Source organism: Saccopteryx leptura, chromosome 5 (assembly GCF_036850995.1).
Source record: "Saccopteryx leptura isolate mSacLep1 chromosome 5, mSacLep1_pri_phased_curated, whole genome shotgun sequence".
In the NCBI taxonomy this organism is placed as follows: Eukaryota; Metazoa; Chordata; class Mammalia; order Chiroptera; family Emballonuridae; genus Saccopteryx; species Saccopteryx leptura.
Genome location: NC_089507.1, coordinates 130863921 through 131152278, shown reverse-complemented (window position 1 = coordinate 131152278; position 288358 = coordinate 130863921). Strand labels below are relative to the sequence as shown.

At 38.9% G+C, this 288358-nt stretch overlaps 1 protein-coding gene, 1 long non-coding RNA gene, 2 other non-coding genes and 1 pseudogene across 7 annotated transcripts; 3 read left to right on the top strand and 2 right to left on the bottom strand.

Moving 5' to 3' along the window:
• Window positions 1–52586: 52586 nt before the first annotated feature.
• Window positions 52587–52743, bottom strand: LOC136407188 (U1 spliceosomal RNA). Its single transcript, XR_010751797.1, has one exon. It is a non-coding gene; the product is annotated as a U1 spliceosomal RNA (small nuclear RNA).
• Window positions 52744–82262: 29519 nt separating this feature from the next.
• LOC136406001 (small nuclear ribonucleoprotein E-like) lies at window positions 82263–82541 on the top strand (annotated as a pseudogene).
• Window positions 82542–95265: 12724 nt separating this feature from the next.
• On the bottom strand, window positions 95266–97589 carry LOC136406270 (uncharacterized). The gene is made up of 3 exons (XR_010751648.1): window positions 97418–97589; window positions 95805–96163; window positions 95266–95522 (listed from the first exon to the last, which is right to left on the bottom strand). It is a non-coding gene; the product is annotated as an uncharacterized lncRNA (long non-coding RNA).
• A 116-nt stretch (window positions 97590–97705) lies between these two features.
• Window positions 97706–233281, top strand: PRKCQ (protein kinase C theta). Of its 4 annotated transcripts, XM_066385320.1 has the most exons (20): window positions 97706–97870; window positions 148374–148469; window positions 153463–153628; window positions 154628–154754; window positions 157769–157968; window positions 163044–163104; window positions 169233–169395; window positions 170614–170645; window positions 170739–170824; window positions 177379–177508; window positions 181277–181386; window positions 182111–182228; window positions 183649–183809; window positions 187110–187283; window positions 212616–212707; window positions 214543–214605; window positions 215693–215831; window positions 221277–221465; window positions 231043–231171; window positions 231959–233280. In XM_066385320.1, exons 4-20 carry the CDS (start codon window positions 154637–154639, stop codon window positions 232112–232114), a joined length of 2121 nt encoding a protein of 706 aa, XP_066241417.1. In that variant the 5' UTR covers window positions 97706–97870; window positions 148374–148469; window positions 153463–153628; window positions 154628–154636; the 3' UTR covers window positions 232115–233280. The 4 variants fall into 4 exon arrangements, with proteins under 4 accessions (XP_066241417.1, XP_066241416.1, XP_066241418.1 ...); XM_066385319.1 differs by lacking the exon at window positions 148374–148469; XM_066385321.1 differs by lacking the exons at window positions 148374–148469; window positions 153463–153628 and having other exon boundaries at window positions 231959–233281.
• On the top strand, window positions 176393–176468 carry TRNAA-GGC (transfer RNA alanine (anticodon GGC)). Its single transcript has one exon. It is a non-coding gene; the product is annotated as a tRNA-Ala (tRNA).
• Window positions 233282–288358: the final 55077 nt, after the last annotated feature.

Below are 288358 nucleotides of genomic sequence, written 5' to 3'. Positions count from 1 at the left end.
TTCTCTAGGATAGACCACATGTTAGGGCACAAAAGTGCTCTCAACAAATTTAAGAAGATTGAAATCATATCAAGCACTTTCTCCAATCACAACGGCATGAAACTAGATATGAACCACAATAGAAAAGCTCAAAAATTCTCAAACACATGGAAACTAAATAGCAGATTGTTAAATAATGAATGGATTAAAAATGATATCAAAGAAGAAATAAAAAAATTCCTAGAGGCCCTGGCCAGATGGCTCAGTGGTAGAGCGTCGGCCTAGCGTGCAGAGGTCCCGGTTCGATTCCCGGCCAGGGCATATAGAAGAAGTGCCCATTTGCTTTTCCACCCCCCCCCTTTCCTCTCTGTCTCTCTCTTCCCCTCCTGCAGCCAAGGCTCCATTGGAGCAAAGATGGCCTGGGCATTGGGGATGGCTCCTTGGCCGCTGCCCCAGGCGCTAGAGTGGCTCTGGTCACGGCAGAGTGACGCCCCGGAGGGGCAGAGCATCGCCCCCTGGTGGGCAGAGCATCGCCCCTGGTGGGCGTGCCGGGTGGTTCCCGGTGGGGCGCATGCGGGAGTCTGTCTGACTGTCTCTCCCCATTTCCAGCTTCAGAAAAATACAAAAAAAAAAAAATTCCTAGAAACGAATGAAAATGAGCATACAAAAACTCAAAATTTATGGGACACAGCAAAAGCAGTCTTGCGAGGGAAGTTCATAGCATTACAGGCATACCTCAAAAGCTATGAAAATCTCAAATAAACAACTTAACCCTGCATCTAAAATAACTAGAAAAAGAACAGCAAGTTAAGCCCAAATGTAGTAGAAGGAAGGAAATAATAAAGATCAGAGCAGAAATAAATAACATAGAGGATAAAGAAACAATACAGAGGATCAATGAAACTAGGAGCTGGTTTTTTGAAAAGGTAAACAAGATTGATGAACCTATAACTAGATTCACCAAGAAAAAGAGAGAGAGGACTCAAATAAATAAAATTAGAAATGAGAGTGGAGAAATAACAACTGACACAACAGAAATATAAAATATTGTAAGAAAATACTATGAAGAACTGTATGCCAAAAAACTAGACAACCTAGATGAAACAGACAAATTCCTTGAAACATACAATCTTTCAAAAATCAATCTGGGCCTGACCTGTGGTGGTGCAGTGGATAAAGCGTCGACCTAGAAATGCTGAGGTCACCGGTTCGAAACCCTGGGCTTGCCTGGTCAAGGCACATATGGGAGTCGATGCTTCCAGCTCCTCCCCACCTTCTCTCTCTGTCTCTGTCTCTCTCTCTCCTCTCTCTCTCTCCCTCTCTGTCTCTCTCTCTCTCCCTTTCTCTCTCCTCTCTAAAATGAATAAATAAAAATAAATTAATTAATTAATCTGGAAGAATCAGAAAACCTAAACAGACCAATTACAACAAATGAGATCGAAACAGTTATCAAAAAACTCCCAACAAAGAAAAGTTCGGGCCGCGATGGCTTCACAACTGAATTCTACCAATTATTCAAAGAAGAACTAACTCCTAAACTTCTCAAATTATTTCAAAAAATTCAAGAGGAAGGAAGACTTCCAAGCTCCTTTTATGAGGCAAGCATAATTATGATTTCAAAACCAGGCAAAGACAACACAAAGAAAGAAAATTTTAGGCCAATATCTCTGATGAATATAAATGCTAAAATCTTCAACAAAATATTAGCAAACCAGATCCAACAATATATGGAAAAAAATCATACACCATGATCAAGTGGCATTTATTCTGGGGAGGCAAGGATGATACAATATTTGCAAATCAATCAATGTGATTCATCACATAAACAAAAAGAAGGAGAAAAACCATATGATAATTTCAATAAATGCAGAAAAAGCATTTGATAAAATCCAGCACCAATTCATGATCAAAACTCTCAGCAAAGCGGGAATACAGGGAACATACCTCAAAATGATAAAAGCCATATATGAGAAACCCACAGCCAACATCATACTCAATGGACAAAAATGAAAAGCAATCCCCTTAAGATCAGGAACAAAGCAGGGGTGCCCCCTATCACCACTCTTATTTAACATAGTCCTGAAAGTCCTAGTCACAGCAATCAGACAAGAAGAAGAAACAAAAGGCATCCAAATTGGAAAAGAAGAAGTAAAACTAACATTATTTGTAGATGATATGATATTGTATATAGAAAACCCTAAAGTCTCAGTCAAAAAACTACTGGAAATAACTGAGAACGAACTCAAAAGAATAATACCATTCAAAATTGCAACAAAAAAATAAAATACTGAGGAATAAACATAACAAAGAATTTAAAGGACTTATATAATGAAAACTATAAACCATTGTTAAGAGAAATCGAAAAAGATATAATGAGATGGAAGAATATTCCTTGTTCTTGGTTACGAAGAATAAATATAATCAAGATGGTCATATTACCCAAAGCAATATACAAATTTAATGCAATTCCCATCAAAATTCCAATGACATTTTTTTTAAAAATAGAGGAAAAAAACCATCAGATTTATATGGAACTATAAAAAACCCTGAATAGCCAAAGCAATCCTAAAGAAAAAGAATGAAGTTGGGGGCATTACAATACCTGACTTCAAACTCTATTATAGGGCCCCGACAATCAAAACAGCATGGTATTGGCAGAAAAGTAGACACTCAGACCAATGGAACAGAATAGAAAGTCCAGAAATAAAACCACATATATATAGTCAAATAATTTTTGATAAAGTGGCCAACAACACACAATGGAGAAAAGAAAGCCTCTTCAATAAATGGTGCTGGGAAAACTGGAAAGCCACATGCAAAAGAATGAAACTGGACTACAGTTTGTCCCCCTGTACTAAAATTAACTGAAAATGGATCAAAGATCTAAACATAAGACCTGAAACAATAAAGTACATAGAAGAAGACATAGGTACTAAACTCATGGACCTAGGTTTTAAAGAGCATTTTATGAATTTGACTCCAAAAGCAAGAGAAGTGAAGGCAAAAATGAATGAATGGGACTACATCAGACTAAGAAGTTTTTGCTCAGCAAGAGAAACTGATAACAAAATAAACAGAAAGCCAACTAAATGGGAAATGATATTTTCAAACAACAGCTCAGATAAGGGCCTAATATCCAAAATATACAAAGAACTCATAAAACTCAACAACAAACAAACAAACAATCCAATAAAAAAATGGAAAGAGGATATGAACAGACACTTCTCCCAGGAAGAAGTACAAATGGCCAACAGATATATGAAAAGATGTTCATCTTCTTTAGTTATTAGAGAAATGCAAATCAAAACTGCAATGAGATACCACCTCACACCTGTTAGATTAGCTATTATTAACAAGACAGGTAATAGCAAATGTTGGAGAGGCTGTGGAGAAAAAGGAACCCTCATACACTGTTGGTGGGAATGTAAAGTAGTACAACCATTATGGAAGAAAGTATGGTGGTTCCTCAAAAAACTGAAAATAGAACTACCTTATGACTCAGCAATCCCTCTACTGGGTATATACCCCCAAAACTCAGAAACATTGATACATAAAGACACATGCAGCACCATGTTCATTGCAGCATTGTTCACAGTGGCCAGGACATGGAAACAACCAAAAAGCCCTTCAATAGAAGACTGGATAAAGAAGATGTGGCACATATACACTATGGAATACTACTCAGCCATAAGAAATGATGACATCGGATCATTTACAGCAAAATGGTGGGATCTTGATAACATTATACAAAGTGAAATAAGTAAATCAGAAAAAAACAGGAACTGCATTATTCCATATGTAGGTGGGACTTAAAAGTGAAACTAAGAGACATTGATAAGAGTGTGGTGGTTACGGGGGGAGGGGGGAGAGGTAGAGGGAAATGGGGAGGGGGAGGGGCACAAAGAAAACTAGATAGAAGGTGACAGAGGATAATCTGACTTTGGGTGATGGGTATGCAAAATAAGAGAACGACAAGATAACCTGGACTTGTTATCTTTGAATATATGTATCCTGATTTATTGATGTCACCCCATTAAAAATATAAAATTATATAAAAAAAAACCAAAAAAACTACTGGATCTGATAAATGAATTCAGCAAAGTGGCAGGATATAAAATTAATACTCAGAAATCAGAGGCATTTTTATATGCCAACAATGAACAGTCAGAAAGAGAAATTAAGGAAACAATCCCCTTCACAATTACAACCAAAAAAATAAAGTACCTAGGAGTAAACTTAACCAAGGGGACTAAAGACTTGTACTTGTAAAATTACAAAGCATTGATAAAAGAAATCAAGGAAGATACAAACAAGTGGAAGCATATACCGTGCTCATGGTTAGGAAGAATAAACATCATTAAAATGTCAATATTACCCAAAGCAATCTATAAATTGAATGCAATAACAATTAAAATACCAATGACATACTTCAAAGATATAGATCACATATTCCAAAAATTTATATCGAACCAGAAAAGAACACGAATAGCCTCAGCAATCTTAAAAAAGAAAAATAAAGTGGGAGGTATCACACTTCCTGATATCAAGTATAATACAAGGCCTTTGTACTCAAAACAGCCTGGTACTGGCATAAGAACAGGCATATAGATCAATGGAACAGAACTGAGAACCCAGAAACAAACCCACACTTTTATGGACAACTGATATTTGACAAAGGAGGTAAGGAAATACAATGGAGTAAAGGCAGTCTCTTTAACAAATGGTGTTGAGAAAATTGGACAGCTACTTGCAAAAAAATGAAAATAGATCACCAGCTTACACCACTCACAAAAATAAACTCAAAATGGATAAAAGACTTAAATGTAGGCCGTGAAAACATAAGCATCTTAGAAGAAAATATAGGCAGTAACCTCTCCGACATCTCTCGGAGCAATATATTTGCTGGTTTATCTCAACGGGGAAGTGAAATAAAAGATAGGATAAACAAATGAGACTATATCAAACTAAAAATCTTTTGCACAGCTAAAGACAATAAGAACAAAATAAAAAGACAAACTACATAATGGGAGAACATATTTGACAATACATCTGATAAGGGGTTAATAACCAAAATTTATAAAGAACTTGTAAATCTCAACACCAGGAAGACAAACAATCCAATCCAAAAATGGGCAAAAGAAATGAAAAGACACTTCTCCAAAGAGGACATACAGATGGCCAATAGGAATATGAAAAAATGCTCATCACTAATCATTAGAGAAATGCAAATTAAATCCACAATGAGATATCACCTCACACCAGCCAGAATGGCACTCTTCAACAAAACAACACAGAATAAGTGCTGGCGAGGATGTGAAGAAAAGGGAACCCTCCTGCACTGCTGGTGGGAATGCAGACTGGTACAGCCACTGTGTAAAACAGTATGGAGATTCCTCAAAAAACTGAAAATGGAACTGCCTTTTGACCCAGCTATCCCACTTTTAGGAATATACCCCAAGAACACCATAGAATGGCTCCAAAAAAAAGAAATGCACCCCCATGTTTGTGGTAGCATTGTTCACAATAGCAAAGATCTGGAAACAGCCCAAGTGTCCATCAGAGGACGAGTGGATAAAAAAGCATTGGTACATATATACTATGGAATACTACTCAGCCAAAAGAAATAATGACATCGAATCATTTACAATAACATGGGTGGACCTTGATAACATTATACGGAATGAAATAAGTAAATCAGAAAAAAACTAAGAACTGTATGAATCCATACATAGATGGGACATAAAAATGAGACTCAGAGACATGAACAAGAATGTGATGGCAATGGGGGTGGGGGATGGGGGAGGGGGGATGAGGCGAGGAAGGAGAGAAGGGATGGGGGAGGGGAAGGGCACAAAGAAAACCAGATAGGTGACAGAAGACAATTTGACTTTGGGGGAGGGGTATACAGCACTATCAAATGTCTAAATAATCTGGAGATGTTTTCTCTCAACATATGTACCCTTATTTATCAATATCACTGCATAAAATTTAATAAAATAAAAAAAGACACACCTTAAAACAAAAGGTGCACATAGACTGAAGATAAAAGGATGGAAAAAATATTTCATGCAAATGGAAATGAAAAAAAAGCTGGGGTAGCAATACTTATATCAGACAAAATGGACTTTAAAACAAAGGCTATAGTAAGAGATAAAGAAGTTCGCTACATAATGTTAAAGGGAGCAATCCAACAGGAAGATATAACCATAATAAATATCTACACACCTAATATAGGAACACCTAAATATATAAAGCAGACTTTGATGGATTTAAAGGGCAAGATCAATAGCAATACTATAATACAGGGGTCCCCAAACTTTTTACACAGGGGGCCAGTTCACTGTCCTTCAGACCGTTGGAGGTCCAGACTATAAAAAAAAAACTATGAACAAATCCCTATGCACACTGCACATATCTTATTTTAAAGTAAAAAAACAAAACGAGAACAAATACAATATTTAAAATAAAGAACAAGTAAATTTAAATCAACAAACTGACCAGTATTTCAATGGGAACTATGCTCCTCTCACTGACCACCAATGAAAGAGGTGCCCCTTCCGGATGTGCAGCGGGGGCCGGATAAATGGCCTCAGGGGGCCGCATGTGGCCCGCGGGCTGTAGTTTGGGGACTCCTGCTATAATAGTAGAGGATTTCAATACCTCGCTAACATCACTAGATAGATCCTCAAAAATGAAAATTAACAAAGAAACAGCAGACTTAAAGGACACACTAGATCAACTTGATTTAATAGATATCTTCAGAACCTTTGACCCTAAAGCAGCAGAATATGCATTCTTTTCAAGTGCTCATGGTACATTCTCTAGGATAGACCACATGTTAGGGCACAAAAGCAGACTCAACAAGTTTAAGAAGATTGAAATCATATCAAGCACTTTCACTGATCACAATGGCATGAAAGTAGAAATGAACCACAACAGAAAAACTGAAAAATACTCAAACACTTGGAAACTAAATAGCACATTATTAAATAACAAATGGGTAAACAATGAGATTAAAGAAGAAATTTTAAAATTCCTAGAAATGAACAATAATGAGCATACATCAACTCAAAATTTATGGAACACAGCAAAAGCAGTCTTGAGAGGGAAGTTCATAGCATTACAGGCATACGTCAAAAGCTACAAAAAGCTCAAATAAACAACTTGACTCTACATCTAAAAAAAACTAGAAAAAGAACAGCAAGTAAAGACCAGAGCTAGTAGAAGGAAGAAAATAATAAAGATCAGAGCAGAAATAAATAACATAGAGGCTAAAGAAACAATACATAGGATCAATGAAACAAGGAGCTGGTTCTTTGAAAAGGTAAATAAGATTGATGAACCTTTGACCAGACTCACCAAGAAAAAAAGAGAGAGGACTCAAACAAATAAAATTAGAAATGAAAGTGGAGAGTGGAGAAATATCAACTGACACAACAGAAATATAAAATATTGTAAGAAAATACTATGAAGACCTGTACACCAAAAAACTAGACAATCTAGATGAAATGGACAAATTCCTTGAAACATATAATCTTCCAAAAATTAATCAGGAAGAATCAGAAAACCTAAACAGACCAATTACAACAAATGAGATTGAAACAGTTATCAAAAAACTCCCAAAAAATAAAAGTCCTGGGCCTGATGGCTTCACAAGTGAATTCTACTAAATATTCAAAGAAGAACTAACTCCAATCCTTCTCAAGCTATTTCAAAAAATCCACGAGGAAGGAAGACTTCCAAGCACCTTTTATGAGGCGAGCATAATTGTGATTCCAAAACCAGGCAAAGACAACACAAAGAAAGAAAATTATATAGGCCAATATCCCTGATGAATTTAGATGCTAAAATCCTCAAGAAAATATTAGTAAACTGGATCCAACAATATATAAAAAAAATTATACACCAGGATCAAGTGGAAATTTTCTGGGGAGGCAAGGCTGATACAATATTTGCAAATCGATCAATGTGATTCATCACATAAACAAAAGGAAGAAGAAAAACCACATGATAATTTCAATAGATGCAGAAAAAGCATTTGATAAAGTCCAGCACCCATACATGATCAAAACTCTCAGCAAAGTGGGAATACAGGGAACATACCTCAAAATGATAAAGGCCATCTATGACAAACCCACAGCCAACATCATTCTTAATGGACAAAAATTAAAAGCAATTCCCTTAATATCAGGACCAGGCAGGGGTGCACCCTTGCACCACTCTTATTCAACATAGTTCTGGAAGTCCTAGCCATAGCAATCAGACAAGAAAAAGAAATAAAAGGCATCCAAATTGGAAAAGAAGAAGTAAAATTATCATTATTTGCAGATGATATGATATTGTATATAGAAAACCCTAAAGTCTCAGTCAAAAAACTACTGGACCAGATAAATGAATTTAGCAAGGTGGCAGGATATAAAATTAATACTCAGAAATCAGAGGCATTTTTATACACTAACAATGAACTGTCAGAAAGAGAAATTAAGGAAGTAATCCCCTTCACCACTGCAACCAAAAAAATAAGGAACCTATGAATAAATTTAACCAGGGAGATTAAAGACTTGTACTTGGAAAATTATAAAACAATGATAAAAGAAATCAGGGAAGATACAAACAAGTGGAAGCATATACCATGCTCATGGTTAGGAAGAATAAACATCATTAAAATGTCTGTATTACACAAACCAGTTTATAAATTCAATGCAATACCGATTACAATACCAATAACTTACATCAAAGATATAGAACACATATTCCAAAAATTTACATGAAACCAAAAAAGAACACGAATAGCATCAGCAATCTTGATAAGAAAGAATAAAGTGGGAGGCATCACACTTCTGGATATCAAATAATACTACAAGGCCATTGTACTCAAAACAGCCTGGTACTGGCATAAGAACTGGCATATAGATCAATGAAACAGAATAGAGAACCCAGAAATAAACCCACACTATTATGGACAACTGATATTTGACAAAGGAGGTAAGAGTACACAATAGAGTAAAGACAGCCTCTTCAACAAATTGTGTTGGGAAACTTGAACAGCTACCTGCAAAAAAATTAAACTAGACCACCAACTTAAACTATTCTCAAAAATAAACTCAAAATGGATAAAAGACTTAAATGTAAGCCATACACCATAAGCATCTAAGAAGAAAACATGGGCAGTAAGCTCTCTGACATATATTGCCGATTTATCTCCACGGGCAATTGAAATAAAAGACAGGATAAACAAATGGGACTATATCAAACTAAAAAGGTTTGCACAGCTAAAGACAATAAGAACATAATAAAAAGACAAACTACACAATGGGAGAATATATTTGACAATATATTTGATAAGGGGTTAATAACCAAAATTTATAAAGAACTTGTAAAACTCAATACCAGGAAGACAATCAATCCCACCAAAAAATGTGTGAACGAAATGAATAGACACTTCTCCAAGGAGGACATACAGATGGCCAATAGGCATATGAAAAAATGCTCAACATCACTAATCATTAGAGAAATGCAAATTAAAATCATGAGATATCACCTCACACCAGTCAGAATGGCGTTCATCAACAAAACAACACAGAATAAGTGCTGGCGAGGATGTGGAGAAAAGGGAACCCTCCTGCACTGCTGTTGGGAATGCAGACTGATGCAGCCACTGTGGAAAACAGTATGGAGATTCTTCAAAAAATTAAAAATCGAACTGCCTTTTGACCCAGCTATCCCACTTTTAGGAATATACCCCAAGAACACCATAGCATTGTTTCAAAAGAAGAAATGCACCCCCATGTTTATGGCAGCACTGTTCACAATAGCGAAGATCTGGAAACAGCCCAAGTGTTCATCAGAGGATGAATGGATTAAAAAGCTTTGGTACATATATACTATGGAATACTACTCAGCCATAAGAAATGTTGACATCGGATCATTTCCAACAACATGGATGGACCTGGATAACATTATATGGAGTGAAATAATAAATCAGAAAAAACTAAGAACTATATGGTTCCATACATAGGTGGGACATAAAAATGAGACTCAGAGACATGGACAAGAGTGTGGTGGTTATGGGCTGTGGGGAGGAGAGGGCAGGGGTTAGGGAAGAGGAAGGGCATGAAGAAAACCAGTTAGAAGATGATGAAAGGCAATTTGACTTTGGGTGATGGGAATGCAGCATAATCAAATGTCAAAATAACCTGGAGATGTTCTCTCGGAACATAAGTACTCTGATTTATCAATGTCACCCCATTAAAATTAATTTTAAAAAGTAAAAAAAATAATAATAAAGGCCATCTATGACAAACTCACAACCAACATCATATGCAATGGGCAAAAATTAGAAGCAATCCCCTTAAGAATAAAAACAAGGCAGGGGTGCCCTCTTTCACCACTCTTATTCAGCATTGTTCTGGAAGTCCTAGCCACAGCAATCAGACAATAAGAAGAAAAAAAAGGCATCAAAATTGGAAAAAAAAGAAGTACAACTATTGTTATTTGCTGATGACATAATACTGTACAAAGAAATCCCTAAAGTGTCAGTCAAAAAATTACTAGACCTGATAAATGAATTCAGCAAGGTTGCGGGATATAAAATTAATATTTAGAAATCAGTGGCATTTTTATACACCAACAATAAACTGTCTGAAAGAGAAATTAAGGAACAATCCCCTTTACTATTGCAACAACAAAAAATAAGGTACCTAGGAATAAATCTAACCAAAGAGGTAAAAAACTTGTACTCAGAAAATTATAAGACATTGGAAAAATAAATCAAGGAAGATACAAACAAGTGGAAGCATATACTGTGTTTATGGATAGGAAGAATAAACATCATTAAAATGTCTATATTACCCAAAGCAATCTATAAATTCAATACAGTTCCTTTTAAAATGCCAATAGCATACTTCAAAGATATAGAAAAAATATTACAAAAATTTATATGGAACCAAAAAAGAATACAAATAGCTTCAGCAATCTTGAAAATGAAGAATAAAGTGGGAGGTATCACATTTGCTGATATCAAGTTATTCTAGAAGGTCATTGTACTCAAAACTGCTTGGTACTAGCATAAGAACTGGCATACAGATCAATGGAACCAAATAGAGGACCCAGAAATAAACCCATGCCTTTAGGGTCAATTGATATTTGAGAAGGGAGGTAAGAACATACAATGGAATAAAAACAATTTCTTTAATAAATGGTATTGGTAAAATTGGAAAGACACATCAAAATAATGAAACTAGACCACCAATATATACCATTCACAAAAAATGAACTCAAAGTGTTTTAAAAAGACTTAAATGTAAATTGTGAAACCATAAACATCATGGAAGAAAACATGGTTTGTAGGCTATCTAATATCTCTTGTAGCAATATTTTTGCAGACTTATCTCCATGGGCAAGTGAAATTAAGGACAAGATGACCAAATGGGAATATGTCAAACTAAAAAGCTTTTGCACAGCAAAATACACCATTAAAAAAATAAAAAGACAACCCACACAATGGGCAAACATATTCGCTAATACGTCTGATAAGGAGTTGACTATCAAAATTTATAGAGAACTTCTAAAACTCAACACCAGGAAGGTAAACAATTCAATTTAATAATGGGCAAAAGAAAATAAACACTTCTCTAAAGAAGACATACAATAGGCAGATGAAAAAACGTTCAACATCACTAACCATCAGAGAAATGCAAATTAAAACCACAATGAGATATCACCTCACACCTGTTTGAATGGTGCTCTTTAACAAATCAACACATAATAAGTGCTGGTGAGGGTGTGAAGAAAAGAGAACTGTCCTGCACTGCTGGTGGGAATGCACACTTGTGCTGCCATTGTGGAAAAGAGTATGGAGTTTCCTCAAAATTTTAAAAATGGAACTGCCTTTTGACCCAGCTATCCCACTTTTAGGAATAAATCCTAAGAATATCACTGATTTGAAAGAAGGTATGCACCCCCATGTTTATTGCAGCATTGTTTATTGCAGCATTGTGCCAAAATCTGGAAATAGCCCAAGAGTCCGCCAGTGGATGGGTGGATTAAAAAGCTGTGGTACTTATACACAATGGAATACTACGCGGTCATGAAAAAGAAGGAAATCTTTCCTTTTGCAGTGGCATTGATGGACCTGGAGATTATTATGCTAAGTGAAATAAGCCAGGCAGAAAAAGACAAATATCATATGAACTCACTTATATGTGGAATATAATGAACAATGTGAACTGAGGAAAAGAATAGAGGCAGAGGCGGGGTCACGGGAACCAGAGGGTCAACAGTCAGAGGGAAGGGGGCTGTGGGGATGGGATCAGAGAAGGTGAAGGGACTAGTGAAATTATATATATATAACACGAAGATACAGATAACAAGACAGCAAATCCCAGAGGGAAGGGGGGAGGGAGTTAGGGGCAGGGGCAAAGAGGGTATAAATAGGGACACAGGGGTTGGAGGTGAGGATGTTATATTCAATGGGACACTTGAATCCATGTAAACACAATAAATTAAAATTAATAAAAATTTAAAAAGAAAAAAATAATACAATATCAAGAGAATCAGAAGATAATCCAGAGGCTGGGAGAAAATAATTCTAAAGACACATCTGATAAAGGAGCATTATGCAACATATACAAAGAACTCTTAAAACTGAACAATAAGAAAAAAGAACTGATTAAAGAATTGGCTAAAGATTTGAATATACACCTCATTGAAGAAGAAGTACAGAAGGCAAGTAAGCATATGAAAAGTTGTTGAATGCTATATAGCACTAGGAAATTGCAAATCAAAACAATGATGATATACTACTATACTCCTATTAGTATGACCAAAATAAAAAATTCTGTCAACACATAATGGTAACTCTGATTTCTGGTGGAAAGTCAAAATGGTGCAGGCACTTTGCAAGACAGTTGGTGGGTTCTTCTAAAATTAAACATACTCTTACCATACAAATCAGTGATGATGCTCTTTGATATTTTCCCAAAGGTCTTGAAAAGTTACATCCATGCAAAAACTTGCACATGGATACTTCCAGCAGCTTCAGTTGCAATTACCAAAACTTAAAAGCAGCCAATATGTCATAGGTTTTTATAAAGATTGACTTTTTAAAATATGCTTACATTTAGTAAAATCTTAGTATGTATTTTATTATGATTTGACATATCTAATTGTAAAATAGGATATGTCTTCCATTTCTTATATTCTATGTTCTCAAATTATATTTTTCATAACAAAATAATAATTATTAACAAACAGATTTGTATGCTAAAAACTATAAAATGATGATGAAAGAAATGGAAGAATAGCTAAATTAATACAAAGACATCCTCTATGGACTGGAAGATTTAATATTATAACAATAGATTCAATACATTTTTAAATCCCAGGTGACAGGGTTTTTTTTTTTCACAGAAATTAAAGATGGGGCCCTGAATAGTCAAACAATCTTGGTAAAGAATAACAAAGTTGGAAAATTCATGCTTCCTTATGTCAAAACTTGCTATGTAGCTATAGCAGTCATGACAGTGTGGTACTGACGTAAAGATAAATACAAAAATCAAATGGAACAGAATCAAGAATCTAGAAATAAGCCATTAAATTTATGGCCAGTTGATATTCAACAAGGGTGCCAAGATAGTTCAACGATGAAAAAACAACCCATTCAATAAATTGTGCTTGGACAACTGGGTATCCATGCCAAAGAATTAAACTGGATGCCCCGGTATACCATAACAAACAAACAAACAAACAAACAAACAATGCAAAGTTCACAAAAGATCTAAATGTAAGATCTAAAGCTATAAAACTTTTAATTAAAACATAGGGGAAATCTTCATGACCTTGGATTAGGTGATGGTTTTTTTTAGATATGAAACTTAAAGCATAAGCAATACAAGATAAATAGATAAGTTTCACTTAATCAAAATAAAAAACTATTGTGCTTCAAAAAAAACTATTGTGCTTCAAAGGAAATCATAAAGAAAATGTCAGGACAACCCACAGAATGAGAACAAATAATTGCAAATCAGAAATTGATAAAGGTTTAATATTCTGAATATATAAAGAGTTTTTACAACTCACAAATAAAAATACAAATAACCCATTTAAAAAGTGGGCAAAAGGTCTGAATAGATACATCTTGGAAAAAGATATATGCATGTTTAATAAGCACATGGAAATATGCTCTCATAATTAGTCATTAGTAAAATGCAAATCAGAATTATTATTATATTGATATGCCACTTCACATTTGCTAAGATATCTATAATCAATAAGACAGAAAATAACACTCATTGACAAAGATGTAGAAAAATTGGACCTTTCATATGTTACTGGTAGAAATATAAAATGATACAACTGCTTTGGAAAACTCTTGTCGTTTCTCAAGAAGGTAAACATAGAACTGAGTCCACAATTTCACACCTAGATATATACCCAAGAGAATTGAAAACATAAAAACTTGTATACAATGTTCATAGAAAAATTATTAATAATAGCCAAATAATCTAAATGTCCATCAGCTGATGAATGTGTAAATGTGATATGTTGATATAGTGGAATGTGATTCAGCCATAAAAAGGAAGTACTGATAGATACTACAACAGGGATAAGCCTTGAAAACATTATGCTAAGTGAATAAAGCCAGACTCACAGGGTTACAAATTGTATGATTCCATTTATATAAAATGTCCAGAATAGGCAAATCCATAGATATAGAAAGTATATTACAGGCAGTCCCCAGGTTACAAATGAGAGATTTTATAGGTTTGTTCTTAAATTGAATTTGTATGTAACTTGAAACAGGTACATTTACCTATTAAATGCAACTTAGATAGATGTTTGTCTTAACGTAGTATTTACTTTTGCCTTTCTGTGCATATAAATCCTTAAACATTTTCAAATACAACCTTAAACGATTTTGAATGATGCAGAAGATGATGGACTTGTTGGAGAGGATGGGACTAGTGTTAGAGAGTCAGGGTTTGATTCTGCCGATTGAGTCAGTTCCTTGAAATAGGCATCATGGGAGGTTTGTACAGAGCTTTTCTTTTTCTCATCATAAATGGCCCTGTAGGATCTGAGGCCTTCCATAACTGTATAATAAACTTTGGTGAACCTCTCGTATCAGGATCAATCTAAAGAAAGGTTCTAACAGCATGACAGGGGAGAAAAAGAAAAAGAAAAATGTCATTTAGTTGCAAGAAATCTAATTCACAGAACACATGTAAGATATCTCTTGAAAAGGCCCCAAACATTTTGGAAGGAATTTGGGCAGAGGTAGAATTCTTGTAAAGAAAAGTCTGAGAATCCTACTTGGTGACATTGTCTGGAAATACAGGTGTCACATATTGTGAAAACTGTTTCTATGCCTGTTTCTTTTGTATGAATGTATATTAATACAACACTTCATGAAAAGAACCCTGCCTCACACTTCTGTGTACTTCCTTTAATCACGGTAACACTTAGGAGATGCTTTAATTCAGTCAGTCATATAGCATTTATTTATTCTACCCTTGTTTATGAGCCCTGTGTGCACATTAATCTAGACACTAGAATACTCACCTAAGATTCCAAGTGAGTAAGACATAGGCTCTTGCTTTCATGGAGTGTAGACACTGGTGGAGTATGACAGGCAAAAAAAAAAAAAGAGTAAGTTAATAAATATACAAGATAATTTCAGCTAATTATAAGTACTTGAAAAAATAAAAGAGGCTAACATGAAAAAAAGGAATTTGGATGATCCAGACCTAACCTGAGGTACCATCTAAACTGACATTTATATGACAGCAGCTCCATGATTTAGAAGGTGTTCCAAGTAGAGGAGATAGCAGGTGCAAATGACCTGAAAAGGCCGGCACGCCTGCTTGGGTGAAGGTGCCTGAGTAGAGGTGGAGGGCAGATCACACAGAGCCCCCTCGGTCCTGATTAAGAAAGACAATTAGTGGGTTCTCATAGGGAAGTAACATGACTAGATACCTATTTCTAAAGGCATTTCTGGCTGTATGTAAACTAAAGCCTGTTGCAATGCATAAACAGATGCAAAAAAGAACAGGAAAGTGACTATTTCTGTAGGCCAGGCAAAAGATGATAGTGGCTTAGACCAAAGTGGTAATAATGAGGACCAAGAGAAGTGATAGGTCAGGGATATACTTTGTAAATGGGGTTGAAAGGACTAGCTTGTCAACTTGACATGGGGAATTTTAAAAATGAGCTGGTAAGTCAGAATCTCCAGATAACAGAGTCAGCGTCTTTAGCCACAAGTTAGTCACTGTCCAGACTGCCATACATTTTAAATGTCTCTCTGCAAGGTGGTTATGGTTGGGCAAACAACAGATAAAGGAGAACTGAACACTAAACAAAACCAGGAAGATTCTAGAAATACATGCTGTAAGGTCGATGGATGAGGGATGGTCACGTGGGGAACTCAGACCCGCCCACTTTGGCTAGGACCGCCCACAATCAAGCCTGCCAAAGGAAGCTTCCCAGGAACCATTTGGAAAGAAGCGATCGTCTGCCAGCCAGTGAAATTTTACCACGTCATAGTAGCTCCACTTCCCTAGAGGGACCCTTTAAATATCTCCCACGTGGTTTAATCCGTGCAACTTCCCTGACCTCCATCTTTCACCTCCATCTCTCTTTCTTTCCTCGGGGCCAGGGAACCTTGCCGGGCGGGGTGTGCGCTCTGTACTCAATAAAGCCGTTTACTTATTCCACACTTTGCGGCTCCGGCCCTCTTCCTTTCTTCTCGGCAGGAAAAAATACCTTACATTTTGGTGCCGAAAACCCGAAGGAGTTAGAAGTCTGCAAGGACTGCTCCTTTCCTTTCCCCTCCGAGAAAGAACCAAGATCTCCAATCTCCAACCCACTTTGGCGCACGGTGCGGTAAGTCCCCTGCCTCCAGCTTTCCTCTCAGTTCTTTCCTCCGAGACTCCCTGTCCAAAACTGTGGCTACGTCAGGGAACTCTTTTCCGTCTGAGTGTGGAGATCTCCCCAAGCACATCCACTTTCGCTCGTGGCTGAACCTTGAGTTTTTAGGACACTAATGCTCAAGTCTGACCACTCCAAGAACTGAGGGCAGCTGTGAGCGCACAGGAATCTCCCTCCCTAAGGAAGAAGAAACTGTTCTTCTCCGCTGTGGCCAGGCCACAGAACCCACTCAATTAGCCTCCTGAAGGGACTTTCGGTGTTAACACCCTCACCAATTTAACTATCGCCAAAAAAGCTGGGAACTGATTGGAGATCTCTTACATTCACAGCTCCTAATTATTCGTGCACCTGTCCTTAATCTCTGTGCTGCCTGTTCCACCACATGGCTCTTTTTCTGGCCAGAGAAACCTCACCTAAAACCTCTATTCCTAATCTTTCCTTCTCTGTGGACTCCAAACTCTCTCTCCCCTCCCTTCGCAAAAACCTGTTTCTTATTCGCCATCTACTACCTTCTCTTTCTCCTCCCCTGCTGGCCAAAGGCCCCTCCCTTCACTGTGTTCTCTAGTCCCGCCTCTGTCAGGCCTTTCTCAGCCTGGCATTGGCTCTAACACCGGTTTTCAGGACGTCCAACCCCAACTTTCTTACAGGAAGTTCCTGTCCTGTCTTGCCTTTGGCTCCAGCGTTTCCTGCAGGATCTGGGTGCTGGGCTCCGCATGAGCCCTCCTCCTCTTATTTCCAATCCCCCAAACCCCTATCCGGAACCTGTGAACATGGCATTTAAAGTTTTTAATGGTCCCAACTAGTAGAAACAGGCCTGTTCGCCAGGCCCCCATGCAGCAGAAGGTAACACTCCAAACCCAAACTCTTGTGGCAACCCTGAGACCAGCAGAGCCACCAGCAGCTTGCTTTAAGTGTGGCAAGCAGGACCACTAGTCCTGGCAGGGCCCCTGCCGGTGGCTGCCCACTGAGCCCTGCCCTGACTGCAAGCAGCCCAGTCACTGGTGGAGTGATTGCCCCTTTGGGCAACAGGTTTTTTCCTCAGCGCCTCTACATGGAGGACAAGCCGCCCAAATGGAAGGCCAATCCAGCCAGGTGAGTGCATCCCTCGAACTCCTAGGACACGGCCTGGACTCGGAGAACCCAGGGTTCTGCAACAAGTGGGTAAGTCAGTCCATCTCATTTCTTGTGGACATGGGGGCTGCCTTCTCTGTTTTTGCCTTCATACTCTGGACCTCTAGTTCCCTCACAGGTTTTGGTTATGAGAATGGATGGGACACTCTTCCTTTCCCTTTTTTACGCCACTCCTGACATGCAGTTCTGCCTCAAGCTTGCCTCCTTATAGGACCTCTGGCAGTCGTAACCACTGGACTCCATCTCCAGCTCACCAAAAGGCTGGACCCTGCAAATTCCCCTATTACTCCTCTCTTTTTTAAAATCCTTACAGGACCACATCTGCGAAGTTTCTCCAGTCACAGTCACACAGATGTTCCTCCTGACACCCCTCAAAGCCACCACCTTCCAATCTGCCCTTTCCCACGATGCCCCTATTCAGCAGGAAGTAGCTAGATGAATAAACGGTGCCCCTTTTTCTATTTAACACAAAAGGTCAGAATGTAAGGTCGGTGGATGAGGGATGGTCACGTGGGGAACTCAGACCCGCCCATTTTGGCTAGGACTGCCCACAATCAAGCCTGCCAAAGGAAGCTTCCCAGGAACCATTTGGAAAGAAGCGATTGTCTGCCAGCCAGTGAAATTTCACTACGTCATAGTAGCTCCACTTCCCTAGAGGGACCCTTTAAATATCTCCCACGTGGTTTAATCCGTGCAACTTCCCTGACCTCCATCTTTCACCTCCATCTCTCTTTCTTTCCTCGGGGCCAGGGAACCTTGCCGGGCGGGGTGTGTGCTCTGTACTCAATAAAGCCGTTTACTTATTCCACACTTTGCGGCTCCGGCCCTCTTCCTTTCTTCTCGGCGGGAAAAAATACCTTACACATGCTAAACAACATTTCTTTCTGAAAAAATTAATAGATGACATAAAATAAATTACTCATAAGAATTCTTCATAGTCTACCTTATTTCAAACTGGAAGTGACCCTTATAAAATGAATGAATAATAGCAATTTAGACACTCAGGACCTCACTTAAGAAACTCTGACCAGCAGGAGCTTTGACAATGGATTGGAGAACATGAGTTTACATTGTCCCTTTATTGAAGCCAAGGCTAATTTCCTACTCTTGGAAAACATCAGCCCATTTCAGAAAAGAAAGAAAGGAAGGGGAGTGGGACAGAGGGAAGGAAAGATGGAACAGAGAAAGATGGTAAAGAAGGAAAGGAAAGAAAAAGAAAAAACAAAAGAAGTAACACTAGGTGGCAGTGATTTCATGATTTACAAGATTTCAAACTGGTCAGACTGTCAATGTCATTGCTAAGGGAGATTCTAGGCTTCAATGAAAAGCCTATGAACCCTGAAGAGACTTTTCACTACTTCTCCCTCCAAAGTTCCCATCCATGTGTATGAGTGTTGGATCATGTCCCTTGGAACTCAGAACAAATACATAAATTTCAGAATTCTTCCGTATCTTTAACAACTGCTATATCTTTTCAGACTCTTGTAAAGGTTGTGATATTAATGCACATAATTAAAACTGTTTTTTATACAAAACACCTTGATACTTTCATCAACCATTAAAATTTCAAGTCTCCAAAGAGCCTAGAACAGGGCTCTCAACCTTGGCTGCACTTTGGAATCACCTGCAGAGTTCGTAAACAGTATGGATGCTCGAGTCCCAGTGAAACTGATTTCACCAGATTCACACTATATAGAACAAAGCTCCCAAGTGGTTCTACTCCACACCCAGGTTTAAGACACGCTGTTGGAAGAACCAGAAATGGGCCAGCTATCACATTTGTTCCTAATCTAGTGCCGTAACAATGATCCTTTAGGGGAACCTGTATTATTTTAGCCAATACAGACTGATTTCTCAGGTTGGCTCTCTGGGAGGCTGGCAGTCCCCTTCAGGTCAGCTTACCAGCATTGACATGTGAACCCATACAGCACCAGCAGCAGTACCTGAGTCACAGCACAATGGTCATAGTGGCTCAGATTCAGACAGATGCCAGCATGACTTACTTGTTATGACATCAGGCAGTGAAATACTCTGTCTTCCTCTCTGCAAAACAGAAATAATTATCAGTAGCTCACAGGCTATTGGTAGTATTAATTAATCAATGTAAAACATCTAGAGCCATCCCTGGCAAAATAATTTTCAGCTAGAGTTAGGGTGGGTGCTTCTGAGATTCCAGAGACAATGATGAATTGGAATTCTATTACAAATAAGAAACAGTCGGGTGCCTGACTAGCCAGTGATGCAGTGAATAGAACATCAGCCTGGTATGCTGAGGCCCCAGGTTTGAAACCCCAAGGTCACCAGCTTGAGCACATGTTCAGCATCTTAAGCAGGGGTCACCAGCTTGAGTGTGGGATCATAGATATGACCCCATGGTTGCTGGCTTGAAGCCCAAGGTCGCTGTCTTTAGCCAATGATTGCTGGCTTGAGCCCATGGTTGCTGGCTTGAGCAAGGGGTCACTGATTCAGCTAGAACCCTCTTGTTGTTTTTTTTTAAAATTTTTTCATTAATTTTAATGGGATAACATTAATAAATCAGGGTACTTATGTTCAGAGAAAAGATCTCCAGGTTATTTTGACATTTAGTTATGTTGCATACCCATCACCCAAAGTCAAATTGTCTTCCATCACCTTCTATCTGGTTTTCTTTGTGCCCTTCTTTCCTCTGACCCCATCCCTCTACTCCCTCCACCCTGGTAACCACCACACTCTTGTCCATGTCTCTGAATCTCACTTTTATGTCCCACCTATGTATGGAAGTTCTTAGTTTTTTCTGATTTACTTATTTCAATCAGAAATACTTATTTCAAACAGAAATGAGCCCCCTTGTTAAGGCACATATGAGAAAGCAATCAATGAGCAACTAAGGCAATGCAACTATGAATTAATGCTTGTCATCTCTCTTCCTTCTTGTCTGTTTGTTCCTGTCTGTCTGTCTCTCATTTTGCTTAAGAAAAAAAAATAAAAGCAGACAGGCAAATAAAACTTGAGGTAGAAATATTTGTGCTTACTGTCTGTTACAGCTACTCTCAGACCTGTGATATTCTTTGCTACCACATTTCAAACCTGCATGGGCAAGCCAGGCAGTGGGGATGATGATTGTGTTAAGTGTTTCAACATTACCAGTTAAATGTCATGGAAGTCATATTATTAATCAGGTATTTCATTAAAATCTCAGAAATTTTTATGTACACTACTACAATAGATTATTCATTCATTAACTAAACATCCAGTATACTGCCAATTTTAAGTTGTAAGAGGTCCCCTAGAATGGGTTCCTTTTTGAAGAGAAGGATTGCTTAGTCATCCTATAGTGCAGCAAATGCCACTGCTCTGATGCAACAAGGAAGCGACATCAGCTGCCTGGACACCAGACCATATAACCACTGACTGCCCAGAGAGCCAAGGACAAGAGCTTCATTTCCCACACTGTCTATTCCTGATTGTCATTAAGGAAATCAGAGGTGACATTTCCTCTGGTCATCAAAGCTGACCATCAGAGCAAAGTGGTATTTGTTTCAGACTCTGAAGCAGGGAGAGAAAAGGTCCTAAGACTTCATTCAACAAGCAGAATCTGGAGGTTGATTGTCTCCACGGACAAGCTAAAAAAGAATGGGAAGTCCTTTAAGGACAAAGAAGACATCAATCTCAAACAGAGTTTTGTGAAAATCACATTCCAAACAACATTACTTCATACTCATCTTCTCACAGTTTATATTTCCGATGATCTTTAGAGGAAACCTGGTCAGAGGTAAATTGTCTTTCCACTAAGGTAGCTGCTGTAAACTGAATTAAGTCCCCTCAAATCCATATGTTGAAGTTCTAACCCACAATCTGTATTTGGAGTAAGGAAGTAATTACTGTTAAATGAAGTCCTAAGAGCAGTGCCCTAATATGCAGAATTAATGTTCTTAGACAAAGAGATGCTGGAGAGCTGGTTTATATTCTCTTTAGTATGTGAGAACACAGAGAGGAGGTGGCTGTCTGCAAGAAAAAACAGAGCTCTCACCAGAAATTGAACCTTGCTGAAACATTGGTGTTGGATTTTAGGCTCCAGAACTGTGAGAAAATAAATGTCTGTTGTTTCAGCCCCATCTGTGGTATTTTATTACGGCAGTCAAAGCACACTGACATTGACCACACCCTCCATGTGTACTAGCTAGTTTCTGGAGTCCAAACATCTATAATCTTTTCCAGTAGGCTTGGAAATTGGTAGTGGGGATGCAGTCAAATTAACTAGGACAATGCAATTTCTCATCAAGCTTATTAGTTGGGTTCTCAGATGACCCACTGCTAATGCTTTCCTTCCAGCTTCTCTGAAGTGTGTTGAAGTTCAATCTTCTATAAGGATTCCAGGGTGAGGCCTGGAGTTCACTGATCATACCATGCAGAGGAGGCATTAGCAAGGCAGCAAGCATGCCATCTCCATCATACTGTCCTGTCCTCAAAGCTGTCCCTATACACTGGTCATACATGGACCTTCTTCCATGTCTCTGTACTCCCCTAGAGGTAGGAGGACCACTAGGAACTCTTCCAAGATGACTATTTGTAACATTTCTTTAGCACTTCACCTTTACTTTCTTTGAATCTTTGATATTCAACGTCAAGTACAAAGGATAGCAACACTGGCATCTCCTCAGTGCTGCTTAGAAATGCAGAATACCAGGCCTCACCTCAGGCCAACTGAATCAGAATCTGCATTTCAACAGATCCCAGGTGCTTTATATGCACAGGAAAGTTTGAGAGGCCCTACTACAAATGATTGATAGATGATATATTATGATTAAAAGAAGACAGTATTGGGAGACAATATGTCATAAATAAGATATGTGGTTGGTCAGATCATAGCTTCTCTGAGTCTTAATTTCTCTACATTTACAAACTGGGAGGTTGAGCTAGAAGAGCTGTATAGTGCCATCCAATTTAACACTTCTATATTCTATCCCCTAAATAAGGTCCTCAAAGACACAGTCCTCTCTTTCTATCAATAGAATCTGGTAGACAACCCAATATAATAGTTACTCAATTATTACCCATTAATTGACTGACTTGAAATAAATTTAAAGTGTATTCACCCTGAGATTGTGACATGGTTAACTTTGTTTAAGAGGTAGCCGATAGTTGCAGTGGTTGGTGCAATGACCCAGAAAGGCCTATATGTCATAAAGAAGAAACCTCTGGTGAGCTTTGAGGCAGCAGACTCTGGCTACTTTGGCCTGCGGGGGAATTGCTTTCACCACAATGCATTGGCCCCTCCAAAATCCAGGGTCAGTCAAGCTGCCTCAAAGGTCCTGGTACTCTCCATATCCTAGAAACTGCTGGAGCAGTGACTAAAATAACTCACATGTTAGTTAGAACATGAGTGTAGCAGTGTGCAACACTGACCCACTAACACTGCCTCATATGTGATAGATGTTTATGTATTTATGTTTTTGGGTTTTTTTAATTCACGGGAACCTCCAAATTCCTGACCCATCCTCTCCAGTTGTTCTTTTAACCTGGTCCTTACCACACCCCCCTCCTTACCACCATATCTGCATGCCAGCCTCTAGGGAAGAGGAAGGGAGAAAGTGGATGGGAAGCATGGGCCTTCCCTTTATAGACTCAGACATTACATATATCACTTCCACACTTAACCTTTTGGCCAGGGCTAAACCACATGGCTGCACCCAGCTGAAAGCAAAACTGGGAACTGTAGACTGTTTTGAGCAGCCATGTGCCCATCTATAAATGCTAACACTAGTGTAAATGGGGAAACTGGCCACTAAATGGCAGCTAGTGACCTCTCCCACACTAAGCATATATGAAAAATCCTAATGAAGAGCTTACAGGAACTTCAAAGGTGTATTCCTGTTTAGAAAATATTGTTTTGGGACCCTTGTTTCTCACCTAGACTAAATCTGAGTTGCAGATAATTCAAAACAAGTAAAAAAAAACTGGTAATGTTACTAGGTTGACTTATTTTCTGGAAATATAAGATCTTTCCAGAACTTCTTTATTAATTGATATGAGTAAAATTTTTCCCCTTTCCTGTCCTTCAGACAGAAATAGTCACACCTCAGAATGACTAAGTGTTTTTGTAGTCAACTTCAGAAGATAACAGCTTCAAGGAAATGGTTGCACCATCAATATCTAAAGTGGATTTGGATGCTTCAAATACTAGGTTCGTTGTTTATTTCCAGTCCCTATAAACTTCTTAGAGGTACAGGCGATAATTAAATAGCTGGGACTTTGGGAAATGATATATGTGCTCAACCTTCTGTTTATATGCCATCTACCCAATACCCATAATGAACATGAGAAGCTAGCTGCAAAAGAGTCACCAGGGAAGGTTGTTAAAACCATAGACTCTTGGCCCCCCCTTCCCCAGTGAATCTCTAGTAAGTCTGGATTAGGTACCAGGAATCTGTATTTTTCAAAAGCTTTAAAATTTTTTAATTCCACTTTTTTAATTCAAAATTTAAATGTACTCTTATTGACCAATGTCACCCTATTAAATTTAATTTTTAAATAAATTTTAAAAATGTAATACATAGTCAGATTTTAAGTTTACAAGCTAACCAGGGAGAGATGACTTCATGTTGTAAATAATTATATTGATAAATTAATATAAATTTAAAAAACACTATAAATTAATATTTATAATATTTGAAAATATTTTCACCAGTTATTAAAAGAATTTTTCTATATGTATATGTATATTAAATTATTATAACTCTTAATAACCCATCTATTAGATTACAATTATGTAGCTCTTATTATACATAAAAATTATGAAGTTGCATTATATTTTTTGTAAGAACTAAAGGAAAACCTTGAACGTTTTTGTGTTGGTCAGTGGCCCACTATTGAGAATCATGATTACAATAATAAATATTGTTATAGACAATCAGAGAATAAGGCAACTTATAAGTGGTTTATCCATTACTGTTTAACCAGGAAAATAAAAGTTCTTCAAGTATTTTCAACAATGGGAATTTACTTCAGGGAAGTGGTTACATGGATGGAGAGCTAAGGAACCAAACTGAGGCAGCAGATAACCCAGAGGTTAGCAACAACAAGAAGCCTCTACTGAGGCTGAGGACAAAGGAAGAAACAGTGCCACCCGAGACTTGGGACCAGCACCCACTTAATAAAAGTTGGAACCACTTCAAGTCTTTCTGTGGGAATTGGAGTCTCAAAAGTATAGCTGTTACCAGACAGGTCACCTAAGACTGTGGGGGAAGAAAGCAATGCCCTGCCTACTCCCTCTTTCTCCCTCCATTTTCATCAATTAGCTTCACCCAATGGAAAGCAAATTGGCAGGAGAAACACATCTTGCAGAGGGTACAGACTAAGCAGAGAAGGGGCAGAGTGAGAAATAGATCTTCAGGCAACAGGTGGAGAACCAGGATACTTAAAGATGATGTGAGGATAAGTTCATTGGTGATTAGGGATGTGAAGAGAAAAAAAATGGTCCAAAACAAAAAAAGCTGCCAAAATTAATTATAGGCCAATAAAGAATGTTTGATTCTGTTTCACAGCAATGTATAGGTCCCTCCTGTAAAATAATGTTTAAGTTCAAAAATAGAACCATGATAATCAAGCTGGGTGACATCAGAGTAATGGTGATGTGAGAGATACTTCTGATCTATCTCCTTGAAATATCAACAAATTGAACAGCTATAATGCAGTGAAGGAGCTCCAGTTGGGCTTGCAGGCACACCTGAAAGATCCATGCACAGAATGGAGTAAAGGTGGAATGGGATGAAATGGGGGAGCAAAAGATAAAACACATTCACAGTGGCTCTGGTGAGGAGACAAACCTGGAGTGATTGAATTTTTTGTCTGCTAGACTACAGGTAGAAGGGAAGCTTGAGCTCTCTGAATTTTTCCTTAAGGGTACAGAGAGAGAAACTTGGAGTGACTGGGTCTCCTTCTGTCAAAAGGACTAGTGAGATAGAGGAGTAGCGGGGGAGATAAACCAAAGCAGCCAGAGCACAGAGTCACAGCCAGTGTTCCCATGGTCTGCCTGAAGTCCACACTCAGTAGAAACAGAGAAAACCAAAGTGCTGCCCCACAGCCTCCCAGATTCCATCTCTCAGGCCCTACCTTCCTCCTTCACCTCGCATAAGTAGAATGGCAGAGACAAACCTCACAGCTAGCTCTCCAGAATCACTCTCTGCCCTGAAGAACAGAGGTGCTCCATGTCTGGTCCCCAGGTCTGTTGAGATGTTGGAAGGAGTATCCAGAAGCCTGAGATCACCATTGCTAAAGCTGTAAAACTGGAAAGCCAAAGCCATAAAGCTGAAACCATATGGCCAAGCTGTAATGCTCTCACAACACAGTCCACCCACCAAAACAACTGCAGCACTGCCTGCATCACTGTGACAGCAACATCTCAGCAGAAAGCCCAGGAACTTCACAGAGCTAAAAGATGTAATACAATGACACTTACTGAAAGAAACCTCTGAAAACCAAATTTTATTTTCCTTTATTTTTCCTTTATTCATTGTTTTCTTCTTATTTTTTCTCATTTTCTTTTGAATTTTATTTTCTTTAATTTTTATATTTTTATTCTTATTTTGTAGGTGTTTTGTTTTTCATTTTTTCTTTGCTTTTGATCTTTTTATGTGGTTCTTCTTCTTGTCATGTTTTTATTAAGTTATATATTTTACTGTATTTTTTATTTAATTTTTATTTTTTTTTTTGTTAAGGTTCTTAACAATACCACTCTCAAATGTCATTGGGGAAGGAGAAATAGAATACCATGGTATCTATACACAAGACAGAGATACAGTTCAGAAAGAAAAATAAATCTTCAGAAAAAAATCTCAACCACATGGAAGCCTTGGAGTTTAATGATAGAGAATTCAAAATTTTAGTTCTAAAAATACTCAATGAGATGCAAGAGGACACAAATAGGCAACTCAGTAAGCTTAGAAAACAAATTAATTAATGAACAAAATGAATACCTCACCTAGGAGATTGAAAATATTAAAATTAAGATAAAGAACTCAATCCACGAATTAAATACTGAGGTAGAAAGTTTAGCTAATAGAAAATCCAGATAGAGAAAAGAATCAGTGACATCAAAGACAGGCAACTAGAGATGTTACAGAGAGAAGAGGAGAGACTCATGAATTAAAAAAACTGAGATGGGGCGGATGGCTGTCCCAAGTGCCTTTCTTTGTCTGGGTTTGGCGCGAGCGTTAGCTTGTGTTGATGGGTTGTCACAAGCACAGTTTTTCCTCAGCTTGAATGTCCGTACCACAGCCTGGTTCGGACGTTTGTGCTGCAGTCGGGTTCTATTCACACCCTATGCCCGCCTTAGTTCCTATATTCTCAGATCCCAGTGAAAGCAGCCCTTATTTAGGTTAGTGAGGAAGCAAAGTGTTTCTTCCTCCTTATTTCCTTCGGGGTTGATTATATTTTTAGTCAGTTTTTCACTCAATCATACCTTTGTGTTTAGTGTGGAACTTCTAAAGGCTCCAAGGATAGCTTTTTCTGTCTCTGGTTGAAGATCTTGTTGAATTTTTGGGGAGATTTATCGGTATCACTCCTTACAGTGCCATTTCTCTGATGTCATCACAATATACAAATTTAATGCAATTCTCATCAAAATTCCAATGTCATTTTTTAAATAAATGAAACAAAAACTCATCAGGTTTATATGGAATTATAAAAAAAACCCAAATAGCAAAGCAATCCTAAGGAAAAAGAACAAAGCTGGGGACATTACAATACCTGACTTCAAATTATATTCTAGAGCCACAATAATCAAAACAGCATGGTACTGGTAGAAAAATAGACACTCAGACTAATGCAACAGAATAGAGAGCCAGAAATACAACCACATATACAGTATATGGTCAAATAATTTTTGATAGAGGGGCCAATAACACACAATGGAGAAAAAGAAAAAAAGCCTCTTCAACAAATGGTGCTGGGAAAACTGAAAAACCACATGCAAAAGAATGAAACTTGACTACAGTTTATCTCCTTGTACTAAAACTAATTCAAAATGTATCAAAGACTTAAATATAAGACCTGAAACAATAAAGTACATAGAAGAAAACATAGGTACTAAACTCATGGACCTTGGTTACAAGGAGCACTTTATGAATTTGACTCCAAAGGCAAGGGAAGTGAAGGCAAAGATAAATGAATAGGACTACATCAGGCTAAGAAGCTTTTGCACAGCAAAAGAAACTGAAAATAAAACAAACAGACAGCCAACTAAATGGGAGATGGTATTTTCAAACAACAGCTCAGATAATGGCCTAATATCTAAAATATACAAAGAACTCATAAAACTCAACAACAAACAAGCAAACAATCTAATAAAAAAATGGGAAGAGGACATGAACAGAAACTTCTCCCAGGAAGAAAAACAAATGGCCAACAGATATATGAAAAGATGCTCATCTTCATTAGCTATTAGAGAAATGCAAATCAAAACTACAATGAGATACCACCTCACAGCTGTTAGATTAGCTATTATCAACAAGACAGGTAATAATAAGTGTTGGAGAGGCTGTGGAGAAAAAGGAACCCTCATACACTGTTGGTGGGAATGTAAAGTAGTATAACCATTATGGAGGAAAGCATGGTTGTACCTCAAAAAACTGAAAATAAACTTCCATATGACCCAGAAATTCCTCTACTGGTTATACATTCTCAAAACTCAAAAACACTAGTACATAAAGACACATGCAGCCCCATGTTCATTGCAGCATTGTTCACAGTGGCCAAAACATGGAAACAACCAAAAAGCCCTTCAATAGATGATTGGATAAAAAAGTTGTGGTACATATATTCTATGGAATACTACTCAGCCATAAGAAATGATGACATCGGATCATTTACAGCAACATGGATGGACCCCGATAACATTATAATAAGTGAAATAAGTAAATCAGAAAGAACTAAGGAGGGTATGCTTTCACACATAGGTGGGATAAAACTGAGATTCATGAACATAGGTAAAAGTGAAGTGGTTACCACGGTGAGGGGATTGTGGGGAAGAGAGGTGAGGGGAGGTGTGTAAAGAGGGACAAATATATGGTGACAGAAAATGATTTGACTTAGGGTGATAGCTATACAACATAATCAACAATTCAAATGCTATGGAAATTTGTATCTAAAACCTATGTACTCTCATTGATCAATGTCACTGTGTTAAAGTTAATTTTTTTAATAAAATTTTAAAATTAATTTTAAAAAATGGAACCACACATAGAGGTCAGGCTCTCTGTTTCTGCTATAAGTTAAACTCTCAAATCTAAAAAAAGCCTAGGAAAGTACAATATATTATGTAAGGATACAGCATATACTAAAGTAATGTTGATATCATCTTTACTACAAATTGTCCTTTGTTCATAAACATCTCATGATTGTCCAGTTTCAGGAATATATATTAATCTGAGGTAAATTATACAGACTAGAGAAAAGGGAGATAAAAATAAAAGACATCTGATTTTCTTGGAATCACCTTTTAAAAGAACTTGGTTTATTATGAATAATTTTTCTTATGTAAGAAACTTTCTCATTAATATCAGTATTTTTCTCTCTTATCTGTTACAGTGAATTTTAATGGACACTATCTCTGATTTATAATCAATTTTATTTTCTTATTCTTTGAGGTTTTTAGTATGCAAGAGATTATTCAATAAATTCTGTGTTTTATGAAACTCATTTTATAGTTAAGATTTATTAGTTTTAATTCCCAAGCTTTATTTAAACGTTCAGTTTTAGAACTTTCATTTTTATTCTACTTTCAAGATTAATACCTATGATATATTAGAAATGCCAGGTTCTGAATGATTGGTAGATAAAGAAAAAAACAGAAGAAGAAGAGAATGGGGAAGAAAAAAAGAAAAGAACAGAACAGAAAAGAAAGGAGGAAAAGTTAACAGAGAAAGAATCTAAATTTTGTCACAATCTATTGAGTAGAGTGCATGTAAATAATAGCTACACTAAGAGTAAATTTATAATTCACTTCAAAGAAAATACTTTTAAAAGTTAGCTTACTCTGGGGCCCTGGCTGGTTGGCTCAGTGGTAGAGCGTTGGCCTGGCGTGCAGAAGTCCTGGGTTCGATTCCCGGCCAGGGCACACAGGAGAAGCGCCCATCTGCTTCTCCACCCCTCCCCCTCTCCTTCCTCTCTGTCTCTCTCTTCCCCTCCCGCAGCCGAGGCTCCACTGGAGCAAAGATGGCCCGGGCACTGGGGATGGCTCCTCAGCCTCTGCCCCAGGAGCTAGAGTGGCTCTGGTTGCAACAGTGCGACCCCCCAGAGGGGCAGAGCATCACCCCCTGGTGGGCGTGCCGGGTGGATCCCGGCCGGGCGCATGCGGGAGTCTGTCCGACTGTCTCTCCCCGTTTCCGGCTTCAGAAAAAAAAAAAAAATTAGCTTACTCTGACTTATATTAATATATTTTTACTTTATAAATTATATTTTGCATCAGATTGATTATATTCTGTTTTCTCTTACTATCCTTACTTGCAGTCTTTTAGTCTTACATCATTCTGTTTTCAGATTTAGTTCTAAAACTATTTCTTAAAATATTTTAATAAACTACTTAACCATTAATTTCTTTAATACTTTAGATTTAGTGAGAACATAATCTTATAGATCCAACAAACTTGGGGATCCCTAGCTGGATAAAAAGAAAACAAACTTAGCTGTTAACATATCATAAGAAAACTAGTAAGAAACAAAACATAAAGAAAATCTTGTAAGCAGATGGAAAGAAATGACACATTACATATGGAAAATAGGAATTATAGTAAACATTTTTGTTGTTTAAAATTTTTAAGATTTTTTTAAAGCAGTTTTAAGTTCATGGCAAATGAGAAAGTATGGAAGATTTCCAAAATACCATTTACCCCCACACATGCACAACCTCCCCAATTATGAACATTTCCCCCCAGAATGGAACATTCATGACAAAATTGATAAATTTACATTGAAATTTCATTATCAACCTGAGTCCATAGTTTATATTAGAATACATTCTTAGTGTTGTATATTCTATAAGTTTGGACAAATGTATAATGGCATGTGTCCATCATTATAGTATCATACAATCATATATAGTTATTTTCACTGCCCTAAAAATCCTCTGTGTTCTACCTATCACCTCCACACCATGACCAAGTTTTTAAAAGAAACAACAAAAGACAATAGAGGGTCATAATTAAAGTTCTGAAAAAAAATAGCTGTCAAACCAGAATACTATATCAGGAAAAAAATTTTTTTTCAAAATGAAGGCTAAATAAAGACATTGCAAATAAAGAAATCTGAGGCCCTGGCCGGTTGGCTCAGCGGTAGAGCATCGGCCTGGCGTGCAGGGGTCCCAGGTTCGATTCCCGGCCAGGGTAAACAGGAGAGGCGCCCATTTGCTTCTCCACAACTCCCCCTCTCCTTCCTCTCTGTCTCTCTCTTCCCCTCCCGCAGTGAGGCTCCATTGGAGCAGGGATGGCCCGGGCGCTGGGGATGCCTCTGTGGCCTCTGCCCCAGGCGCTAGAATGGCTCTGGACGCAACAGAGCAATGCCCCAGAGGAGCAGAGTGTCGCCCCCTGGTGGGCGTGCCGGGTGGATCCCGGTCGGGCGCATGCGGGAGTCTGTCTGACTGCCTCCCCGTTTCTAGCTTCGGAAAAATGAAAAAAAAAAAAAAAGAAAGAAATATGACATAATTGTCACTAACTGACCTGCACTAAAAGAAATGCTAAAGAAAGTTATATAGTCTGAAAAGAGGTGACACCAGATGGAATCACAGCTCTGCATGAAGGCAGGGAAAATAGCAGAAATTTTAAATATATGGGTAAATATAACTGTAAAAATGCTATATGACTGTATAAAGAAAAGTAACAAAATTAACTAAATCTTTGGCTTGATTAACAACAACAAAAAAAAAAAGAGAGAGAGAGAAAGGGAGAATCAAAATAAATAAAATTATAAATGGAAAGGAAGACATTACATTTGATACCACAGAAATACAAAAGATTATAAAAACTACTATGAACAATTATATGCTAAAACTTAAATAATCTAGAAGAAATGGATAAATTCCAAGAAATATGCAAACTACCAAGACAATCATAGAGAAATAGAATATTCAAATAGACCAGTTACTACTATGGAGATTAAATCAATAATCAAAAATTTTCCAACAAAGAAAAGCCTATCCCAGGATCAGATGTTTTCACAGGTAAAATCTACCAAACATTTATAGAATTAATACCAATTTTTCTCAAACTCTTCCAAAGAAATTAAAGAGGAACACCCCAAATTCATTTTACAAGGCAAGCATTATACTGATATGCAAGCCAGTTAAATATACTACAACAAAAAAACAACTACAGTCCAATATCTCTGATAAATATAGATTCAAAGTCTCATCAAAATACTAGCAAACCGCCTGACCTGTGGTGGCACAGTGGATAAAGCGTCAACCTGGAAATGCTGAGGTCGCCGGTTTGAAACCCTGGGCTTGCCTGGTCAAGGCACATATGGGAGTTGATGCTTCCAGCTCCTCCCCCCTTCTGTCTCTCTCTGTCTCTCTCTCCTCTCTCTCCCTCTCTGTCTCTCTCTCTCCCTCTCTCTCTCCTCTCTAAAAATGAATAAATAAAATAAAAAATTAAAAAAAAAAAAAGAAAAATGTCACTCTCTATAAAAAAAAAAAAAATACTAGCAAACCAATTCTATTACATTAAAATGATCATTCACCATGATCAAAGTGGGATTCATCCTTGGAATGCATATTGGTATACAAAGCAATAAATATGATACATCACATTAATAGATTAAAAGATAAAAATCATTTGATCATCTCAATAGGTGCAGAAAACAATATTATAAAAATTAAAAATCTACTCATAATAAAAAATGTCAACAAATTTAGGACAAAAAAGTATACCTCAAAATAATAAAGGTCCTGTATGACAAGCCCACAATAAACATCATATTCATCAGTGAAAAGATAAGTGTTTTCCCGATCAGGAATAAGGCAAGGTGCCCACTTGCACCATTTTTATTCAATGTAGTACTAAAAGTCCTAGCCAGAGCAATAAGACAAGAAATAAAAAGTCATTCAAATTAGAAAAAATTAAGTAAAAAACATTTCTGTTTGCAAATGACACAATTATATCTAGAAAACCCTAAAGACCACAAAAAACTATTAGAATAAACAAATTCAGTAAGTTTACAGGATACACAATCAACATTCAAAAATCAGTTGTTTTTCTAGAATCATAGGAGAATATCTTCATGACCTATTTATTAGGACCAAGAAATGATTAACTATAAAAAATATTGATTAATTGTATTTTGTCAAAAGAAAAATTTCTTATCAAAAACATTGTTAAGAAAATGAAGAGAAAAGCCACAAACTGGGAAAAACTACTGGTAATAACTATATCTGGTGTGGGGGAAAGCCTGTATCCAGTTCATATTTTTTGAAATATTTTCAGGTTTATAATAAAAAGACAAACTATTAAAAGCATGGTCAAAATAATTTGATAGACACTCCACAAGAATAAATATGTATTAATAGCTCAATTAGCAAATAAAAAAATACTCAATATGTTGTCAAAGGGAAACAAATTAAAATCACAAAGAGATATCACTACACACCCACTAAAATGGCTTCAATTCAAAATATTGAGCAATTGGAAATTACATGTATTGCTGGTAGGAGTGTAGAATGGTATACCTGCTTTGGAAAAAATTTAGCAATTTCTTGTCATATTTTTCCCCATTACCCAACAATTCCACTCCTAACTACGTATTCAAGAGAAATAAGAACATATGCTCACACACACAGGTAAACAAGTGTATAAAGAAGTGTTATTAGTGTTAGTAGTAGTCCCAAACTGAAGACAACCCAACCAACTGATGAATGAATAAACCTCAAAAAGATGAAAAATTTGAGTATTCAGTCACACAGAGGGTCCTCTCAAAAGTCTAAAGGTGTGTTTCAATCAAAGCAGAAGATTTCTGGGAAGCTTAGGGGGTACTCCTTCAGCCATTTCCTCAGTGCCTAAGACAGGAAAATGGTTATGTTGGAAACATTTGGAGGTGTGGCTTTTATCAAATGGAGTAAAATCAGTGAAATTCCCTAATAATCCACAAACTTTTTAAGAAAACTGTTATGGTATAAACACTTTCAACTTGGGCTAAAAGAGACAGACATAATGAAGAATAAAAACAGATTATGGGCCTGACCTGTGGTGGCGCAGTGGATAAAGCATCGACCTGGAAATGCTGAGGTCGCCGGTTTGAAACCCTGGGCTTGCCTGGTCAAGACACATATGGGAGTTGATGCTTCCAGCTCCTCCCCCTTCTCTCTCTCTCTGTTTCTCTCTCTCTCTCCCTCTCTCTCCTTTCTAAAATGAATAAATAAAATAAAAATAAATATTTTATTGGAGGGATATAAATAGTGGAGAGCCAAAGAGCAGAGTGTGGTAGCAGAATTTTGATGTGGTCCCCAAGATTCACTGGTGACGCATGATCCCCTCTCCTTGACTGTGAGATTGACCTGTGAATATTAACAGAAATACTTATGATTGGGTTGTAAATCAGTTGAGCTTGAGTTCAACCAAAAGGATATCATCTTGGATGGGTCTCATGTAATCAGACAGGTTCTCATGGAGAGAATAAGCAGCAAGAGCTGCTGGCTTGGAAGGGAGAAAACAAATGGCCATGTTGGGAACTCTCTGCAGGAGCCACACACAAGGACCTGTGTGTGGGTGGACTCTGGGACCTGTGAGTGGTCCCTGGTAACAGTAATGGGAAAATAGAACCTCAGACATACAACTGTAAGGAAAAGCATTTTTCCAACAATCAGTGAGCTGGAAAGAAGACTCTGAACGTCAGATGAGAGTAACAGGTCCTGGCAACACCTTCATTTCAGCCTGTGACCCTCAATAGAGAATCCAATTAGACTGTACCCAGACTCCTAATCCATGGGCACTGTGAGCTAATAAAGTTGTATTGTTTTAAGCTACTAAATTTTAAGCTCCTGAGCTTGTATTGTTTTAAATTTGTATTGTTTTAAGCTACTAATAATTGTATTGTTTTAAACTTGTACTGTTTTAAGCTACTAAGTTTTAAACTACTAAGCTAGTAATTTGTTATCTAGCATAGAAAAATAATGTGTTCTCCTGAAAGGGATGATTTTTAGGGAATAATGGAAACATTTTCTTTCTTTTCCTTGAAATCATGCAAAATATGCAACTGAGACTCAGAATGAGGTAGGGATGAGTGAAGTTATTTTACCAGTATCTACTCCTTACTGAGAATGGTGAATATGCAGAGGTTGGAAGTTCTAATATTTTAAGATAAACAGATGGATGAATAGACAAATAAAGGAGGCACAAAGCTCTGCTTAGAGTTTTCCTCCTGAACGAACTAATCTGCTACTACCTGGAGTACTACAGTGTGTCCGTAAAGTCATGGTGCACTTCTGACCAGTCACAGGAAAGCAACAAAAGACGATAGAAATGTGAAATCTGCACCAAATAAAAGGAAAACTCTCCCAGTTTCATACTTATTCAGTGCAGTTCGATGTGGGCTCATGCACAGATTTTTTAGGGCTCCTTAGGTAGCTATCCCGTATAGCCTCTACAGACTCGTCACTGACTGATGGCCTACCAGAACGGGGTTTCTCCACCAAACTGCTGGTTTCCCTCAACTGCTTATCCCACCGAGTAATATTATTTCTATGTGGTAGTGCTTCATTATAAACACGCCGATATTCATGTTGCACTTTGGTCACAGATTCGAATTTAGCGAGCCACAGAACACACTGAACTTTCCTCTGTACCATCCACATCTCGACTGGCATGGCCGTGGGCTGCTCTGCTGTATACACGGTGTTACAACATCATCTGCGCATACACACATGCTGCCACATCATTCTACAGAAACTGGGAGGGTTTTTCTTTTATTTGGTGCAGATTTCACATTTCTATTGTCTTTTGTTGCATTCCTGTGACCGGTCAAAAGTGCACCATGACTTTATGGACACACTGTATTATGGAATTCCCCACTTCATTCTTTTCAGATTTCTCCCCAGAGGCAACGCATTATTAAACAACAGTCAGGGAGTGGAAAAGATGAAGTAATATTAATTCTTAAAGAGCATCATGACTGTGGCAACTTCATTTTCTGATATATCTCCTTCAGAATACCCTTCAGGTCAAAATACTGTCCTTGAATGCCATACTCATTTACAGGGACCACTCCTGTGGGATTATTGGTGACTTCAGATACCAATATTTTTAAATGTTCATTGAATTGAAGGCATTGAAGTTTTTGGAACCCAGTGCAACGCATCCCAAATGAGAGAGGCCTGCCTTTCTTTGATGAAATAAGAGAAGGTTAATTGTAAAGGGGGAAAAGTCAAGGAAAACAGCATAGAATGTTGCCCCAATTGCATTTTTAGGCAGATCATTTTTAGGAAAAAGGATACATGGAAGTCAAGAATCTGGCCACAGATTATTTAAAAACTACACAGTCCATATATACCTGTGAAGTCTTCATGTAGCTCACAATCTTGTTTGGAAATTGGCAAATTGAAATATTTCTGAATAAACAGTCTACAAAAATAACTTCTAAAAATGTGGGCCAGGCAAAATACATCTTCCCCAGTTCTCTTGACTTGGAGAGGACTTAAAAAAGAAACAATTACTGGAAATTACTATAAGAGAACTTGATTCAAAACAACCAATTTTTTTCTTTACTTTCATTTTAGCTATATACCAGAAAAGCCGTGTGTGTGTGTGTGTGTGTGTGTGTGTGTGTGTGTGTGTGTGTGTGTGTGTTTCTCAGTGTGTCTCTTTACAAATATTCTGAATAGGAAAGAAAACTAACAACTTAAATTGAGATATTACAACTTTGAATTTTTTTGCATTAGTCAGGTCTTGTTTAATATGATGGCTCCACTGGTGCTCCTGAGCAAAGGGACCAGCTCAGGGATGGAGTTCAGTCAAAATATCCCATTGCTCCATAGTAAGAATCCAAGCATAAGATTTGACATTACTTTATGACTCAAGATATCATAATTCAAAAAAGCAAGTGAATCTAAGGTGATGACCTTTATTTTGATAAGATCTTTAAAAGTAACAACATCTTTGTTCATTTCATTGTGTTCTTTGACTTAAAGTGTGAGTAAAGTGAAGATTTGGTGAATGACAATAAAAGGTAATATCTTTCCAGGACCAAAAGTGAAGTTATAAATCAACTCTTTGAGGTAGTATAGATGAATAAAAATGTCTGTAGAACTTCACTACATCAAAATTAGGTGAGTGGTTCATTAAACCTTCAGGGACCTGCCACTTACTATATCCAAAGACAAAGAAAATCTCAACTTAATCCATTTTAGGAGAAGACAAGGTAACAAAGACAGGTCAAAAAAATTTTCTTGATTCTGAACATAATATTTCAGCTCTTTGATAGAATACTTCTTTGATAGAAGTAGCATGGCTGGCTGAGTGAAGTACAGCAAGGACTACCTTTTATGTTTTATGCCTCTCCCTTGCTTGCATGAAATGACATACTTTCTAGTAAGCAAGTGGCAAGTCTGCTTGCTTCAGAAAAGAATCATGACCAAGAATTTTTCAGCAAATTTCAATAGCCATGTTGGGGAATGGAATGAAGCCTTAAATTTGGAAGATGTTTATCAGCTAGGTTTTATTATGTTTTACTCAAATCTGTAAATGGTAATTACATGCCAGTTTACACTGAGCACCAACAATAACAATTACTGCCATTTTTGCCTGTTTCTTAACATACATGATTTAAAGCACTATTCTTAATATACAGGATTTTGTGAAATTCTCACAATAACCCTATGACACAGATTTCTTTTTTGTATTCTTCATTTTATATACATAAAAAGTGGTAAGAGTGCTTGGTATCACAAGGCAGCAAGATATATAAACATACTGAACTCAAAGGTATTTGCATTAGACCAGTATTATCTTCACATTGAAAATAATTTGGTTTTAGAAAACAAATTTAATATGTCACCCTGGCCAGTTGGCTCAGCAGCAGAGCATCTATCAGTTTGTGGAAATTCCACTTTTGACTCCCAGTCGGGCACAGGAGAAGTAACCATCAGCTTCTCCATCCTTCTCCCTCCTCTCTCTGTCTCTCTCTCTCTCTTTCCTTACTGCAGCCATGGCTCAAATGAAGCAAGTTGGCCCCAGGTGCTGAGAATGGCTCTATGGCCTTGCCTCAGGCATTAAAATAGCTTGGTTGCCCAGCAACAGAGCAGTGGCTCTAGATGGGCAGAGCATCACTGGGTAGGAGGATCCTGGTCAGGGTGCATGAAGGAGTCTGTCTCTCTGTCTCCCTGCCTCTCACTTAATAATAAAAAAAGTTTAATACATCACATTTTGCTGCTAATTTTTATCAATTTTATACTTTCCTTTATGTTAAATCTAAGTTGCCTATTTGAGAACCATAAATATAAAGATTTTATAACTCATTTATATTTACTGGTACCTAGGTTTAAATAACAACTAATTTAAGTCAATAATTTATAATATATTATGTTTTATTTTATGAGATCTGCATTTTCTCAAGTTAGTGAAATATTTGAGCACATTTGATACTGTAAGAAGATAAAAACAAGAACTAATAATGCTTATCTTGGAGGAAAGAAAATTAAAGGTAAAGCAATAAGAAAACAACCTAACCAAGTGGTGGTACAGTGGATAGAGTGTTGACCTAGATCATTGAAAACCCAAGTGCAAAACTTAAGGTTGCTGACTTGAGCATGGGCTCACCAGCTTGAGCCCAGGGTCACTGGCTTGAGCGTGGAATCATAGACATGATCCCATGGTTGCTGGCTTGAGCTCAGAGGTCCCTGTCTTCAGTTCAAGGATGCTAACTTGAGCAAGGGGTCATGGGCTTGGCTGAAGATCCCTGATCAAAGCACATATGAGAAAGCAATCAATGAACAACTAAAGTGCCACAACTACAACTTGATGCTTCTCTTCTTTCTCTCTTCCTGTCTCTCTCACTAACTTAAAAAAAAAAGGAAAGAAAAACAAATAAGGAAACATACCAGAAGAGTTTTCCGTTATATAAAAGGCTATGTTAACATATTTTTCTTTATGACCCCAATTATGGGTGATAGCTACACACACACAAAGTTGTAGCAACGTCGAATGAGAAGTGTAGGAATTAATTTTTTTTTATTGTGGTCATTTCAAAATAGAATTCCATGACTACTTTTGGCCTTTGGGTTTAGACTGGAAGGGTAGACCAGAAGACCTTTAAGTTCCCTTCCTGTGCTGTGATTTCATCTTTTAAAGAAAAAGCATTAAAGTTAGAAAGACAAAAGATAGACTTCATCCAGTCACTATTTCTTCAGGGCTAGATCTGTTTGTGATAAAATCTGGAAAATATGCTGTATATCAAAGACTTGAGATGCATCAACCAGAAGAAGAAGAAAAAGCAAGTAGTTGTTATCCTTAAGAAAGCTTCTTAACAACTGAAACAGGAAGAAGAAAAGGAAGGATTAAACTGATAATATGTCAATGAACAAGTAGAACAGTCTCGCTTCTTGACTTAAGAAAGATGATATCTCCAGTTACCCCTCTCTTTGCTACACTTTTCGATTAAGAATCTAGCTTTCCAGAATTTTCTTTTATGACCTATCATACTTTTAAGACATACATAAAATTGGCTCATTTCTCACTCCAGAGAAGCCCTGATAGAAGAAAAATTCTTGACAGACAGACAGTAGATGAACAGAAAGGAAACATAGCACTCCACTATTTTAAGAGAACTGGTAGAAATGAGAATCTCAGAAATTAAATAATTCCAGGGCACTGAAGTTGACACAGAATAAGTCAAGTTTTGTGCCCATAGAAGTATTTACATTTGTTTCATAGTCCAACATCCATGACTAAAAAATATGGTCAACAGAAGTTACAGTAAAAAAATATGGATCAATTGAGTTTCTTCTTCCTTTTCTGCAGTACAATATTTTGTTTTACAAAATTTTGTTTTGTGGTTTCAAAATATTGTAAAATGTACATAAATAAAAAAACATACTTAAAATTATTTTAATTGCCATAAAGAATATAAATAATATTTCTTAGAAAGCCATATTATTCAATATACCCAAATTGACTTCCAAAATAAATAAAAACAGCCCAGATTTTATTTTTCTTGTTTCATGTATTGTCAAAGAAAAATGACTGAAATATCCCCAAATTGTGCCTAAATGGTCATATATTTCCCTCATCTAGTGATTTCATATACTTTTTTAATAGTATGTCCTCCCTTTCACCCAATTTAATACTACAGTTCACATCTCCTCAGAGTCCTCAATCTCTAATTACGTTTATTTTTTCTATCCCGTTATTAACTTTGATAAAATTGATAATATATTTCTTTATTTTGTTTATTACTCATTGTCTCCTTCTGCTACAATGAGGGCTCTGCCAGGGCAGGCATGTCCACTGTTTCTTTATGAATGTATCCCATGTCCAAATCCGAGCCTGACAAAAAGAAGGCATGCAGTCCATATTAGCTGACTAAACAAATGCCAATTATCTTTTTTTTATGTTTTGCCACTAAATTGTAAATTAGAGGACAGGAATCATTTCTACTTTGTGATAATATCCCAGCATGCAATAAGCACTAACAATGTTCAATGAATTGAGAGCAGCACTTAATGTTCAGAAGCTGGCCTGGCACTCACAAGTAATTAGATATAATCTCACAGAATATCAACCTCAAATAAGGTTACTTTGAAGCCATGATGAAATAAGATGAAGCAACTTCACAATTTTGTCTAAACATGGACAAAAACAAGTCACAATGCCACTTACAAATAATGAACATCTTCTTCTGTTAGCCAAAATAAGTGCCTGCTACTTCTTTACCAATTACATCTTTATTCTCATTTTAGTGTCCTTCCCTGTGTGTAGGAGTTATTGAGATACTCAATTATAGATGATATCCAATCTAGAGAAAACTGCTACCTTCTTTATGCTCTCCTCAAACTCACTCTAATTCTGTAATTGGTTCTTTTCAGTACTCTCTTACTGGATATTTTCCCCATGGTGTGTGTTCTCAATCAATGTAATAAGAGATAAGCTCACTTATTTGTTAATCTGTTTTTGTGTTCCTTGTTCAAAGAGCTATATCAACAAAAATATTGTTATGAGAAATGTCTAGAATTTTACTGCCTATGTTTTCTTCTATGATTTTTATGGTTTCACAATTTACATTTAAGTTTTTAATCCATTTTGAGTTTATTCTTGTGTATGTGGAAGTTGGTGGTCTAGTTTCATTTTTTGCATGTATCTGTCCAATTTTCCCAAAATCATTCATTGAAGAGACCATTGTATGTTTTTGCCTCCTTTGTCAAATATTAATTGACCATAAAGATGTGGGTTTATTTCTTGCTTTTTATTTACGTTCATTGTTCTATATACCTTTTCTTGTGCCAATACCATGCTGTTTTAATTACTATGGCCTTTTATATAGTTTGATATTAGGTGTGTGATACCTCCAACTTTGTTCTTTTTTCCCAAGATTGCCAAAGTTATTTGGTATCTTTTGTGGTTACATATAAATTTTTGGCATGTTTGCTCTAGATTCATAAGATATGTCATTGATATTTTCATAGGAGTTGTATTGAATCTATACATTGCTTTGGGTAGTATGGACATTTTAATGATATCAATTTTTCTTATCCATGAACAGGATGTTTTGTTATTTTTTATTGCAACAATAAATAAGATTGTTTTCTTAATTTCACTTACTGATATTTCATTATTAGTGTATAAAAATGCTACTGATTTATAAATATTAATTTTGTATCTTTTTTGCCAAATTAATTTATTAGAACTAGTAGTTTTTGTTAGTCTTTAGGGTTTTCTATGTACAATATCATGTCATTTGTGAATAATGACAGTTTTACTTCTTCCTTTCCAATTTGAATGTCTTTTATTTTTCTTGTCCGATTGCTGTGGCTAGTACTTCCACTACTATGTTTTTTATTTAATATATCAGGGTGACATTGGTTAATAAAACCATACAGGTTTCAAGTATACAACTCAATAAAACTCATCCACATACTGCATCATATGCTTATCACCCAAGTCTCATCTCTTTCCATCCCTATTTGTCTCCTCTTTGCCCACTTTTACCTACTTTCACATCCCTTTCCCTCTGGCTATCACCATACTGTTGTTCAGTCTATGTGCCATATATATAATCCCTTCACCTATTTTTAGCCAAGCCCCAAACTGCCTCCCCTCTGACAAAAGTCAGACTATTCTATGTATCTAAGCTTCTGTTTCTATTTTTTTTCTTTTTTTTTTTCTGAAGCTGGAAACAGGGAGAGACAGTCAGACAGACTCCCACATGCGCCCGACCGGGATCCACCCGGCACGCCCACCAGGGGCGACGCTCTGCCCACCAGGGGGCGATGCTCTGCCCATCCTGGGCGTCGCCATGTTGCGACCAGAGCCACTCTAGCACCTGAGGCAGAGGCCACAGAGCCATCCCCAGCACCTGGGCCATTTTTGCTCCAATGGAGCCTCGGCTGCAGGAGGGGAAGAGAGAGACAGAGAGGAAAGCACGGCAGAGGGGTGGAGAAGCAAATGGGCGCTTCTCCTGTGTGCCCTGGCCCGGAATCGAACCCGGGTCCTCCGCACACTAGGCCGACGCTCTACCGCTGAGCCAACCGGCCAGGGCCTCTATTTTTTTTTTTAAATAAGAATGATGAAAGTGGACATCCCTGTCTTGTTCCTGATCTTAAGAAAACACTTTAAGTTTTTGCTCATTGAGTATGATGTTGGCTGTGGGTTTGTCATATAAGACCTTTATTATACTGAAGTATAATCCCTCTATTCCCACTTTGCTGAGAGTTTTTTATCATAAATAAATGCTGGATTTTATCAAATACATTTTCTGCAGCTATTGAAACTAAAAATCATTTGCACAGCAGAAGAAACCATCAACAAAATAAAAAAGAAACCTGATGAATAGGAGAATATATTTGCCAATGATACATCTGATAAAAAGTTAATTTTAAAAAATATAGCCTGACCTGTGGTGGCGCAGTGGATAAAGCATCGACCTGGAAATGCTGAGGTTGCTGGTTCGAAACCCTGGGCTTGCCTGGTCAAGGCACATATGGGAGTTAATGCTTCCAGCTCCTCCCCCCTTCTCTCTCTCTGTCTCTCTCTCCTCTCTCTCTGTCTCTTTCTCTCCCTCTCTCTTTCCTCTCTAAAAATGAATAAATAAAAAATTTAAAAAAAAGTTAAAAAAAATATATAAAGAATTTATACAACTTAAAACCAAGATTAAAAATACCCCAATTAAAAAATGGGCAAAGGACCTGAATAGATACTTCTCCAAAAAGGACATACAGGTAGACAATAGATATATGAAAAAATGCTCAACATCTCTAATCATCAGATAGATGCAAGTTAAAACCACAATGAGATACCACCTCATGCCTGTCAGAATGATTATCAGCCTTGGCCAGATAGCTTGGTTGATTGGAGCATCATCCCCATATGCAAAGGTTATAGGTTCAATCCTTGGTCAGGGCACATACAGGAAAAGATTTTTATTTCTGTCTCCTCTTTCCCTTATTCCCTCTCTAAGATCAATAAATAAAACTAATAAATAAATAAGTAAATACATCTAAAAATAAAGAATAGTTAGCATCAATAAACAGCAAGTGCTGGCAAGGATGTGGAGAAGAGGGAACACTTGTACACTGTTGGTGGGAATGTAGATTAGTAGAGCCATTGTTAAAAACACTATAGATTTTCCTAAAAAAATTAAAAATGGAACTGCTTTTTGACCCAGGAATCCCTTTTTTGGGGATATATCTGAAGAAATCTGAAACATTAATTTGGAAAAATATCTGCATTCCTATGTTCATTGCACTATTATTTACAATAGCCAAGATCTGGAAACAGCCAAAGTGTCCATTAGTAGATGAGTGTATAAACAAACTGTGGTACATTTGCACAATGTAATACTACTTGGCCATAAAAAAGAAGGAAATCACTTCCTGTGACAGCATGAATTATTAAGACAGATTATTAAGCTATGTAAAATAAGCCAATCAGGGATAGACAAATATCATATGATCTCACTTATATGTGGAATATCATGAAGAAAACAAACTGATGAACAAAATAGAAACAAATACACAGATACATGGAACAGACTGACAGCTGTCAGAGGGGAGGAAGGTTGAGGGACTAAATGAAAAAGGTGAAAGGATTAAGATTTATATATATAGGTGGAGGTGGGAAAAGGGGGAAATAAATGGGGATGAAAAGAGGTTTTGATTTGGGTGATGGGTGCATGATGCAGTGTGCAGATGATATTTTGTTGAGTGGTACACTTGAAACCTGGTTTTGTGAACCAATGTCACTCCACTAAATATGATTAAAACAAAAAAAGAAAGAAGTTCAACTTATTTAACTCCTTGTGTGTTTTTGATGGCCTTTAGCTGAAGAGAATTGATAGAATAAATGAATTACTTAATTGATGCAAGTATTTTATAAGTTATATGCCTAATAATTTCTTAATATCTTAAACTTTACAACTTCCCAAAGCCATTAGAAGAAAAACAACTTCATTCTCTGTTTCTCCAGCAAATAAGACACTCTCCCATCTCAAAGCAAACCTGAGGAGACTTATTTCAATGTGATATAGTCTTCTAAAAGTAAACCCATAAATCAGGGATGAGGGATGAGAAAGCTTTATGAATCATTTTTAAATTATAAAAATTATAAAATTACAATGTAGCTGGAGCTCAATTACATTATACATATGTTGTGAATTTATTCACAACCATGTGTCACCACTTACAAAAACATTATAAAAAAATAATTCAAATTACACATCTAATCTGAAGCCAGTTATTTTTTCAAGGTATTAACACATTATAGGCTGCAGCAGTTCTCTGAAGTACAAAATATTAAGTATTACTGTAAAATCTGTGTAAAACAAGCCTAGAGACATTACAATAAAGGGTGGAAAGGGAAGAACTAGAGGTTTTGAAGTCATTCTGGAAGAGCACAATGTGTAAGATAAACAATGTCCGGACACTAAGTTAAACACATTGAAAGCAGATGAAAGCCAATGAAAACGTATTTTATCCCAATAGGAAAGAGAGTACAGAACATACCAACATTATCTGTGCAGAGCTGACTGGACATTTTAAAGGAGGATGCAGGAGTAAAGAGAGGAAACAAGCAAGGGCTGAAGTAGTCAAGGAAATAGAAATGTACAAGACAAGGAAAAGGGTTGGTCAATGTGAATAGGTCACTGGGATTGATGGACTGGAACTCAGACAAGTTAGACTCCTGCCTTCCACAAAGGCTGAGGGACAAGCATCTTGGCTTCAGGTGTTGATTAGAGCAAACAGTAAATTTCGGGGGCAGCCTTGAGCTTTGCCAGAACTTAAGGAGGGCTATGGTCATTGGAGAAACATTGAGCTATTAGAAACTATGCCAGTGTTTGCTCTACTCTCCTAGTATGGGAGTTTGTTTGAAATTCTTTGTGCTAAGCGTCTTCAGTTTGTATTGGCAAAGATTGAGGTCTAATCAAGAAAAGGGCTCAAAGGAGCTAAATTAAATCAAGAAAAGAGTCTTTGTCAATGGTAAGATTGACCAAGCATCCCTGGAGCTCAGCAATCCACATGGTAACTTCTACCAACATGGTAACTAGGTTACTGGTATAAACTTCAGTAGACCTTGAAGTTGTCTCCACAACATCCACACTCCACTCTCTGCGTTTAGCATCCACACAATTTGAGTGTGTCTTGTGCAGGGTGATGGGGAGTTTGAGTGGTCTGAGCCAATCAGGAAAGTCCCTTCCCTCATAATTCAGGTACCCAAGGTCTTAGCTAGTTGGCACCTCTCATCCCTGTAGCCTCATGGAATCACAGGTGTGAACCAATTTGGGAGAAACTCACTATTTATGCTAGATGACAATGAGAAGCCACCAACTCTTTTCAGTAGTCATGTGGCCTAGTTATGATTTAGCCATCCTCCTACAGTGTGAGAAAGCAGCTGAGGATTAACTGATATATGGAAAAAGGCAAAGTAGAGAGAAACGTCTGGGGCTAGAACCAGATCTCTGCTCAAACAGGTAAGCCTGCTCTGCCCATAGCCAATAAACCTTTCTTTTTGTTTAAAATAGTCTGGGTTTGCTTTTCTATTACTTATAATTAAAAGCATCCAAATTGAAAAGTAAATTTTAACATGACCTTTTGAAAAAGAAACGATATATACACAGACTAGAAACACAAAGAAACATTTTTCATTTTAATGGTTTGGTATTTCACATATAAGAAGAGGGAAATTCCCAAACATATTACTCCATAGAGTAAGGTGGTGGGCAATTAGGGGCCTAGTAGTGATCCAAGACATCATCCCTTGTACTCAAGGCTTTTGTTTACTGAGTACTCTTTATTATTGCCAGCAAAAATTGGTTGCTCCTAAGTATGTTAAAATGAAATTAGTTAGTGAGTAATGACCCTTTTAAAATTCATGTACCATAATGATGTCAATTTATTTGTATAGTTGGCTTAGAAAGCCATTGTATTGAACTTGGCATAAATGCATTGACATGCAAGCACAGTTTATGTCCCTGTGCTCCTTACACCCTCATTCATTATCTTCTAATAAAACAACAAAGGTTTCCCAGAAATGCCTCAGTTAGACATAATTTTTATGCATTCTACCATCATTTGCTAGATTAATGTGACTTATTATACAACCTACAGCAATGAGTCAAGACTTTGGTGTAACAGTTGAAATGAGATGTACAAATCCCTTTGTAAATTGCTTTAAATAAAAGCAAGTTCAACCCTATTGATAGACTTGAGTACTTTAAATGTCATTATCTCTCTTTTCCTCATAGTCATTGCAGGCTCCAATGTAAGAATGGGAATTTACTTTCTGAAACTACATGGATTCGTTTTTAGCTTTAGAGCAGTGAGCATTTGGGTTGGGTCAAGATACTACATTATATATTTGGTCTTTTCCTGGTATAGATTAGAAAAAGAATAAAAAGAAAGGACTACAAAATATACCTCACATGGTTGATAATGATTCATATCTAAAAGAATTTCAATGGAGTCATAGTAGGTAAAATTGTAGACTCTGAGAATAAATCACCAGGATTCGGATCTTGATTCTTCTCCTTTTTAATTGTATAGCCATAGAGAAATTATTTGACCCTATTAGGCCTAGTTTATCCCATCAGAAAAATATAATAAAACAATATTACCTATTAGAGAATGCTGTTTTGAGAACTCAGTGTTTGTACAGTGCTCAGCCACAATGGTTACTAATGGTCAATAAAAGTTATCTTACGGTTTTACAAAGAAGAAAATCGTAAATCTAATGTAAAGTGAACATTAATATAAAGATTTTTATAATTTTATTTATTCTTACTGCAGTCTTAGTAGCATTTCAGAAGAGGAAATCAGAATATTTCTGAGATTTTTCAATCTGATTCAAGCTGTCTTTCAACGTAGGACTTGATTTGGAGTGAGTAAAAATCAAGATATACCATAATACTCCAGGATTGGTGATTATAACAATGCAAGCATTTCCAGGCAAGGAGTTTGAATAGTGTTGGGGTACAAACTATTATTTGACATTTTCTAAGGAGAGTCAGTAGGTCTTTCATGAAATTCTTGAAATGAGCGATAAGATTATTGCAACTTTTATTTTCCTGAGAGAGATATAACAAAATTATGTTAATGAATGATTTGAAATAATGAAGTCACACTGTTTTGGTCTTTAATATAAAAGAAAATGTTAACCCAAAATTCATTTCCATAGAAACTTTTGTGTGATAAATTTTTGCAACAAATATCAATTCCAAATTTTATTTTGTAAAAAGTACTGCTAAATAGCTTTGTATTCATTTAGCACTTCTTATCTCTGCATAGATGAAAAGAAAGTTAGCTTTAGATGATAATTTCTCCTCAGAGAATCCATATTTGCAGAACTAAGATGCAAGTTACCATAATGAACAATAAAGCATTACATCAAGGATTCAATATTTTCATTTAGGAGGTTCTTGAAATCTAGTTTTGGGTCACACTACTGAAACATTTTTTTTTTCGGGCTTTTTAATTTTATTTTTTTAGAGGTGAAGGAGAAAAGCATTAAAGAGCATGGCAACAATTCTTTATCCTTATCAATCTTTGATTCCACCTTATTTTCTTAGCATGTAAGTACCCTCTTAACTTCACAACTTTCTTATTAATTTTCTATTCTGTAGATCAATAGCATAATCATTCGCATTGCTAATACTTCAAATCTCTTTCCCTTTCTTCTTAGGTTTCACTTACCTTGCAAAAGGTCATCCATTGATGAAACCAGCTATTGTCAATCTGGATCCATGCCCACTTACATGGACTATGCAAAATTCTTGTTCATTTTAGATAATAGTATGAAAGATTTGAAAAAGGTAAGAGTTGGCTACATCCTCACAAATCTACCACTTGTTTATAATGAAATCAAATACCACCACATATATAGACATTTTGTATACACTCATTTATTAGTAAGCAAGTGGGAAAGGTGCTGTAAGTTCAGCTCTCTCACCTTTTAGAGATTTATCCACATCTTGTATAAAACTAACTTGAAGCCAACACGACATGGCAGCAACAGGATTGTTACCCTTACATTTCCATCAATTAGAAAATCTTGACCATTGTCTAAACACAAGTTCATTTACGGATATGCTTTTTTTCTGTGTTAGTAATGTCTCCAGAATATTTTAAGCCACCTACACATATCTTGAATACCACCAATTTCACCACTGAAAGCCCACTTCCAACAATTGTATTAATTTATGAGCCTCTAATTTTACAAATAAAAATGAAATCTTAACATTCATTATGTTAATTAGAGAAAGAGGTTGATGTTGGTGAGAGATGAAAAGGAGTTCAGTTTTTTGTAGTACATAGAATACAGAGTTTATTCTTGTATTACTATTTATTAGTTATGGTGTTATTTTCTAAATAAACAACTGTAAATCTACTTATGACAAACCCTGTATAATGAATTTATGCTAAATAGTTAGATTAAACCAAAAGAGAATTTCGTTTTACTAAATTTGGCACTATAGAGCTAATTCAAAAAAAGGTAATAAGTTTACTTTTATTAACATTATTTACAGCATAAAATTGTATTGATAATCAATAAATAGCAAAGTTTGTAAAATCATAACCCAAAGCCATTATAATGAATAAAAATATACCTTAAAATTATTTTACATAATGCTTTGCAAAAATACTGTAAGTGTGGAAGGGTGGTTTTGCAACTAAGAAATGAGAGTTCAATAACCAGCACAGTCCACTCCTGATTGCTCAGTACCCATTCATTCTGTTGTGCCTACCTGTATATTCTGGACCTTGTCTCCTCTCTAACTTCAATCCCCAACTCACAATGCTTTGGCCATTCTAACTTTCTTTCAGACCCTCAAATCCACAAAAGAAAGTCATGCCTTGGGATCATCATACTTTGCCTGGGTCACTCCCTACCTCATAGTAGTTTTTTACCTGAGTAGTTCACTTTCATTTTTAAATCTTAACTAAATTATGTCCTCCACAAAATGGGCTTTCTTAACCATACAACCAAAAGAGCAACCAACCATTCTTATATAAATTCATTATATGTTATTCATGTGACTATTTGTTATATGTCTGTTTCCATCAGTAGAATGAGGCTCCATATTTACTTCATTCATCATTTCATATATAACACTCACACAGCTCCTGACATGAAATAATAATGCTAAATAAACATAGGCTGAATGGGTTCTGTATTGACCAACTCAGAGTATTGGCAAGAGGGTCATATTTGTCCACAGAATAATTCATTTTGGGTTGCTAAGTGTTGTATCAGTAAGTGTAAGAAACCCAGTGGGGAGGATAGCTTTCTTGCCCTCATGGTAAGCATAGCACACCAAAATCAGCCACACTAAGAATTTAAGAAGCATAGCTAATCATCTCAGGGTAGGGAAGGCTAGAAAATGGATATTTTGGAGAACTGTAAAATAGGTAAGGTAAATTCAGGTTATGGGCACTTTGCAAGCCAAGCACAGGATACTCACCTGTTCAGTTTCCCCTGAGAACCAGGTAAAAGGTTAGTTTTTATTGCAGTAACACTAGTCTAGATTAGCCATTAAGAAGCTATTCAGCCTGGCCTGTGGTGGCGCAGTGGATAAAGCGTCAACCTGGAAATGCTGAGGTCGCCGGTTCGAAACCCTGGGCTTGCCTGGTCAAGGCACATATGGGAGTTGATGCTTCCAGCTCCTCCCCCCCTTCTCTCTCTCTCTGTCTCTCCTCTCTCTCTCTCTCTCTCTCTCTCTCTCTCTCTCTCTCTCTCTTTCTCTCCCTCTCCTCTCTAAAATAAATAAATAAATTAAAAAAAAAAGAAGCTATTCAGTGAAAGCCTCGTGTCATCACTGAAACAGCTGAAACAAAGAAACTGGTAACATATCAACCCAGTAGAGGAAAAGGAAAGTTTGGGACCTGAAAGTAGAAGAGAGAGGTAAGGAAGTGCAGTTTTCTGAATCAATTTATACTTTGCCCCCCTCTTTTTTGGCCTAAAACAAATTCACTGCAAGGTTTAGTCTCCACCAACTCCCTTCACTAGATTATATGGGAAATTCATAATTTGTACCTGGACCAGCTTCACAGGCATATTACCTAAACAGTTGCACAGGATCTTGTTCTTAGAAGGGTGACCCTAATGTTCTCTTATTGCCCTCATGAAATTCAACTAATTTTTGAACAAGAGATCCTGCATTTTTATTTTGCACTAGACTCCACATATTATGAAGCCAGTCTTGTTTACAGTGTAAGTTCTGGGCCATATCATGCTAAAAGAATTGCCATATATATGTCTTTTCCAGCCTTGGATTTCATTTGAAAAACCTTATTTTATAAATATGAAATTAGAAAGTGTTATGTCCAATCACCCTTTCCAGTTCCTGCAATTTCTACACCTGTGTACTTTAATGTAAGCTGCCTACCTCCTTCTTTTACCCCCTCAAATCCCTGGCCTCACACCAGCTGTAAATATAGTGAGAGTATCAGCGCATTATTACAGATTCTAGTTTTCTACTTAAAGATTTGTTTTATAAAAACAAAACTTTATATAGAAAGCATTTTCTAGTTCTCCAAGTGTTCTCACCTATTTTACATCTTTGATCACCACAATATCTGTGCAGTCGGTATAGTTCTTACAATTCCATGCAGGCAAATCAGGGTCAACTCTTGTCTCAACAACTTTGGTGTCTGAACAATGAGCAGAGTTTCATAGAAATTAAAAGTGAATGTATATGAAACTCCAAGTACGCTGTCCAGCATGTAATAGGTACTCCATATCCAGGAGCTTTTGTTGTCATGGGCACACTTTCTGGGGAATTGAGGACAAGTACTGTCCTGGTCAGAAACCCTGTCCGCATGTCTTTAGTGCCGCGACACCTGGCCCTGCCAATTCCCAGAATGCATCATGTTCTCATACAGCTTCTTGGCCTTTTCCACCTGTTGCAATGTCCAAAATTACCGCTGCCCATTTTCCATCTGGCTAACTCTACTTTTCTTTTAAGACTTATCTCATGTGGCCCTTCTTCTGAAGCCTTCCCTTTTCAGCCCTCTATTCTGTCCGATGATCCTACTTTGGACACCCATTCTCCTCTCTTATCTCTATGGTTGCACAGTGTTGTACTATAGCTGTCTGTTTCTTAGTTGGTCTCCTTTGTTGTCTTATAACCTGTAAGGCAAGACCTGTGCCTTTCATCTGTTCTTATAGTGCCTGAGTAGATACTCAATAAATATTTACTCTTTAAATGAATGAACATAGAAATGAATAAAATATGGTAGAAAAAACTTAATTAATTTGCTTTTTGTGCATGTGGCCCCTGCTAACAGAACTGAGATGCAGACAAGCATTTCCACTATCCTGAAAGTAAACCAGCACTCTGTTTTGCAACTAAAAGCAGCAGAATGCACTTCTATAACTAAAAGGTTTTCTTGAATTTCCAGGAGTCTGGCCTGTAGCCACAGGTATAGATGTGGTAGCCTGCTGGGTCTGGGTTGGAAAAGGAGTGTCACTTGATAACAAAGATCATTATTCTTGGCACTAGTCAAAGCAGAGGACAGAGACATCTGCATGTCCTGATGACATCACTTGGCCCTGCCTTGCACAATAGAGAAAAAAAGCTATCAGGGCAAATTTCCAGTTTATCTAGACATAGCTGGGTCAAGGCCAAGATCTTCCACTCCTCTCCCCAGCCCTACTGATTCCAACACCAAAAACAACCTTTAGAAAACTGAATAACATTGCCTGGAAAGAGAAAAACTCTTCATCGGATCTGCAGCCATGAAATCAAGGCACTGTCATCACACCCGGTCCCCTTCTGTTTTCCTTTCCCCACCCAACTTCCACTCTGGAGAACCGCTCCCTCCAACTTGAGGGTTATCTTCCCTAGGCATTGCTTTATAACTAAATGATACAGGCATATTGTTTTTTCTCCAGTGGAACATTGTCCTCCAGTACCACAAATTATGCAGCTAAACTTTCCCACATTTGGAGAAATCACAGGGGTCAACACATCCAGAGTGAAATGGATAAGTCTTGCCCTTGGCAAACCATCTTCATGACCACGGTATCTCCCCTGCCAGATAAGTATCAGGCATATATTCTTAAATCTATATAGCAACACTTTACATTTTTTAAACTTTATATGTTATATCATATAGCATGTATTCATTCATCTCTAATTTCTTTAAACTTACTGTGTCCTCTCAATATGACCCTGTAAAGTTTATCAACATGGATATTTGTAGCTTTCTTCATTCATGATGAATTCCTTTGCGCAGTATCAAATTTGACAGCTGCCAGCTCAAGACGTGTTACCTGTGTTATGTGAGATTGGTGGCTGGGGAAGCAGAGGGCACATCCATACAGATCTTTGCCTATTCTCATCCCGGGGTAAGCGTGTATCTGAGATGTCACAGAGCTAGGGGTATCTGTGGTCTCTTTTATCATGTGTTGACTAGGCTGATCTCATTTCCTGAGTTTTGTTTGCTTCTTGAGTGAGTCTATAATCAGACAGTATGTTGTTGTGAAAAGAGTACTAGGGTGGAAGTCAGAAACCTAGATTCTTGCCCCAGTTCTGTAATAAGATCCTACGTGTCCTCTGGCAAGTTATTTCACCTTCCCAAGCTTCCATATGCGCACAGATTGTAACTTGATTTCCACAAGCTGCACAGTCTTAGAAAAATGTGGGACATACTTTTTGGGTCTAATGAGGTAAAATTGTTGAACTGTGTACAGAAGGACTCAGTGGTAATCTCTGTTCCTCTACTTATCAATTGGGGATAATCCAGCATATTACTTAATTTTCCTAAATCTCCCTTACCTCCTCCCCACAAATTGAGAACATAATGATTAAATTATGCACTGTATGTAAAGTACTTCGTGCAAGACTGGCACATAAAGGGTGATCAATGTTAGTTAGTAGTAAGCAGCACTATGTCTCTGCTGATAACCTTTTCTCATTCTTTTGTGTAATCTCAGTCTTTTTAAAAGTTTGCCTCATACATATTTCTCTGCATCTTTAGAGTATTTTGCCAACCCCGGCTATGAATTAAGCCCCTACACCCACCACTGTCACCATGACGGCACTGAGATGCCCACCTGCCACAGCAGAAATTACGCTGGGTCAAGCTGCCCATACTGCATGTACCACCTTCCCCAGCACTTTTCCCAGAGTCAGAAAGATCTCTTTTTCAGTCTCATTGTTTTAATTTGCTTTTTTATTTTGATTGTTGATATTTATTTTCTACCTTCTTTTTCCAAGCACTCATGGAAGTTGGGCTGGAAAACAAGTTAGAGTGACAGAACTTTGCCTCTGAGTCTCCCAACAACTAAGTTTAGTTTGGCTTCTAAATCAGATTTATGTTCCAGGACTCCTGAGAGCCCTTCCCAAAGCCCTTCAGCTTCAGAGGCTTCTCCTCCAGTGTGTTTTAAAGACCTTTTCTTGCCTTTCCCTTGTTAGCATACTTCTCTGTGTCTTGATGGAGGGCAAACTCTCTGGCCCCTCTCTGAGGGCATACTTAGGGGTGTGGCAGAAAGAATAATTGTCCCCAAAGATGTCCACATCTTGATCTTCAGACTTGTGAATATGTCATCTTGCTGGGCAAAAGAGACCTTGCACGTGTGAATAAATTAAGAGTCTTGAGAAGGGAGACTATCCTGGATTACCAATCAGGCCCGATGTAACCGTGAGGGTTCATACAAGAGGAAAGCAGGAGATCAGTTAGAGGAGGAGACGTGAGGCTGAAAGCACATTTATGTGTGTGTGAGAGATATTTGAAGATGCTACCCTACTGGCTTTTAGCATGAAAGGAGGAGACATGAGTCTAGCAATGCAATAGCCTCTAGTAACTGAAAAAGGCAAGAAACAGTCCGTCCCCAGAGCTTCAAGAAGGAATGCAGCCCTGCCAATCCCTGGATTTTAGAACTTTTGATTTCCAGAACCTTAACATGATGTCTTTGTGTTTTTTCCAACTACTAAGTTTGTGACAATTTGTTACAGCTGCAATAGGTAACTAATACAGATGAGTGGGCAAGTTGGACATGATAAATCCACCCCAGTGTTTCCATCTCCTTAAGTTTTTTGATTCCTCTTGCCTTAAACCGAAGTATTTCTGGCACCTCAAAGTCTTGAATGTGGGGTACAGCCTCCCAAGTCCACATTTCAGTCAACCCTCCAAGCAAATGTTGACAACCATTCTCAGTTATTTGAATCCAGCATCTCCAGTAGGTGCCCCTGTGTGATAAATTCAGCCAAGTATAAAATTATGTTTTTTTCTTCCTGGTCTATGACCTTAAAACTCACTCCCACCAGTTCTTTGATAGTTTTTGCTGATATCAATTAGCAAAATCCTGAAACTCATTAAGTGTGTGAGCCTCCACCTCAAGGTGAGGCTTCGTACTTCCTCCTGATTCTCACTGGGGAGCCCGACTCTGGAGCTGTCAGGACTAGAGAAACTGAGAATCTGAAGGAGGTGAGAGAATAGTCCTGTGAAGAGAACAGGCACCTTCTTGTGAGGTCATCATTCCAGGTGAGATTTTTACATGGAGCAACAGGGCAAAGGGTCTGCTCCTACTGGGGAGAAAGCTTTATTAGGGTTTGAATCTACCCAACATCTTCTTTCCAATCCTCTCTCCAAGAATTGTCCTATTTTCACACACACACACACACACACACACACACACACACACACACATGCAAACACACACATGAAAGACAGGTGTGAGGTTAGAAAGTACACAACCTCTCACAACCTCTACTGCAATTCAGCAGCCCACAAAGGCAGACCACATCTGATTTGCAGTTGCTTCAGCCTGTGGCTATAAAACGTAAGATGCTTGTGGGGCATTCACAGTTGTTCTTTGCTTCTCTGACTGTTTCTTAAAAATAGAATTTAAACTCTGAGTTTATGATGCATTTTTTCATTAGTCTTCTGGCACAAATAAAAACAGGTAACCCATATTCTGAAAGTAGGGTATCCTTGTTGGTTTTCACATCCAAACAGGTAACACTATCACTTCCCAGATTCCCCCATTTTCTTGGGGACATTGATACTAATTACCATAGGGTAACAGTTCAGTGGCCAAAAACAGACTCCATGCTAGCTGCTGTAAGAAAAAACTGTTACCACAGGCTATTAGACACATTTCCAAATCATTAAGAAGGCTTCAGAAACAAAATCTGGGCTGTGCTTCTAAGACAACTTTGAAATTACACTGCAGTGCCTGGTAGCCTGGAGAGCTGTGCTTCTGCCACTATTCGACATCAGGAGGCTGCCAACCGAGGGATAAAAGTCGTTTTCACACTTGCTGGTCCCAGAACCAGCAGGGTTCTGCTGGGACCCATGCAAACAGAAGGAAGGCTCATTGCCCACCTCAGATTCAAGTCCCAAGCAAATGTTTCTGCTCAATAAAACTTGAATCACATCCCAAAAACGACAGCAAGGCAAGTCTAGGAGTTGTAACTTTGAACACTGCAGCCTTTGCTGTAGGCAGGTAGGTGAAAAAACCAATCCACAGCATTCGCTCACGCCCCCTGAGGATTCCTAAATGAGGTACTCTTAGGTTTCATTTCTTTAGCCCTGCCAGCATGAGTTTTGTTTCAGGACTTGTGGCAGGTGACCAACCACAAAGGAATGTCCGATGAAGTCATGGATGGTTGAAACTGCTGACGATTGAGAATGCACCAACATCCGTAATTAGTGGCAACGCACCCCTGCGCCCAGCGAAAGAGGCAGCCAATCGGCAAATGCCCCGCTACCCTTCCTACTTCCCTATACCTAACCCTTAAAACGTAGTAGCCTAAGTCTGTAGCTGGGGCTGTTCTAGCTTAAGAGACAGCCCGGCAGGTTTCCTTTCATTAAAGCCTGTTACACTGGTCTTTCCGACTCTGATTGATTCTATCAGGTACCATCGAGGTCCTGTCTGGAAGACAGTGCAGTCCCAGAAGGCTGAGCTAAACGGCTGCATTGGTGAGTTAAGTACCTGCCCGACATCTCTTCTTGTTGGATGAGCTGGGAGTCAGAGCAGCTGTGCAAAGAAAGCCAGGACCAGTCTCCTGCAAGTGAGGAAGGCAATTCAATCTCAGCACACATGTCACTTGGCTCAGAAATATGAACTCTGAATGATGTTCCATTGTTATCTTTTGTAATTTGAATTTTTCTTCATAGTTACTTTCTTTTGTTTTTAACTTACCCAATTTTATTTCAGAAAGAGAAAGATCTCTTTACTATATTCAAGATACATAGTTAAAGCAATGCTGAGAGAGAAATGGGTCCTTACCAGATGGGAACTCCCTCTGACAAGCTTCTCAATTTAGATATCTCAGTTTATGTTGAATTTGACAAATAGGAGCCATATATGCATTATTTTGAGTTTCAAATTTGGATCTATATAATCAGTTAAGTGAAAGCTACCATGCTATATGAATGCTAATGAATCACTCATTTAAATAACAACAATTAAGCCATTGTTCAAGCTGCACTAGTTTGTATATGCAAATTGTGTTTTTCTCAGCTACTTGAAATTCACTGATCACAGCTGCATGGAAAACTGTCTGATTTATGAAGTTTCCATCAATCTTCACATGATGAAGCTTGGTTATGTAGAATTAATTAGCATTTGTAAATTAAAAGATCTGAGTTTCATTTACATCTACCTTTAACTCCTAAGATTGTACAATTAATCCCTCAGGGAACTTGTAAAGATAATCACTTAATAGTAATCAAATAATAAAACATTTCAACTGTGATGCACATTTGTGAATGGGCTTGAGAATAAGTGTGCTTCTGACAAATCAAATGTGTGGAGCCTTCTGACTCATATAAGATCCTGAGAAGCACCCCCAGCAGTACTCTCGTGACTAAGCCTGGTCTTGTTTGCTCTACACCTTTTTCCACTTTCCCAGAAGTTTTTTTAAACTGTATGCTATTTTGTACACTGAAATCATCAAGTCACCTCATAATTTTACAATAAAGCAAGAGAAAGACCATTAATTAATCATAGCAATAATGAGTGCATAGGCCAGGGGTCGTGAACCTTTTTGGCTGAGAGAGCTATGAACACCACGTATTTTAAAATGTAATTCCATGAGAGCCATACAACAACCGGTGTACATTATGCATTATCCAATAAAAATCTGGTGTTGTCTCAGAGGACAGCTGTGATTGTCTCCAGCCACCTGCAATCATGAACATGAGCAGTAGGAAATGAATGGGTTATAATATATGAGAATGTTTTATATTTTTAACATTATTTTTTTATTAAAGATTTGTCTGCGAGCCAGATGCAGCCATCAAAAGAGCCACATCTGGCTCAAAAGCCATAGTTTCCTGACCCCTGGCATAGGCTGTTTTTAAATCTTCCACACTCCCTGCAGCCAGAAACCTTTTGCTACCTCTGCACTCACATTTCTTCTCAGCCTACACCAAGAAAGGCTTTTAATCACTGTAAAAAAAAAAGTAGAAGACTGGATAAAGAAGATGGGACACATATACACCATGGTATACTATTCAGCTAGAAGAAATGATGACATAGGATCACTTACAGCAGAATGGTGGAATCTTGATAACATTATGCGGAGTGAAATAAGTGAATCAGAAAAAAACAAGAACTGCAGGATTCCATACATTGGTGGGACATAAAAGCGAGACTAAGAGACATGGACAGGAGTGTGGTGGTTACGGGGGAGTGGGGGGAGGGAAGGAGGGAGAGGGGGAGGGGGAGGGGGAGGAGTACAAAGAAAACTGGATAGAGGGTGACGGAGAACGATCTCTCCTTGGGTGATGGGTATGCAACAGAACTAAATGACAAGATAACCTGGAAATGTTTTCTTTGAATATATGTACCCTGATTTATTGATGTCACCCAATTAAAATAAAAATTTATTTATAAAAAAAAAAGAAAAAGAAAAGAAAGGCTGGCTTAGTCTCATGTATTTGGATGTATATTGGAGGCTTGTAAATCTTAAAAGAAAGCTATCTTTAAACCCCCAAACCAAACCATAGTAAGAAATCATTCCCTTTCTCCCCCAGTTACTCAATCTAGAAACCAAATGTGGTCTAGAAGTGAACTTGAGCATTTTAGAAATTCTGTGTGGATAATTCAGTGAAGGAAAGATATCTGGCTTTTCTCACCACTATGCAGGTCCAGCCATAAATCGTATGGTTCTTCTGGGTCTTAAGCCTTGGGTGAGGGACTTCAGACTTTTCCTAGAAAAAAAAAAGCAGCATAAGAATGCATATGGCATGGTCAAGAAATAATCAGTCAACTAGTTTAGTTTAGGAGAGAGGACATTTATAAAAATAGGGGGAGAAAAATTGGAGGAGACAGGGAAAAACAAGACTATGGAGAAAGATAAAGATCAGAATACAAAATCTGGATGTTTATGCTTACAATAGCATCTTACTGACTATTTGACTCAAATTGCTATCAATAACCCTTGAAACCTGTAGACCAGAAGTAAAAAAAAAAATCTCAGTCGCACAGAAGAACACAAAGAAGGAGAGAGAGCACAGTCTGCTCCAGAACCATACAATTGTTCCCCCAAATCTTGGAAAGAGTAAAAAGTGGATATGGAGACTTTAAAAAAGACTTAAACACAGAGGAGGCAGAACATAAGACTTTATAGTTTGAGCCTGAAGTCTGCCACTCGGATACCAGTGGTTTTTCTATATAAAGTCGCTGAGTTTTATAGAAATCATGACTTGTAGATTCTTACAGTTACAAGATGCTTTTAAGATATTTACAAAGCTTTAAAAGCTTAACCACTTAAGATGTGAAAGATCTGAAATGATAAAACAGGTGACCAGGGACAGAGCAGGAAAAAAGGTTTTAAAATTTGCAGTAGGAGAATGGCCTCATATAGCTCTTTTAATTTTACTTATCTTTTTTTATTATTTTCTACTTGTATTCTATATTTTTAATTCTGTAAAAAATCCATTCCCTCAACAAGTACTCCTTGAATCTTTACTGTGTGTCATGGGAAGGCTATCAGTACACAGTCTTGGAGTCACAGCTGCCTCTAAGCCCACACTCTGCTGTTTTCTGGCCAGGGAATTTTGGCAAATTGTGTGTGCTCTGTGGCCCTCAGTTGCTTTTTCTATAAAATGTCGAAAATGATACCCACTTCATAGTCTGTTATAAGGGTTTGGCTTATGAAATGCCTATAATAAGTGAATGATTAAAGAGGCTTAAAATTTTCAAAGTTTCATCATAGAATATTAAAAGATTTATTACTGTATGATTGAGCATTAGCTAATTTCTGAGTTATAATTTCAGCAAGTATGATAGCCTCTGCCTGTAGAAATAGCCTTGGTTAGAATTTAAATGTCTCCATTAAATCTTTACATTTCTGTAAGAAATATAAATTATAACTTATTTGTCATTTAGGGATGGATGGTCAAGTCAGTTTCCATGATTAGGTTTCACTGCTTCTCCTCTAACTCAAAAAGAAAATAACAAACTGAGAGCTATTTATTTGTTTCATATGATTCTACTCAATCTCTTGGGATGTCTGTCTTCTATTTTCTCAAGCATTTAAAAGTTCTTTCAAGCAGTCACAAAATATACATTAACTTTCATCTTGCTCTTCCCATTCTGCTTTGAGTTTAATTCTTTAAGATTCAGTTATGTAAGCTTTTAGTAAATGATCATTATGATTCTATTACATCAGCAACTCAACCTAAACTTTTCTACAACTAAGCACTGAAAAATGAATGTTAATATTTAGATTTCTTTTTTTTTTTTTTCATTTTTCTGAAGCTGGAAACAGGGAGAGACAGTCAGACAGACTCCCAAGTGCGCCCGACCGGGATCCACCCAGCACGCCCACCAGGGGTGACGCTCTGCCCACCAGGGGGCGATGCTCTGCCCATCCTGGGCGTCGCCATGTTGCGACCAGAGCCATTCTAGCGCCTGAGGCAGAGGCCACAGAGCCATCCCCAGTGCCCGGGCCATCTTTGCTCCAATGGAGCCTTGGCTGCGGGAGGGGAAGAGAGAGACAGAGAGGAAAGTGCGGTGGAGGGGTGGAGAAGCAAATGGGCGCTTCTCCTGTGTGCCCTGGCCGGGAATCGAACCCGGGTCCTCCGCACGCTAGGCCGACACTCTATCGCTGAGCCAACCGGCCAGGGCTTTAGATTTCTTTAGACAGATATAATACAATTGATAAAAATTCCAAAAATTAGCTAAACCTTTAATGCACATTAATAAGCCTGTTGTCTTTGATAGTATTGTAATGATGTTTCTACTGCATATAAAGAAAGCTTTGAGTAAGTTGGAAAAATACTTAAGGGTGACATTATCAGGTGTCATTTTTTACATAAGAAAAAATAATAAAAAAGCATATGAGAAATATTATAGCCTGATTTCAAGAGCTGTTTTTGTCTGGAAATGGAAAAAAATTTGCCATATTAATCCATAGTTGACATGTCTTCATCAAATAGAAAGGAAGGCAACAATACTAGCAAAATGTGATTTCAATCAGTAGCTTGAGGCATCCAACAAAAATGTTTTGACCTTTTAACGTCTTCTTCCAAGGATGCTGTGCAAGCAAGTTTTTTTCACAAAAGACAAAAACAGTCACTGTTCAAAACCAACATGACTAGGTTTAAAATATCAGCAACATCTGTGAATTTCTCTACAAACCCATCAGCAGAAACAGTTGGTAATTTAACAACCAAATAAGCAAAGTAAATGATTCTACAGAGAACTCTTTTATACAGGATGGGCTATGGCAATTAATGTAATCAAACTACTCAGGCTCTCCCACTGAGTTTGCAGTTCTTCAAATGTAGTGCCAACTATTGTCGATGCTGCTATCATCACCCAGGTCTGAATGTTCCCTACTTCTGAACACCCATCTGCTATTCCATTCAAATAAGAAGTCTCCATGTTTTCCAAATACATTAGGAACTTTTGCAGATTCTTATCCTTGCTCATGCTGTTACCTCTTCCTGGAATGACTTGTGTTTACTTCTCCCCTTTGGAAAAGCCTACTCATTCTTCCAGATCTTTTCTATAATATTATATCCCCTTGGAAGGCTTTCTACACAGCCTGCCTCCTAGAGGCAGGTTATGGAACAGTTAAGTCATTTACCTTTTTTTCCTACTAATTTTTGTCCTTAAAACCAATTTACTCCCATAATCCTCCTCTTGACCTAGTCATTACAAATCGCTGAAGACTTCCATTCCATTACCATAATCTTCTGTCTTTCTATATCACCCTTTTCTAGTATTCTCACTCCAACAATCCTTTAAACACACTCCAACATAAGACCTTCAGTCTATCTCCCATACCATCATCTTTTCTCACCCCTCATCCGCTGCCACCCTCACTTCTTTTCTTGCCATGCTTAACTTCCTCAGTAAACTTCATTATATACACTTTCTTACCTAAACTTTTAGCCCTTTTATGTATCTTTTGTTATATTGAATTCCTTTGGCTAAACCTCAACCCTGGATTTGTGAAGCAGTGCATTTTGGATATATTTTAAAGGAATAAGATGCAAGAAAGAGAGTCAAGAATTCCATGATTGTGGGCCTGAAGAATGCAAGAACAGAGTTGACAGTTTCAATAATGGGGAAGTCTTGGAGAAAAGCAAATATGGAGAAGTAGCATTCAAAACTTAGTTTTGAACAGAAATTCACTTTAGGTGCCGAGTTGACATGTCAGTAGATGTGTGGACAATTTAGTTATTCAACTTTGAAGTTCAAGGAAAGATCTGAGATGGAGAAATAAATTTAGAACTTATTAGCATCTAGATGGCTTTAAAAACCATGAGACTAAAAGAAATCCCTCAAAGATAAATGAGAAGAACTTATCTAAAAACTCCAAGGAATAAGCCTTGGATACCCCAACATTTTAGAGCTGGTAGAGTCAAGAAAAGATACTGAAAAAGCAAGTAATTAGAAGAAAGGAGAGGAAATTCAGGTGGGTTTGGTGTCCTGATATCCACGTGAAGAGAGGTTTCAAGAATAAGAGAGTGATCAGGTGTGTCAAATACTGATGATCCACCAAACCTCTTTAGGTTATTCCATGATAATAAGAAATACCCAAATTTCAGGGGCTTACGTAAATAAAAATTTAGCTCCCTTTTATGTTACATACTGGCTGTAGGTCAGCTATAGCTCTGCTCTATTCTATTATTGGTTTAATTCCAGAATTCGGATTGTAGGCACAGCCCCCATCTAAGTAATACCATTCTCACAGCAAAGGCAAAAGAATCCACATGATACACTTAAACTTATGCTTAAATGAATTATTGATACTGCTCCCCTCTGTTCACTTAGTCAAGTGACCAAACCTAAATTTAAGAGAGCCCATGAAAGTTAGCTTAGCTATGTGCCCTAAAAGAGAAGAATACTTTGATTAATAATTGTCAGCTTCTGGAGAATGATGGCAAAAAGATGGCAGAATTAAAGTTTTCTACCTTCTTCCCCTTTTCCTTCCCCCAAGAATACCAATTTTGACACGCACCCATTGACAAGAGCAGAAGTCTACAATCTGTTGGAGAAGTTCAGCACACATTTGGCAGGTAAAAGAAAGTTTCATTTAACTGTTTCACTTCTCCCCCCAAAGTGGCACAACTCAATGACAAGAGATTTCTCCCATGTGGAAAAGTGACAGCCTGTGAGAAAAGAGAAGCACCCAGCTTCTCCATAGTGTGAGATGTTGCCAAAGAGGCCCACACCTCTCCTCATCCAGAATACTGAGGTAAGATCCATGACTGTAGGGTATGGGGGGCAGAGAAAACAGCAGCCAAGGCTCTAAATGTATCATAGGAATACAGATTCTACTAACCACTCCATTCCCAAATTGCTAAAGTAATCTTGAGCAAGAAGAGCAAAGCTGGAGGCATCACACAGCCTAATTCCAAACTATATCACAAAGCTATGGCAATGAAATGGTATGGTACTGGCATAAAAACAGACACATAGACCTATGGGACAGAATAGAGAGCCCAGAAATAAAATTAAGCATACCTGGTTAATTAATTTTAAACAAAGTCATCAAGAATACACAACAAGAAAGTATAGTCTCAATAAATGGTGATGAGAAAACTGGATATCCACATGCAAAAGAACAAAAATAGATTCTTATGCTTACATTATTTATGAAAATCAATTCAAATGGGATAAAGAGTTAAATGTAAGACCTGCTATAAAACTCTAAGAAGTAAACATAGTGGGTAAGCTTCTTGACATTGGTCTTGGAAATGATATTTTTTTGGATTTGACACCAAAAGCAAAGGCAAAAATAAAAAGTGAAATTACATCAAACTAAAAGGCTTATGCACAATAAAGGAAACCATCAACAAAATGAAAAGGCAACTTATGGAATGGGAGAAAATATTTGCAAGCCATATATTTAATAATAAATTAATATCCAAAATATATACAGAACTCTTACAACTCAGTATCAAAAAATATAAAATTTTATTTTGGACATTTTGCCAAAGAATACATAAAAATGTTTGATTAGTACATGGAAAGATGCTAAATATTACTAATCATCAGGGATTGAAATCAAAACCACAGTGAGATATCACCTCACACCTGTTAGAATATCTACTATCAAAAAGATAAGAGATAACAAATATTGCAAAGAATGTGAAGAGAACTCTTGTACACTCTTGGTGACAATGTGAATTAGTACAATCATTATGAGAAGCAATATAGAGGTTCCTCAAGAAATTAAAAATAGAACTACCAGGTGATTCATCAATCCCACTTCTGACTATACAGGATAGTGCAAAATATGGTTTACAGTTGTGTATACACAAAACACAGAGCTTATTTTTATATTATCATTTATTAATTATTGTGTTATTTTACATTTGAACAACTAAACCTACTTTCACACCATCCTGTATAACCAAAGGAAAAAAAATATCACGAACTAGAAGAGGTATCTGTTCTTTTATATCCATTGCAGCATTATTCACAATAGCCAAGATATGGAAACAACCTAAACATTTGTTTATGGATGAATAGATTTTTAAAATGTGGTATATATACATAGTGAAATATTATTCAGCTTTAGAAAGAAAACCCTGCCATTTGCAACAATATAGGTGATCTTGGAAGACATTATGCTAAGTGAAATAAGTCAAACAAACAAACAAAAAAAACCACTTTATTATCTCACTTATATGTGGATTCTAAAAAAAAGAAAAGAGGCTCTGGCCAGTTTGCTCAGTGGATAGAGCATTGGCCCATCATGCAGACGTCCTGGGTTCAATCCCTGGTCAGGGCACACATGAGAAGTGATCATCTGCTTTTCTTCTTCTCCTTCTCCCCCTTCTGTCTCTCTTCCCCTCTCACAGCCAGTGGCTCGATTGGTTTGAGTATTAGCCTCAGGCACTGAGGATAGTTCAGTTAATGTGAGCATCTGACCCGGACAGAGTTGCGGGGTGGATCCCAGTCATGGTGCATGCTGGGAATCTGTCTCTCTATCTCCCCTCCTCTCATTTAAAAAATAAATTAATTAAATAAAATAAATTAAAAATTAAAAAAAAAGAAAAGAAAATCAAACTCAGAAATAGAGAGTGGAAAAGTGGTAGCCAAGAGCTGGGGGTGAGATAAGGACAAGAGGTTGGTCAAAGGATACAAAGGTTCTGTTATAAGATGAATCAGTTTTGAGCCTCTAATGCACAGCATAGTAACTATAGTTAAAAATACTGTGTTATACATTTCAAATTTGCTGAGAGAAAATCTTAAGCATTCTCACTAAAAAGAAAAGAAAAAACCGTAACTATGTAAGGTGATGGATGTATTAGTTAACTTTATTATAGAAATCATTTTACAAAGTGCCTGTACATCAAATCATCACGTTGTACACTTTATATATATGAATATTTTATTTGTCAATAATACCTCAACCAAGCTGAAAAAAATAGTTGTCAGTCCCTGCTCCATCTATCATTTTAATTATTTTAATAACTTTTTAAGCAATACTTAATTTATTGCTATATTAAAATCTATTAATTTTATATATGAATTTTATGTATAATAATCTTCTAAACTCTCAACCTTATAATTTATTGATAGAGTCTTTTCAGTTTTCTAAGCACACAACCATCTCATCTACAAATAATGACAGATTTTTTTCCCCTATCCAATTCTTTCTAGGCTATTTCTTTATTTCACTGTGCTTGCTAGAACTTCTAGTATAATGTTGAAATGTGATGAAAGCAGACATTTTCTCAAGGGAGGAGGTTTTCAATGCTTAACCATTACATTGACTCTAGTTGTTTCTTTGTTTTGTTTTCTTTTTAGATATTCTTTGTCAAATTAAAGAAGTGTTCTTCCATAAATAGGCTAAGAGTTCTATCATGGATGGATATCAAATTATATAAATGTTTTTCTGCACTCCTTAAAAGGATGGTAACTTTTCTCTTCTAACCAGTTATTATGGTGAATTACATTGATTGACTTTGTGATGTTAAACTAATCTTGCAGTTTTAGATAAACCCAATAAATCATGATAGGTTATAGTTTTTTTATATATATAATTTTATTTTTTTAATGGGGCAACATCAATAAATCAGGATACATATATTCAAAGATAACAAGTCCAGGTTATCTTGTCGTTCAATTATGTTGCATACCCATCACCCAAAGTCAGATTGTATAGGTTATAGTTTTTAAATGGACTGTTTTGCTCATAATTTTCACCTATATGTAAGATTAAACTGTAATTTTTCTGTATGTCTTCTTAAATTTAACAGATGAATGATAAAAAATATGTGCTATATATAAGTATGTATATATATACTGGAGTATTATTCAGCCCTGAAAAAAGCAAAATCTTGCCATATATGACAACATGAAGGAACCTAAAGGACATCATGCCAGTCACAAAAGTGAGATAAGCCAGTTAAAAAGAATGAATACGGCATGATCCCACTTGTCTGAAGAATCTAAAATAGTCAAACTCATAGAAACAGAGAGTAAAATAGTGGTCGTCAGGAGAGATAAGATGGCGCTGGAGTAGGTGGACGTACCAGCATCTACCTCCCAGAACCAAAGTGGATTACAAACTAATTTTATGAACTATCATCTGGAAAAACCAACTTTGGACTAAACTAAAAGGACTCTTCAACCAAGGATGCTGAAGAAGCCACACAGAGACTGGTAGGAAAAGCGGAAAAGTGGAGAGGGCTGCCCAGCTCCTCGGAGCGAACGGCAGCAGGGAGAGACTCGCGTGGCGGGAAGTGAGTTTAGCAGAGGGGAAAGGGTCCTGAGCCCCAGGAACAAAGCCCCAGCCTGCAGCCCCACAGCCCAGAAGAGGCGTAAGGACAGTATTTAGCTGGAAACAAGTCAGGATACTGTTTGTGAGAGAGTCTGATTTCTCAGACCCAGGATACTTCTTAAAGGGACCGCACAGAACATCTCTCTCAAAAACAATCACCTGGGGCTCCTGGGGACGGGGGGGTGGGGGGGGGGGGTGGGGGTGGGTGGGTGGGTGGAGAGAGGAGAGGACCACAGTAACAGGAAGAGAGTGCAATCTAGGAGGCATAGGGAGAAACATTTTAGGAGATAGCCACCCTAACCCCTGAGACGAGTCACTCCCCAAAGCTGAAGTGAATATTTCCCCCGGAAACAACAATACCAGCAAAGGGAAGCAGGAGAGCAGCCAAACAAGCTCCCCCGCAGCATTCAGAACAGAGTCGCATAGAAGGAGGGAGCTTTCGGGTCTACAGTAGTGAGTCTTAGGGTCCGAGCTGCGACGCCCCCACCCACACAGCTGAGGGCACGCCAGAGGGCGGGCGGCAGTGGGAGACAGAAGCGCGGTTCTGCTGGCAGGGGCAGAGGCCGGCTGGCCACCACTGGGCTCAGGTGTGAGCTCAATCTTGCCCGGCTGGGGAGAAGGGGGCGTGAAAAAGCGGTCAGGCTCAGCTGCCGGCAGCCTGTAATCCAGCCTCCGGGAGAAGGGCGGGAACCCCGGAAAGGGTAGAAACCAGCCCCGGAGCAAGAGCAGAGGAGCACATCCCTGCCCCGCCCGTTCAAACCAGGCTTGCGGTCTAACTTGGTAGCCAGCTCCTCCCGTGGGGGGTGGAGCCAAAAGCCCAGAAGAGGCGGAGTTCCGCTACGGAGCTGAGCTTGGGCACGCAGCCCTGCCCGGCGGTAGAGCCAAGGCTAGCAGCTGTTCCTTGAGTGGGATCATCCTGCAAAGGCAGGTTGAAAGCTCGGAAACAGGCGGAGACCCGCAGCTGAGCAAAGGTGCTCGCCAGTGCCCTCAGGACCGAGCATAACGTCACACATGGGGGTGGGGCAAAGGCCAAGGCCACCAACCCTTGTGCACTTGAGCACGTGATCACAGCCACTCCCGTGAAGAGAAAATGCAGAGGCAGAGAAATACAACACAAATAAACCAAGAGAAATCCCCAGAAAAGGACCTAAGTGAATCAGATATAACCAAATTACCAGATACAGAGTTTAAAATAACGATTGTTAGGATGCTCAAAGATATTAGAACAACCCTAGATGGCCATTATGAAAACCTAAATAAAGAGATAACAAATATAAAAGAGGACATTGAAATAATAAAAAAGAATCAGTCAGAAATGACAAATACAATATCTGAAATAAAGAATACAATGGAAGGAATTAAAAGCAGGATGGATGAAGCAGAGAATCGAATCAGTGAGTTAGAGGACACAATAAATAAAGGCACGAAAGCAGTGCAGAAAAAAGAAAAGAGACTCAAAAAGTCTGAGGAAACTCTAAGAGAGCTCTGTGACAACATGAAGAGAAATAACATCTGCATCATAGGGGTTCCTGAAGAAGAAGAGAAAGAACAAGGGATAGAGACTTTGTTCAAACATATTATAGCGGAAAACTTCCCCCAATTAAGGCAGGAAAACATTTCACATGTTCAGGAAGCACAGAGAACTCCATTAAGGAGAAACCCAAAGAAACCAACACCAAGACACATCATAATTAAATTACCAAAGCTAAATGATAAAGAGAAAATATTAAAAGCTGCTAGAGAAAAAAAGACTATCACCTGCAAAGGAGCTCCCATAAGGATGACTTCTGACTTCTCAACAGAAACACTTGAGGCCAAAAGGGAATGGCAAGAAATATTCAAAGTAATGCAGAACAAGAACCTACAACCAAGACTACTTTATCCAGCAAGGCTATCATTTAAAATTGAAGGAGAAATAAAAAGCTTTACAGACAAAAAAAAAAACTCAAGGATTTCACTGCAACCAAACCAAGGCTGCAAGAAATGCTAAGGGACCTGTTGTAAACAGATCAAAGGAAAAAAAGAATATAGCAAAAGAGAAAAACAGTTTAAAAAAAATGGCAATAAACAATTACATATTAGTAATAACCTTAAATGTTAATGGATTAAATGATCCGATCAAGAGACATAGCGTAGATGCGTGGATAAGAAAACAGGGCCCATAAATATGCTGTCTACAAGAGACACACCTTAAATCAAAAGATGCACACAGGCTGAAGATAAAAGGATGAAAAAAAATATTTCACGCAAATGGAAATGAAAAAAAAGCTGGGGTAGCAATACCTATATCAGACAAAATGGACTTTAAAACCAAGACCATAGTTAGAGATAAAGAAGGTCACTACATAATGATAAAGGGAGCAATCCAAAAGGAAGATATAACCATTATAAATATCTACACACCTAATATAGGAGCACCTAAATATATAAAGCAGACTTTGATGGACTTAAAGGGTGAGATCAACAGCAATACTATAATAGTAGGGGATTTCAATACCCCATTAACATCATTAGATAGATGCTAAAGAAAGAAAATTAACAAAGAAACAGCAGACTTAAAGGACATATTCGATCAACTCGATTTAATAGATATCTTCAGAACATTTCACCCTAAAACAGCAGAATATACATTCTTTTCAAGCGCTCATGGTACATTCCCTAGAATAGACCACATGTTAGGGCACAAAAGCGGGCTCAACAAATTTAAGAAGATTGAAATCATATCGAGCACTTTCTCTAATCACAATGGCATTAAACTAGAAATCAACCACAATAGAAAAATTGAAAAACATTCAAACACTTGGAAACTAAATAGCACATTATTAAACAATGAATGGGTTAACATTGAAATCAAAGAAGAAATTTAAAAATTCCTAGAAACAAATGATAATGAGCATACATCAACTCAAAATTTATGGGACACAGCAAAAGCAGTCCTAAGAGGGAAGTTTATAGCATTACAGGCATACCTCAAGAAGCTAGAAAAAGCTCAAACAACTTAACCCTGCATCTAAAAGAACTAGAAAAAGAACAGCAAGTAAAGCCTAGAGCTAGTAGAAGGAAAGAAATAATAAAGATCAGAGCAGAAATAAATGACATAGAGGCTAAAGAAACAATACAGAGGATCAATGAAACCAGGAGCTGGTTCTTTGAAAAGGTAAACAAGATAGATAAACCTTTAACAAAACTCACCAAGAAAAAAAGAGAGAGGACTCACATAAATAAAATTAGAAACGAGAGTGGAGAAATAACAACTGACACAACAGAAATACAAAATATTGTAAGAAAATACTATGAAGAACTGTACGCCAAAAAACTAGACAACCTAGATGAAATGGACAAATTTCTTGAAACATATAATCTTCCAAAAATTAATCTGAAAGAATCAGAAAACCTAAACAGACCAATTACAACAAATGAGATTGAAACAGATATCAAAAAACTCCCCAAAAAGAAAAGTCCTGGGCCTGATGGCTTCACAAGTGAATTCTACCAAATATTCAAAGAAGAACTGACTCCTATCCTTCTCAAGTTATTTCAAAAAATTCAAGAGGAAGGAAGACTTCCAAACTCCTTTTATGAGGTGAGCATAATTCTGATTACAAAACCAGGCAAAGACAACACAAAAAAAGAAAATTATAGGCCAATATTTCTGATGAACTTAGATGCAAAAATCTTCAACAAAATATTAGCAAACCGGATCCAGCAATATATGGAAAAAGTCATACACCATGATCAAGTGGGATTTATTCCTGGGAGGCAAGGCTGGTACAATATTCACAAATCAATCAATGTGATTCATCACATAAACAAAAGGAAGGAGAAAAACCACATGATAATTTCAATAGATGCAGAAAAAGCATTTGATAAAGTCCAGCACCCATACATGATCAAAACTCTCAGCAAAGTGGGAATACAGGGAACATACCTCAACATGATAAAGGCCATCTATGACAAACCCACAGCCAACATCATACTCAATGGGCAAAAATTAAAAGCAATCCCCTTAAGATCAGGAACAAGGCAGGGGTGCCCCCTTTCACCACTCTTATTCAACATAGTTCTGGAAGTCCTCGCCACAGCAATCAGACAAGAAAAAGAAATAAAAGGCATCCAAATTGGAAAAGAAGAAGTAAAACTATCATTATTTGCAGATGACATGATATTGTATATAGAAAATCCTAAAGTTTCAGTCAAAAAACTACTAGACCTGATAAATGAATTTGGCAAGGTGGCAGGATATAAAATCAATACTCAGAAATCAGAGGCATTTTTATACACTAATAATGAACTGTCAGAAAGAGAAATCAGGGAATCAATCTCCTTTACCATTGCAACCAAAAAAATAAAGTACCTAAGAATAAATCTAACCAAGGAGATTAAAGACTTGTACTTGGAAAATTATAAAACATTGATAAAAGAAATCAGGGAAGATACGAATAAGTGGAGGCATATACCATGCTCATGGTTAGGAAGAATAAACATCATTAAAATGTCTATATTACCCAAAGCAATTTATAAATTCAATGCAATACCGATTAAAATACCAATGACTTACTTCAAAGACATAGAACACATATTCCAAAAATTTATATGGAACCAAAAAAGAACACGAATAGCCTCAGCAATCCTGAAAAGGAAGAAAAAAGCGGGAGGTATCACACTTCCAGATATCAAGTTATATTATAAGGCCATTGTACTAAAAACAGCATGGTACTGGCATAAGAACAGGCACATAGATCAATGGAACAGAACAGAGAACTCAGAAATAAACCCACAGCTCTATGGACAACTGATATTTGACAAAGGAGGTAAGAAAATACAATGGAGTAAAGACAGCCTCTTCAACAAATGGTGCTGGGAAAACTGGACAGCTACCTGCAAAAAAATGAAACTAGACCACCAACTTACACCACTCACAAAAATAAACTCAAAATGGATAAAAGACTTGAATGTAAGCCGTGAAACCATAAGCATCTTAGAAGAAAACATAGGCAGTAAGCTCTCTGACATCTGTCGCAGCAATATATTTGCTGATTTGTCTCCACAGGCAAGTGAAATAAAAGACAGGATAAACAAATGGGACTTTATCAAACTAAAAAGCTTCTGCACAACTAAAGACAATAAGAACAGAATAAAAAGACAAACTACACAATGGGAGAATATATTTGACATAGTGTCTGATAAGGGGTTAATAACCAAAATTTATAAAGAACTGGTAAAACTTAATACCAGGAAGACAAACAATCCAATCCAAAAATGGGCAAAAGAAATGAATAGACACTTCTCCAAAGAGGACACACAGATGGCCAACAGGCATATGAAAAAATGTTCAACATCACTAATGATTAGAGAAATGCAAATTAAAACCACAATGAGATATCACCTCACACCAGTCAGAATGGCTCTCATCAATAAAACAACACAGAATAAGTGCTGGCGAGGATGTGGAGAAAAGGGAACCCTCCTGCACTGCTGGTGGGAATGCAGACTGGTGCAGCCACTGTGGAAAACAGTATGAAGATTCCTCAAGAAATTAAAAATCGAACTGCCTTTTGACCCAGCTATACCACTGTTAGGAATATACCCCAAGAACACCATAGCACTGTTTGAAAAGAAGAAATGCACCCCCATGTTTATGGCAGCATTGTTCACAATAGCAAAGATTTGGAAACAGCCCAAGTGTCCATCAGAGGATGAGTGGATTAAAAAGCTTTGGTACATATATACTATGGAATACTACTCAGCCATAAGAAATGATGACATAGGATCTTTTACAACAACATGGATGGACCTTGATAACATTATACTGAGTGAAAGAAGTAAATCAGAAAAAACTAAGAACTATATGTTTCAATACATAGGTGGGACATAAAGATGAGACTCAGAGACATGGACAACAGTGTTGGGGTTACAGGGTGGGGGGAGGAGAGGGAGGGGGTTGGGGGAGGGGAGGGGCACAAAGATCATGGCTTTTCAGCATTTGCCATATTCCCCCCTTAATCTATAGACAGACAGCAAGTATCTACGTATGGTGTTCCCACTATAAAGACTGCTGTCTAAGGGACAAATGCTGATAAACTATTTCAGCAGTTGTTCCTTCTTCAAAAAGACTTATATGTCAACATAGAGCTCCATGTTTCATAGGACATACTCAAGCTCACTCCATGCTCCCTGGAGCTTTAGCACAAGGGAATGCCCCCCCCCTTTTTTTTTTAGTATTTTTTCTTTTATTTATTTATTTTTTGTATTTTTCTGAGGATGGGGATGGGGAGGCAGTCAGACAGACTCCTGCATGCGCCTGACTGGGATCCACCTGGCATGCCTACCAGGGGGGAATGCTCTGCCCATCTGGGGTGTTGCTCTGTTACAACCGGAGCCATTCTAGCGATTGGGGCAGAGGCCATGGGGCCATCCTTAGTGCCCAGGGTGGCTTTGCTCCGGTGGAGCCTTGGCTGTGGGTGGGAGGAGAGAGACAAAGAGGAAGGAGAGGGGGAGGGGTGGAGAGGTAGATGGGCACTTTTCCTGTGTGCTTTGGCCAGGAATCGAACCCAGGAATCCTGCACACCAGGCCAATGACTCCGACGGGTCTACCATATCATGCTTTTTACTTAAAAAAAATAAATTTACATTTCTTTTGAATGCTGATGAACAGGAGACACCAAATCTTTTTCTCCTGCAAACTACTACCTTCTTTATTAGATCTAGCTAATAACACTGTTCTGTCTTTTTTCCAAATAGCTCCAGATATATGGAAAAGATTTATATAGGCAGATGGGGATCCTCAAACCCCTCAGTGAGATCTTCTGAGAATGGCTTTTAAGATACCTAGAGGCAGAAAAAGCCCAATAGAGATCAGGGGAACTACCAGCTTTTAGGATACACCCTTAAAGGCTCCAACACCCCAAAGGGGTCTCATAGGATGCCATCTGGGTCCTGCTTCAATAGTGGAAAGGAAGGTCATTGAGCTAAAGCCTGCCAGGCTTACACACCTCTGCTGTGAGGAAACAGGGACACTGGAAGGTGGGCTTCCCCCTCGCTCCTCTAAGGGAGGGTTCAGTCTCTTCCAGCCCTGCTCCAGCCACCTATGACCTAACCTTCCCCAGAAAGCTGGGGTTTGCCACTGAAGGCTGAAGGTGCCCAGGGCCGTCAGCCCCATCTACGACACTTTGGACGAGCCTAGGATATTTCTTCCAAGAAGCAGGTAAACTGATCTCATTTGCACAAGGGCCACTTAACTATATTTTGCCTGAATAGTCAGGTTTTTTATTCTTCCCTCAAAGATCTCTGTTGTGGGTGTTGATAGTCCTATTTTCTGCTGCTTTGCTTAATATATAGTGTTTCCTTTATCCCTCCTACCTCAATGCCCCACTCATATTTCAGGCTGGGACCTACTCCTAATTTAGAGCTCTCTCTCCTCCTTTTGCCAACTTGTATTATGAATTTACCTTTGCCACCCAGCTTAGTGTATCCCAAGGTTCTCTTTACCAGGCCACAGTCACAGAGCTCCAGGGAAAAGCAACCTGGTCTCATCTCTCCAGGCAGAGGAGAACAGAAGCTCCATATCCACGCATGCTGCAAATGGCTTTTTCCAGTCTACCTGAATCATTACCAGCTAGAAGCAGCGGTCATTGGGACTTGGACATGAGCTGCAAAGTATAGAATGGTGACAACAATTCCAGTGCCATGCGGACTTTTCCTGTGGGGAACTTTCCTGGACTCCTGCTCCCTGTGACAGCTCCTAACAGACTGAACTGTGGTTGGGTTGCATTTTTCAGGGATTTGGCATGGTGATGGGGCCAACTTGGACTTGGTGAACATGTTAAGGACACTACTCTTTTAGGGATTCTTGCTGTATTGGCCAAGAGTTTGCTTAAAGGCTTTTAATCACTGTAAAAAAAAATAGAGGACTGGATGAAGAAGATGGGGCACATATACACCATGGTATACTATTCAGCTAGGAGAAATGATGACATCGGATCACTTACAGCGGAATGGTGGAGTCTTGGTAGCATTGTGTGGGGTGAAATAAGCAAATCAGAAAAAAACAGGAACTGCAGGATTCCATACATTGGTGGGACATAAAAGCGAGACTAAGAGGCATGGACAGGAGTGTGGTGGTTACAGGGGGTGGGGGGAGGGAAGGAGGGAGAGGGGGAGAAGTACAGAGAGAACTAGATGGAGGGTGGCAGAGGACGATCTCTCTTTGGGTGATGGGTATGCAACAGAACTAAATGACAAGATAACCTGGAAATGTTTTCTTTGAATGTATGTACCCTGATTTATTCATGTCACCCCATTAAAATAAAAATTTATTTATTAAAAAAAAAATAGTGGTCGTCAGAAATTAGAGGCAGGGGAGGGAGAAAAGAGGGAGTTGATGTTCGACGAAACTTCAATTATGCACAGTGAATAAGTTTTAGAAATCTGGTGTACAATATTGTGCCTGTAGTTTACAATACTATATTTACACTTAAAAATTTGTTATGAGAATACATTTCATGTTAACTGTTCTTGCCACAGTAAAAAATTTTAAAAATAAAAAGTGGTAGCCCTGGCCAGTTGGCTCAGTAGTTGATCATCAGCTCGGCATGTGGAAATCTCTGGTTTGATTCCCAGTCTGAGCACATAAGAGAAGTGACTATCTGCTTTTTACCCATTCTTCTCTCTCTCTCTCTCTCTCTCTTTCTTCCTCTCTCACAGCCATGGTTCAAATGGTTCAGGCAAGTTGGCCCTGAGTGCTGAAAATGGTTCCATGGCCTCACTTCAGGTACTAAAAGAGCTCAGTTGCCAAGCAATGTAGAAATTCCCCAGAAGGGTAGAGCATCGCCATAGAGGGCTTGCAAGGTGGATCCCAGTTTGGGTACATGCCTCCCTAACTCTCACTTAATAAATTAAAAAATTAAAAATAAATAAATAAAAAGTGACACTAACATCTTAAAACACATTGGGATTATGTCTCCTATCTTTTTTCTGGTTAAAAATAGGTATAAGACAAATTATTTAATTAATTTATTATTTTTTAAATATATTAAGGTATAGCTTACTTGCAGTAAATTCATATATTTTCATTGTTCAAGTCAATGACTTTTGCCCAGTGCATATCATGTAACCATCACCAAATCAAGATATAGAGAATTTCCATCTCTCCAGAAAGGTCTCTCATGTTTCTATGTAGTCAGTCATCATCCTACACTCTTGACACAGAAAACCCCTAATTTAATTTCTACCAATATAGATAAGTCTTGCACATCTTTTTCCTTCTGGTAATCACCCTACTGTTGTCTGTGGCTATGAGTTTGTTTTAGTTTTGCTTATTTCCTTCATCTTTTTCACACAGTCATCCAACTCCCCTCCTCTCTGAAAGCTGTCAGTCTGTTCTCTGTATCTATGAGTCTATTTCTACTTTGTTGGTTTATTTTGTTCATTAGATTTTAATATAAGTAAAATCATATGGTACTTGTCTTTCTCTGTCTGGCTTATGTCATTTAGCATAATACTCTCCAAGCCCACCAATACTGTTACAAAGGTAAGACTTCCTTCTTTTTTACCTCCAAGTCGTATTCCATTGTATAAATGTACCATGCCATTTTTATCAACTCATCTTCTGATGAGCACTTGGGCTGCTTCCAAATCTCAGCTTTGTAAATAATGCTGCAATGAACATAGAGGTGAACATATTCTTTTGAATTAGTGATTCAGGTTTCTTCATATATATTCCCAGAAGTGAAATAGCTGGGCCATAAGGCAGTGCCATTTTTAATAGTTTGAAGTAACTTTATACTGCTTTTTACAGTAGCTGCATCAATCTGCATTCCCACCAATAGTGTACAAGGGTTTTCTTTCCTCCTCATCATCATCCACACTTGTTGTTTGACTTGCTGATAGCCATTCAACAGATGCTAGATGATATCTCATTGTTGTTTTAATCTGAATTTGTCTAATGATTAGCAGTATTGAGGATCTTTTCATATGTCTACCGTCTGTCTGTATGTCCTCTTTCAAAAAGTGCCTATTTAAGTTCTGTATTAATTTTTAAATTGGATTATTTGGATGACATTTTGGTGTTGAGTTTTATAAGTTCTTTATAAATTTTAGGCATTAACCTCTTATTTGTATCATTGAAAAATATGTTCTATCATTCAGTGGGTTGTATTTTCATTTTCTTGATATTTCTTTTGCTTTACTAAAACTTTTTAGTTTGATGTAGTCTGATCTTGTTTTTGTTGTTCTTGTTTCCCTTTCCCATGGAGATATATCAGAAAATATATGGCTAAGCAAAACATTTGAGATTTTGCTGCCTATGTTGATTCTAAGATTTTATTTGCTTTGAGTCTAACATTTGAGTCTTTAATCCATTTGGAGTTTATTCTTGTATGGTGTAAGAAGGTGATCTACTTTCATTTTTTGCATGCATCTATACAGTTTTTCCAAAACCATTTATTGAATAGACTTTCTGTACCCTATTGTATGATCTTATCTCCTTTGTCAAATATTAATGAATCATAAAGGTGTAGTTATTTCTGGGCTTTCTATTTTGTTCCAATGATCTATGTCTCTTTTTATGACAGTTCCATGCTATGGCTTTGTATTATAGCATGATTCCTCCAGCTTTGTTCTTCTTTCTCAAGATTGCTCTGGCTATTCTCAGTTTTCTGTAGTTTCATAAAAAATTTTCAATACTTTTCTAGTTGTGTAAAATATGCCATTAGGATCTTGATAGGAATTTCACTGAATCTATAGATTGCATTGGTTAGTATGAACATTTAAATGATGGTAAGCTTTCGTATCTATGTTTTTACTTCTTTGTAATTTTAATTTCTTTTTTCAGTATCTTCTAATTTTTCAGGTTCAGGTCTTTTACATCCTTGGTTAAATTTATTCCTAGGTATTTTTGTTGATGCAATTGTAAGTGGGATTGTTTCTTAGTTTCCCTTGCTGATAATTCATTATTGGTATAAATAAATGCAACTTATTACTAGATATTTATTTTGAATCCTGTTATTTTACTGAATTTATTGATCAGTTCTAGTGTTTTTTGGTGGAATCTTTAAGGTTCTTTATACACAGTATCGTGTCATCTACAAATAATAACCGCTTTACTTCTTCCTTTCCAATTTGGATGCCTGTTAGTTCTTTATCTTGACTGGGTGAAGTCACTAGGACTTCCAGACTATGTTAAGTAAAAGCAGTGAAAGCAGACATTCCTGTCTTGTTCCCGATCTTAAGGGAAATGCTTGTAGTTTTGCCCATTGAGAGTATGATGCTGGCTGTAGGTTTGCCATAGATGGCCTTTATCACGTTAAGTTATGTTCCCTGTATTCCCACTTTGCTGAGAGTTTTTATCATAAGTGGGTGCTGGATTTTATCAAATGTTTTCTCTGCACCTATTGATATGCTCTTGTGGTTTTTATTCTTAATTTTTATATATGGTGTATCACTTATTGATTTGAGAATATTGTACTAACCTTGCACCCCCAGAATAAATCCCATTTAATCATGGTCTATGATCTTTCCTATGTATTGCTATATCTGGTTTGCTAATATCTTGTTGAGGATTTTAGCAACTATATTCATCAGAGATATTGGCTTAAAATTTTCTTTCTTCATAGTGTCTTTATCAGGTTTTAGAATTAGGATAATACTAGCCTTGTTAAATGAGCTTGAGAATCTTCTCTCCTCTTGAATTTTTGGAATAGTTTGTAAGGGTAGAAAGTAGTTCTTTCAATGTTTGCTAAATTTATTCTGTGAAGCCATCTGGTGCAAGACTTCTGTTTGTGGAGAAGTTATTGATTACTATTTTAATTTCATTGTCATCTGTCTCTTCAGATACTCTTATTCTTCTTCAGTTTTTGAAGATTGTATGTTCCCAGGAATTTATCCATTTTCTCCAGATGATCCAATTTGTTGATGTATAATTGTCCATATTTTCTTACAATCTTTTGTATATCTGTGGCAAAGTCATCAATAAAAGTACAATTTACTAAATGAGAGAAGGTATCTGCTAATGATATTTCTAATAAGGGATTATTATCCAAAAAAAATTTTTTTTTTTTGCATTTTTCTGAAGCTGGAAACAGGGAGAGACAGACAGACAGACTCCCGCATGTGCCCGACCGGGATCCACCCGGCACGCCCACCATGGGGCGATGCTCTGCCCACCAGGGGGTGATGCTCTGCCCATCCTGGGCGTCACCATGTTGCGACCAGAGCCACTCTAGCGCCTGAGGCAGAGGCCACAGAGCCATCCCCAGCGCCCAGGCCATCTTTGCTCCAATGGAGCCTTGGCTGCGGGAGGGGAAGAGAGAGACAGAGAGGAAGGCGCGGCCGAGGGGTGGAGAAGCAAATGGGCGCTTCTCCTGTGTGCCCTGGCCGGGGATCGAACCCGGGTCCTCAGCACGCTAGGCCGATGCTCTACCGCTGAGCCAACCGGCCAGGGCTATTATTCAAAATTTATTTTAAAAAAACTCATACAACTCAATACCAAACAAAAAAAAATCCAAGTAAAAGATGGACAGAGGACTTGACTAGACACTTCATGTGGCCAATAGACATATGAAAAAATGTTCATCACTAATCACCAAAAAATTAAAATTAAAACCACAATTAGATATCACCTTATACCTGTCAGAATAGCTAGCATTAATAAGTCAACAAACAAATGTTGGTGAGGTTATGGTGAAAAGAAACCTTTGTGCACTGTTGATGGAAATGCAAATTGGTGTAGCTACTATGTAAGACAGTGTGGAAGGTCTTTTAAAAATTAAAAATTAAAATGCCTATCACCCAGCAATTCCTTTTCTGGGTATATATTTGAAAAAAACTCAATACACTAATTTGAAAATATATATGCATCCTATGTTTATTGCAGCATTATATGTAATAGCCAATGGAATACTATTTGGCCATAAAAAATAAAATCTTACAATTTTCAACAACATGCATGGATCTAGAGAGTATTATATTAAGTGAAATAAGTCAAACAAAGAAAGACAACTATCATATGAATTCACTTTCATGTGGAATCTAAAAGAAAAAATAAACTAACAAAATAAAAACAGACTCATAGACATAGAGAAAAAAATGATGGTTACCAGGAGAAGGGAATTGGAGGAATGGGTCAAAAAGAGTAAAATATTAAGAAGTACAAATTGGTAGTTACCAAATAATCACAGGGATGTAAACTACAGCCTAAGGAATATAGTTAATAATGTTGTAATAACTATGTATAGTGCTAGGTGGGTACTTGAATTTTCAGGGGGATCACTTTGCAAATTATGTCATTGTCTAACTACTATATAACTATATTGTATACCTGAAACTAATATCAAATAATATTGAATGTCAACTATAATTGAGAAATAAAATTAAAAATAAAAAGGAAGATTCACAACTATAGCTCTAAAGTTGACCAGAGGCTAGGTAGAAGAAGCCTGGTGATACCTTTAAGACACCTAGGTGAGCACTCAGAAAGGTTGGGTTGTGTGCATTTAAAAGGAGCTCCAGACCAACAGAATTTAATCTTTTGGAATTCGTTTGGACATTGCCTTCAATGCTTCATTTGTGCCTGAGTATTCCTAAGCTTAGTGCATGTCCCAAACTCCAACTTTGGTATATACTCCCTTAAGCTACTGATGTTTCCATGACTTGATACCATTTGTCCTCTTGAACAGGTGTAATGTTTACTGACTTTTGGAAAAAAAAATTAGTCTCTCAGAGATTGGTCTTTCTTGATAGATTTTGATTCAGTCAGAACCATGAGTATGTGAAGACAGATGACTTCGGTACAGTGCAGTACCTAGTTTAAAAAGCCAGCAGTTTTTCTCTGACTCTCCCTTTCAACCCAGACTGCAGCCTGATGAAAACTGAGAAGCACTATAGAATCAGCAGCAACACAGTTTTAAGATCCTTCACTAGCAGTTACTTTTCTGGGTAACTAAACCTTTAATTCTACGATATAATGTTTCTGAATATATCTCTTAATTATGATTGTGCACCTGTTGCAGGCAGAATACCCCTTCCAATAATATCTATTCCCTAATTCAAGATGTAACTAAGATTATAGATATTAAAACAAGGATATTATCCTGGATTATCTGGGTGGGCCAACTCTGACTGAAGGAGTCATTAAAAGCAGAGAATTTTTCTCTGACTGCAGGTTGGAGATGTGGAAAAAGTGGAGTCAGAGAGATTCCAAGTGTAGATAGGACTGGGCATGCTTTTGTTATATCTTGGATGTGGGGGCGAGGACTAGCGAGAGGCTTCTAAGAGCAAGAACAGCTGCCATATGACAGCCAGTAATAAATGGGGATTCCAGTTCTATAGCTTCGAAGACCTGAATGACTCTGGCCCATCCTAAATGAGTCTGAAGTAGACTCTTCCAGAGCCACCCAGTGTCAGCCCAAAGAACCGCACTCTGATCTCAGCCTTAAGAAAACTCAAGCAAAAAAACCAGTGGAGTCAACTTGACTTCTGACCTACAAACTGTGAGACAATGAATTTGTTTTGTTTAACTTTATAATAATTTGTTACAGAAGCCATAGAAAACAAATACAATGCCCTGTTTGAAAACAGTGACACCCATGAGCAGCAACCATCTGCTTCTCTTCTCCTCCCTCTCCCCCTTCTATCTCTCTTCTCCTCCCTCAGCTAGTGGTTTCATTGGTTCAAACATAAGCCCTGGGAACTGAGGATGGCTCAGTTGGTCCGAGCATTGGTCCCAAACAGGGGTTGCCAGGTGGATTCTAGTCGGGGAAATGCAGGATTCTGTCTCTCTATCTCCCCTCCTCAAAGAAAGAAAGAAGAAGGAAGGAAGGAAGGAAGGAAGGAAGGAAGGAAGGAAGGAAGGAAGGAAGGAAGGAAGGAAGGAAGGAAGGAAGGAAGGAAGGAAGGAAGGAAGGAAGGAAAGAAGAAAGGAGGGAGGGAGGGAGGGAGGGAGGGATGGAGGAGGGAGGAGGGAAGGGGAAAGAAAGGAGAACAAAGAAAGAAAGAAGGAAGGAAGGAAGGAAGGAAGGAAGGAAGGAAGGAAAGAAAGAAAGAAAGAAAGAAAGAAAGAAAGAAAGAAAGAAAGAAAGAAAGAAAGAAAGAAAGAAAGAAAAGTGATTTCTTAACTAAACACTATGAATAAATATATTCATTGACTTATTACTGATTTTTATGGAATTCATTTAATTCCAATTTCCCGAGAAAAGGTGTTCCATGTAAAGTAAAGAATTTGTTCTTTGTTTTTATTTGTGACTGTATTAAATACTTCTTATGATGTGGAAGGAATAGGTAAATACAGCTATTCAAGATCTAGATACCAGAAGTAGCTTTTTGAGGTGGCGTACAGTTTAGTGTGGTATTTGTCAGCTTCTACCATGGCATTCCATGGCCAGGGTCAAAAAGCGCAAAGGTGATGATGCAGACCATCAATCTCATGTTCAGATACTTGCAAAATAGATCTTGGATTCAGGTGTAGTTTTATGAGCAAGTGAATATGCAGATAGATGTCTGCACTATTGGTTTTGATAAGTATATGAACTTTGTATTAGATCATACAGAAATGATTCATTCTAAAAACAAAGTTAAGAAAACAACTAGGTAAGATCGTGTTAAAAAGAGATAATATTACTCTGTTCCAAAGTGTCCCCAACTAGCTATGACTAATGAAGTGAGAAACTGTTGAACAGCAATACAGTTTATCTTTTAAGTGTCCTTTGTTGGGAGTATAGTTCATAAACATTTATTCCAGTTGTTTTGATTATTCTTATGTCATTGTCAGATGACAATAATGCTCTAGGATGGTTTTTGTTAACTAAAAAAAAGATCTAATATACAGCAATGTGTCTACAGTTAACAATATTGTATTATACACATATATCAAATCATTATGCTGTATATTTTAAATGTATACAATTTAAATTGTCAACTACACCTCAATAAAGTTGAAGAAAAAAGTAAATAAATAAAAATAAAGCAGTTGCTACTTGTTTTTACTTGTAAATATATTAACTACTTCATATGATATAAAAAGACATTAAATCTACAGCTATTCAATAAGTTTACATAAATATATAAGTGAATGTATATCATATATGTAAATATAAATATATTGTGATAGGTTGCCTTTAATTAATTCACCCACTTAATAAATATTGTTTGAAGGACTACTGTGTGTGAAGTTGTTGGGAATCCATAGATAATCAAACAGAAAAAATATCCCTGCTCACATGGAGCTTATGTTCCAGAAAGCAGAAACAAACTGGGAAGGGGGATAGAGAGGGGCATCGAGAAGGGAGACACATAGGAAACAGTGTGCATGGGTGGGGTCTTGGCAGCTGCAGTTTTAAATAGAGTGATCATGGATGAGAAATTGATGTTCATACCAAGATCCAAAAGGTGACCCTGTGCAGATGTTGAACTGAGGTTTGTCTGGCGAGTTCAGGAGAATGATGAGCTCTGTGTGGCTAGCTCTGGTAAGGAAGGTGAGTCAGAGGGAACTGAAGCAGATCTTCAGTGAGAAGGGAGTCCCTGAAAGGCTGGGGCAGGGACGTGACACATGTGACATGAAGACCAGCTGTAGTGAACTAAGAGCGGAAGCAGGAGCACCAGTTACAAGGATACAAATGCATGTTTTATCATATACATCTGTGCTGGTGTATAAACACGTACCCACTGATAACATCTCTGTGGCAGATAAGAGCTTGACAGATGTAGAACAGCTCACTCTGCTTCTTGTTATACATATGTTGCTGTTCCCTCTAAATTTGAATCCACATTTGAAAAGCACTTGTATCTGTTTCTTTTTATGTACTAAATATTTTCATTTATTTATCATACTCTTATTTGATGGTGATCAGTAAGCAACTGGAAGAAAAAATTTAAACTACTGTGTATTCTTTCTCTTGTGCATTTTTCTCTGGCAGCTTGAGCAGATGGCTTCTTGAACCAATGTGATAAATTGAGTCGAGTGGTTTTTCTCACTACTACATAACCCAGCCATCTGAAAGAGGACCGCCAAAGTTAAAATAACTGTGTCTTGTGAATAGAGAACTTACATAAAACTCCACATCTTTAATAGTTTTAGATAGTTGTATTTTAAAAATCCCAAGGATGGAGGGGTGCATTTCATTCTGATTCACTGTAAAATTGATGTGCTGGCATGAATTTAGTTGATGTTTTCTAAATATTTATTGAAATATTAATTTCAGATGTTGAGTCAATTCAACTCATCAGAGTCAATGACAGAACATTGAAAATAACTGCAGGCCCTGGCTGGTTCGCTCAGTGGTAGAGCATCGGCCCAGTGTGTGGAAGTCCCAGTCTCATTTCCCACTCAGGGCACACAGGAGAAGTGCACATCTGCTTCTCCACCTCTCCCCTTCCCCCTCCCCCTCTCACTTCTCTCTCTGTCTCTCTCTCTTTCTTCCCTTCGATTGAAGTGAGTTGGCCCCAGGCGCTGAGGATGGCTCCATGACCTCCACCTCAGATGCTAAGAGCTCAGTTGCTGAGCAACAGAGCAACACCTCAGATGGGCAGAGCATCGCCCCCTAGTGGGCTTTCCAGGTGGATCCTGGTCAGGGTGCATGCAGGAGTCTGTCTCTGCCTCCCCTTCTCTCACTGAATAAAAGAAAGAAAAGAAAGAAAATAACTGTAAAGGTGAAATCTAGAGGAAGAGCTATTTTGAGCAGGCCAACTGCTTCAAGATAAGATCTGATAGGGGACACTTAGAGCTACTTTGGAAATGAGAAGAGTAACCCAGAAAAATATTTTCTGCAAATTTCCCAGAAATTGAATTAAAAGCAGAAAACAGTGGCTGTTTGAAAACACACTTGGAGGACAGAATATATTCAAGACACTGAAGCCTCCACAGTTGTGCAACCACAACGCTATCCTAGTTGTGACAACAGATGCATTCAGGCCTTACTTCCCAACAACTTTTGAAACTGTAACAATTAACAGTGTTCTTCTCAAGAAAAACGCTTCTAACATGCGTTTTCATGTTTAAAGGAACTCCCTACAATGCTCTTTCTGAGCTGCACTTTTTCTATTTTCTAGTGGAAATTATAACCACAGGTTACCTTGTTTTCTTTCCTGTGTTTGAAAACCACAAGTGTTTTAGTGAAAACATTAAAGTGAATAATGAAATGGAAGACTTTAAAATACTAGGTACCTGTCACTGGAAATGGAAATGTCTTACTTACCATCCTCTCCCTAGCAATAAGTTCTAATAAGTTGAAAATGTAACTTTTAGTTTTCTCAGCGGCATACAAATCATGTTTAATTTTCCAAAGTAAAAATAAAGTACAAATATATGTCAGACAGGTTATTTTGTACCTGGTGAATTTTTTAAATTGAAAAGAGCACTATCCATCACTTTATTTCACATCTGGGGAAACTGAGACCCAGAGAGAAGAAGGGCAACTCCCCCACATCCACGTAGCTTGTCAACAGGGAAACCCAGACAGAAATTTGGAGTTCTATTACTCTGAAGTCCAGAAGTTTTCAACACACCACCATGCCTTTCTTCCCACAGCAGATAATATTTGAAAAAGGTGGAGGGAGATATATTGAGTGCTGACTTAGAAACCTTCACATCTTATTTAAACTCATTCTTACCTCTGAGGAAGGTAAATGGAAGTAGAAATTGTCAAGTCTGGCTGGTGGCTCAGTGGATAGAGTGATGGCTCAGCATATGGATGTCTCTTCCGGGTTCAATTCTTGGTCAGAGCACACAGAAGAAGCAACCATCTGCTTCTACAACCCCCCTCTCTCCCTCTTCCCCTCCCGCAGCCAGTGGCTTGATTGGTTCAAACATGGCCCAAGGCACTGAAGATAGCTCCATTGGAGCACATTAGCCTCAGGCACTGAAAATAGCTTGGTACTGGAGCATCGTCCCCAGATGAGGTTGCCAGGTGGATCCCAGTTGGGGCACATGTGAGAAGAAGAAGAAGAAGAAGAAGAAGAAGAAGAAGAAGAAGAAGAAGAAGAAGAAGAAGAAGAAAGGGGTGACATAAAATGTAGTGAGCACCTATTATATAAGCATGGGGAGACTCATAATCAGAATTTCACTGCTGTTGAAGATAAAGAAGAGGCTGATAGTGTTTATTTAAAGCTGAAAGTCAGAAACCAAATAAATTAATATTTACACTTTTTAAAAAATATAGATTGAACATTCTCTGCATTTCTCTGACTTCCTCAGCAACACCAAAAACACACAGGACCAAAATATGAACTGACACCAACCCACTGCAATAGAAAACATAACACCTCAGGTGTGCGTGAGAGGTGAAGGCTAGGGAGAGCTGGACAGAGATTAGACAAAAGCCTGCAGTCCATCTGAATGGGACACCGGAACCTTGCTCTGTCCGGTCCACTTTCTTGTACCCTGTCCATTTTTGCTTTCGGTACAGTTGGTCCATTGCAGTGGCTGCTCTTTGAAAGATTCCTACTCCAACACCTGAGCCTGGTTTGGCAGTTGTGAGAACTCAGTTTTGTTAGGGTAATCTGTATACGATGAAAGAGTGTGCAATATCTGTCATGGAGGGTGCACCGTGCAAGATAACCAGTATTCTTCCAGCCACTCAGGACATCAAACCCCTGACTGAATCGGTTCTTCATGAGCAAAGAAATTTTTGCAAAAATGATAACAAAGCAAAGTGGTGTTTTCAAAGGGATATTTATATCAAACTAAAAGAGGTTCTTTGCAGTTTAGCAATGTATCTTTCGAAATAAAAATTTTCAGCTTTGTAAGTAAAGAAGTACAATTAAGTGTGACCAGTGGTGGTACAATAGTAGAGCACTGACCTGGGATGCTGAAGTCCCAGGTTCAAAACTCAAGGTTGCCAGCTTGAGCACGGGGTTGTGGTTTGAGCATGAGATGTTTGACATGATCCCATGGTCACTGGCTTGAAGCCCAAGGTTTCCGGCTTGGCTGAAGTCTCCCCCCACCCATCCCCAGTCAGGGCACCTATGAGAAGCAATCAATGAACAACTAAAGTGCCGCAACTATGAGTTGATACTTCTCATCTCTCTTAATTCCTGTCTGTCCATCTGTCTCAAAAATAATTAATTAAGTACAACTGAACAATTAAGAAGACAAGTTCTTATCATCCAGCTCTCCTTTTTAATATTCTTTATCAATCTTCAGAATCTCTATTATTAAAACCTTATTTTTAATTGGCATATACAAACTTCCCAGATGATTCTTTATTGTCTTTGTTTATATCCTTTGGCAGTTACTTTTTGACATTTTAATCTAAAAGGCATGTTACCACCAAGCATAGTTGAGTGGATCAAAACTACTCTCATTTGTACTTGATGAATTCTTTATTGGATTGTATTTGGAAGTTGGCATAAAGTGCCTTTTACCCAAGTTGGGAAATAATCTTTATTTTTACTTTTTTAAATTTTTGAGATATTTACCTACTGTCTATAATGTGTAATTTGAGCTTTTCTTTACTGAATTTTTGCCTATAGAACAGATATTTTGTATTATCTACCATGTACAAGGCATGGTGCTAGGGAAGCAAGAAGTGCAGAAGAACAGAGCAAGCACAAATCTCTGGCTGAGAAGATGTCAATGGGCCACCAAGCAGAGCAGGAGCAGCAGGGTGTGTTTTAGGATTGGGTCCTGAAGACACCATCTTGTCTAACTCCTTCACTCACCAAATAAGAAAAAGGGATTCAGAAGGTATTAGTGACTTGTTTGAAGTCATACTGTATCAAGCTTAATAGTTGGCATGTTGAATAGCACAAAGAAAGACAGGAGAGTGGGAGAGACATAGAGAAATAGAGAGAGACAGAGACAGAAGAGAGTCAACACAGAAACAGAGACCCAGAAATAGAGAGACAGAGAGAGGGAGAGATTGGCATGACTGCTATACAGCCTGCTCTCACTAAACTGCTGAGCTCTCAATTACCTGGGCCACCAGCACTGTTTCTGGCTACATAGAAAGGGCTCTAGAAATATGATAATATTACATCCCATTTTCAAATAATCTCTTTAACTGGGGTTGACCCATACAGAGAAATACCCATACCACAAAGGTGCAGCCACATGCATTTTTTTTTTCAGCCAGATGAATTTTTACAAAGTGGACACATTTGTGTAACCTCCCCCTCCATCAACTGAGAAAATATCATCAACTCAATATTAACCATTTGAATGCCCTGTCCTAGACACTACGCTACCCACCTCCCCAAATGTAATAACTACTATCCTGATTTGTTACAGCATAAATTCATTTCACTCATTTTGAACTTTATAGTAATGAATCATTCAGTTTATATCATTTAGACCTGCTTTATTCACTCAACATTGCAATTGTGAGGTTTGTTTATGATGTGGCAGTACTTCGCTCACTTTTATTGCCACATCATATTCATGGATGATGAACCACAGTTTAATTCCACATTTGCAGTAGATGGACACTCGGCTGTTCTCACTGGGGTGCTTATAAGTACCATACTTCCCTATGTATAAGATGCGCCCGTTTTAAAAAATTTGGGGTCTAAAAACTGGGTGTGTCTTATACAGTGGTTGTAGATTTTTTACTTGCATTTCCTGCTTTTTTGCACTTGTTTTTGCATTTATTGTTGAAGACAGTGATTTGTCATCAGACACAGATGAGGACAAGATAATGAATGGGAGTTTTGACAGTGATGAAGAGTTCTATTAATTTTATAATGAATAAAACTAGAGTTCAATAACTTCATGTAATACACTTTTTTTTCCAATTTCGGGCCCCAAACTTAATGTTCGTCTTATACATGGGAGAGTCTTATACATGGGAAAATACAGTATGTGGCACAAGTCTATTAGTGTACATATATATATGTGTCTTTAGCTGATATACTGACAGAATGCCTGGCTCACAGAGTAGTCATATGCTCAGCTTTAGTAAATACTGCCAACCAGTTTCTAAAAGTTGTACTGATTTTCATAAGAATTCCACTTTCTTCAGATTCTTTCCATAATGTACATAATGGACCCACTATGTCCAAGGAATTACAAAAAGAAAAATACTGTGAAATTTTGGGATTTTTCTTTCTTAACTAAGCCATAAAATAGAATAGAGATCTCCTCTATGTTTCTAAACTCCATTCCACTCAAATGAAATTGCAAGGTACAGAGAAAGTGTGAATCTGCAAAAAGTAAGTATATACATGTACAATATATTTTCAGATTTCTTTGTAGTGCTTTCACACTATGGAACATATGAAAAGCTGTAATAACCTCAAGAATATACATTTAAAGATTCAGTTTATTTATTGTTTGGTTTCTCCAGTCTGTTTCTCACTACATTTCTAGGAAAAGTGGAAGCTTAGTAATAAAGTTGTGGCACCTTGCTGGGTTCTACACAGAGCCTTTTTTTTTTTTTTTTCTGTAGCCAGAAACGGGGAGAGACAGTCAGACAGACTCCCACATGCGCCCGACCGGGATCCACCGGGCACGCCCACCAGGGGGCGACGCTCTGCCCACCAGGGGGCGATGCTCTGCCCCTCCTGGGCGTCGCTTTGTTGCGACCAGAGTCACTGTAGCGCCTGGGGCAGAGGCCAAGGAGCCATCCCCAGCGCCCAGGCCATCTTTGCTCCAATGGAGCCTCGGCTGCGGGAGGGGAAGAGAGAGACAGAGAGAAAGGAGAGGGGGAGGGGTGGAGAAGCAGATGGGCGCTTCTCCTGTGTGCCCTGGCCGGGAATCGAACCCGGGACTTATGCACGCCAGGCCGACGCTCTACCACTGAGCCAACCGGCCAGGGTCTACACAGAGCCTTTTTAAGTTCTTAAGTTTTAAAGTCTTTTTAAGGTCTCTCTGGGCAGGGCAAGTCACGTGATGTAAAGATTCTCAAGCAACCACTTTCTTGTCTTTTGTTTGGAGAGAAATTTTCTTAGTGTGATTAAATTTTATCTCCATTTCGGCAGCCCTCCCAAATTTATGTAACTCCCAACCTTATTTATTTAATCTGACAAGGCAACATCTATTGCTTTAGCCTGATCAAAGGCTTTTTCCCTCTAGCTAAAGGTGTGTGAACCAATTAGTAAACAGGGAGTTGGTGGTTTTCTTTCCAGATGATTCCAGTGCGTAAGAGAAACTGTTTAAAACAAGTTACACTTGAAAAAAATTAAGCCATTCTATAAAGTTATAAGGGCAGATTCCAACAGAATCGTTATTCATTTTTAAGGAGGATTTTTGTATGTAAAAGTAATTTTTGTCCTTTTGTGAAAAAGCAAAGTAGCTTCCCATTTAGAACAACCAGAACATTTCAAAAATCATACTTGTAATTTCTTTAAAAATAGAACATCAACAAATCAAATAAAAATCAAACAATGTTTCTAAATGATGCTGTGGACTGTAAAGTAAAAATTCTGTGAGTAGGTAAATTCAGCTTCAGTCTCAAGATATGTGCTTTCAGCCACAACTATGATAAGAGAGCAAATTATTATGTTATCTTTATATTTTGAGATTATAAGGGGTTTAAAATTTTTTATATACATTTTTATATTTTTCAAATGTTTTATGATGGCTACTCATTAATTTACAATCAGGCAACAAGTAAAAGTTATTTTTAAAATAAAATCTTTCCAAAAATTATGTATAGATAAAATAATGTAAGAAAATATACCAAATGTTACTTGTCTTTGGGTTATGGAATTATGAGTAATTTTTCTTCCCCTTTTACTTTTCTCTAATTTCTAGATATGTGTGTGCATGTGTAAGTGAGTACATACAAATCAATACATAACTTTTATCATAGCAGCAATACTTTTTCAAAATCTGCATGCAGAATATAACCCTTCTTTTTAGCCTCTGTAGTTGTTGGCCAGAATTTTCTAGACACACTTCTACATGGGTATGAATGAAACCCACCTGAGTTTTGGTTCTGGACCAACTGTGCATTTACTATGTGGCCTTGGATGTTATTTTCTCTGGGCCTCCATGTTCTTTCTCATCTGTAGGGTGTGAATAGCACCACCCTTATTATAGAATTGTTATGAGGTTAAATAAGACAACATGAGTAAAAAAACAAACAAAAGAAAACCTGTGGTACAAATGTTCCATAAAGGATAGCTGATCATTCAAAATACAGCATTCTCTTCATAAGGTTTATAGAAATCAAAGAGCTTTAGAGGTTTTATCTACTCAGTCTTACCTATAAAATTGTCAAACTGTAATAAGAACATCTCCCATTTTATTAGTTTTAAAACAAACAGAAAAATACTTTTGTGAAACAATGCATGACATTTGTAATTTATTTAGAAAAATAAACATATCTTTTAATTTCAAATATATCACATCTTTGATTTTTTAGCATCATCATCTCCACCAAGTTCTAATATGAGATGTGAAAAAATTAATTTGTTTTTTATTATTTTTAATGCTGCACAAATTTACAAATATAAGCTATTAATATGATTACTTTAAAATATTACATTTTTTTTTAATCATCAGAGTACAGTACATTCATGTACTGGACAATTCAGGTTTGTGTTTGTGTGTATGTGTGCATGTGTGTGTGTGAATGTGTAAGTTGTAGATAAAACATCTGCTCTACAAATAATATGCTGAATCCCAAATGTAGATCTTTACATCTTTGTTTGTGACTCTGCCTAGTGACAGCAGAAAAAGAAAGAAAGAAAATAATAGAAAATGTCAACTTGAACCTACTTACAACGTTTAAGCCAATATAAGTTTAAAAAAATAGTTTCAAGGGTTGCCATTTAGGAGCTGAAAACAAACATTTCATGGGTAAGATGTTTGGGTTGAGGGGTAAAACCTGACCATACAATAGAGTACACTAACTGACTCACACAAGAGCCAACTATGGTCAACAAGCCTCATTAGGCCACTGTTCTAACCACTGAGAAAAAAAATCCCTTATATTTTTGTTTCACAAACTTTTTCTTTAAAGTGAATGGCTGAACCTATGATGCAGTCAGGAAAGCTGTACACAGAGAAGAGAGTAATGCTATTCAGTGTTTTCCTGGGCCATTGATCTATAACTCCCTTCAGAGGATTTGAAATGTTTGTATCAGTGAATATAATAAATTAGCAATATGTACAACTATAAGCAAATTATGTTACCTTCCTCATTACTGACAGTTAAAACTTTCTTTTAATTAATATTTATTCTTAGAATTTTATAGCTTGAAGAAACCTGATAAAATAGCCTGTGTATTTCATCATATTGTTGTAAATTGAAAAAAATTCCCCCCTTTATTTGTGTGTGTGTGTGTGTGTGTGTGTGTGTGAATGGCAGAATAAAACCATAAACAGTATACATGTGAAGGGAATGGATTGAAGAACAAGGGAGTAATGAGAAGCAGGTATATTTGCCTTTTCAAAAAAGAGATTGAGATACATAGTAGTTTGCTCTACAGTAATGTGCCTTCATTGGTAGATTTTCAAATCCCATGGGCAATTGTACTGGCATATTATAGAACTACAATAATCAAATTTATAAATATGACAGAAGGTTTTATCTTGATTTTTTCGCCTGGATTATCAGATCAAATCTCAGATTTATTAAACCTTCCTAGGGAGGATTTCTCATCAAAATGTTCAGTCTTTCAAACTCGAGTTGCTTTTGTTTTTCCACTGGTAAAAACAATCACTAAAAAGTGGTCTGCATAGATTATGTAATCAAGAACTCTCATTTTAGACAAGATTTGTCATCCATTTGGGCCACACTCATTATGCTAATATCACGGAACTCACCAAATTCAGCATTATATCTGCCAATCCTTAGAATATTGGGCCTTCCTATTTTGTTCTGATTTAACCTAACTTTAAAATTTACAAACACACCACAAATTTCTGTTAACTTGCATCTATATTAAACAACTCTGAAGTTGTTATTCACTATCTGACTTGGATACTCATGTTATAATTAGTGTCTCATTATGGACAGTGATAAGTTTTAATAATAATTAGCATCTTTAAGACTGCAGAAGCCACAAAGCAGCAATACTGTGTGCTTTTATAACACCTCTGCCTTTAAAAAAATAATAAAAGACTTCCATGCTTAATTCCATTCTTTAAAAATGTAATAATAATGATACTCAGGAAAAAACAATATACTCTAAATGTTCTGCATCATTAAAGATGAAATTTTGTTTTATTTTTTATGGCTATATTAGTAAGTGGGTATTTTGATACATTATAATTTACAAATTGGTTATTTATATATGTGTTAACTCTTCTTAGAATACCTTATTAATCAGTATATTCAAAAATATATACATATACAACTTCAAGAATTGGGCTATAATTTCAGCTCTTAACATTTTTCTGTGTGTATAATGGCAAAAGTCATGGATTTTGGGGTGAACAGGCTGGGAGTCAAGCTATACCCACCACTTACTGGCTTGATGAACCTGGCAAAGTCATTCGTTTGACCTCTGAGACTCAGCTGTTGCATCTATGAAATGAAGAGGATATTACCCATCGTAGGGGATTTGTTTAAGAATCAAATGAGATGATTGGAGTGTTTATCATCATGGCCCTGATACATTCTAAATGCACAATCATTATTAGCTTGCATCAGGTTCACTCATTATCTCTTTCTTAAATGAAGACATAATATTCTTTCCCTTACCTTGTCTAAGATTTTTAAATTAGCTTAAGCCTGTATAATAACAATGGAACTTTAAAAAATATGATATTATGAACACTGTGCTTTTTTACCTCAGGGTGAGGTTTGCATTGACCTTTTACCATTCTCCCTCAAGGCTTGGAAGTTTATATCTTATTATCAATAGTAATCAAGATTTATTTATTCCCAAGGGCAGGGCCATTTCAGGTTTATAGCTCCCTCCTGGCAATAAAATTTCTAACTTTTAATTATCATTTTTTTCCCACTTAAAGTCTAAACTGGATTGAAGAAGGAAGGGACTTCCTTTCCCTTGTCCAAACTATATATTTAAAATACCCTTGTTTTGTCTGCACCTCTGCACCTCCTAGAAATACTTTGACAATTTCTGAATAATTTTACACTAGATTCCACATGTTTCTTGAGTCTTTGGTTAAGGTAGAGCGCTGTTTTCTAATTCCATGCTGATTGTTCTGAGGATTCAGGTGCCCTTTATTTTTTTTTTAAGATTTTTATTTATTCATTTTAGAGAGAAGAGAGAGAAAGAGAAGGGGGAGAAGCAGGAAGCATCACCTCTCATATGTGCCCTGACCAGGCAAGTACAGGGTTTCGAACCAGCAACCTCAGTATTCCAGGTCGATGCTCCATCCACTGTGCCACCACAGGTCAGGCTCAGGTGCCCCACTTTAAAAACAACCTCTGCTAAACCTTTGTGAAAATGAACAGCCAGAGTAGCCCAACTCTTCATGAAATAGTCCCATCTGATATCCTCCGAGTGCTGACTTTCTGCAGAGAGAGGTGTCCTTATAATGTAATCCGGGTCTTAAATTATCTGTTCATTATATCCTACTTCTCCCCAAAACCATCTTTCTCCAAATTGAGGTTCACAATAAGAACATTTTCTTTTTAATTTCTATCCTAAATTCTTCATAAAAGGTCAATTCAACTTGACCTGTGATGGCACAGTGGATAAAGCATCAACCTGGAATGCTGAGGTCACCAGTTTGAAACCCTAAGTTTGCCCAGTCAAGGCACATACGAGAGGCAACAACTATGAGTTGATGCTTCCCTCTCCTTCTCTTTCTCTCTCTTCTTTCTAAAATCAATAAATAAAATCTTTTAAAAAAAAGTTAATCCACAGAAGGGTGCAAGATATGGTCTGTTTGGGAGTTAGAGTATAATCGTCAACTAGGTCCAGAATAAGATAGTGATGTCTCAGGATCCCTTTTGCAAATTCCAAGTTGAAGAAAAGTGGATTGTGGTGTCCTCAGGGATCAGATTCCTGGGAGTCACTTATTCCTTAGCTCTAGATCCAAAGCAGGAATCATGTCCTCTGGGCTTCAGTTAACTGACACAGCTGCCCCTTGGTCTTGCTCAGCACGATTCCAGGAATCTCTGGGGCAGAAACTGAAGGAGGAAAAAAGCGCAGGACTGAAAGTGCGGGTGTGTTTAACGTAATGAGTGGAGCCTTGCCACCCACATGCAGTCAGTCCCCTCCAGGAAATGTCGTTTCCTCTTCCAGGAAACAAAGGTGTGGAGAACTTCTGAGCAGCAGCCGTGTATATAAAGTGATGCGATAATGTCTGATATCAAGCAGAAATGCCTTGTAGCCTGAGGAAGGAGAAGGCTGGACAGACAGGATGCTGGGATCAAGAAATGGTCCAGACATACCCTTAACACCTAGCATGTATCAAGAACAGATTTGGATTTTTTTTTTCTTTCAGATGAGATTCAAGGGGGAAAAAAACTTTTTTAGACATATGATGAATAATGTTTTAAAATATCCAGTCTTCAGATTAATGGGTTTTCAGTTGCAGGACTATACAGTTAATAAACAGAAGAGGAGCATGGGTTTCTGAGACCAGCTATTCCAAAGACAAGCCACAAACTGAGGGGCAGATGGTCTGGTTGTGGAATGGAGGTGGTATTCAACAGTGCTTGAGGGGCTACTTCATTCTGGCTTCAGTTGAATCCTGGTTCTGGTACTTTATCAATTGTGGCATCTTGAGCAAGGCTGCATAATCCTTCTATGTTCATAATTCTCATCTGTAAAACAGAGGTGGTGATGATGATGATGATGATGTAACATACACCTCATAATATTGTTATGAGGATTAGGTGAATAGTGCTACAAAGTGGTCATCATGATGACTGGTATATAAGTACTCAGTACATAATCACCATTATTTGAAATCGTTTTAAAGCCACCAACTAGTATTCACTAAATTAAAAGGTCATGTGAATTACCCTTGCACCCTATGTGTACTTAGTCTCCTTCTCAAATAGCCAATGAAAACCCCAGCAATGGGGAGTGAGTGGGTTTCCTACCTCCTAGGCACTGCAGCCATTGGTGGTCTGCCATCTCTTCTCGATCTGATAGGCTCCATGTAAGGAGAGCTGGAGAAGAGCCAGTAGGAAGGTATCTTGAGCTAGGAGGTTTCTCTTTTACAGCCTGCAGAGAGGGGCTGGCCTCTCATGGGCTTGGGCTTGAGGGATGGTCATTGATCCAGGTCTGCCAGCTTGTTCCCAGTCATAAGTATGTTTTTCCACCAAATTGTGAGTGCCTACTACATACCAGGCTCTGGGGATGTCAGAGGAAGCCAGCATATCTGAAGTTCCATCCACCCTCACACCTCCTGGCTAGAATCTTCCAAGAGGTGGCAGCATCTCTGTTGGATGATCCTGGCCTGAGAGTCAATTCAATGCTATTAGATATTAACAATAGGGGGGAAGGACTAATCTTTTTTTCTTTTTCTTTTTCTTTTTTTTTTTTAAATTTATTGAGAAGAAGGGAGGTAGAGCCAGACTCCAGCATGCACCCTGACTGGCATCTACCAGACAAGCCCACTAGGTGGTGATGCTCTGCCCATATGGGGCCCTTCCTCTTTTGCAACTGGAGCCATTTTTTAGCGCCTGAGGGAGAGAGGCCATGGAGCCATTCTCAGCTCCTGGGGCCAACTTGCTCCAATCAAGCCATGGCTGTAGGAGAGGAGGAGAAGAGAAAAAGAAGCAAGAGGTGGAGGGGTCAAGGAGCAGATGGTCACTTCTCCTATGTGCTCTGACCAGGAGTCAAAACCAGGACTTCCACACACCTGGCAGATGCTCTACCACTGCGCCAACTGGCCAGGGCCAAGAGGGACTAATCTTAATGGAATATACTTTTATCTTTAAAATGTTTGTGTGTTCACTTTGCTGAGTTCACATAGTTTAAAAGAAAGGGTCACCCTATCTGGCTTTCCAAGCACAGGCAGCAGTGTGAATTAATCGTCATCAAACTCTGGTGAGCCTAGGTTTTTTATCTTTAAATTAAAAGTTTGGAACTAGTGGGAATCTGAGGTCCTTTTTAGCTGACACTCTGTCCTTCCATGATCAGAAGCCTGCTGATCCAAGGCTTGGCTTTTTTAAAAAATCTCTCTTTGTCTCTCTCAAAAATATTTTTAAAATGATTTGTTTTATTTCTCAGATTTACCTCAGATTAATCTGGCATTAGTTTGTTAAAGCAATAAAAGCAAGCACATTTAGTATCATAATTGAGAGGGAAAGTCTCTATAATAGTATTGGTAGCCAGACACATAATTTCTAATCTGAATGGGGGAAAAATGAATTATATGAAATATGGGAAAAACCACCCTAATTAGTCTCATCACGATAGTCATTAGTATCACCGAAGCACTAGTCTTAAAATGACAAATGCACTGTCAGGACATTTCATTTGCAACTTCAAGGGTTGTGACGGTTAGAGAGGTCACGTTTAGACATTATAAATAAAACAGCAGTGTGCAGATAGATAATCAAAATCCTAGGTCAGACACAACCCAGGAAAAGCTATCCAAGGCACAGAATTGTACCCCAAACCTCCTCTGGCAGGTAATTGCAAAACAACAATGTTTACAAGCCCTTTATAGTGTAAACACAGACAAAACAGATGAAGTTCTTTTTACCGGATGACCTTGATCCTTCCCACTGAAGGTTCGTTTTCACTTTTCAGTTTGGCTAGCGGTAGAATCATGTGGTGTCATGCCCCCCCCCCCTTTAATTGCGCTTAGCCTCTGGCCAGTGCTCAGCGACCCTTCCTCAGCTCTCCGTAAGCATCGCACCCCAAGGGTTTCTCATCCCAGTCTTCTGGTTGCCACAGCGGGGCGAGAAGCACCAGTAAGGAGCGAGGCTGGAGGGAGGGGCGGGCACAGCGGGAAGAGGGGAGGTGCTGGCAGCTGTGCAAGCTGGGCGCTGGTTCCTGGGCGGGCTGGAGTCCGGAGACCCGCTCCGGCTGTCGGGGCGCGGGGTGACGAGCGCCCCCTGGCCGGCACCGCCTGCGGGCGCACCCACCGCGCCGGGTCTCCAGTGCCCGCGCCACCGCAGGGCAGTCGCGTTCGGACCGGCAGCCCATCCAGCAGGTAGGTCCCTGCGTGCCCGCTCGTCGCCAGCTCGAGGAGGGAAGGGGATTTGTCTGCGCGGGTCCAGGGCCGCGGTCCGGTGGGGCGACCCACACAGCTCCCGCGGTGACATGTTCCAGGAAGGGGAACAGGATGACAGAAATCGAAAAAGATACGAGCGCAACAAACTTTGGGTCACTTGTTCCCCGAGGTTTCTAGCATGCGAATTGCACAGTATGCTGCGGACCTTGGCCGCAAGGAGGCCACCGGGGTTGGGGGCGCCTCCTCCTTCCTTCCTTAGTGTCCTTCGTGTCCTTCGCGTGTGTGTGTGTGTGTGTGTGTGTGTGTGTGCGTGTGTGTGTGTGTGTGTGTGAGAGAGAGAGAGAGAGAGAGACAGAGAGAGAGAGACAGAGAGAGCGAGACAGAGAGAGAGAGAGAGCACTCTCACCTAAGGTAGGAGGGAGGAAGGGAAGAGGTGAAAAGTTTTATATTCTTGGTAAACATTTGTAAGAAGAGATGTTTGAGATAGATGGCAACCTGTCACAGAGAACAACTTGTTTTCTTGCAATCAATTGCTTAGAGTGTCGGAAAGGGCTGCCAACACTCTTCTAATTAAACCAAATTTCGTTTCAAGGGCCTGGGGTAGGGTAAGTTGGGTCTCTGATGGACACAGAAATAAAAATAAAAGCTCTGGTGCTTAATACTGTAAACTTGAGAGACAGTTTGTTTTTCTGCATTGAGGGTCACATGTGTAGAAAGTAGTTAAATGTCTTTATTTCAGTGAATTTTTAAGAGCCCCAGTTATCAATATGAAATGCACTGTTCATACTAAAACCTTAGGCACTTCCATGGACATGAATAGCAAGAGACCAAAAGGCTGGCTCAATTGGGAGATTCTAGTTGTTTCTGCAAGGTGTCTCTGAGCTGCCTTGTCCTTGGGGGTTGTCTGGCTCGAGTTGCTAATAAAAGATGATTCAGTAATGGCAGGGGCTGACAAGGAGGGGTGATGACATGGAGAGAAGAATGAGCATTCACTGATCCTCCTAGTCAGTAGTGAGAACCACCAACGCTGAGGAGTGTGCAGGTTCTGCGAAGTCCAGTGCCCTTTCTGAACACGAACCTGGCAGCTCTACTGGCTGTTACACCCCTTGCATTGTTTTCTAGACCGGTGACCACCACTGGCCAAGATGTTTCATAGACAAGCCCTATTTGTAAGGTCCTGGGTGCCCCCACCCCCAGCACACACCAGACCTTATGAATCACCATCTTCATTTTTTCCCTAACTTATCTTTGGCAACTCATAAAATGGCAGGCTTACCCATGGATGCTTGATCTCTTTTAAAAATGCTGTATCTAGTGGGAAGAAGGGTGACATTTACTAATTTGGTTGCAAATTACTTTTGAAGTTTATGCACAGCTGTTTAAAATCCCTCGGAGATCAGTGCCATTGTTTCAGGCAGGTGTCTTCCTCTGAAGGATCTTGTTATCTCTTTCTTTTGCTGTTTGAACGTCCATATAGTTAAAGAGCCAGCATTGAAAGAGCTTCTAAAACCTTCAAAGCCTCAGGTGGAAAACTCCTCCAACTTAGCAATTAAGTCTAAATTAAGTTTTTGTTGTTTTGCGCTCAAGTTTTATTTCATATTTTAAGAGTAACCTGTTCTGCATCACCAGCCATTGTTTCAGTGATTTTCTTGTAAACTTGCAAAATGTAAACTTCCATAGAGGACTCTTGTCACCACCCTCTGCTTTGTCATATTCACTTCCGCCCCTGTCTTGTGCTATGGTGGCTCAGGATGTCAAGGAGCCCTTGGGCCGACTTCTTCACCTTCGCTCCTACAGCTCCACCTCCCCACAACCCTTTGTTGAGTCCACTTGGAAGATACATGGGTCAACTACTGAAACTTCGGTTCCTTTTGTGGATGTCCCTCTTCTCTTTCAGGTATGCAAGAACATTGCTCAGTTAACCATAGCTCAGTCTTGTCATCTCAATGATCCCCTTCAACACCCATATTTGATTTCTCTTGTTCATGGCAAGTACTGAAGGCCCCCTTGAATAGCCTATTTGTCTTTGGTTATCTCCATTGAGGTCCCTCATTCCGTTGTAATATGTTCTCTCTCTTTTGTGGAAAAGATGGTATTCTTCTCTATAAGGAATTTGGTGTTTCACCTACAATTTCCTTTGCATCAAGTCCAGGATTTTCTTTTGAGAGTGTGGGTTTACAGTGCAAACCTGTGACTGGCATTTAGGAGTAAAGCTTCACAAATCTCCTTATAATGCAGTATTTAATGATAGGACATTTGGCTTCCTTTAAAATAGAAATTAGATCTTTAATGCATTTCATGTTTTAGAGTTAGTAATCATGTTGTTTGCCCCTGAAGCTATTGCTGATATTAATTATCACATTAATAAATCTAATGTGACTGTTAGTAAGGGTATATTTGATTTCAGGTGATTTTCCTTTGATAAGGTTTCAAGCTTTTATTTCTTTTTTTCAAGTAACTTTCACAAAAAGTTTAAAATAAAAAAGTTGTTATATAATGAAAAATCTCAGTGAACACAGATGTATCATGTGATTGCATAGTTATGTAATTGTATTGTCCAAAATCAAATGTTATTAAGAGTACAGAAATTGGTGTTGTGATGACATGCATAGCATTAAACTCATTCTTTCTGTTTCTGTTCATTACTTTGAAACTTTAATTATCTCATTTTCAAGCAGTAATGCATCTAACTTTGGTTTTTATACCTATTTTAGCTGTTAAGGCAGGACATGTTTTCTTTGAATATATGTACCCTGATTTATTGATGTCACCCCATTAAAATTAATAAAAATTTATTTATAGAAAAAAACCCTCATAGAAAAACATGATGTTGAGGCAGAAAGGTGCATTAAAAGACATTTCTTTGCAGTAATGGAAACAACTTTCATTATTTTAATATGTCAGTCATTTATACACAAATTCACATTGTCCTGTCATCTAAAAATATCCTTGGGAAAAAATGAGAATCAGAGGTTTCAAAAATTGGAGATCACACAACCCAAGCCCTGAATCATAGATTTCTGACCTGGGATTAAAGTGCCAGATATTTAAGTCACTCATTTTGGGCAGCATGCACATTTACAGGTTACTATTGGTTAATGTTAGTAACAACTTAAGCTAATAATATTGATTATGATAATCAGAGCCAACAAAAGCAATGAAACAGTTTTATTGAGTCATAATTATTTATAATTTATGTATCAGATATTATACTCCCTACTTTATTTATATTTGACAAACATTACTATCTCATTTAGTGTTTGTAAAGCTTTTATATATTAGACATTATTGTTACTATCATCATTCTCATTTTACAGATGAGAAAATTGAGGCTTAGGATAGTTAAGTCACTTGTGCAGGCCTTGTAGCTGGTAAAAGGCTGTGTCAAGTTTATTTGTCCACCAAGCACTTGCCATAAACCACAGAGATGGATGACCTATCAATTCATTTTTTTATTGTAGTAAGACACATAACATTTAAGTATATTGTTTACTAGCATTAAATACTATATCCACATTGTTGTCCAATAGGCACCATCATCCATCCAACAGAATTCTTTTCATCTTGCAAAACTGCAGCTCTGCCCATTAAACAATAACTCCCAATTCCCCATTCCTCCGTCTCCTGAAAACCACCATTCTATTTTCTGTCACTATGAATTTGACTATTTCTGATACCTCATATAAGTTGAACCATACAGTATTTACCTTTTTGTGACTGGGTTACTTTACTTAGCATAATGTTCTCAAGGTTCTTCAAGGTTCACATTGTGGCATAAGTCAGAATTTCTTTCCTTTTTAAGGCTGAATAATAATCCAGTGTATATATACACCACATTTTATTTATCCATTTGTTTATCCATCCTTTGATGGATACTTGGGTTACTTCTGCATTTTGGCTATTATGAATAATGCTGCTCTGAACATGGGTGTACAAATATCTCTTCAAGTCCCTAATTTAAATTCTTTTGGCTATATAAGCAGTCCCAGGGTAATGAACAAGATAGGTTCTGTAGGTTTGAAAATGTTTGTGTTTATATGCACAGAAAGGTAAAAATAAATACTATATTAAGACAAACACCTAAATTGTGTTTAATAGGTAAAAGTACCTGTCCCGACTTACATACAAATTCAACTTAAGAAAAACCTAAAGACCTTATCTCGTTCATAACCTGGAGACTGCCTGTCTACTCAGAAATGGAATTGCTGGATTAAGTGGTTTAAACATTCTATGTTTAATGTTTTGAGGAACCATCACACTGTTTTCCATAGCAGCTACACCATTTTAAATTCTCACCAACAGTGCACAAGGCTTCCAGTTCCTCCACATCCTCACCAACAGTTGTTATTTCCTATTTTTCTGATAGTTTCCATCCTAATGGGTGTGAGGTAGTAACCAATGAACTCTTTACCAAATAATTTGGTGCCTGATATCAGGGGCCTCTGGGCTGGTGGTACTTCTGTATTTATTGCTTTTTCCCATCTTACCTTGTGCTTATATATGTTTCTCTAGTGCAGGATCAGTGGAGTAATTATTACTCAAGCATTCCCTGAAGGACTAGGGAAACCCTGGGCAAAAGGGCTCCTAAAAAATAAACAAAAGGTCCCTCTAGCTAGGGTGGCCCCTACCTACATGATTTAGAAATGATTGCTTAAGAAGAAATAGTACTGATTATACAGACCAGGGATGATTCAACCAGAGGCTGATAGAGATGAAAAGGATCACTCTTTCCTCCCCCAAAGCCTTTCCCTTGCTGCTGGGAGAAGACAGGCATTGGTCATGCCATGTGAGATGAAGCACTTTCCTTTCTAAAGCTGGGTCCCTGGGACCAGAGCTGAATCCAACTGCCTAATTTTTTTAGTGGCTGTACAGAGACTGATGAGTTCCATAATTCCATGATATCCGACTCCAGCCGAGCTATCAGACTTCCTGGTCAGCCCACTTCACTTTCTACAGCAGCTATTCCAGACCTTCCTCTGCCACCACCATCCTTTCACTCTCAGCACTTTGCCTTTCTTCCTACTTCACTGAGAAAATACTTTTCCAGATTAGAACAGCCGAAGTCTTAAGTGCATGATCACAGGGCTACGAATGTGGCTTTATCTTGGTCTACCTCCCTTCATTTATAATAATTAAAAAACAAAGCCTCCCCTCTTGTCTAATGGTCATCTTCCAGTGGTGCTCTGGAATCCATTACTTCTTCATTCTTGGGAATATCATCCTCTTGATTATCTCCTCTCTTACCTATATTTTCCTTTTCTCCCATATTACTGGCTCTATTCTCACTGCATTAGACATGCTTAAATCCCATCTTCCTTTGAAGAAAAAGACTATCTTTCCATGCCTCTCTCTAGCTACTTCCTTCTTTTTTACAACCAAACTCCTTAAATTTTTCTCTCTGTCTGCTTCTCTGCTTTCTCCACCTGCCTTGACCACAGACACCTGGCTTTGCCTCTCCTACCTCTGGGGAAATATCACACTCAAACTTATTGCTTATTGTTGCTAAATTCTGCTCCCCTCTTACATGACTCCTCTGCAGCAGATTATGTACTGAGCATGCCTGCAATCTTGGAGCAATGTTCTCATTTGTCCTTCCTTCCTTTCTTCTCCTTTGCAAGCTCATTCTCTCCTTTCTGTCCCTGGGGCAGGTTAATGTTCCACAATTTTCTCATGCAATGTGCAACTTCATTCTTCATTGACCACCACCCAATTGTTACCTATTCAAAACCCTACTGATCTTCTTCCACAGTTTATGGGCACATCCAGTACCACAATGGACAAGCCTGAATGGAGCATCCTCCTCCTTCCTCTTTCCATAAATTTCTCCTCTCACTTTTCTATGTATCTGCTAATGGCATCATCTCTTCTTGCATAAACAGAAATCCTGATGTTTTTTCCTGACAGCTCACCTTCATGCTTAACCCAAACCAATTTCTATTAGCACTACCCCCTGAATTTCTCCCTATTCCATCCACCCTTTCCTGCCCCCACTGCCTCTGCACTGTTTACAGGCCTCCACTGATTCTCCTCTACATTATTGCCAGATCTCCTAATTGGTCTGTTACTATGGATTGTTCTGCACATTGCAGTTGAAAGGATCTTTCTAGATCCCAGATCCAAGCATGTCACTCCCTTGCTTTAAGTTCTCAACAGATACCCAATGTGCTTGAAATGAAACTGAGATGCTGTAACATGAATTAGAAGGTTCTAATTGATCTATACACTCCCCTTTCTCCTCCAGCCTCATCTCTCTAACACCACACTCATCATGCTCCTCCAAATGCAGTCTCTTTGGGCTCCTTAGCAGTCCCATGCATCCCCTGACTCACCGACTTTCTGCCCAGACTTCTCCTTCCCTTAGCTAATTCCTACATATCATCTGTTCCCACCTTAGATTTCTTCCTCCGGAGATCTTTTCCTGATTGTCCAAAGTAGGATTTTGTTTCTTCCCAAATGTTCTTAAAGTACATATGAGATCATCTATGTAAAGTTCTTATCACTGTGTGTGGCATATAGAAACCAGTCAATAACTGTTAGCTGCCATGAGGGCAGAAGTCACATTCTCTCTTATATTCTGTCGAATCTCTAACATCTAATACCATATCAGACATATAGTAGATGTTCAATAAATATTAATGGAATAAATAAATAGGCCATAAATTTTAAAACCTGTAATATTGATAGAATTGTGTGCTGTAGGAGAAAAGAATCCTAATCTAGTCATTTAAATGTCTGTAAAAATAGAATTATTATTATCCTGGAAAGTTGTTGCCTGTGGTTCTCTAGATAAATTCTACTGAAAACTCAAAGTTGAAGAAAATGGGAAACATTTTTAATTAAGAGGCAACTTGCTACAATCACAAAACTCCATCTCCCCCTGCCTGTGGTGTGATTTTCTCCTTCCATCATTCTCAGTTTCTCATTCTGTTGACCTTTATAATGCCAGTAATAACAGGAAAAAAGAGTAAGCAAGGAAGGAGCAGAAAATAAAAGGTGAGATTATAATACTCTGACATATCCTACAAGCAAAAAGATTAGGTAAAAGTAGACATTAAATGTAAATATTACTGGGAAATTAATTATATAATTCTATTAAAATTAGTTATTTTAATAAAAAGAAAATAAAGCATAAAAGTGGTAACATTTTAATGCAATGACAAAATGCTTCAAGGATTTTTCAGAACAAAACTATAATTATCTCAAAACTCATTAAAGCAGGTAAGAGTAAGAAAGGTAAAAAGTAAAAGGCTAGATTTAAGAATTTGGGTGATAAAAGCATACCCAAGACAAAATAATTGAAAGCATTCAAAGAAAAATATAATTCAAATAAAGAGTAATACATTATTTAGAGGACTCCCTTAAAAGTAAGAAAACCAAAAACATGAACCCAAAAGGGAAAAAAACATAATCTTTTAAAGGGGATTAAAAATAAATGCCAGTAAAAATAAAATAAAATGGATACCAGTATGGGATCCTATCAAGAAAGCCAGAGCTAAAATGAAGTTAAAATGCTTGTACCATAAAAGCCCACACAATCCCTATGGGATTTCAGAAAGTTTTGAGAGTGCACTTTACTTCATAAATGGCATTGTGTCTTGGGGGAAATGAACTCTGAGTTCCACAGTGACACTCCCCTCCAGAGTAGTGTCAGCACAGCTCAAGTAAGAGCCACCAAACAGTTCTGCTCACCTTTGCTTGCAAATAAGGGAGACACTTCTTACCTCCTCTGTATTTCAGCCCCTAGTGGTTCTCCATCCAAAGCATCCTGCCTTTCTTTAGTAAATAAGAAAATCAGGTGGCCCCCTAAATCCTAAGTGTGTACCTCTCTTTGTTCATGAAGACACCTTCTCAACCAGAGTCCCATTTAGCAATTAGAAAAAAAAAGGATGTCCTTTATGTGTTTTACCTTTTCCATGTAGTTTTTCATGTGTTTACCCTCCTCCATGATTTCCCACGTCTCTGAGGACTTGAGGTTTCTATTCAGCTCATAACTGAAGTACTATAATGATATTTTAATTTAATTACTGTCTCTTGGGTAAGCTAGCCTCAGGACATGAGCCAGGTCTTCTGTTTCCTTCCCTTTCTTTAGCTCTTGGCACAGAGCTCAGACTGCCGACTTAAAGGAGTTATGAAGCCTCTCAGAGTCAAGGGATATGTTTGATTTTCCTCCAGTCATCAACATGAAGGATTCTGAGTATCACATACATTTTTCAGACCTAATCATTAGTAGTAAGAGCCCTAAGCACTCCAGTTTTAATCCATATTCTTTCTCCAGGTGAGTTTTAAGGATCTGACTGAGAGTGGTGTAGGGCCAAGTATATGGTTCCTCCCTGGTGCATTGACTGCAGTGTAGCTGATCTTTATTCTTTATCACCTGCTGCTTCCTTCCCTCCCAGGTTCTAAGGTGCCAGTCTCTCACCTCACTGTTCTCTGATTTTCCTATAGTAAACAAGGAAATATGGGAATTGGTACAATGGTATTAAGAATCTAACATTGATTGTCCCTTTCAGTAGAAGAGACTGGAGAGAGGCCACCGGATCTTGTGGCACCATTCCTCCCGCCATTGCCCCACTCCTCAATGGCCATGTCAGTCATTCAGAGCTATCCAACAGTGAAGGTAAAGAGAAAGGTCACAGAAGTGAGAGCCAGGAAACCAAGGTTCTCATTTGGTTTTGCCATATTGACCATAGTATGAGTGAGTTGGAGGTTGGGGTCTCTTGGATTCCTCTGATCTTATTATTTTGTAGCTGTTTTTGAGGTATTCTTTTGGTATCCACATGTTCTTGGGAACCTGGTGTGGTACAGTACTGGATAAAGTTTAAGGATTCCAGGTGATAGCCCCATTATAAGTGTTGGTGAATAGCCCATACAGATTAGAAAATATAATCAATAGTGGAATGGGTAACCCTTCACCCATAAACTGAAGTGCAGTCAACAAAACACTGAAGTCATTCAACTACACTGTCTTGATTTTTCAGAAACAATATTTCATATGATAGCAACAATAAAATATTTTTCCTCTACTGTATTGTTTGGTAATGGTAACACAAGGAATGTTATAACAAACAAGTTTCTCAAAATGCTGGTCCTCCAAAATGAACCACTAGATTTCCTCAGTGAACTTTGTTTCTGGAAGATACTGATTAATAACAGCCACATGAAATCTCTTCTCCTCTAAGATTGAGAATTGTTTTAATTCTTCTGCATTAGTTCTTCAAGAAGAAAGATAAATTGGCATATATGTATTTTTCAGGACATATTCAGGCTGTACAGAAGGGGTGATAGTAACAGTAGCCATAAATAAACTCTTTCTTAAGAACTTGAATTACTCTACCCCTTACGTACAACGGAGCTAATCCTAAAGAGTTTTATAAAATCGTTTTCATGTTGATAAAATAATCCAGTCAGAAACAACTTGCATAATTCCTGGTTCTGAAGCAGAGGCAGCTTAAGTATTAATATTTGCCGAAGGCACAGAACAAGGTTCTTTAACATTCCTTCCTCCATTCCAGTAAAAAGAAGGATTTTACTACTGGGACTCTTTCCTAGTTCCTGAGCATTGAGATTTGTTAATATTTATAGTACACTTGAGATCTGTGACTTAAGGCTCTTTAGGAAGGCATCTGAACAATAGTAAATGCTATTTGTTCCTTATTAAAATCCAATAAATTCAACTTACTTGACCAAAAAATTGCCAATATTGCCAAACATAAGTTAGCACATAATTTTAGAAGTGAATGAAGCAAAACTCATCTGTTAACAGTTTCCCATATGTGGAGCTGGTAGAGAGAAATACCAACACATAACATATTTGAATGTTACTATTTCAATAAAAACAAAAGAAAGAAGAGCCCCTTCTCTTCAGGGAACAGACTAGTAGTATTCAGAATAGAGAGAATATATGTTTATTTAAATATGTAAAAATCAATTTTCTCCTGAAAAATATTGAGGTACTTTCTCATGGAAAATAGTCTAGACCTTTAGGTCTAAAAAGCTAAACCTAGAGAGAAATCACGCTGTTCAAATACTGTCTTATCTTGAGACAATCATACAGCGAAGAAAGTAAATTATGAAGAATCAGCAAACATTCTGCAGTTCCAAAAAGTGGAACATGTATTTATTTGGATGTTTGTCTTAAAACCACCAACAGGAAAGTTCAAACTGAACTCCAGGGAATTTTAATCCATGCTCCACATTTTCTTAGCCTTTCTGCAAGACAGAATCAGAGGATTACATTTTCTAAGAACCCCTTTTTCAAAAACTTGAGTCTAATCAGTGAAGTGTGACTTCAGCTCAAAATAAGATTTCCTAATAAGTAATTAAGGATGAAGTACGACTTAACACATATTGACAGTGAAGCAATGTTATCACCCCAAATTGTCAAGGCAGCAGTTTATTATTTATTTGACTCAGAGTATAGCTTCGCACCGTGTAACAAAATGCCCCAAAGCTTAGCAGCTTAAAATGGCACCATTTTATTTGGTCATGATTCTATGGCTCAGGAATTTGGGCTGGCTCTGCTCTTCATGACGTCACCTGGGGTCTCTCATGAGATTGCAATCAGTTCCAAGATTGGGTTCACTCACAATATGGTGCTTGGTAAGTATGGATAGAAGACTGGGACCACCCTATGCTCCCTCTTTCTCTCTATGCGGCAACCTTGAGCTTCTTTTCGTGGTGGTTAGATATTAAGAGTGAGTGTTCTGAACACACAAAGGCAAAAGCTCAGATCTCTTAAGGTCTAGACTAGGAAGTCACAGAGCATCACTTCTGTCATGTTCTACTGGTCAAAACATGTCATAGGCCAGCTAAATTCAGAAGGAAGGCAGTAAATGGCACCCTTTGGTGGGGCACAGCTGCATGGCATTGCAGAAGAGTGGGGAATGGTAGATGCTGTGGCAGCCATTTTGGAAACACAGTTAAGCACAATATTTAGGCTGTTGATATGATAACAAATCCTAAAAGTGCCCTCAAGATTATTTTTTGGGATGGAGCCTGTAGTCTCACTCTTTTCACCCAGTCTTCACTCTGCTGACAGAAGGTTCTTACTAAAACAAAAATCTCACTGCCACTCTCTACTTTGAGAACTTTTGTAGCTCCATACTACCTGAAAAATAAAATCCAAGCTCTTCACATGGCTTGGTGGGGCCTTCCCAGCCAGCTCTCACTTCCTCCCCAGCCTCCCATCTCAGAGGCCCTGAGCACCGCGTAGTTCTTACCACCTCCTGGGTAGCACAGCTCCACGTGGGGCCATGACTGGAGATCCACTTTTTTACGTCCTCACTTTGCTGATGCCTCAGACATCACTTCTTCTGTGAAGCTCCCCCTCCAACCCACAGCATATTGAGACACTCTCCCCTGTGAGCATGGCATCCTGTGTAGGAAGCTATTTTGGTAGTGACAGCACTCCCTCTTCTTGACCTGAAAACACCACAAGCTTCTTGGGGCAGGGATCTGTGTCTTATTTTCTCCAGTCTTCCCTTCCCTGTAGCAGAGTCCCACACACAAGCACTCAGTAAATACTTCTTAAATGTCACTTTAGTACAGGCAGATGACAGAACAGTGGAGTGCCTCGGGGAAAGACCAGAGAACCCCAAACAGGAAGAAGGCAGGTGTGAGGGATAGCCAGAACCAAGGAGCGTGAGTCGTGTGAGGAACCAAAGTGGTGGGTGCAAAGCTGCAGAAGTGCAAAAAGAGAATGCACTAGATACACAAATGATGAGAAATGAGCACAGTAAGTCAAACAGAAAATTCTTAGATGAGAGAGGGAGTAAGTGTGTTTCGTGGTTAAAGAAAAATATCAGTGAGAAGATATGACTGCCTCACATCAGACCCTATCACAGAGATGTAGGAAACGCACTCCCTAAGGGCACCCTGACCGGAAATTACAAGGTGGGACACCCAGAATCTAAACAAGATTACTACCTTCTTCCTCCAGGTACTATGAGGCTCTCGAGAGGTGACTCACTGCCCAATGTAAGAGGGCAGGAGATAGGCGGGGCAAACTGAAGGGCACCTGATGCTCTGGGAACAACCATAGACCTGTCACTCCTGAATCTAACATGTTGCTTATTTCACTTAGTTGTATATGTTTACTCCTGACCCTAAGTGACTGAATACCATGAAAGTGAAACTGACTGTGATGCATGTGACAGGTACAGGGGAAATGGTGTGACCAGGGAGAGGGAGGAGTGAGAGCTGAGCACCAGCAAAAACACCCACCTTAAAAGAATCCATAGCCTTCTTTTCACAACACAACTGTAAAGGAAGTAATCGTCATGAGAAAATATTTTTTCTGCTAAATAATGGAAAGAGAAACCATGGCCATGGTTCTTTTGACTCTATTGAGTATATATAAACTAAGTACTAGTAATTATAACTGATATTGGGGTTTTCTGTATACTAGGTACTATGATCATTTTATATCCATTAACTCATTTCAGGTAGATCCTCTTATTGTCCTCATTTTACAGATGAGGTAGAGTAGCTTGTTTGCAGTCACAGAGCCACAAACAAAATGACAGGGCTGGAGTTTGAACATCGGCCATTTGATGTCATAGCCCATGTTCTTAACACTATCTACTAAGCCTGAATTTGGCAATATACTCTATCTACTGACTCGTTTTAAAAAAAAAATACTACCTGACATCAGTATTCTAAGAAGTGAGTTTTGACACTTCCCTCTTTATATTTCAATTACTGTTTGGGGCATATTTTCTTGTTTTGCTGTGCAATATATTACTGATTTTAATAACAGAGAAAATACTCGGTTCAGCTTCAGACATCAAGCCAGGAACTCTGCTTAGACCTATACTGCTTTTCTGGCTTCTACCCAGGCATTTGCCACTGACCCTGGAGAGTGGATCTCTGTGCCCCACATAGCTTGCAATTCTTCTGAGATGTTTAAAAGAAGCTAGAAAGCTGCCTGGAACTCTCGAAGTTTCTGCCTCTCAGAGTAAACCGGGCAGGGAGCAGGAGACTGCCACAGGGCTTTGCTTTGGCTTCCATCACTAACTGCTTTGCTCGCAAGTTCTCATGGAGACAGAAGCACACAGATGAGACCCACAGACAGCCGGGTGCATCTGCCTGTTTGTCCTTTCTTCCTTCACCTTGAACATCTGCTTCTATCCTTCCTTCCTTCCTGCCTGTGTTTTCCCTTTCCACGAAAGTCAGATACCAGATTTATTGCAGTGTTTCCTTTCTGCCAGCTCTCTTTTAAACCCATGATACTGTAAAAGAAAAATACATTTGAAGTAAACTTGAAAAATGTATTTCAGAATCCTACATTTATTTTCAGGTCTTTTATTAACCTCAGTCTCAAGTTCAAACATGTCCTTGAACTTTCCTTTTATATATATATTTTTTCAACAGTTCTTCCATGTCCTTAATGCTACATTTCAGTGTTTTTTCAACTGCCTCTCCATGGACCATTGCCAGTCCATAAGAAATATCATGCTGATCTGTGAAAGAGTTAACTACCCTGATGTTGTAAGATTATAGACCCAGTGACCTTAGTTGAATTATTTTATGCTCAGTGATTGTATCATCGATGAAAATACTATTAAGGTACATATATTTGGAACTTATGGGCTTGTTTGAACAACCTTTTGCACCATTCAGAGCATTTAAAAATAATGTGAAATAGACAAAAAGCATTCAAACTTATGTAGTATTCAAGCAAGAGCTTGTACTGTGTTGTACTGTTATTCACTTATGTGCAGTAAGATAAAACTTTATTCATTGCATGTTTCCATTTCTGGTCAGCTAGGTTATGTGCAAGCTCTAACTCCCAACCTCTTTCTCTGTAGTTCATTTTTTTTCATGCTTGCACAAATAGTGTTCAGACAGACTTACGTAGTGTTCAGTGCATCATACATGTGTCATTCAGGAAGCAAGTGCCAGCCTGCACCATCATGCACTATCATGCACAGTGTGATAAAACTTTATCTGTTGTGTATTTCCATTTCTGGTCCCCTCCCTCTCTCAATAGTACATTATTTTTCACACTTGAACAAATAGTCATGCATGTATTCGCCTGTTCAGAACATGTCCATATTGTTTACAAATAAATTATTGTGTGTTTTAGGGTCACTGTGCTATAAATTTTAAACCCTACAAAATGGAATGAAAAAAATAAGACATTTTAACCTTCTTCAAAAGCAAGAATAATAGTTAAAAGAAAAGTAGTGATGACACCAAAAGTAAACAAAGTACAAGTGCCTCAAGTTTTAAAAAAAACAATGAAAAAGAAATGCGTTGATAATTTGAAAGGTGCAACAGAAACCCAAAAAGGAAAAGGACTCTTTTTTTGGAGTATTTAAAACTTGGTTTTCACTGTAGCACCTTGTAGTAAAATATCGCCATGGCCCTTTGTGTGTAATATGTTCTGAAATTCTATCAAATGATGCAATGAAACCTTCCAGACTTACTATTTGCATTTGAAGCATAGTGATCTTATTGAGAAGTCACTGGATTTTTTTTGAAAGATTATACACCCACATGAAAAGTCAGAAAATTCATAAGAAAATGATGACTAGTGACAAATCACTACTTCAAGCATCTTATTAGCTGACCTTTGAATATCAAAAATGAAAAAAATTTTCTATTGGTGAAAAATCAGTAAAACCTTGCATCTTATAGTTCACTCAGGAAATTTGGAGTCACAAGCCATATAAAAACTTGAGGCTAGGCCCTGGCTGGTTGGCTCAGTGGTAAAGCGTCGGCCTGGTGTGTAGAGGTCCCGGGTTCGATTCCCGGCCAGGGCACACAGGAGAAGCGCCCATCTGCTTCTCCACCCCTCCCCCTCTTCTTCCTCTCTGTCTCTCTCTTCCCCTCCCGCAGCCGAGGCTCCATTGGAGCAGGGATGGCCCGGGCGCTGGGGATGGCTCCTTGGCCTCTGCCCCAGGCGCTAGAGTGGCTCTGGTCTCAGCAGAGCTACGCCCCGGAGGGGCAGAGCATCGCCCCCCGGTGGGCAGAGCGTCGCCCCCTGGTGAGCGTGCCGGGTGGATCCCGGTCCAGCGCATGCGGGAGTCTGTCTGACTGTCTCTCCCCGTTTCTAGCTTCAGAAAAAAAAAAAACTTGAGGCTATACCACTCTCTCAGATAATACTGTTCAGAGAAGAATTGTTGATATTCAATTATATTGAAGAGCAAATTGTAGAGGGAATAAAGAAATCAAAATGTTTGGCCGTTAAACGATGAATAAACTAATGTGAGTAACCATGCTATTCTACTTTGCTTTGTGAGGTATATTGATGATAAAGACTCTAGGGAAGAACTACTCTGTTATCTTGATCTACATGGTCAGGCCCACTAGTTCAGAGATATTTAATGATCTTAATGAGTACTTTCAAATGGAGGGTTTAGACTGTGGGAAGTATGTCAGAGCATGTACAGATAGTGCTGTGAGCATGATTGGACATAACTCAGGGGTAGTTGTGAAAATAAAGGACTTTGCACATCAAAAAATGTTGTCCATGTACTGTTTGATTGATCAGCAGCACTTAGTTGCAAAAAAACTTTTCCCTGAATTAAACCACTGTAATGAATGATGCCATGAAGATCATTAATATTTGTAGTCGAGGTTTGAACTCCAGACTGTTCACAACAAACACTATGTGAAAGCACAAATTCACAACACCACCATCACCTTCTCTATATGGAACTGAGGGAGCGCTCAAGAGGAAGGGTTCTTTCATGCCTTTTCAAGGTGAGAGAAGTGAGTTTCTGCAAGAGCAAATTCTGCATCAGTAGAGCTTGTGTTGGATGAAGAATGGATGGCTAAGCTTGCATATACGGCGGATATATTTACCCTCTTCAACAAACTAAATATTTCTCTTCAGGGGTTTAACACAAACATTTTTACATTAAGAAATAAGACATAGCATTCAAAAAGAAACTTCTTCTTTGGGAAAGTTGATTACAGGAAGAAGATATAGAAATGTTTCCACTTTTCTAAGACTTTTTGCTTGCTGCAATATCAACTGGAAATTCATATTTAATAAAACAAGTTAACATTTAAGAGTATTAGTTCAAAACTTTGACCATTATTACCCTGAAAATGAGGATCTCTGTAAAGATAACCTCTGAATCAGTCATCCATTCATGAAAGACATCAACTCCTGCTCCCTTAATCATTGAGAGAGAAAAAACCTCAATGATAAATAAATAAAGATTTATCATTGATAAAGAGAATAAACCTGATAGATTTATCTTCTGATGTCACTCTGGTATCCAAACATAAAATGCAATCATTGTCACAATTTTGCATATATTTTCGGAAGAAGAATATCCATCTTTTAGTTACAGAGCTATTAAATTTTTAATTGTATTTTCTACTACCCATTTGTATAATAAAACTTTTTCAGCCCTATCAGTAATAAAAAGCACACAGAGAAACCGAACGGATGTCAATGCAACGCTTCACTGCTCGGAAACAGAATGCGGCCTCGGTTAGCAAGTGTTCTTACAAAGAAGCACCAGCAGATTTATCAATGGCTTTACTTGAATTAAATATTACTCTCTAGAAATTTTAGTTCTATTAAAAAATTTTTACAGTTCATCTGGTTATTTTAGAGAAATTTTATTTTATAGTATAATTAAAAGATAATACACAAAATACTAATAATGCTTTTTATTTCTGCCTCAGCAGTCCTCAAAATAATCTCCTATTTTCACTGATCCCCAAGTGTAAAAAGGTTGAAACCCCTGCTATATTTAACAATACGCTAAACAGATTAAAAATGGCAAATCTATCGTACACAAACACACACACACACACTGTACATATATGGACTGCTGTGAGTTGCAAAGAGCTGCTAAAAAGAGTTTGTTTAATTAAAAACGAGTGAGACAAAGAAAACTAGATAGAAGTTGACAGAGGACAATCTGACTTTGAGTGATGGGTATGCAACATAATTGAATGACAAGATAACCTGGACATGTTATCTTTGAATATATGTATCCTGATTTATTGATGTCGCCCCATTAAAAAAATAAAATTATTTTAAAAATTAAAAAAAAAGAATGTAAAAGGCTAAGAATAGTTATTTACTGGCTTTTTATTATAAATAGAATGAAGCCAGATATATCATGAAGTAGACATAAGTAGAATGATAGGGACTATTACTTTGAAAGAAGTACTAGACATAAATAGAATGATAGGGGCTATTACTTTGAAAGAAGTATTCCCAAGGACAATAAATATGGATGTTGGATTAACAACAACAACAACAACAAAAAGTGAGAAATGCAGCCAGATTAACATTCTTTAGTAATAACTTTGAAGTTTCAACTTCAACTTTATGGAGTTGTTCTGGAAATCAGAAGAGTAATACATTGTTATACTGTGAAATAAATTGTTTTTCACTATAAGCCTGGTATAACGGTACAATTTTCCTTTTAGTCAGTATGTTCTCATACCTGTGTTTCTGATCCTTTTTATGTCTATTGTTTATTCATTATTATTAACTGACAAGTTTCTGAGGCACAAGATTTCAAAAAATTCAAAGAGATATCTTTAGTCAAGAAAACATTTCATTTGTGAATATTTCCCAAAGAATAACTTCTAAAATCTCAAAAAATCTGTACTTTATTATTTTTGGTTGGCTTGCAAAATAACAACAGAAATACAATAGATATTTCATATTTGAGCAAATGAACAATTCTCAGAGGTTGAGCAATTTATTGAATATATACATATTAGCCCTGAAAAATGAATAAAGAGAAAAATAATAATAACCACTGAGACACAGAATGCCCATGATTCATTTACTCGGGGGCAGAAACAAAGTATCTACACTTGTATAGCTTTCGTTTTAACCTGATGCTTTTGTCCCTCATGGACCCCTGATGGGCAGCTGTCCCAGGGCTAGCACTTTAGAGAATGAATGGACTCAGACATAAAGAAAGGGAAGAAACTATGCAAAACCAGAGCAGAAGAGAGGCATTTCTCTTCTTAGAGTAGACTTCCCAGCAAAGGATAAAGTGCTACTTCCCACCTGATCTGAAAATACCCTCCATTCAGATGCCAGAGGTTCTTATTTCATTTTATTCCAGTACCTGAAATTCTGCCAACCAGAAGTTTAAGGAACACAGATCCTCTTAAAAGTGCAAGCACTGCTAATATTTTCTTTCCATGTTAGAGTGGCTTAATCAGTAACTTAACAGAAAATAAGAAATTTTATAGAGAAGGGAAAGGCCAGAGTTGATTCAGTCAGTAAATATTTATTGATCAAGCATTTTATGGATCATTGGTCAGTGACTGATCTGAGGGTTGCAAGTACAGGGGAGAAAAGAGGGCCAGCGTCCGGCCCTCATACAGCAAAAAAGTAAACAGCATGTAAATAAAATACTTTAGATTATGGGAACTGCTATAAAGTGGCAGCAAAAGAAGTGAAGAACTGAAGAGACAGATTTTTGGTGCCCAGCCTGTGCTTAGAGGACTAAAGTCTCTCTTTTTGTAGAGCATGGGGAAGAGGGGAAATATCTGATATAGATTCACTGCCAAAAAATCATGGTTGCTAGGGGAAAAAAAAGAGACAGTACAGGCAAGTCATTGGGTGATATAGAAAAAGCATATTCATTCTGTCCTTCCCTGGTCCCAAATAATGCATGACTCTTACCTTCACTCCTCCCTGAGGATGAGGCCTGGGGCCAGGGCTCCTTTTTCACCACTATGTTTCTTTGCTAAGTACCTGGCCCTTAGTAGGTGGTCAATAAACATCTGTTGCTAAGTATATGGAGTCTGACTCTTGACTATGATGATTCCTATTAGTAATTAGGATCTATACCATTTTTGTTTTTGTTTTTTTTAATCCTTAACTCTATATTTCCTGTTGCCAAAATGAGAAGAAGGGACCTGGGCTCAGAGGAGCTGAGCAGGGATTTCAGGTTAATAAAGCTGGTTGGTGGTACAGTCAAGACCATATGGAAAGGTCTTGACATCCACTATGTAACTAACCCCGGCTCTAAAACAACCTTAATAAACATCAATACTCTTCCATATCAACTTCAACCTAAACATCGTATTTTTCCTCCTATATTAAGGTGACCATATTCTCACAAGTAAAAGGGCTGCCTGACCTGTGGTGGCACAGTGGATAAAGTGTCAACCTGGAAATGCTGAGGTTGCCGGTTCAAAACCCTGGGCTTGCCTGGTCAAGGCACATATGGGAGTTGATGCTTCCTGCTCCTCCCCCCCTTCTCTCTCTCTCTCTCTCTCTCTCTCTCTCTCTCTCTCTCTCTCTCTCTCCCTTCTCTATAATGAATAAATAAAATCTTTAAAAAAAAAGTAAAGGGGCAAAGTCCAATAAGTTACACTATTCCAGCAGGGTTCCCCTAAGAACATTATATTTCCAGGGCTCTGTGGAGTCAATCCATCAGCTTCCTTGTCCAAAGCAATTTCCTAGACCTTTATACTATACCCATGAAGTTTGCTTGCTAAACCATCAGCTTGAGTTATTTGCCTGATATCTTTTATCTCAGTTTTCTGGTTATATTTTATCTAAGTCATCTTTACTTTAGTTGAGCTAAAGCTGTGGTTTTGCAAATTAAATCAGTTGTGGGTTTTTGCTATATCTCCTCCATGTGTTTATGAAGCTTTTTTTTTTTTCATTAGCATTAGATATCTGTTTTCATTTTTACAGTTGTGTGAGGGAAGATTTGTTTTGCTTCAGGTTCTTTTAAACAAATTCAGGACTACTGAGAAGAACACATTTTAAAAGAAACTGAAAAACTTTTAAATACCTTAAGCTATATCTTTAGCCATAATTGAGTTTCCTTAAAAAACATCCATAACAAAGACAGCATATGACTTTGAGTCTGGACTTTCTATACTTTAGGCAAAGAGAAGCTGTTTTATTTTTTCAACTTGGAAGAGATATAAAAAGATAGTTCCTATATAAATAATATGGAGAACTAGGCAGCATGCAAAGACAAGGGGGTCTATACTAATTAGGAATTCATTGTAATAATCTAGAGAAGATATCTGAAGTCCTCAAGCTAAAAGTCTGAAGGTTAGAGATCAATACTAAAGAAATAGCCAAATAAAATCCATAATACTTTTTGCATAATTGGATGTAAGGGTTGAAAATAAAGTACTCCCAGTTGATGCTAATATTTGTAGCTCAGAAGACTCAGTAGATGGTAATTTTTTTGACCAACACAGGAAAAAGAAGATAGGCATGAGCATTGAAGAAAAGGTAGAATTCATATTCATTTTGGTTGCACTTGAGGAGCTGGTGGAGCACCGCTTGGAGAGATCTGGTATGTAGTTGAAAATATAGGAATGTTGGAAGTGCCACCAGAGGTCAAGAAAAATATATTTTTTCAAGTTATCACGAAGTAGAGGATTGTTGAAGCCATCAGCATGGATGAAATTGACCAGAAAAAAGTCAAGTCAAAACTTGGATGTATTCCATATTTATTTAGGTAAAGAAAGCTGAACCAATAGAATAGACTGAAGAGTGACCAAAGAGGTAGAAAGACAGCAGGAGGGAAGAGGGGAGTCGGCCAGGAAGAAGACCAAGAGTGAGCCAGCGGATCTGGAAGTTGGCATATCATTTCCCTGGAAGAAAGTGCGATCAGCAGAATGGTGGGTGGTGGATGCCAAAGGCAGAGCAGGTAGAAGGAAAGGCGGTAGAGCCACATCTGCAGGAGGAGCAACAAAAAATGACATCATCAGTGCATTTGGCTCTTCTAGATACTGCATATCATGTGTTGCTTTTAAAACATGATCCATAAAATAAGAATAAAGGGGAAAACAAGAAGGTAATAATTCTTACTATAATGCTTTACAGATGAAGAGGTCACTCTTAAAGCACCCTATTTTTTAATCCATCCTGTGATATCCACTTATAAATCATTACTATAATGCTATAAAAAGGGTAATATTATATTACCTTAAAGTAATGCAAATTAGTGGCAGCTTTTGAAACCCCTTACATTCTACTTTGATGCTTATTTAAAAGATATACATCTTTTTGAAGATAGTGTGTGTTAATTCATACAATTAATTCATACACACACACACACACACACACACACACACACACAGCAAAGAATGTCTTTTCCCCCATGCAATGATAGCATTGATTTACAGTTTGGTAAATAATTTTTAGTTTAGCAGTCTGTTTCAAAGGATTATTTAATTTGTCTGAATTTATACTGTATGAAATAAAAAAATTTTTAAATAGCTTGTATATGCACCATTTAGAAAGATGAGAGTTTTTACCACTAAGCTCTGCAGACAAATAATCACACTGCTTTCACATCAATCAAGAGTGACACAAACAAATAGATCCTTTCTTCTCACGAGGAGATTCAAATCAGTCATATAATATTGGACTTGGTTATTTTTAATGGAAATAATTTTAACCCAGTAAAAGTAAATTATAATAAGAGACTTATTGGAATATTGTCTGATATTACAATCACCTTTAAGTCCACCTTCCATCTTTATTTCCTTTCACTAAATACAACTTTCATTTTAATTATCCAGAGAAAGAGTTGAGAAGATTCCTGCAGTGGAGATAAGTGGGATATGCTTCTTCCTAGAGCAACAGATAGTGGATCTGGCCTTATGAGGTGCCTTCTAAATGGAGGGTTATAGACTGAAATGTCAGCAGCCATGGTACTTTCCTAGGCCCTGAAGCTAGCTAGCTGATGCCCTCTACATATTGCTGGCTAAGCTATCAAAACAGGGAACTATTTTTCCTGCTCTTTTCCTTCCCCAGCCTTATCCCCCTCATTCATTTCCAGTGGTGTGAATGCCCAGCTCTGAGCCCCATGTCTCTGCTAAAGCAACTGCTACAGAGTTTTCTCTTCAGAATTATAATTCCTTCAGAAATCAGTGTGGACCTCAGCACCAACCAACCTTTGTTGCTTTGTGTATGAGTCCTGTATCCTGAAAAGAATATGTCTTTTTGAAGATAGTATGTGTTAATTCATACAGTCTTGAGATGCAAACATTTTATAGATAAAGACATTGGACCCAGAGAAGTGAAGTAACTGCCTAAGGTCACACAGGTGAATTCAGCAGACAGGGGCTTGAACTGCCATTTAAGATGAAGGGGAGGGAGATATCTTTTTGATCAGAAGACCCTTCCCCACACAAGATGCAATTCTACACTGCTAGTTATAGTACAAGTTTTAAAATTATAATCCCATTTCCTGCCTCCCAGAGATAATCGTGATTGAAGTTTTAGATGCTCAAAAACTATTTATTAATGCTTTTACAGATTTAAATTTTAGAGAGCAATTTGGCAATAAGTACAAATATGAAGACATGTATACTCCAAGACTCACTTTGCACATATTCTTTATACAAAGAAGAAAACATAGGTACTAAACTTATGGGCCTTTGCCATAGGGAGCATTTTATGAATTTGACCCCAAAGCCAAGAGAAGCATAGGCAAAAATAAACAAATAGGACTATATTAAACTAAAAAGCTTCTACATAGCAAAAGAAACCAACAACAAAACAGAAAGGCAGTTAACCAAATGGGACAAAATATACAGTGACGGAAAATGATTTGACTTTGGGTGATGGGGACATAATGTAATCAACCAATGAACAAATCAAATGCTATAGAGATGTTACCTAAAACTTATGTGTTCTATGGACTAATGTCACCCCATTAAATTTAACTTATAAATGAAAAATAGAGAAAATAAACTCTAAACATGTGCCCAAAGAGACATCTATAAGAATTTTCATAACAGCATGGTTTAAAAAAGAAAAAAATAAGAATGTCAACAGAAGAACAATGTAACCTCAATAAATTCAATTTTAAAAAAGAAAGAAAGTAGTATCTCAAAGAGATATTTGCACCTATGTTCATAGCAACATTATTCCCAATAGTTAATAAGTGAAAACAATCCAAATATCCATTGATGGATGAATGGACAAACAAAATGGTGTATAAATATTCAACAGAATATTATTCAGTGTTAAAAAGGAAAGGAATTCTGATATATGCTATAACATGAATGAATTTTTAGGACATTATGTTAAGTGAAATAATTCAGTCACCAAAAAAGACAAATAAATACTGATTGATCCCACTTACACATGAAGTATCAAAAGTAGTTAAACTCATAGAAACAGAAAACAAAATGGTAGTTACCAGGGACTTTAAGGAGGCAAAAAAAATGGGGATTGTTATGTAATGGGTATAAAGTTTCAATTTTGCATAAAATGAAAAGTTATGAAAATCTGTTGCACAATATGAATATGCTTACCACTACAAAACTCTACACTTAAAAACAGTTAAGAGGGTAAATTTTATGTTATGTGTTTGTTTTACTACAATTAAAATAACTCATACCCTGTTGCCCTGAAAATAAGATATCCCCTGAAAATAAGACCTAGTGCAATTTTTTTCAGCTTAGAAATATAAGGTCCCCCCTGAAAATAAGACCTACACGTGTTTAGGAGCAAAAATTAATATAAGACGCTGTCTTATTTTGGGGGAAACAGAGTAGATTGTTCTACATGAAAAAAGAGTCACAGGAAATTCTTGATGGAAATCAGAGTTTGGCTGGTTATGCTGATGTTTGTGATGACATGTCTACAGCATAGTAATAAATATTGATTTTTTTGTTCAACAATAAATGTGAATTCTTGCTCATGGAAAAATAAGATATCCCTTGAAAATAAGATGTAGAGCATCTTTAGAAACAAAAATTAATATAAGACATTGTCTTATTTTGGGGGAAACACGGTAGTTATAACAAGATTTATTCTGATCTAGAGATTTTCAGATTCCTTGTTGTCACTCCAGTTATCATTTTTTAAAAATTAGGTAACTATATCTGAATTATTTATTTCAATCTCTTGCTCACACTTCCTGCTTCAATCCAGTCTTTTTTCTTTTTTTTTTTTTTTTTTTTTTTTTTTTGACAGAGTAAGTCAGAGAGAGGGACAGATACAGACACACAGACAGGAAGGGAGAGTGATGAAAAGCATCAATTCCTCATTGCAACATCTTAGTTGTTTGTTGATTGTTTGTTCATTGATTGTTTTCTCATATGTGCCTTGACTGGGGAGCTACAGCAGAACAAGTGACTCCTTGCTCAAGCCAGTGACCTTGGGCTCAAGCCAGCAATCTTGGGCTTTAAGCCAATGACCTTTGGTCTCAAGCCAGTGACCATGGGGTGATGTCTATGATCCCACGCTGAAGACAGTGACCCCATGCTCAAGTTGAATGAGCCCATGCTCAAGCCAGTGACCTTGGGGTTTCGAACATGGGTCTTCAATGTCCCAGTCCAACGCTCTATCCACTGCGCTACTGCCTGGTCAGGCCAGTCCAGTCTTTGACATTGGCTCATACTGGAAATTCTGCCCTTCCAGAATCCCCTCTATTTCCTCTCATCTACAGAAGCCCTACCTGCAGGAGTTCTGATGACTCTCACTAGAGGATGTCCAACCAAGTTCTGCATTCTACCTGATACAATCAGAAACCATACTAAGCCACTTGGATTCTTCCTGTCTTTAGGACCCAGTACACTTATATACAACCTATTGTCTATTACTCATTAGTCCTAGTTTTGTGTGTTGCTTCTTAATTATTCAGAGGTATTTGATCACCCCAAATAGAATTTAGGCCTTTGGAAGACAGGAGCAATAACGAATGGCTGCTTATACATGCCTATAAGTAAGCTTTGCATGTAGCTGGCACACAGTAAATGTGAGTGAATGAATGAATAAATGGATAAATAAATGGATGGATCAGTGTGATTTTTAAAATGTACCTATGCTGAATGTGGTAAGAATTGAGTATAATGTCTTCTCAGAGCTACTACCTCTGGTTTCTCTATGCTTTTCTTAGATTCTTTGCATTAAGCCCTGTATTTCCTCTCAACAGCCCATCTTGCTTTATCTGAAGAAGCACTTCTACCCCATGCCTGGATGGAGAGTGAATGAGGTGGTCCTTTCCTCCCCTCCCTTGCTCACACTGCCACCCCATTTGGACCGCCCTTTTGTTTTAATGGGTTTACTATTAATCAATACATAACAACAAACAGCAGGTAACAAAAATAATAAACATCAGAACTTGTACAACAGCATAAGAGTAATGCCTGTTATTTGATATTAGATGTCTCTGAGCTCTATTCCTCACTCCACTTACTAGCTGTGAGTCCTTTGATCAAAAAGGTGCTGATTAGCCATGAAAATGACAAAAATCAGAGCCCCAGAGATAGATTCTGGCAGAGCTGATTAGAGTATTTCTAGGGAAAAAACACACCTATCTGGTAAAATATATATAACATAAAATTTACCATCTAAACCATTTTTAAGTGCACAGTTTAGTGGTTTTAAATACATTCACATCATCTTTCTATGATCACCACCATCTATCTCCAGACTTTTCTGTCTTCCCAAGCAGAAACCGTGTGCCCAATAAACAATAACTCCCTTTCCCTCTCCCCCAACCTTCAGTAACAACTATGTATTCTATTGTAATACTTTCTGCCTCTATGACTTTGAATATTCTAGGTACATCAATAAGTATAATCATATAGTATATGTCCTTCTATGACTGGCTTATTTCACTCAGCATAATGTCCTCAAGGTTCACCATGTTATAGCATGCGTCAGGATTTTCTTTCCTTTTAGGGCTGAATACTACTCTACTTTTACCTTTAGACTTCAGTTGCCTCTCTGTAAAATGGGATGAGTAACCCATTCTTCAAAGGCTGCAGTGAGGATTTAATGAGGCCATGAAAAATGATGTCAGAATAGATACTAATTCAGTTTCCTTCTCTTCCTAAATTTCATGAGCACCAGATGCAAGAAATATACCTTTCTCATTACCCTCATTCCTGATTTGCATATTACTGAGTACACAGTAATTATCATGTTTAATTGAACAAAAAAAATCCTTTTATTTAGTAAATTAGAGATCCACTCCCAGGGTCTCAGCATTATAAAAGTGATCATCTGTTTCATAATTCCCAGTATTCCCTCCCCCTATAGATTAATAACATAAGGGAAATGTAATAATAACAGACCTGTCACTCTGGAACAAAGTTGATATAATCCACTATGCAATTAGATCTCTAATAGATTAGATAAGGGAAACAGCTGAACAGTTATCTGATAAATTCAGATACTGATGACAGACTGAATGAATCAAACCACAAGCAAAGTCCTGGTTTTCATTTATCTTCATTTGTAATCGTCCTTTGGCCTAAACAAATAAGAGTAATGATTGGACTTAATTATAGTTTCACGCTTTGCAGTGACCAATACATTCTGTGGTCAATGCATTATTAAAATAGGCGAATTGATTCTACAGTTGACAATTTGGTTCCTTAAAGAGGCGAATCTGATGAAGAACCTTGAGTGATGTTGATTTTAATGGAAACATAAAACCATCTATGAACTTTCCAGATGGATGTAGTATCAGGAATTTAACTCAAAACTGACTTTGTGATGGTAATTTTGATCAGATTGGTTTTTCCCATTGGTAATATTTCTGCAAAAAAATTTACCTCACACTCTCTGATTCTTAAAGCACTATTTTCCTAAATCCTCTCTCTCTAGAGCTCCCCTCAAGATAGAAATTTAATATGTAAATTGTTTGCCTTGAGAATTTCTTTTTTCTTTAATAGGAAAGAGAATAGTAGGGAGTATGATTGGGAAGAAAAGTCAAGTTTTTAAAAATCCTACATTCTAGTTCATGAATCTTGCCTATCTAAACTGAGAAAGCAATGACCTTAAGTTTATCATGTAGGAAATAAAGTCAAGTCTAGTCTATTTATTTCATTATCTCTTACAAAACTAATTAGACTGGTGAAAGTTTGTGAATACTTATTTTTTATTGGGCACTGAAAATACTATAGTAAATGTGTCATCTCCCTTTAGAAATAGGCTCTGAATGTTTTAGGAAGATGTGCTACATACTTCAGGGAGGCAACCCCATTATTGACTGGAAAATAAAGCAATGCTTTATTTGTGTTATACTAAACCCAAAAGGCAAAATAATTTTTAGGTCTTACAGAATTGGAAGTTTGTCTAAAAATAAAGAAAAGGCAAAACATATATTATACAAACAAATATTGTATCCTTCCTTTTCTTACTAAGATCTCATCTGTAATAGTTTCACACAGCCCTGCCAAAGAACGGAATGGCTTAGCAATTAGGAAACAGTTGCTTTGGAGACAAAAACAGCAGACTAGAACCCTTGCAGGGAGGGGTGGAGTACAAAAGTGCCTCGGATCTTTCCATAACAATAAAATAAAAATTAACATGGCAGTGATATTTTTACTGTCTTTGCTTTGTCCCAGAATATACAAAATATTGTGACTTCTTACAAGAAAAGTTAGTTAAATTTTAGAATAGTTATATTGTTTTAATTATATTTGATTAATTCAATGTATATAAAGTAATTTAAATAGTTAAAAATAGGTTGTCTAAGGGTACCCACCTTTAAAAATGTAATGTCCTGCCAGTATAATGGAAAGGGCCTCAGATGCTGAATCTTTTTCATTTCAACTGTAAATTCATGTATAAGATGTTTAACCTCTTAGCCCAGTCTCCTCATCTGTAAAGTGGGGATGACAGTTTCTACCTTGTAGAGCTATTGTGGGCTATTTTTTAAAGATGGGTATAAAGCAATACAGTGCTCAGTCAATAGTAACATTGTATTTCCAACTTGTATTTTCATTATAAATATCTGCAACTTAACACATTCAAATACATCCCCTTAAGACTTAAAATAGTCTTGGTATAGTATGTAGCAAAACCTTCACCAAAATCTGTTTCCCAAAGGTAAATTTCAACCTATCACTTCCTCGTGAGATTTAACATATTCCAAATTAATCACGAATGAGGGTAGACTGAAGTAATGAGTTTTCTGATTTACTGTAGTAAGATAAATGATATATACTATACTTACATTAGGGAAAATGATAACCTCCTTTGAAGCTCCATGCAACTATCTGAAAAACGTGTAACCCTCTGAGTAGAAAGGGAATTAGAGATTACTTCTCTTCCCATAACACTCCGTGGTTTCCAGTCTTGACAACTGCCTACATAAAGCATAAGTCAAAGAAGATCACTGTTAAGGGTGAGTTTATTTCATCATTGATTGCAGTGTTTAAGTGTCTGGAGGTGTGTGTTTGCTTTTCTGATGTAACCACAAAATAGCGGTTAGTTTCTCTCTAATAGATAAGGGTGACAGAAGTTGCTGTTGGCTTTAAAATGATGTATGAACTCTTATTCTGGGAATGAACTTGGTAAGTTTAGTCATGACAGACTAGTGCTTACTTTTTCCCCTCACCTTTTTCCACTGGCGCCCTTCCCCTTTTGGTTTTTCTCCTTCATTTGGAGATAGAGAATGGAGCGGGCTCAGTAGAAAGTGTTTGGAAGTCTGTGTCACGCTGACAATATTGCGGATGTGTGGGTTCCACCTGTGTGACTTTTTCTTCTTTTTCTTTTTTAAGTAAACACAGCAGGATGTACACACACCAAGTACTAAGCACACAGAAATAGGGGAACTGCTGGGCTGAGGAACAACTTCAAAGGACAGTGGCAGGAGCTGGCTGCCTTCCTGCCAGGCATTTAAAGGGCTGTGTTCTCCCTGGGAGGGAAAGAGTTGACTTCCTAACCCTTGACTTTTTTTAGAGCCCCACGGAAGGAACTCTGGGTAGGGAAAGAACACATTGGCAGTGGGGTTTCGCTCAAGCTTTGAGACTTTCTGAACCCAAGCAGAAAAAGAAATTTTATTAAAAGAAAGTAATAAACCTTTAGTTTATTTGACAGAGATAATGAAAAGAATATGAACTTGATTTTAAAATACCTTACACCTTATGAATTATATCTTTTCTCAGTGACTATATCTATCTATATCTATATATCTATATCTATCTATAGCTATATCTATCTATAGCTATAGTTATATCTATGAATACAATATGAATGCATATATTTAGGAATATATATATTCCTAGGAATACCTAATGAAGCTATGACGGAGGTAGCCTTTATTACCTCCATTGGTTTTAGATAAGAAATTTAAAGCACAAAGCAGAAGAATGCCTTTTACCATCAAATTTAACATTAAGCCAATCTTCTGACTTCGTAGTCTATGAACTAGAATCTAACATCACATGATGGGTGGTGAAGTTCACCTGCCAACTCAAATGTTGAATTCTGCTCTTGTCTTGGAGTGAGAACTGTTAACTCTGAAATTACATATTCACATCCCCAGGGCTTCTGTCAGTGCTGATGTATTCATGTTGTACTGCTTCCACTAAAATGCAAGTGTTTAAGGGTAAAATATTGATAATCCATGCTCAATGAGGACTCATTGTATGAATGTTATAATTAAACAGACCATTGATCTATTATTCCCATAATATCAGAATGCCAGGATATTTCTCCAGGATGGTAGCTTTCTGTCTTTAAATGTATTAGTGTCAGCAAAATGGTGTGCAGAGCACAACTAGCAGCCTGGAAGCCATCAGGCACTATAGGGTGTTGGCACTAAAATAGACTGGAGAGATTAACTGACTCCCTCATTTTATAGGCAAAGAAGATGAGACTCACAAAGATGAAATAATTTTCTCATATTCACCCAGTTCCTTCTTGGGCTTTATATTGGCCTCCTAATTCTTAGTGAGAATGCAATTAGGCACAGTTAGATCCATGCACAGAGCAGGCTCCTGCTTCTGCAAGAGGATCAAGGGGCAAAAATGTGGGTGGCTCTTTTCCTGGACCTTAAAGTTAACCATGCAAAAATGCCCATGGCCTTGGAGTTTTAATAAGTTCATATAGAAATCAGATATTATGCAGAGGAAGGAGAAATTGTTTGAATTTTAAATATGAATACATTTTGGAGAAAAGAGTAAAGAGTAGATATTACTTTGTATGGAATGGAGGAGACTTAGAGGTGAGTTTACTATGTAGCATCAATATAAGGACGATAATTGAAAAAAGTCCAAAGTAACAGTTTTCCAATCTTCACTTAAAGAGAGAAATAAGCTTATAATATACCAGGAAATTTTTTGTATACTTGTAAAAAAAAAAAAATTAAATAAAAGATAAAAGGATTCAGCACAGACTTATTAGGCTTCATGCCAAACTCACCTAATTTCTATTTTTAGTACTAGTGAGAGAGCATTTTGATTTCAGTAAGATATTTAACACTATGTCTAATAACACTCCTATTAAAAACATAAAAAATAACTTGCTGGTACCTATGGATAATAACTCATTTCAAATTCAAGAAAAAGGGGTCGTTAGTAGTAGGTCATAGGAGGCTATACTTGATTCTACCCTAGTCATCAGCATCTATAGAATAAATGTCCTGAGTGAAGATTCAAAATGTCAGGCCAAATGGACAGCTGACCACACAAACCCGAAGGGTTCAGAGCAGGTGGCATCAAAATGATCACATGATGTGAAAGCTAGGCCAATACCAATTGAGATCTAATTTTGTTAAAAGTCTTCATTTAGATACAACAGCCTAACTGGTCAGGGCAGGATGAAGAAAAGATGGCTTTAGAACGTTCTAATGAAGAGGATTCAAGAGTTTTAATTAAGACTTCTGTGTGAGAAAACAGTAAATGTAGCTTCCACAAAGGCCAATTTATTCTTAGCCTGTATTGATGGATCTCCAGGGGATCACAGAACACTATCCTCTGCTGATCTGACAATATCTGGACAGTATTCATTATTCCAGACATAGTTTTAAAAACATGGACACACACAAAAAGATGCTCGACATCACTAATTATTAAGGAAATGCAAATAAAAGCAATAATGAATACACTTAACTCCCATTAGCATGGCAATTAGCAAAAAAAACAAAAAATAAGTGTTGTGGAGAAATTGGAACCCTTGTGTATTACTGGCAGGAATATAAAATGGTGTAGTTGATGTGGAAAACAGTATGATGGCTCCTCAGAAAGTTAAACATCGAATTACCATGTAATCCAGTAATTCCACTCCTAGGTTTATGCCCCAAAGAATTCAAAGTGGACTCAGATACTTGTACACCAATATTCATAGCAGCGTTATTCCGAATAGCCAAAAAAAATGGAAACAACCCAAGTACCCATCAACAGATGAATTATAAACAAAATACATTCTGTACATACAATGGAATATTATTAAGCCATAAAAATGAATGTAATTCTTATACATGCTACAATATGGATGAACTTTGGCAACATCATGCAAAATAAACCATACACAAATGCATAAATATGTGATTCTGCTTAAGTGAGATACCTAGACTGGTAAACTTCTTAGAGACAGAAAGTCAAATGGGGCTACCAATGGCTAGAAAGAGGAAGGGACAGAGACTTATTGCTTAATGGGTACAGAGTTTGTTTGGGAAGAGTTCTGGAAATGGATGGTGATAATAGTTGTACAACATTATGAACATATCACTGAACTGATACATTTTAAAATGGTTAAGACAGTACATTTTATTATATATATTTTATATATACATATATATTTTATATATATATATATATATATATATATATAGAGAGAGAGAGAGAGAGAGAGAGAGAGAGAGAGAGAGAGATTTCACCATAATAAAAATGTTACTGAATATGGCTTAATTATTCTGGCAACAACAAAAAGCATAATGACAGACTTCACTGTGTCCCTGTGAAGGTGATCAAGACCAGAGGTCTAGAAACTCTGACCAAGAAAAGATAACTGAAGGAACTGAGGGAATTTGTCACCAAGAAGAAAAGGCAGAGAAGCTATGAGCTGTCCTTGGCCTGCCGAAGGATCTCCTATGGCAGAGACTATACCCTTATTCAACTTGTTGAGAGTAACCTTGGGGACAGAATCAGGATTAATGGGGAAACTGATATCCAGGGGGGTAAATTTCAGTACAGGAAAGAGTCTCTAAACATTTAGAACTATATTTAGCATTTCCCAAAGAAACAGCTTCTATAAGATATTTCTTCCATCTCTGCTAAGAGGTCACTGTTACAATGCCTCCTACCTTCAATCAGAAACCAGCGATGCTTCCTTAGCTTACCAGAGGCCCAGCAAGAAAATAACTGAAATTAGTTGCAGTCAATTGGGCCAGACTTACACACACATTTTCTGCTGCCCTCAAAGTCAACAACCCCAGACCCCAGTCGTGTCTGCCCCAGCGGTTGGACACCAGACCTCAGCACATGGGCCTTCTCTGGAGAGCAGCTACTTCTCCAGAGTCTCAGGTGAGGGGTGTCAGCCAGATCCTGGGGGAAGCTGGCAGGAGCCTCAGTCCCAGTCTTACTGCTCCTGAAGGCATGCTCACCTTCCTCCTAGAGAGCATGGGACAGGGAAGCCAAACCCCCTCCTTCCTCTTTTCCTTCCTATCTGCCTGAAGGCCAGATGTTCTGTTTCTGTCCCTTGTCTTTTTATTCCCATTCCATCAGCAGGAAGGAGGCACTGCAGTGCAGAGGGCCCAGAGGAGGAACTGTGGGGACAGGTGGACCCTCTGTGGAAGAGGAAGCAGGAAAAGGCAGTATTGTTTCCACCCTCTCTGACCCCAGTTAGCCAAGACAGGAAGTGTGTGGCTTCATTATTGAGAGCAACTGAGGTGAAAGTGTATTTTGAGAGCCCTAGAGAAGCATTAGACTAGTAAGGCCTCTCCATCATCGTCTCTGCAGTCAAGTGTAGCCACAGAAAACTCAGCAGGAACCCAAAGGTTTTTTCACAAAGATGTCAACATAACTCACTCAGTCAGATGTAATTAACAATAATTACTAACAGAACAGGACTTAGCTTATAGGAGATCAGAGGACTGGTGTTCTTTCTGAACAGACTCAGAAAGGAAGAGAATGTTCACGGCCGCGAGTTACCAGGTTAGCATCTGTGGCACTTGAGTTCCAGTCCCCATTCACCATAATTAGCTGTGTTACCCTGGACAAATGTCCTCACTTCTCTGAGCCTGTTTCTCTATCTATAAAAACTGGTAAGAGTATCAACTTAGAATTGTCATAAGCATATGATATTAAAATGAAGGAAACATATATGAAAGCACTTTGAATACATGTCAGATTTTGTTATTCCTCATTCTGATTTATTTCCCTAAAAGGTAAATTGAGATACAAATGAACAAACTAGATTATTGCTTTCAATTCTTTTTAGAAGAAGAGGAAATGTTAGTTTTAAAAACAAACAGAAGTAAGGAAGAAAAAGAATATCCACCTTCCCTACAACCATTCACAGATGCCTGCAGTGAAGAGCCAAGACTCCATGCCTCTCTAGCACATCCATTAGTCTATGCATCCCCATCTCACCATCACCGCAGCCATGGCCACTGCCCCGGCCCCCATGTGCTTTATCGCCTGCCTCTGTGTCACTTGAGCATGACAAGTTAATTCTGGTGATAGTCTGACCAGTGCTCACTTTGCTCTGAGCCTCTAGGTTGGGAGACATTGAAGATTAAGGGTGAAATATTCCTGATGTATTGTAGAAATTTTTAGTTGTTTCAAGCAGGAAGATGTTGTGCCCCAGAGTTTGGCTTCTTTGTTCTTGTAGCCCAAGTGCACGACAGAGGTGCTAGGTACACTATGCATTTCCTTCTGCTTTTTTTCTCAGAGTCAAGACCTTTGCAGACCCTGGACAAACCAATCTGAATTTAAATTTCTTAAACCTCTGGAAAATATCTTTCCAGAAGATGGTTCGGGTTTGTTTTGTGCTGTCAGTTGTTGGGAGGGACAGAACATGGAGGCTGGATGCCCATTTGGTTACATTGTCATATCTTCCTTTTTTTCCCCTGTGAGCAGGACAGAGAGAATTGGCTGGTCAGTCTTTAGAAGGGAGAAGGGGGAGAAACAGTAAGGGGAGGGAGAGAAGACATTTTAGGGTAAAATAATAAAATTCTGTTTTGTTAAGATAATTCTCTCTCAGTGAGAAAACTCAGTTACATTATTTGTTTCTTACTAAAGTCTTGTGAAATGTGGTATTTGTTACTGTATGTTTGGCTGCTGTCACAGAGGTCCAAAATAAAAGTGACCTAAACAAGATAGCTGAAAGTCCACACTCAGGCAGTTCAGGGCATCACCAAGATGATTGCCAAGGTTATTCAGTGCCACCACCTTCATATTGTAACTAGTGGTAGGCAGATGGGCCCAACCTGGAAGTTACACATCAGCTAGGTTCACCTGTCGTTGGCCACATCCAAATACCAGGAAATTGAAGGGAGAACTTCTAGGAACAGCTCTTAGTCTCTGTGCCTGTGGTAAGGTCTATGCCGTAGGCTACCTACCCTCAAATTCCCTTTGTTGGAGAGCACATGTTCCTCTTCGTCCCCTCATCCTCCCTTTTCTCACCTTCCTAGTTCACCGTCTCTGGCATTACTCCCCGCTGTCCTGTGTCTCCATCCCAGCCTCACCCAGAGACTCTGTTGCCCTCATCACCTTTCCCCACTTCACCTCTGCCCTCCATGCTAAGCATCACCTGAAGGTGCATCTCCCCCACTTTTGCCTCCCACCCCGGAGCTCTTTCCCCAGGCCCTGTTCTCTCCCTGCCTTTTGCCATGGCAGCCCCTCCAGTGACCTGGAACAGGGGGTAGGGGGTTGATCTGCTCCCATTACTCAGTAGGAAGAAAAAAGGGATCTCCAATTCTGCTGTGGCTACACTAGAGGTGTTCTTAGAACACTAAATAGGAATTTGGGAGACATCTCCTAGTGAATCTATTGTAAATCCACTGTAGGTGGTTTTACAGTGCCATTTAGTGCTTTAAAAATGTACATATGTGGATCAACATTATGGGTAACATTTTTATGGGAAAAAAGATTATACAGGTTTCTTATCCATACCATTACTAACAGATTTGTTTCAGAATTTATATTTTGTAAAGATAATAAAATTACCTACTTTATATTGTATAATATTCCCAACAAGTTGTATGTTGGTGGGGAGGGTGTTAAGATTATGTTCAGTGCAATAAATAAACCATAAAATGCCCACATGAGATTTTGCTACAAAATTAGTTTGCACTACAGAATAAAATGTTTTTCTATATTCAGAGCTTTTCGGATTTTGAAATTGCAGAGAAGGGATTATGGAACTGGCTAATTTACATTTCTTTTATTTCCTATGAAACAATTTTTTCCTGTGTTAGCCTATTATAATATTTCCTCTGTATAATGCCTGCTGTTAATCTTTGCCTATTCTTTATTAGGCAAATAATATTTAATTATCACATTTATTCTTTTTATTGACATTTAAGAGTTTTTCAGATATTTTTCAAATATTTTGCTACATATTTTACAATTATATATTCTCGTTTGTCATTTGTCTTATACTTTGTTAATATTTAGCACAGATAAGTTTTCAGGTAAAATGGTATAAAACTATGACCCTTTATGGAACTTGTCTGTAGTATCATATTTGAGAAATCCTTCCTAATTCCAAAAGGATATAATCATTAATCTGCATATCTAACAGTTTTCAGGGTTTAGATGTTTTATTTCAACTTTAATATCATCAATCTATCTGAATTTTATTTTGATGTTAGCTTTAATGTAGGCTTTATCCAGTGTTTACAGTCCCATTTACTAAGCAATCGTTCCTTTCCCCACTGACTTTAAATATTGTTTTCATTGTACACTAATCTTTCACAAATACTTGGATCTGTTTCAAGACATTCTGTTTTGTTCTGGTGATCTACCCAACCCTTCTGTCACCAGCACCACACTATTTCCATCACTACATCTTTATTTTAATATCAGTTAGGGCTAGGTGGAGGAAAGGATGAATAGATAGAACACAGAGGACATTTAGGGCAGTGAAACTACTCTGTATCATACTATACTGGGGGATATGTCCTAATACATTTGTCCAAACCCATAGAATGTACAACACCAAAAGTGAACCCTAATGTCAACTATAGATATTAACATGTCCTGTATTAAAACACATGTGCCATATGGTGAGGGATGTTAATAGCTGGGGCGGCTATGCATGTGTTGGGACAAGGGTTGTATAAGAAATTTTTGTACCTTCTCATGAATTTTGCTGTGAATCTGAAACTCTAAGTCTATTTTTAAAATATACATTCAAAGAGGAATATAAAAAGATAAATAGAGGCCCTGGCCGGTTGGCTCAGCGGTAGAGCGTCAGCCTGGCATGTGGGGGACCCGGGTTCGATTCCCGGCCAGGGCACATAGGAGAAGCGCCCATCTGCTTCTCCACCCCCCCTCCTTCCTCTCTGTCTCTCTCTTCCCCTCCCGCAGCCAAGGCTCCATTAGAGCAAAGATGGCCCGGGCGCTGAGGATGGCTCCTTAGCCTCTGCCCCAGGCGCTAGAGTGGCTCTGGTCGCGGCAGAGCGATGCCCCGGAGGGGCAGAGCATCGCCCCCTGGTGGGCAGAGCGTTGCCCCTGGTGGGCGTGCCAGGTGGATCCCGGTGGGGCGCATGCGGGAGTCTGTCTGACTGTCTCTCCCCATTTCCAGCTTCAGAAAAAAACAAAAAAAAACCCCAAAAAACAAAAAAAAAGATAAATAGAAAAGTAGAATACATTGCAATTTAGTAACTATTGTGATGCAAGTAGGTTGAATCAGAGTGTTTCTCAAACTCTGTGAAGAACCAATTTTTTAAAAAACATGAGAACAATTTACATATCTGTTAAGACTACCAACTTCTTTATTACCCCCATCTTTGAAAACTTATTTATAAACTGTCAGGTACTCTGTGCCCATTAGTTGTTGTTTGCCACAAATATGTAATGGATGCCTCGTTAAAATGAAGATACTAATTGACACTGCCTACCTTCTGCTCTGGAGAATGATGAAATTGTAGTTAAAAATGCTGTGCTGTTCCATGAAGAGATTGTTGTCTTACAAGAATAGGCTAAAGTACATTTCAAACAATAGCTCTGATCACAAAATAATCTTAATAGCTCACTAAAAATTCACCAAGTAAAATCAAAGCTTTGAATTTGCAAGAGATAGATCTCTTAACCAAGTACTTTTGTTGTTTCTACCATTTTTTCTTTGAAGAAGTAGTTTTAAATCTCTTCACATTTTATAAGTATATGAGGACTGCAGAAAGCCTCCTTTGTTATATAAATAATGAGAAGTTAATGAGGTTCACTCACTAACTAAATGCCTGGTTATTGCATTTGAGGTTGATACACTCCTCAAAATTAACAAAATTAGTACATGTCACATATGTTAAGTCTGAGTGAGGTAAGGGTCTGATATCTGGTGGTTTAAACAGTCTTTCAGTACAAGTACTAAAATTCAGTGCATTTGTTCAAATCATATTCCTCACTAAGTGAAGGCCACAATAGTAAAATAAAAGCACAGTGGAAATATGAATAAATAAGGATCTAGGAGACTTGAGTCCTAGTAACATTGTGGCACTAATTGGATAGATAACTTTGACCACTTGCCTTAATTTCCCTGAGTCTCATTTTGCTTATGTGCTATGTCAGAGGACAGACCACTTAATCACTAAGACTCCTTTCAGCTTTCAAAAACAAATAAAATGAACAAATTTACTAACTGATTTGTTCAATCATTTATTCATTAATAATTAATTTATCTATTTACTTTTTCAAAAGACATTTACTGTGAGTTAAAATATAGAGCAAGCTATTATCAACAAGACGGGTAATAGCAAATGTTGGAGAGGCTGCGGAGAAAAGGGAACTCTCATCCACTATTGGTGGGAATGTAAAGTAGTACAACCATTATGGAGGAAAGTAAGGTGGTTCCTCAAAAAACTGCAAATAGAACTACCTTATGACCCAGCAATCCCTCTACTGGGTATATACCCCAAAACCTCAGAAACATTGATACATAAAGACACATGTAGCCCCATGTTCATTGCAGCATTGTTCACAGTGGCCAAGACATGGAAACAACCAAAAAGCCCTTCAATAGAAGACTGGATAAAGAAGATGTGGCACATATACACTATGGAATACTACTCAGCCATAAGAAATGATGACATCAGATCATTTACAGCAAAATGGTGGGATCTTGATAACATTATATGGAGTGAAATAAGTAAATCAGAAAAAAACAAGAACTACATGATTCCATACATTGGTGGAACATAAAAATGAGACTAAGAGACATGGACAAGAGTGTGGTGGTTACCAGGGGTGGGGGGAGGGAGGACATAGGAGGGAGGGAGGGAGAGAGTTAGGGGGAGGGGGAGGGGCACAGAGAACTAGATAGAGGGTGACGGAGGACAATCTGACTATGGGCGAGGGGCATGCAACATAATTTAATGACAAGATAACCTAGACATGTTTTCTTTGAATATATGTACCCTGATTTATTAATGTCATCCCATTAACATTAATAAAAATTTATTTAAAAAAATATATAGAGCAAGCATCCTGAATAACCAACTGAAGACTAGATGAAGAGAAGTCTTATAACCAAGGATTAACTGAAAAAGCCACATCGAGACTGGTAGGAAGGGCATAGACATGAAAAGGGCTGACCCCACTGCCACAGGCAGTAGCTGAGCACCCAGAGAGATATCTCCACTACATGGGCCTCAACCTGATGCCAGGCTCATCGGTCCAGAGCATGAGAGCTGGAAAGAGGCACACATAGAAACTCAGATTCTGTCCCCCAAGGAGAAATAAGAGTCTGCAAGAGATACAGATACACTCTTAAAGGGCCAACATACAAAATCTTGTTTCCAGCCACCAACCCTGGGATCCAGTGGGGGTCGGTGGAGGGATGAAGTGGACTAGAGTCATATGAGAAAGACTAGGGTTTGTGGCTCTAGGTAGAGAGAACTGAAGAGTCCCTGCACTGAGTCATTCTCCCACAGCACAGATGCCATTGTTATTGAGTGGAATAGTCCCCTCTGTATGGCATCAGCCTGGAAGAAAGCATTAGCCTCTCCCTCTGGACTTTCTCTTGCCCCACCCTGCAAAGTTTGCATCCTGTCGAGGAGTAAGTTGCTTGTGCCAATATGTAGACATCTAGGCAAATTCAGAGTGTGTCAGTGACAGAGTAGTATGGCTTTTGGATGGGGGCCATTACCCTGCTTTCCCATGAACCTGACTAGTGCCTCTCCCTCATGGGAGATCTGCTAGCCCCACTCTCCTGGCTCCCAGAAGCCCCACCCACCCAAATTCTGGTGGCTTCAACCTCCCAAAGTCTGGGAAGAATCTGGAACAGAATGAGATATGTGGGTCTGGAGTGGGGGACACTCCCCCACACCTTATCCCAGTCCTAACCAGCACCACTCTCTCACAGAAGATCCACTAGCCCCATCCTCCCAGTTCCCAGCAGCTCCAAATTGCTGAGATCAGGATCCTGGCAGAATCTAGGGCAGACTGAGTTGTATGGCTCTAGAACAGGGGTCATTTAATCTCACACACCTGACTGGTGCAGAGTCCTCCCTTTACACAACCAAATCTTGGTCTACTTGGGCCTAATAAACTCTGCTAACCTCCCTCAGAACCCACTATACCACAAATATGTACAAGTACCCAGCAGGTGGTAGCTAGACTTGGTATACCCTGGGACTTTTGCTGAGTGGCTTCAGAACAAATACTGGTACCAAGTTTGAACCTATATCAATCTGGTGAACACCTTTTGCCCCTACCCAGTGACTCACTGAGAACCTATCTCATCCAACCCAAGTACAGCCAGAGGCTCTTTCAGTGAATGAACCTAAAAGGCAGCTGGCAGGTGGAGGCAGGCAGAAGCAGATCTCAGGGTGCCTTGGGACTTTTGTGAAACTGCCCCTAAGACCAGTGCTGGTACAAGCCAGCTTTGGTGTACATCTTCATCCTTCTGGTGCATGCCCAGGTACAGCAGAAGTAGCCACAAACTGTGGATTGCTTTGTAGATCCAAAAAGGTTTCCCAGGGCTAATTACAGACAATATCTCACATTAGCCTGTACCAGAGTCCCGTCTAAAAGGCCTGGAACCAGCACATCATGTGGCCAGCTTCAGACAACACCAGAGCAGGATCCAGTGAGCTTCACAAGCAGCATATCCAAAAGATCATCTCAACAGGAACCAGACCCTGCTGAGTCAAATTCTGTTTCATGTAATTAGCATCTGCACTGCAGCTTGTACACTATGATTGGAGTTAATCCTCATAGTCAGCAAACCTGAGGATCGATACCACACAGGAATGGGCCAATAGTGCTCAAGACTCAATTACAACCAGAGGGCCCACATAACCCACACAAGGGTCATTTCTGGATCACCCAGATCATTGATCAAGGAGACAGCACCACTGGGTCCCACAGGATACCAACTACATAAGGCCAACCTACCCAGACTGGAAGTCATAGGAGAGCTACCTAATACATAGAAACAAGTACAAAGAGGAAGCCAAAATGGGGAGCACAGAAGAAATCACCAGAAAAAGAGCTAAATGAAATGGAGACGAGCAGTTTATCAGATATAGAGTTTAAAAAATGGTTATAAGAATGCTCAAGGAACTTAGAACTAAAACAGCATGAAAAAGGACATAAAACTATAAAAGAGAATTAGTCAGAAATGAATAATACAATATATGAAATGAAGAATACACTAAAAGGAATAGTTTGATGAAGCAAAAAAACTGAATCAGTGATTTGGAAGACAAGGTAGCAGAAAACATTTAATCAGAGCAGCAAAAAGAAAAAAAATTTAATGAGGATAGTTTAAGGAACCTTTGTGATAACACAAAGCATAACAACATCTGCATCATTTGGGTACCAGAAGGAGGAGACAGAAAGGAATCAAGAAACTTTTTGAAGAAGTAATGACTAAAAACTTTGCTAACCTGATGAAGAAAAAAGAGACACAAGCCCAGGAAGTGCACAGAGTCCCAATAAAGATGACCTCAAAGAGGCCAATGTCAAGACACATAATAATTAAAATGGAAAAGGTTCAAGACAGAGACTCAGAAGCTGCAAGAAAAAGACAGTTAGTTAACTATAAGGGAGCTCTCATAAGACTGGCAGCTGATTTCTCAACAGGCCAGAAGGGATTGGCATGAAATATTCGAAGTGATGAACTGCAAGGACCTACAACTAAGACTACTTTATCCAGCAAGACTATCATTTAAAATCAAAGAGAAATAAAGAGCTTCGCAGACAAGAAAAAGCTATCGGAGTTTGTTACCACCATATCAGTATTACAATAAATGTTAAAGGGTCTTCTTTAAGAAGAAAAAGAGGAAAGAAAAAAAAAACCCAGAGGATAATAGTTAAAAGAATAAAATGTCAATAAATGCATATCTATCAATACTCACTTTAAATGTAAGTGGCTTAAATGCTGCAATCAAAAGATATAAGATAGATGAATCGATAAAAAAAATAAGATGCATGTTTATGCTATCTATAAGAGACACATATCAGAACAAAAGATACACAGAGACTAAAAGTTAAGGGATAAAAAAATATGTCATGCAAATGGAAATTTTAAGAAGTTGGGGTAACAATACTTATATCTGACAAAAATAGACTTTGAATCATATTTATAGTAAGAGACAAAGAAGGATGCTATATAATGATAAAGGGGAGATGCCAACAACAGGATATACCCTTGTAAACATTTATGCACCTAACATAGGAACATCTAAATGTATATCTAAAAGCAAATCTTGATGGACATAAAGGGAGAGATTGACATCAATACAGTCATTGTAGAGGATTTTCACACTCCATTGACATCACTGGGTAGATATTTCAGACAGAAAATCAATAAGGAAACAGTGGCCTTAAATGACACACTCGAACAGAGTTATTTGATATTCAGAGCATTTCACTCAAAGCAACAGAATATTTATTCTTTTCAAGTGCACATGGAACTTTTTCTAGGATAAACCACATGTTAAGACACAAAACAAGTCTCAACAAATTTAAGAAGATATTTTTATATCAAGCATCTTCTCTGATCATAGTGGTATCAAAGTAGAAATCAATCACAAGAAATTAACTGAAAAACACACAGATATATGGATGCTAAATAACATTTTACTAAACAATGAATGTGTTAACAATGAGATCAAGGAAAAAGTCAAAGATACCTTGAAAAAAAGTGAACATGAGAACACAATAATCCAAAATCTATGGGACACAGTGAATGCAGTCCTAAGAAGGAAAAGAAGTAAATTCATAGTGTTACAGGTCTACCTCAAAAAATAAGAAAACTCTCAAATAAACAATCTAATTTTATACATTAAGGAACTAAAAAAAGAATAACAAACAAAGTCTAAGATGAGTAGAAAATATTAATAAAGATCAGAGCAGAAATAAACAAAACAAAGTCTAAAAAAAATACAAAAGATCAATAAAATCAAGAATGGGATCTTTGCAAAGATAAATAAGATTAAAATATTTTTAAGCCACAGAAATCTTGAGAAACAAGAACAGAGTTGGAGGAATCATGCTACCTGATATCAAACTATACTACAAGGTCAATAATCAAAACAGCATGGTATTGCCATAAAAACAGACATAGATCAATGAAACAGAATAGAGAGCCCAGAAATAAATTTATACTTTTTTTTTTTTTTTTTTTTTGTATTTTTCTGAAGCTGGAAACAGGGAGAGACAGTCAGACAGACTCCCGCATGCGCCCAACCGGGATCCACCCGGCACGCCCACCAGGGGCGAGGCTCTGCCCACCAGGGGGCATCGCTCTGCCGCGACCAGAGCCACTCTAGCGCCTGGGGCAGAGGTCAAGGAGCCATCCCCATGCCCGGGCCATCTTTGCTCCAATGGAGCCTTGGCTGTGGGAGGGGAAGAGAGAGACAGAGAGGAAGGAGGGGGTGGGTGGAGAAGCAAATGGGCGCTTCTTCTATGTACCCTGGCCGGAATCGAACCCAGATCCCCCGCATGCCAGGCCGACGCTCTACCACTGAGCCAACCGGCCAGGGCCTAAATTTATACTTTTATGGTCAATTAATAATTGACAAAAGAGAAAAATTATACAATGAAGTAAAGATAGTCTATTCAATAAATGGTATAGGGAAAATTGGATGGATACATGCAAAAAAATGAAACTAGACTACCTTCTTACAACAAATACAAAAAAAAACCTCAAAATGGATTAAAGACTTAAATGTTAGACTAGAAACCATAAAAATCCCAGAAGAAAACCTAGGCAGTAAAATCTCAACATTTCTTGCAGCAATAGTTTTTCTGATATATCTCATGAAGCAGGGGAAGCCAAAGAAAAAATTAACAAATGGAATTATATCAAACTGAAACATTTTTTCACAGCAGAGGAAACAATCAACAAAATTAAAAGGCAACCCACTTAATGAGAGAAAATATTCATCAATGATACATCTGATAAGAGGGTAATATCCAAAATTTATACAGAACTTATTGAACTCAACACCAAACAAAACAAACAATTAATTTTAAAAACGGGCAAAGGGCCTGAATAGACACTTCTTCAAAGAAGACATGCAGATGGCCTATAGACCTAGGAAAAAATGCTCAACATCACTAATCATCAGAAAAATTCAAATAAAACCACAATGAGATACCACCTCACACCTGACAGGATAGTCATAATCCACAAATCAGCCAACAACAAGTGTTGGCAGAGATGTAGAGAAAAGGGCGCCCTCATGCCGTGCTGGTGGGGGTGCACATTGGCACAGCCACTGCGAAAGCAGTAAGAAGTTACCTCAAAAAATTAAAAATGGAACTACCCTGTGACCCAGTGACTTTACTTTGGGAATATATCTGAAGAAGTCTGAAACACTAATTCAAAAGAATATATACACTGCTCTGTTCATTGCAGTGTAATTTACAATACTGAGACTTGGAAGCAGCTCAACTGCCCATCAGTAGATGAGTGGATGGAAAAGCTCTGGTAAATTTACATAATAGAATACTGCTCAGCTTTAAAAAAGGAGAAAATCTTACCTTTGGGGACAGCATGGATGAACCTAGAGTGTATTATACTAAATAAAATAAGCCAGTCAGGGAAAGGCAAGTACCATATGATTTCACTTATATGTGGAATCTAATGAACAATATAAACTAACAAACAAAATAGAAACAGACTCATAGATACACAGAACAGATTGACAGCTGTCAAAGGAGAGGGTGGTTGGGGGACTTAGTGATAAAAGTAAAGGGATTAAGCAAAAACCAAAAAAACATAGACACAGAAAAGTTTGGTGATTAGCAGAAGGAAATGGTGTGAGAAGAGGTAAAAGACAGAAAAAGGTGGATAAATGGTGATGAAAGGAGACTTTACTTGGGGTGATCAACACATAGTGCAATATATAGATGATGTGTTATAGAATCAAGCACCTGAATTCATATAATTTTATTAACCAATATCACGCCCAATAAAATCAGAAATAAATAAATAAAACAAAGACACTTTTTGTGAGCATTTTATGTGTCACTTACTGTGCTACTCATATCCCCAAATGAGAAGAGAATATGGAAAAGAGAGAGACACATTCCTTCATGTCAATTTTCCTAGTCCCTCCTCATTGTGGAACTAGAATTCATTAACTGTACGCAAGTGATGACAGCAAGGAATGGATAAGGGAAATTCTCTTGGCATCATATTTGATATATTCATTCAAAACTAGGTTTCTCAGCCTCAGCACTATTGACATATTTGCTGCAGTGGGCTGTCCTGTGCATTGTAGTTAGTTTGGCAGTATTCCTGACCACAACCAACTACATGCTAGTGGCACCCTCTCTCCCCATTTGTGACAACCACAAATGTCTCCAGACTTTGCCAAATGACTGAGAAGCAAGTGCGAGGTACCATGCTAGGTGCTGAGCAATAAAGATGAAAAGACATAGGCCTGGCCTTGTGCACATAGGATTGACTCTAGTGCTCTGCTTCTTGAACTTTGTGGGGCAGCAAGTTAAAAGGAGGGTCTGTTAAAACTCAGATTGCTGACTACAGCATAGGCAATATGGTCAATAATATAGTAACAACTACATATGGTGTCAGATGGGTACTAGACTTAACAAGGTGATCACCTTGTATAAGGTATAGAAATGTCTTATCACTATGTTGTACACCTGAAAATAATAGTATATGTCAACTGTAATTGAAAAATAAAAATAAATAAATAAAAACTCAGATTGCTGAGCCCTGAGCCTTAGTTTTCTAACTCAGTAGGTCTGGGTAGGATGAGAGGATTTGCCTTTCTAGAGAGTTCCCAGCTGATCCTGTTGCTGCTGGTCCTCCAAGAGCTGAGCTACTGGGTTCCCATCCTGTGTGGTGGTGATGTCCACTACAGTGTGGCCAAGAATACAGGTATTCTCTTCTTACACAGTAAAACCAATGTTCCCTGAGAATCATAGTAATTTGTGATTTTTAAATTGAGAAATTAGATCCAAAATGGGCTATTAAACCCACAATAAAACTAAACTGTCTTAGGAAGAAAAACAGAGACTCTCATAAGCTGAAACAGTGATTTTCGACCTTTTCCACCTAATGGCACGCATAAACTAATTACTAAAATTCTGCAGCACATACAAAATATATTTTTGGCCGATCTGACAAAAAAAAAGATGTATAATTTTGATTTATTCACGTCACCAGATAGCTGTTGTTGTGTTGGCTGTTGTCATTTTTATATCTGGCAATCTAAGGGAAAAGAGATCAATGCCTCTGTCTAAATAATCAAGTATTACATGTTTGTTTTCCATATATTTAAGAGAGAAAGAAAGAGAGGGGAAGGAGAGAGAGAGAGAAGCCTCAACTTGATGTTTCATTTAGTTGTTCCATTTAGTTGTGTACATGGGAGTAAATCCCACAGCCTCTGGAGCGCCAGGTTGACATTTTATCTGCTGAGCCACCTGGGCAAGGCCCTGTGTGTTTTAAAAACCCTTGCAGGACATCAGTGTGTCACTGCAGCACACTAGTTGAAAATTGCTGAGTTAGGAGGATGACAAATGGTTGTCAGTTTTATAAATTCATTCTAAATTAACAGGTTAATAGTTAATGGACCAATCTAGCAACCTAAATAGTATCTAATCTCACAGTTCCCATGGATTCTAAGTTTCAGTTACAAACAAACAAGCTTTTACAATTCACTCATTTCTTTTTATTTTATTTCAAAATTAAATTTAATGAGGTGACATTAGTCAATCAGAGTACATAGGTTTCATGTGAACATCTCTACATCATTTAAAGTGTTGATTATGTTGTGTGCCCATCACCCAAAGTCAAATCATTTTCTGTCACCATATATTTGTCCACTCACTTCTAAATTGGGGCTATTCCTATATACAAGAAGATATGGGCCACTCACTTTGACTTACAGGCACACATCCACCTTAGATTGTTGAACCCTCACTCTGCCTCTTTCTTTTCCTTCTCCTGGACTTTATCCCTGGTCACCCTGTCCCCTCATCTACAGCACTCTTCATGTGACAGGCAGTGCCCACTGCCTGTCGTGGCAAGCACAGGGAAGATTCTGTGTATATTATTATGCACAAAACTATTAGTTCGTCTATGGGCTGAACATTGCTATTTCCGCTTGCTGTGGTGATACTACTAAATACTTTGAAAAGTGCCACACACCCTTAGGAGGAAGTGGGGTGTGGTGTTAGAGTGGCTCTGGGAGCACAGGAGTGTTTTGTTACTGGTATAGCCAGGAGTGACAAGCCATTTTGCCATTTCTTGTTTTCTCTGACTCTAATATGAAGTCCACCCATGTTAAATGAACGTGTCACTTTATTTATTTTTTTTTAAATATTTTTTTATTTTATTTATTCATTTTTAGAGAGGAGAGAGAGAGACAGAGAGAGAGATGAGAGAGAGACACAGAGAGAGAGAAGGGGGGAGGAGCTGGAAGCATCAACTCCCATATGTGCCTTGACTAGGCAAGCCCAGGGTTTCGAACCAGAGACCTCAGCATTTCCAGGTCGATGCTTTATCCACTGTGCCACCACAGGTCAGGCTGAACGTGTCACTTTATTCATAGGATAAGAGGGCAAGAAGGTGGGCTGCAGGCTCTCAAACCCTCTTTCCATGATCCCCTCTAGACAAGACTGGTCAATCCCATTCTGAGACCCCAGGTTTATTGAGAGCAGGGACCATGCCATGTTTTTGTATACAGCACAGTGCTTTGCACATAGTAGGCAAGTTAGAAATGTTTATTGGGCAATGCTAAAAAAATAAGTGTGCGTGTTGCTTCATTAATATAGCCATTACTTTTTGTGTAGGCCACATCAAATAATCCAGTGAGCAAGTTACCATCATCAGTAGCTAATTTTCATTATGGAAAATTTCTAAGTATACTTTGGAAAAGTCCTAAGTGATAATAACAGCTACCTTTTCACCAAACACTGTTGTAAGCATTTCTCATGAATTAATTCATTTAATTTTCATGACAACTCTATGAAGTGGGTCTATTATTTTCCCCAGGTTGCAGGTACAGAGAGATTAGGCACTTGTCTAAAACTATGCATTTGTTAAAGCTGGCTTTTCTACCATAGTAGTCTCATTTACAGGCCTGTGAGCTCATTCACGTGTCCTCTGACTCTGGGTCCGAGGCCCCTTTGCACACTGCCATGTAAGGGACAGAGGACGATGGACCATGTGCCCAGGTTTGTCAGCTTCACCTCAGTCAAGGTGCCCTGTGACCAGAGCACCCTGGGCCCTGGCTCTGATTTGATGTCCCTGGTTCATGTGGTGTGCTTCTTATGCTTCTTACTAAGCACACAGCCAGCAGGAAAAAGAATTCTTCCTCTGGTATATTAGAAGGATTACAATACATATGATGTCTGATTAGGCCTACTGGAATGATAAGATGGTAGAGTCTCAGAGAAAAGTCTTTTTTCCTCCGATTTGACTGAGAGGTAACTACCAATTGAAAACTTAGTAAATTTCTGGAGTACAGTGTGACGACTTGACATACACGTGCATTATGAGATAATAACAACCAGCCTAATAACATGTCTCTCACCACATGTCGTTACTTTTCCTTTTCCTTTTTTTTTTGTCATTTAACAGTAAATTGTGACATAATGAACAGAGCTAGAAATTAAATTTGCTTCCTATACAAGGCAACATCTTTGAACTCAGTAAGTGATTATCCTGACTACAGTTAGAAAATGATCCTAAGAAATTGATTTGCTCCGACGTTATATGAAGCAGTTAGTTTTATTCTAGAGTCTGGCCACAGAAATCCTTGCTGACACCAATCGGCCATGAATGGAGAGAGCAGTCAGGTGAGATGGCACCACTGGTGACATCCTGGGAAAAATACCAAGGTCAGCAGTGTGGACCTCACTTCCAAATGAGAGTTTACATTATTCCACAAAAATTCACCTGTTTCTATTACCCACTTTATACTCTTCAGATTACAGCCATGGACTAGAAAGATAGATGATTAATCCATGTGTACTGACAAAGAGAAGCATCAACTTAGTACCTTAGGTAACTAAGCAAGTAGTAAGCACAGGGGCTGCTGAGAAAGCCTGTGCCCGGGGTTGTAACAGGTCCTTTCTAGGTAGGGCCTGGTAGAGCAGATGGAAATAACCTATGGGGACATCTCTGTGCTTTCACTTTCTCCCTGACCTAACCTTACAGGCATTTCTAACAAGAGATTGACTAGTTTGGGTGGGACTCAGCAACCAAGGCCGGGATCCAGCTTCTGCCTTTCCTAGCTATAAGGCATTCAGTAAGCTTCTTACCCCCTCAAGCCTCAGGTGTCTTATCTGTGAGATGGAGTCAGTTATACCTATCTATCAGTTTGGGTGAGAAAAGCTAATACTTTAAGCTTGCTAAAGCTCTTTGCAAAGTTTTGTGAATTATAGGGGACCCAATAAATAATGCCTTTGGGCTATGCTTCTGCTTAAAACAAATGGAGAGACAGATCAGGAGTCAGGGAGATGGAGAAAAAGATGTCAACCTGATGAGTAATAAAGTCTAGATTGGTGGATATGACCAAAATATTTAAGCAAATAGGTTGGTCATTGAATACAGTGTCTTAGGCAGTGCTGGACAGTGGCCAGGACTAAGGTGGGTCGGCCCCACCATGCTATTGGCATGGCAGAGGAGAGTGAAAAAACATACTCTGAAAGTCAGCAGATTCCCCCAAAAGAGAGAAAGGGGTGGCTGGGCAGGCACACTCATCCACTGGATAAATCGCTCCTCTTCTGGTAGGGATCAGGAAAGAATGTCTGAATGAGGCTGCACATAAGTGAGGTCCTTGTAAACTGAGCAAGACTGCAGGATGGCAGTTGTGAACAGGTGGAGATGGACAGAGCATCCGCAATAGAAGGAACAGTGTAAAAATAGAGCCACTGAGATGGAGAGTCGGGGGTATTCATAATCAGAGAAGTTGAGATAGGCTAAGAATCAGTAGTGCTGTGTGGAGAGGGCAAGTTGAAGCCAACACAAGAAGGTTTTTAAATAACAGGTTGAGAAGTCAAGATTTAATTCAGCGAGGACAGGAACAGCTTTCCTGAGTATTTGTATACTTTGATCAGAGCTCTGCTTAAGCGGGACCATTATCATATCACATTAAAGTTAATGTCAGAATATTAATAATGGAATCCCAGATGCTTTATTTTCTATATTTCAATATTTATTTTACTTCTACAGTGTCATTTGGATAGGGGAGGGGAGTGTTTTATTAGTTGACTCAGGCTGCCATAACAGAATACCACAGACTAATGCTAAAAAATAGGCTTAAACAACAGAAATTTATTTTCTAACTGCTCTGGAAGCTGAGAAGTCCAAAATCAAGGTGCCCACACAGTTGGTTTCTGATGACAGCTCTCTTTCTGCCTTGTTTATGATGCCTTCTTACCGTGTCCTCACATGACATTGGGGAACACAGGGTTGTCTGGTTTCTTCTTATAAGGACACCAGTCCTATTTGATTAGGGCCCCACCCTTACAACCTCATTTAACCTTAATCACCGCCCTGAAGTCCCATCTCCAAATACAATCACATGGGGGCTGAGGGGTCTCAACATAGGACTTTAGGGGACACAATTCAGTCCATAGTGGTGGGGGGCCTTGTTAATGTTTGCAGGGAGGAGGGCAATACTAGCTCTGTGGCTAAATTCCCCTTCTTTACTACTTCTAAACGCTGGTCAAGGTTAGACTTGTTTTCTTTTGACATTACATCATATACTATAAGAATTATTTTAAACTATTACCTTCAGTTCATACTTATTTCAATTCACTTTTGAGATCATATTTGTGAATAAGAGCCTAATATTTAATGTGCCTCTTTTTATTATACTACTTGGTAAAAGTCTCAGCAACAGCATAACACACTTCCGGATTACATGATCATTCACTAATTACCTTTTCTTTCTGTGTACATTAATGGTAAGGCAAGTGTTTTTTTTTATTATTACAGGTTATTTTCTACAGCAGTAGATAATTTTATTCAGTAGTAACCTTTACCTAAGAAACTTTTACATCTCATAAAGAAATGTAAAAGTTATAGACAGAGCTTAATTTGCCTGATGTTTAATTTACCAAATCTTGGCTGAACTGATACATTTAGAAACCACTGAATGCTTTTTCCCCCCTTTGTTGTTGATTCATTTGTGTTCTCTCTGCTTTATGTTAGAAGTTTTGATATTTATGTGAGACTATCCCTCTGTCATCAAGATGTCTTCAGCTAAATTACAGCAATACAAGTGCTGTCCAGATTTTTTAAAAATAAGTAAGTATGCTTATTCTCATTTTATTTGCTGCAGAGGAAGAAATGTCTTGATCTTTTTTAGCTGATAAGAGTACTTAGCAGTTCTATTGTTCTATTTCTATGGAATTCCACCCCCATGCCTTTGGCTATGTAGTGGTGATTCTTGACATCACTGTGAAAGCCTTAGGCAGGTTTGAATTGTGGAGGGTGAGTCAGTCCAGGTAAGTAGGTGAGTCAGCACCCAGGGGGTCAAGAGACCAGAATTCTCAGTTTAGTATTTAATCTTACATGACCTTAAGCATGCCACTGAGCGGTTACACTTGAACATTTCTCTGCATCATAGCTACCTGCTAAAGATAGATGAGATCACACATAAAGGTGAAAACATTGAGCTTATAAGAGTACAGATTCTCTATAGATTCAAAGTACATATTGTAATGGTATTTCACAGCTGGGGCAGCAAAAGCACAGAAGATTCATGGACGTACTGATAGTTCATCACAAGTGCTGCACCGAGATGACTCCATTAGAGGATAATACATGCAATCGGAGAAATACATGTGTAGTTCATGGGAGTTCAAGGCAGAGCACAGAGGATGGTCACATCATTCAGCCCAGATATGCTTTACTCCCTTCCTGCCCTTTTTTGGTACAACTTGTGAAGTCAATAAAGTCCATTAGATTAGAAAACATAATATCAGAGTTGCAATAATAGTAATAACTAACATTTTTGAGAGTTTACAATGTGCCAGCCCTGTTCTAAGTACCTCCATGTATTTGCCCATTTCATCCTCACAGACCTTTGAGACAAGTAATACCAAATACGAAAACAGGCTTAGAGAGGTTAAATAACTCCTGTAGCTGAGCTGGGAATGGCACTGACTGCCTCTGACAATGTCTGGGACTCTTCCTTGGTATTGACTTGCTCTATAACTGTCTGCCACTAACTGGACCACAGTGCACCCCTGCAGGTAAAAGAAGTGCATAAAGATGAAGAGAGTGTGTAAAACGTCATTTTTGAAAATTGTTTCTTAACAAAAATGCATTAAGCATAGGCTACATGTCAGAGGAATCAGCCTGGAGGTTCATACATGATTAGCACATGGTTCCTGCTCTCAGAGTTCACAGTCTCACGTGGGGGTATCAACATGACCCAATAATACAGTAAAGTGTATGGGGAAATATGGCCATGTGAACACCCTACCCCATGAAGCTGATGGCAACATCTAAAGAAATTTGGTAATAGAGAAAACCCACTATCACAACTAGGGTTCAGGGCAGTAAGGCACCCACCTATATTCACTCTGTGGGGAAAGGTTCTGCTAGACGTAATGAGGTAAAACTAGAGGGACTTTTATAATTTGAGTCACAATCCTCTTCTAAGTATATGTGGTACCCCAAGGATTAAATAAGAGAAGTCCTGGTGGAGCTCTACTACATCCCTCAAATTTGGGGACTGAGAGGAGACAAAAACAGAGAATGGGAGTGAAAGGATCCACCATACTCAGACTTTTGAAATGGTGGTGGGAGGTAAATCAAGGTGACAGGTGCTGTCTCACAATGTCCCCAGGGACCCATGGGAGCCTAGAAGGCGGAGTAAATTCCACCAAGACATGTTGGAGGGAAGATGAGGAAGAAGGAAGGAAGAAAGGCTTCAAAGAGGAGCTAGAAATGGAACAGAAACATGAAAGATGAGGAAGTGGGTGGACAGATGAAGGATGGAGTGAAACGCAAGGACATTCCAGGGAGAGGGAGAAATGTTACCAAAGGCCTCTGGCTGTGAAACAGCCTGGCAGACAGAGAAATGTCAGTAGTTCCTGCACAGTCCTAAGGAAGGTCCTTTGGGCTGCAGGATGGAGCCCTGACTGGGAATGCAAGGTGACTGGGACTGCAGAGAGAGGCACAGGATAAGCAGCTGTGATGAGTCAGCAGAGAGGATGCAGAGTTCAGTTAGGGCAACAGTAAAGGGGAAGGAGAAAAGCAATTTGCTTGTGGTACATGAGCGAAAGGGTAACATCTGAACAGAGTGGTAAGCTAAAAGTCTTGGCACCATCACTGAGCTGCCAAAATAAAGGAAGAGCAGATTTGAAAGCGAGACAACGAGTTCCGTTCCACTGAGAGTGTCCCCAGGAGCTGTCTAGGAGAACTGAATGTGAGGTTTTATTGCCCAGAAGAGATCTGTAGAGGGACATGGCACCTGGGCTCAGGAATAGCCTAGCCAGTCAGTCTCATGTGCACACTGTTTGTTATAAAAGGTGAAACCACCCTGAATGATAAGTAAAGAAAAGATTTATGAAATTTACACACAGAGAGAGATTGAGGGAGGACAGCCCAACAGAGCCTATCCCATGCATGTATTTTGGTACATAAACAATTCTCTTTTCTATTTTAACATCTCCTTTCTCTCCTACATGAGCACAAAGAGCCCCCCACACACACACAATAGCTTGCATGTTAATTTCCTCCTCTTGTGCTTATTGCACATCTTCTTGGTTCTCTAGATATACATATACGCACACACACATATATGATATATGTACATATATACATATGAATATGTGTGTGTGTGCGTGCTCAAAATGATGGTAGAAATTTATACTCCAAACCTCACTGTATTAAAGTGTATGATTCATGGTGTTCTTGCCAGTGTTAGGTAAGAACATTGCCAAAGTATTTGCTAACTACACAGTAAAAAATTATTTTTTTTAATATTTTTAAAATATTTTAACTTTTTATTATCACAGTTGAAATTAAGCATTGAATATTAATAGATCCTTAAAGAAAATGCATTTTCAAATTCTAATGTTACTTTTTTCTCACCTATTTGCAGCAAAATGCAAAATTTCCAAAGTGCTTAAGTATGACAGAGTAAAAGTTGTTTTTTTCTTTTTATTGAGGCACTATTTCTCTTTAGTAAATTGTGGAGGCTACTCTTAATTTCTTTAGGATTTAAAATGAATACTTTATTAGATGAATTTACAGTTTCCTAATGTATATTTTATTTTATCTATATAACTTATGGATTTGTAATTTCGTGCCTTGAAATGCCAAAAGTATATTTTTTAATTTGGTTTTTAAATTATCATATGGCAAAACTGACTTTTGTGTTTAGTGTATAATTCTGTGGATTAAGTTCAGGTTTCTCTGAGCACTACCATCATCAGGCTGTAGAACAGTCCAGTCTTCCCCCAGACTTGCTCATGCTGTCCCCTGTCCCCTGCCTGAACCACTGGGGACCATGATATGTTTTCTTCATATCGTTTTGTCTTTTCCAAACTATCATATAAATGCAGTCATATAGTATCTTGTCTTATTTTGCATTTCTGAAATTGCTCACAGGCTGAACACTTTTCCATACAACTAGTTGCAACTGTGTTTTCTGTATTTTGTACAGTCTGTATCATTGTTACCTACTCACTTGGGTCATAGGTAGTATTTATATAAATTCGCATATGCTTATTATTTAATAATGATGCTAACTCATGCTCTGTTGTACTTCTTATATATATTGTTCTTTAGGTCTTTGGCTTTATGTTTTGTTATTTTATTGAAATATATAAGACCTTACCAATAGCAATATCATTTGCTCTAGTGACCTAGTCTGATGCGATATTCCTAATTCTTTTAAAAATTGTAAAAAGGTACTTATCACCACATATTTCTAGCATGGAAAAGTTAGAAGCAGTGGGAATGTGAGACTATAAGACTTTAGTAAATCACATCCTGGCTCTGTCCCTCAGTAGAAGGTCATGAAAGAATTAAACAGATGCTGACAAAAATAATGTAGTAATGTGGACAGTTTTTATGATAAAGTGTTTGATTGAAAAGCCCATTACAATTCCATACATACATATGAGCACAGCATGCAAATAAAAAAACACAAAACCTGTTCATTTGAAAAGACTGGAGAAAAATACATCAAAATAGTAACAGCAATTTGCTTTTATTGATGGAACTGTGTTGAGATGTTCCAACTATGTGTGTTTTCTTCACCTTTTGTAAGGATCAGTTTATTGTTAGAGAAGGGAAAATGTTCTGAGTGGCTCAGGGATAAAATGGTAACTTTTACCTCAAAAAGCACACCCCCTAAGCTGGAGGCTTTATTAAACACGTGTGGAGTTAAGCACACAAATGTCAATTCTGTCTTATAGATGTCAAAATGTCAGATCATGTCACTGGGTCTTGACCTTTAAAAAGTGAGGCAGTGGCTTGGCTCTCAAACAGATGCACGCATTAGGTCAACTGTCAAGTGCCTATGGGTGAGTGGACAGGGCAAGCGGATCTGATGGAATGGCACATAAGTCTGCTCTGCTGATGAAACTGGAGGCCAGCAGATGTATAAGAGGCATTGCAGGAGGAGACGGGCTTCACTGTACTTCTCCCCCATCCACAGAAATGCTGGTTACCCTAGATGTTTCCTTCTGTTCCCAGACAGACTTTCCCAGGTGCTGACACCTAATTCCGACCCCAGCCTTGAAATAGCAGAATGACACATCCCTCACTAAAGGTCAGAGTGCTTAAAAAAAAAAAAAAAAAAAAAAAGGTCAGAGTGCTTGTAATTCATGAGTCAACGATCCCTCCAGACTCAAATAAGAGTGACTGCCTTATCTTCACTTACATTGAGGAAATTCTCACAGAGTTCACACATGGTAAATATTCTCAGATGAGGAGAGTTCCTGGGTAATTATCCTCGTTCCTGGAGAAATATATGTAGATTTGTCCAAAAGACCTGTGTGGCCCAGGAAAGGAGGGTCTCAAAGAAGTCTTCTCCAGAGGATCTGTTATTAGCTCACCTCCTGCTGATGAATTTTTAAACCCAGAGGGTGAACGAAGCCTCTGCTGATTCAACAGTGTGACTTACACAGAATGTGTGTTGGAGGCTGACTCCCGACAAATCACGATTCTGCAACCATCTCTTTCAGTTTAAACTGCTAAACTCTGTGGGAAATTGGGACTTTCTTAAAAACCCATGAATAATAGCAGTTGAAAGAGCCCCTTATCTGTCTCTCTCTAGGTTCAGAAAACCCAAAAGATCTGAGACGGCCAGCATTCCAGAGAACTGAAGAACTTGCATGACTCTGGCCGATTCAGGGTTCCGGGCCCAAGGTTTCCAGCGATGTCATTGATTCTCACATCTGGAGTCTTATTACTCTGAGTAGTTTATACTTCCTTTATAAAAGGTAGAAAAGAAAGCTAAGGCTTTGTTCTTGTTAACTTTGGCTTACTTAAGAAAGTTCAAGGAAATTCAGGGAGAGAAAATGGTTCAAAAACCCAGAAGCAAAAAAGTAACTTTTTCACTGAATACCAGAGGATAGTTTCAAAGTAATGAAACCTCATGGAAAAGTGGGTTACAAAAGAAAAAAAAAAAAGATGGGGTGGAGGCTAGTTGAGATAAGTGGTGGTCAGAGCAAGCAAGGAAAGAAAGTGAGAGTTCAGACTAGAATCCTAAAATGTGTAGCCAAGACTATGATGATATTTGCCTAGATCTCTAGGCAAGCATAATTATTAGTTAATTGGCTTTTATGAAGTACTTTGTTTATCCTTACACAATAAAGATGGTCAATGATTTAGGGTTTTTTAAGTAGTTCATGATGTTCAAAGGCTTATTTTATATGTATGTATATTATGCATAATCACACATATATATGACTGTGAAGAAAGTGACCTTCTTGAAATGTCTACAGTGAATAAGGATCAGCTGCTAAATGCCCAGAGCCAGTTCTACCATACACATAAATAGCCCAAGTAAGAATTTTGTGGTGTCATGTTCAGCTGGTGTGATTAAAATAGATTCGCTCTTCATAAACTCATTTTCTTATTGTCATTAGTTGTTTCCCTGGTACCTACTTGAATAATAGAAGAAATAAAATGTTGTAAAATGTTTGTTCTCTCTGCAACTACTAAATGTAACTCCATTAAATTGAGTGGACTTGCAATGCTAACTGACAAGGCTAAAGGATGCAGACTTCCAAAAAGCCTCCTCCCCTTGGCAAGTCAGTTTGTGGTTTGGGGTGAGCCCAATAATGTACTTTGCAGCAGGGGAAGTAAAAGCATTTGTTCAAGTGGATAGTTTGACACTGTGGCTGTTGGTGATAAAACACTGGTTAAGTGGAATTGGAACACCAAAACTAATATATCTTCTAGCCCTCCAAACAACGTTGTCTTTTGTCTTTTTTCAGGGCATCACCATGTCGCCGTTTCTTAGAATTGGTTTGTCCAACTTTGACTGTGGGTCCTGCCAGCCATGTCAAGGAGAGGTCATTAACCCTTACTGTGCTGTGCTTGTCAAGGAATATGTTGAATCAGGTAAGCTTGAATGGATCCTCCGAGGACCGAGGACCGGGGAGGGAGAGGAAGATCCTGCTATGAACTACAAAGCAAGACGTTTCGGGGTATTCGAGGTCATCTGGTTCAACCTAATTTTACAGTCCAGGAAACTGATGCCGTGGAAGCCAAGTCCTTTCTCAAGGGCATATGGGCTTAGTGATCACCTCTAAACTAGACCCAGGTCTTCTGCCCTGCGCTCTAGTTCACTGGACCACTTTTCCACATAAGAAAAGGGAAAGAAGGAAAGGAGAAATGGGTTTGAGGGCATTATGTGAGGAGTTAACAGGGGAAAAACCAGTGAGCTAAAGTAGAACATGGGACCTGTTTATATTGTTAAGCCTGGTTGTTTTCAATGGTTACAGATTAAATCTGAATATTTTAGAATTAGCTCTAAAGACGGCTTACTGTTTCTTTGGCTAAGCTTTGATGAATGTTACAAAGACTATGTAACTAGCTACGTATTAGAATTCACATTTCAGAAAACTTATTTTTGTGTTCACTAAGACCCTGGATCAGTAAAATAACAATGTTTTGTCAAATTTAAATGTATATAGACAGCTCATGGTGAGGGAAGAAGTATGACAGTCTTCCAAAATTCCTCTTGTGGATTTAGATCATTCAATTAAAATAATCCTAGTCTGTCTGGACTCTCTCCACGGTCACTTCAGCTGGCTCCGTTCTCCTCCCTGCCTCTGTCCTTAAGGTCCTTGCGGACTTTCTAAAGGAAAGGAAGGAGGAAGTTGACACCCCAAGGCTTCCCCAGCCCCGGTCCCTTTGCTGTTCCCTCCATACACTTGTTCCAGCACACACTCTGTAGAGCAGGATGGTGACCCGCGCAGGTTTGCAGTGACAATAGGAGCCAGTACAGTTCATTCGCATTAGCAGTGTTTATGGGGTGCCTTATTTTATACAGGATGGTCCTACAAAGGCCTCGAAGTGGGTGACATTTACAGGTGCAAGGGGAACCTGATTCCGCAGGTGAGACCCTCCAGCTAGATGCTGCCAGCTCGGGATCCTGGGCCTCCCAGGCTTCCTGTCTTGGCTCTTCTCTCCCTTAAAAGGCTTGGCCTCTGGTTGACTCTATCCTTCCATCCACTGTAAGTGTGTCAAAGCTGAGGAGACCTTCTGAATTATCCTGAAATATTTCCCTTCTGACCAGATTATTCTCCTGTGCAGCTAAAAGTGAGAATGGCATTTGCTCCCAATTTAAAACCTTTCAAATGTCACAGAAATCTTTGAAGTGTAAAATGTCTGAGTTTTTCAAAGCTGCTTTGGACTTAATGGGTCTCCTGGATCCCAGTTCTCTTTACAAGCACAGGTCTCTCTGACATTTGCCTCCCAGGGGCTTTTTAAAAATCTCTTCTCCTTTTGTCATTGCCTTTGAACTTGGTCGAATTCAACCATGTGAATCAAGACCCTCGTCAGAAAAGCAGCTCACTTTGTTTTTCCAAAAGGTTAGCCTGTGGGGTTTGAAGGTTTTGTTTTTAATTTTGTTCTTTGTTCTTGAAAGAAGTCTCTCTGAACAGTATCATTCAAGGATTATATCTATAGGTTTTAAACACATTTCAACATTGGGGATGTGAGGATGCCTTTCCCATGGTGAGTCAACAGAACAGGGACAAGGGGGCACAGTGCTGTGGGTCTGGGAGCCTTTGAAAACCGATGAAACTCCCTGTAAACAGTGATCCTGAGTCCGGGCCTCTTTACATGTAGGTGATTGCAAACCCAGTGAAAGAAAGTGTAAAAAAAGCCTTGCCATGGGAACCTTTTTTGTCAGGTGTGGAGAAAGTTTCTAGCCGGAAAGAATTGTGAGAGCCAGGGCTTCAAGTCCACGGAAGTCAAATGATCATTGCTATTGTGTAGTTTGTTTTTAAGTCCAATCTCCAGTTCAGTTTCTTTTAATCAAGCAATAAAAATCTTCCACTTCTGACTCTACCCTTATCATTATCAGAGTTTGTAACTCCAGTAGCCAGATTTACTGAATATTTGAAGTTTCATCTTATTCAAATCCTTGTATACCTCCCAAATAATAATCTATCATATACTAATTAATACCTGTTCTGATTTAGCGTTGTGCATTGGAGTGAAAGGGCCATCATGAGTCAGAACCGCTTTGTGTCCCTGCTTTAAACGAATTCTACCTTTTGTTTAACCAACATCTCTGAATTGCAAAATCTGCCACGTAATGTGCTTATTATCACAGGAAGTAAACACTCAAATACAGCTGCAGTTTTCTGTTTCTGAAATGATTAGAGAACAACTATTACAGACATCCAATCTGGATGGAAAATATGACATTACTTAAACTCCCACTTGTAAGCTCTTTCTCAATCACCTGAGGTCTCTGAGTAGGTTTCCCTTAAACTTCATTGTCCCGACCACGATTCTTGTTAGAACCATTTCGGGGCTTCCCAACTGCCTGCCCTTCCTCACTGCAGGCCTACAGCCCACTCCACTGAATCACTCTACAGAGAAAGGCCACTGGCTCTCGCAGTTACTTGTCAGTTTTTGCTTAGGGTGCACATTGAATGAGTCAGGTAAAATGTATCTCCATTTGAGAAAAGAGCAGGAGATAATGGTTTTAAAGGTTTTGCCTCTTGTAAAGAATGCAGCCTGAGTCACTGTGCCCTACCAAATATACTAGGCCTCATCCCGGAGTTTTTTTTATTTGCTTAGGTGTGCACGCTCAAAGTGAAGCAACTAACAAATAGGAAAAGAGCATTGCCAGTCCAAGACACTGTCAGATTTTTGCTGTCTAAATTATACAGATTGACTTTTATGTTTTAATACATTACCTTGCATGCAGAATTATATACTGCTCACAAAAATTAGGGGATATTTTATCACTTCATATTCATTTTGAAATATCCCCTAGTTTCTGTGAGCAGTATATATCCTCGAGGGTGGGTGGAATCAGTGCCACTGCTGAATTGAATCGAATTTTTCCCCAGAGTGGGCTGAAGGAGCAATGGGACCGTATCTTTCTGTTCTAGAGAATGGGCAGATGTACATCCAGAAAAAGCCAACTATGTACCCTCCTTGGGACAGCACTTTTGATGCCCACATCAACAAGGGAAGAGTAATGCAGATCATCGTGAAGGGCAAAAATGTTGACCTGATATCCGAAACCACTGTCGAGCTCTCCTCCCTGGCTGAGAGATGCAGGAAGAACAATGGGAAGACAGAAATATGGGTAAATACCTGAGCTGTGAGCCTTATTTAAATATATGTACCATTAAGTGATAAGTACTATTTTAGCTAAACACTAGCTCAAAATTTCAACATCATTCTAAAATTATGATGCAGTAGCCTTGTGTAAACAGACTTCCTACCTCTTACTCATTGGTGACTTGATAATGACAATGATTCATTGTGGACTGCAGAACATATTGACATATTGATTCCTGTGTAAGGTGAGGAAGGTCTCTTAGCCTATGAACAACTGTTATTGATTCATAACTAAAACATAAGCTCAGAAATATCACAAATGATCCCTAACATGGGAACATAACTGTTATCTATTTTCAAGATACCACATAGATATCTTGATATCTTATAAGATAGATAAGATAATAGATGTGAGAGGATATAGCAACAATTTATTTAATGTTTGGTCTCCATACTTTGCCAATCCCTATAAATTTCTTTATTTAAAATATATATATTTGCTTAGCTTACTTTGTATTAAAACGTACATCATACACAATCCATGTTATAACTGTTTTGGTAGCAAATGTTTAGAAATGTTAAAGGAAAGAATAATATATGAAAGCATATTCATATATTATAAATAATATAATATAAAAATTCTAACAAAAATTTCTGGGACTCAAAAATGAAAGTATTCATATACCAGTAAAAACTGCTTTTAAATCATCCTTCCTTTTCTGCTTCTTATTTCCTACAACTCCACTCAAAAGATTTTCAAGTCACTGGTACCAAAATAAGAATGAGATAAGCCTAAAAATGATTTTTATGTCAGCTTTGTATGATTTTTTTTTTAATTTTTCCATTGATTTGAGAGACAGAGAGAGGGGAAGGGAGAGGAAGGAAGAGAGAGAGAATCATCAACCCTAAGTTCCACTTAGTTTTTTTATTTTTATTTTTTTAGATGTGCACACATTGATTACTTCTTGTACGTGCCCTGACTGAGGATTAAACCCCTGACCTTAGTGCACCCGGATGATGCTTTATCCACAAAACCACCCAGCCAGGGCTCAGTTTTGTATTTTTGACTTCAAAAAAACTAAGTACTTTTTAGGGATGTGTGTATTTATATAAATTTTTGCTGTGTCACTAAAGCAATTTTTAAAGATTAGCATATGCCAAGATTTTTTTTTTTTTTTTTTTTTTTTTTTTTTTTTTTTTTTGCAAAAGAGAGAGACAGACAGGGACAGACAGACAAGAAGGGAGAGAGATGAAAAGCATCAATTCATAGTTGCAGCACCTTACTTGTTCATTAATTGCTTTCTCATATGTGCCTTGAACGAAGAACTACAGCCGAGCAAGGGAGCCTTAGCCTTACTTAAACCAGCAAACTCTGGGCTCAAACCAGCGACCATGGAGTCATGTCTATGATCCTACACTAAAGCTGGATGAGCTCACGCTCAAGCTGGCAACTTCAAGGTTTTCGAACCTGGGTCCTCAGTGTCCCAGGACAATGCTCTATCTACTGCACCACCACTTGGTCAGGCTCCAAGGTTTTTGGTTTAAAAAACAAAACAAAACAAAAAATGGCTTCTATGATTAGATGTGTTCAGAAAATTTAGTTCAGCAATATCTTTTGAGCACTTCCCTGTTCAATTTGGAGGAAAAAATCATGGAAACAGAACTCCTAGTTAGCTAGTTAGACAACTAGAAGAGGTGGAATAATTGAATAATAATGTCACAGATGTGTAACGTAGTATAAAAGGTTTACACAAACTAGGTGAGTGAGTGGGAGAGGCTGTGGCTAGGCCTGAAGTAGGGGAGCATTAGGCAGAGGTAGGAGAATGCAGAGATTAACTAGGGAAAGTACTCCCCAGTTTTGACCCCTTCCCATTTACTTTCTGCTTTCTGCCTCATTAAAAGTAGAAGAAGAAGAAAAAGAAGAGCCACCAAATATCTAATTTAAAAAAATAGAACCTTGTTGCTTGACCAGGTGGTGGCACAGTGGATAGAACATTGGCCTGGGACACTGAGGACCCAGGTTCTCAACACTGAGGTCACCGGCTTGACTGTGGGCTCATCCATCTTAAGCGCGGGCTCACCAGCTTAAGTGCGGGGTCACTGGCTTGAATGTGGGATCATTGACATGACCTCATGGTCACTGGCTTGAGCCCAAAGGTCACTTACTGGCTTGAAGCCCAAGGTTGCTGGCATGAGTCAAAGGTTGCTGGCTTGAGCAAGAGGTCACTGACTCGGCTGGAGCCCATCAGTCAAGGCACATAAAAGAAAGCAAAACAATGAACAACTAAGGTGCCACAACTATGAGTGGATGCTTCTCATCTCTCTCCCTTCCTATTTCTCTGTCCCTGCCTGTCTGTGTGTTTGTCTGTCTCTCTCTAGCTAAAAATAAAAAAAAAAAGTAGAATACAATTTGATTTCCTTCTCAAATAAAGAATGACTGATTTTTAAATTCTTTTTTTAAGCTTCACTGATCAACAGGTTGCTCTTCTATTTATACCTCAAAGTTGCATTTTATTTCTTGCCAAGGCTTTTTCTAATTTAATTCTATTCAAACTTTTCATTTGTTTTTGCAATCTATGGATATTAAGACATAAACTTTGGTGGCTTTTAAATCCGCATCTAACTTAACTAGCAACCTTTTTTACATTTTCTAGTTTGTTTTTAAAGAATTTTTTTTTTCAGTGAAAGGATTGGAGGCAGAGACAGACTCCCATATGCACTCTGACCAGCATCCACCCAGCAAGCCCACTAGGGGGCGGTGCTCTGCCCATCTGGGCCGTTGCTCCATTGCAACCAGAGCCATTCCAGTGCCTGAGGCGGAGGCCATGGAGCCATCCTCTGCACCCGGGGCCAACTCTCTCCAATCAAGCCATGGCTGTGGGAGTAGAAGAGAGAGAGAGAAAGAAGTGAGACGGGGAGGGGTGGAGAAGCAGATGGGCACTTCTCCTGCATGCCCTGACCAGGAATTGAACCCAGGATATCCACATGCCATGCCGATGTTCTACCGCTAAGCTAACCAGCCAGGGCCTTTTAAAGAATATTTCTTTGTTGACTTTTATTTGTAGTGCTCAAGGGCCAAGTGGTTGTTTTGGACTTTTATTTTTCCATACTTTTACTTAAATCTGCTTTCTTAAAATTAATTTTTTTATTTTAAAAAAATTACTTCTCAAAGCTGCCTTTCACCTCCACAGACACCATCATCCAATTTAAACATCCCATGGAGGCTTGCCTCCTACTCTCTCAAGGTTTTTACCATTTGTAACGTTATCCCCTTTTCTCTCTCAGAAACATGATGGACCACAACTTTATCTGTACACTGCTTTGCCAGCAGCTAAGAGGTTTAGTCCGTCCACCACCACCCAGCCCTGACTGCTGATAGCTCTGTGATCACCTGGTACCAATCTTCTCCACTTCATTTGGGAATGAGCCCCTCACCTCCTGTTCTTTCAGCTCCATCTTTACACCCATCTTTGTTACATATTTCACAAACTAGAGAACAACTGTGTATATAGTTGATATCAAAAACACTTTCTTTTTATTACTCTATTTAAGCTTACATGAGAATTTAAGTATCACGATATCAGTTTTTCAGAGATTTTGGAAGGTTTAGTGACTTGCACAAGTTTACACAGCCAAAAAGTTATTTAGCCACAATTCAAATTTAATCCTGGGTTCAATCAAATACTTCTGACTATTTCTCAGTTATTCTAGTTTACCCATGGATGTAATTATCAATAATGACCTTTAATTCATCTTTGTATTCTTTTTGGCATATTAACAATATAGTATTAAAAGGGCAGTATATTAGCAATTGTGGTCAGGTGGCCTTGGATTTACCATTTTTTCCATTATGTCACATCACAAGATATCCTGCATTACTCCTTAAAATGTCACTTTGTTCTAATTCCTTCACATACTGAAATATATTATTTTATCCCTTCTCAAACTGATGGAATTAAATTTTACCTTAGATTATCCCGTGCTTTCCCAAGGACAAAGTACAGTTGTCCCTCACCATATTGCGGTTTGCTTTTCGCAGTCTCACTATATTGCATATTTTTAAAAAGTATATATCTAATTTTGTATCACAGATTTTTTGCTATATCATGGAATTTTGCAGTATATGGGTATTTTAATATATTTATTATTTTAATTATTTTTGAAATAAAATAAGCATTTTCTAGCCTAAAAAATTGAAAGCAATATAAAAATATATTTTAAAAATTAATTAAAACAAAAAATTAATTAAAATATATTAAAAGAATATTAAATCTAAATAAAGCTTTAAAATATATATAAATAATAAAATAAATATAAGGTCACTACTTTGCGGATTTTCACCTATCGCGGGGTGTTCTGGAACCTAACTTCCACGATAGACGAGAGACCACTGTATCTCTTTGTAGAAGAAAGAGTCCACTCCTATTTCGTACCCTGATTAGGCTAGTCACGTGTGTGGACTTTTCTTTTTTTTTTTCCTGTATTCCTCTGAAGTTGGAAACGGGGAGGCAGTCAGACTCCCACATGTGCCCGACCGGGATCCACCCAGCATGCCCACCAGGGGGCGATGCTCTGCCTATCTGGATCGTCGCTCCGTTGCAACCAGAGCCATTCTAGCGCCTGAGGCAGAGGCCATGGTGCCATCCTCAGCACCGGGGCCAACTCCGCTCCAATGAAGCCTTGGCTGCAGGAGGGGAAGAGAGAGACAGAGAGGAAGGAGAGGGGGAGGAGTGGAGAAGCAGATGGGCGCTTCTCCTGTGTGCCCTGGCCAAGAATTGAACCCGGGACTCCTGCACGCCAGGCCAATGCTCTACCACTGAGCCAACCGGCCAGGGCCCAAGACAGCTTTTCTTAAAGAGTTACCTTTCCTTCCAAAGACCTAGAGATAAGCCACAGTGTGGGCAAGAAAATCAAGTAGAATCTGAGAAAGGCTATACACACAATGCTGTGCTCTTATAAGGTGTATAAGTAAAGTGAAATGGAAAAATGCTTGGATTCCACTTTGGGACTCAGCCATCACCAGACTCACCAGTTATGATTTCATTAACCTCCGCTCCTGTTTCACATTCTGATTGATATTCCTTTCCTTCTCTCAACCAGTTAGAGCTGAAACCTCAAGGCCGAATGCTAATGAACGCCAGATACTTCCTGGAAATGAGTGGCAAGTGACATTTCTTGTTCCTGTTGGGGGTTGAAAAGGGCATGTCCCTTCTCCTCTTGTCCAACTTATTGGACTTTTGCAAAGCATAGAAAGGAATCAGGAGAAAAATGGAAGCCTAAGGACTATTCTTAAAATTTCCAGTGGTGCCCAAACATTAGTTGAAAATACACTATCTGGGTTAGAGAATCATAAAAACATAAAACAGAGTATTAGTGTTTTAATTGTGTGGACTCATAAACCTAGTGCTTCTATAGTCTGTCTTTATTTTAGTTTGGGAATTTAAAGTAAATTCAAAAGGCTCTGCTTATGTGTCACAATGTATATACACACTGTGTGTAAATGATGTGACATAAGCAGTAGAAGACAAGATAAATATAAGAAGCCAATAAATATTTTTCATAATGCTAGTGGCAAATAGTAATGTCTTCAAGTTAGGCACCTCAAATCCTTTTAGTAACAAAGAAGGAAAATGCATTGCTAAAGAGTTTCAGTTCCATGTCACACACAAGTATTGGTCACAGAAGTTACATTCATGAGTGTGTGCTTGATGCCTGTGATAGCCTATTAGTTCTTCCTGTTGCATCTATATTCTGTGGTCAAAATACTATTTAAATGAATCAGTGCTACTAATAAAATCCTAAAGATCAAAATAGAGTATGTGAACTTACAGATAATAAACTGATTTAATTATCTTCTAAATTAGTTTTGTACCAAGAAACAGGTTTTAGTTTACAGACTTAATGGTGCTTTGGGGGTTTTTTGCTTCACATGTACAATTCCTTTGGGTCCAGATTCAAACAAATACATTGGAAAAAACGTAATATGAGATGATCATGTAATATTAAACACTCCCCAGATATTTGGTGATACTATGAAAATTATTGTTAATTTTTTGTGTGTGATGATATTGTAGTTATATTTTTAAAGGTCCTTATCTTTAAGATACATACTCAAATGTTTATAGATAAAATGATACCAGCAATTTGTTTGAAATAACCCATTTGAACAGGTTGGAGGGGTTGGATAGGGTATATTAGGAGATTGACCATGGACTGGAAATTGTTAAAGCTGGGTGATAATTACTGGGAATTGATTAGAGTATTTGTTCAACTTTGTATATATTTGGAATTTTCCATAATAAACCTTTGGTTTTTTTTAAAAAGAAAAAAAGAAGAAGAAAAACTCCTAAAGAGGAGTTTTTACAATCTGAACTTTTCTTCTTTTATCTCTGGATGCTGTAAATATATAGTACATGACATTGTACTATTTTTTGAGACAGCCAAACACTAATGATTATAGGGCAGCTAAAAACTGGCTTTGCACAAAAAGTAAAAATCCTGGACTAAATAATTATACCAATACTGCTTAATTCCTTGAATAAGATAAACTATACATCTCCCATTTGTTCAAAATATGGCCCAATGTAAAGTGAAAAAAGTCCTCTATCAAAATGCAAGTATTCTTGGTAAATGGTTTAAAGATTACTGCTTTCAAAAAATAATTTATGGATATTCTTTCTGTTACTATAGAACTTAAATTTTATCTTAGAATGAGAAAGCAAATTCAGGTAGACCAAAAACAATAAATACACAAGCCCAGGAAGTTTTTTCCTATGAATAAAATTATTTCATATTTAGTTTTTTATACTAGACCCAAACTAAAAGTCTATCTCTAAATTTTTATATGTCAAAAATCCTAATTTTTAACAAGCAATATTATTGAATATCTCAACTGTAAAATTCTTTATTGATGACAAGAAGTATGGGATATCATTTAATTTTAAGGATGTTATTACATATAAGAAATCATTTTCAAAAGAAATGTTTTCTCAAGGATTCAGAAAACCCAAATGTGAGTTCTTACTCAAGGGTCTTAAACCCAAATTGGAGAGGTGCAGATTAAACAATTAGAGAATTAAATCCTAAACCACATAAATACTGGTTAACCAATAGGTTACCATCATTTCAGAAATTATATAGGGCAGGCATTGAAAGAAGGGGAGAATTGATATTTGCAAAGAAGAGGGAAAGCGTCTAGGAGAAAAACAAATGTAGGCTTGAGCAAAACTATAAATGGACAAAAGACTAAGAGAAGATCAATCTGCATAGATCAGTGGCCCCTGCTAAAATCAGATGAAGAATCAATGGCAGATCTTGGAAAGCTCGGAAGCCAGGCAAGAGGAGTGTACACTTCAAGAAGTCACCAACAGAGAGTCACAGTTGCATTCCTGAGCAGGGCATGATATGATGGAAAGCAGTGTTTAGGGAGAATTGCTTGTGACAGAATGTGGGATAGGTTTGGAAAGGAAATAAACTGGATATAGAGAAAGCCTGTAAAATTTTATTTTTGCTGTAAAGAAGCAGTGAGAATCTGGGATAGGCATGTGATTATATTAATGAAATAAGAGAGAGAATCCAAAAGAAAATAATAAGAGTAAGATTTCTTGGCAATGTAGATGAAAGGGTATGCTCATTATAAGTACATAGTTAAGGTGCTTTTATCATTTTTTAAAAATGAAAGTTGAATGAAGGAAAAATATTGATAACATTTTCTACAATAGTTGGACTAGACAGTGGTCGGCCAACTCATTAATCAACAGAGCCAAATATAAATAGTACAATTGAAATTTCTTTTGAGAGACAAATTTTTTAAACTTAAACTATATAGGTAGGTGCATTGTTATTAACTTAATTAGAGTACATGGTATTGTGTGGAAGAGCTACACTCAAGGGGCCAAAGAGCCACATGTGGCTTGCAAGCCACGGTTTGCCAACCACTGGACTAGGAGAATGATAATAAGTGGTAAAAATGGGAGATATGAAAAGAGAAGACAAATAAGAGGGAATTAGGAATTCAATCTTGGATAACAATTAAGATGATATCATGAAACTGATACTTATGGACATAGATAAAAATGAAGTGGTTACCAGGGGAAGGGATCATAAGGGAGGGGGAAGGAGACTTCAGTGAATGGGGAGGGAGCAGCGATGGGGGTAAGAATGTAAAGAGGGAGAAATATAAGGTGATAGAAAATGATTAGACTTTGGGTGATGGGTATACAACATAATCAACAGTTCAAATGCTATAGAAATGTTCACCTGAAACCTATGTACTTTTATTGATCAATGTCACCCTGTTAAAGTTAATTTTCTAAATAAAATTTAAAAATGAAAATGAAAAAATGCTATCATGTCCTGCACCCCTTTAATGGAAGCCTCAATTCTTTTCTACTTTATAGGAAATTAAATGGCTCATTGCTCTCCACACACAACTCAGTCCATTCCTTATCTTTTGAAATTCTCATTCCTTGATTTCTATGCTGGAATCACTTTTTCTCTTCTTCTGCTGCTCTCCTACCATCACTCTTGGTAGCTTCAGTGTTTGCTATTACTATCTGATACACCCACTTCCTATTTTTACACATTTCTTTACCCAGTCAATAACTTACAGTCACCATGCAGTTCTTCACATCTGTAGAATTCTCCACCCCAACAAGGCCTCAGAGTCACAACTCTTTCTCTTAGAGCTCATCATCCTCTCCTGTCAATTCTGTACTCTTTCTCTTTCAGCAGGTACTAGACTTTGCCCTGATCTCATTTCTCTTTCATGCCCATTTGTTAACCACTTGTGACATTAACTCCTAACCTAACCTGGTGTTCATGATAAGCCCTTGCCAGTACTCTGTTCTGATGAGCACCCTCTTCTTTCAAAGATGTTCTGATCTCTAAACCATGCATTTCCCCTCTCCTGCCCTATGCCTTTGCACCATTTTTACCAGTAATGTATTCTTTTGTCTTTATTACCTTAGTTAATTATTGCCTCATTTACCTGGAATCCTGGAAGTAATTTTTATAGCCTCCTTTTCCTACAACCTCCCACATTAATTCATCACCAGTTTCTGCCCATGTTGTCTACTTAGTATTTTTTAGTTTTGTCCCCAGCTTACACCATCATTACCTCCTGCCAAATCCCACTCATTCTATGAGGCTGCTGGAATAAACTATGCATGCCATGCCTCTGTTCTTCTCTTTACCCCTGTCCCTGCCTACAGCCTTTTTGTGTATATAAACTATCTATAGGAAAATGTTCAAGCTGATGTGGCACCCACACATCTTCTGGATGAAATCTCTGATTTTTCTGCTTCATACTGCACACTGGCAATACACACATCCCATGACACCTTATCTCTGTACCCTTGCTCAGTCTTTTCCATCTAGAGAGAACACTTTTTGTTTTTACCCGCCATACCTTCCCCCATGCACTAATAGAACTTGATTTGTCCCTCAGAATCCAACTCAGAAATCATCTCTGCTAATATCTTCCTTGTACCAACTTTCTTCTTTTTTTTCTCACCTCAACCTACCTACACCTGCCTTAGCTGGTGTAGTTTTCTCACCTCTGTGGTCCCATAGCATCCTGTGAATACTTCTCTTCTACATTTACTACTTTTCCTTCTGGACTCTGAATTCCTTACAGGAAAGCAATGGTTGAACTAATCTTATTTGTTTCATTAACTCCAGCACCAGGTTGCATGCTAGGTACATAGGAGGTATATTTATAAATGTTTGTTGAACTGTTCAGTTGGACTTATCCCAGCATCTAGAAATTCCTTTTATTTTCTTTTGATTTCCATACAATGGCTATTCCAAACATTTCTGTACTCCTTGGTTTCTGGGGGTATCTGATTCTTCTCATTCTTGGAGGTTGGTCTGCCCCTCGTGTAATTGAAAGACTCCATCTTATGTCTATCTCTGCAGTTAGAATACAGTTACTTCTCCCTGCAGCCTCTCCCTGCTCTCTGCCTCAGAGAAAGTCCTTCCTTCTCTTGGTCTCCTGCATCTAATTCTCAGCAGTTCTGTACCACCAATCATGCTTCCTCCCTAGTACCTTCAACGTTTTCTTTCTCTTCTGTTTTTCAGTTTCAAAATCATTGGAAAGACAAACTGGATTAAGCCATCTTCTTTTTCCTCAAAAAGTATCTTTTTGTTTTAGCTTTTTACCTCCATGAGTTTTTCTTTCTTCTCCTTCCCTGACACACATCTTTTAAAAGTAGTTTATAGTTATTAGTGTCTGTTTCTTCACTATTTTGTCAATTCTTAAACCCTGAGTCTGGCTTATATTTCAACCAATCTGCTAAATGACTTTTTCCAAGAGTATGAATCCTCAAAACAAATTCCTTTTTCTTAACCTTCAACCGGCCAGGGCTTTGCATGCAATAATTTTTAGCATACTGTTTAACCATGACTGCCTTGCTGTTGTGTGTTTTCTTTAGGCCTGGGCTTCAGCCAGGGCATTACTGGTATTCTCAAAAGTCTACCAGCCTGTTGGGAAGATGTCATCTGGGCATAGGACACTGAGAGAGGGACTACCTAAAGTACCATCACCAATATCCAGAGCCCAGGCTGAACTGAATAAATGTGAATGTGATGGTTTGATGCAGATGATAGGAAACATCCAGGATTACCAAGACATTAAAAAAAATTGCAGTGATCTTTAATTTCTGGCCTTTTCCACATTGGCCAGTGTAATCTGTAGCTGGTACATCTGATTACTGGGGACATCAGCAACTAGAACATAAATAACTCCCCAGGTTCTTTTGCCCTCACACACAAGTCTAGCCAGCTCCCTCCAGTCTTCTGTACTTTATAACCAGATATATAGCATCTGGGACCTAAAAAAAAAAGGTGCTATTTCTAAGTTGCTGTCAATAACCACATTATTCTCTAGAATTACAGGCAAAATACCACTTCCTGCATTCTCTGACTGACTCATCATTGACAGTGAATAGGAAAAGTTGATAAATACCTTGAAAGTTCTGACCTCTGGTTTTAAAAATTGAAAGATGATAACTCAGCACAGTCAAAGAACAGTGAAGGATTAAGCTAATAATCCAGCCTTGATGCTTCAATTCTATAATAACATGTCCTGTGGTCAATTTGTATTAAAAAACTAAAGGAAAGAAAGGCTTAGTACTGCACCAGACTTATTAAGTACTTGGGGTTTTGCTGGATTCAACACTTGCCTAATTCCTTGTTCATCTCTGTCCCTTCCCCATGTCCCCACCTTCCCCACCCAGCTGTGGCAGCCATTTCACAGAACTTCTCTTTGTCCCCTTTCCTCTTCTGCAGACACAAAGGACATGAGTGAGTTTGAGACTGAAGGCTTCTTTGCTTTGCATCACCGTCGAGGAGCCATCAAACAAGCCAAAGTCCATCATGTCAAGTGCCATGAGTTCACTGCCACCTTCTTCCCACAGCCCACCTTTTGCTCCGTCTGCCATGAGTTTGTCTGGTATGGTAACTTGGCATTTCACTCCAAACTTTAGGCAATTCATTTTGTCACATTCTCTTAACTCACCAGACCCAGCATGCCCCACCTGAGGGGAGTATGCCAGAACAAGTACTACATGAAAAGTTTTCAGTGGCTTCATCTGAATGGAGAAGGCTTATAGGGTATGAGTCTATAAAAGATTTCATAATGTGGCTCCAATAGAACAAAGAAGCCAGCTCTATCAGGAAAGGTTTCAAGGACTTTCGTTTCTGAATAAATGGGAGGCTGTGGGATAAGAGGGGAGAGGCAGAGGAGGTAGATATCCTTATTGTAAGCACAGTTTTACAGTTGAAACTCCCACCACCTCAACAGCCCAATCTTGCTGGCACTAATGTCTACAACAGCAACAACTGTCCCATTGGAGCTCATGGGTTTAGATGTTTATTGTGCTCTTGGGTGTTTTAAGAGCTCTTGAACAGAGATTGGTTCAAGCCTCAGTAGCCACATAGCAAAAGCTATAATAGAGTGGAGACTTGAAACAACTCTTTATCTCCGGTCTCAGGCTGCTCACTTCCTAGTGGGATGCTCTTCCCTTTGGAGGACTGCAGAATCCCTTAATACACAACCCCAGCTTAACCAGGGTACCCAAGGTCAAATAGACTTTTGCTTTATTTTCATCAATTTGTTTTCATCTAATGACCTGAACCTCTTTCCTGTCTCATAGTGTTATTCAGGCATAATACTCAGAAAGAAGAAATGGAATGTTGTTCAGATATCTTTGCGGATCTATATTGAGCTTAGTGAGACCATGAATTTTTAAGTGTGGTACATAGAAATTTCCTACTATGATGCATTTTCAGTCAGGCATTTTAATCTCTACAACAGATAAATACATATTTATTCCGATGGCTTTAGGCAACCCCTGTGTTTTGGTCGTTCGACCCCCGCCGGGGTCGCGACCCACAGGTTGAGAACCGCTGCTCTACAAGTTTGTTTTGGAAAAGACACAAAAGAGAGAGCAATCAAGAATAGCTCCTCATTTATGTTATTATCAGACTTTTAACAAAGCAGTTTAAAATAAAAAACACATGTTAACACTCTTGGCAAATGATAGACCAAGACTGATGATGAGCAATGGTCTCATAGTAGGAAGCAATGAGATCTCATCACCTTTCAGATGTTTGTGATGCTGCTTTTGGTTCAAATATCCATATAAATCAAACCTCTGCTTTATTGCAGGGGTCTGAACAAACAGGGCTACCAGTGTCGACGTAAGTAAGAAGGATTTCTGTTGTATTACCATCATTCTTTTTTAATTGTTCCTTAACTTCTGAAAATCTTAAACTGCAATCATTTCTTTTCAGAATGCAATGCAGCAATTCACAAGAAGTGTATCGATAAAGTTATAGCCAAGTGCACAGGATCAGCTATCAATAGCCGAGAAACCATGGTATGTATTTAGATTCTACTCTTGGTCTGCAATATGATGATTTTATTCTGACATTAAATTTTACAGCCCACTAATTCTTTTTAATAATGCCTGAACTTGAATCCTTAAGCTATCAGTGATCTCCTTAAAACACTTTCTTCTTCAATAAGATATCCAAGACTAGAATGTGAATTTTAAAAATCACAATAAGGGCCCTGGCCGGTTGGCTCAGTGGTAGAGCATCGGCCTGGTGTGTGGGAGTCCCAGGTTCGATTCCCAGCCAGGGCACACAGAATAAGTGCCCATCTGCTTCTCCACCCCTCCCCCTCTCCTTCCTCTCTGTATCTCTTCCCCTCCCTCAGCCAAGGATCCATTGGAGCAAAGATGGCCCGGACGCTGAGGATGGCTCTGTGGCCTCTGCCTCAGGCGCTAGAATGGTTCTGGTCGCAATAGAGCAATGCCCCAGATGGGCAGAACATCACCCCCTGGTGGGCATGCCGGGTGGATCCCAGTCGGGCGCATGCGGGAGTCTCTCTGACTGCCTCCCCGTTTCCAACTTCAGAAAAATACAAAAAAAAAAAAATTACAATAAGAATTTTAGTAGTCTGAGCAGGTGGTGGCGTGGTGGTGCGGTAGATGGAGCATCAGACTGGGACACGGAGGACCCAGGTTTGAGACCCCGACGTCGCCAGCTTGCGCACGGGCTCATCTAGTTTGAGCAAGGCTCACCAGCTTGGACCTAAGGTCACTGGCTAGAGCAAGGGGTTACTCAGTCTGCTGTGGCCCCATGGTCAAGACACATATGAGAAAGCAATCAATGAACAACTAAGGTGTCGCAACGAAAAACTAATGATTGATGCTTCTCATCTCTCTCTGTTCCTGTCTGTCTGTCCCTATCTATCCCTCTCGCTGACTCTCACTCTATCTTTGTAAAAAAAAAAATTGATCTATGGTATAATAAAGTTTATATTTAAAAAAAATAATTTTAGTAGCTCTGCGTTTTCCAGAAAAACATAATAGAAAGTGGCCAGAAAGCATAATTTTCATCAATTATATGAAAACAAATTCTGTGGTATATACAGCTAGGGTGACAGTTAAAGAATAGAGGCAAATGATAATAAAATACTGGTATAAATATTTACAAGGTTAGCAAGAGATGATAATAGATGTATAATTCTTATATTAAGAGGCAAATATGGCGGTTTAATCCCTGGTCAGGGCACATACAGAAACAGACCTATGTTCCTGTCTCTCTTTCTCCTTTCCTTTCCCTCTATACTTAATAAATAAATAAATGAAAATAAAAAAATTTAAAAGAGGTACCGTAAATATTTCCTTCAGAATTAACTTTGAGGTATGTAGTTTGAGGAAAAGTTAGATTTTACTTGTCCTGAGCTAGAGAGTCAGGCAGCCTTCCTTCTCCCAGCCTTTCCTTCTTCATTAGACAAGTGTTTACTAGGTGTCTAATACACAGAAGGTGCTCTGCTAGGTGGGTGATTATCAAAGCACAAAGCAGATGTGATCCACCCTGCCTTTATGGACTTTACCATAAAGCAGGGGAGACAGATAATTAACAACTGACTATGTACAGTTTCCTTTATATTAGGTACAATGAAAATAACTGAGTGGCTCACTTAGACTGAAGCTCAGGGACTCTCTCGAGGGAGGGGGCACTTAAGCTGAGAGCTGAAAGGTGAAAGGAGCCAGCTGTGTGGACAGAAGAAGGAAGAAGTCCTTAGACAGACTGAAAGGCTTCATGGGTGGAAAGAATCAGCATGTTCTAGGAACTGAAATGAAGCCATGTGACTGGAACAGCAAGGGCAAGAATGGAACACAAAATTGGGGAACTTGGCAGGACGTAGATGGGGTACAGGTCTTTAGACCCTGGAAGTGAGGTTCAATTTTATTTCACTTGCCACTGGAAGTATGCTTTGTGACTGTGGTAGGGAAATGATGGGTTGAGATGTGAAAGTAACAAACAGAAAGAATGGAGTCCCACCAGGGCAGAAGTGTGGTGACAGCAGAGATGGAGCAAAGTAAGCAGATATTTTAAGTGATTTTGATATTCAAAATGGCTATATTTGCCAATGGACAAGGTATGGAGAATGAAAAAGAGGGATGATGGCCAAGTTTCTGTCTTGAGCAGCAAGGTAGATAGCAGAACCATGAGAATGTGAATAAGACTGGAAGGAGAAATTAATATTTCAGTTTTGGACAAGATCAGTCTGAGATACTGAAAGACATCCAAGTGCAGGTACCACATAGACCAGTGGTAGTCAGCCTGGTCCCTACCGCCCACTAGAGGGCGTTCCAGCTTTTATGGTGGGTGGTAGCGGAGCAACCAAAGTATAAATAAAAAGATAGATTTAACTATAGTAAGTTGTTTTATAAAGATTTATTCTGCCAAACTTAGCAAAAATCTGACATAAAGTACTTGGTAAGTAATTATTATTATTATTATATGCTTTAACTTGCTGTAACTCTGCTTTATAAATTTTATAAAGTAAAGTTACTTCCCTGCTTTATAAATCACCATTACTGTGGAACCAGTGGGCGGTTAGAAAATTGTACTACTAACAGAGATACAAAAGTGGGCAGTAGGTATAAAAAGGTTGACTACCCTGACATAGATGATTTTATATGAGCTTGGAATTCATGTGGGCCAATGGACCAAATCTATAAATTTGAGATTGAGTATAATTGAGGTAGAATTTGAAGCTGCCAGAGTGATTACCTAATGAGAAATATGGAGAGAAAGGAGTATAGGGTTGATACTGACCCCAAAGGAATCTAAAATTAGATTTTAGGTAGAAGACAAGGAGCTTGTGATAGAGACTGAGAGAAAGGGTTCAGAGAGGGCTCTTAATATACTAAGAGTATATGAAAAGTGGGTTATGTTCAGTGCATTTAAGATGTTACAAAGAGGGCCACATGGAGATCTTTGGAGCTCTAGATCAAAAAAATCTCAGAAGATATATAGAGATGGTACCCTTATTGGCCAGCACTGGAAGATGATAACATGGAAACAACCTCTGTATTAATATGTATATTATCATGAAGCTTAACCATGAAGGAGATGTTTGAGACAGAACAGTAGCTGGAAGGAGGTGAAACACAATAGGGAAACACTCCCATAGCTAGGGAGCAATGACAGAGAGATGAAGTTGGAGAGAGGGACGACCAAAGAAATCAGTTTTGGCAAGAGGGGAAGAGGTCCAAATCACATGTGGAGACGGGATCTGATGGACCAATGAACACTTTATCAGTTGAAACAGGAAGGGTGGAGAAGATTATTGCAGATGAAGGGGGTGTGTCAATTTGAGGATGGGCAGATAAGGGAGGTTCTCTCGGACAACTTACATCCTTAATGAAGCCTGAGGATGGAGAGGAGGAAGAACAGAAGACAGTGGCTGACTTTGAGGAGAAAGGATCTGTGAAACAATTATTTTAAGAGATGGGAAAGCAAGGGATTGGAGAAAAGCAGTTGAGTTGCCAAGCACAGTTGAAATTCCCTTTGAATTTGATGTGTCAACCTGCCCAGGTCTGTGATTTTCTCCAGCAAAGGGGCAGGTACAGAGAAAGAAAATTGACTGACTTTTTCCAAAGTAGAATTTCTTTTAAAATTTAGAGCCAGAAGAGGATAATCTCATACTAAAATGACTCTGTTAAGGTTCCAAGAAGCTAAAGTAGTTTATCTATCGTCAACCACCTGTAAGTGGCAGAGCTGGGGCTAAGATCCAGACCTCAGTCTCCCAGACCAATGATTATGTTTGCTTAAATCAAATTTCCACCTCCCAATCCACCCCCTTCTCCTTTAACTTGATGCTTCAGCTTTCCTGGAAAATAACAAATTATAAGCATGGCTGTTAACCTTTAAGGCAAATGTCCAATAGAAACAGAATGAGAGCCACAGCATAATTTTAAATTCTCAAGTAGGCACATTAAAGAAAGTAAAAAGCAACAGATGAAATTACTCTTAACATCCTATTTTATTTAACCCAATCAGTCCAAATATTATTACTTCAATATATAATCAGTACAAGAATTAATAAGATATTTTACATTTTTTTGTACAAAATCTCCAAAATCCAGTGTGTATATTACACTTACAGCACATCTTTTCACCACCTTGCAAATGTTCACTTGGTCCATGTAACTAAGTAGCTATCATATTGGAAAGTACAGCTCTATAATCCTTCCTAGACATACCTTGAACCATTTGGACGGTTCATGATCTAAAGTGAGAACATCATTCTGAGTGAAATAATTAAGTCAGAAAAATCTAAGTACTGTATGATTTCACACATAGGTGGGATGGTGGGACATCAAATTGACACTGATTGACATAGATAAAAGTGAAGTAGTGTGGGGGAGGGAGGGGTGGGGGAGGGGAGAGCGAGTAAATAGGGACAAATATACCGTGACGGAAAATGATCTGACTGTGGGTGATGGGCACACAACATCATCAACAGTTCAAATGCCATAGAGATGTTTACTGAAACCTATGTACTCTTATAGATCAATGTCACCCTGTTAAAGTTAATTTTCTAAATAAAATTTTAAAAATTAATAAATAAATAAATAACATAGAAGCCTTTTAGCATGGACATTGGCATTAATTGTTCACATTTACACAAAAATGTTAATACAAAATGAGTTGTGAAAGTTATTTTTTTTTTCTTGGCTAAAAATGGCTTAGGTAAGTGCTGGGCAACTTTTAAGCAATTCTAACCAGCAATTGTAAAGACGCAATGTTGACCAGTAGCCAAAGCAGTAACATTAGCTACATCACTTTAATAAATAAGGCTTCATTACTGTGCATGTTCCCAAATGAATTGTTTAATTAAAAACTTAGGCAGAGATTCTAAATCTTAAGTACATGATTTCAGAGATCATTTCTATAGTTTAAGTACATGAACCTTTTTGTACTGCACAAGAATATTGGTATTCTTGACAGGATTCAAACTGCCCGATTTTTTTGTTGTTTTCATGAGATAAGTTTGATTAAAGTAGAGGATCTTAAACTCTGGAAAACTGTAAAAAAAATTAAAAAAAAGAAAGAAAGAAATCCAGACCATATCTACCACCAACATGCCTTTGCCTCTTGCCTCTCCCCATCTCATAAATCATACATTCATTTTGAGAGAGAGAGAGAGAGAGAGAGAGAGACGAGTAATAGTGAACAAGGACAGGCTTGGATTCTAACGACCAGGCTATCGTGACCCAGGCTCACTTGGCTGTGTGACCTAGACATATGCCTTGCCCTCTCTGTGCTTAAATGCCTCATCTGTCAAATGAGAATACTAACAGAGGCTACTTCAAATGGGATCTTTTGAGGATTCCATGAGGTATCACGTGTAAAAGGTAATCGACATGCCATTTGTGTCCACAGTGCCCAGCAGAACCATCTGCCTCTAGCATCCTCACACCTGGATAACAGGTGTGAAGTGCTCCACACTGTAGGCCCTCCTACTAATAAACCCATGGCAGTGTTTCCTCTAGAGGAGTCATTACATAACATCTTTCCAAGGTTAAAGCACTACTTCTGAGTTAAAAGAGAAAAGAAAATATATTAAAATAGGAAGTGCGGCCCTGGCCGGTTGGCTCAGTGGTAGAGCGTCGGCCTGGCATGCCGGGGACCCGGGTTCGATTCCCGGCCAGGGCACATAGGAGAAGCGCCCATTTGCTTCTCCATCCCCCCCCCCCTCCTTCGTCTCTGTCTCTCTCTTCCCTTACTGCAGCCAAGGCTCCATTGGAGCAAAGATGGCCCGGGCGCTGGGGATGGCTCCTTGGCCTCTGCCCCAGGCACTAGAGTGGCTCTGGTTGCAGCAGAGCGACGCCCTGGAGGGGCAGAGCATCGCCCCCTGGTGGGCAGAGCGTCGCCCCTGGTGGGCGTGCCAGGTGGATCCCTGTCGGGCGCATGCGGGAGTCTGTCTGACTGTCTCTCCCCGTTTCCAGCTTCAGAAAAATACAAAAAATAAAAAATAAATAAAATAAATAAAAATAGGAAGTGCAAGGTTTACTTAGCTCCCATGTAAATAAGTAACCCTAGCCCCCCTCTTTCCTGAAATGTTAGCCTGACGGTGAGAATACCACAGACTTCCACTGTCTGCAGGTTCCTTGATATGTGTACATCAGGCATTTGCCCCTCACCCTGAAAGGGCTAATGGCTGTCTGAGTTCTTCAGGCAAGACTTTAAAGCTTAAATTTTTTTAAATTTCTTTATAAAGATTTTATTTATGCATTATAGAGAGGGGAGAGAGAGAGATAGAGAGAGAGAGAGAGAGAGAGAGAGAGAGAGAGAGAGAGAAGGGGAGGAGCAGAAAGCATCAACTCCCATATGTGCCTTGATCAGGCAAGCCCAGGGTTTTGAACCGGCAACCTCAGCGTTTCCAGGTTGACACCTTATCCACTGTGCCACCACAGGTCAGGCTTGACAAGTAACAACTGTTGTTTAAAATACACATCGCTCCAATGTTTTTATTATTCTGCTAGTCATGCTAAAGTATCTGCTAAGACATACGAAGCTGGGGGCCCAGGGACACCGACCACCGTGTGGTCTCCTCTTCTTTCAGTTCCACAAGGAGAGGTTCAAGATTGACATGCCGCATAGATTTAAAGTCTACAATTACAAGAGCCCCACCTTCTGCGAACACTGCGGGACCCTGCTGTGGGGCCTGGCCAGGCAAGGACTGAAGTGTGACGGTGAGTCTAGTGGGATACAGGTGTGGGCCCGACAGAACCTCTGGGAGGTGGATTCGCAGCTTTAATGGAGAGGATGAGGGAGAGAAGGAGGGAGGCTGGAGGTGGCTGACCTCTCCAAGCAGACTGGAGGAGCCCCCTGATTGTGAATGAAAAATACATGAAACAATAAGCCACTGCACAACCCTCCCACACACACCCTACTTAGCCTTGAACCCAGATAAGTACAAAATCACTGAGGTTAAATGTCAAGTTCCTGGCCCTTTGCTTTCTGTTGTGCCTGGTCCTGGGGAGAAATGAAGGCAGCATTGCTCTGACTGACTGCTTCCCACTAGCTGACCTGCTGTCTCTCTGGGCCTGGCCCCTGACTCCAGCAGCTTCAGCTGGGTCCCTGCCACCCTCCTTTGCATCAGCCAGTGAGGTTCCTTCTGTGGTCCCATCAAGGAGCAAGCCTGGCACCTCTGCTTGGCTGATGGACAGTCCTGCACAGAAGAGTTCCATCTTCAGGTGGATAGAGTGCCTATCACCAAAGTGTGCTGCAAACTCCAGATGCCCAGGGAGAGGCCAAGTCCAGCTCTGACTCTGACCTCTCCCCCAAGGCCGCCATGGCCACAGAGCCAGAGCCTTCAGTCTTCACTGGTCAAGTTATTTGACCAACCCTGAGAGAAAGCCAAACGGGCTTTCTTGCTCTAAAACTCCGTTTGCTGAGATGCTATTACACCAAGATTAGGGGGTAGGTAGGAAAACATTCCAACAAGAATGACAAAGCACTTCAGCCTTTTGAGTTGGGATGAGAAGGGATGGGAGCCAGAAAGATTCAAAACAGAAGGTTCTTGCTACAGCAGAGGTCTTTTAGTTTGAATTATTAAATATAGAGGTCACTGTTCTTGGCAGCACTATTTTATTTTATGTCACTGGGTAATGCATGTCTTATCTTTTAAGTGACAGAGTTGCTGACTTAAGGTGAAAGATCACTTTCTGCAGCATCCTCTTCCCTCATCCCAATTGTGTTCACACGTCTGGAGGGTCTGGCGTGACATCTTAATGGGTCAGGTTTTTAAATCATTACCGAAGGCAAGACCCACATGTAGTCAAAATTGCCCTGAACAGCCTGACCTGTGGTGGCGCAGTGGATAAAGCGTCGACCTGGAACGCTGAGGTCGCCGGTTTGAAACCCTGCACTTGTCTGATCAAGGCACATATGGGAGTTGATGCTTCCTGCTCCTCCCCCCCATTCTCCCCCCACCGTCTCTCCCCTCTCTAAAATGAATAAAGAAAAAGGAAAATAAATTCCCCTGAACAGTCCTTGCATGGCCCACAAGTACTGTGATATGCTTTCTTCATGGGAGCGCCTAGCAATTGTACAGAACTATCATTACCAGTTCACAGGCAAGGAGTAACTTCAGATATCCTAATCATACAAACAAACCTGAGTAATCAAAGCCCCAGCTGATGGCCTCCTGTTCTTACGAGGGTCTCACAGTTCACATTTTCTCTCCCTGGAACCCGGGCGCCCCACGTACCCAGGCCAAGCCAGTCCCAGCAGTGTGATCAGGCTCTGAGCTTAGAACTTCCACAAGGGTTCTTGGCATTATTTCACGGCTCATATCTCTGCTTTGTTCTATTGTTTTCTAAGATTCTCTCTCCTCCATTCCACTCTCTCCTCCCTCCTGCGCTTCGGGTACCCTCCCTCTTTTCTCTGCCCTCTCTCCTCTCCCCTCTCTCCCCTTCCCCCTCCTCACCCCTGTACGTCGTTCTCTGTTCTTGCTGCCAACACCCCGAAGCCCCTGCTGTCACACCTCCATGCCCTCCTGTTTGTCACCTCCCACCCTCTTCCCTCCTCGTTGCTGTGCACTCTCTTCATCTTGCTCTCTTACAAGCCCCCTTACTAAGTAGGGCCTCCCTTCCCTGATCTGTCTGCTTTCTCTCTCCACTACACTTCCTATGAAAACAGCCATCAAAAGGGACCGTTTGCATTCACAGAGATCAAATTTTCAACTAAGAGGTTAGTAACAAAGATTTAGGACATTGTTGTAGTGGGGATGGGGCCTTTCTTCACAACTGTGCATTAGAGGCAATCTTAGATCTGGCTACAATGTTAAGGAGCAGAGCAGAACTGCCGGGTCCCTTGTGCCAAATTCTCTTTGCTTGCCTCCCTATGCTAAGGGTGCAGAATTCAGAAGGGCAGCAAGCCTTTGCAAACAGCATCTCTGTTAAGCATTGCACTTTACATAGATTTCTATGCATTTATACTGGGACAAGTAATAGCTTTATACTTATTTATATAGAAAATGCTGTTTTATTGTATTTTGTTAGAAACTATCTGAGGAAGAGTGGGCTACTTAAAACTAAGGGTGAAGGTTGCTAAAATTTCACCTAAATATTCAATACATATTTCATTGTAATACATAATAAAAATGAAAGAAAATTTGTATTTAGTAATCACCTATTTGATGCCAATCACTGTGCTGTTTTGTTTTGTTTTGTTTTTACACACAGATAGGCTAATAATAAGCAGATAAAATTAAAACTGCATGATTTTATAGCTTCTTCCCAATTTTATTTTATTTTTAACACTGCCATTTTTTTTTTTTATTTATTCATTTTAGAGAGGAGAGGGAGAGACAGAGAGAGAGAGAAAGGAGAGACAGAGAGAGAGAAGGGGGGGAGGAGCTGGAAGCATCAACTCCCATATGTGCCTTGACCAGGCAAGCCCAGGGTTTCGAACCAACAACCTCAGCATTTCCAGGTCAACGCTTTATCCACTGCACCACCACAGGTCAGGCCCTGCCCAATTTTATTTTAACAATCCCTATTGATAAACCGTTACAGAATGAAGTGAGGCTTGAGATCAGAATCCTTTCAGCTGGGATTTGGACATCTTTGTGAGCTTTTTATTATTATTATTATTATTATTGGAATGGTGACATTTCACAAGCAAAATTTTAATTTTCTTAAAGTAACGATATGATATAATATTTGTCTTCACACAGACACACAGGCGTGCACACCCCCAAACCACGAAGGCTCACATGGTCACAGTAAGTGGAGGACAGACCTTTATCTTGCTGCGTTTAGGACTAATGAATCAGAAAATCAGGAAACCTCTGTAAGATCATGGCTGTCAGAGCTAGAAGCCTATGTAGCTGGCTTAGCTCAGCTAGCCCAACTCCCCCATTCTCTGGGAGCGTGGTCTCCAGCCAGTTTTCCTGCTTCCACTCCCAGCCCTAAGCAGAGACACAGACCACCCCCCACAACCTCAATTTCAGTTCTGCAGACTGAGGCTCAGCCCTGGACTTCAGCCCAGAGAGCAGAGAAGCTCTTTGACACCTGTGAAAGGGGTTGCTTGGGTTCTGGTCTAGCGTGGGCATGAACAACCTTCAATTCCAGCATTGCACATTACCACCAGTGAGAGCCAACATCAGTCTTTTTCTCTCAGCAAATGGCACAGTCTACATGCATACTGACAGCACACTGCCTCCCCTGTCAACACAGCTCTGGTTCCATCTTTAGCGGGGATCACTGCTCGGCACCACATGAGGGGCCCCTGGTCTGTGCGTGTCTGCTTCAGGAAAGGTTGGTGGATGCCTGGTGGCATCATAAAAGCACTGCCTTAATTTACTTGTATTCAGTGTCTCCTTCTGCTGGGAAGATGGCACAGGGGTTGCCAATTGTTCCTTCAACATGTGTGTACCTAAAGAAGATCATGGGCAATGTCCATGGTAGTTGGTTCTGTTGCTCTGGCTCATGATGTCACTGTCCTCCTTTTAGCATGTGGCATGAACGTACATCACCGATGCCAGACAAAGGTGGCCAACCTATGTGGCATAAACCAGAAGCTAATGGCTGAAGCACTGGCAATGATTGAGAGTACTCAACAGGTAGGTGACAAGTTCCTGCAGTTTCAACTCAACAAGAACTACTTCTTCCCTCTGCTCTCTAATTTGCAGCAATTGTGTGGGACAATATGGAGTCTGTTTCTGAGCACTTGCTTTTCCCCATTCATCTTCATGCCAATATCCCTGCTTTGAGATATTTGGTTAATGCATTTGTATTATATGGATCTTTAAAGATCTTAAATTCATAAAATGAGTAGGAACAGGAAAAAATAAATTCATTAAAATTATTGAGGATTCATTGCCAGTTTTATACCCATACACTAGGGCTATTTAATAGGCTAGCAGAAAACACTTATATGCTAGAATCATTCCTAGAATGCCCTCAGAACACTGAGTCCAGGGCAACTTTTGCCTTGCCCTTTACTAGTATGCTGAATTCACATTACCCAAGTACAAACCCTCTTTAGGACTCGGCAATGCTGGTTTTCTGTCCATTGGCCTCTCATTCTTATTTTTGAAAGAATGATATAAATAGCATGGGAGAAACCAGTTAGCCCTCAGAAAAGTATGAAGGAAGGAAATATATTCTGCTGGTACATAAAACCCAACAGACTGTCACAGGATATGGAATACAAAAAGAGTGCTTAGGGGAAGAGCTTTGGTTATCTTACACATTTAGGAATCTTAAATGGCTTTCATCCCTAAGGACAGCAGGCTGAGCTGTCACATCAGCGGTGGGAGGTCTGACTCTTTGTTTGTAATCTAGGCTCGCTGCTTAAGAGATACTGAACACATCTTCAGAGAAGGTCCAGTTGAAATTGGTCTCCCATGCTCCATAAAAGGTGAAGCAAGGCTGCCATGTGTACTGGCGTCGGGGAAACGAGGTAGCTATCCTGATGCCCATGGAGTCAGTGTCAGTAATTTGTCCTGATTAACCTTATCCTGAGTCCTCTGTATATAAGTTCTCCACTTACCTGGTCTGATAGATGAGTCTTTTCCATTGAAAGATTACAAATCTAACTACCAGCTAAGAGGCTTCTACTCCTTAGAATTAAAACCAAAACACACTCCGTTAGGAAATCTTTTTAAGAAGGGGAGAGGTTTGGGGAGTGTGGGGGAGAAAATGGGATACATCTGGAGAAAACAATGATAAAGTTTTTCTTGGAATTTTAGAATGCTACTTCCTGTCACCATTAAACAGTTTCACAGAAATTAGTCCATCATAAAGCTCAATGGTGGGACTACCACAGAAAACCATCTTATTCTGCACCTTTGAGACTGTTCTGAAACGTCTAAGAGTAGAAAGGGGAATATCAGTGCCCAAAGTTCTTAATATTTACAACATGATGGAAATTTATTCAGCCTTATGTTTGAAGGTCAGTCATGAGAAGATATGCTGCTTGACCCTGGAACTATCAATAGAATAGTTCCAGAATGCATTAGAAAATGATTATTTTCCTTGGGTTTAGGTGGGTATACAAAACGTACTGCTCACAAAAACTAGAGGATATTTCAAAATGAATATGAAGCGATAAAATATCCCTTAATTTTTGTGAGCAGTGTATAAACTTAGAGGCTGAAAAAGAAATGTCATCATTCCAACCACAACAAATAGAAATGATTATTATGTGATGTGATAGTGGTACTGTCCTCATGATGGCAATCCTACCACAATATATAAATGTAACAGATCAACACAGTGTACATCTTAAATTAACACAATGTGAAATGTCAAATTGTATTTCAATTAAAAAAATGATGTAGAGGGAAAGAAGAAACATTCCAAAAATATTTTTAAAGAAAGGGTTGGGTTAGATATGTAAAGGGCACCCAGGCAGAGATGTAGACCATGTCTCAGAGATGGTCAAAGCAGGAAGCATGTTTACTTGAAGACTGTGACAAATGACGTAATTTGGATCTTTAACATTTTCTCGTAAGTTGTAGACATTGATGCCACTGTGCCTGTGAACCAGACAAGCAATTAAGAATCATTTTTTCCTTAAATTTGGTTAAAATCCTTGTTTGTCCATGATTTGACATTTGTGTTGCATATTTAAGCTTTTGCAGATTGGAATGTTTCTCAACTTGAAATTTTTCCCAATCTGTTGGGTAAAGGACCCGGCCCATGCCCAATGCCAGGCTCACAGGCAGGAGGTCTCACCCTTGCACAGCAGGAGCTCCTGTCTGCATTATTGCAGATGGGCCCTAGAATGAGAAAGTAAAAAAGAATATGTGTTCTCCAGGGAACTAGAATAACCCTCCATTGCTCATTGTTTCTTTTTAACCACTGGTTGCCATTTTCAGAGCCTCAGGGAATCTCCTGGGAGTCTCCCCTGGATGAGATGGAAAAAATGTGCCATCGTCCAGAACCTGAACTGAACGCAGAAAGACCTTCTCTACATATAAAAGTGAAAATTGAGGATTTTATCTTGCACAAAATGTTGGGGAAAGGAAGTTTTGGCAAGGTATGATACCATGTTATAGAATCCTGTAGATCAACTTCCAAAAATGAATGAGTGAAGCTCCTTGCCAGTAGAACTAAACTCTTGGGCTCAGAATTGTGAGTGGGTGGGCAGAAAACATATTACTGAGCCTTTTTAACAGGGTACAGGTGTCTGAAAAATAAGGACCCAGGGGCTCTGAGGAACAGCAGCCTCTGCTTCCTGGGAATGGCTGTTCCCGAGCCATTTTGCTTGGAAGGTGTCCATCGCCCGAGCTTATGAATTTGATATCTTTGGGCACCTCAGAAATAAGGAAGTGCCTTGGCCTGTTCTTATTTCGTACTAGTTTTTTGTTTGGTTAGTGGTTTTTGTTGTTGTTTTTGCTCCTTTCTTAAAGCTGGAGTTCTGTTTTACTTCTTATGTGATTCTTTTTTCTCTATCAAACGTCTTCAGCCATATATTAGTTGGCTAGGGCTACTGTAACAAAATACCATAGACTGACTGGTCTGCTTCAGCAATTTCTCACAGTTCTGAGGGCTAGAAGTCCCAGATCAAGGTGTCTGCAGGGTTGTGCCTCCTAAGCCCTGTCTTCTTGGCTTGTAGATGCCTCTTCTCCCTGTGTCCTCTTATGTTTGTTCTTCTGTGCATGTCTGTGTCCTAACCCCTCTTATAAGGACACTGGTCATATTGGATTAGGGTCCACCTCAATGGGACCTCCATTTAACTTCATCACCTCTGTAATGACTCTGTCTCCAAATATAGTGACACTTTTAGAACATGGGTGTTAAAACTTCAATATACAAATATTTTGGAAGGGACATAATTCAGCCCATAATACAGCTGTAGCTTGAGAGTCCTGGGGAAAGCTTCATGGAGAAATTCTTCTAAATTCTTCTTGTACACACTCGTATTATGGGCTGTCTCTGACAGTCACAGAGGAAAAGGGGGATAAGATGAGATAATTTAAGAAATTACAATCAATTATCAGTAATGGGAGAATATTTACAAACCAGTGATTGTAAAGAGGGATGACATGGAATATAGGGCTTTAGGTTATTTTTTATATTAAGGATATCTGATGTACTTAATGGCACTCTCAGTCATTTTATATCCTTGAATGTGACACCTATGAGAATCTTAGCCAGAGACCACTGTTCCACCAAATCGTGCATGCAAAGCCAGCATTATGCTCAGCACCTGGTCACCAGACTTTGGCTAGAAAATGTATGCGGATTATTTAATAATTAACAAACGGAAATGCAGCTTATTATTGTTACAGCTGAATAACATTTTGCTGCAACTGGAGTTTGGATTTAAACAGCAGTGCTTCACCTTTGGCAAAATCTACACTGCCGTGCACACTGTAGCAGTTATCTGTTAATTCTTTTCATTTACTTCCACAATAATAGGAACCACAGCGTGCCCATTTGGTGTTAATCTTAGTGTAACAGGCAATTTTACAGCCAGTCTTCACTGTAATTTAACATCATTTAATGTGCAATCATAACCTGTTACCAAAAATTGAAAGTACATTATAGAGATGAAAATTACCTTTCCAGCTTCTTACTTTATGTCTGATTTGGGGATTTTTTATTGAAAAGAACCTATTACCAAATAATACCTTTAATTGTTAATGAAATCTTTATCTTTCTTTATTCCTATGTGGATTGCTTCACTTGAACATGGTTAATAAGAAAGACATTAAGTTAAACCTACAAGCCTTAGTGACTATCCCAAGGGACAAACGAGAGCTTCAGGTATCCTCTGCTCTGTGTCCTGGCCATCAATCAGCACCCTGGGTCCCTATCCTCGGAAAGGGCTGCACTGTGGGGCCCACAGACAGGAGGACGAAGCACCAAAGTGCCACAGGGCAGCCACATTTCCTTTTCTCATGCCCTGGGAATACTCCAAAACTTGGTTTTTCTTTCTTTTTGCTCTATATGGGAAATATGGCTCCTCACCAAAATGGTAGCTTCTGTATTCTTGTTCTGAATCTACTCTTAGGCCTGGGAAACAAACTGCATATTTTCTAGGGCTATATACATTATTCATTTGCCTGAATTCTCACCTAAGCTCTTTCCCCTATATTAAGCCAACTACCCCATAGCTAGGTATCTGCACTATATTATTTTAAACACAAACAAATATGTTTTCACTACTGATTTAGCATCACTGACTTCAACACTCCCTAAAAGTCCGTAAAAGAAATAAATGGCAAGTAGTCTTAGTAACTTGTCATTTATAGAGCATTTTATAGTTCAAAATCGTTTTCACATGTGGTATCCCATTTGATTTTCACAGTGGTTCTGTAAGTTGAAGAATTTGGTGACAGTTTTCTCTCTTACATATTAGGAAACTGAAGCCCAGAGAGGTTAACTGGTTTACCTACATCCCCACAGCTGGCAAATGTCTGTACAATGAGACCTGAGCTGAAGTTTTCTCTCTCCAAGTGCATGTCCTCGCAACTGTTAGTCGTCTGTTGCTGCATCGTTTGTGAAGGAGAAAGTTGTAGACAGTCTCCATTAGGTGCCATCTGGTGTCCTTTCCTTTGAGACTCACAAAATCAAGTGGGGAAAAAAATGAAACTTTGGAGTTAGATTTTCCACTGAGTAGGTCCATGAATTTGAGAAACTAAACTTACTCTTTGAGCTTAATATTGTTTTATTATTCCTGTCTTGCATTTTATGTTATTCCTATCTGTCTTGTGTTCTCGGCTAAGAATTAAAAGATAATAAAATTGGATAGCAGAAAGAAAGTACAAAGCAGAATGCCTGACATGTAGTAGGTCCCAAAAATGAGATTAATGTTCATGCCATCAGGTAGGATAGTGTGCATGCTTCAAGCACGCAAGGCGACCTCTATTCCTCAAGGATTCTTTTTTGCCTCGAAACTAGGTAAAACTTGAAAAGAAGGTTTTATGCTCATCTGCAGTGATGTTTCAAGTACAGTCAAGTCCACCTATCCACTACTTGCTGCTGCTTTCATCTATATACATTTGTCTCTGTGGATTTTTATTATAAACTTATTCGGGGCCACGGGAAAACAGGGCATACTTTCTAAAATAGAATTTTTCAGGGATGGAGAATAACTCATGCAATTGCATAGTAGTTTTGGGAAACCCTTTGAAAGGTACAAAGAGAGTATGAAACTGTTGGGTGGCATCCTAAACCAGTGAAGTGCTCCATTTTATCTGCGGAAAGGGGACAAGGAGGGTTGGAGAAGGAAGCCTTCTTTCTCACCCAACACATCGCTCTCAGACCTATCTCTGCTTTAATGAATGTGAATCCAAATTCTAAAATAAAGTTACTCTTCCCTTCCTTCTAGGTTTTCCTAGCAGAGTTCAAGAAAACCAATCAATTTTTTGCAATAAAAACCCTAAAGAAAGACGTGGTTTTGATGGACGATGATGTTGAATGCACGATGGTAGAGAAGAGAGTTCTCTCCTTGGCCTGGGAGCACCCGTTCCTAACGCACATGTTCTGTACATTCCAGACCAAGGTACAGTTTCTGCGCGCACAGCCCCTCATCAGCCTGCCCCTCGTAAGCCTGCCTGTCCCAGTGCAGTGCCCCTGATGGCTCCTTGCTTGTGAGATGTGGGGTACAGTCTCCACATTTTCCTTCTTTACCTTTCAGTCCACCTTCCATTCATCCAAACCAGTTTCTTCTCCTCTAAACACCACTGAAATATTACTAAGATATTTTTAATGTCAGTTGTGAAAGGACTTTACTTCTGGATTTGTCTGCTTGTTTTCTTTAGAATTTGGTTTAACTTATATAACTAGGATGTAGAGCAGTGTGTAACTTTTTTGACAAAGCAGTGCTTTGTAAGGAAAAAAACTTGACACCTGTTTGTTCATCTACATGTGTCTGTTTGAAGTCACAAAAGTTGGAAAGTAGATCAAAATGCATGCGCACTGTTATTTTCCTCAATGAGGCCAGCAGAGGAGCTGCCTGTCACAGGGCTTTATCTGGGAGCAGAGACCCGAGCACTGAGAGAAAGGGTCGGTTCATAAGAAATCTCATTCCTGTTGAGGGAGGATTCTCGTCCTGGTCTCCTTTTTCCTTAAAAAAAAAAAAAATTAGTTGCTTTTTTTCCTAACTCAAAAGTTACTCAGAATCATTTTTAGAAAATTTGGAAAAGGCTATACACTCTAGAAAATTATAATCCCAACCCTTGGTTGTATTCAGTATTAATACTTGGAAGTTCATCCTTCTAGATTTGCCCCCAGTAAGTTATTTTTTAAATTAAAAATAGCAACCTACTATAAATACCAACTGTCTGTAACCTATATTTTTAATACTTTATTTCTACATTTCCTCACATCTGTGGATATTCTTCTACAGCATGACTTATCTAATTAGAACATTTCTAAATTTTGTTCTGATTTAAATAACATCAAAATGAACATCTTTGTAGATCAATCTTTATGCATAGAATTATGATTTTCTCTTTTCATATTTATACTCCCCTTCAACCTGTCCCCATTGTACATAGCTTAGAATAAATTTTTCTATTTCAAGACTTGACAATAATGTACTAGCTTAGTATAACTATGAGTATAGAGGGCCTCTAAGCTGTCTTCAGCTACAGGAAGAATTGGTTGGGGCCTGACCTGTGTGGCATAGTGGATCAAGGGTTGACCTGAAATGCTGAGGTCACCAGTTTGAAACCCTGGGATCACCTGGTCAAGCAATAAGAGAAACAACCATGAGTTGATGCTTCCTACTTCTCCCCCACACCCCTCTCTCTCTTTCTCTCTCTCTCTCTCTCTTTCTCTCTCTCCCTCCTTCCCTCCTAAAAAAAATGAAATAGAGTTGGGAAACTGGGACTCGATCAGAAAATGTGGACGGCAACCTGGGCTTTCATCCCCACTTCTCCAGCTCCCAGCTGGTACTCAGCAAATGTTTAATGAAGGAATTAATGAGTAAATATACTTAGCTAAAATAAAATGAAACCAGGTCATGAAAGAGCACTTACTAAACATATACTGAATTCAAAGCACTGTGGAGGATATGGAAATATAATACAGTTCCTAACCTCAAGAAATTAGAGAATTTCACTCCAATAAGAGAGGCAAGAGTACACTTCCAACAGTGTAACTAATGTTACATTGTAAATGCAGACTCTAAGCCCCAAGCTGAAAACCTAGAAACTGGAATTGAAAAGGCAGAAAGCATTTGCGGCAGTAGTCTGTGGGGGCTACAGGCAAGATGAAGGAATAATAAGAAGCTGTTTAGGAGAAACTAGACTTGTTTTCTGCAGCAGAAAGATGTTTAGAATTTCTGATAATGAAAAAGAGAAATTCTTCGCTAGAAATTTCCTCCTGGAAATCATAAATACTCACTGGTCTGAGATGGCACAAACCCGTTACCGAAAGGCAAAGTGTGGGATGCCACCACACTCTCCCAGTCTGCTCTGTGGACCTGATGGACACCCTGGCACTGTTTACAATCTCACTTGTCCTCTAGAAATATTGTGGGGCTTGTATAAATGCTAAACACACTTCATACCATTCTTCCGGGGATATTATGCAATCAAGTGGAGCATGGCACATTTTTCCCACTGGGTTTTTCAGGGTATTGGTATTTTTTTTAGTATTTATATGTATGATTGCCTTCGTATGTTATGGGGAAGGCTGTTAGGAATCCCACTTTGTAGAACATGCATATTTCCCCCTCCTTGCTTCTCTCTCAGCTCCCACTTCTTTCCCTGCCACAGGAGATGCAGCCATAGCGCTTCATGAGAACAGGGAAGTCAGTGCGTGCCGAGAAGTGGCAGAGAATGCACACAAATGTCAAACATGACTGGCTCCCTACTTAGATATCAAGGCGCTGAGCCCTTTTAGGAATGAGGATGGAAATAATAGAAGAAGCTTGCATTACACTTTCTGAAGGACCTTCAGTTGCTTGTAAAATGTCCTGATTTATTATTCAGATCTTGCATTCAAACAAAATAACCAATTAAATAGCAGAGGTTAATGTATAAAGTAACAACTGATATGAATGATGATTTACTCTGGGAACATTTGAAAATGGCCATTTTTTAATTTTAATATTCATTTTAGAGAGGAGAGAGAGAGGGAGAGAGAGAGAGACAGAGAGGGAGAAAGAGGAGAAAGAGACAGAGAGAGAGAAGGGGGGAGGAGCTGAAAGCATCAATTCCCATATGTGCCTTGACCAGGCAAGCCAGGGTTTCGAACCGGCGACCTCAGCATTTCCAGGTCGACACTTTATCCACTGTGCCACCACAGGTCAGGTGAAAATGGCCATTTTGAGGGGACAGTCACCTTTACATACTAGTGAAGATGTTAAGTAAGATAAATGATTATTTACTTTTCTAGGGAATTGGGTATTTTTGTTTTTGTTTTGTTTTTGTTTTGAGGTGGTTTTTTGGGGGGTTTTTTTTGGAAAAAGTCATTCTTTTGCTTTCTGCCTCCAAAGAGCCCACCTGTTGAATGCCAGATTATTCAGGAAAGTCTAAGGACCGGGTTCTCTTGTTATTTGTCAGGGTGTGTGCATTAAAGGCTTTTAAAGTTCATATATGAGAGCCATATGACATGTTGAAGTGTGGACATATGGCAAAGTCATTTAGGAAGATATGAAGAGTGAAAATAGCCAGGGATTGGGATGCTGAAGAACTTTAGTCCCAGCTTAACTGCCTACCAGCAGGGCTCCGGGCCATCCTCTTTAGTGCTGACTGGATAGAGGGTCGGAATTCCTCACAGAGGGCGGAGGGGGGGGCGGGGGGCACGTATGCATGTATGCTGTGTGAAAGCGCAGTGATTGGGACATAGGTGCGTAAGACAGTATCAGTTCCATTGGAACCTGAATCTGAATGAGGCTCAAAAGGATAAAATCTTCGAAATTAATTTGTTTTCTTGGTGCCAGATAAAAAAAAAACTTTGTACTTCCTTCAAGCTGTGCCATGAATCACTGGCATCAGAATCTAGTACAAATCACCATGATGAGAGGTTGCTGTCTTAGCGTCTTAGCAGGAGGAGGAAATGACGTTTTATTCTTTTCTTTGTTTTTTACTAACATTTATTATTTTCTAATATTTTACTTTCTGTGTCTCACGTGAAAGTTTATATGTCTTGAATTGCATGGTCCCCCTAGTGCCAGCTAACTTTCACATACATACTGGACTTTAAACCCACATGTTCAGTGCCTGATCTGTTTCCATTATTTACACTATTAAAAGAGTAGAAATAGGGAAAGTCCGCAATAAAATTTTATTTGTAAGAATAATTGTCATAAATGTTTAACTATACTGACAAGTAAAATAAAAAGATTAGAAACAAATTCATTAATCATAAAACCTTGAAAATATATTTCACAAATTATTTTAGAAGGTGACTGTTAAATTTAATTCAACAAATTGGGGGTAGGGGGACCTACTGTTTATAAGTTCTCTGTTTCCCCAAAAGAGGCAAGACTGTAAAACTGCATAAGGATTAAATCAAAAACCTATTTCATTTTCCTAACTAATTCTAAGTTAAATAAATTTTAAAAAGTCCTACCTAACTTGGAAAATATTCTGCTTTATTGATTTTTAAGATACCATTAATAATTAGATGCTTTTCTTGATAAATTTTTTTAAAACTGTACTAGAAACTATCTTCCAGTTTCAGAATTGTCTAAATGTAAAAAATAACGTGTCGATTAGAAATGGTATTAGCTGCTAGTAATGAGGACAAAATAATAATGACTCAAATGAGATGAAAGTGTTTATCTCTTCATATAAAAGGAGTGAGTCATGTGTGGTCCAGAGCAGGAGTGACAGTTCCATGGTGTCATTCATCAGAGACCCAGGCACCATCTGCTCCCTGTTCCATCATCCACAGCCCTGGGCTTTCTTCCTCAAGGGCACTTGCTCCTCAGTCCAGAGGCTGCTGGAGCCCCGCCCTCACAAGCACGTTCCAGTCAGGAAGCTGGAGGAAGAGGGAGAGGACACAACAAGCCCCATGCCAGCTCTCTTTCCTTTATTAAATCACTTTTCCAGAAGGTCCACAAGAAACTTCTGCTCACATATCTCTGACTCTTTTGTAGCTACAGGGGAAGCTGGAAAACTATCTTTCTGCTGGGCAACTTTGCCACCCAGAACAAATTTTTTACTAAGAAAGGTAGGCAACTAGCCATCTCTATTCCAACATATATTTTAAAATAAAGAGAAATGTGATTGAAGAAGCCTACTTTTGTTGAGAGCTTATTTTGTACCAGATGGTTTCCTAGGAACTTTAAATATATTATAACTCATTTAATTCTGTTAACCCCAATGAAGTGATATTATTAATCCTATTTTACCCATGAGAAAACTGAGGCTAAGAATAATGATCTTTGCCTAAGACCATTCACCTGGTAACTGGGAACAGTGTTCACTTTAACCATGTGCCTCTGTATATTCAGACCATGTATCTTAGTGACATGTCATCTCTGTAGTAACTAAAGGTTAACCTACAGGGAAGACAAAACACTGAGAAAAATAGTTTTTCTCTCTTTTTAATTATGCTAGAGTAAAGGAAAGAGCAATAATTTCTGTATCCAAAGTTTCTCTGATTTATCTCTCCTAACATTATGGAAAATTAAGAGGGTTTGGTTCCAAAATTAGTTTGGAAAGGAGACGTACCGCTCATACTGCAAGAACACTGTTGTGTGTTGTTTTGTTTTGAAATAATTTCCCTTAGAAAGTAAAAGTGAACTACGGCCTACCTTTGTGAATTCTGAAAGGTCTATCTGTACTCCAGTCTGCCTTCAAGTAATTTAAAAAGTGTTACAATTTCACACCTAAAAGAAGTTCTGGATGGTATGAGAATACCTCAGGCCCCTCAAGTTGCATGTAAGGCACCGTGGTTTCGCAGGTCTCCGTAAGCTGATGCCCCAGCACCAGGTCAGGAGTCAAAATGCTAGAGTTGATTCACATTTACACTACTGCCTTGACTTCCACACTCCCAGTGTGGACCAGTTGAACCTTCTGAGTATTACTTTGAAATTTCTCTACTATGAAAAAGAAAACTTGGGTTTCACTTTCCATTTATAGAAGACACAGAGCTTGACTTCTGGGCCAACCTCACCTTCTGTTTATGAGTTTCAGGTTGTGAATTTATGCCTGACACTTTGTATGGCTTTCAACAAGTCATCTAGCATTTCCTTGTAACCTTGACCTCTTTTGGCTTCCAAAAAGATAATGTTAAAATAAAAAATAACAGCACTTGGAGATGACTTTGAATCCTTCTTGGAGAAAGAGTCATAGCCAGGGCAAGATTTTATTATTTTAAATAAAAGAAAAACTCCTCAATATAGCAGTCTTTTAAAAAGTTTGTCATTCTGATGTTTCCATGGTTTGAAAGCAAAAAGCCATTGAAGATTGCCAGAAGGTTCTTACTTTCAAGCATTTTATTCAGAAACTGTCTCACCTGAAGCTCTCAACAACACTTTTTAATCCATAACCCCCCCCCCCCCATTGAGGTTGAAGCGCTGGCAATGATCACAGTTTTAGCAAGAAAAAGAAAAACCACATGAACCACATCCTCCAAACACTTCTCCATGAACTAAGACAAGAATCCACTTTTCTGTCAACCGCGTTTGTAGTGACTGATAAGTCTCTTTTCCTTAAAGTACTCTGGCAGTTTCCTCATGCTGAGATCCTGGATTGGTTATTTCAGAAATTCTACATCATCTGAACATGCTTCAGATGCCCTTCCTGTGCAATTAAACTGTGATCTGGAGATGTTAGATTTACTGTAAATTTACAAAAATTGGTAAATTTACAGGTTTATCGTAAATTCGTGGTATGTACCACCCCTAAGGTATTGGAGGTAATAAGCAATTAATGAGCAAGTATTCAGGTGTCCTTTGACTGTAAACACTGCCTAGTGAGTCTGAAATGTCACGCCCTTTCTGCACACCTGCTTTGTAAGCTCACAGATACTTTCTCACCTTTATGTAACTTTTATTATGTTGCTTCAGCGCTCCTGTGGCCACACTGTCAGTCCATTTCTCTGTCAGCTATTCTCTCAAAGCTCCAAAAGTGCTGTCACCAGCATCCCTCCAGACAGGGGCATTTTGCATCTGCTTCCAGAGTGCTGTTACAGGGCAGTGCCCACTCCAGCTGCGAGTCTGCCCGGCTCCCTGCAAAGCTGGCTCAGAGATGCCTCCTCCATAACAGCTTTCAGGTTCACCCAGTCCTATTCAATGCCCATTATCTTTCAGGCCCTCAGGCTTCTCAGCTTACAAGACCCAGAAAGGTGGTTTTGTTCCTGTGCTGCTTGGCCTTTTCTGTGACTGCTTTCAGAGGCACTTGCTCAGTCTCTCCATGGAAATAACACTGTCCTTGATAGTGTTATTTGTTCTTTTCCTTCTTTCACTCCCCTGCAGAATGCTAGATAATGTTGGGGTGGGGGTGGGGATAAAATAAAAACTATCCTTTAGTAAATCATATTGTCAGACTATAATATGACTGCCAAACTCTTCAGGTGCCAGAAAGGCTGGTCCTGGACGCCCTCAGAGTAGAGGATGTTCGCCCTCCACATAGCCGCTTTCACCCCTCTGTGCCCTCCAATCCCATTAGTTCCCTCTCATCCCTGGACCCAGGCTCTGAACCCACTGCAGCTTTTAAACTCTCCGCTCTAATCCCCAGATCCTTCTAGCTCCCATCTCTCTACAATAAAACTTCTGTCACTTCAATGGCCTTTTCTCAGCTAGAAGTCTTAGAGAAAACATTAATACTTATTGTTCCCAGCAGTAACTTCTCCTAAAATAGGGCCCTTGGGAACGCAGCTCCATATTCAACCATGAGCACGAAGCATCTGAGACGTCGTGGCACACACCCTGAGGAAGGGACAGATGTGGGACTCTGGGGCCATATGGGAGTTAGAATAAAGAGACTCAAGCACCAAACCAAAGAGAAGCCCCCTCTTCAGAAGTAGGAGGAAGAGGGAAAGAAAACAGCAGAAAGATCCCACAGGGAGGTATGGGGAGGACTGGTGGAGTGGGTCCACTTTTATGGAAAAGAGAATTTCAAAAAAGAAGGGACAGAATGTTCAGAGTGGTGAGGATGCCAACTGTTGACATTTAGGAAGAACAAAAAGAAGCATCTTAGTGAGAGGTGAAGAGCATATGTCAGGTGACAGTGGCATAAGGAGTGAGTGGCAGGTGGGCAGACTCGGGGGTTACGCAAATGTCTTTCAGAAAGCGTTTCAGAAGATGGAAGCATGCTATGGTCACAGTGTTTAAGAGTTTAAGAGTAATGGAGAATGCTTGAGAGAGAGGAAGGAACCAGACAACATGGAGGAATTTAGGAAGAAGATTCTGGAAGAGGAAAGGCAAACTCTGGTAAGGACGGCTGTCCCTGACAGATGAAGTGAAAGGAGGGGACTAAGTGAGAAGGAGAGGAAATCTGAGGCTGCTCACAGTGATTGCAATCACCCCAATAAAGTAGGACACTGCCTCGGGCTGGAAACGGAGGAGCAGGAAAGGGACAGAGAACTTGGAAACACAAAAAGGGCTTGAAATATCAGCAACAGGGGCTCCAATAAAGTCAGTAAGAGACACCAGCAGAAATTTTGAGGTACAACCGAAGGGCCCAAGTTTGAAGAGAAAGCTTGTTAGGAATTTCCCAGGGATGGAAACCAGCCTTCAAGACAAAGAAATTAAAACTTACTGTGTGACTTCTAAACAATTTCATTTATATTTATCCAGAATGGGAGTGAGTTCTTAAATCCTTTAAAAAAAAAAAAGAAAAGAAAAGCATTATTTCTCCAGGAAACTCTATTAAAAAGAACTATTTCTAGAAGAACAGTTACAAATATTTAAGTGGACACTGTCAACCAAAACAAAAACAAGTTTCTAGAAGTCATAGTTTTAAGAAAGATTTTTAAATAGTACCTGCAATGCTACCTTCTTTCTTTAAATTTCTACTTTTATAGGTCAAATATACATAAGAATTTAGTAGAACTTCATTAGTCTCTGTATTCTTCAGTCATTATTTTTTGATATTTGTATAAATTCCATATGAGGAAGAATCTAAAGATGTTTTCCTTCCAGCCATGTACATTAGCATTACTTTGAATGTAGTGGGTAGCCTACAGCTTCTGGTTTGTTTTTAATTAATAGACTTAATTTTTTAGAGCAGATTGAGGTTATAGAAAAAGTGAATGGAAAGTATAGAGTTCCCACATAGCCTTCCACTCCCAGCCCCCATAGTTTTTCCTATTTTTAACATATTGCTTTAGTGTGATAAATTTCTTATAACTGATGAGTCAATATTGATACACTGTTATTTATTAAAGTCTATGGTTTACATTACTGTTCACATTTGTATTGACTATTCTATAAATTTTGACAAATATATTCTGTGTATCCACCACTGCACTAAAAATTATAGTATCTCACTGCACTAAAAATTCTGTGTTCTGCCTCTTCATACTTCCCTTCCCCAAACCCTTAGCAACCATGGATCTTTTTACTGTCTCCATAATTTTGCCTTTTTTAGAAAGTCATATAGTTGGACTCATACAAATTGTAGACTTTTCAGATTGGCTTCTGTCACTTAGTAATAAGCATGTAAGTTGCCTTTATGTCTTATAATAGCTTCAGAACTTTTTTCTTTTTATTGCCAAATAATATTCCATTGGATGTACCACAGTTTGTTTATCTATTCACCTATTGGGGGACATCTTGGTTGCTTATAGCTTCTAACTTGATTTGTTATACTAATTTGTTTTTCTTATGACAGTCTCAATAGATACAGACTTTTATTAGTGTAAGAAGGGGTCATATCCCCTTATGTTGATGCTAAGGAAGTTGAGAACCAAAGAAGATCAGCCTAGCCAATCACAGTCTAATGCTCTCTTCTAGATCACACTATCAATGCAAAACTATTAGTAAAGTTGATATTTCAAAGTGCCTAAACACCAAATTCAACTCACAACTCATTATCAGAAATGGAAAATTATCCATTGTGTAAATTCATGCCCTAAATCTTAGACCCAGGCAAAAGGGGAACTCTTACTTTTGAAGCCTCCCTTTGGCCTTCCTCTAGCCACAAAGCAAGGAGTCATGGCCCCCTCAGCCCCTATTTCCATTCGTAAGCCATGCTCCACAACCCCAGAATTCCATACTCAAATAGCTTGAAGCATGTGCAGACATCTTCTTATGTTCTGTTGTGAGAAGGGTACAGGGCAGAAAAGGGGAGTAAGGGGGGTGGACAGAACTGTTCCAGTATGGCCACTTAACTTGTGCAAGATTTGGAGGAATTCTAAATTTATCACTGGCCTTCTTGATCATTATTAAGGTATATTCCTAAAGATATACACACACAGCCTGCCCGACAGTGGCACAATGGCTAGAGCATCAACTTAGGATGCTGAGGTCCCGTCTTTGAAACCCTGAGGTTGCCAGCTTGAGCACAGGCTCACCAGCTTGAGCACGGGGTCAACTGGCTTGAGCATGAGATCATTAATATGATCCCATGGTCAATGACCTGAAGTCCAAGGTCGCTGGCTCTAGCAAGGGGTCACTGGCTCGGCTTTAGCCCCGCCGGACAAGGCACGTATGAGAGCCAATCAGTGAACAACTAAAATGACACAATTATGAGTTGATGCTTTTCATCTCTCTCCCTTCCTGTCTCTCTCTCTCTCTCAAAAAAAAAAAAAAGACATACACACACACACAACACATATACAAAGAGAGAGGAAAAACATATAGGAATATAGAACATATTTAATTTTATACTTGATGAGCTTAATCTATAACAAAAGCTTAGACATACAGTATGGGGCATCTCTTTGTGTTCTTGCTCCAGACCTTGTGCATGTTGGAACCATGAGTTCTGACTCTAGTAAAACTGAATGCTTTCCTTCCCTGTGTATAATTGTAGAATAGCAACAATGCACATAACAAAAGTCAACATGAACTAATGAGTTCTTATTATATGTAGGCACAGGACTAAATACTATATGTAGATTATTTAATTTAATTTTAGGATTTTTAGATATGAATGAGCTTCCCCTTGTTTTTTAGGATCACTTTCCATTGACTGTCATAGACTACATCTCAAAGTAAAGATAAATTCTACTTTCCAATTTCCATTTTATTATACTGTAATCCTGGATGCTACAGCATTTATTACATATGCTTAATATATGATACTCTTAAAGGAGGACTGATATGGGTTCATATTTTATAATAAATATTTTTATTATAATTTTATTTTTTCTTTAGGCATTACAAATCTTCTATATAAAATTTATCACATTAATTTACTAGGCTTTGAAGAAAAAAAGTAGCAAAATATGACTTCAATTATTCTTTTCCTCCTTTCCCACCCTATTTTTTTCTGTAGAGAGAGTATATATTCCTGACCTCATTTGTATAACATTTATCAAGTTCTCTGCTTATTTTCAAAATTAATTGTTATTGTTTTGATAAAATCATTAGCTAATTTCTTTTATGCTATAAAGTTCTCATTTATCCAATAACACATGCACATTTGACAATCATTGAATAGTCATCGTTGCTAAATAATTTTCTAAGCTCTTTTTTTTCTTTCTCTTATTTAAAAAGAATGTAATCAATCTAAGGGGAAAGCAGTCTAACTTCTAAGAATAATAACTTCTGAATCCAGCTTTACATTTTCCCCTTTACTAATTCTAGAATATTCATTCACAAAATGTTCTTTTAAAGAACTATTTATATTTTAAAAATTGATATATTTTGACAGCCCTAAGACTTAATTTTCCTAATTGATATTTGTGTATGCAAACAGACCTGTGAGAGCTACACAACTGATTTTGTTAAATCTATCACTTTAATTTTGCGTTTAATCATCTTTATTTCATATTGTGAACACAGGTTTTTATTTTAATAATGCTTCCTATTATATATCTTTTTGTTATTTTGGGGTTTTTTTGAAATAAGTATTCTATTTGCATCGCTTTGATTAAAAGTGATGTTTAAAGTCTATAACTGCGTGACTCTACTGCCTCGTGCCTGGTTACACTCTCTTCATGTTTAAGCCTGCCAGTTTCAACCTAAGTGAGCTGAAAGAGATAGCATCTGACTTAACTCAAATGCTTAATGTAAATCTCCATGCCAACATTATTAATAGCAATACTCATTTGAATCTATCAGTGAATCAGACTTATTCCAGATGATTTTGAAACTGATATATGTCAGAGTGCAAGGTCCTAGCGATTCCTTATACTTTGGGGAATTTGCTCTTCAGAAACCTAAAACTGAACAAGAATAACCTACTTCTTTAGCAAATAGTGAGAATATATGCCATATAAACATAAGATGATAGAAAAATCAATCACTTAAGATTTGTAAGTAAAATTCATAATTTTCCCTTATTATAAAACTAATTATACCAAAACATCCTTTAGAAATTGGAAAATACAGTACACAAATTAGAATTATAAAAAGAAAGAAAGTCATCTTTAGTTATATCATTCAAAGATACCCAAAGGTAGGATTTTTCAGTATTTCTTTCTTCTTTATTTATTTATTTATTTTTTTTTTGCATCATTTTTCTTTGCAGTGGTGATAATTTAGCAGCTCTAAACTCTTCAGGAGAGTAGATCATTTTCACTTGAAAATCATATTCCTTAAAGCTTGCTTTTTATGTTAACATAAATCTGTTCCTGAGCCCTCTGTGCTCATGAATATGTACTTCTCAGCATGTATAGCATGCATATCATATGTGATAACTATAGTCATAAATATAATAACAATAGCTGACACTTACAGAGCATTTACTATGTGCCAGTACATTTAATCTTCATAGCAACCTTATGAAGTAGACATTATTATTATCCCCATTTTATAGATAAGGAAAATGAGGTGGCCATTTTCAGATAGTAAGCAACACATCAAAAGTCAAATAGATATTAACAGGATTCAAAGTTGGGCAGCTTGGTGGTGAAGTATATAAGCCTAATTGCTATAGAGGACTAGTCATATCAGGAAAAACAGTTTTAAAATTCCTGAAATGGAGTCCTGTTTGTACTTCTATTATGAAGGAAAATAATCTGTTCATTAATGCAAGACCCTGTGGGACAATTCAGACAGTAAATACTAACTGAGCCCGAGTTACTGTTGCAAGGTGCAAACCTCTAGAAACTCAGGTACATTATTTCTGAAACATACTAATGAATCTATTGAAGGCAGTGAATTTTACTAATTAGAGTTTACATTAGAAATATAAACAGGCCCTAATGAATGAGTTTGCTGGTCTACAGAAAGCTTTTTCTTCCTCCCTCTCTTTTCCTTTCCCTAACTCTCTCTTTCTCTCTCTCTCTTTCTCTCTCTCTCTTTCTCTCTCTCACACACACACATTACATTTAGATATAAAAAATATATATATGATTATCTGTTAAGTTTTTCTGATGGTATATTCCTTATTTTTAAAAAAAGGCAATAAACCTGTTTTTCTAGGATATTTTCATTTATAACTCAATATAAAATAAAGAAAGTATTCCAGATTCAGAATTTTTTAAGCCTTCTAAATTACAAATATACCTAAGAAACTTCGTGTTGGTGTGACCAAATTAATGTGGGTGTATAAGTATACCAGTGGGACTTCTGAGTGAGCCCAGCATCCAGTGTGCCCACCAGGTATGCTGGCCAAAACAAGTTCCAGCAGTTCCAAGATGGCTACAGAGTAGATGGATGCTATACTCACCTGCTCCTGGCACCAAACTAGATTTACATCTAAATTATAGAGCAATCAACTGAATAACCAACTGAAAGCTAGCTAAACTGGAATGGTATAACCATGGATTTACAGAAGCCACATAGAGATTGGTAAGAAAGACAGAGATGTGGAAAGGGCTGGCCTCCACACCCACCTGCAGTGACTGAGAAAGTGGAAGGATATTTCGGCTGCAAAACTTCCCCTTCCCAGGAACATGGGGTCGAGACCCCATGCAGACATCTCCAACCCAGAGCAACAGAGAGGGAAGAGGAGTCTGCATAGTATCTGGTGATGAAAATCAGTGGAGATTCAGTCTGCCTAGGAAAGAAAGGAATTTGCTAGAGACACAGACATCACCTTCACAGGATAATCAAGCTCTCTATTGTTATAGCACCAGCCCAGGGAGTGCACTGCCTCATCCTCCAACTACTGGTGACACAACTCTGTTGAGCTTGGGTCTTACAGGGGGTTTGCTGGTGGCACGCAGCAGGAACCTGTGGGGTGCTCTTTTTCTGGAGACGCTCTTGGTGAAGACTCAGACAATGATTGGACTGTGTAGTTTTGAAAAGGTGACCATGCTTCCCCACATGGATCATACAGCTGACACTCTCCCTCACTATCTGTTGAATCACTTGGCCTTCCCTGCCACTCTGTGGCCATGCCTTGCTGAGTTCAAGCATGCAGAGGGATCAGGAGGTGGCACAGAGCTAGGACTTTTAGAGAATGTCTCCCAAGAAGGCTTTTGCTTGGGAGTCAGTTGGTGGGTGCTGGCTTATGTGGCTACATCACAAGGAGGCCACTCCTGTCTCCCCTACGAGCTCAGCTCACACTATCCTGAGATGAGAAGGAAGTACCCATCCCCTTCCTATATACTCTTAGGATCTGCCCTCCCAAATCCTGGTGGCCTCACCCAGCTGAGCTCAGTTCTATGAGGGTAGGAGGGAACAGGGAAAAAGGAGTGCTACTCAGAGCTAGGCCATTCAGAGTATGTCTCCTTCAGAGGCTACTGTCTGAGACCAGGAAGAAGTGCTTGGCCCCTCCTGCAGGCTCACTCGGCACCACCTCCAATGGGAGACACTTTTGATCTGTCCTCCCAACCCCAGTGGCTCAACCCTGCTGTGCTTGCTCCTGCAGAGAGGATGGCTGATGCACCCATCCTGAACCTCCACTGTATACTCCTCCTGAGGGTGCTAGAGTTGGAGACTCTGGCAGAAACTGAATGGTTTGGTTCTGGAATAGGGGCTACTTTCCTCTCATTAATGCTTGCCTGTGTGGCCCCCAAGAAGGGAATTCATGACCCCTGTCTTCCCAAACCTTGGTCATCCTACCCTACCAACCTCCTAACCTATGGAGGTATCTCGAGATTGCAACCAGCCTGGGCCCATACTATAGTCTTTTTTTGGAAGTCCCTGGAGAAAGACCAGACAACTTCAGGGGAGGTAGAGTAGCTGACAGGTGGAGGTGGGCCTCAGAAAGCCTCAGACCTCTTATGGATTTTCCTCCAGCTCTTAGCTGGACGAAACTGACCCTTGTACACAATTTGGCCCCTCACATGCACACCCAGGCCCAGTACACACAGGCACAAACAGTGAATAATGTGGTAGCTCCAGAGACGTAGCCCAAGGTCAGTTACATAGAACATCTGACATCAACCTATAGCTGAACCCTGTCCAAGTGGACCCAAAACCAGCACAACAACCAAGGTGGGCTTCACAACTAGCCACACAAGCAGCATACCCAAAAGGGGGTTTCAGCAGGCACCAGACCCTGCTAGGAACAACTCTGCCTTGGGGTGGGAGGGTAGCCCCTGCACAGTGGCTCACATACAGTGATTGAGGTTTATCTTATAGTCAGCTTGCTTAAAGTGTTAACTCCACCCACAAAAGGGCCAACATCATTCGAAACTCAACTATAACAGAAGGTACACATAACCCACAAGAAACATTCCTGGAGCATGGAGCTTAGGTGATCTAGAAGATTGTACTACTGAGCCAAATAACACACCTTCATCATAAAGATAGCATAACAAATTTGGGAGTCATAGCAGATCTACTTAATACAGATATAAAATGGAGAGGAAAAGAAATATGCCCCAAATGAAATAACACAGAAATCCCCAGAAAAAGAATTACATGAAATGAAGGCAACCAAAATACCAGATGCAGAGTTTAGGAAAATGGTTATATGGTGCTCAAGGACTTTAGGGGAAGAACAGGTAATCTCAGTGAGAACTTACACAAAGAGGTAGTAAGCATTAAAAAGGACATGGAAACCATAAAAAATAACATCAGAAATGAAGAATATACTAAAAGGAAAGGAACTAACAGCAGATTGAATGAAGCAGAGGACTGAATCAGTGATTTGGAGGACAAGATTATAGTAGCACCCAAGTAGAGCATTAAAAAAAAGGCTATGTGAAGTAATCAATGAACAAATGAAGTGAAGCAACTATGAGTTGATGATTCTCATCTCTCTTCCTTCCTCTCTCTCTCTCTCAAAAAAAAAAAAAGAAAAGAAAAAGAGAAAAAAGAATTTTAAAAAATGAGGAAAGTCTAAGGAACTTCTAAGAAAACATCAAGTATAACAACATTCATATCATAGGGATACCAGGACAAAAAATGAGTAAGCAAGGGATACAGAACCTGTGTAAAGAAATAATGGCTGAAATCTTCCTTAACCTGGTGAAAGAAACAGTCACACCAAGTACAGGAAGCACAGAGAGTCCCAATCAAGATGAACCTAAAGAGGCCCACTCCAAAACACATCATAAATAAAATCACAAATGTTAAAGACAAAGAGAATCTTAAAAGTAGCAAGAAAGAGGTAGTTACAAGGGAGCTCCCATAAGGCTATCAGCTGATTTCTCAACAGAAACACTTCAGGCCAGAAAGGAGCTGCATGAAATATTCAAAATCATGAAAAACAAGAAACTACAACCAAGACTACTCTATCTAGCAAGGCTATCATTTAAAATTGGCAAAATAAAGAGCTTCCCAAACAAAAACAAACAAAAAACCTAAAAGAGTTCATTACCACCAAACCAGTATTGCCAGAAATATTAAAAGGCCTACTTGAAGAAGGAAAAAAAATGAAATAGAGAGACAAAGGAACATAGGTATGTAGAATAAAATGGCAATAAATAAGTACCTATCAATAATAACCTTAAATGTAAATGGATTTAATGCTCAAATCAAAAGACATAGGTTAACTGAATGGATAAAAAAATGACCCATATATAGGGTAGGGTAAAAGTAGGTTTTCAGTTGTATGTGAAACACAGAATTCAGTTCTTATATTATTATTTATTAATTGTATTATTTTTCATATGGACTGTAAACCTACTTTTGCCTCACTCTGTATGTTTTGTCTATAAGAAACCCACCTTTAAAAAAAAGGATACACACAGACCAAAAGTAAAAGGATGGAAAAAAATATTTTATACAAATGGAAAAAAAAAAAAAGATGGGGTTAGCAATACTTTTATCAGGCAAAATAAACTTCAAAACAAAGACCATAACAAGAGACAAAAGTCACTACATAATACTAAAAACATCAATCCAATAAGAGGATATTACCCTTATAAACCCAACATAAGAGCAACTAAATATATAGAGATAATCTTGGTGGACCTCAAGGGAGAAGTCAATAGCAATACAGTCATTGAAAGAGATTTTAACTTCCCACTGACATCAATGGATAGATCTTCCAGACAAAAAAATCAACAAGACAACAGTGACTTTAAATGACACAATGGATCAGATACATTTAATTGATATTTATAGAAAACTTTATCCCAAAACAGCAGCATGCACAGTGGTACCTTGAGATACAAGTTTAATTCGTTCTGTAACCGAGCTTGTAAGTCAGTCAACTCATATATCAAACAAATTTCTCCCGTTTAAAATAACTGAAATAGATTTAATCCATTCCAGCCCTGTGAAACATCCCCAAACCATCCTAAATTATGAAAAAGACATGTTTTTAATTAAGAAACACACATGTATACTTTATCAATGCATAACAAAATATATGAAATAAAAGAAAAAAAAGTGTTATTTAGTACTGTATTCTTACTTTGGAGACAGATGAGTGCGGCTAACGGAGGTGAATGGCAGTAGAGTAGGGAGGGAGGAAGGGATTTAGGCACTGTAGACATGTAAACTAAAACTGCACTTTCTTAACACTAAATGTAAACTAAAACTGCATTTTCTTTACTTTAAACAGAACTAAAACTGTACTTTCTTTACCTAAAATGAAACCACAAAAACTTAATTGTAAGAAAATTCACTTTCTTAACTTTAAACTTAATCTAAGCTTAACATTACGTATTTTTCATTTAATCATCACCTGTTTTTGCCATTTTAGCTGCACTTTCACTTGCAGGACTTTTGAATAAAAATCTATCCAAAGAGGTTTGCTTTTGCCTGCCTTTTAAAATGTTACACAAATGTGACAAACACGTGTCATTAAAAAGTGCTGAAGCACGACCAGTTGAAACTTTTTCTGGGTGTTTTTTTTTTTCAGTGAAACTTGAAAGCCTCTCCCACATTGCCAGCATGTCTTTAATTTCACTTGTATAAATCACTTCCTCCGACTCTACCTCCTCCTCACTACTAATCTCTTGCAGAAGCTCCATATGTTCCATCATCTGTAGCTCCTTCAACTCTTCAGTTGAGAGTTCCTCCTCATGTTTCTCGACGAGCTCGTTTACATCACCCTCATCTACCTACAGACCCATCAACTTTCCGAGGAACACAATCTCCTCCAACACTTCTACCTCGGTCTCAGTCTCTGGTTCGAATTCTTCGAAGTCCCTGTCTGCAACAACATCAGGCCATAACTTTTTTCATGCCGAGTTCAAGGTTCTTTCTGTAACCTTTTGCCATGCCAAGTCAATAATGTATAAACATATCACGATGTTGTAGTAATCTTTCAAAAACCCTCGAAGGGTTAGATTTGTATTCTCAGTCACCTCAAAGCAGCAGCGGAACAAGTGCTTTGTGTAAAGCTTTTTAAAGTTGGAAATGACCTGCTGATCCATAGGTTGCAAGATTGAAGTCATATTGGGTGGGAGGTAAAGGACTTTTACGAATTCGAGCTCATTGAGAATGTCATCTTCAAGATCAGGTGGGTGGGCTGGAGCATTTCAAGGATTAGTAATGCTTTCATCAGGAGTTTATTCTCTTGAAGATATTTCTTCACTGCAGGACCAGAGACAAGATTTACCCATTCAATAAAAAACTGCCACATAACCCATTCCCTAGCATTGGTGTGCCACATAACCTATAGTTTTTCTTTAAGAATCATGTGGGTCTTAAAGGCTCGAGGATTTTTGGAATGATACACTAGCAGTGGCTTTACTTTACAGTCACTGCTAGCATTTGCACACAATGCAAGGGTCAGACGGTTCTTCATAGGTTTATGGCCTGGCAGCTTCTTCTCCTCTGCAGTGATGAAAGTCCTCCAGGGCATTTTTTTCCAAAACAATCCTGTTTCTCACAGTTGAACACTTGTTGAGGGACGTAGCCTTCCTTTGCAATAGCGCAGCAAAACATGCAATGTACTCCTCAGCTGCCATGCCTCACAACCGAGTGGATGCCAGATCTCTTCTTGAAATTTTCAAACCAGCCCTGACTTGCCTTAAACGTATCTTCTGCTGCCTCTTTTGAGGTTGATGGTTCTTTCTTCTTCAAGTCGCCATAAATAATACGTGCCTTTTCACATATTACAGTATCCGTCACTGTATCTCCTGCCAGCTCTTTCTCTTTAGCCACACCAGCAGGAGCTTCTCCATTTCTTCATGGATATTTATCCTTAATTGGGACAGAATTATAGTTCCTTTCACTGGATTTGCACTTTTGATAGCATCCTTTTGTTTAAGGATGGTACAAATTGTAGATGTATTGTGGTTATACAGCCTTGCCAGTTCAATCACTCATACACCACACTCATGTTTTTCTATTATTTCTTGCTTTACTTCTATCAACATCATTCTCTTCTTCTTCTTACCACTGTCCTTTACACTCCCTTTCTATAGCCCCATGATAGCACACAAAAAAAGTTAGTAAAAAATGCAAAAATGATGCTGCAAGAATCAGTACAGTGCACGAGATTCGACTTGATTCTGCAGGTAACACGTGAGAAAGAATGAGACGCTGGTGGTGTGCTGCCGATACTGGACCCATGCTCCAACACGCAAACTAGCGGCAGCTTCCCGAATCATGACTCGTATCTTGGAATTTCACTCAGATCTCGACAAAAATAGGGACCGAGTCACAGCTCGTATCTTAAAAAATAAATAAATAAATAAATAAATAAATAAATAAATAAATAAATAAAATAAAATAAAAAATAAAAAATAAATTGTATGTTGGTCTGCTCGTATTTCAAGGTACTACTGTACATTCTTCTCAACTGCATATAGAACATTCTCAAAGATAGACTACATGTTAGGACAAAAAATAAGTCTTAACAAATTCAAGATTAAAATAATATCAAGCAGCATCCCTGTCTACAATAGTATAAAACTAGGTATCAAGTACAATAAAAAAACTGAAAAACATTCAAACACATGAAGGCTAAATAACATGTTATTAAGCAAAATGAATAGATCAACAGTGAGCTCAAGGAAGAAATAAAAAATTACCAGGACTCAAATGAAAATGAGCACACAACAACCCAAAATCTATGGGACACAGAGAAAGCAAACCTAAGAGGGAAGTTCATAGCATTATAAGCATAACTTAAGAAGAAAACAAAAACTCAAATAAACAATATAACCCTACACCTGAAAGAACAAAAAACAAAGCCCAGAGTAAGTAGACGCAAACTCTACCCCACCTGCTTGCTCCTTCTAAGCACACAGCCTGGGCTGCCCTGACACCGGCTCTATGGTCCATTTCCAGAAAGGAAGTCCCTTTGTGTCCTCATGACCACATTGCTTAAGATATCCAAAAAAGCAGCTCTGACAGATTGTAATTGTCAACTAAAACTTTGTTTTGGGGGGGGTAAGCAATAGGTAAAGATGTAAACCTTTATGAAGGGGACCCCACCTCTATTTCTAACACTAGTTCAGACTCAGTCCATCAACTGTGTGAGTAAAACTATTGAGAGTCACAAAGGTAGAGAATCCAAGGCAATGTCTTTGTTAAATTTAGATCAAATTATTTATAAGATTTGGCCTTGAAAACCATTAAAATTAGTGCATATGTTATCTGAAAAAAATTTTTTTAGTTCTTAGACTAGCAAACTATTTAAATATTCCATTTTTGTATACAGTAATTACATCCCTTTCTTCATTTTACCAGTACAAATCACCTTTACAGCAAAATTTCATGTAGATATTTCACAAAGAAAATTAATAGAAAGGAATTTAGAGTCCCCCTAAAGTGATCCCATATTTTTATAAGAATTTAGGAGAACTAGCTATGCAGTTTTTTCAACCAAATAATGAAAGGTATTTGTGGAAACTGGAAAATTCAGTACTTTGTACATGGAATTCTTTGCAAAAACACTAGGCTATTATGAATTCTTAAAACTTCAAAGTACTCTCTCTCTCTCACTATCTCACCCTCTGTCTCTTTCTATCTCTCTCTCTATCTCTCTACATATATATGTAGATAGATAGATAGATAGATAGATAGATAGATAGATAGATAGATAGATAGATAGATAGATGATTCTTGCAAGACTATAATACATACCATTTTTTAAAGCTCCCAAAAATATTGCCACAGTGCTTTGAAAACCCATTTATCTACAGAATATCAGTACTGGTTATTTGCTTCAGTTGTCAGAAAATCACAGCAAAGCTGTTACTCTTCTTTTATGTTCTGGCATACAGAGCGCAGTACATGCCATAGGTATATTTGTAAACTGGAGAGCTGATAGATAAATAAATGTTATGGAGTGATAAACCAAATGCTTTCTTGTTAGCCAGAGGTTCTTCAGTTTTAGTCAATGAATCACTTCTTCCAGTGGCCTTAATGTAATTGTACTGTCAAACCCCAACTAAAACTCACTTCACCAGCAGGATGGAAATATGCTCAGTGTTTTATTTTATTAATAAGATCAATAGATGAAGGAAGAGCTCTCACAGAACTCACTCAGAAGAACATGAAGGGATAGGAACACTCATTTGACAGATCAGTCCATTTGAGTTAACAACAGAGGTTGCAAGAACCCTAGTGCATTTCCTCCTGCATGAAACTGGCTAAGTAAGGTGACTGTCCTATTTAAAAATTCATTTTTCCAAGGAGCTACTAGGTAGGCAGAGTGGAAAAACTTACCAAATGCTTGGATTTGTGCCAGGATCCTAAAGGCTGAGTTCTATTCCAATGTTTCAATTCTTTTTCAAAATCAGAGACAACTCTTCTCCCAACAGGCCTGCTGGCATTCCTTCTAAAAAAAAATAAGATGCAAGATTCAGAAACAAAATACAAAACCCAATCAAGAAATTATTTTCCTGCAACTCTTGTTGTCTACTCAAAAGAGTGCTAAACCACAATCTGTTCTAACCCATTCTGCTTTTTAGCCCTTGGCCTATGATTGGATTAATTCAAATGTTAAATGAATCAGGACCCTTGGAGCACAGATGAATTTGCCCCCAACCAATAGCCAATCTCCATTAGCATAACCAGGAGACTACTTAAATGGGAGGAGACCCTCTGACTTCTATTTTATGACCTCCTTTTGGGTGTTATGGTGGGTCATGGACCCAGCCGTAATGCTTACCTCTTTTGAGGAAGTTTCAAAGGCAGGGCTCATCACTGTTTCTTTAATTTTACTTCAAATATGCATTGTCTCTAGACAAAGATTTTAAGAATTTTGCAAGCATAAGTCTTCTTACTAATATTTATTTTATCATATAGGAAGTACTACTAAGCCTTTTTAGGTGCTCAATGGTCATAGTTTGTTAATTTGATCTCTTCCCACTAGATAAAGGAGGAAAAATTAAGTGGTAAAAATCAGGGAGTCTTTAGGTTGGTAAAGGGGAATGCAGTCAGTACATCTCATTCCTCGGAAGTTGAGACTGAGGTCCAGGAATGGTGTGATTTACCTGACCACGGGCTAGTTAGTGACAGAACAGAGACAGGAGTTTCCACTCCGCAAATGCTGTGTCAACACTGTTGACAAGTTCTCAGTCTAGGGCAGATTTGGAGCATCCCATCCCCCAACACCCATCACTATGTCAGTTTCACTCCCCCCAAAAATCATTAGGCTCAGTTAGAGTGTGATAGGCCTAAAGAAGAGAGGGCCGTACTCATGAGATGTGGGTTCCAAACCCGGGAGACCGCGTTTCCCCCTTGCTAGCCTGATTTGCATTTTCTCTCAGCTCAAGATCAGAGCAGAAAGAACAGACTGGAAGGGATCCGAGAGCCTGTTTTCCTCTTTGTTTCAAGAGCCACAGGACTGTGACATTTCTTTCTCTGGGAAGGAGCTGCTGTAATTTTTTTTTAATTTTCCATTTTTTGACCGGCTTTTAAATTGTTTTCTATAATTAGAACATCTACCAGCTATTTTGTGGATGCTCGGTGCCACCCCCGAGCCAGCCTTCCGCATATATCATCCCATGTAATACTCAACAACAACCCCAGTGAGGTGGGAAAATTATTCCTCCCATTGCACAAATAAAGAATACAAGGCTCTGGAGAGGCTAAGTAACTTCTTCAAGGCCAAGCATAGAGGAGTAAGAGCATAATATGGTCTTAACAATCACCCTGAGTCAAGTTCTTCCAGGTTTGGTCCTATCCCACCCAATCCAGAATTTCTCCAGTGGGAAGACTTTTCTTTTTTCTTCTTGACAATGGACCTGTAGAGTTCCAGGTCAGTGGCAGATCACCTTCAGCTCTCAGCACTCCCTTCCCAGCCATTTAGGAAAGTTTGAGGTTATTCTATTTGTATTTGCTTTTCATGACTGGGATTTGGAGATTCAACTTTGAAAAGGTTTTTCCATCCTACAAAATGCAATACTCAAAACTCGAACCCCAGGACTGCATGGTATTGTATGTACATTTGTTTGTGCTAATTTCATCACAGAGTCATCTCATTGGGCCCAGAGTGGACCCAACAGATCTCTTGATGAGTAGATACCCGAGACTTCCAAACAGCTATCAGAACCCCCTAGAAGAGGACAAAGATTTTTGAAACAGCACCATAGAGGAATAACAAGTCTCCCTGTCCTGCCCCCTCAGTCTGCACTTCCAGGCATGGAATGCTCCTATCCCCCTTTAGAAAATCCGTGGTTAAGCTGGTATTGATGCAAATCAAAGGCTTAAACTGAAGCAAAATGTCATCATAAATACCCAAAGACAACCTCCAGTTTAATGTAAAGATGAGAACTAGAGCAGATTGTTTTAAGATATTTATTGTAGAGCCATAACATCTTTTAGGAGGATTAGATGTGGCATCCAACATGCTATAAATGTCCATTACTACATCAGTGTGGTCTTCTTGGAATGCTGGTGGTAGTAAACACTGACCGAGCCCCACGATTTCTTAGATACTCTTTATCTGCACAGTCCGTCCCCCTCTCAAGTGAGAATCCGATTTAGACCTGAGGACTGATGGAACCACAGAACCAGGGGTGGGTACAAGGGAGTGTTGACCTTTTGCCTCAAGTAGCCTTCCCCCATTTCCTCCTAGTTCAAACTGACAATTTGTAAGTTCTGAAATTGCAGACTTCACAGGAATTTGTAAACATCCTAACACTTAAAGGGAATCTTTCTTCTGAGCACTGTTATAAATAGTTTCACTTTAAGCTTTTATACCCTTTATTCTCCTAAATACTTAGGCAACCCCACCACTGTGTGTGTACAGGCCATCGCAGTTTTGGGTAAAATGTAACAGTAGAAGCTGTTCACATGGCACTGTTAACAACAGCTTGAAGGGACATGTGCTAATGACAAAGCAGGTGTGTGCCGAGGAGGCAAATGATCAATCTCAAAGTATGTTTGAAATATCGACATTTGGATTTATGTCAGCAGAGAATCTTGGCCTGCACACAAGAAAACGAGTGAGCTCTGGTGGCCTCCCATCTAAGGTCGGGTTTGGAAAAAGCAGGGTGACGTTTACCTTTACCCTATTGAGATGACTGCCGCAGTGCTGGGCTTGCTCAGTTCTGTGGAATGTGTAACTGGCCGCGTGTGTCACCATCAGACCAGAATGCTGGGTCTACGGGCACCTGGATGCCCCGAGGCCACAGTTAGTTTGACATCAAAACTTAAAGGTTAATTCTGTTAAAAAATCACCCAGGTGAGGTTTTCACGTGCAAATTTATGCACAGACACGCCACTTGTCTCTACACTTTATAGATTACTAATTCTGTGGTTCATGAGTACTAAAAATTCAGGGCACTCAAAGAGCTGTGAGTATACTTTACTGAGGACATAGTATCTCACATAGTAGGTGGAGCTCAGGCTTCCTGGAACCGTGGCTCCCTCTGAAACTCTGACCACACCTGCAGACCTCAGCCTTGCCTTTGATGGTTGTCACTCAAGGTACCCATCACTAATAACATGCACAGAGTTCTCTACTAGGAACAACATACTCTTAAGCTGTGGCTTGCCACAAGCAAAGCCTGCACTGCAGAGAAATAAGGCTACACTGGATGGTAAGCTACTTGAAGGCAGGACTGGGACTCGTCTCTTTGATGGATGAAGCAGCAGTGAGCATCTCCACACTCATGCTTCCCACAGGGCCACGCCTGTAAATTATGTTCGGAACTATTTACTGAGTGTTGAATGAATGGAATGTCACTCTGCCCCTGGAGTCATAAAGTCAGAGCCCCCATTTGTGTTTCCTCTACCCTCCTACACACTGTCAATTTCAGAGGTATACCATCAGCACTCATAAGTGCCCAGCACCATCCCAGTCGGCGGCAGGTTCAGCTGGACCCTCACTCGCACTGTGCCCCATATGAATCCTAGCGTATGAGCATCCTAGTAAGTGTACTACAGGCTCCCAGGCTTCTGGGGAGAAATGCTGCAGATCGGCTAAATTATTTTAACAATCCTATTATAAGTGATCTTGAGGCAGAATTCATTCTTGTGAAATCATCTAAATTTATTTAAAAAGTAATGTTTGTGTTCTCTTTTTTAAGGAAGCTTAATGTTGGCACTGTTTCTATTTTACCCCAGGAAAACCTCTTTTTTGTGATGGAATATCTGAATGGAGGAGACTTAATGTACCACATCCAAAGCTGCCACAAGTTTGACCTTTCAAGAGCAACGTAAGAGCCCTTTGATGGGCTTGGGGTTTTCCATTGTTTTTAGTAGTTACTGTGTCCCCACAGTGCCCACAAAAAGCTTTTTCCTGTGGCATATGTTTTCCCCACCCAGTACGCTCAGGGCAAGGTAACCCCTGAGAACATATCACACAAGGCAACCATGCTTCCAGTTTGTGAAACTTATATTCTTGTCAGTTTTAATTTCTCAGTGTTTTGAAATCAACTATTTAGTTCCTCAGGCTTCTAAGTGATCTGAACATGGAAGAAAATGTTTGCCCTTTGAAAAGAAAGCAGTCAGATGGAGCACAGACCTTAAAGGTGGTCACAGGAAAAAGCTTCAGCCGAGACCTTTACAGGAAGGTCAACATCAAAGCCATAGAGCAGGGGTCGGGAACCTTTTTGGCTGAGAGAGCCATGAACGCCACATATTTTAAAATGTAATTCCATGAGAGCCATACAACGACCCGTGTACATTAGGCATTATCCAATAAAAATTTGGTGTTGTCCCGGAGGACAGCTGTGATTGGCTCCAGCCACCCACAACCATTAACATGAGCGGTAGGAAATGAATGGATTGTAATATATGAGAATGTTTTATATTTTTAACGTTATTATTTTTTTTATTAAAGATTTGTCTGTGAGCCAGATGCAGCCATCGAAAGAGCCACATCTGGCCCGCAAGCCATAGGTTCCCGACCCCTGCCATAGAGCATGTGCTCCAGGGTGTGAGAATTAAGAAACTGGGAGGGGCACTGAGTCTGAGAATAAGTCTTCACCTTCTTGGGCAACCCGAAACACAGGGCAAGTAGAACAGGCTGCATCTCCCTGGGGGCATTGCAGCTGGGACCACCTGGCACTTTTCCCCCCTGCTGCCCCCTGAGTGTTTACCTTTCCTAAATGGTAAAACCTCTGTGACATTTAAAAACAACAAAAAAGTGATACCAAAGGCCCATTTAAAAATGATAGGTACAGACTGGTTTTATTTCTTCAATAATCTTTCACTCTGCCCTAATGAACACTTTGAATTTGAGCTGGTTGAATGATGGACCTGTGCCCCAGCTCCTGCAGAAGCCACAGTGAAACAGCTGTTTTGTGAGATCCAGCGGGACGCACCCACTGATCTCAGTGCCTCCAGGAGCCATCAGCAAACTGCCCAGAGATAACTGTGTGGGATATCCACAGCACAGAAGCAATCGGGCTTTTTTTGTGTGCTAGATAGGATTTGCTCAGTCCAACACCCTTTCCCGCTCGGTAAAGCACGAAACCATCAGACACATGCTATCTAGTGTCTTCAAGTGCCTCCCGGGGGGAAGTGTGTGCTTTCTTGCCTGAGACCCAGCAAATAAACAGTTCTCCCTTATCCCTCGCTTTAATCCCACAAGTGATCATGCAAATTCATTTCCTTCAGTCTGTCCCTGAAAATGAAGAGTCCCACATCACCCTCCATCTCCCCTCTCAGGCTGCATTTCTTACACGTGAACAAGCCAATTCTATTTAGAATGGCCCTGCAAACAGGTCTCAGGGCTCAAGCAGAGTTTAAAATAAAAGGGAGAACTATTTTCCCATTGTACTATACAATCACATTTCATTTTTGTGTATATTTTATTTGAAAAAAATGACAGCTTGAACACTGTAGTTTAAAATATAAGAATGAGCACCAGTGCAAGTGGGACTAACTTAGGAAGCCGCTCTGCTTCTTCCCCTCAGGGAGGGAACTGTCCCTTCATTAGGATGAAACAGCATATGTGTGTACACGGAGAGCACTCCCTAGATTAAATGGGGGTTTTATTCTGTTCTGTGAAAGCATTTGTGGTGAACCCTGACTTTCCTTCCCTCAGGTTTTATGCTGCTGAAATAATTCTTGGTCTGCAGTTTCTTCATTCCAAAGGCATTGTCTACAGGTAAATTTTACCCTTTGGGGACAAATACTGAGATATCTGTATTTCCTGATCTGATTAACATATTCGTTGCACTTTTAGTGCCATTAAATGGGCACGGTGTATTTGCGGCAGAAAGTTTCACACCCAGACTTTCTGCCCATAGTGATAACACAGATGATGACTTAATAACAACCAAGTAAGAAATTCCAGTCTCAAAAGTAATACGGTTCTGATCTTATTGTGTTTTTTATTTCAGGTCTTAGTCTTAATCTTCTCACCTCCATTCTTCTCATTCCCTTCAAATACTCTGTTTCCTCTTTGCTATTTTGTTACTTTCTCGATTCTGTCTCCTGTGTCTCTTATTTTTGCCTGTATTTACTTTGGGCCCCTTTGAAATGTTGACTGAATGTTCTCTTTTTGGGTGGGGGAGGAGGGGAGCTCTCCCTTGAACACTCAAATGCACGGACGAAACCCCGTGAACCTACACCTTGTAGAAGTGCACAGAACACCACGTGTACCCTCTTTTGTGAAGGAATGTCCAGAATTTCTCCATTGTATGCATCACTTCACATCCTTCTTTCATGACAGCTGTTGTACTTCAATTTTTTTACTTCTGTTCTCAAAACATAATTGACATTTGTTTAGCTTGGCTGCCTGGCTTCTGACTCACTACAGATTAAGGGGGAAAGTAAATTTATAAAAAGAAAGGAGTTAGATGGGCAGCTGGCCGACGTGCTGGAGGCCAGATCAGCAGTGCAGTGAGGGGGACAGTTGAACACCTGACATAAAGGGAATATGCAAGACCGTGAAAGGACCCAGGAGAACATGTCTGTGTGCTCTTCTGAAGCAAATGTTCACAAGGCTGACCCAGCGTCATCAGTAGGGTTAAGTGACGTCCCACGCTGACTGTTGATGACAGCAGGGATGGTCAGTATGAGCTGAGGTGCTTACAGCATAGGCTGGCATTCGCTCAGGGACTCTCTCCTCCAGATGGTGCATACAAGGAAGGGCTGCCCTATCAGAGCAGGAGGCCACTCTTGCATGGCAATTCTCTTTGAACAAAATTGTAATTATTAAAGTGAGATTTTTCTTTGCTTCTGTTTTTCAGGGACCTGAAGCTGGATAATATCCTGTTAGACAAAGATGGACATATCAAAATAGCGGACTTTGGGATGTGCAAGGAGAACATTTTAGGAGATGCCAAGACCAATACTTTCTGCGGGACCCCTGACTACATCGCCCCAGAGGTGGGATGTGCAGCACCCTCCCCAGCCCAGCACGCCCTGGGCCAAGCACCACTGCTTCTTTCTCCCTCCAAATCAGAAGATTTTTAAGTATTTTGGTTCAGGATTTAAATTTGTTTTTCTGAGTATTTCCTAATTGGGGGGTGGTACTCATACTAATTAAGTTACCTCTCCAAGTCTTGAATGACATGGCATGTCCTTCAGTCATGGCTCCCTCCCAAGCCCAGCCTTAAAATACCTTTACTCTGCTCAGAGCCACCAGAGAAAACAATGGGAAGAGTCAGGTGGACACTGAACAGGATCATAAGTTACCACCTGAGTAAGTCCAGCAGGTTCATTTTAGGACCAGAAAAACCTGCACTGTGGTTTCTAAGCTGCCCCTGTGTGAGCATGGAGAGATTGCGGGAGGGCACTGAGTGAGGCATTCCCTCTTCTGTGAAATGAGGATGATACTACGTCAGGTGTTATTGCAAACATAAAATGAGAGGACCTACGAAAGTTTGTTTTATAAGGCATTGCTCTCACCTTCTGAGCCCTCAGAAGAAGGCATGCATCCATCCAACTCTGTCTTCCTCTCTCCTTATTGTGTAGTCGCTCCAGCTGCCACCCCGGGGGACTGGCTACCCTATCATGCAGCCCTGCCCATAGCATAACACTTACCATCATTGCTTTTTTTATCTTTGAATCTCCCTGTACTCCTGAATGAGTGCTCGAAAGTCAGGGGCTGTTTCTTATGCCCTTTCTAATAACTTTTTATTTTGAAATAATTTTAGATTCACAAAAAGTTGTAAAACTAGTTTAGAAACATCACCCATATATACCCTTCACCCAGTTTACCCCAATGATTATATCTTATGTAACTATGGTGCAGTTGAACCAGGAAATGGATATTGCTACTAGGCAGTATACTTGTCATATATACCATTTGTTTTGTCACATATGTAAATTAATGTGATCTTATTTACTTTTCTATTCCAGAACCGAGTGCAGGGCTTGGCACATTAAGGTGATAATCAATAAACCTTTGGAAGGATGAATGAGTAGCCGTATTAATAAATGTGTGGTGATGGTTGTTTGATAGATAGTGACAGATTTTCTAGGGAAAACAAATTTAGCAGCAAATCCCTGTCGTTGCCAAAGTAATTGTGGCATCCAAGTCTGAGAAATATGTGGCTTTTCCCTGTGCTGATGTGGTACTTAATTTTAATTTAACCTTGTTTGACTGCAGAATTGGCCTCTGGTCAACCAGAAATACAGCTTTTAACTTTTCTGTCTACAAATGCCTTATGCTACATCCTTTCCCTGTCAACCCTCCTTTCCTGATTTCGTTTTCTCTATAGCTTCCAGAATTTGGCTTCAGCGACTTCTCTCTTGTAACTTCCATTTCTCTCTCATCCTCAAACATGCTTGTCTTCACCTAATTCCATTCTTAGTCCTCTTCACTTCTTACTGTACATTCTCCATGAGCAACTGCAGTATGATAATGGTCTTAACTCTAAAGTCAGAATGGCCAGTCCAAACTACTACTTCTTGTTGTGGACCCATACATCCATCTTCTTGTTTGATATCTCCAATTAACTGTCACAGGCCATTCGACCAAAACAGGTCCCAAACTCTTTTTTTCCCTTGAGGTTTTTTTTTTTTTTTTTTTTTTTTTGGTGAACTGTAGTACACATCCATCCATCCAGTCACCTAGCCAGGATACTAGGACTTATCCAAGTTTTCTCCTTCTTTCTTACCTCTCCCAAATCCAGACAGAAAAACCTTCTAAATTTAGACTTCAGAGATCTCACAGTCTAGTCTTCCCTCCTCAATCTTGTGACCAAATTAAGATTCTCCTTGATTCCTTCTCAGTTTTCAAAGCGAATCTGCTTCAATATCTCATACTTCTCCAGTTCCTCCCATTCTTACTATTGGTACCCTACTCAAGGCCCTCAGCATCTCTTTTTTTTTTTTTAGAACAACACCCAAGGTATGTTTTTCTTAATATATATTTTTATTATTTTTAGAGAGAGAAGAAGGAAGAGAGAAAGGGGGGAGGATAGAGATAAGAAGGATCAACTCATAGTTGCTTCACTTTTGTTGTTCATTGATTGCTTCTCATATGTACTTCGACTAGGGGGCAGGGGGGAGGGGCTTTTGCTGAGCCACTGACCCCTTACTCATGCCAGTCACCTTTGGGCTTAAGCCAGCAACCTTGAGATTATTTCACTCAGGTCAAGAAGCCTGCGTTCAAACCAGCAAACTCTGATCTGTCCTGAGCCAATGCTCCATCTACTGTGCTACCACCAGTCAGACAGTATCTCTTGTCTCAATCCCAATGATACCCTTCTACCTGGCTTTCCTTTTCATCACCATCCAACTTCCAGAACATCTGCTTTATATGTTCTCAGACTTTTTGATCTGTTTCTTCTTCCATTAAAAAAGCATCCCCAGTATATGTATATTTATTATATATGAATCTCATGCATTTTTGCCAATATAATCTGTGTGTTATAAACATGTATAAAAAGGAATATAATCAGGTTGAACTGAAAATAAAATTTTAAATAACTAAATTTTATACTTTTATTAATAGTACAAACATTAATGCTTCATTAAAATATGAGATTAAATAACCAAAATACCAGGCTTCAGAATATAATTTTCTTTTTTTTTTTTTTTTTTTTTTTTTTTTTTTAAGACAATTTTTTATTTATTTATTTTTTTTTTAATTTTTTTTTTATTTATTCATTTTTAGAGAGGAGAGAGAGAGGGAGAGAGAGGAGAGAGAGACAGAGAGAAGGGGGGAGGAGCTGGAAGCATCAACTCCCATATGTGCCTTGACCAGGCAAGCCCAGGGTTTCGAACCGGCGACCTCAGCATTTCCAGGTCGACGCTTTATCCACTGCGCCACCACAGGTCAGGCCAGAATATAATTTTCAAAACACTAATTAGGAGATCTTAACTAAGACATGTAACCTCCCTAAGTCCAATCACCCCCTTTGCTGGGGACAACAGGACCTACCTAAGAAGCTCTGACAAATAAAGGACATACTATATGGAAAACCCCAACACATATCAGCAAGCATTTACAGACATGCTGTCTTAACAGCATGTAATTGAGTAAGAATTTACATTTTTTCCTCCTAACTTAAGGCTGAAATTGTTTATTAACATCATGTAACCTTAGAGGACTAAATTTCCGCCACAGCTGTCTCCTGTCCTCCAAATTTCTTTTCCTTTTTTCTGCCTAATGAAGTTGTTTAGAGATGTGATGCTCGAGCAGTTTCTGGTTGCTTTGGGCTCTCCCTTGTGGTGCAGCCTGGGAATTGCATGTGCACCAAGCCCCACTAAAGGCAAGTTTACCTGAACTGATAGTGCATGTCAACATGTCTTTATCATTCTCCCCGGGTATACTTTTAGATTATTCCTTAAGGCAAAGTTTATTTTTTCTAAACTTTTAAGTGAACTTTAGCATTTAAATATTGAGTTAAGGATAGTGGATAGCGTTTCTATACTGGAAGTAAGCCAGGTAGATTGCAAAATTCTGTTTGCAATTTGATCTTTATTTTCACAAATGGGAACCAGGTCATCAAGACAGATATTTATCACCAAGCCAGAAAGAGAACCTGCAGCATTTTGTATGACCTTCACAATTGTTTTGTTGTTGTTTGTCTAACAAGTCTTATGTTAGAGACACTTTCACAGTATGTCTGAACCTCACTGCAACCTTGTCTCATCTCCCATGGATAGGCCTGCGGTCGGGTTGGGGTCAGAGATGGCTGCTGCACACCTTGTTCTGCTGCGTCAAAGACTTTACCAGCATCAGAACATGCAGCTTTCCTATGAAATACTAAAATGTCTAGAACTGTACTGTTATTTTTCTTTCCTAAGGCCATCAGTGCTACAATTCTACCCTTTATTCCGAAGGCCCATTTATGAAGGGAGAAATTCCAAATGAAGAATGCGATAGTAAAATGACATGTGTGTGTGTGTGTGTGTGTGTGTGCCCTCACACAGGCAATCTGAGCCTTACATTGCAGAGTGAAGGGAATGGCCATCCCAAGAGGGCTCCAGTCTTGCTTTTTAAATTTAGTATTTCAGAGTTGTATGGTTTGCCCCCAAACCATCCTGACAGCAGCATTCATGAAAGCCAACGATTTTCTATTCTTCACTTAAAAACTGTTATTGTGCTCTTACTACACACTGATTTTAATTGTGGTAAAATATATTTACTATAAAATATACCAATTTAACCATTCTTTAAGAGTACAGTCAGTAGTGTTAAGTACATTCTCATTGTTATGCAACTAATCTCCAGAACTTTTTCATCTGCACAACTTAACTCGGCACCCATTACACAACAGATTCCCATTCCTCTTAGCCCTAGAAACCATCATTCCATTTTTGTCTCTGTGAAGTTGACTACTCTAGGTACCTCATGCAAGTGGAATCATACAATATTTGTCTTTTTGTGACTGGTTTATTTCACTCAGCACAATGTCCTCAAGGTTCACCCATGTATCATGTGTCAGGATTTCTTTCCTTGTTAAGATTGAATAATATTCTACTCTATGTATAGACCACACTGTTTTTATCTATGCATCCATTGATGGACGCTATATACTGTTTTAGGGGAGGTTACAGTATGGTTTGTCAGGATGAAGAGCATTGAGCAGAACAAGATATATACTCTCAATGTTCCAACATTAACAAGGAAGTTGCTGAATGGCCCAGATACAAAGCTTTTTCTGCAAGAAAGTGAATTGATGAAAAGGTAGAAATCTATTTAAAAGTTAAATGGGATTCCATACTTTAAATCCATTTCCCTTAAAAATAGACCAGACCAGTTCTACTCAAAAGACTGCTATCAAGGAGTACATAGAGCTTAGAGATCCAATATCTGTATTTGAACAGGTTGATATACTACTCTGTCTTTTGGCATAGTCATAAAATTTGACTTTTTTAGTTGTAAACCATGATTAGTTAGGATTTGAGGAAAGGACTTGTTCAAATGACTTCTCTGGATGCTTGATTACCCAAAGAAACTTTATGCAAAGCCTTAGGACAGGAGAGGTAAAACGCCTGAGTTTCGTTTAGAGGGTCACAGTGGAGGCACTGGGGAGCGGGGAATGGGTGTCAGTGCTCTTGCGTCTGGACCTGCTGCCCAAGCCCTCACATCACAGATGGGGAATGGAGGCTAATAGCACACAGTTTTGCTAAAGGCCAGGGGAAAAGTAGAAATTGAAACCCAAAAATGTTTGCTCAAGTTTAGCTTTGCCCACTCATTTGTATCCAGTTACTAGCTTCTTTAAAAATACAGTTTTCAGTGCGATCTTTGTTAAAACCATATACTACTGTCACCACCATCAATTATTTATTGAGTGGCCTTGAAAAAACCCATGCAAGGTTTTCTCACATCAACTTCATTTCTGTTCATTCTATATCTGCCTTTTGGTCACACAGATCTTGCTGGGTCAGAAATACAACCATTCTGTTGACTGGTGGTCCTTCGGCGTTCTCCTCTATGAAATGCTCATTGGTCAGTCACCCTTCCACGGGCAAGATGAAGAAGAGCTCTTCCACTCCATCCGCATGGACAATCCCTTTTACCCACGATGGCTTGAGAAGGAGGCTAAGGACCTTTTAGTGAAGGTAAGAAATGAAGTAAAGAAGACTTCATCAACTTAGTATTAGGTTTTCTGATCACTATTTTCATTCACTTCTAAACTCAGACTTATGCATGGTAAACAATAATTGTACTGAACAGACTTTACAAGGAATGCTCACCATCTCGTCTTAACTGAGGCACCAGTGTGATAAATATTAGATAGTAACAAACCGTCATGTGCATAATTTATAAAAAAAAGAATCCCAGGAACAAGTTCCATGACTCTTGGATGCCCTCATATTAAGATATAATTAGCCCATTGAACAAGCACAATTTGTGACTTAATACTCAACTTTTTGTTTCCCCATAGTCCCTGTTAAATCTATTCAGTCCAGTTCATCTTCCCCTGCTCCTGGTTCAAAACTTGGGCATGACTTTTCTGCTCATTCTTTGGTCAAAGACAAACTATATATCACTCTTTTATTTATTGATTTTTGTGTGTGTGTCTGAGACAGAGAGAGGGATAGATAGTGACAGACAGGAAGAGAGAGAGATGAGAAGCATCAATTCTTTGTTGCAACATCTTAGTTGTTCATTGATTGATTTCTCATATGTGCCTACAGCAGACCGAGTGACCTCTTGCTCAAGCCAGCAACCTTGGGTCCAAGCTGGCGAGCCTTGCTCAAACCAGATGAGCCTGCGCTCAAGCCAGTGACCTCTGGGTTTTGAACCTGGGTTCTCCGCATCCTAGTTCTACACTCTATCCACTGCACCACCACCTGGTCAGGCTATGTGTCACTCTTAAGCCAAAAAACACCACCTCAATTGAGAAATTAAAACTGTTCCATCCAAGACATAAGTCATCACATCACTATTACCTCTAAAGCAAAAACTTCTGTTCCCTCTCTTCTGCCCAAGTTCATGACTGGCTATGTTCACCACAGAGAAGGAAATTTGTTCATACTATTGTCTTTGTTCTCTTCCTCTCTAGCTCTAGAGTTTCTATTTCAGACCATACAGGTTAAAAGCATGCAGAGGATGGAGGGATAATACGGAGAAAGAACTGTTCTTATATGTTGGTGTCTTTGTGCTCTTTCAATTTGGTAGGTTGTTAAAGACAAGACTTTGGTAAGGCATTCTCATAGGGTTTTGGGAAATTCCTATCACTGTGCACATTTTTGTCTGAAGCCCTTGAGATACAGGCTATTCAGTGCATTCCCCAGCCCAGCTCCTATACCAAACCCTAATTCAGCAGCACTCCATCCCACTGGGAATCTCTCTGCTTGTTACCTGCTGAGCAGAGTGTCTTAGGCAGACCAGCTTTCCTGCCAAATCCCCTACCTGTGTCCACTGGAAATATTGATGCATTTTTTACCCTAAAACTTGAAGAGAGCAGGCTCTCACCATCTTAGCAGAAATTTTCAGAATTCACCACCAATCAAGGAGTCAGACCTCCATCTGTGATAGCCCAGGATCAATTAAGAATCAGTATATAGTGCTATAGATGTAAACATGGGTCTGAGGATCAATAGCCATGAACCAGGAGCTCCCAGAGCAAACCAATGCGCAGACAGAGGCACCTGAAACCCATCATTAAATGTTTGGACTTTAGGCAGAGTCCCACTGTACCTTTTTTGAGGATGCAAAATACCATCTACAGTGTATCACTGTAACAAGTTGTAAAAACTGAAAATAAATCATGGCAATATAATATGCTAATTTCATGTAATAACAACAACCTATGTTGACTGAGCCATCCCACCAACTGTCCAGATCAGAGAGACCTTCCAATGTGAAGCTAACAAAACTAAAAGAAATGGACCAAGAATATAGGTGTTTTGATTTCTGGCATCTCAGCTAGCTAAAAAGAAAAGGAAATCACTTAGGGTAATAATTTTTAGCCTTCTGACCAGGCAGTGGTGCAATGGATAGAGCATCGGCCTGGGACACTGAGGACCCAGGTTCAAAACCTAGAAGTCACCGGCTTGAGTGTGGGCTCATCTGGCATGAGTACAGGCTCACCAGCTTGAGCATAGTATCATAGACATGACCCCACGGTCACTGGCTTGAACCCAAACATCGCTGGCTTGAAGCCCAAGGTCACTGGCTCAAGCCCAAGGTCACTGATTTAAGCAAGGGGTCACTGGCTCAGCTGGAGCTCCCCGTCCCCCATCAAGGCACCTATGAGAGAGCAATCAATGAACAACTAAGATGTCGTAACAACAAGTTGATGCTTCTCATCCCTCTCCCTTCCTTTCTGTCCCTCTCTCTCTCTTGCTAATAATAATAATAATAATAATAATTATTATTATTATTTTAGCCTTGCTCTTTCTATATTGAAAAGGAACTACATAAAGATCTTTCAACATTAGAACCTATCAGTGAATTTTATATGTAAACTTAGAAAAAGACCAGGCCCATCTTTTTTCACTGGTCTATTTTTTTTTTCACAAAGAACTCCTTGGCATGTAATTTAAAGGGCAAACACTTCTACAGCTCTCACACAACTGACAGTTTGTCTAGGGTATTAGAAATGTTGAGGCCACTTGGGGCTCTCCCTGAGGAATCAGGATGTGGAACCAGAAGTGCTGACAAAGCCCCTAGGAAATACACTCCCATCCAAGGCTGGTGGTGTTTAAAAGTCTGAGCCAGTTCAACTCAACTTTCACTTTTTCTGACTGTGATTCAAACAATAATAAACTTAAAAAGCTTCCCAAACAACCAATTAAATTCACTTTTAGTGATTGAGCAAAATACATATAAAAGGAAAGCTGATTTCAAAATTAACCAGTTTAAAAAAAGATAACAATAAAAATTAGAGCAGGGGCCCTGGCCAGTGGCTCAGTGAATAGAGTGTCAGCCTGGTGTATGGATGTCTCTGGGTTTGATTTCCCATCAGGACACACAAGAAAATTAACCATCTGCTTCTTTGCCCATCTTTTTCCCCCCTTCTCTCCCTCTTTTCCTCCCACAGTCAGTGGCTTGATTGGCTTGAGCATTCACCCTGCATGCTGAGGATAGCTCGGTTGGTCTGAGCACAATGGCCTCAGGTACTAAAAATAGCTCAGTACTCAAGCATTGGGCCCCAAACATGTAAACAATTTTATTTACATGAAGTCAAGTATGAACATTATTACAGTTGCTACCTTTATTTTACATTTGGCTTTTTGAAGGGCTTAATAAGAGGTGGGTTAGTCAGCTTGGTTGATATAACAAAATACCATAGACTAGACACCTTAAATGACAACAAATTATTTACTCACAGTTCTAGGGGCTGGAAGATCAAGTCCATAGGGTTGGTTTCCAGTGAAGACTTTCTTCCTGGCATGCAGGTCACCTTCTCCCTGTGTTATGACACAGCAGAGCACTCTGTACTGTTTCCTCTTACAAGAACACTAATCCTATTGGAATAGATCCCACCCTTATGACCTCATTTAACTTCAATTACATCTTTACTCCAAGTACACTCACACTAACGGTTAGTAGGGCTTCAATATGTGAGTTTTGAGCAGGCACAGTAATCCACAGTATGAGGGCTGCACTGAGAAGGCCTGAGCCAACAAATCCCACCAGGAAAAGGAAGTAAGGGAAAAGCTTGTGGGCTGTCAGAGGCCCTGGAGCTACAATTGCAATCCACCTTCACCTGATGTTGTTGCATAAAGCTGAGCAACTGAGCTCCCCAAATCCAGCCCCATTTTAGGATCTGGGAGAGCTCTTGGTAGAGAGTGAGGGTGAAGGACTACCAAGGGCCTGGTGGAGTTCAGCAGAAGTTAAGTCTTTGGAAAGATGCTGAGAATGATGGTTTCAAAGGAGAGGAAGACTGATTGGAGAAAAAGATTACTTCCAGTTGGAGGAGAAAAGATGAAAAGTTGTGTGTATGGACTATTACTCAAAAATAAAAAGGAATTAACTTTTTTTTTTTAACAGAAACAGAGAGAAAGTCAGAGAGAGGGATAGACAGGGACAGACAGACAGGAACAGAAAGAGATGAGAAGCATCAATCATTAGTTTTTCGTTGCAACACCTTAGTTGTTCATTGATTGCTTTCTCATATGTGCCTTGACCGTGGAGCTACAGCAGACCGAGTAACCCCTTGCTCAAGCCAGCGACCTTGGGTCCAAACTGGTGAGCTTTGCTCAAACCAGATGAGCCCACACTCAACCTGGCAACCTTGGGGTCTCTGCGTCCCAGTCTGATGCTCTATCCACTGCGCTACTGCCTGGTCAGACACGGATTAACTGTTATTGATATACAAAAAAACTTGGGTGGATCTGAAAAGCATTGTGTTAACTGAAAAAAAAGGCAATCTCAAAAGGTTTCATACTGTCTGAGTTTACATATGTAACATTCTTAAAAGGACAACATTATAGAGATGGAAATCAGATTAGTGTTGCCAGGGGTTAGGGATAGTGGAGGCAGAGGATTGCCTATAAAGGGCTATCCCAAGGGAGACCTTTGCAGTGACAAGACAGTCCCATATCTTGTTTGTTGTGGTGGTTACCCAGATCTACACACATGGTAAAATGACATACTACCAAACATACTGTACCATATCGTACCAATACCAGTTTTCTGGTCTTAACATTATACTATAATCATGTAAGATGTAAGCATTAGAGAAAACTCAGTGAAGGTACACAGTACATCTCTGCACTACTACATTTTAACATCTTGTGACTTTACATATATGTATAGACTGAATGTGTCCCCCCCGAATTCATATGTTAAATCCCTAATCCCTCAATATGATGATTAGGGGAAGCAAGAAGGCCTTTGGTAGGTAATTCGGTACAAATGATGTAATGGGAGTGGGACCTCCATGATGGTATTAATGCCCTTATAGAAGGAGGAAAAGTGATCTCCCCTCTGAGTGAATGCATCACAGAAAGGCCATGTGATCACAGAGCAAGAAGGTGGCCATCTAGAAGCCAAGAAGAGAGCCCTTAGCAGAAACTGATCATGCTGGCCCCTTGATCTGGAACTTCCAGGCTCCAGAACTGTGAGAAATAAATGGCTATGGTTTAAGCCACCCAGTCAGTGATATTTTGTTATAGAAGTTCAAGCATACTAAGGCGTCATAGTTATTTCAAGATAAAATGTTTTAAAACAAGACAAATCTAAGGCCACATGCCAGAAAATACAAAAAAAAAAAAATCTTCTGCAGAGTTTTAGTAATAGGAAAAGGATTTGCTGCTAGAGCAGAAAATAAATGTGGTTAAAAAGAGCAGAAACCAAGACAAGGATAAAGAAGGGGACAAAAAGGACTCGTTGGTGCAAGAGGTTTTAAATTCATATGGAAGAGTTTGGACTTATTCTTTCCCATATGAGTTAATAAAAATTCCATGTCGGCCCTGGCCGGTTGGCACAGTGGTAGAGTGTTGGCCTGGCGTGCAGGAGTCCTGGGTTCGATTCCCGGCCAGGGCACACAGGAGAAGTGCCCATCTGCTTCTCCACCTCTCCCCCTCTCCTTCCTCTCTGTCTCTCTCTTCCCCTCCCACAGCCCAGGCTCCATTGGAGCAAAAGATGGCCCGGGCGCTGGGGATGGCTCCATGCCTCTGCCCCAGGCGCTAGAGTGGCTCTGGTCGCAACAGAGCGACGCCCTGGATGGGCAGAGCATCGCCCCCTGGTGGGCGTGCCGGATAGATCCCGGTCGGGCGCATGCGGGAGTCTGTCTGACTGCCTCCCTGTTTCCAACTTCAGAAAAATACAAAAAAACAAAACAGGCCTAACCTGTGGTGGCGCAGTGAATAAAGCGTCGACCTGGAAATGCTGAGGTCGCCGGTTCAAAACCCTGGGCTTGCCTGGTCAAGGCACATATGGGAGTTGATGCTTCCAGCTCCTCCCCCCTTCTCTCTCTCTGTCTCTTCTCTCTCTCTCTCTCTCTCTGTCTCTCCCTCTCCTCTCAAAAATGAATAAAAAAAAAAAAAACAAAACAACAACAACAAAAAAAAAAATTCCATGTTCTTGCTCCATGGGGAAGGTAGCTCTGACCCATATTTCAGCAAAGAGCTGATAAAAATTAGTGTCTATCATGCAATTTTCTGACTATAAGACTGGCTTTCTCATTTCATCTGTGCTCTTCTTTTGCTCTGTAACTTTTACCCAACAGACCCCACATCCTTGAGCTCCTTTTATTTGCAAAAGTCCAAGGTAATATTTCTGAGAAACTTTGTCAAGGAAATTTTTTTTTTCTTTTTTTCTTTCTTTTTTTTTTTTTTTTTTTTTTGTATTTTTCTGAAGTTGGAAACAGGGAGGCCATCAGACAGACTCCCGCATGAGCCCGACCGGGATCCACCCGGCATGCCCACCAGGGGGCGATGCTCTGCCCATCTGGGGCGTTGCTCTGTTGCAACCAGAGCCATTCTAGCACCTGAGGCAGAGGCCATGGAGCCATCCTCAGTGCCCGGGCCAACTTTGCTCCAATGGAGCCCTGGCTGTGGGAGGGGAAGAGAGAGACAGAGAGGAAGGAGAGGGGGAGGGGTGCAAAAGCAGATGGACGCTTCTCCTGTGTGCTCTGGCTGGGAATTGAACCCCGCACGCCCACACGCCAGGCCGATGCTCTACCACTGAGCCAACCGTCCAGGGCCGAGAGAATTATTTCTAATGTTGTAAGCCCAGGAGTAATGGGTCTTTTAGTGAAGTTGAACAAAGCAGCATTTAGTGGTGTCTGTTACGGCCATGGTGGCAGTACCAGACTGTTCCCTTCAGCCCTCATAGTATATGGATGCATGAGGCACATTGAACAATTACATGTCCAGAGAGATTGCTCTCCATCAAGAATCACCACTGGGACCCTGCAATACAGTTGAGTCTCGCCCAAGAAACGCCTCTTTCTTCTTAATTTATTCATGCAGGATGTCCTGTCCATTTGTTTGGAAAATGATGGAAAACTAATGATCTCAAATAGAAATGCCTCTCCCTTTTGTAAAAAAGCTATATCAGAGGAGGGAATGAAGAGGGAGAGAAGATTCCAGTGACAGGTGCTAAGCAGTGGGGGCCATCCTCAGAGCCCAGCATGGCTTTCTTGCCTGGACAGTTGAATGAAGTTAAACAAACTTCAGCTACATCCTGGCCATTTATGTAAGCAGTGTGCTATTTCCTATAAATGTAAATCACCCTTCTGACAGCTTTTATGAACAAAAGCAAGACTTTCTTCTTGAACATTTATTCCCTCAATGCAAATTTCCTCTCAATGACCTCCCATGAGGTCACCAGTCACCTTCAGGACCAGGGAGGGGGAAGGGGTGATTTGCTGTGGGACAGAAAAGATAAACACTCTTGCATGCAAAACCAAAAAGAATTTTGAGTCTCAAAATTGAATATCATATTATATTCTCATTCTACATTTTATCTTTTAAAATATTTTTTAATGTCACAGGGATATTTAACAAGCTCAGAAGGTTCTTTGTAATGATCTTGATACAAATATCACATGTTACTAGAAAAATCTAATGGAAAACCTAGTATGGTACACGCTTGGCCTCTGACAGCATTTAATTAAAACAACGTAAGCTACTTTGGGGCCTATTCTTGAGGCACTTATATCTTTTCTCTAATCTTATTTCATCAAAATGTCCTTAAGAAGTAGAGTTCAATAATTTTATGATTATTTCAAGGGAAGAGGTATGGGGCAAGTCACTTATTCCCTCTGCTAAGAAATCAATCTCTTTTTCCATCTAGTGATACATACTAGTGTTTGAGTCTACAGAAAAAATATATTTTACTATGAACTTTATGACTTTTCTATATATTGTTCTATATGCTGAAAACAAGAGACTAATAGTAAATGAGGACTTAAGACACATAATCTGCAAATAAATAACTTGGAAAGACAGCTTACTCACTTATTCAACAAGCATTTATTGACCATCTACTTTCTGCATGGCACTGTGCTAAACTCTGTAAGAAATGGAAATATAAATGGTTTCTATCCTCCAGAGCTCATACTCTAGTAGAAAAGACATATGTGTGTGTGTTTATATATATCTATATATATATATAAATATATAGATACTTATAGCTACTTATCTAATGGAGGGAAGACTTTCTCTGGTCAAACAGAGGAAAACTATCCAACACCAGAAGTAGGAAGGAGCTGCTTATAATTTAAGCTCTCTTACTGGCTGGACCTGTGATCTTGAGCAAATTTCTTAGCTAATGTGAGTTCCGGTTTCTTCAACTGACAATTGAGATAACAATATCTGCTTCTAGAATATGCCTTTAAAATCATAATTTGGCTAAGGCATCTAGCACAATGCTTGACTCTAATCAACCATATGACAATGAATATGACTTGAAAATGAGGGAGAGCTCATGATGAGTCGAGGTGATCAAAGAAAACTTCACAAAGAAGAGGGAAGTATAAGGTAGGTCAGGATTTAAAGATGAGGAGAAGGAAATGGGGCAGCATGTGGGGAAAGCTGTCATCTTGCAAGATGGCAATGTCATTAGGGAAGGACAGAGGTAGGAAATGCAGGTGGCATATTCCATGAGTAGACATGTCTAGATAACAGACAGGGTTACAATGAGAATCCAACATGTGTTGGCATTTGGCTACAGAAAATTTGGAATGCCTTCCCGGGGCCACAGAAAACATTAGAACTCACAGGATGGTAGACACTTTGCCTCGCTCTGCATTTTACAGGTAAGAAAACTGAGACTCAGAAAACTTGCCCAAGGCCATGTGGGTAATAAGCCTCTTAGATGACAGTCTCTTGTAACTTCTTTTGTGCATTGGTTTTCTAATGAGATGCTTTGGAACTCCAAGTTTCCATTGAGGGGCCCCAGCAGTCATCATAAGGGTAAGGAAGAGGAAGTTAGGACCATGCCAATGACTGACCACTTGCCTATATACTGGGGTGGTTGCATGAGTGTTTCACTTAGACTTCTAAAAAGATTCTCCTAATTAAAAAAAAAAAAGAAATCTCCACTTTGTTACAGCATATTGTTTATTTTATTCTTATATTCTTTGGTAGAGTAGAGCCTTTGAAGATTTCAAGTAGTAAGGTAACATAAGTGAAGTCATGTTCTAAAGTACATAGACTGGCTATTCTTATAAAAGGTAAAAGCAAGAGATCCCTGCAATTCAGATGTGAATGGAAGTCAAGTTCTACCAGAACAACATAGAAAATACTGCATTTTACCATAGGTTCTATTAAAGACTTACAGCCTCCTAATGACACCCTGCAACTAGCAGTTACTTTATAAATAAACTTGTAACTGATGTGAGAGAGACACTCAGGGGACCCATGACTTTTCTAAGTTTCAGGTGTGGACTCTCCTTTTCCTTACATCTTTGACATGTTTTATTTAACTTTGAAGAGTTTCCAGGTTTCTTTTCTTTCCTGGAAAATGTTCATTTTGACCTCATGGGGGAAAGTAATATTAAAAGGGACAGAAGAAAATATCTATGTAACAGTCAGAGATGACAAAAGATGATTTAAATCATTACTCGTCCAGTAGACTTGTGGGATTCGAGAGTGATTCTCAATAATCAGTGCCAGGCCCTTATCTTTGTGGAGTCAGATTCATGTGACTCATACAATAAGAAATGCAACCTCCATCTGAGACTAATTGGCTCATCCCTGGAGAAGTAATTGCTGACTTTCTGCTCCTGTTCAGCTCTTTGTGAGGGAACCTGAAAAGAGGCTGGGAGTGAGGGGAGACATTCGCCAGCATCCTTTGTTTCGGGAAATCAACTGGGAAGAGCTTGAAAGAAAGGAGATTGACCCACCATTCAAGCCTAAAGTGGTAAGGAGACACCCAGGGGCAGGGGCCATCTGGTTCCAGCCATTCTCCTTCTCCTCCCAAGCTGCCTGCCTGTCCCGGAAGGGCGGGAGGAATCTGCCTCGGTTATGCTCTTTATATAGGAGTGAGTTTTGATAATCTTAGAAAGCTGAACTGTATACCATACTAAACAGAATTTATGGATAAGTGTTTGTTTTTACATCCTCTCTGTTTGTCATGGGCACCAAAGGGACCAGGTGATTTGAGGAGAACTTGTTCCAATCTGTATTGTCTAGGAAGACAGTCCAGGATATTTGATATTAAAATTAACATGGGTGGGGGAAGCCACCCACCATGAAGGATGTTGATAATAGAATAGAAATATATAATGTGCAGAACTTCTTTGTTCTGCTCCCAACCTCCTCCACTGCCTACCCCCGCCACCTGCCCACTGATTCCTGTAGATTAAAAGGACAGACATCAAATTTGGGCTCACCAGTTTTTCAAAAGTTGACAATCCTGCTTCATGTAAACTATTAGATAGACACATTAGATCCTATTTAAATGTTTACAATAGGATGACTTCATATGAATTTAATTATACTATTGATAAACTGATTAGTCAGGATCTTCGAGATGTTCAACAAAAACTGCATATGGCCCTCTGTAAGTATTACTTCAGTTTAGTTTATCTGCAAACACCAGTGCTGTCATACACAAATTGTAGCCTTGATAGCAAAAGTCAGGGCAATTAATTAATTTAGTGGCTGATCTTCTTCTCTTTTTTTTCTCTCTTTAAACTCCAATCAAGAAATCTCCATATGACTGCAGCAATTTTGACAAAGAATTCTTAAATGAGAAACCCCGGCTGTCATTTGCTGACAGAGCCCTGATCAACAGTATGGACCAGAACATGTTCAGAAACTTTTCCTTCATTAACCCAGGGATGGAGAAGCTGATATCCTGAATGTCCTCTCCAGAAACAGGAAGGAATTTGCCTTCTCTCTGTGAACTGGTTCAGGATACACTTCTTGGCTTCCTTTCCAACTTGGGGGGAAAAAAAACACTCAACAATAAAGGCTGAGGCCTTTCAGCTCCTCACTGACTTTGTATTTGTAGCAGAAACCAACTCAACTTCACTAATGACAATGCCTCTGGTTTCCCTTGTCATCTTTCACAGACACTCTTGAAGTTAGGTCATTACTAACCATAGTTGTTTACTTGAAAGATGGTTCTTCACACTGTGAAAGATTTGAAAACTTAATTTCTGCTCAAAAGTATGGCTCTTCACTTGTGCACCAATTGCTGATCAATGAGATACTTGACTCGAGGAGCAAAGTGAAAACAAATTTCTCAAGACTGAAACAGCATGTTGCCTGGTGTCCTAATGGATTTCATTCAGCTGCAGACTAGTAACCACTAACCCATTTTGTTTGATGTACATCTGTGGAAATGTAAATGGTGGGGGCGGGGAACCCTGAATAGGTTTTTATGAGAATCCTTCGCAATAAACATAGCTTGTAACTTGAGATTTACAAATCCATTCATTCTAATTAGCCATGAAATTCAAAAGAAAGAAGAAAATGGAAGGTGAGGAGAGCTCATGTCACTAATATGGAAGGTTTTAATAGAACAACTACTCTGGTGATCTTGTCAACATAGATATTAAATTTAGAATGCACCAAAGATAGAGTCATGGTACTCTTGACAATAAAACCTTTCCATCCATTCATGCTCAGCTGATTTCAGTACAGTGGCAGTTACTCATTAGCATCCTCACATTTTATTAACAAGAAAAGAAATGAAGTGTGTAATTCTTCCAAGAGAAAAAAATATAGTCCTTTATACCATTACGAATGAATTGATGACTCATACGTCTCTCTTTAGGCATCACTCTCAATAAAGGATCTATGCATGCTAATTGTAGCAGTCAATCTTGTTTAATTAGAATTGTAGCTATACATTTTAAAGTATCTGTGCTGTTTGTATATTTTGATAAAATGTTGTGACTTAATGACAAAGAAGTGAATATGTAAACATGGAATAAAAGAAAAAAAGAAAGGTGCCTCTTAATAATTTAATTTCTATTTGCCCCCCCCCCCCCAGAACTTAGTTCTGTCATGGTTATTATCAAAATGTAGCTAGCATTGAGTTGATGTTTTAAATCTGAGGAATCAATAAAAATCCCAGAGTGGGTGAGAAACTCAGGTAACCCTTAAGTCATTGGTATTCTGTTCTCTTCCTTCAACACAAAGATGTCTTGAAAGAGTGGTCAACAAGTGTTGCCTCTACTTTTCCAACACCTGAATTCAGCTCTGCCCTCCAGCCTCACTCTCCTGCCGCTGATTCCTTTAAGGGTGACTTTCCCACCAGACCTTGTGAAGTATTCTAGGTCCTCCTCTACCTTTCTACAGCTTTTATACCAGGAAAGACCCTCTCTTTGATCTCAGCCCCTCGAACACTCTGACATGGCCCTTTCCTCTTTCAACCCCACCACCTTTGATTACCTCCTTGGCAGGCCCCTTTACCTCCTTCTGCCTCAAATCACTTCTAATGCCCCTCCTCTCATTGCCTTCACTTTCCCTTGGTCCTCTCCTTCTACCTCCTGTCTTAACACTCACCCAATCCAGTTCATCTCAAATCCACATCTCCTTTTCTAATCTCTCTGCCAGTCTTCAAACAGGCTCCATTAACTCTTCTATGTTCTTATGATCTTTATTTCTTGTGTATTTCCTATTTCTGTTAATGGCACCATCAAAGCCCAGTCATCCAGGCTCAGATTCTCAGAGTAATGGTTGATTATCTCCTCTCTCTTTTTTATAATGAAGTCATTATGATTCTGCTTCTGCAATCTCTCCAAAATACATATTCATCTCTCCTTTCTTTTCTACTAATCATGCCTGGATCCATCTCCCCATCTTTGGTGTCTCTCTCCATTTTAATTCATGTATACATCCTACATTAGAATCTTTTAGGTAAAAGTAACTTTTCCTCTACCTCCTACATTAAGTGTCTAAGGGCCTGCAAATTAAACTGACAGAAAACAGATCAGCAAGAGAAACTTGACTTTATTGGCATGTGCAGTGTATATACACGTGGGAATATGCAGTGATGATCATTCAAAGGACTGTTAGAATCGGAGGCTGAAATACCTCCCTTAGCATGAAGAAGGGAAAAGAGAAAAAAGGCTTTTTGGGGGGGGAAAACGAATAGGTCTTTTTAGGAAAAACAAATGGTATTTTAGGAGAACAAATAAGAGATAAAGTTTATGATGATGTTTGAGTGGTCTTTCCATCTTCTCCAGGGCCAGAAAACTCCCCCAGAGATAGGATTTACAGGAGATAAATTTACTCTTGGTATCACTCCTGGGAACAGACCCTCCCCAAAGAAGGAATTTATTGTGGTCCCTCATTTCTTTGAAAATTTTGCTTTTAGTCAGGTAAGATAGGTTCTAAGAAGGCTTCTTTCTGCATCTGTTGAATCTCAAAGATTTTTAGCTTAAAACAGTCTTTATTACTTATGAAAAATAAAAGTATTATCTTCACATATCAAAGGTTTTATTCTATCACACTCATGTTCAAAACCTTGTGTAATCATAACTGGCTAAACTTACATGCAAGATTGCCCATTCTCTCCCTGGACAACCTCTTTCTTCACCTCTCATTTCTACCTTTCACTCATCTGTGCTCTAGGTAATCTGAATTTCTTAACACTGCCTGTCTACAAATTGTTTCCCACCTCTAGGCCTCCTCGGTGTCAGTTTTTCTGTCCTGAATGTTCAATCCCCACATGTCCAGTATCATCCTATCTTTAGGGATCCAGTTCAATTGATGGGTCTGCCATGAAGTATCTCCCTATCTTTGCTGTTCCCAACCCAAGCTAGTATATCTATCTCTCACTTCTCTAATCTATCATCATATTGTATTTCTCTGTGTTTCTCTCATGGTACTCACCATTTTCTATCAAACTATATAAGGGTGTGCTTTGCCTTCCTTTCTAGATTGTACACTACTGAAGGTTGAGTCTCTGCCCAGTTCATCTTTATACTTTTCACAATCCCTTTGTACGTTAGTACTCAAGAGCTTTTGGGAAATAAGTCAATAAATGAATGCACTATGTAGTGCTTGAATGGTGGCCCCTCAGAAGATATGTCTACATGGCACCTGTGAATTTGACCTTATTTGGAAAAAGGGTCTGTGTAGATGTCATTAAGTTACAGTTGATCCTAAAGATAGCCAGAATAAAACCAATTTTAATACTCTGTGTAAAGGCACATTTTTGTACTTCCTTCTAAAACATTGTAATTAGAGATCAGAAAACCAGTCATGTCAGCATACTTTCCATTAGATTTTTTTTTTTGCTCTCCAATCAGAAAATCACTCAAGTATTTAATGTGTACCTACTATGTACCAAAGGTACCTGACTTATCTTCAGGATTCTTCCAAAGACCTTTGTAAATTTTCATCTCTCCTCCCTAGTTCATCTAAGATGTGTGTTACTCAAAATATCAGCCAAGGTAACTGCAGTTGACAGAAACATGATAATTTTATCCACATATTTTTCTCTGATAGACTAAAAACTATTTTCTTTAATGGTAACAACGTTCCTTGAACAGGTCCCTAAAGTCTGTTCTTAGGGATAACCTTGCTGTTTACTTTTGGAGAGCACATTTTGCTCTGAGTTCTGACTAAGGCAAATGTATTTCTACTATATTGCAGGCAAGGTACTGTATTCATCTGTAATCACAATTAGCTGTTCTAGTCTTGGTGACAACCTCTCACACTATGGAAAATACTGAACACATGAGGCTTGGTCTTCAGGAGACAGTACGTAAGCCAACAGACTAGGAGAAGAACATGGAATAATAAAAGATCAAAGGCAGAAAAGTACATTAGAGCCAGATTTCCAGCACTGCAAATATTTGGATAAAGAGTTTTAATGTCAGTCTATAGACATAGTAGACTACTGAAATTATGCACAACAAAATCCTCAATGTTTAAGCACCAGAGGCATAAATGAAAAAATTTTTGATAAAACTAATAGAATTTTCTGTCAACCTGGAAGTAAATTTTCTAGAGTGAAGATCCAGAGTTTTCTATATATAAGATCATTTATCTGAGGAGGAGGACATCAGCAACAAGATATCACCTCACACCTGTTAGAATGGCTATTATCAAACAGTCAAGAAATAAGTGTTGTTTGATAGGAATGTATAGAAAAAGGAACACTGTGCACTTCTTGGTGGGAATATAAATATGTACAACTATTATGGGAAACAGTATAAAGGCTCCTCAAAAAAATTTTAAAACTACCATATAATCCAACAATACCACTTCTGGGTATTTATCAAAAAATTGAAGACACTAATTCAAATTGATATATGTATCCTTATGTTTATTGAAGCATTATTCACAATGGCTTAGATATAGAAAAAAGCTAAATGCCCATGAAGGGATAAGTGGATGAAGAAAGTATGAGATACACACACACACACACACACACACACACAGAGGGATATCACACACAGGAATATTATTTACCCTTATAAAAAGAAATTCTACCATTTCAACAATATGGATGAACCTGGAGGATGTTACACTAAAATAAGCTAAAGAAAGAGAAATACTGCATGGATTAATGTCACAGGAATGGTGGCGTGAAAGATCCCCTTGGTCTCTCCCCTTGAAGTTTCAACAGTTTGAACAGCTATAACTCAACAAAGGATTCCCTGCTCAACACAAAGCATGCCTGAGAATCTGTGCATTGAGACATCTAAAGGTGGGCCAATGGGAAAAAGTGGGAAGCAAGGGGCAGAAGAGCTCAAAGGAGTCATGGATGTAGCCCTGCAGCCAGGAGCTCATGGAAGGGCTTAGCCCAGAGAGGGAAGAAATCCAGTTAGGTTGGATGCTTCCTCCAGCCAGGAGGAATGAAGAGATGTGATGGGTATTTTTGCAGCAGTGAGCAGTATAAGCTACAGATGAGCCTAGAGACCTGGGAAAGACATAGGACAGGAGTACGACTATTGTTGTTGGGCAGTCAGCATTCCAGACAAAGAAACAAAGCCATAGATCCCTGCCACTCCCATAGCCTCCCAGATCCCTGCCTCCATTTTGCCCTTTGTGTCAGGTTGTGCAGCACATTATCTGCAAACCCAAGAATTAGTATGACAAAACCACTTTATTCTCTGAGCAAAGGGTGCACTCTAAGACCAGTTCCAGGGTCAATGTGCAGGGGAGACCCTTTGGAGGTCTGAGGTTGCTATTATCAGGAAGGCAAAACAACCAAGAAGCTGGCCAGTTTTCCTAGCCCTCCCCAAACCCATACATCAAGCTATACTGATGGCAGTGTCTGGATGTAGAAGACAGTACTGGGATTTCACAGCACTAAATAAAACCTTGTGATTCAGCACCACTTACTAGAAATTTTTTTTAAAAAAAACTCTTTGTATTAATCTGCTAGAGAAATGCCATTCATATGTAGATGCATAGACAAAGAAGAAATTCATCAAATACTATGAATAACCAAGGTAGTGAGCAGCCAGAAAGAAAATAAAAAGTCTCCAGAAAACAAACTTAAAGATGTAGAAATATGTGATATAAATCTCAGAGAATTCAATATTTCAGTTCTAAGAATACTCAACAAGATTCAAGAAAATACAGACAGGCAATTTAATGCACTCAGAAAACGAGTCAATAAAAAAAAAAGAAGTACTTTACTAAAAATATTGAAACTTTAAAAAAGAACCATACAGAAGTTCTAGAAATGAAGAACTGAATAAAAGAGATCAAGAAAGAACTATCAAGCACAGGAAATAAAGCAAACCAAATGAAGGAAAGAATTAGTGATATCAAAGGTAGAAATCTAGAAATTATGCAGAAGAAAGAAGAAACTTGTACATAAAAAGAAATGAAAGAATTCAACAATAAGTATCTGACTCCATCAGAAAAAGCAATATAATAACATGGATGGACCTTGATAACACTATACGGAGTGAAATAAGTAAATCAGAAAAAACTAAGAACTATATGAATCCACACATAGATGGAACATTAAAATGAGACTCAGAGCCTGACCTGTGGTGGCACAGTGGATAAAGCATTGACCTGGAAATGCTGAGGTCACCAATTCAAAACACTGGGCTTGCCTGGTCAAGGCATATATGGGAGTTGATGCTTCCAGCTCCTCCTCACCTTCTCTCTCTGTCTCTCTCTCCTCTCTCTCTCTCTCCCTCTCTGTCTCTCCCTCTCCCTTTCTCTCTCCTCTCTAAAATGAATAAATAAAATTTTAAAAAAAATTAAAAATGAGACTCAGAAACATGGACAAGAATGTTATGGTAACAGGGGGGTGTGGGGGGGATGGGGTGAGGAAGGAGAGAAAGGAGGGAGGGGGAGGGAGGGGCACAAAGAAAACCAGATAGAAGGTGACAGAAGATAATTTGACTTTGGGTGAGGGGTATGCAGCATAATCAAATGTCAAAATAATCTGGAGATGTTTTCTCTCAACATATATACCCTGATTTATCAATGTCACTGCATTAAATTTAAAAATAAATAAATAAATAAATATATATATATATATATATATATATAAAGAATAAAAGGCATACCCAAAGAAGAGAGGGAGAAGGGAACAGAGAACCCATTCAAACAAATTGTTAATGAGAATTTCCCAACCTACAGAAAGAGCTAAATCCTTGAATCTAAGAAGCAAACACATAATTAACTCGTTCAAAAGAGGCCTTCTCCAAGGTGCATTGTATTACAACTATCAAAAATTATTGACAAAGAAAGAATTCCCAAGGCAGCAAGGAAAAAAAAAAAGTAACTTATAAAGGAAAGCCCACTGGACTTCTCAGAAGAAAGTGAAACCAAATAGTTAAACTACTGAAAAAGAGAAATTACCAGTCAAGAATAATATACCCAGCAAAGTTATCCTTTAAATATGAAGGAAAAATAAATACTTTTCCAGACATACAAAAGCTGAGGGAATTTATCACCAGGAAACCTTCATTGCAGGAAATACTCAAGAGGTTTAGTCTACCTGAAACAAAAAACAAAAGGTCACAATACTCTGAGTAAGATCACCAACATACTTACAGCATAAACAGGTATAATTTTACAGCATAAACAAGAATAATTTGTGACAACAAAAATATAAAAGGGTCAGGGGTAAAGGTATGAATTTTCAAAGCAGGATGGAGAGCAGATGCGTTCAAAAGAAAAAGGACAACTGTATACATGAAACTTACTCTTTCATAAATGTAATGGACACACACACAAAAAATAAATAAAACTGAAACACATAGCTTAAAATAAGAAGAAGTGGGGGGTAATCATAAACTACAGCTAAACTAAAACAATGGACAGAAACAAAAATGAAAAGAACCAATGAAGGCACAGAGCTACTAGGAAAAAAAAATGATAAAATGGCTATAGGAAATCCTCATATATAAATACTCTAAATGTAAATGAACTGAATTCACCAGTAAAGAGGCACAGAGTAGTCCCTGGCCAGGTTGTTCAGTTGGCTAAATCATCATCCCAATACACCAAGGTTGCAGGTTCAATTCTGGGTCAAGGCACATACAAAAATCAACCAATGAACACATAAATAACAAATCCATAGAACAACAAATCAATGTCTCTCTATCTCTCTCCCCCATCCCCACTCTCTAAAACCAATAAAGTTTTTTTAAATTACTTAAAAATGGCCCTGGCCAGTTGGCTCAGTGGATAGAGTGTCAGCCCTGCATGTGGACGTCCAGGGTGTGATCCCCAGTCAGGGCACACATGAGAAGCAACCATCTGTTTCTCTTTCCCTTCCTCACCCTTTTCTGTCTCTCCCCCCCTCTCACAGCCAGTGGATCAGTGCTTGAGCGTCAGCCTCAGGCACTGGGGATAGCTCAGTTGGTTTGAGCACTGGCCTCAGGTCAGGTTTTCTGGGTAGATCTTGGTCAGGGCACATGTAGGAATCTGTCTCTCTATCTCCCCTTCTCTCACTTAAAAGAAAAAAGGCACTGAGTAGCAGATTGGATCAAAAACAAAACCCAACCATATGCTGACTTCAAGAAATACATCTAGGCCCTTGCTGGGCCTTGGCTCAGTGGTAGAGCATTTGCCTGGTGTGGAAAAGTTCCAACTTCAATTCCCAGTCAGAGCACACAGGAAAAGCAACCATCTGCTTCTCCACCCCTCCCCCTTTTTCTATCTCTCTCTTCCTTTTCTACAGCCATGGCTCAATTGATTCAAGCATGTTGGCCCTGGGTGCTAAGGATAAATCCATGAAGCCTCTACCTCAGGCACTAAAAATAGCTCAGTTGCAGCTTAAGCCCCAGATAGGCAAAGCATCGACCCCAGACAAGGATTGCCAGGTGGATCCAAGTAGGGGTGCATGTGGGAGTCTGTCTCTCTATCTCCCCTCCTCTCACTTAAATAAAAAAAGAAAATTTTAAAAATACACAAATATGTGGAGATGAAACAATATACTACTAAAAATGACTGGGTCAAAAAAGAAATAAAAGGTGAGATCAAAAGATATAGAGACTAGAAGGAGATCTGACTTGGGGTGGCAAACACACACTACAATAAACCAATGATGTATTATAGAATTATACACCTGAACCTATATAATTTTATTAACCAATGTTACCTCAATAAATTCAATTTAAAAGAGCTATATAGAGGCAAATGAGAATGACAATACAACATATCAAAGTTTCTGGGATGCAGCAAAAGCAGTAATAAGAGGAAAGTTTATATCATTACAGGCCTATCTCAAGAAAGAAAAGAAATCCCAAGTAAATAACCTAATATTACATCTCAAAGAACTAGAAAAAGAACAACAAAAGCAACCCAGACTCAGCAGAATAAAAATATAATAAAAACTAGAGTAGAATGGAGTAAAATAGGGAATAAAAAGCCTATACAAAAAATTAATACAACAAAGAGCTGATTTTTTGAAAAGATTAATAAAATTGGCAAACTCCTGACTAGACTCACTAAGGAAAAAAAGAGAAAAGACTCATATAAACAAAATCAGAAATGAAAGAGGAGAAATTATCACAGATATTATAGATATACAGAGGATCACACTAAAATACTATGCCACCAAATTCTATAACATAGAAGAAATGGATGTTTCTAAAAAATATACAACCTTGAAAAATCTAAATAGACTGATCAACATGGAGGAAATTGAAACAACCATCAAAAACCTCCCAAAAAATAAATGTTCAGGACTAGATGGCTTCACTAGTGAATTCTATCAAACATTGAGAGAATATATGATACCTAGCTGTGGGTCAAATAAGTTTGTAAATATGATATATATGTTTGCTCACTTATAATTTGCATTGGGTGTGGGGGACAGGCTGTAAGCCAGCAAAGTCATTATAGCCTAAGGCTTAGTTTTAAGACTAAGCCTTTCCTGCCCTTTTAATACTAAGATCTTTTCAAAGCTAAGCTTTTCCCCACACCCTTGACTTGCATGATGTGGAGTGGTACACTCTTATAAGGAATCCCATTTATGCCTCAGATAAGTGACTTTGTATCAGAGACTTCATTATTTGTATATTGGCTTAAAGGTTTTGATTTCTACACTATAAAATGGGGCAGACTGGGGGCTTGCTCTCTCTCTCTCTCTCTCTCTCTCTCTCTCTGGATTCCTGAAATTAGCATTGTAGGGGAGAAGCAGCCAAGATGGCAAAGTGCTGAGGGAGAAGCCAATTTGTGCAGAGTTTGTGCAGAGAGAAGGAGATGGGGAACAGAGGTAAATAAGGCTGGTTAAGTAGAAACCTTTGATTCTAGGAAACTCGGATGAGTCAGTAGCTTTGGGAGCCCTGAATAGAAAGGGAAGTGTTTTTCCATTGTGTGTATTTCTCACCTGCCAAGCGCAAGCTAGGATTAAAGGCAATGGTCCACCAGTTCTTGGCTCTGTTGTTTCATTACCGTCTGTCTGAATCAAATGCGAACCTGCACAGGTCAGGCGGCTGTGATGGTGGCCATGGCTACTGGCTTTACACTAGCTTTCCCAAATTCTTCCAAAAAATTGAAAAGGCAAAACTTCCTAACACATTTTATGAGGTTAATATAACCTTGATACCAAAATTTGTCAAGGATAACACACACACGCACACACAGAAGAAATATAGACTAGTATCTCTTAGGAATACAGATGCAAAAATATTAACAAATCAAATTCAATAATAAATTTTAAAAAATAATATAGCAAAATCAAATGAAGGGCATAAGGATGATTCAACATATGCAAATTGATTAATGTACTATATCACATTAATAAAACAAAAGATTAAATCATATCATCTTATCAATAGACACATAAAAAGCACTTGATAAGATATAATATCCATTTATGATTAAAACACTCAATAAAATGAATACAGAAGGAAAATACTTTAAGATAATAAAGCTCATATATGACAAACCCTCAGGCAATATCATACTCAATAGTGAAAAACTGAAAACTTTTCCTCTAAAATTGAGAATAAGAAAAGGATGCCCACTCTCACCACTTTGATTCAACATAGTTCTGGAACTCCTAGCCAGAGCAATCAAGCGAGAGAAAGAAATGACAGGCATCCAAATTGGGAAGAAAGAAGTAAAACTGTCATTTTTTTGCATATGACATGATTCTGTAAATAGAAAACTCCAAAGACACCTCTAAAAATCTATTAGAAACAATAAACAAATACAGTAAAGTTGCAGGATACAAAATTAATGTACTAAAATCCACTGCTTTCTTATATACTAACAATGAAACCAGAAAAAAATGGGAAAAAAATCTTTCTGCAACTGCAACCAAAATAATATAATACCTAGGAATAAACTTAACAATAAATGTGAAGGACCTGTATACTGAAAACTATAAAGCATTATTTTAAAAGATTAAAAAAATACAATGAAATGGAAAGATATTCTGTGTTCATGGGTTAGAATTATCAACATAATGTCCATAGTAACCAAAACAATATGCATATTTAATGCAATCCTGATCAAAATCCCAATGTCAATTTTTAAAGAAACAGAACAAAAGAAATCATCAGATTTGTTTGGAACCATAAAAGACTCTGAATAGCCAAAACAATCCTGAGAAAAAAAGAACAAAGATGCTTGCTCACTAAGCAAAGTCATTAGGGTATTATGATTGCTGTTTCTATTGAATAAGGACTTATTCTCTGGAATTAAAAATATAACTAATTCATATGTTTAGTAATAGTATAAAAATACTATATGTCAGATTTCTGACTATGAAGTCAAAGCCTTAATTTTCTTTCTTCATACCAATGCATATTGAAGTTATTATTCTTTACCCTCTTTATTTAAACCAAACTTTACTTATCTTTAAATTAATAACCAAATGTACACAAATGTACATTTCTCTCCTTTAGCAATTTATTTTTTATCTTGATGTTTGGCTAACATGGGTGATATTCTCCTTGTCAAGACTGGCCTTCTTGTAATAACAACTTTTTTTTTAAATATGACATCAGCTGTTTTTAATTTTCTGATGATTTTCCATGGAATTCTTAAAATATGTTGACACACAAGCACATATACATATTCACATGTGTGTATATTTTAAAATAGAACTACTTATTCTGAGAAAAATAATGTAAAGTTTTCAAAGTCTTCATTTGGAGAATAAGATAGAAATTGAATGATTTGAATAATTAACTAAGTTTATTTCTTACTAAATAGAAAAACCTATTGTAAAAGTAATCCTAATTATTGTAAAGATCCCATTTTACATTTTAGAGATATAGTCCAGGTTGGAGACTTTCCTTCCCTCTGAATTGTAAGTGAACTTGTTTGACCCAGTTTCCAAGTTTGAGTAAAACTGGAGTCTTCTCCTCAATTTTGTTACCTTAATTTCTTATAATTTTTGTCTCTACTTCTGAATTTTCATTGGTCATATTGGGTTTTTTTTCACATTATATCTGGCCTTAAGGTGCGAGAGGAAAAATGTATTTTTTCTTTTATACTTTTAAATTCTCAGTTGGATCTCTATTATAAAGGGCAAATTAACAGGAGAAAAGCATACAGATTTATTTCATATAAGTGTTATGTGACAAGGGCGTCTTCATAAAAAAAAAAAAAAAAAGAAGACCCAAGAATTGGTTAAATATGAGCATTTTTAGGTCAGGTTTGATAAAGTTGTCTTTTTAATGAACATTTGTGAAGTTCCAAAGGACAACTCATGACATTGAGTATGTGATCACCTACTAACTCACTTTCCAAAAAAACCCCCAAAAACCAAAGATGGAAGCATCACACTCCCTGACTTCACATTATAATACAGAGCTATGATCATCAAAACAGCATGGTATTGGCAAAAATAATAATAATAATAATAATAATAATGGACTCACAGACCAATGAAACAAAATTGAGAGCACAGAAATAAAGGCCCTGGCCGGTTGGCTCAGCGGTAGAGCATCGGCCTGGCGTGCAGGGGACCCGGGTTTGATTCCCCGCCAGGGCACATAGGAGAAGCGCCCATTTGCTTCTCCACCCCCCCCCCTTCCTCTCTGTCTCTCTCTTCCCCTCCCACAGCCAAGGCTCCATTGGAGCAAAGATGGCCCGGGCGCTGGGGATGGCTCCTTGGCCTCTGCCCCAGGCGCTAGAGTGTCTCTGGTCGTGGCAGAGCGATACCCCGGAGGGGCAGAGCATTGCCCCCTGGTGGGCAGAGCGTCGCCCCTGGTGGGCATGCCGGGTGGATCCCGGTCGGGCACATGCAGGAGTCTGTCTGACTGTCTCTCCCCGTTTCCAGCTTCAGAAAAATACAAAAAAAAAAAAAAAAAAAAGAAACAAAGAAAACCACATGTATATGGACAAACAATTTTTTTGTTTTGTTTTGTTTTCTTTTGTTTTTTCAAGGTTATCTTGTCATTTAGTTCTGTTGCATACCCATCACCCAAAGAGAGATCGTCCTCCGTCACCCTCTATCCAGTTTTCTTTGTACCCCTCTCTCTCCACCTCCCCCTCTCCCTCCTTCCCTACACCCACCCCCCATAACCACCCCACTCCTGTCCATGTCTCTTAGTCTCATTCCCACCAATGTATGGAATCCTGCAGTTCTTGTTTTTTTCTGATTCACTTATTTCACTCCGCATAATGTTATCAAGATTCCACCATTCTGCTGTAAGTGATCCGATGTCATCATTTCTTATGGCTGAATAGTATACCATGGTGTATATGTGCCCCATCTTCTTTACCCAGTCTTCTATTTTTTTTTACAGTGATTAAAAGCCTTTAAGCAAACTCTTGGCCAATACAGCAAGAATCCCTAAAAGAGTAGTGTCCTTAACATGTTCACCAAGTGCAAGTTGGCCCCATCACCATGCCAAATTCCTGAAAAATGCAACCCAACCACAGTTCAGTCTGTTAGGAGATGTCACAGGGAGCAGGAGTCCAGGAAAAGTACACACAGGAAAAGTCCTCATGGCACTGGAATTGTTGTCACCGTTCTATACTTTGCAGCTCATGTCCAAGTCCCAATGACCGCTGCTTCTAGCTGGTAATGATTCAGGTAGACTGGAAAAGCCATTTGCAGCATGCGTGGATATGGAGCTTCTGTTCTCTTCTGCCTGGAGAGATGAGACCAGGTTGCTTTTCCCTGGAGCTCTGCGACTGTGGCATGGTAAAGAGAACCTTGGGGTACACTAAGCTGGGTGGCAAAGGTAGATTCATAATAGAAGTTGGCAAAAGGGGGAAAGAAAGCTCTAAATTAGGAGTAGGTCCCAGCCTGAAATATGAGTGGGGCATTGAGGTAGGAGGGATAAAGGAAACACTATATATTAAGCAAAGCAGCAGAAAATAGGACTATCAACACCCACAACAGAGATCTTTGAGGGAAGAATAAAAAACCTGACTATTCAGGCAAAACATAGTTAAGTGGCCCTTGTGCAAATGAGATCAGTTTACCTGCTTCTTGGAAGAAATACCCTAGGCTCGTCCACAGTGTCATAGATGGGGCCAACGGCCCTGGGCACCTTCAGCCTTCAGTGGCAAACCCCAGCATTCTGGGCAAGGTTAGGTCATAGGTGGCTGGAGCAGGGCTGGAAGAGACTGAACCCTCCCTTAGAGGAGCGAGGGGGAAGCCTACCTTCCAGTGTCCCTGATTCCTCATAGCAGAGGCATGTAAGCCTGGCAGGCTTTAGCTCAATGACCCTCCTTTCCACTATTGAAGCAGGACCCAGATGGCATCCTATGAGACCCCTTTGGGGCATTGGAGCCTTTAAGGGTGTATCCTAAAAGCTGGTAGTTCCCCTGATCTCTATTGGGCTTTTTCTGCCTCTAGGTATCTCAAAAGCCATGCTCAGAAGATCTCGCTGAGGGGTTTGAGGATCCCCATCCGCCTATATAAATCTTTTCCATATATCTGGAGCTATTTGGAAAAAGACAAAACAGTGTTATTAGCTGGATCTAATAGAGAAGGTAATAGTTTGCAGGCGAAAAAAATTTGGTGTCTCCTGTTCATCAGCATTCAAAAGAAATGTAATTTTTTTTAAGTAAAAAGCATGATATGGTAGACCCGTAGGAGTTCCAGGATATGACTACCCCCTTTTAAATTTTTTTAATTGACCTTAAAATGTTTGCTGAGTACACTTTAATAATACCTTAACTTTAAAGATCGTAAGCATGACAAAATACAGTAAATGCTTTTGCTCCATATGCAGGAGCATTTTCAGTTTAGCCAGTTTAGGAAATCCAATAATAGAACAATGCATACAGACAATGAGCTATAACATGCTTAGCAGCCTCTCCTGTTCTGACAGAGGTTACTATAGATCCGGAATATGTATCCACTGTAATGTGGACATACGACTGTTTGCCAAATGAAGGTATATGAGTAACATCCATCTGCCAAAGTTGTCCTGGTAGGGGTCCTTGAGGGTTAACTCCAAATGAAGGGGCAGTATAGGACCCCTTGAACAGGATTTCCCAATCTGCCGTGCTGCTTCCCGAGTAAGTTGAAACTGTTTACACCGGGCTGCAGCGTTCTGGTGATAAATAGTATGAGACTGACTTGCTCAGTCTGTCATGGTTGCTCCACATAATTTTCTTTTGGGTAGCTTGATCAACAAGGGCATTCCTAGGCCCTGGCCGGTTGCCTCAGTGGTAGAACATTGGCCTGGTGTGCAGGACTCCTGGGTTCGATTCCCAGCCAGAGCACACAGAAGAAGCGCCCATCTACCTCTCCACCCCTACCCCCCCCCCCCCCGTCTCTCCCTTCCCCTCTCACAGCCAAGGCTCCACCAGAGCAAAGCCACCCCGGGCACTAAGGACGGCCCCATGGCCTCCACCTCAGGCGCCAGAATGGCTCTGGTTGCAACAGAGCAACACCCCAGATGGGCAGAGCACCCCCCCCATAGGCATACCAGGTGGATCCCGGTCAGGCGCATGCGGGAGTCTGTCTGACTACCTCCCCATTTCCATCTTCAGAAAAATGCAAAAAATAAATAAATAAAAGAAAAAATACAACCAAAAAAAAAAAAAAGAGAGAGAAGAGAAAAAAAAAAAAGGGCATTTCCTTGTGCTAAAGCTCCAGGGAGCATGGAGTGAGCTTGAGTATGTCCTATGAAACATGGAGCTCTATGTTGACATATAAGTCTTTGAAGAAGGAGGAACTGCTGAAATAGTTCATCAGCATTTGTCCCTAAGACAGCAGTCTTTATAGTGGAAACACCATAAGTAAATATTTGCTGTCTGTCTATAGATTAAGGGGGGAATATGTCAAATGCTGAAAAGCCATGATCTTAGTGCCCCTCCCCTCCCCCAACCCCCTCCCTCTCCTCCCCTCATCCTGTAACCCCAACACTGTTGTCCATGTCTCTGAGTCTCATCTTTATGTCCCACCTATGTATGGAATCATATAGTTCTTAGTTTTTTCTGATTTACTTCTCTCACTCAGTATAATGTTATCAAGGCCCATCCATGTTGTTGTAAAAAATCCTATGTCATCATTTCTTATGGCTGAGTAGTATTCCATAGTATATATATACCAAAGCTTTTTAATCCACTCGTCCTCTGACGGACACTTGGGCTGTTTCCAGATCTTCGCTATTGTGAACAGTGCTGCCATAAACATGGGGGTGCATTTCTTCTTTTCAAACAGTGCTATGGTGTTCTTGGGGTATATTCCTAACAGTGGTATAGCTGGGTCAAAAGGCAATTCGATTTTTAATTTCTTGAGGAATCTCCATACTGTTTTCCACAGTGGCTGCACCAGTCTGCATTCCCACCAGCAGTGCAGGAGGGTTCCCTTTTCTCCATATCCTCGCCAGCACTTATTCTGTGTTATTTTATTGATGAGTGCCATTCTGATTGGTATGAGGTGATAACCCATTGTGGTTTTAATTTGCATTTCTCTAATCATTAGTGATGTTGAACATTTTTTCATATGCCTATTGGCCATCTGTGTGTCCTCTTTGGAGAAGTGTCTATTCATTTCTTTTGCCCATTTTTGGATTGGATTGTTTGTCTTCCTGGTATTAAGCTTTACAAGTTCTTTATAAATTTTGGTTATTAACCCCTTATCAGACGCAATGTCAAATATATTCTCCCATTCTGTAGTTTGTCTTTTTATTCTGTTCTTATTGTCTTTAGCTGTGCAGAAGCTTTTTAGTTTGATAAAGTCCCATTTGTTTATCCTGTCTTTTATTTCACTTGCCTGTGGAGACAAATCAGCAAATATATTGCTGCGACAGATGTCAGAGAGCTTACTGCCAATGTTTTCTTCTAAGATGCTTATGGTTTCACGGCTTACATTTAAGTCTTTTATCCACTTTGAGTTTATTTTTGTGATTGGTATAAGTTGGTGGTCTAGTTTCATTTTTTTGCAGGTAGCTGTCCAATTTTCCCAACACCATTTGTTGAAGAGGCTGTCTTTACTCCATTGTATTTTCTTACCTCCTTTGTCAAATATCAGTTGTCCATAGAGCTGTGGGTTTATTTCGGGTTCTCTGTTCTGTTCCATTGATCTATGTGCCTGTTCTTATGCCAGTACCATGCTGTTTTGAGTACAATGTCCTTATAATATAACTTATATCTGGAAGTGTGATACCTCCTGCTTTATTCTTCCTTTTAAAGATTGCTGAGGCTATTCGTGTTCTCTTTTGGTTCCATATAAATTTTTGGAATATGTGTTCTATATCTTTGAAGTAAGTCATTGGTGTTTTAATCAGTATTGCATTGAATTTATAAATTACTTTGGGTAATATAGACATTTTAATGATGTTTATTCTTCCTAATAATGAGCATGGTATATGTGTCCACTTATTCGTATCTTCCCTGATTTCTTTTATCAATGTTTTATAATTTTTCGAGTACAAGTCTTTAATCTCCTTGGTTAGATTTATTCGTAGGTACTTTATTTTTTTGGTCGCAATGGTAAAGGGGATTGATTCCTTGATTTCTCTTTCTGACAGTTCATTATTAGTGTATAAAAATGCCTCTGATTTCTGAGTATTGATTTTATATCCTGCCACCTTGCCAAATTCATTTATCAGGTCTAGTAGTTTTTTGACTGAGACTTTAGGGTTTTCTATATACAATATCATATCATCTGCAAATAATGATAGTTTTACTTCTTCTTTTCCAATTTGGATGCCTTTAATTTCTTTTTCTTGTCTGATTGCTGTGGCTAGGACTTCCAGAACTACGTTGAATAAGAGTGGTGAAAGGGGGCACCCCTGCCTTCTTCCTGATCTTAAGGGGATTGCTTTTAATTTTTGCCCATTGAGTATGATGTTGGCTGTGGGTTTGTCATAGATGGCCTTTATCATGTTGAGGTATGTTCCCTGTATTCCCACTTTGCTGAGAGTTTTGATCATGAATGGGTGCTGGACTTTATCAAATGCTTTTTCTGCATCTATTGAAATTATCATGTGGTTTTTCTCTTTTCTTTTGTTTATGTGATGAATCACATTGATTGATTTGTGAATATTGTACCAGCCTTGCCTCCCAAGAATAAATGCCACTTGATCATGGTGTATGATTTTTTTCATATATTGCTGGATCCGGTTTGCTAATATTTTGTTGAGGACTTTTGCATCTAAGTTCATCAGGGATATTGGCCTATAATTTTCTTTTTTTGTGTTGTCTTTGCCTGGTTTTGGAATCAGAATTATGCTTGCCTCATAAAAGGAGTTTGGAAGTCTTCCTTCCTCTTGAATTTTTTGAAATAGCTTGAGAAGGATAGGAGTTAGTTCTTCTTTGAATATTTGGTAGAATTCACTTGTGAAGAAATCAGGCCCAGAACTTTTGTTTTTTGGGAGTTTTTTGATAGCTGTTTGAATCTCATTTATTGTAATTGGTCTGTTTAGGTTTTCTGATTCTTCCAGATTGATTTTTGGAAGATTATATGATTCAAGGAATTTGTCCATTTCATCTAGGTTGTCTTGTTTTTTGGCATACAGTTCTTCATAGTATTTTCTTACAATATTTTGTATTTCTGTTGTGTCAGTTGTTATTTCTCCACTCTCGTTTCTAATTTTATTTATTTGAGTCCTCTCTCTTTTTTTCTTGGTGTGGACAAATAATTTTTGACAAAAGCAGCCCAAAACATGCAATGAAGAAAAAAAGCCTCTCCAATAAATGGTGCTGGGGAAATTGGAAAGCCACATGGAAGAGAATGAAACTAGACTACAGTGTATCCCCCTGTACAAAAATTAATTCAAAATGGATCAAAGGCCTAAATAAGATCTGAAACAGTAAATTATATAGAAGAAAAACATAGGCACTAAACTTATGGACTTTAGTCATAAAGAACATTTTATTAATTTATCCCAAAGGCAGGGGAAATAAAGGCAAAATTAAATGAATGGGATTATATTGAACTGAAAAGCTTCTGCACCTCAAAAGAAACTGACAACAAAACAAAAAAACAACCAACCAAATGGGAGGTGATATTTTCAAACAAAAGCTTTAATAAGGGGTTAATATCCAAAATAGTTAAAAAAAAATACTCATACAACTCAACACCAAAAATCAGTCCAATTAAAAAATGGGCAGAGGACCTGAACAGATGCCTCTCCCAAGGAGATATACAAACAGCCAACAGATACACAAAAATATGTTCAACTTCACTAGTTATTAGAAAAATGCAAATAAAAACTACAGTGAGATACTGTCTCAGACCTGTTAGAATGGCTATTATCAAGACAGGTAATAACAAGTGTTGGAAGAGGTTGTGGAGAAAAAGGAACCCTCATTCACTGCTGGTAGGAATGTAAACTGGTACAGCCACTATGGAAAACAGTGTGAAGATTCCTCAAAAAACTAAGAATAGAGTTACCATATGACCCAGCAATCTCTCTTCTGGTTATCTACCAAAAAAACTAAACAACATTTATTCACAAAGTTATATTCACTCCTATGTTCATTGCAGCATTATTCACAGTGGCCAAGACATGCAGAAAACCAAATGTCCTTCAATAAAAGATTAGATAAAGAATATGTGGTTTATATATAGTATGTAATACTACTCAACTATAAGAAAAGGTGAAATACTGCCATTTGCGACAACACGGATAGACCTTGAGAATACTATACTAAGCTAAATAAGTCAGGAAAGGCTAAGAACCCTATAATTTCATTCATATGTGGGATTCAAAACTGAAACTCATAGACAGAGACAATAGTGTAGTGGGTACCAGAGGGAAGATGGTGGGAGGTAATAAAGGATAAAGGGGGCCAAATATATGGTGACCAAAGATGATTTGACTTTGGGGGGTGAGCACATAATGTAATATACAGATGATGTATCATAGAAATGCACACTGCATGGTCTCCCTTATACGTGGAATCTAAAGTAATCATATTCTTAGAAGCAGACCATAGAATAGTGGTTGGCAGGGCCTGGGTATGAGGAAATGGGAAGATACTGGTCAAGGGGTATAAAGTTGCAGTTATACAAAATGAATAAGTTCTGGGAATCTAATGTACATCATGGTGACTACAATTATCAATACTGTATTGTATACTTGAAATTTGCTGAGAGTAGATCTTTAGCATTCTCACCACAAAAGAAAAAGGTAAGCATGTGAGGGAATGGATTCATTAATTAGATTGTGGTGAATATCTCACAATGTGTATATAGATCAAAACATCAAGTTGTATCTCTTATATTTATACAATTTTTTTGTTAATTATACCTCAATAAAGCTGAGGAAATTTTCTTTTTAATTTAAAAAATGAAAATATGAATAGAAAAGTAAATAATTCCTACATATTAAACTCACCATACAAATGTTTCATAAAGCCGCTTATTTGGTGTGAGTTTCTATTTAGTGAATGAAGGAGCATGTGAATCTCCTAAGCCCTTTGCCCCGACAGCTCCCTGAGGTATCAATGCCAGAAAGGCTGATTCAGCTTTTACATATGGAAAATGCTTAGGGAAGAAAAGCATTGACCGAGAAGATGGAGTGACAGAGTAGCTGAGCCAAGTTCAAGTTCAAGCACTTGGTTGCCCCAGTTCCTTGACCTCCTCTACCCCAGCCCCCTTCTGAGCTGAAGTCCTATGGTCCAGGCAGACTGTTCACAAAGTGCTTTCTGCTGTTCCTTGATAGAAAGACTCCAGTGGCCAGACCTCTGCCCCAGAAGAGAGAGGCCCTCACTTCCACTGCTAGGGGAAACAAAAAAGAAAGTACCCGCTCCTTCCAGAGGAACAAAGATATGTGACTGTGGGTCAAATAAGTTTGTAAATATGATATATTTGTTTGCTCACTTATAGTTTGCATTGGGTGTGGGGGACAGGCTGTAAGCAGGCAGAGTCATTATAGCCTAAGGCTTAGTTTTAAGACTAAGCCTTTCCCAACCTTTTAATACTAAGATCTTTTCAAAACTAGGCTTTTCCCCACACCCTTGACTGTTGCATGATGTGAGGTGGTGCACTCTCATGAGGAATCCCATTATGCCTCAGATAAGTGACTTTATATCAAAGACTTTCTTGTTTGTATATTGAATTAAAGGTTTTCATTTCTACACTATAAAATGAGGCAGAGGAGCCCATGCTGGAGGAGAGCAGAGAAAGGCCACGTGGAGGAGAGGAGAAGCAGCCAAGATGGCGGAGTGCTGAAAGAAAAGCCAGTTACTGCAGAGTTTGTGCAGAGAGAAGGAGATGGGGAACAGAGGTGAATAAGTCTGTGAGCTAGGAACCTTTGATTCTAGGAAACTTGGATAAGTCAGTGGCTTTGAGAGCCCAGAATGGAAAGGGAAGAGTTTATCCACTATGTGTATTTCTTGCCCACCGGGTGCAAGCTAGGATTAAAGGTAATGGCCCACCAGTTCTTGGCTCCGTTGTTTCATTACCATCTGTCTGAATCCAATGCGAACCTGCATGGGCCAGGTGGCTGTGATGATGGCTGTGGCTACTGGCTTGACAGTGACTATGCCCTGTAATTCCACCTGGGGGGCCAATCAGCCAAAAGGGGACTTCCAACTAGTTGTCAACATTTTGGTGTATTTGTTAAAGTGAGTTCTAGAATGGCCTTAGGCCACTTTTATTTTTGGTCAAGGCAGTATTCTTTTTCTTTTCAGGAACACTGAGATTCCTTCTAAAGCGGGAAAGTGGTTAAGACCTCTAATCTGATGCTCACGAATTCAGTTTCTTTGTCATAAGCCCACCTTCTCTTTTACAGTCAGCTCTACCTTTTCCGACATCACATCTTATGTTACTGTAAATTTTACCCACCTTCCCTTCAGACACATGTGGGAACACTAAGAATAAATATATCCATATTGGCTTTTATTGATTTCATTTCACAGCCTTTGTGATGAAAGCATATTTAAAACATTCATATATACTTGTAGAGTCCTTTTACAGCAGAGTATGATGGTCTTATTTTTAAAATGGGATGAAAGTGTTTTGTTCATTTTATGCAGATTCTAATTTCCAGAGATGGAACTCATCCAGCTCTGATCAGTTGGCCACACTTTCTGCTCTCCATCCTCTATCACCTTCCCAGAAAGGAGATGTAAGGACAGGTGACCATGGTCTTCTAAAATAATAAAGGGAATGCCTTCATTATTTTTAAATTTCAGAGCTGCATGATACTCAGCTATACAAATCCCTCAATTTTCATTTGGAGGAAATAGAAGCTTCTGGAAGATGAGTGGCCCCTTTGAAGTCAGCTGAAGAGGGAGGGAGAGAGAAGTCCACTCTTTAGCTCCTTCTGTGGGGTCTTCATGACCCATTTCATGGCTTTCTCAACAACTTAGAGTGAGATAAGGATCCCAGATTTCCTATAGCAGAGCTTTGGAAAAGGGAAGTTGAGAAAGAACCAACACTTAGGAGGCACCTTATTGCCAGAAGGAAAGTAGATATACACAGCAACGCCCTGAGTTAGGCATTATAATTATCATATTCCTGTTTCACTGCCTCATTCCACAGTTCAAAGTCACACAGCTAGTGATCAGCCACAGCAGATATGACTCCAGGTCTCTCCAACTACAAAGCCCAGCTTTTATCCCAACAGTCTGCTTTTCCCAATTCTCTCTCTTTTGAAACTAAACTGTGCATATTCTTTCTACATGGAGGCCAAGTCCCCTCTGCCTCCACATTACACCATCGACATTCCTTACTGAACCTACATCCCACCTTCTCAGCCCATCCCACCTTCACAATCCACAGAGGAGCCATCATCACTGAGCTCAGGGGACTTAAAATTCAATAAGATCTCTTTACAGCACCTTTCTCTCTATTTCATCACTGCACAGTGGTGAAGGCAGGACAGGCAGGCAAATGTCTAACTGCAATGTTGCTCTCACTCCTCCTTCAGAGTGTCTTTACCCATCACCTTCACAAGTTGGTCTTCACAGACACTGCAGCAATGAGAAAACATGCAGACCTCCTTGCCTCCCATTCCTTCCAGGTCAGACCAGAGGAACACTAGCAATTCCTTTAAGAGCAGAGTGAGTTATAAAATAGAGGTGATGTAGCATCATCTCAAAGGCATGGATGGCTTCCACTCATTGTGTCACAGAAGGAATGATAATGCTTACAGCCTTGCTACTGGCAGTTAACCTTGCCTTATTTACAATAAGATTTAGAATATTACACTTTTAAATCAGACCAGTCTTGACTATGGTAAAACTAAGAGGAAAATATTTAAAGGTGAAATAACTTGCCAAGACAAAGTAACAGACCTTAAAACTAGAGGAGGCCCTGGCCAGTTGGCTCAGGGGTAGAGCGTCAGCCTGGCGTGCAGAAGTCCCGGGTTCGATTCCCAGCCAGGGCACACAGGAGAAGTGCCCATCTGCTTCTCCACCCCTCCCCCTCTCCTTCCTCTCTGTCTCTCTCTTCCCCTCCCGCAGCCAAGGCTCCATTGGAGCAAAGTTGGCCCGGGCACTGAGAATGGCTCCATGGCCTCTGCCTCAGGCACTAGAATGGCTCTGGTTGCAACAGAGCAATGCCCCAGATGGGCAGAGCATCGCCCCCTGGTGGGCGAGCTGGGTGGATCCCGGTCGGGCGCATGCGGGAGTCTGTCTGACTGCCTCCCCGTTTCCAGCTTCAGAAAAATACAAAAAAAAAAAAAAAACTGGAGGAAACAAGCAAGTCCATAGGGGGGTAAGCTGTTTTCCTGATGGTTCATTTCAGAATAGAGGACATCCGAGCATGTTTGCTTACCCCTGGTTTAGTGACTGCTGCCCCTTCTTGGACAGGTAGGTGGAGTGAGTTGGGAAGCTTTGAGTGATTTGTTTGATTTCAGGCTAAGAAAAGAATAAGTGGAGAAAGCTGTGTTCATTTTGTTGTGGAGGTCAAATCTGAAAAGATGATTAGAACAAAAGAATAATCAGGTAAAGTTAGCATCTCAAACTTCATAAATGTAAGTATAAAGCTACACCTATGCTAGATGCTCTGCTTAGTTGCTTTTTACTTTCTCATTTTTTTTGGCACCACAATGACCATTATGAAGAGTAATCTACAAATGCATGTGAACTGATCTGTTCCAGGCATGAGAAGCCTGACAACAAAAATCAGAAATTGCAGCAGGCCAAAGGGCTAAGGATTCATGCTACCATAAGGCAATTAAAAAAGCAAGTTGGCAATCTAATAGACTGCTGTGATAGCAGCATGACTAGATTGAGGATATTGTGATTTTTTTTAATAGACATTGTGCTGAAAGGAACACTGAGAGCCTCATTAAGTGCAGTGGAAATAGGTGCTGGGCTTCTGAGGCACAGATTCAGATGTGAAAGTAACTTGTCCTGAAATAACATTAAGTCTACAGATCTCCGGTCATATGGAAGGTGATGCTTCCCCTTCCCTTGCTCCAGATGCAAATGTGCACAGATGTCTCCCACATGTGGTCACTTGAAGGAGGGAGAGAATGGACAAAGGCCCTGAGGGAAGAGCCGAGGGAAGGGAAAGGCTAGTGCAGAGGATCAGAAATGTCCCAGTCCTTTGTTCTGAAATAGCTCTGCTTCTCGTTCACCATGAAACCTTGAACAAGTGATTTAATCTTTGGGGGACTCCAAATAAGGGGGTCAGGGAAGATAATATCTAAGGTCCCTTCTAGCATGAACATTTTCGATTCTAATCTAAGAAGCTGCAAAGGTCGTTGAGCAATATTTTCCATACACACAGACACTCACAGATTCCACCCTTTGCAGACCTGAGACCAGCTTCATGCCCCCTCTTTCCTTCTCAGGACTCCTCTCCTGTCATTCTGGGTCCCTATACACCCATGCCCAGGCATCTAGTGTTATCATACTGCCCAGAGACCCCACCAAGACCCCTAGCAGAAAACATCTCTCAGAGTTGACTCTTAGAAATAATAATATCCAAATTTATATTCCCTCCACAGTACCCAAAATAATGTTTAATTCATAACTGTCTTTTAATAAATGCTGCCTATGTTGGTGACTAACAATATAAATATTTGCTTTGTATATTAGAATGTACAAATGACTTACCATATCACTCTACTCTTACAGGAGCCCTCTAAAATTGCTTATAAACATACCTACTTAATAGATGAGGAGGTTGAGGGAGATGGTGACTTATCTAAGGTTATACTTAGAAAGTTGACCAGTGGAGACTTGAATTTAGATCTCTTAACATCAGATCCTGTTTTATTCCAGACCACAGCATTTTTGCTGCATCTGTCCAACAATGTTATATCCTGTGATTAACAGAGTTTTAAACTGACTCATCTAGTTCAAGTTCACACCTGAACTTACCTGCTCCATTGCTAGGAAAACCAGTACAGGGAGACAGTCTCTTAGAAGCTGGTTATCTCACCACCACCCCCAATTCTCTTCCACATTGTATGTACTTTTGCCTAAGCTCAATCTTGTCAGTAAAAATGAGAACTTTTCCTTCAGGCCCAATGATAATGGAAAAAGAAAAATCAATGTTTTTTAGGGAGATATGGACTGAGAGTTTGACTGCTCTAATGAATCTTTTACTGCACATGCAGACAAAGGAAGAGGCATGAGTACTTTCTGTATGTGCCCATGTACAAGATATGGGCCATTGAGAGAGGCTACCCAGGGTTTTCTCACGGCCTGTTAGCAAGACCATTTGGTGCAGCTGCTTTGCTGGGGTTTAGTCCACAAATGGTTAAGTATAGAGGAAAAAGTCATACACCATCAACCAGAAGGAAGATAGATGCCCTTGAGCATGTATAAAAGTGCAAACAGAGATCTCAGTATTCGGAACAGCTGTCTGGAATAGACTAAGAAAAGAGCCCTATAAGAGAAAGCATTAGCTTTAATTACCTACCAGGCCCAGACAATGCCAAAATCTATTCACAACAGTGCAAATCAAGGAAGACTTCTCCCACTACCCCTTACTCTTTACATCTCCTCTCCCAACGTAGGAGAAAGAGCAGGAGAGCAGACACCACGGTTACCAAGCCAGAAAAGAAGATTAAAACATGGAGAAGTGAGAAACCACAAAGGAACTGGCCATGGTATGAAGCCTACTTAAACTAGAAAAGGGGAGAAGACTTACTCTGAATGGAGTTTGGATTATTCCATGGCACCAAATGTTTAAGTTGCTCAAATGAGACAAAGTGGAAGTGATGGTATTCTCAATCACCTGGACAGATCCAGAAAAGTCTTAAAACCTATGAGATTCCAAGGTTGAAAACATTAGCCCCACAGAACAGGTTTGACTAGACAGTAGGCAAGATAAAGACTTTTTATTTTATTTTACTCTAAGAGTTCTGTTTGTTTACACATACAAACATATAATGGAGCCAAGATTATGTTGTTCTTTGTGCCACAGTGTTCATGAGAGATTTCAGATGCATACATCACCTGCCTTTTATTACTTACCACCCTGGCAGGTGCTCAAAACTTTTGTTGAATGTATGAACTCAACTGTGGGTAAGCAACTATGATGATCTATCAATGTATGAGACCAGCTGATGAGAAAGCCTGGTGGTAAGTGCTTGTTCAACAGCGATTAACTGAACTTTGGTATCAGATTCTTTCTCTTGGGGAATTTTAGGAAGAGGTAGAAAGCAGTTAACAAAGAGAGAAATCATAGCAGATGCCATAAGACTACAAAGAGAACAGAAGCCAGGAGGTAGAGAGCAATCACAGAGTTCATGACAGTGTAGGCTGTCACCATAATGGGGAACCACTGGAATAGTGACCAAGGACTAACCAATTCTGAGGACACCTAGAATTGCTCTAACAACTTGGAGTGTCTATGGAAGGGTTCATAGAGATGCTAGGAAGTTTGTGTGATAAGCAATACTAGTCCTGTTTCAGTCCTCTAACTCACCAAACTCACTCTGGCTCACTCAGGGAGTCATCCTGACAGAGAAGTACCTCCCATTCAGAAAGCCATCCAGGGAACTGAAGTTGCTGGATACATTCTTTTCCTCAGGTGCACATGCAAGTTCACAAGGAGACAGAATTCTGACAGCCTTGTTTCTCCAGGTAGCCTCAGAAGCCCTGTGTCTCTTGTGTGTGTGTGTGTGTGTGTGTGTGTGTGTGTGTGTGTGTGTGTGAGAGAGAGAGAGAGAGAGAGAGAGAGAGAGAGAGAAATTAACTAAAGTATTACAAAACACATCATACAGTTATTACATTAAAGTGGTTGACTCATTGCTCCTGATGTGTATTCCTATCCCAGAACTTTGACTCATTTTCTCCTACCAACCTGACAGGTCCTCCTACATCGTTTGGGGTAAATAACCCATAACCAGCCCACCACTCAAGGCCTAGCTGCTGCTCCAACCTCCTGCCAGTTGACAGTGCTCAAGGATGCTTCCCTCTTCATTTTGTCTTTTTCTTTTTTTGTGTTTTTTCATGACAGAGACAGAGAGAGGGACAGACAGGAACAGACAGACAGTAAGGGAGAGAGATGGGAAGTACCAATTCCTCGTTGCAGCACCCTAGTTGTTCATTGATTGCTTTCTCACATGTGCCTTAACTGGGGCGCCACAGAACACCGAGTGACCCCTTGCTCAAGCCAGCGATCCTGGGCTCAAGCTGGTGAACTATGCTCAAACCAGATTAGCCCACACTCAAGCCAGCGACCTCGGGATTTTGAACCTGGGTCCTCCACATCCCAGTCTGACACCCTATCCACTGTGCCACCGCCTGGTCAGTCTTCATTTTGTCTTTTAAAACAACAATAGTTAAAGCCCTGGCCAGTTGGCTCAGTGGTAGAGTGTTGGCCCAGCGTGTGGAAGTCCTGGTTCGATTCCCAGTCAGGGCACACAGAAGAAGCGCCCATCTGCTTCTCCACCCTTCCCTCTCTCCCTCCTCTCTATCTCTCTCTTCCCCTCCGGCAGCCAAGGCTTTATTGGAGCAAAGTTGGCCTGGGCGCTGAAGACAACTCCATGGCCTCTGCCTCAAGCGCTAGAATGGCTCCAGTTACAGTGGATCAACACCACAGATGGGCAGAACATCGCCCCCTGGTGGGCATGCTGGGTGGATCCTGGTCAGGCGCATTCAGGTGGCTGTCTGACTGCCTCCCTGTTTCTAATTTCAGAAAAATACAAAAACAAAACAAAAAAAAATAGTAGTTAAGAGCAAGCCCAAACAACCAAAGCCCAAAGGCATGTGAGGATGGAGTAGGCAGCCCCCAAGGTTATTTCTGTATACCTGTCAACTCACTGTCAGGAAAGCACCCTCAGAGGGATGGAAGCAACTCCTTCATGATGGAATTGTCTAGCAGGTAAAATGATATCCCATCAGGGAGACAGGAAACAAATGGCCCTGGAAGGGAACCTATTTCCTGCCTCTCAGTTCTCTGCCATCTGTATTACTTCTATTGCTGATAAAACTTTGCCAATTAAATATATCATTGTATACAAAATGACTTGGTAGGGAAAAGTGGGGGCAGGCCAGCAGTAGAGACATAAGTTAGCTACAACAATAGTCCCAATAAGCCCACACTGTTATGTGCCTCCCAAAAGCCATCATCCATCCAGGTTCTATTAACAGAACCCTGATTTTGTTCCAGAATCATGCAGGCAGCAATATGTCCAGAGAAAGTGGACCCTTCCCAGGGGATGAAAAGAAAGTCATCTAAGCCAAGGTAAGTACATTTTTTCTGTAACTGACAAGAGGGTAAATATTTTAGGTTTTGTGAACTGTGCAGTTTCGGTCACAACCACTCAACTCTGCCATTGTAAAAGGAAAGAAATGATAGATAATACATAAATAAATTAATGTAACTGTGGTCTAATAAAATTTTACTTACGGACACTGGAAAAAAAAATCATTAGAATGCATTCACTTTATTAACTGAAGTGGTTATTGGTCCAGCCCCTAGCTGGCAAATGCAAAGTAAAAGATTCCCTTATGGAAAATTTTGCCACATACCAGGCAATGCATGAGTTTTATGTGTATTATTTAACTTATTCTTCAGAACAACCCTATGAGGACAGCATAATTACCCCATTTTATAATAAGGGCATTGAGATTTAGAAAGGTTAGATATCTTGCCCAGAGTCTTAAGAAAGAACTGTTTCATTTCACCACCTGTGCTCTTTACCACTCTACAGGTGTGCTAAACAGAATCATTGCAGAGCCAGTGAGTTCTGGGGTCAGACTGGCTAATTCACATCCCAGCTTCACTACGACATGATATATAACCTGGACAAGCCACTTAAACACTTGTGCCTCACTCCCCTTGTTTCTAGAAGAGGACAAGAACAATGCCAACCTCATAGGAAGTTATGAGAAGTGAATGAGATAATACATGCAAAGCACTTAAAAGACCACATAATGTATAATAGGCACCTAAGAACATATCAGTATTGTTATTATACTAATGACTTCCAACAGAAATAATTTAAAGACCTTTGTTATAGGAGAACTAATTCTATCTGATAACCAAAGAAAGGGATCAAACTTAAACATAAATAAGCAAAAGATATATATATATATATAATTATATATATATATATACATACATACACACACACACACACACACACACACTCTACCTTATTGCTCTTATACAGTTATAAAACCAAAGTAATGGCAAGACTTACAAAAGTTAATACAAATTAAACTATAAAAATAATAAAATTAAATTAACAGTATTAATTTTATGTGATAATAGCATTGGGAGACTGAAACTAAACCACTACTCTGGTGTGTCCTACCACAGTGAAAATTCTTTTGATTTTAATAAGGGTTAGATGATCATGTACAGTGGGATGATTCAATCCACCCATTGTTTTTCTCTGTTGAAACTATCAAAGAAGAATAAGTTATGTGTCTTGATACGTTTGACCTTCATTTGTCATGAATGCTTATATGTACCTCAGCTCCTTTCTTACAGCACAGGACAAATTAATTCCACTGGTACCGACACAGTCATGACCAATGTGCACCACTAGTTCTGGATTTCAACAATATCTAACAGAACTTTCTTCAACAATGAAAGTTTGTCTGCACTATACAAAATGGTAGCCAATACCCACAGATGGTTATTGCACATTGGAGAAGTGGCCAAGATGGAGAAACTAAATTATTTTCATGTTAATTATGTTATCTTAAATTTAAACAGTCACATGTATCTAGTAGCTACCATGTTGAATAGCGCAGCTCTGAAACTTCATGATAGTACTTGACTATGAGGCAGTCATCCATGTGACTATTTATTATATATTATATAACTTTTATGTGCACACAAGCTAATGTATGCATATTAGTTTGATCTCATAGATCCTTATTTTATGATATGTACATAATAATTAAAATAACATGCATACATATGTGTGTGTATGCACATAAAACTTTCAGATGTGTAGCAAGGAGCATCATAACTCTACCATTCTTCCAATCCGAGTCATGCTGTATTACAGTATACTGTATTGTCTCTTTGGGCAAGATTTATTCAGTTTCAGGCTTACACACCAAGGTCTCTACTTCCCCAGGCAAGACCTGGTAGTAGGTTAAGTCAGAGTAGAGAATCTAAGAACAAGAAAAACGCCATAATCTGAAACTGTCATTCTGTGGCAAAAGGTTAAGTACTACATTTGAAGAAGGACTTCAAAGAGCTGAAGCTAATTACAAAGAAGGTTATCAAAAAGATAGATGGAAACCAAATTATGTCACATCAGAACAATTAAAAGAACTTGAGGTGTTTGGCTGGGAGAAGAAAAGACATTACAGAAAAAATATGCTTTGGTCCTATGGACAAATATTCAAAGGTTGTAATTATGTGAAAAGGAGTTATACTTGTTTCAATTAGCTTGAAGTTAGATAAAGCAGAACACTGGTACAAGTAAAAATGATAGCAACTATAATTAATACAAGAAAGACACATATGAATTATTTCTCAACTAAAACAAAAAGACTCTTCTAGTTATTATGTTGTCTGAGGGAATAAAGAAACAGTGTATTGAACACAGCGTTTCATCTACTTCCTAAAAAAAGATATATTACCTAAAAGGACAAATTGTACAAGAAAGAAGATAACAGAAATGACAGATGTTAACAAAATTTTGGAAGCTAGAAAGCAATTGAAGATGATTTGGCCCAGTGAAAAGAGAAATCTTTACTCTGAAGCCTATTTATTCCATAGAATCTCAGAAATAAACAGAAATTTCAATTATGCAAAATATCTTAGAAGGCATCAGTGTAAAGTGGAACTGACAATGGGATTATAGGCTGAAATGTTTTAAAGGCAGCAGTTAGACTTTCTGGAGTGACCTTCTCCATTCAGCCCAGATAGCACTGAGTCTAGCAGACAACTGAAGACTAGGGACTTGCTCCTTGGCAAAGATCTGAACTCAAGGACCCACAATAGAGAGTGAGGTTAATTGAAAGTCCATATACTGAATGGGGAGATCTCCCCCGACCCCAGTCAGTTTCCCTCACTTTATTTCCAAAATAATTATTTCTCCCATAGATGGAGAGTATAGGATTTCTTTCTGAGGACACTGGTGAGCCCAAGAGAAAAGGCCAATAGAACCAGCATTTTAGGGAGCATTATGAAAATGGCTGGGTGCCTGCTTTTTTAATGTGTTTCTGTAGTGTGCAAGTTCATCCCAAGTACTGATATTTCCCAATCATAATTTTAGTATCTTTCTCCAAAATGTAGACACACAACTAACAATCACCAAGCACATGAGAAAAAGCTCTATCTAACCTGAAAGACAGAAACCAGGATAATGGAGGGGGCAGGGGGCTGAGAGAAAACAAAGACAACAGAGGAAATATAGGGAATAGGAGAAAACTAAATAATAGCAACAATAATTATAATCTTCAGAGACACAAGAGAAAATACTGCTTTCATATTACATCCATGAAAAAGACCTGGATGCTAGTTAAAAAATCAAAAAAGAAAAAAAAAAGTAATTGGGAAATTTTAAAAACTGATAAGAGAAATAAAAATAATGATAAAGAAATCTCTCAGAAAATAGAACAAAAGCAGAGCCAGAAAATGTTAGAAAAAAAGATAAGCAAATTAAAGTTTGAGTCCTAAGTTTTAATGTCCACAAAATAATTTTAAAATATGAGTTTTAAATAGGAGTTTGAGCAGACTATTTTGATGCCTTGTAAAATTAATGGAAAAAAAGATTTCATCAAAGTGCATAATAAAAAAATGTAACTTGAAATGAGAGAGAGAGAGAAAAAATTGATCCAAAAAACCTTTCATAAAGAAAAAAGAGGCCAGTACAGTGGAACAAGTAACAAGTGATATGCGACTATTCGTAGTAACACTGAAAGCTATAAGACAATAGAACAATGTCTTCAAAACCCTGAGAGAAAACAATTTGAACATAAAATTACATCACTAACCAAAACTATTATTCAGGTGCTGGGATACATTATCCCCGAAGAATAATGTGTGTGTGGAGTGGGGGAGACATAAACCAGGGGGGAAAACATAAGCAAGAAAGACAAAAACATAAGAACTTGGGAATGGAGGACTCACCTGAAGAGTTAATGAAGCAAAAGGAATTCCCAGAATAATTATTAAAAGAAGTTGCAGGACAAAAGGTATGCTGTAGTGTAGCTCTGGAGAGCAACCAGTTCAGACTATAGCAGAATGACAGAGGGCAACAGGAACGTCCTCCCTGAAGGGAGAAAGGGAAATATCTGGTGTGTATAAATGTACTATAAGAGAGTTCAGTTCTGACCCTGGCCAGTTGGCTCAGTGGTAGAGCGTCAGCCTGGCATGTGGAAGTCTCAGGTTTGATTCCCAGACAGGGCACACAAAAGAAGCGCCCATCTGCTCTCTATCTCTCTCTTCCCCTCCCACAGCCAAACCTCCATTGGAGCAAAGTTGGCCCAGGCACTGAGGATAGCTCCATGGCCCCCACCTCAGGCACTAGAAGGGCTCCAGAGGCAACAGAGCAACGCCCCAGATGGGCAGAGCCTTGCCCCCCTGGTGGGCATGCAGGGTGGATCCCAGTCGGGTGCATGCAGGAGCCTGACTGCCTCCCCGCTTCTAACTTTGGAAAAATACAAAAAAAAAAAAGAGTTCAGTTCTGTCTGAGATTTGAGGGTGAATTAGTGATAGATACACAGAAAATAAGCTGATTAATAAATGAGGTAATTATTAATTCTAGAGAAAATAAAATTTGTTTCAAAAATACAAAAGTCATAGTCAGACTGACCAGGCAGTGGCGCAGTGGATAGAGCGTTGGACTGGGATGCAGAGGACCGAGGTTCGAGACCCCGAGGTCGCCAGCTTGAGCTCAGGCTCATCTGGTTTGAGCAAAGCTCACCAGCTTGGACCCAAGGTCACTGACTTGAGCAAGGGGTTACTCGGTCTGCTGTAGCCCCACGGTCAAGGCACATATGAGAAAGCAATCAATGAACAACTAAGATGCCATATGAAGAATTGATGCTTCTCATCTCTCTCTGTTCCTGTCTGTCTGTCCCTATCTATCCTTCTCTCTGACTCTCTCTGTCTCTATAAAAAAAAAAAAGTCATAGTAATAATGTAATAACTTCATATGGTACCAGGTGGGTACTAGACTTATTGAGGGATCATTTCATAAGTTACATAAAAGTCTAACCACTGTACTATACACTTGAAATTAACATAAAATAAAGTTGAATGTCAATTGTAATTTTAAAAATTTTTAAGAAATTTTTTAGATGCAAGGTAATCATACTAAGTAAATCCACTGATTAAAAATCACATGTCAATAATTATGTAAATGCAAAATTAATCATATTGAAAGTTATATGAGGAGAGCAGAGGGTATGTGAATGAGAGAGTAGGTAAAATAAAACCCTTATCTTCATTAGTAGAAAACCAAAAAAGAACCTCAAAATGCTTAAATCAAGAAAGTGCCTTACACAAATATACTTAAGATGTATTAAAGAGAAACAGCTAAAGACATTTAAAATTATGGGCATTTATTACTTTAAACACACACCTATATATAGGTAAAGAGAGAAAGAAATAGAGGTGATAACAGACGATGACAGATAGATAGATAGATAGATAGATAGATAGATAGATAGATAGATAGATAGATAGATAGATGATAGATAGGCTCCCTGAGAGATAAGAAGCTTCCTGGAGCTCGAACTAATCAAGCATAGAATACATAACCACTTAGTCAGAGAAACCTAAGAGTATTTTTTTAAATTCTTCCATTGATTTAAAAGAGAGAAAGAGAGCAAAGGGGGGAGGGGAAGAGAAAGGTGAAGGGGGAGAGAGAAAGAGAGAGAAGCATCGACTCACTGTTCCACTTAGTTGTTCCATTGCTTCTCCTACCTGCCCTGACCTGGGATGGAACCCACAACCTCAGTGCACCAAGAGGACACTCTATCCACTGAACCACCTGGCCAGAGCCTAAAGAGTTTTTAAGCATTCAATTCTATTTATAATGGAATCTGTCACTAGCACTCCCTCAGAACTCAGGAATTCTGTAAGTAGTCATCAGAGTTTGGAGGAGAGGGGCACTGAAAGCTCCTAAAGCAAGTGCCAAGAGGGAATTTGCACGGGACAGTAGTCTAAGCAGTCCTGTCAGTTCTTAGGAATTATCAGTACCCTCTAGGGACAAATATTAATAAATTTTATCAATCTAAAACTTTTTCACACTCAAAGTCTGATTCTGCCTCACAGAGTTGAGAGTAGATGACCTCTCAACTTTTCTTTCTCTTCTTTCTTTATAATGAACACAAAGTTTCTTTGAATATACCTGTGGTCTTTTAAAATGCAAACAGTGGCACGTAATTAATTTAAAACAGGGATGTTGTTGTTTGGAAAAAGTCAAGTTTAAACTCCAAAGGGGAAAAGAATCTCTCTGCAATACTTGCAGTAATGACCACATATTTATTGGGTTTTTTCCAGTGTTGCAGGTTTCAAGAAGCTTAGGGTGTCTAACCAAAGATATAAATCTGAAAAACAAGCAGAAAATCAAAGTCCAGCAAAACCTACTCAAATTTAGTCAGTAGTTCAAAACACCAACAGGTGACATATACTCAAAAGAAAGTAAAAACTACCCAATAAACTAACTGCTCTCACTGGCACACAGATTACCCTCTCTTCAACCTCATCCCCTCTTAACCCCCAAGGACAAGACACCCCACTCATTGTTGCCATGGAAATTGTTTTTTAAGGTTTTCCGGAGATGTCATTTGTTGTATGGAAAGGTGGAGACCTCTAGTGCCCCAAAATTGTACTTCCTCCAAAAATAAATTGCACCATTGGTGTTTATGGTGGGGAATTTATTAAGAGGAAAGTTGATTCTGCTAGAAGAGTTTGGTCCTAAAATGGCTGAATGAAAATAAGAATCTTGTATTTTGCACTCATTATATGTCTGTTCAACCATTCAAGAATCTAAATTGCTTTAGCATGGTGAATGTTTTACTCTCTCAGGAAGCTTATTTGCCAAGTAGCCTTTAAATTCATCCAATCCTTTCTCAAAGGATAAAATTGTTAGACAATCGTCAACAAAGGAACTCCATCTATACCATGACCCCACAATCCCATAATCATGCATGAAAACCCATGATCTCAAGATTCTCATCGTAAGGGAAGTTTTATGGGTGGCAGTAACCAAACCTTAACCTCAGATTTACGGTATGTTTAGCTACTCCTCCCTCACCATGAGTTTGTCCTCAGGCCTTCATCTTCTTGATCTAAATTAGGGCATTCTTAACCCAGGGTTCATAAATGAGCAAAAATTTCTTTCAAAATTTCAGTATGTGTCTATATGTATTTTCTTGGGTTTAAAATTTCTCTTTCTTGCTGGTTTTAGACATTTGTTTATAAGATGACCTAGTATAGTTTTCTTCATGTTTCCTGTGCATGGGATTCATTCAGCTTACTGAATCTGCAGGTTTAAAGTTTTCATTAAATTTGGAAAATTGGGAGCTGTTATTCCTTTAAATATTTTTCTCCCTCTTTTCTTGCTTTGGGAACTCCAATTGCATATATATTTGGCCAATTAAAGTTATCCAGTAGTTCACACTAATGTCCTGTTATTATTTTTCTTTAATCACTTTTCTCTCAGGGTTTTATCTTCAATGGTTTTCTTTACTATATTTTTAGGTTTATAGTTTTTTTCTGCAATATTTAATATGCTATTAATATCAATCAATGTATTATTTATCTCAGACATAGTTTTCACCACTAGAAGTTTGTTTTTTAAAATACCTTTTATGTTTAATATTTAATCTAGCTTGTTGAATTTATAGAATGCTGTTGTAATAATACATTTAATTTCCTTGCCTATTGATTTCATCTATTTCATTTCTGGATCAGTTTTGATTAAGTGACATTTTTTCCCTCACTGTAAAATTTATTTTTCTGTTTCTTTGTGTGCCTGGTAGTTTTTTAATTAGGTGCCAGACAGCCATTGAAATTTTTCTTTTTAGGGAAATACTGTATATTTTTGTACTCTTAAAAAAATATTTGAGTTTTGCTATGCTGTAATAAAGTTCCTTGGAAACTGTTTAATTCTTTCAGATCTTGTTTTAAGTTCTGATAGACAAGACTAGAAAAATATTTGGTCTAAGACTAGTTTACCTGCTCTACTGAACGACCTCCTTCTTTGTACTTTATTGCCTGTCTTATGGAATATGAGGTTTTGCCCTCTGGCTGTTGTAAACAGGCACTATCTCAAGCTCTCTGTGAGCTCTGGGCACAGTTCTCCTTAGTCTTTGCTTGTCATTTCTCCCTTCCACGGGCAGTTCCCTCCTGTGCATATGCTGTACATTACAAAACAGAATTCCTGAGTGGGATTCTTAGCCCCGTTTGGGTGCTACCTGCTCTTCTCTGTGTGCTGCCTGCTTTTCTCTGATACACGGTCCTGTGAGGTCTACATGCCTTGGATTCTCTGGACTCCTGGTTCCTTCTACTCAATTCAAGAAAACTGCGAGAGTCTGCTTAGATAGGTTCCCCTCTCCATTCTCCATGACCTTGAAACTTTCTTCAGACAACTAGTACAATCTTAGGCTCACTTACATTTGCTTCCCATTCTTACCTGATGTACAATGTCTTGAGAAATATTATTTTCTTTATTTTGTTGGTTTTAGTTGTTTCGGTCAAGAGGGCAAATGTAGTTCTTGTTACTCCATCTTGGCCCAAAAGTTGAATGCTCAAACATTTTTAATATTTTTTATTTAGACATTTAATCTAGTGCTTCGTAACTATGTGTCATAATTTTGACTTTCTCATGTCCATATCTAACTGAGGATTAAAAATATGTACATTTAAGAACAGACTGTTGCAGAAGGCCCAAGGAATGCAGGGTAACTTGTTTCCTTATTCTTGACACTGATAAAATGTTTTAATATTTATAGGTCATTTGTTTTGTTTTTCAAGTTAGCCTAACCTATTAAAAGTTGTTGAAACATTAAAAATTACAATCTTTTAATAGCAAACTAAAGTACATGAGCAATTGTGCCCATAAGTTATTGTGGAAGACAGCAATAAACCTCGGAATTCTGACACCACCAGTTGTGCCCAATTGACCTGTTAAAGGGGTCAATAACTCAGGCCACTGGTAATCCACTTATACTCTACCAATGCAGGAGCACAGTGGTCAGGAAGCAGTGATCTAATCAATCAAGGATTTCTTTAATACACGGTATGTGGTAAGGATCTAACCTTAATGATTTTTCAAATGGGTAACCAAGTGACTCAATACTGCTTATTGAATAGATAATTTGTCCTCTCCCCACTGAGTTAAAATTCTGTCTTTGTCATATTTTAGCGTACATATCTGAATACTATTATGATCTGTCAAGGTAATATCTATTCTTCCACCAAGAACCAACTGTTTTAATTACTATCATTTATAAGACAATTTGATATCTTGCAATTTGTTCTTTTTCAAAAACTTCTTGTCTATTCTTACACATTTACTTTTACAAGTAAGCTTTAAATTAGCTTAAATTACACTTTTAAAACTCTTACTTGACATTTTTATTGGAATTGCATTGAATTTACAAACAGAATTGAGGATAATGAATTTCTTTTACACCTTAAAGCAAATTCCAAGGTAATTAAACTCTCCTTTGCCAGATTATTCTTACCAAACATTAAATGCCAATAATTCCCATTACTACCATTTTAAAAAACTAAAAATGCTCCTTTGCATTTTCAAACACCACAGCTACTTAAAACCGTCGTCATGCTTGACCTGTGGTGGCGCAGTGGATAAAGCATTGACCTGAAATACTGAGGTCACTGATTCAAAACCCGAGGTTTGCCCAATCAAGGCACATGCAGGAAGCAAAAACTATGAGTTGATGTTTCCTGCTCCACTCCCTGCCTTTCTCTATATATATATCCTCTCTCTAAATCAATAAATAAAATCTTTAAATTTAAAAAAAGATCTGATCATGAAGCTGTTTGAGGTCAATCTCGGCAGCTATTGACCTAGAATTAATGTTCCATCCTCTGACCTAGATTTCCTCCCAAGGAGTCAGCAGACATTGAAGGGAAAGGTATTTTCTGGTCAGCCTCACTCAGCCAGTGTGATGAAGAGTCCCACACAGCTGTGATCTCTGGCACTTGAAATTCCAGCTTAGGAACTTTATTCATTTACTTAAGGATTTACATCAGTTTAAAATCACATATCCTGTCACATTTGTCACATCTGAAACAATCCCATAAATATCCCTTAATCAGAACAAATTTCATATCATCTCAAAATCAACCAATCAATAAATGAAAACATTTATAGAGGAGTAAGTACCCAAACAGTGTTAAAGGACTGGCGCTCTCTGTACCCACAACCTTTTCTTTTACAGTCAATGGACTACTTACTGCCAGACTTCTTCAAATGAGGACAGTCCAGCATTAAGCTAGGTTTCTTTTTTTTTTTTTTTTAATTTTTTTTTTTTTTTTTTTTGTATTTTTCTGAAGCTGGAAACGGGGAGAGACAGTCAGACAGACTCCCGCATGCGCCCGACCGGGATCCACCCGGCACGCCCACCAGGGGCAACACTCTGCCCACCAGGGGGCGATGCTCTGCCCCTCCGGGGCGTCGCTCTTTTTGCGACCAGAGCCACTCTAGCGCCTGGGGCAGAGGCCAAGGAGCCATCCCCAGCGCCCGGGCCATCCTTGCTCCAGTGGAGCCTTGGCTGCGGGAGGGGAAGAGAGAGAAAGAGAGGAAGGAGGGGGTGGGGGTGGAGAAGCAAATGGGTGCTTCTCCTATGTGCCCTGGCCGGGAATTGAACCCAGGTCCCCCGCATGCCAGGCCGACTCTCTACCGCTGAGCCAACTGGCCAGGGTCAAGCTAGGTTTCTTGAATTTTGAGTTTGTCATGGCATCAACCAGCCTTCTAACACATTTCATCAAAGGCATAATGAACTAACCCTTCTACATTACAAGATTTGTAATTTTGCCATTAGAGTAATGAACAAAGAAACTTCATCTTGGTTTGCTACCATAATCTTATTTTATCCATTCCATGAATATGATAGCTTTTCAGTGTATCAACAATCGTGCTATGATATGCCCTCTATGCTACAAAGTGGAAGCTACCCTTCTGTAGGTTTACTCATATTAACCTAAATGGAGGAAAATATATTGCTGTTATGAAAACTGTGGTGTTCGAAAGCTCTTCCAGGAATAGTTTAAATGGAATTCCAATTAGAAATTCCAGAAATTATATAAAAATGAAAAAAAAATACATACTCCAACTTTAGGGATGTGGAGGGAACACCAGTATTAAGTCCTGTTTTATGAAGTTACAAGGAGCACAAACATCTGGATTTAATTCTTTCTTCCCTACGCGCTCTTTAAACCAACCCAGATTGGATGGGGAGAAATATCCTTGGTCACATAAAACTTTTACATTAAATTTCTTTTTAACCCTCTCCATTTCTGTGAAAATAAAAACCGCAGTGAAATACCATTCACATCCAGCAGATGGACAAACAAGTTAAACAAGAAAGTGAAGTGGCAGCTCTCCCCCACTTCTGGTGGACATGTTCATTAGAACAACTGATTTGGAAAACAGGCATTGACTAATCAATTTAAACATAATTACACCCTACAATTCAACCAGTCCATTTCTGGAAAAATTCTTGTTCAAGTTATTAACCAGAAGGCAATATAAGAACATGTCAGCAGCTTCCAACATCTCCCCCCAAAAAAGACAACCACATTTTATTTGTCTTACGAAAGAACAGAACAATGTCTATAAAGAACTCTTGCCAAAAAAAAAATTAACAAATATCTAAGTACTAATTTATAGAAAATACAGAACACAGAATAATATGTAAAAGTATACTCTGGAAATGTAATAAGCATATCCAAAGTGGGCAATTCTATAAGACAAAGGTTTTTTTCAATAAATAAATTGCCAAGAAAAAGAGGGAAGAGGTAAAACTATAGATTTAAGAAGGCAAAAAAAAAATTAATCACATGTATAAACCTATCTAAATTCTGAATTTTTTAATGTAAAAAGTACAAATAATAATAATAATAAGCCACTGAAAATTAAAACATGAGATTTGATGGTATTAAGAATTATTGTTAATCTGCCTGATGTGATAATAATATTGTAATTATGGATTTTTTTAATTCTTCAGAGAAGTTTATAAAATATATATATAATATTTTATGTATTTGGAGCAGGGGTAGTCAACCTTTTTATACCTACCGCTCACTTTTGTATCTCTGTTAGTAGTAAAATTTTCTAACCGCCCAGTTCCACAGTAATGGTGATTTATAAAGTAGGGAAGTAACTTCACTTTATAAAATTTATAAAGCAGAGTCACAGCAAATTAAAGCATATAATAATAATTACTTACCAAGTACTTTATGTTGGATTTTCGCTAAGTTTGACAGAATAAATCTTTATAAAACAACTTACTATAGTTAAATCTATCTTTTTATTTATACTTTGGTTGCTCTACTACCGCCCACCATGAAAGCTGGAATGCCCACTAGTGGGTGATAGGGACCAGGTTGACTACCACTGATTTAGAGATATAATGAAATGATATGTTGTATGCGATTTGCTAGTGAGAATGAATTAGGGGGCAAGGGGTAATGGATGAAACAAGATTGGCCATGAGTTGGTAATTCTTGAATCTGGATGAGTACAAGGAGATTTATTATATTATTCTATATTTGTATATGGTTGGAATTCTCCATGTAATAAAAGTTGCATAAAGTAGAGATTTATATGTAGCATAATTATCCAATGAAATATAAGCACAACAGTTAAAATTGATGATGAATAGTTTACACATTAGCATGTTTAAATTGCAAAGGAATAAAGTTGAGTAAAAGAACTAAGTCACAGGTAAATATATATATATACACTTTCATTCCGTATATGTGAAGCTCATAAACAGAAGTAAAAGAAGCAAAAATTGATTTAAAAATAAAAGAAAGAAAAAGATTAAACAATAATCAGATAGTGGTAACCTCTGGGAAATTAGAGAGGGACACAGAGGATTTCTGAGTTATAGTTGTATTCTATTTATTGACTTTTTGGGGCAGGTATATGGAAATTTATCTTGTTATTTTTCTTTAAACTACACATTTAATTATTCAAGTACCAGAGGCATTATAATCATTTTGGACAGAAATATCTGTAAGTTGTGCATGCAGTTCCCTCAATTAAAGTTCAATTAGTCCTATTGACTTGGAGTAAGCATTAGAGTAGAGATATTTCCAAGGTAATCGTAAGTTATGTCTACACTGAATATCACTGACTGAGTAGCTACTGCCTCAAACAATAGTTCTCAAATTCATTTAGAAAACAAAAGAGGCCTTGGCTCTTTGGCTCAGTGGACATTGTTGGTAGCAGCCACTGACTGGAAACAACTGACTGCCTATTACTGAGGAAATGGTTGACAAAATTACAGATATTTACTATAGAATATGGTGCAGCCATTAAAATAAGCAAAGTAGAAATTTACCCAATGACTTGGAAGGATTTTTATGAAGAGCTGTTGTGTGAGAGCATCAGCCTGACATATGGACATCCTGGGTTTGATTCCAAGTCAGGGCACACAGGAGAAGCAACCATCTGCTTCTCTCCTCCTTCCTCTCCCTCTTCTCTTCCTCTTCCCCAATTGCAGAAAGTGGCTCTATTGATTCGAGTGTTGGCCCCAGGTGCTGAGGATAGCTCGGTTAGTGTGAGCACTGTTAGCCTCAGGAGCTAAAAATAGCTTGATTGATTTGAACATCTGCCCCAGGCAGATAGGGGTTACCAGGTGAGTCCCAGTCTGGGTGCATGTGGGAGTCTGTCTCACTAGCTCCTCTTTTCTCCTCTCCTCTCCTCTCCTATCCTCTCCTATCCTCTCCTATCCTCTCCTCTCCTCACCTCTCACTTTAAAAAATCCTGGAGGGAAGGAGGGAAGGCATTGGGGGGAGGGAACATGAGTAAGTCCAAGAGGGGATAAGGGGGTGGGGGCAGATATATTCGGTGGGACACTTAAACCTATGTAAACACAAATTAAAATCATAAATTAAATAAATAAATAAAAGCAAAAAAAATAAATCTTATGTTTATGTGTGAAATTTAGATTACTAATTTATTCAACAAAAATGCAATGAGTACCATGGAAAAAACTAGCTATCTGTTTTTCAGTATCCCTTTTCCTCTTATTCCTGACCATACAACTAAGCTAAATTTCACAACTTCCCTTGCAATTTTGAACTTGACATGAGCAAAAAAGAATCCATAGTTCTTCTCTCACAACAGCTAGTATTGTCTGACTAATAAAAGGGCTCATATTGAGGCATTATGCAAAGGATACACCTTAACCTAAAATAGACATTGTCTCTGCTTTCATGAGGCTTACAGTTTGGGAAAATAAACATGAATATATAGAAGCAACCAATGAACAACTAAAGCATCACAACAACGAGCTGATGCTTCTCATCTCTCTCTCCCTTCCTGTCTCTCCCTCCCTCCCTCTCTCTCTCTCTCTCTCACTCTTCCCCCGCTACACACACACACACACACACACACACACACACACACACACAAGAAGAGGAGGAGAAAGAGGAACTTATGAGAAAGAATAACAAGAACAGATTTTTAGGCAGGAGGTCAGAGAAATTTTCTCTAAGGAAAAGGCATTTAAACTGAAACTTGATGAATACATAGGCATTCATCAGATCAAACACAGATGGAAAGAGATTGTCCAACAGAAGAAATAAAGAATTTGAAGGTACTGAAGGAAGAAAGAGGTTGGTACGTTGAAGAACCTGGAAGAAGGCCAGTGTAGCTGGAGCTTGAGTTAGAGCTATAGATCAAGCATAGCACGCAGACACTTTTAAGAAATATTAAGCTCATATTGTTTTTCATTGAGATGAGAAGCTACTGGAAGTTATACATATAGAAGTATCATGATCAGATTTGCATATATGAAAGAACACTTTGTGTGATGCCTGGAAACTGGTTTGGAATGAAGAGGAGGAAAACTAGGGAATCAGATAGAAAGATGCTACATGCATACAGACAGAAGGGGTAGCAACTATAGAGGAAGAGAAATAGAAACAAATTTGGATTCTATTTTAGAGATAAAATCTCTACAATTTGATTATAGATTACGTATAAAAGCAGAAAAGAGAGGAGTCAAGAACAAGTCTTGCCAGGGTCCAGCCCTGGGGGAAATCCAGGGGTCCCACAGGAAGGGACAACGTCAGCACAAAACAAGTGAGAGAGCTAAATTCTTTAGCATTCACTGCCAGGCATCTCCACCAATGGCTAGTACAGCTTATTTTTATAAACACACACTAAGTTACAATCACATGGTATGCAGAATGCATTGATTAATAATTGTTTTTGTTTCACTATGGTTACATTATTTCTAGGCAACGGTTAGTACATTTCTATAAGGCAGGGGTCAGGAACCTATGGCTCGCGAGCCAGATGTGGCTCTTTTGATGGCTGCATCTGGCTCACAGACAAATTTTTAATAAAAATAATAATAATAACATTAAATATATAAAAAATTCTCATGTATTACAATCCATTCATTTCCTATCGCTCATGTTCATGGTTGCAGGTGGCTGGAGCCAATCACAGCTGTCCTCCAGGACAACACCAAATTTTATTGGATAATGCGTAAGGTACACAGGTCATTGTATGGCTCTCACGGAATTACATTTTAAAATATGTGGCATTTATGGCTCTCTCAGCCAAAAAGTTTCCCAACCCCTGCTATAAGCTATAAATCAGGTGGTAAGTCATTCTAAGTACAGTTATACAATAACTTGAAAACAGCAACAACAGTTTTTGTGCAAGCTTCTAAAAGGTCAGTATTGATTAATAACTCTACCTTACCTAATGTCCTATTGTCTAGTCAAATTTATTTGTCTACTATATTCATATACTAGTTAAGTTCTAACTTTATTTTTCTCAGAGTGTTCCACTACCTGCAGGTCAGGTATGCAAGAAGAAAGGAAAGTTTTTCTATTCTATTATATGAAAAGGCTAGGGAGGTAAAGTAATAGATTTGGTGAAGGCTGAAAGGTGCTTTTGTGTACAGTTACTGTTTCCTACCTATTCATAAGTCACAATCTGTATTTTCCTAACATGATTTATAGGAGGGAATTTTCCACAGCCTTAGCCCTTTTTCGGGGGATATCATAGCCAGCCTCCTATGTCTATGAGCCCAGGCAAGGAGGTTTATAGGCCTTTCTGTGGAACTCACACGCTCTGTCTCATTTCCAGAGAAATTACTATGAATCTGCAGGGAAAGCACGGTGCTATTATCCCTGTGCCATAAATGATAGCACACACACGCAGAAAAGGGAGCATAAAAAACCAAATTAATTCAAAAAGTTAAATGGGGAAGTATCATTGTGCCTCTTCTTTCTGTGACTGTGTCAACCAGCAGTTGTTGATCTTCTTTGCTGTGACTATGTCAACCAGCAGCTGTTGATCGGCTTCCAACAAAGTCCCAAGTTTCTAGCATGAGCAATTATATGTGGGTGATATTTACTTAAATTGGGAAGAAACAGATCTGGGGAGAAAAGCAAAATGACCAGGTGGTGATATTAATAGATAGTTAACATATAACCCTGATAATTAAAGGTTTGGGTAGAAATTTTAAAATTTGGAGTCATAGCATATGGAAACTGCTTAAAATCATCATGAAGAACAGTATTACCTAGAAAGAAAGTGCTGGAAAGAATAGAACCCAAGACTAAGTGCAAGGATTGCTGAATCTGGAGAGCAAGGAAACAGAGGAGGACCAAGCAGAGGAAGAGGAAAGCCAGAATCATATGGTTTCACCAAAGTGAAATGAAAAGAACGCTTCAAGGAGCAGGGTGTGGTCAGTTGTGTCATGTGCTGCTGAGAGATCTAATAAGATGAGAATGGAAACGTGACAATTAGATTTGGCACCTTGGAGGTCACTGGAGACAGGCAAGAGCAGTTTTCATGCAGGGAGGGAGCTGGAACCCAGATTAAACTAGGTAGCAGAAGATGAACAGGAGAATAAAACTCATGTGGACAAAAAGCCTCAAGATGCTTAGGTCTCTGTTTTATAAAAATAAAATCATTATACACACTTTTAATACATATGTTTCTCACATAACAGTTCCTCATAAAAATCCTTCCAAGTCATGGAGTAAATTTCTACTTCACTTATTTCAATGGCTGCATTGTCTTCTATGGTAAATATTTGTAATTTTGTCAACCATTTCCCCAGTAATAGGCAGTCAGTTTGTTTCTAGTTAGTGGCTGCTACCAACAATGTCGTAATAAATAGTTGTATATTTGCTTTTATTTCCATGAGACTGATGTTCAGGGGAGTAAGTGCCTGGGTGAATTTCTATTGCTACTTTGCTTTCCAAAAGGGCACTTAGCAATTCCAAAAATAATGACTGAGAACATATTCCCACAAGCAGCTCAGTTCTTTTTAATTTTGCCAGTCCCATACATATAAAGTGATATCTCATTGCTGCTGGTGCAGTTTGTATTTCCCTAACTGCACACAAAATGCAACCAATTTATATACTTTTGCCCATTTAGATTTGATCTTCTAGGATATTTTCTATTCAAATCACTTGTCCATTTTTCTCCTGGATCTTTACCTGTTCTGTTTGTTATTCTCAATTTATAAGAAGCTTTTAATTTATGCTTTAATTTACCAAACTAAAGTTTTAATTTTATGCATCAACTGTATCTCTCTTTTTTTAAGTTTTATGTTTCTAGTTTTGGATAGAAATACTGCAATATACTTATATTTATGTATAGGTCTATTTAGGATGATGAGTATGCAAAATATGAGAGTATGCAATATATATTACATTGTTAACCCAGGGAACAAGGGACCCCGATATGAGGGAAAAAGCATAACCATGGAAACAATTTAAAGTTCTACATTAAGAAAAAACATGTATACAACCATTTTGATACATTCATACATATGTATTTTATTCATATATGTATGTGTGTGTGTTTATATAGAGAGAAAGATAGAGTGAGAAATGTAAAGTAATTATAAAAATAAACAAAATATACAAAAAATGCAAAAAACAAAGCTTAGGCAATGCCTTCGTTTGTCAGGCAGGTTTTATCAAAACTAGAACAGAGCCTGACCAGGCGATGGCGCAGTGGATAGAGCATCGAACTGGGATGTGGAGGACCCAGGTTTGAGACCCCAAGGTCGCCAGCTTGAGTGTGGGCTCATCTGGTTTTAGCAAAAAGCCCACTAGCTTGAGCCCAAGGTCGCTGGCTCCAGCAAGGGGTTATTCGGTCTGCTGAAGGCCCGCGGTCAAGGCACATATGAGAGGGCAATCAATGAACAACTAAGGTGTTGCAACGCGCAATGGAAAACTAATGATTGATGCTTCTCATCTCTCTCCGTTCCTATCTGTCTGTCCCTGTCTATCCCTCTCTCTGACTCACTCTCTGTCTCTGTAAAAAATAAATTAAAACAAAACAAACAAACAAACAAAAAAAATGCCTGACCAGGCGGTGGCACAGTGGATAGAGCGTCAGACTGGGATGCAGAGGACCCAGGTTCAAGACCATGTGGTTGCCAGCTTGAGCGCGGGTTTATCTGGTTTGAGCAAAAGCTCACCAGCTTAGACCTATGGTCGCTGGCTCCAGCAAGGGGTTACTCGGTCTGCTGAAGGCCTGCGGTCAAGGCACATATGAAAAAGCAATCAATGAACAACTAAGGTGTTGCAACGCGCAATGAAAAACTAATGATTAATACTTCTCATCTCTCTTCGTTCCTCTCTGTCTGTCCCTGTCTATCCCTCTCTCTGACTCACTCTCTGTCTCTGTAAAAAAAAAAAAAAAAAAAACTAGAATAGAATTCTGCTCTTTAGCATATGATGTATTCTTGTCCCATTATTGGTAACGTTAACTTTGATCAGTTGGTTAAGTTGGCAATCTGCCAGGTTTTTCCACTATAATTTACTTTATTTTCTTCATTGTTATATTTCTCTGAGTATTTATTGGTGCATTTATTTATATCAGTCTGTACTTCCTGGATTCTTATTTCATTTTATGGATTATAACCCTTAATTAAAATTATATATACAAATGCTCAAATTGCCCCAGACTTGGTCAGTGGGAGGTCCTCTAAGCTGGCTTCTGTTTTTTGTTTTGTTTTGTTTTTGACATGTATCTATCATTGTTTGAAAGAAAGCAGCTTCTAGAAAGTTCTTCCTCTTTATTTATAACTAGTTCCCCATCTCACACCACACACAAAAGTCAATTCCCGGTGAATGAAACACTGAAATGAAAAAAAAATCAACTTTCAAAAGAGCATACAGTAGATTATTTTCATGTCTTAAAAATTAAGAAGAATTGCTTAAACACAATATACACAAGGTAAATGAGCCACAAAAAAAGAAATACACATTTGCCTACATTAAAATATAAAACTTCTGGCCTAAACTGCAGAGGTTGCAGGTTCAGTCCCTGGTCAGAGCACATCCAGAAACAGATCACTGCTCTTGTCTCTCTCTCTCTCCCTTCCTCTCTCTTTAAAATCAATAAATAAAAATTAAAGAAATAAAATAAAATATAAAACTTCTGTATAAAAAATTTTTTTTTGTATAAAAAAAAAATTTTAAGTGAAAAGACAAGCCAGACATTTGAAGAAAGTATATACCCACTGAAAATGTATTATCCATCTCTAAAGAACTCATATTAATAAACAAGAGAAAGACTCTCAGATCAGTAGAAAAATAGAACAAGGACTTGAACAGGCTATTCCCAGAGAGGAAAATCAAATGGCAAAAGTATAAAAACATTTTTAACTTCTCTATTAATGATGAGAAAACATATATAAAAAAAAGAAAATCTGAATCACATCAGATTGGTAAAAAATACATATATGAAGTCAGACAGTTGCAAATATTGCTGAGTATGTGAGGAAATGGGAACCCTCACACACAGCTAGAAAGAATGTACATGGGTAAAATTATTTGGGAGGGTAATTTGCCTTAAAGAGATGCATGTATGCTGTGACTGACAGTTCCACTCCTAGGTTGACAGATGTAACTAGATAACTGGCTCTCACTGTTGTATAGTATTTCACTGGACAAACATGCTACTACCCTACTGGTAAACATTTGGGATGTTTACTCTCTCTCTCTCTCTTTTCTCTGAAATCAATAAATATTTTTTTAAACAAAGGGAGAGGACAGGAAATCACTGTGTTACTGTAGAATTCAGGTTTCTTATTGCAACCAGAAATTCCTCACCTGTATAATCTGCAATTATAATTTTAGCCACTAGAGGACAACCTAAGTCAACATTAGTTTACAACTAAATCCTGGAAGGAAGGTTAGAGCTCAAAAGAACAGGGGGTCCCACTGTGCAAACATTCTTTCAGAGATGCCAAAAGAAGTAACCTGGTTAGTGGTGGCAGAGATTGGTCTAGAGCACAGTTCTGAGTTTTAAAAGAATAATCTTAGAATAATATTGGATATACGTATGCTCTCAGGTATCTCCAATTCTAACATAAATTAATTTTAAACCAAGGATTATCTAAAATGTATATTTGAAATCCACTTCATGCTTTATGCTTTGCTCTTTCTTTTTAAGTGATTAAGAGAGAGTGAGAGAGAGGGACAGGAAGGTAGAGAGATGAGAAGCATCAACTCATAGTTGCAGTACTTTAGTTGTTCATTGATTGCTTTCTCATATGTGCCTTGGCTGGGGGGCAGCAGCTGAGCCAGTGACCCCTTGCTCAAACCAGCAACCTTGGGCTCAAGCCAGAGATTATAGGGTCATGCCTATGATCCCATACTCAAGCTAGTGGCCTTGGGCTCAAGCTAGCCACCATGGGTTTCAAGCCAGTGACCTTGGGCTTCAAGTCAGCAACTTTTGGGCTCAAGCCACTGACCACAAAGTCATGTCTATGATCCCACACTTTAGCTGGATGAGTCTGTGCTGAAGCCAGAGACCATGGGCTTCAATCCAGTGACTTTGGGCTTCAAGCCAGGGACCTTTGGGTCCAAGCCAGTGACCGTGGGCTCATGTCTATGATCCCACACTCAAGCCAGATGAGTCTGTGCCCTGGGGTTCACACCTGGGTCTTTGACATCCCAAGTCACACTCCATCTATCCACTATGCCAGGTGGCACCTCCACCTGGTCAGGCTACACTTTGCTCTTTTACAAACCCATCTCAAAGAGCATAGTTATCAGTATGCTTTTTCTCCACTTTCATAAAATAGGAAAGTGTTAGTTACAACAAAGGTCCAAAACAAATGACCAAACTACCCTCAAAGATGGACACTCTGGCTGTGTAAGGTCTAGATAGCCAACATGCCTGACATGAAACTCCACCATAGTGAAATCATCATTCCACCATTCTCTGGCAACAGAGAGATGCCTTAGGTTTTGGAGCTGTCATTGTTCCATGGGCAGTTTCAGAAAGTAGTCAGCACCCCTGCATTCTCAGTTCAAAACCTAGAGCATCCAGTAGTAGTGTTAGCCTTCCTCATGTCCAGAATCGCGTGAGTGTCTTTTGGGAAAGAGTTGGACAAACAACTGAGTCACCTGTTGGGAGTGGTTTGGAAGACACCAGATAAATTCCTTTTTCCAAAATCTCTGCCTTCCTGCCAACCTGACTTAACATTTTTTTATTAAAAATCCTCTTTTTATTTTTTTTAACCAAAATATAACTAAACAACAAATGTATTAGTTTTAGTTGTATAACATAGTGATTTGACATATGTATATATTGCAAAGTGATTACCACAGTCAATTTATTTAACATCGTAGATTAGAAATATTTTCAGGGCTATGGAATTCCCCAGTTAAAATGCCAATCACACTAGGTAATCAACAAGTTATTACTGTATCAGCATGTAATTGGAAGACCTGCCAGAAAGAAAACAGTCAAAGCCTTGATTTGGTGGAGTAAAGATGGGGGAGGGGAGAGGCTAAGACACAAACAAGAAGAACAGCTCATGAAAGTCAAAGGTCTAATGCACAGAATTGCCAGAAGGAAAATTCCTGCCCAGAACAAGCAGATTGCTCTTTATTCAGCTATCAGAGGGGAAATAGAATCCACTGTCAAAAACTATGGTGGTGAAAAAAAAAATGTTTTTATTTAAACTTTATGTGAAAATTTAAGTCCTCTAGCTGTTGCCTACCTCAGTTGCTATACAATATCATACACTCTCTTCTTAGTGACATTAAAAGATTTTGCCTTTAACTCATCTTAACAAGGAAAGAGTAGAGTTGTGTATTTTTTTAGTCTTCCAACTAAAACTGTGACCAATCATGGCTGGAAACTGTCTCTCAGCTATCAGAATCTGTGGGTACTTTTTATTAGACAGTATGCCTTTGTGGGGTTTTTTTATTTATTTCTTTGCTTCTGTAGCTTGCTATCTTCTGGGTTTTCTTCATTTGTACCTTTATGTCTTATCTCTCATCATGAAGATTGTAAAATCTGGAGGACCTTTCTCAAAGTCCTTTACTTAGGAAAAAAATAAATATCTGTATGTCTGCCTTGAAGGACAAAGTATTTCTGAGACTAATCATTACTCATTCATTCTTGAAAAAAGCAATTATTGAGCATCAACCATGTCTCATGCATTGGAGACTGTAAAGCCAGGAGCCACCATCATGGCCATTCACATGCAGGTTTGCATTGGATTCGGACAGATGGTAGTGAAACAACAAAGCCAAGAACTGGTGGGCCATCACCTTTAATCCTAGCTTGCACCTGGTGGACAAGTAGAAATACACACTGGGCTCCAAAACCCACTCATTCGGTGCTCACAAAGCTACTGACTTATCCGAGTTTCCTAGAATCAAAGGTTTCTAGCTCACCAGACTTATTCACCTCTGTTCCCTATCTCCTTCCTTCTCTCTGCTCAAACTCTGCACTAATTGGCTTCTCCTTCAGCACTCTGCCATCTTGGCTGCTTCTCTTGACCTCCTCCATGTGGCCTTTCTCTGCTCTCCTCTCTAATGCTAATCTCAGGAATGGATCGAGCAAGCTCCGGATCTGCCCCACTTTATAGTGCAGAAATCAAAAACTTTAATCCAATATACAAAATAGGAAAGTCTCTAATACAAAGTCACTTATCAGAGGCATGATGGGATTACAGCACCCTACATCAAAAAGGGTGGGTGTAAGGTCAGTGGATAATGGGGGATGGTCACGTGGGGAACTCAGACCCACGAACTTTGGCTAGGACCGCCCACAACCAAGCGCACCAAAGGAGGCTTCACAAGAACTGTTTGGATAAAAGCGACCATCTACCAGCCAGTGAGATTTCACTATGTCATGTTAGCTCGACTTCCCTAGAGGGACCCCTTTAAATATCTCCCACGCAGTTTAATCCATGCAACTTCCCTGGCCTCCATCTGGCCTCCATCCATCTTACCTCGGGGCCAGGGAACCTTGCCAGGTGGGATGCGTGCTCTGTATTCAATAAAGCCGTTTGCTATTCCACACTTTGTGGCTCTGAGCCCTCTTCCTTCCTTCTCAGTGGGGAAAAATACCTTACATTTTGGTGCCGAAACCCGGGAAGGAGTTGAAGTCCGCAAGGACCGCTCCTCTTCCTCATCCCCTCCGAGAAAGAACCAGGATCTCCGACCTTTCACCCACTTTGGCGCACGATGTGGTAAGTCCCCTGCCTCCAGCCTTCCCCTCAGTTCTTTCCTCTGAGACTCCCTGTCCAAAACCGTAGTTACGTCAGGGAAGTCTTTTTTGTCCGTCCAAGTGCATGTGCCCGCGGAGACCTCCCCAAGCACATCCACTTTACCTTTTCTGTCTGTGGCCGGACCTTGAGTTTTTAGGATGCTGATACTCAAATCTGACCACTCTGAGGACTGAGGGCGGCTGTGAGGGCACAGGAATCTCCCTCCCTAAAGAAGAATAAACTGTTCTTCTTCTCTGCTGTGGCCAGGCCACAGAACCCACTGAATTAGCCTCCTGAGGGGACTTTTAGTGTTAACACCCTCACCAATTTAACTATCGCCAAAAAAGCTGGGAACTGATTGGAGATCTCTTACATACATGGCTTCTAATTATTCGCGCACCCGTCCTTAATCTCTGTGCCGCCTGTACCACTAGTGCAGGCCTTTTTCTGGCCAGAGAAACCTGACCTAAAACCTCCACTCCTGACCTTTTCTTCTCCGCGGACTCCCAACTCTCTCTCCCTCCTGTCTGACCCCCGGGGGTGCCCTTATCTTGGGACTTTTCTCTGGTCCCTCTGTGGACCTCTTTTGTGCTCGGGTCTCTTCCCTCTGAGAGCCCCCTCCCCTCCCTTCGCAAAAACCTGTTTCTTACTCACCACTACCATCTCTCTTTCTCCTCCCCTGCTAGCCAGGGGCCCCTCCCTTCTCCACTGTGTTCTTTAACCCCTCCTCCATCAGGCCATTCTCAGCCTGGCATTGGCTCTTACACCAGTTTTCAGGACGTCCAACCCCAATTTTTTTGCAGGAAGTTCCTGCCCTGTCCTGCCTTTGGTTCCAGTGTTTCCTGCAGGATCTGGGTGCCGGGCTCCACATGAGCCCTCCTTTTATTCTCAACCACCAAACCCCTATCCGGAACCTGTGAACACAGCATTTAAAGTTTTTAACGGTCCCAACTAGTAGAAACAGGCCAAGGCTGTTCGCCAGGCCCGCATGCAGCAGAAGGTAACGCTCCAAACCCCAGCTCTTGTGGCAACCCTGAGACCAGCAGAGCCACCAGCAGCTTGCTTTAAGTGTGGCAAGCAGGACCACTGGTCCTGGCAGGGCCCCTGCCGGCCCCTTCCCACTGAGCCCTGCCCTGACTGCAAGCAGCCCAGTCACTGGCGGAGTGATTGCCTCTTTGGGCAACAGGCTTTTCCTCGGCACCTCTACGTGGAGAACAAGCCACCCGAATGGGAAGGCCAATCCAGTCAGGTGGGTGCATCGCTTGAATTCCTAGGACACGGCCTGGACTCGAAGAACCCAGGTTATGCTGCAATGAGTGGGTAAGTCCATCTCATTTCTTGTGGACACGGGGGCTACCTTCTCTGTTTTTCCATCACACTCTGGACCTCTAGTTCCCTCACAGGTCTTGGTTATGGGAATGGATGGGACCCCTTCCTTTCCCCTTTTTATGCCACTCCTGGCATGCAGTTTTGCCTCAAGCTTGCCTCCTTACAGGACCACTGGCAGTCGGAACCACTGGACTCCATCCATCTCTAGCTCACCAAAAGGCTGGACCCTGCAAATTCCCCTATTACTCCTCTTTTTTTTTTAATCCTTACAGGACCACATCCATGAAGATTCTCCAGTCACAGCCACACAGATGTTCCTCCTGACGCCCCTCAAAACCACCACCTTCCGATCTCCCCCTCCCCACGATGCCCCTATTCAGCAGGAAGTAGCCAGATGGATAAACGGTGCCCCTTTTCTATTTAACACAAAGGTCAGAATGTAAGGTCGGTGGATAATGGGGAATGGTCACGTGGGGAACTCAGACCCGTGAACTTTGGCTAGGACTGCCCACAACCAAGCATGCCAAAGGAGGCTTCACAGGAACCGTTTGGAAAAAAGCGACCGTCTACCAGCCAGTGAGATTTTACCACGTCATGTTAGCTCAACTTCCCTAGAGGGATCCCTTTAAATATCTCCCACGCAGTTTAATCCGTGCAACTTCCCTGGCCTCCATCTGGCCTCCATCCATCTTACGTCGGGGCCAGGGAATCTTGCTGCTGTACTCAATAAAATCCTTTGCTATTCCACACTTTGTGGCTCCGAGCCCTCTTCCTTCCTTCTTGGCAGGGAAAAATACCTTACAGTGGCAAAGGCTTAGTCCTAAAACCAAGCCCCAGGCTACAAGGATCCTGCCTGCAACACACATTAATATCACCTGGACGATGACTTCCATGTGGGCAGCGCCATCTTTAACAAAGTGAGCATAATATATTTTATCTGTCCAACAGAGACACAAAAATTAATTTGCATAATTCAAGCCCTATAGCTCTTTCCATTCTAATAGGATGCACACTGTGTGCTTGGGTACAATAATAAGAGGTACACAGATAAAAATTGCCTAGTATTCTGTTTGAAACATCGGGACAAGTTCCCTTAAGCCAGTAGCATGGAAAGAAGCATTGTTTCTGTGACTGTCAAAAATCTCATCTGAGACGCACCAAATGTCAGCAATTTGCTGGGAGTGACCCAGACACTAATGGTCCAGTGACATTGTACAGCTCGGAGGGGCAGCAAAGCAGTAGTGGAGACTTGGATGCTAAGCAAGACTCCTGTTATTAGATGGGAATGGAGCTACTGGATGTATTTGTAAAGAGAACATGCTACAACTTCTCCCTCCTTTGCTAGTTCCCAAGTAGAAGGCAGCAGCTAGTGTAGTCTTGCCTTGTTCAACTAAGTGGCTGATAGTTTTGGTGTTTGTTTAATTACAGTGTCATTGAGAAGTCTGACTCCTGCCACACCTTGCCTCTGAGTGTTTACCACTTGCAAATTGCTGGAAGCTAAGTGTTCCGGGCTAGGGCGGTGTCCAGGTTTCCTCACCAAAATATGACGATGGGAGAAGATAAAACACAAAGGAAATGTTCAGGATATAGTGTGCAAATACAGAATAAAGAAGCGTTCTTAGTCCTTTAGTGCGAGTCTCAGATGCAACACGGTGTTTAACCTTCTATAAGAAAGACTGGAAACAGAAAGAGTACTTCCACTCTTCTTTGAAATTTCAAATCTTCTGTTTCTTTTGGTACAAAGAGAGGTTGGCCAAAGTGTCTAAAGTGGGGAAATGCTGGTCAGGTTCTTATCTTTGTGTCCTTGGTATTTAGTACAGCGTTTCACACACAGGAGGGTGAGGGAGGGAAGGATGGAAGGAGTAGATCAGGCTGTCTTCTTTGTAGCTTCAGTGTTCCTGCAATAACTCACTACTTCAAAATACATATAATAGTAATATATTATAAATATGTTATATATTTATATAAAGATAATATATTATAAATATAATGCTCAAGAAAATTAGGGGATATTTCAAAATGAATATGAAGCTATAAAATATCCCCTAATTTTTGTGAGCAGTATATATTACTATTGTATTACAGATCACTAACATATATAGTAATTCTAAACTCGAGTCACTAGAGGGAGGCAGAGGAACATGAGAAAAGCCGCAGCTCCTGCCACCACTAGCCAGAATGTCAGAGAATGGATGTATTTCTTTGACCAGGCAAGTCTAGAAATCAAAGGAATTAGATTCTTCTGCCTTGCCTTTAATTCAAAAATGTGTATCTTTCCTTTAATCAATGTAATCTATATATTGTTTACAAATTAACAGGGGAAAACTGTTATTGTAAAATAAGGCAGAATTATTGAGTCCAGATGGTACCAGGACTGTCAGGCTATAAAACCAGTAGCCATGGCCACCATCACAGCTGCCTGGCCCATGCAGGTTCCCATCTGATTCAGACAGACGGTAATGAAACAGCGGAGCCAATAACTAGTGCGCCATTACCTTTAATCCTACCTTGCACCCGGTGGGCAAGCAATACACACAGTGGGAAGATACACTTACTTCCCTTTCCATTCAGGGCTCCCAAAGCCACTGACTTTTATCCGAATCTAATGCAAACCTGCATGGGCCAGGTGGCTGTGATGGTGGCCATGGCTACTGGCTTTACATTTGGCGTAGTCTGTGGCAGGATTCGATACAGTTCAGTGGAGCCACCACCACCTTTGATCGGTGAAGTAGAGGACTGGCTGCTGTTATGTTTCCCCATGGCTGTCCTTTTGGGGACCATAGGCTGGCTGACTTTTACAGCCATGTGTGAGGAAACTGAGAGTTCTGTGGAAGAGGCTGCCGAGCAGTGCAAATCGAGCAGTGGAAGGAGCTGGAGTAAACACGGGGGGAGAGTGATTGCATTCTAGGAGGAGA

Coding starts and splice junctions, on each gene's coding strand:
- PRKCQ (XM_066385321.1), top strand. CDS start 154,637: ATGTCGCCGTTTCTTAGAATTGGTTTGTCCAACTTTGACTGTGGGTCC. Junction 181,387..182,110: donor TGATTGAGAGTACTCAACAG/GTAGGTGACAAG, acceptor TTTGTAATCTAG/GCTCGCTGCTTAAGAGATAC. Junction 214,606..215,692: donor TCCAAAGGCATTGTCTACAG/GTAAATTTTACC, acceptor TCTGTTTTTCAG/GGACCTGAAGCTGGATAATA.